Source organism: Tachypleus tridentatus, chromosome 7 (genome assembly GCF_004210375.1).
Source record: "Tachypleus tridentatus isolate NWPU-2018 chromosome 7, ASM421037v1, whole genome shotgun sequence".
Taxonomy (NCBI): domain Eukaryota; kingdom Metazoa; phylum Arthropoda; class Merostomata; order Xiphosura; family Limulidae; genus Tachypleus; species Tachypleus tridentatus.
This window is the reverse complement of record NC_134831.1, coordinates 32,337,542-32,618,000: the sequence shown is the minus strand read 5'-3', so window position 1 is coordinate 32,618,000 and position 280,459 is coordinate 32,337,542. Positions and strand designations below refer to the sequence as shown.

At 33.9% G+C, this 280,459-nt stretch overlaps 5 protein-coding genes and 1 long non-coding RNA gene across 22 annotated transcripts; 4 read left to right on the top strand and 2 right to left on the bottom strand.

Moving 5' to 3' along the window:
* Positions 1-7,134: 7,134 nt before the first annotated feature.
* Positions 7,135-37,336, bottom strand: LOC143255382 (uncharacterized). 3 transcript variants are annotated; one of them, XR_013030578.1, is made up of 7 exons: positions 36,165-37,310; positions 33,763-33,861; positions 25,911-26,057; positions 24,605-24,723; positions 19,501-19,635; positions 15,868-15,939; positions 7,135-11,368 (listed from the first exon to the last, which is right to left on the bottom strand). It is a non-coding gene; the product is annotated as an uncharacterized LOC143255382 (long non-coding RNA). The 3 variants fall into 3 exon arrangements; XR_013030579.1 differs by lacking the exon at positions 7,135-11,368 and adding an exon at positions 11,394-11,968 and having other exon boundaries at positions 36,165-37,311; XR_013030580.1 differs by lacking the exon at positions 7,135-11,368 and adding an exon at positions 16,441-17,671 and having other exon boundaries at positions 11,977-15,939; positions 36,165-37,336.
* A 26,372-nt stretch (positions 37,337-63,708) lies between these two features.
* On the top strand, positions 63,709-92,190 carry LOC143255381 (uncharacterized). Of its 4 annotated transcripts, XM_076510948.1 has the most exons (9): positions 63,710-63,941; positions 64,731-65,599; positions 65,853-68,581; positions 80,446-80,543; positions 80,911-81,187; positions 81,331-81,432; positions 85,293-85,414; positions 86,128-86,268; positions 90,372-92,190. In XM_076510948.1, exons 6-9 carry the CDS (start codon positions 81,348-81,350, stop codon positions 90,408-90,410), a joined length of 387 nt encoding a protein of 128 aa, XP_076367063.1. In that variant the 5' UTR covers positions 63,710-63,941; positions 64,731-65,599; positions 65,853-68,581; positions 80,446-80,543; positions 80,911-81,187; positions 81,331-81,347; the 3' UTR covers positions 90,411-92,190. The 4 variants fall into 4 exon arrangements, with proteins under 4 accessions (XP_076367064.1, XP_076367065.1, XP_076367063.1 ...); XM_076510947.1 differs by having other exon boundaries at positions 64,731-68,581; XM_076510949.1 differs by lacking the exon at positions 80,911-81,187 and having other exon boundaries at positions 63,709-63,941; positions 64,731-68,581.
* A 16,601-nt stretch (positions 92,191-108,791) lies between these two features.
* On the top strand, positions 108,792-128,531 carry mRpL17 (mitochondrial ribosomal protein L17). The gene is made up of 4 exons (XM_076510946.1): positions 108,792-109,155; positions 114,128-114,199; positions 123,424-123,583; positions 125,390-128,531. Exons 1-4 carry the CDS (start codon positions 108,925-108,927, stop codon positions 125,641-125,643), a joined length of 717 nt encoding a protein of 238 aa, XP_076367061.1. The 5' UTR covers positions 108,792-108,924; the 3' UTR covers positions 125,644-128,531.
* Positions 128,532-147,805: 19,274 nt separating this feature from the next.
* Positions 147,806-181,782, top strand: LOC143255377 (uncharacterized). Of its 8 annotated transcripts, none has more exons than XR_013030575.1 (5): positions 147,806-148,199; positions 152,920-152,999; positions 160,239-160,830; positions 165,303-165,413; positions 181,652-181,782. XR_013030575.1 is itself a non-coding variant. In XM_076510941.1 (5 exons), the coding sequence occupies exons 4-5, from the start codon at positions 160,395-160,397 to the stop codon at positions 161,589-161,591; spliced, it is 732 nt and encodes a 243-aa protein (XP_076367056.1). In that variant the 5' UTR covers positions 147,808-148,199; positions 149,222-149,335; positions 152,920-152,999; positions 160,239-160,394; the 3' UTR covers positions 161,592-162,430. The 8 variants fall into 8 exon arrangements, 5 of the variants coding, with proteins under 5 accessions (XP_076367056.1, XP_076367054.1, XP_076367058.1 ...); XR_013030576.1 differs by lacking the exon at positions 181,652-181,782 and adding an exon at positions 171,928-172,052; XR_013030577.1 differs by lacking the exon at positions 181,652-181,782 and adding an exon at positions 170,939-171,069.
* Positions 153,852-156,227, top strand: LOC143255379 (uncharacterized). Its single transcript, XM_076510945.1, has 2 exons — positions 153,852-155,492; positions 155,710-156,227. Exons 1-2 carry the CDS (start codon positions 155,336-155,338, stop codon positions 156,060-156,062), a joined length of 510 nt encoding a protein of 169 aa, XP_076367060.1. The 5' UTR covers positions 153,852-155,335; the 3' UTR covers positions 156,063-156,227.
* On the bottom strand, positions 179,205-257,034 carry LOC143255376 (cell adhesion molecule DSCAML1-like). 5 transcript variants are annotated; one of them, XM_076510934.1, is made up of 19 exons: positions 256,771-257,034; positions 204,314-204,403; positions 202,975-203,310; positions 194,922-195,221; positions 194,390-194,644; positions 193,986-194,267; positions 193,238-193,504; positions 190,737-191,075; positions 190,071-190,367; positions 189,390-189,575; positions 187,419-187,514; positions 187,122-187,133; positions 186,356-186,447; positions 184,831-185,014; positions 184,210-184,350; positions 183,794-183,827; positions 183,344-183,504; positions 181,613-181,810; positions 179,205-181,041 (listed from the first exon to the last, which is right to left on the bottom strand). In XM_076510934.1, exons 2-19 carry the CDS (start codon positions 204,375-204,377, stop codon positions 180,881-180,883), a joined length of 3,405 nt encoding a protein of 1,134 aa, XP_076367049.1. In that variant the 5' UTR covers positions 204,378-204,403; positions 256,771-257,034; the 3' UTR covers positions 179,205-180,880. The 5 variants fall into 5 exon arrangements, with proteins under 5 accessions (XP_076367049.1, XP_076367051.1, XP_076367053.1 ...); XM_076510936.1 differs by lacking the exon at positions 187,122-187,133; XM_076510938.1 differs by lacking the exon at positions 190,737-191,075.
* Between the last annotated feature and the right edge of the window lie 23,425 nt (positions 257,035-280,459).

The window sequence follows — 280,459 nt, the reverse complement described above, 5'->3', positions numbered from 1 at the left end:
TTATTTCACTTGCAGTGTTCAAAAATATGTTGAGACTGATACATATTCACACAAGTTTATATTTGTTTCTATTTACTGCAGAAGAGGTTTACAAATCAGTTACCTAATTATAGGCACTTCTTTACAAGTCTACAGTATTTTTAAAAGTTATGCAACCACTAGTATGTGAGCACTACACAAATTGCACACAGCAATAACATGTAGCAGTTGTTTTTAATTTATAGCATCTGAAGTACATGTACAGTTACAAGTTTCCCATCATTCTAAATATGACATTTTGTAAATAAACAATTATTTATTCCTTAATCTCAATCACCAATGTTGTATCTGTTGTTTTTATTTTTAGGGTGCATGAATTAGTTTTACTCAACTCAAAGCATATTTTTTAGATTTTTTTACTGACAAAGTTTTTCTACGTTTATTAAGCTTCTTAAATTAACAAGTGCAATGATTACTGGTCTACTTTAAACCTTTAAATGTTTATTAAATGATTATTGCAGATTTATGCTCTAACTGCAATGAATTAAAAAAAAAAGCATTTACTATTTCTGTTATCAAGCAAAAGTTATCAAGAGGTAACAAATAATACGTTATAATACGAGAAGTTAAAAATCGGAGACTAAGTTGATACTTAATGTTTTCATAAAAATATAATTCCAATAGTATACCAAAAACAACGTTTAAAACAGTGGACTGTTACAAAGTGTGGAAAACAGATCACTGACTGTGGCTATTCACCATTGCGCTTTGCTTGCTGATGTATTTTGTTATCACATTAGCAGCATCTAATTGGCCTAGTTACTATATTGTGTGTGTGTTTTTTGTTTTACAAACCTCATAATCACATATATTACATACAAAACAAGTATAACAAAATCAAATACACAGTTATATACAATTCAATGCACCTAATACTACCTGTAATTGCTCATATCAAAGGACACACAATAAAGTAACATTGTGAACAAGGATAAACAAGTTTAGTATAAAATTGAAAAAAAAATTGGCATCATTATGAATAACATACTTGGAATAATCAAAACTTGTCTTTCTCAACTCACCCTTATAAAATAACAACAGATTTAAATGGATACGTTTGGCTAAACAAATTTTCCTAACAGTCATAATACAGTATTTAGCCAACGTAATCAAAAACATACACTGCAAGCTGTCATCTTTCCTTAATCCTTTTAGGAAACCCTGTACAAGAATTTACTGTTTTTGATTCATTGGTACAGGTTTTAAGTGATAAAGAAAACAGTGTCGAAACCTAATGTCCATAATGGTTGAACCACTGGACACAGGAAATATAAATGTCTCACTGTTTCAGTTTCTTTACAACAAAGTGTAAATAAGCCAGTATCATGTTTTTGCATATGAACAAGTTTATTGTTCGTCATTGAAACATTGTGATAAAATAAATAATCCACATCAGCAAAGACAAAACCTTTAAATGGGTGATAAGTATATTTATGTATTGTTTTTCAGTTGGTATCTCTTAAAATATCTTTCCATGCAGTAATTTCTTCAGTAGAGTGAATGGAGTTCTGGTATATTAACTTAATCAGTTTTCTAACAGGAAGATCATTTATGTGGATAACATTTTCACCTTCTGAATCATACATCTCAAAAATAAATTTTGCTGTATCTGTAATTATGGGAATCTCTCTTTCAACTAAGTCTTTCCATTCTTCTGGAATAGCATCATATAACTTTTTGTAATACTGTCTGACTTGAACAGGTATCACACTTTCTGATACATCCTGACATAACTCGATAATAGTTTTCAAGGGAAGCCAACGAGGGACAAATTCGTAAGTGAAGTCCCTCAAGCGAATTAGTCCCGCACTAATAAAATTTTTATAAAAGAACGTGCTTAATCCCATAGTGATAGGAACAAAAACACTGAGAAACAGTGGTTGCCGGAGAACAATTTCTGTGTTATTTGTTAAGATTCTACAACACCTAACAAGCGTTTTACATTACTCTGATACTTCACAATAAAATGTAGGAACATTCATCATGTGTCGTGGGAGAATGTCACAATACCACACATAGTGCCTGAGATTTAAATCACCACACTTGCCAAAAGGATGAGAAAAGAGGATAAACAGAGATGTAAATGTTATAATCTGCTGATCTGAAGAACCATTTTAACCTAAAAGCTTCCTTTTTCATCTTTATGTTTCTTAAATTGAAACCACTTTTGTCTTTCAAAGATACCAAAATTTCTTAATGCACTTTATCACCATCCCATATAAACCGTAAAATATCTTGTTTAATTGTCAGATAAATCCTATTTTCTATCGGCAAGACCATCAGACAATACCAAATAGTACTGGAAGCTAACGAGTTCACAACCATAACTTTTCCTTTCAATGACAGACTCCGAGTTCTCCAAGCAAGCAATATGAGTGTTATTATCTGACAATACTTCCCAGTTCAGATCAAGCATTTCTGCCACATTTGTATGGAACTGAATACCCAAAATTTTTAAAGGGCCATTTCCAATAGTCAATTTACCCATTTTTAATTCCTGGTTATCAGGTAATGAGCCCAACCACATACATTTACTTTTTCCCAGTTTACTTTGCTACCAGATGCCCGTTCATAATTGTTACACGTTTCATGTATGGCAATAAGAGAGTCAACGTCAGACAGTTATCTGAGTATCGTCAGCATGCAAGTACACCAGTGAAGTAGAATAGATATTATTGTATTTGAGAGAAATACCTTGAATTTGTGGGTTATATACCAAAGCTTCCACACAGAGAACATACAGTAATGCAGATAAAGGGCATCCCTGTCTTATCCCTCTAGAAACAATAAATTCCTTTGTCAATATCCATTACATTTAACGAGACCAGTGATGCTGGTATAACATAATCTTATCCAACTGCAATAGTTGAGACTGAAGCCCATTCGAGAAAGAACTGCAAACATGTATGAATGGTCAACTCTAACAAATGCTTGCATTTGATCAACAGAGACTAGAATCCCACCCTCACACTCTAAATCCAAATATTCCATTACAGAACGTAACGTCAGTGGAGTGGTAATGATATCCCAACTAGGAACACAACATGTCTGACCTACAGAAACCACACTAGTAATAACACGTGACAAACGCAAGGCCAGAACACGGGATTATTTTGTACGACAGAGATAGCAAAGTTGTGGGTATCCAGTTTTGTAATCTAGTATTGTTGCCTCACTTAGGGTGCAAAATTATTAACCCTTTTCTCATAACTGGTAGTAGTTGGTTTTGCAAGTGCATCTGATTTAACAACTTAACATAATCGTCTGCAATTAGAGGAATAAAAATCTGGAAAAATTATGAGGTGAAGCCATCGAGACCGGGAGATTTACCACTCTTCATTCTTTTCAATGCATTTAACACTTCCTCCGATGAAATAGGAGATTTGCAAAGTTCTCGATAGACGGAAGACAACTTTTTAGTTAATTTGGACACGAATGTAAACCAAGTATCTGTCAATATCGCTGCATTCACAGAAGTTCCGGTAATAAGAATATACACAGTTTAAAATATCTGTTATAGTTGTACAAGGCACATTATTTTCATCATACAATTTCCGAATCTATATTTTACTCTGTCTATTATTTTCTGTAAGAAGAAAGTACCGTGTACTCCTTTCTCCCTCTTCAAACCATTTAACAAGTGCCCGTGCCCGTACTAGGACTCCTTCTATACTGGCTAGCTGTAGATCGTTTATTTGTTCTTACAAGTAATAGGCGCACTTAGGATCACGCTGAGCGTCTTTCGACAATTGTTCTCCCTACGTAATTTTGACTTCAGTCGTGCAAGCTTATATTTACAGGTAACAAGATAAATATCACTAAATAACTGATCGTACCAAGCAGTTACGTCATTTTTATAAGTTTTTCTGCGTTTACTTCTTTCAATCAGTAATTCAATATTTCTAGTATAGTTCACATTTTCTGGTAATTTATTATTAAACAACCACACACCAGAAAAACTAACTGTACATTCAACTATATTATGATCACTGGTAGGAAATGGAACTTGGCCAATTTTCGTAAAACGGGATAGGCTTTGTTGAGACACCAGTATTTTATCTGTACGAGATTGACACAAGTTACCACAGATTACTCTAGACCAAGTGAATTTCCAGTTAGTTGGAAACCTATAACGGAAAAGATAAACTATATCAAATGAATTTAAAACTTCATGTAATACCGTTCGGGATCTGTCATTAACAGGGGCGTAGATTTTTTACACACGATGGGGGGTATGGTTTTTGCAACCACTTATGTGGACTGTTCAATTTGCAAATTTGTAATATCTGATTACGTGAACATGAGAGCTATAAACATGCAGTCACAAAGTAATCTTGTTGCCATGATACTTGCATGTATACTTAGGACTACTGACTGATACTTACGAACTATCACTAAGATCGAAAAGCTTAGAAGCACGCCGATATTAGAGATGTACATTTCGGCTACTGAAAAAGCCTACATCTAGGCCTAATTATGTAATTCGATTGGTAAGAACACGAGAATCACAAGAACAAACACAATTTGTAGGCGTGTGATGCAATAAAACAATTACACAGACAAAACTGTAAGGGGGGATGATTGTATGCATCATACCCCCCACCTAAAATGAAGGGGGGTGTATCCCCCATCCGCCCAGGATCTACGCCCCTGGTCATTAATGTGATGAAATGGGTTTTTTATCTAACCTTTCGTTTAAAACACAATTGAAATCGCCCATTATAATGAAAAATCAGAAAGTACATCAAATTTTAAGTTATTGAAAAATAAACAGTGTTCTGCAGAAGAATTTGGTGCGTAAATATTAACTGTAAAATGTTTAGCACTATAAGTAAATGACAAACTTATCTTACGACCTACTCCACTAATATGATAATTAATATCTAAACCCCTGCAAATAAAAATCGCAACACCTTTTCTATGTAATTCAGTATGGTAAGTTAACATTTCCCTCCCCACTGTAACTTAACATGATCAACAAAAGCATCATACCAAATGTATGGGAAAACTAAACGATGACGAAAGTCATGATAAACAAAATGAAAAAAAAAATAATAAGATGCTGAGAAAACTTAGCAAAAGAAATGGGTATGAAATTTACAAGGATAGGCTTAATTTTAGTATTGTAATGCTAGAAGTATAAGAAATAAAATTGATAACTTCAGAGTGCTGTTAGGAACATAAGATTTTGATATAAAGGGAATAACTGAAATATGTTTAAATATAGATGATTTTGATGACAGAAATTTCTTTGAAATACAGGGTTACAGGCTATTTAATTGAAACAGAGTAACAAAAAACCAGGAGGAGTGACTATATGTAAAATATGAATTACATGAAGTTGGAGTTGAAGATATTAAAAATGATAGCCATGACATTAAATCCATTTGGGTTACTTTAAGTGGATATAAAGGTAAAATGCTTTTAGTGGGAATTTGTTACAGACCATCAGATTTTAATGATGAAATTAATAAGAAACTTTACAATGAGGACGTTGGCTGTTAATAAAAAACAAGGTCGTAATTATGGTTGATTTTTATTTCAGGCATGTAGATTGGGAAATGCTAGAGTTAAACTGTGTAAGAAAGAATACACTTTGGAAAGAACTCAAGAAGGCTTTCTTTACCATCTAGTCAAGGAACCTACTAAAAACTGCTGTTGTTGGATGTATTGTTACCCTTAAATATAGAAATGATCAAGTTGAAATTTCAGAACATCTGGGAATAAGTAATCATTGCTCTGTTAAGTGTAATGTTTAGCTACATGTGGAAATAAGAGAAAGTTTAGATAATGAAGACTATAATGTATAGTTTTAGATCTGATTTTAAAATAAATTATGGAAAACGTTTTTATCTTGTTTGAAGATCTTGTAATAATTTTTAGTTGGAGAACTTCCATTCTGACATCTTTCTTCCTACATGAGTTGAACATATACTAAATGCTGTAAAAGTTGTTTTTCAAGACATGACTATTCTCTGGAAAATACTTTTTGTTTTGTTATCAAATTTATATTTTGGTATGCTTTATTTACTTTTGTAATGAGGTATCTCAGTTTAATTATTTTCTTCTGGTAAAAGAAAGGGCAAAGCTAATTGCAAGATGAATCTATAGGGTGTTCAGAAAGTTACTGTGCAGTTTTGTAATCACATTTTATTCAGTCTATTTCAAGCCAGCAACTGATAGCGGTGTTTAGAAACAAAATAAGAAGGATCCAGGCCTGTACTGATGCCAAAAGGGGTCACTTTCAACATTGTTTATAATTGTCATTCATATTTACCTCCTGTATTCTATATTGAAACATGTCTGTCAATAAATATATAAGTGCACAGTGACTTTCCAAACAACCTGTATATTTAGTATTACATAAAACAACAAAGATTATGAAGCTCAAAGTAAAATCTAAGTTTACAGTAGTGATATCTTCAAGATTACGCTCTCCTGTTTAGCTAGTGTTTAATACTTTTTGGATGATTGTTAATTTTGTGCCAATATTTTGCTGTGATTATATCTATTAAACATTTCATTATCATAACTATGATCATACCAGTAACATGTTAGTTTCTATTGTACTTGTATTGCCCAATGAGGTAGCGTTAATTTACAGACTTAAAGTTCAAACTCTGTTGTTTAGTTCACTGCATTAGACACAGCAGAAGGCTTTGCTCTAAAACAATATATTGAGCCAATATTTTGCTGTAATTCTGTATGTATTAAACATTTTCTTAGTATTGCTGTAATCATACCACTATGATTATGCTTGTCTAAATTTCACTTATAAAGTTCAGTGAATATTTTTCCTTCCAAAAAGTAAAAGCTGTTAAAGCTTTATCATGAAAAGCTTAGTAGCAGTTAAAAAATGTGACTTAGGCTTAAAAATGAAACTCCCCCTCCTCGGAACAATAACATTTTGGTACTTTGTTTTCCACAACACAAAATTTATATATTCCACAGTATGTTCGTCCACACGTCTTAAGACTTGTTTTCATTCCTTTTTCAAAATTTATTTCGTTCTCATGGTTTCAATGATTCAAAATCACTGAAGATATTTAAATTGCCAATTACTTGCATTACTGCTTGAAAATAAAGAAAGATGTGTAATCATTATGAGTATTTGAATTCAAGTTCACCGTAATGGATCCCAAGTAACTGAATCCTTGTTAATTCTTACCTTCACTACAATAGTTCTCAACATTTCATGTTTCATCCTATTAACTGAATCCAATTTCCTAATTACCTTCACCATAATGGATCTTGATATTTAATGTTTCATATTTAGGACATAACTAATTGATGTAGTGAGATCTAAAAAGTAATGGATAATCATTTTGTTAGTATTAAATAAAATCAACATCACAGTGATTCAAAACTTTACTAGCAAGTGTTTAGGTGTTACAATGTAAATAAGGCAAGGGATTCTGGTGTGTTTACTGATACGATTAAAACATAATATTGTTATTATTTGGTACAGTTTTCACAGTACATGAAAATTAGGAGACATAACTTCTATTACAATGTAGGCAAATTTATTTAGTAACAATTCTTTATTAAACTTTATATTCCATATTACTTTAGTTCATAATTCTATAAAGTCCTAATTCAAAATGCAGGGTCCTACTTTTTTAAATTTCTACTTTGCTATATTTTATATTATAATCGAACATAAAATGAAGCAACAGACAACTTCTATGAATGTCATTACGATGCAGGCTGGTTTTAAAATCATTTTAAACCATTAAACAAATTAGTGTTTTGTGCTGCTACAAGAGATAATTTTAAAAGTACTTTGTAAATGACTTCAGTATTACCAGACCAAGTATAAGTACTTAAAAATATTTTCACATGATTGTTATATTCACTTAAAAATTACTGAAGCTCTCCTCTAAGTTATCAATTCACAGATACAAGCACTACTTGATGTTACATATTTTCAACAAGATTAGTTGTTAGTTTTATCATTGTCATTAATCTTATGAAAATGCAACTGATTGTTATTGTAACCACCAGTTTCATACCAATGACAGAATAAACTAAGAATTACACTTATTAATACAAGTTTAAATAAATATTTTTCTTATAGACATGTTTCATTAAGAAGTTTTTAAGAATGAATTGCTAGCATTACTGAACACAGATGCTACTCAGCAAGATCTTAAAATGTGAACAAGAGTTGGATATGTTGAAAAGAAAAGTTTGAGGATAAATATTCTCATGAAATCAGGCTAAGTGATATTTGAAAGAAGCACAGTCATGCCACAGAGAACTTAATGACCAGTTGGAAGCATCAGTAAGGTATATTTTGATTTAACATGAGAAATAGTACCTTGTTTCTTTTTAACATCGGTGAAATTTGAATTGTTGTTTTTGCAATTTGTAAATAAATATTTTGTCTGTTTATTGAGTTTTTCACATAAATTATTTTAATTGGTATTTTTATTCATTTATTTCAATTTTTATTTTAAGGGTATTAGAACATTTAAATGAACTAATTGTATAGTTTTTTTTTTAACTATAGCACTAAGATTTAATCTTCTAGTCTGATGGTTGTTTATTGAGAAGTTTTAAGTATGTTTGTGAAAGTGAATAAGTAAACTCATGTACAATAATTTGTATTTATAAATGTTAATAACATTATTGTAATGAAGCCCCTGTTGTATTTTACAGGCAATGTCTTTATTATATAAAATGGTTACCACCTCGTGTTATAATAATGACTTAGCTGCTGAACTATAAACCATCAGAGAAACTCAACAAGAAACTGAATGTAAAAAGAAACAGTTTGAAGGTCAACTACAAGAGGTGGGAATGAAGTTAGAAGGTCTGAAAAGAAAGAAGGCTGATGCCACAGAAGTACACTAAAGTTAGGAGTTAGTAACATTTCACTACAGAAAACCCTGCTGGTATTTAGAAATATTGTTGTCACGTGGTGGGTCAAGTAAATAAATAACTTGATTAGTTTCTTATGTAGTTAATTTTTGTCTTATATGACAAAATGTTATTAATTTTTAACTATTACAGAATTTAATGTTCATTAAATAAGGAGATGGAAACTTTCTTGAAATTTCAATAAATAATATTTTACAGTTGGTTAAACACAAAACAGACATACACTGTTATTCTGTAAAAGTTAAAATGTAAGAAACTAATCAAGCAATATACAATTTTTTAACATTAATAATTTTTATAACACTCCTCTGTAGATTTACCGTGAGAAAAACTTCAAAACTGAATTAATACTTTTAATCATTTTTGGGGTAGACCTTTATCTGTAGCTTTTATATAACTGGGATATTTTATAGATTTACAAGTACTAGGAGAAACAGATGGGATCATAAGGTATGCTTTTGTCAAGGATAGGAAAGTTATAGTTATAGATGACTCTCCAGTTATAAAAAGTAGTGTGTGGGGTATATAGGAGCAACAAAAATACACTTATGCTATCCCGGAGCAGGAGGTACAGGATACAGCTAAAAGAGCCAAAGAAATAGTTAAGGATTCTAGTAGCAGCACAGTTTTGGTGCTAATGTTGAGGACAGTGATGTAAGGAAAGATTGATCTAAGGAGCTTATTGATGGGTATAATATAGGTGTTAGTTTGATTTTGTCAGGGATACTGTCAAAAATAAAGTCTGGGAATAAGATATTAAGTTAGTCACTATGGTTGAATGCTAGGCTTTGATCAGTATGTAGTATGTAGGGATAAACAAATAGGTTGGCTAGATTTGTAAAATAATTTTAATGGAAAGGTTAATGTTTCTGAAGTGTAGACTTGCATGTAAAAAAGCAGGAGCTAGCATGTTAGCAAAGGCTCTTAACTCAGCTGTAGTGGTAAATTTAAACTAGGCCTAGACAGAGGTGAGGGCTATGATATTAGTAAAACTAGAAACATAATTGATAGGAAAACGTACAACACACATAAGAAATGAATTTGTTTTAAAATATTTAACTAATTGTTGCTATTGCAATGCTAGGAATATTAGAAATAAAGCAGTTGTGGAAACTGAGGATTTTGATGTTATGGGTATCACTAAAATGTGGTTCAATATAAACAGCTTTGAATGATAAGATTTTTCCAAAATACCAAGCTACAGATTAGTTACTAGAGATAGAGTATGAAAAGCAAGGAATAGCTTTATATATAAGGATGGAATTGCATCATGTTGAGTTACTGCATATTAAAGAAAACAGTAATAAGTATGAGTTAGTTTGGGTGATTGTAAGTAGATATAGATAGAAAAGTCTTGAAATTGAGATTTGTTATGGACCACAAGATCATAATGTGGAAGTTAATCAAAAACTGTACAATGAGATCAGAATGGTAGCTGAAAAAGATGATGTTATTGCGAGAGACTTTAATTTCAAGGGTATTGATTGGAGAATTTTGAATTTGGCAATGAAGGGGATAGGTTTTTGAAAACTAATAAATAGTTTTATATACCAGCTGGTGTCAGAACCTGCAAGTGAGGATTTGTCTGTATTGTTTGTTTGTTTGTTTTTGAACTTCGCACAAAGCTACTCGAGGGCTATCTGTGCTAGCCATCCCTAATTTAGCAGTGTAAGAATAGAGGGAAGGCAGCTAGTCATCACCACCCACATCCACACCTTAGGCTACTCTTTTACCAATGAATTGTGGGATTGACTATAACATTATAATGCCACCATGGCTGAAAGGACCAAAACTGAAAAGTACTACTGAAGATCTTACAAAACAAATATATAGTAGTGTTACTTGCATCTGAACTTAAATACTGAGGTTTTGTCATTATTTCAATAATTTCTCTAGCAGCAAAGCATAAAGATTTTCTTATGATTATTTTGGTGCATTCATGAAAACATTCCAAGCTATATTAATTTCATTCTTGAAAATACAAACATAAAAAACCCTTACATTATTTACAGCTGAACAGAAAACAAGAAACAACCTTAAAAAATTACAAGTAATTACATGCAACATCTCCTTTCCATCATTAAGAAATCAAAGTAAAAAATAAACAACAAAACTAATATGCTTAGATACCACTATACACACACACACACACACGTATACACATACCACTATATATATACACACACGCACGCACTTGTATACACATACCACTATATATATACACACGCACGCACGCACGCACGCACACACACACACTTATGTACACATACCACTATAAGCCAGTAATTGATCCATATCATCTTGAATAAAACCAAAAAAGTCCATTTTACACAACCAGAAATAGGTGAATTTCACATCCCTTACTTTTCTTGTTTAAGTGACCTACCAGGTTAAAGGTCATTATGCACACAAGGTTCAACAGTGCAGCAACAAGAGCTACTGTAACCTAAAGAACAAAACATAATTTGTTAAGCCTGAAAAGAAAGAGCTACAGTAACCTGAAGAATAAAAATAGTCCATTAAATCTATACAGAAAGAGCTACTGTAACCTGAAGAATAAAAAAACATAATATCTTAAGTCTATAAAAAATCATTGCATCAAGACCTACTGTGATAAAGAATATATATATATAATAAACAAAAACTGGGAAACAAGTTTTCTTGTTATTCTCTGTTGTTCATAATTACACTAATGTTGCCTTTATCAGCTTTCAGAATTTTAATGTTTGTATCTTTCTTCAGATTATACATTCACTTTATTCCACTGTTTGAGAAGTTATGTTTCAATTTGCAATATTAGTTAAGTAATAGTCTTGTTAGACAGTTTTTAAATAAATTTAAAATAGTTTTAGGGAACTCAAAAAAAAAACACACACTTTGCTGTAGCAAACTGTAACTGGAGTCTGACAGTTAAAGTCCAAATTTCTTCACACAATTAGAGGTTGTTTGTCCTTTTACGGAGTGGTTCACTAAGTCTTTACCTAGATTTTCTAGGCAGCAAGTTGTTTTGTGGGATATGATAAAACAAAATCCATGAAACCTGCAACTGATCAAACAACTCTAAAGTTATGCTTTTTTTGTGGGATCTTAACCCATTTTATAATTACTAAAAATTGACAATTTCACAATTTTTTGTTTGTCAATTTTTGAGACCTGTATAAAAATATCTTTCTACCAGATACCATGTAAATTGGTCAAAATATGGCTGAGTAAATGATCAACAAATACCTCTAAATTATGCTTTTTTCAGATCTCTTACCTACCCCCCCCCCAAAAAAAAAAAAAAAAAAAAAAAGAGATTCAATATGGGCAAATCTAGCTATTTTTGTTTGTCATTGTATTGAGCTCATGAATATTTACATTTGTGCCAGTTGTCTTCTAAACTGCTGTAAATATAACCACACAAGAGCCCAAAATATATATTTTTGGGTTGTTTGACATCTGACCCCTTAAAAAAGCCTAAATAAACAAAATGAAAATACTGACTGGACATATTGGACCAAAGTATGACTCTACCAAGTTTCAAGATAATCTGATAAAATATGTAGATATGGCAGTTGACTGAAAAGGGTTTGGAAGAAGATGAAACAACAGAAAAACTATATCTCTCTCATGATGATGAGGAACCCACGTGAAGTAAAAATGTATGTCAAGATGGCTAGTATGGGTATTAAAACTCTTTTTGTTAACCTGAAGACCTAAGAAGGTTGAAACATTGTTCTCTAATTTATTTTAATAAAAGTTTTAATACCCATACAAGCCATCTTGAAATACAGTACACCTCTCTGTGGAGACATAATAATGAGAAATAACTGTTTCAAATGCTATATTGTAGAAAATTGGAAACTGGATTCACTGAAAATGATAAAAAAATCCTCTCAAGTTTACAAAGTGCATCTTTTAAAAACAATTTTTCTTTAAACATAGAACCAAAAATCAATGACCATGAAGTTATAAAAGTCATCTTAATTTAAGAATGCAGCCTTACTCTAAAACAGTACCACCTGTAGTACTAGGATATCTCTATTAAGCCTTTGAGTGATCTCTAATCATTTGGGGAAAAAAAACCCTTTAAAAGTAGACTCATTCTTGAAACACCACTGAAAACCTTTCTTGTAAATATATTGGACCACCAAAAGATTGATAATAAGCAAAATACATGGTTTCATGATTGTTGAGACAAAATTAATATTTGCTTACTTAATAGTATTATTTTTATTCATGTTATTGTTACACAAAACTACAGCAAAATCGACTGAGCATTTTGAACCACAACATAGACACAACAAAAGACACAAATCTTATTTAAAGAGATGTTTTATTTGAAAGAGCTGCTTTTCTACCGGAATAATTTTATACATGCCTAGTGGGGGTCGTGTCTCACTCTAAACACATATTTTCTCATTGTTGTGCATTAAAAAAGTCAACATAGCAGATAATTAAAAACTAGGTATTTAAAATCCACAAATAGGGTTCACAAAAAAATGTAAGCAAAGAAAACTGTAGATCTATTGCTGACAGCTTACTCAAGCAACAAATAACCATTTTGATTCCACCATAAAATTATTTCAAATGATATTTATTGTGTTACAGGACTCCACTGAGATTTCTGCAAGAAACTGACAGTACTTTTAAACTTATTTCCCCATCCTTAATTATGTAATGCTGTGAAATTTTCTAAGTCCTTCATTTTAGCCATCAAAAAATCCAGTGTTTTACTAGTATGTGCATTAGTTGGAAACTACAGCTTGTGCATTTTCTAGTGTTTTTATTGGAAACAGACACAACAAAATTAGGGGATTCTGATCTTGCATATTGTTATTCAAGCCACTGTAGTTCATCATTACTCAAGTTTATTTCCCTAGCAATATTTCAACAGGTGTTTGACACTGGATGATTACCATAACAGATGTCACTATTCAATATCACATTGGTAATTCTTTATTTCTACTCTTTTTTGTACTTAGCAGAAGTCACAAGTACATATTCAGTATTTATTACCACTGCATATATTACTCTTTCATATAGCTATTGCAATTTTAAATAGGTAGTGGTAGTAAATGTTATTGGTAATTGGCAATTCAGCAATGAGTGCCACTGAATAAATTATTTGTGTTGCCTTATTCTAACAAACACTTGCAGACAGCAGGCTGTTGAAGAACAAACATATTTGTTATGTAAACCTATCAAAGTAAGCATGTGACTGTGTATGTTTATGTTGCACTAACCTTTGTTGTATTATATTAAAAAAAACATTATTCCATTCTGATGAGATTCCTTTGTTGCTGTTCATCTTTTGTTACATAATAGTACAAGCTGATGGAAGCTAGTCATTAAATTTGTGACCATACAATCTTTGCCTTTACAATGGTCCTTTGAGAACAATTTTACAGTTTGTATGTTACAGGCATATACCAGTAAATATGTTTATTTTCTCTTGAACATTTGTCATTTATTTTTAATATGTGGTGGATGAGTGGAACATAAAACAGAAGCAACAGTAAACTGTTAAAAAATATGAAACATTCAACTGAATGTTCACATGCACTTGTGAAGTTTAGAATGTATTCTCTGTAAATTAGTATAAAAAAAAACAACTTAAGTAACAATATAATTAAAACTCATTCTAGACTGTCAGAAAAATAAAGAAACAACATGAATCAAAATGCAGAGACTGTATTGTCAAGCCTACAGCTAAAGACTCTAAAAAAGTAAATAAATACAGCTGGAAGTTATGTCTTATTTTTTAAGCTATAAATCCCTCTTTTAGCTCCATGTCTACAATACTTATCAATTTTAGTGGGGACTTTAGTGTATACACCTATATACTTCAAATTAATTCATTAATTAGACCAGGAAAATATGGTGCTCGGTACTCGTCTTTTCCAAAAGGAAAGACATGGTTCACTTACCTATTACAGTGTACATCACAGAAGCACTTAAAAAACACATCAGTAAAAAACTAAGTAATAAATTTTCATAACTTGTAAGAAATAAAGTTCAAACACGTGCACTTAGAAAAAGAACCAGAACTGATAAAAAAAACTGTTGTAATATTCCTTCTGAAGTTCAATTTACATTATTTTTGAAGGGGATAATAAAACCACAACTTGGGTATTGGAACATGTAACCTGGTGGTTTGTTTTTTTAAAAAAGTGATAAAATGTAATGAGCTTTAAATGATTTGCTTTGTTTTGAATTTCACACAAAGCTACACGAGGGCTATCTGCACTAGTCGTCCCTAATTTAGCAGTATAAGATTAGAGGAAAGGCAGCTAGTCGTTATCACCCATTGCAAACTCTTGGGCTACTCTTTTACAAACAAATAATGGGATTGACCGTCATATTATAATTACGAATCAAGTGCCTTAACCATCTGGCAGCCAGGCCAGGAACTTTAAATGAGAATATTTGAAACATGCATAAAAGTTGACATTTCAAACTTTCAATTTCAAACAATGTTCTATCAAGATCTTTTAAATGTTTATTATTCACATCTATTTTTTATACTCTGCTATCTTTTAAACTACATGTAATGCATTTACACTGAACTATTTTTAGAAAAGTGTTTTATCACCCTTTTAAAATTGCACCTTTGAAGACCATTTACTCAAAATAACTATTTTTCAAGAAGAATAAGACATTTTTTTTAAGTTTAATAATTTTCAATAATTTTAAGAAAGAATTCATACAAAAGATACATAGCTTGTTAATTTTGTTTGATAGAGTATACTTAGTTACAGGTTTGTTGTGAAACCAGTACCAAACACTTTTACTGTCATCATAAAACTTATAATCTGATAATCAACTACAACACTGTAAAATCATCAACAACAGATAGATCTAGACTTGTATAAAAACAAGACAAATGATGGGAACAACTGGACAAAAAGTCAGATGTTTGTCTTGATATTTATTATAAATTGATAACAGTGCTGTTCTTACCCCTGTAATAAAGTTTACTTTCCTTTTCTTTACTGTTGATAACTTAGCTAAATATTCTGGCCTTGGATGTTCCTGGTGATAGAAAAACAAACCACATTATGATCAAGAGTTCAGGTAAAACATCATATCTACGTGTTAAGAAATTTACATTTTTAAACATGTATTTTTGAGAAACTTTCTCAAAAGAATACCTTTAAGGAACATTCAAACATTATTTTTATAAGACAAAGTTTGAAAGATGTTCAAAGGGAAATACAAGAGAGTAGCTGTAAATATGATACTGGAAACAAACAAACTTAAAAGTCCTGAGCACCCAATCAAGGCAGGAAAACAAGGTCATTAACCCTTTCACATCAAGAAGGTCAAACTGCATATATCACAATGTTTTACTGAGTTAAATTCAAAATTTAATTAAACTAGTTTATTATCGATGTATACAAGTAAACTTTGCATCACAATATAATTACTGAATCAAATTTTAATAGTATTTAAGTTTTTTAGATTCTTCCTTTTTCTATAATTTACTTATCACCTCTCCAAGAATTGAATAATTTTATGTAAATTAGTTATTACTTAGGCAAGGCAAAAATTTTACAGCTTTCTATCTTATTCGTTTATGATGTCATACACTAGGAAATTAGAGTCATTTAGCATGCACACCTATCACAGCCTCTCTTTTACAAGCTACCAATAGTTCTCTCTGATGTTGTATATCCATAGACCTACCACTGTACTAGCAGGGGGTATTTAGTGTGGTAGTGCCATTAGTAAAGAACAAAAAAAAAGATGCAGATAAATAATACATTTTATGTTTTTCATGAGTATTCTTTATTTATTACTATAAAAGTAACTAAAATGAGAAAACAAGAAAGTTGTTAGGTTAGGTTAGCTAAAATAAAGAATAGTAATAATAAATATTCTTCATATTCTTTAATGTAATTCAATAGGGTAACATGAGCTGAAGGTTCACCAAGTGATTTAAAACTTGTGAGGAAGGACTGTTTGTTTTGAATTTCGCACAAAGCTACTCGAGGGCTATCTGTGCTAGCCGTCTCTAATTTAGTAGTGTAAGACTAGAGGGAGGGCAGCTAGTCATCACCACCCACCGCCAACTCTTGGGCTACTCTTTTACCAATGAATAGTGGGATTAACCATAACATAATAATGCCCCCACGGCTGAAAGGGCGAGCATGTTTGGCGTGATGGGGATGCAAACCCGCGACCCTCAGAGGAAGGATTAATAGTTACACGTGGTTCAAAAGTCAACAAAAATTATAAGATTAAGAATAAACAGATGTATACTGTCACAATATGCTGTCATTCTAGCACAATAAAAAAGTAATTTACAATTATTTCATAAATTTTATGGTGGTTATGAGGGTGTTTAAATTGGCTGATCATTTAAAGATTTACAGCTTGTAAAATAACAGATAAAATAAACTTTTTACTGACAGCAAACATCATCTGATATTTATTAAGGAGGTTTAAAAAACTACATAAGTGAAATTTGAAAATTTTCAAATGAAGCATTTTTAATCTTAACATGAAAAATCACATTGCAACATATAATTAAAATATTTTTATGATTACTGTCAAAGTTTGCCATGACACAACTAGTACCTTCAGAATCACAGTAGGTTTTGTGCCATGGTTAAAATTTCCTGTCAAATACACAAGCCCATTGTGATAAAATTAATTACTAAGGTAAAAGTACACACTACTTCTAAAGTGTCAAAACTAGTCATATCCCAGTGGTGGGTAATTTTTTCTGAATACCTTTTCCACAATTCAAGAAATATTACAGCTGAAAGTAAATAAAAACAAAGTGACAAAGTTTATCATCACTGAAGACAGAAATTACAATGGAATACAAATTACTCTTTAAACTAATATGACTTGTGATAATTAATTCAACTATTTTTGTTCACCAAAGTGTTAGTAACAACAAACTCTGTGAAGTATTTTCTTTTTTCCTTGAAAAGTCCCAAATTACAGACAAAGAAATCTCAAAGTAATAACATGCTTTTGGAATTAGTTTGAAGTGTTTGATGTGAGATTTCAGTTATAGAAGTTTGAAGTCTTGGATGTGTAGCGAATTTGATGTGTTTATGTTGGTTTGAAATTAAGGCCATTTCAAGTTTTGCAGATATACAATGTTGGACATTTTTATGTTGAAGTAACCCTTTTACTATGGGCATCCATTACTACACATCTCATGAGGATTTTCTTGGTGAGTTACTTTCCCAAAATTCAGGTCCTTTGTAAAGGTCAGTTTTATGCTACTGGATATGGTAGCATGAGCATACATGAACCTTGTCATTGTAACTTCTACACTGTTATCCAGGCACAGTTGAAAGATCAATATAATAAAAATTAATAATAAATTTGTATATATACAGGAGGTGGACAAGAAAAGTGGCCCCCTTGAAAATTTGTTATATATTTTATTAAATAACAGAAAAATGTGTAAAATGCACTTCACGAGATCTGTTCAAATATGATATCAAATAGATTAATATTTTCAAGAGAGGAGCACTTTTTTGTCCTCCCCTTGTATATAAATGTATAATGTTATCAAATTTAAGCTATTTTATACAAGTTATAGTTTGTAGTTATTCTAGAATGAAAAAAGACATTATTTATATTAATTTCCTAATTGTTTATAATGGTCAAATCTATCAGGCCCATACAGAGTTTCATTAGTAAAAATGACACACAAAACATTAAACTTTTTTCTGTACAAAAATGTTTGATAATTATCTGGAGGTTATAAAAATTGTATATGTAAAATTTGAACATTTTCTGATGCATTCAAGTATTTTTAATCTTAAAATCAAAATTACTATGCATGTTGGATAGTCAACATGCTAAAAGAAAGTAGGCACAAGAAATGCATTACTTAAAAAAGTCTTAAAACTAAATAACAAAAAATTTGATATTTTGTGTATGAAAGCTCTAACAGAGACTGTAGAAGAGAATATTATTTATATAAGTTTAACATGTAAATCTATATAATACTTATCCCAGAGTGACATAAAAACAGCAAAAAATACAGCAGCACCATTGTCGAAAAGATGTGTTATTCTGACAAAAGTGCATGTCTGTCCAAGTTGTCCATATTTACATCCTTTTATGTCACACCGAGGACATAAAATTGTGTCTCTGTAGTACTCACAAACGTCCTTATTGTAAAAAAATAATGCAGTTTTGTTTTAAGTTTATAGAATAAACACAGTACAGCTGAACATTTAAATCAATCATAATATACAACTATCAATTTCAATGATAATGCCACATAAAATAACCGATTAACTGAAATTATGTTTAAATCAATTTATCACAAAAATTATTAAAAATATTTTAAGGTACATTAATGGTTCAAAACATATCAATCAATAAAAATTAATGGTTCCAATAATTATTCTTTGCAATTATTCCAGCTACAAATGTCTTGTGTGAAAATAATTAATTAGCTAAACACTGATTAATTAGTCCAGTGATTAATCACTTACTACATTCCATCAATCACATATCTCTTAAGTAACCGATTTATCCGAGGTATAATTTAGAAAATGATCAAACATGAGTTATAAAAATAAACTGTTTGATAACTTTTTCTCCCCTTATTCATACCTGTGAGCATCACCCACCAAGGTGAAGCACCCATAGAGGAAACACAGCACTCCTACTACTGAAGCTGGGATCAGCATGCAGGTATAAAATCCCAGCCAAGCAAAGTAGAGGCCTATCTTAACTCCAAAATATTCCCTGAAAAAATTGAACGGAACAAACAATGAAGTGATTCTTATCAAACAAAATATAGTGGATACAATAACTAATGAGAAACTCCAAAAAATCCATCCATAAGAACCTTTTTTTTTTATACAGATTTGTCTCAATTTTAATCTCTGACTATTATGAGAGCAAGGTGGTTTTCATGCTAAAATTAATAAAATTTATATATCTTTAATATTACAGTTTCCAAATTTCATTTGCATAGCTTCTAGAATCTTCCAATTGAATATCAAGTTATTTTTGGTAAAATTTATATGTTATGCATTGTTTTCTCTATCCTTACACTACATGAGCTTAGGCCATTTGTTTAACCTTGTAACCACACCAAAAAAAACATGAAATAATATTTTTCCTATTTAATATCCCTGCAGATTACAATAAAAGCTTATCATTATTTATCTTGACTATCGTCAGGCTTGCATCAGTTGAATATGACAACTTCCAATATACTAAGCCTATTTAATAACCTAGGAATCACCATGTATACACTTAGTTCAAATTACAGCATACAATTATGTAATACACACGATCTTCTTACGTATATACATATATTGCAAAATAAATTAATCTATTTCTTCATTCATATTTTCTAATGTTACCTAATAAGTATTTTTTTTTTATAACAAACAAAATATGTGCATAAAAAATAACAAAAATCTGGTACTTAATTGTGAATGCTGTAATTTCTTTTGTTGTCAAAAACTTGAAGTATTGAGAGATGCTAACCCAAATTTTCCATGGGGCTGTTTTTGTTTTATTTCCCAAGTTATTTATTAATTTCAAACACACAATTCAGAGCACAAACAATAATAAACACAAAGCATACAATGTCTTATAATTATTACAATTTAACTGGTTTTCTAACCAAACATTGTGCATTAAAACAATTTCCTTAGCTGGTTAAACTAAACATAGTGATAGCAAATTTGAATCTATGTTCCGAAAAACTTAAAAGCCAGCCTGTGAACGAGATGGCTTTATACGTAACACAGAATATCAAATATTTATTTTCTAATGGTTATCAATGATGTAATAGCAAGTGTCAAAGACAGAAAGAGAGAAAGAATTATTTACATTTTTGAAAGACTATGTAAGAGAACAGAGCTTTATGGGATGGCTTGGTAACTATAACATTATGTTTTGTATTAGGAAAATCTGTAAGTCTGAAAGTTGTATTCGATCTCAGTTAATCAAATACAAGTGAAAAGACTATCTAAGTTGAGCAATTTGAAACAAACAATTGCTATCATGTGATACAGAAAAGTGAACACTAAGACGTTACAAATTAAATTTTACTTTTGAAATTCAGAAATTGAAACTATATTATATAATAGAAACATTTGATTAACTACATACTAATACTATTAGATCTACATATATTTTGGTTATTACCACATCTTTATAGAATTTTATAGCTCAATAAAAATAATACATTAGCAACATGAGAGAATTCTCTGCCTCCTATCATGACTGACTCTCCTTATATATAATTATTGTATTTGGAATGAACTCTTTCAAAACACAACCAGTATGAATAAAACTCCAACCGAGACTCTAAACATGGCATACAAATATAAGATGTTTTTTTTGGTAATTTCAATCTTTAGGTTGAACTCAAAACTTTTACCAAGTAATTTTTTATATTAAAAAAATTCTGTCCAGGTAATTACTTATTAACACTCATTTGATGTCATCAAGAGGTTGTTTTTATATATTGCCGAAAATGAAGCCCAGTTGTTCAATAACCATTTCGAGGAGCCGTCATCTGAAGAATCACATTCCCCTAATAATATGTCAAAGTAAATTATCAACATAACTATTATTTTACTGATACAGGAAGTGAAATATCTCCAAGTATAATGACAACTAATAAAATATGTTAAAGTGCACTTTACTGGAAAATAATATTAATTACAAACTACAGGAAAACCCTATCACAAAAATTATTTTTATTCTTTGCTTATTTCTTCTTGTATTGTAAAAGCTGAATTTACTAAAACATACCATTTTTCATATACTTTTTTTACAAACTGATTAGTATATCTTTTCCAACCTGTCTCCAGGTGTCACCTTTACTTTACTTAAATGTTTAAATACAGTTTTAAATGCACACATATTCAGCCATTTCTAAAGTAAAATATTCCTAACACCCTTTCACATACATTCTCACCATTGGCTACATTATACTGGAAATGAGACCTTTACACCAGAACATAGAGAAATAGACATTTCTTGACAAACCAGATGACCTTCCTGATGTTACTAAACTAACTTTATATGTATATCACTCATTTGATTACACCACCATTTCCAATTTGTAAGTGAAGAAAGGTCCACCTTTCAAAAGTGCTCAAATTATGGGGTTTTTATTCATTTCTATCAAGACATCTTGAACCTACATGTTTTTATAGCATCTTGAATGACCTGTACAGTATATTGTCCAAATACAAAAGCACACACACCTTCAATACTTATAGTGGGTTACAGTCTAAGAGCAGACTTCTTTCCAAACTGTTTATTATCAAAAGACTCTATGTATTATATCACAACACATAACGTCATATTTTTGCCTGTTACAATGCTAACTGTATAGAACTGACTTAAACATTAGGGAAAGTTGCTTACTTTCTACATAAAATACAGAGTAGACCATAGCTGAAATTATTTGAATAAACTGTGCATTGGTTTCCACTTCTGTGTGATTGTATCAGGAATAACCAGGGTTACTGGGATTTTATTCATTTCTATTAAGATTTCTTGAACTCACATGTTTTTCTAACACCATAATTATACTGTTCTCATAACATCTTTAGTTTTCCACTGATGTACTGCTATTTCTTTATACATCAGTTAATGTGTCAATATTACAACTTCCTAAGCTTTAGACAGGAGACAGTGGTTCTATATACAGGTAGTAAAACCATAAAATTAAAAGAAGAGTATGGGAAAATACTAAGTTGAAACTATGAAGAAAATAGAAAACCTAGCATTCAGAGAGGAAAAAACATGTTTGTTCATTATATTTCATATTTTTCAGTTTCTCATTTCACTGCACATTGGTAATTTCATTACTATTAGTATTAGGGTTGAAAAAATAGTAGATAAAATATAAAGTTCTGCCAGAAAAATAGCTTTGAAAAGAAGTATTTTGTTTACTTTTTAGCATGAAAACTTTCACTCAGACTGATTCATTTAAGGCTTTGGAAATTCACAGATAGATCTTTATGAGAAATATTTTAATATAAATATTGATTACTTGTGTACAATACAGTTATGGCTATTAATTTTTATATTTATGAATATTATTCAGCACAATTAATTTTAGGACTAAAACTTAATCCAGTTGAAACTTACGAGATATTATCCAGTGTTAATAAACAAAGGTAGCCAACTGATCAATCAGTACATTCTAATAATTATAGGTTCTTGCTTTCTGTGTATTAACTTATGAATATTACACACTTCTAGTCAGTTTGCTATGTAAAATTAGATTCATTAACTGTTCACATCATGTGATAAATAACAGAACTTCTAGTACACGCTAACAGTCTTATGTCAAACTACATTAAAAAATACAAGTCTCTGAATTTAAATTGTAAAGTTTAATATGACAGAAAAGTTCAGGTGGACATTCCATCTTGGGATTTTATATATACATGAGAAAATAAATCAGCAGCTGGTTAGTGCAAGGTCAAAACAAAATATAATGATGATAAGTATGAATCATTATAACCCAAAGGGTATTTTAAGACGCACATATTTAAATGTTAGCCCTAAAAATACACACTGTAACTGTTAATTAACAAATTTCTTAACAATATTTCTACTAAATATTTGAGGGCTATCTGTGCTAGATGTCCCTAATTTAGACTAGAGGGAAGGCAGCTAGTCATCACTGCCTGCCATTAACTCTTGAGCTACTCTTTTACCGATGAATAGTGGGATTGACTGTTACACTATAATGCCCCCACAGTTGAAAGGCAAGCATGTTTGGTGTGACAGGAATTTAACTCTGCAACCCTCAGACTGTGATTCAAGTGCCCTGTCCATCTGACCATGCTGGACTAAATAATTTAAGGACATATCAGTAAATCAAAAAGGTAAGCTATGCAAATTTCAGATTCTTACTTGTAATTATATTTAGCTCATGTTTCTATCTTAAGGTAAATTTTAGTAGCTTGCTGTTCCTGTTAGTAAATCCTAACTTGATATAGAAAAGTTACATCTTACAACCTTTGTTATGTTACTTTTCAAAATTTAAAAGTTAAAACTGATTGGCCAAAAAAATAAAAGTGAACTAAAAACTAAATTTATTAACATAGACTCTCCATAAAAGTGTTTAATTCATTTTTGTGTACAGCACAGTAGGCGATTGAGGCACGAACACTTTGAATCACCCACAGCAGAGGTCACAGCAAAAGAGCAAACAATTTATGAAAGCTAATTTGTACTCAAAACTGAAATTTGTATCACCACTTGTATATGATGGTACTTTGTGTAAAACTTTATTACAAGTAAACATAATGAACTACCTTTTAGAATAGTTGGAAGACTTATAGAAATTATTACAAAGTCAATTTCAAAAGTTTGCTTTGTTTGGAAACTTTTTTTATACCTTTAGCACCTCTCAGAAAAAGCTAACTACATACATTTTAATTATTATAAACTCATCACTAAATGTTATCATTTTAAAATACAAGGGAAAAACATATAAGTATGACACACAAAAGAATTTCATATTTTATAAAATTAATTGAAAAAATTTAGTTTTCTCTTCCAGATTATCTAATGACTCAGTTCATAATAAAGAAATTTATTTTCAAAAAGTATAAATTTAACTTATGAATTTTTTTCAGTAATTCTGATGCACAGTAAATTATACAGAAAGGAAATTAAATACATATTATGTTAAAATATATTACAAAATTTTTTTTTCACTTGCCAAATGCAGGAGATTCGTCTGCGTTATTACTGAATCTCTTCCGTTTCAAAATGAATTCCACAATTTGGGCACGTTGGGCTGGGTTGAAAAAATCTTCTTTCTTTGCTGGAACATGAAATCTTTAACAAGACCAGTAAAAATAACTTTTACACAAATATGAACATGCATGTACAAAATATTTTTAAAATTACAAACCTCTTTCATCTGTTAGAGCAACAAGTCACATTTACAAAGTAATTAACTATTAGAGTTCCTTAAGATGTATATCACATTAAATAATAATACAGATGTAGTGACATGACAATACTCTTTTCTTACTGGAAACCTGTACTGGGCCAGTAAAGGATGTTATGATTTATGTTATTAATCTTATTCTGATGTAACATTGCATGCACTGTTATATAGATCTTACTTGTCAATCTAAAGTGTTTAATATAGAAGCTGATGAACCATACAGGCTTAATAATAAAGACAAATCCTTTGTTAAATCTAAGATCCTTTCTAACAAACTTTACAAATAAAAAAAAGATAATTTTGATTTACTTTAATGGTTACAAGATTGGTCATACTGACAAACCTCATACAGAGTTTGGGTAGAATAATACAAAATACAGTCTAGGTTTACTGACTAAAATGTTTTAAGTTTATTTATGATGTTTAAATTTAAATTTCAGATGATTTAAGTGTTTTTAATCTACATGATAACTACTTTGCACCCACAGTAGTCAATTTTCTGATTCCACATATTCACAGACTCTTGCAGTGAAAGAGACTTCATTATAAATTATGTTTTTCTCAACAAATGATTTAATGATTATTCACAGTTGATGAAATTTTTATAAAGATACACAAAATGTTTTAGAAATTATTGTGGTGAAACTATAAAGATAAATTTAAGGTCACAAACTTGGCAGATTCAACCAAGCCCATAGTGAAAAGAAATGATGGTAATGGTTTGACTCACTATCCGTTGGTTATGGGTTCAAATCCCTGTTGTCCCCAAACATGTTCATACTTTTACCCATTGGGATGTTGTAACATTAAAATCCATTACACTCTTTGTTGATAAAAAGAGTAGTTCAAGAGTGGGTAGTAGGTGGCACTAACTAGCTGTCTTCTCTTTGGTATGCCATTGCTAAATTAGGGATGGCTAATGCAGTTAGCCCTTAAGTTGCTTTGGCCAAAATACAAAACTAACCAAACATTAAAAAATATTAAAACACTCAATGTACAGAATATCACCTGACTAAAAATCACAAAGATTTATAGCAAATAAAATCGAAAAAGCCCAAACATGTGTACTTACAAGTATTCCCTAGCTCTTCTATATTCAGTTGTAAACCGTTGCCTCTGATATTTTGGAGGCAAAGAGGTTTGAAATTGAATGACAAACACCACTTATACCTCTTTTTAATTTTTTTTCATCACCCCTTGAATACTGAAACTCTGGTACCTAAAAAAAATACAAAAATAACATTTTTAAACTGGTGTATGATTTTAGAGATACTGAACTCCTCAGAAATACATGTGAAATGTATAATAAATTTATCACAACATAATTTATAACCAGTGGAAAATCTGTTGAAAAACTAATACTATTCTTCAAAAGAGAGAGAAAGAAAGGAAGGAAAATATAATATCACAATAATTTATGTTTGAAGCAGGATATATCCAGTTTGTCATTGAGAAAATATCTCACTGTCTCTGGCTCTCTAATTAGCTAAATTTATCAATTATTTGTAAGATCATATAGGATGAATCACACTTTAATCAATTATTTGTATTCTAGACTTCCTATTGGTTATAAATTTAATAGGACTTAGCCTCAGAAAAATGTATTAGCAATTTGTAAATTTGAGCAAGTTGAAGGCAGGTGTGGCAAGAAGTTCTTGCATTTTCATTGGTTGCTCTGTAGTTCCATATGATTGAAGGATATAAGATAAAGATTTAGAAGATTGATGACATTTTACATAACATTTCATAGTTTAAGGGGAAAGTTCAAAAGAGGTAATAACTGAAGAATAAATATTCAAATTCTCACACTAGGGTAATTTAAAATTGTTTTTAAATATTTTCTTATATTATTAAGAACTAAAAAAAATTTATATATTAAAAGCTGCATTATCATCTATGGTTTGTTGTCAAGTTTGTTCGTACATCATGGTAGTTTAGTGGTTTAATTATATTTTGAATGTAACTTAATAAAACGTCATGACACGTTAGTTTAACCAGCCCATGTGCTAAGAGTTAATACATCTCAAGCTTCTTGTTTGGATTGTGAAAGGTGTCAACCAATGTACTTATAAAGTTTCATTTAGACTGTACTCTGTCCTTAAATACAAAATGATTAGTAAGTGTACTGCAAGTGATTCCAGTGCCAGCAGTAAGCCAAAAAACTGCAAGAAAAGCCTTCTCAGTAACAACAAAACTGGAAACCATCAAGAAGTTTGATGAAAGCCAGAGATTTACTAAAAACTCCAAAGCATTTAAGTTCTCACCATCAACTACAGCAACTATCAAGAAAGAGAAAATTATCCAAAATGCTGAGTCTTACACACCTGCATCTGTTAAGTTACTAAATCAGTATTGCCCGAAGATAATGGATAGCAAAGGCTGACTTGACAGATTAAAAAAAAAAAAAAGAGCATAATTTTCACAGCCTACAGGTGGTAAGTGCTGACAAGGAAGCAACATCAATGTGCCAACCAGTTTTAAAAGATATTATTGAATAAAGAGGATATATGACCCATCAAGTTTTCAACATTGAAGACATTGATCTATATTGGAAGAAGATGCCAGACAGAGCAGGTTTAAACAACAAAAACAATTTTTGAGGATTTTTTTTACAACTTTTTCTGTCCTGCAGTAGAGAGATGTTTTTCTATGGAAAATGCTTCCCATAAATCACTAGTGGTTGATGACAACTCACCAAATCACCCTAACAACCTAATTTACATATCAACAAACATTTCTGTGGAGTTTCTTCCTCCAAACACCACTTCTTTGATCCAACCTATAAATCAATACATCATAGCCTCTTTTAAAGCATATTACTTATGACAAATCTTTAGATAAATGATCAGGGGAAGTGGACAGCAACAGAAACACCTAGATCAGAGGTTTCTGGAAACCATTCAACATCAAGAACGTAAAGAGGTAACAATCTCCAACATGAATGCAGTTTGGAAAAAAACTGGCTAGAATGTGTGCACAATTTTCAACCTCTTGTTAAACAAAAATCACATCAGTTTGGATTTTAGTGGAATTGAAAAGCAGCTCATCAATGACTTACTGAAATCATACTATAAACAAATTTCCAATGAAGAACTGATAAAACACTGACCAAAATTGGCTGCTTATGAATAGAAAGACGACTAAGAACCAGAATAATAATTGTTTTTAAAACAGAAAAAGCTGTCAAATTCATTTTTACTATTTTATCAAACTGTCAAAATCCAGACCAAAATTGTGATTGAACCTTAATAATTGAACACAATGTTGAATGTGCCCTAATCTTGTATAAAGAACTTTATAGAGATAAAAAGTGAGCATGCTAGACAAACAACATTGACAACATTCTTCAATCAGTCTACACCACTGCTTCCTAGCCATGATGATGTTGACACTCCCACTAGGTCCGGCATGGCCAGGTTGTTAAGGCACTCGACTCGTAATCCGAGGGTCGCAGGTTCAAATTCCCATCATACCAAACATACTCACTATTTCAGTGGTGGGGGCATTATAATGTGACAGTCAATCCCATTATCTGTTCATAAACGAGTAGCCCAAGAGTTGGCAGTGGGTGATGATAACTAGATGCCTTTCCTCTAGTCTTACGCTACTAAACTTGGGACAGCTAGCACAGATAGCCCTCATGCAACTTTGTGCAAAATTTAAAAAAAACCAAACAAAATAAAAACATTTGATTTAGTAATAATTACACCATTTTCTTTTAATTAAAATTTAAAAAATATCATTCATAAATAATTTCAATATATTTTACAAACGACAGGAATTAATACTTAATGTTGGATCTTTCTATGACAATATTTTCCATCAAAGTTATCACAGTTTTAAAACAGACAAAGTCTTACAAGCTATGTATTTTTACTTAACATGAACCGTTCGTCCAACATGTTTCCCAACAAATACAGGAAATAGCTATAGAAATTATTTTCACAAGTTTCAGATTTATATTTCTTCCAACTTCAATATTTTACACAATAAATCTAAGTAAGAGAGGCTATAATAATCTTTGCATATTAGTTGTGTTTGTGAAAGTCATGATCAGAGTTCTAAACACTATCAAACATATCTGCCAGAATTCACTTTGGGAAAAGAAAAAAAAATCAAAGCATATTATTCTATACTAACAAATAACAGTTTGGTTAAACAACATTACAAGATTTCACAGACAGAGCTCATATGCTCACTCTAATGTTTCACAAATGATGTTTCCTCTATCACAAGGCAAACACCATATTTTCTCAACATTGTTAGAAATCCAATAATCTTTTTTGCCACCAATAACACGAGTAACAGTTTTACAAAATAATAAAACTTTTTTCAAATCTTTCACACATCATGCAACAGATTTACTGTTATGCATTTGATGCCTGCATTTCTTTCTATTTGATGCTTGTAGTGTATATTGTTGGATGTGTATTGTGCAAGTCCCAGCTGTTTTCTAACTTTGTAGAAGATTCTTGAGAGTAAGAATCAACAATATTTGTTTTACAAAAATGCTTACACATCTTTGAAAATGGTTTGACATTCAAGAATATCTCCTTAAACCATATAAATCAATGCACCAAGAGGCAGAACAATTTTTTTTATCACTACAATCAGTGTACTACAAGCCACAGAAGCTATAATTGTGATTAATGCTTATTAATCAGAAAACTATAGAATTTGATCAGGAATGTTTATAGATACTGAACATCACAACCTGTTTAACTTCAGTGAATTAAGTTATGGCATTAGTATATCTACAAGGACATTAAATATCTTTTGTGTGTATCAATCGTGTTGACAAATGACATAAATTTAATACATATCAACATTTAATTAACATTTAAATTAAAATTTCCAGCTGTTTGAAATTGCAATACATTATGTAGGTAAATAATAAATTGGAGACTGATCTGAGATAAATTATAATAGATAACAATCAACAATTTAATTTCTCTAAAATTAATTTTAAGGTGATAATGAATCACTGTTATATTGCAGCCACAATTAGCTTTACTTCTTTTTAATATCTTACTATATGATTAAAGCATGTTCTTTGCATGGTGTATTATTACAGTATTAACAGTAATTTTGTTATAGTAAATGTATTTACCATTAGTGTTACATCTTGTTCTTAGTCATAATAATAATAATGATGTTAGCTTTCCAGCTACTTCTTACAGTTTGACTTTATTCATTACTTCCTGTACTTACACATTACATCAATAAAGATATAATCAAACACACATGTGCAGCCACAGTGAAGTAATGTTCTTGTTATCAGAGTATTTTTATTTGAAACTATGTTCTGCAATAAAGAAATAGTTCTTGCATGAACTTTAGTTATTTTTCTAATTTATTGAATCTTGAATGCACAAAGTGAAGAATTGTTTTATGGATTTTTGTGGTACCAGTACTTGTTAGTTTGTTTTATAAATCTATTTTTATTAGCACTAGCTTTGTCATGACATTTTAATTATAAAAATTAATTTATATTGCTAGCTTATTATACGGAATTAAGTCTATCCTAACTCACCTAAGCTAATTATTATCATGAGGTATTACTGGAATTACAACCAAGAATATCACTAACAAACAACAATACTCAACTGACAACAACAACAACAAAAAAGAGATTACAAGCAAAAATATAAAACCGTATATTTAATTAGCAATATCTATTACTGAGTTGATTTTCATCTGTTTTATGTGGACAGCTGCCCTGTATCAGATATTCAAATTAGTTACATAATAGTCTTGACTTTGTTGTAGCCTTCTGTTAAAATATTGTATCACAACAATAGTTATTATCACACCAACTCCACATTATACTGTTGACATCCTCCTATCATCCCTTCCTTGTAAACAGTGATGATGTAACATTGAATAAGTTCCCACCAGTGGAATGTATTATGCTACGTAGCAATTAAGGATGGTACAAGGAGTGACAGTGGTCTTTAGAATAATGTTGACTCTTTTTCTCATAATCATATATACATACCATATGTTTTAGCAAGAAAAAAACATGAAGCCAAGCTTATCATTTGAATGCTTTAGTTTATTGGAAATCAGCTCCCCTAATCAGTAACCCCAGAAAAGGGCAAAGTAGAAAACTAAACTCCTTGTAGTAGGGGGCTGTAATTTATATGACTGAATTTTCCTTTATTCACCACAGTACACCTACATTTGTAAACATATTTAAAGAATATAAGTGGTATTTAGGACTAGTTGCTTCAGAATGAATGAAAGTCATTGCAGTAAAAAAAAAATGCTTAAGTGCAAATATAATGAGTTATCTCCTTTGTAATTTACTTTTCAAGTGAATGTTAAGTATCAGGTTCCACTTTGTAAAAGATGATATAAATAGGTATCTGCTATAATTTAGAGAATGAAAAAAATGAAAGTCATTATTACTAATACAGATGATTAATCACACTTTAAAAGAAAGATCTGCATGTTAATGTTCTAGTATGATGTGATAGATTTGAGTTACAGCACTGTACGTAAAATGATTAACTTTCATACATTTGGTTTATGGCAAATCTATGGTCCCTTGACAATATTAAATGTCACAAGTATTCTTACAGAACAGACTCAAGAATGTTTGTCAAAGCCCTTTATGAAGAAGAATATTGATATGAAATGTTTATCACGATAACACAGTTTAAATAATTTGACAGTGAAATACAGCTGTGAAAGGATTTACTGAATACACTCGAGAAATACATCACAGTCCTCTGTGAGGAAAGATGTTTATACAGAATATTTAGAAGAGCAAAACAATTTAAAACCATATAAGAGCCATGAAAGAATTTGCAAGAATACATTCAAAAACAGTAACAAGCTTCAAAACCACATCCCAAACAAGTACAGAGCAAACATAAAAATTTGGCTTAGGAAAATGTATCCTTCTACTCTAAAGATAATAAACAATGATATGAAGTTCATGAAAGTTTAAAAGTATTCAGCCATACCACAAAATCAATGTCTGATTACATGGAAAAGATGCAGTAATGCTGGAATTAAAGCAATTCCATTCAATAACATACCCATTATGTCCTTTAATTCAAAACCAATAATCACCATAAACTAAGTTTTTAAAAGCCAATGTCCACAGGTTCGTCTGTTATTAATAAAAGCTTTCTACTTGTCAAAAATAAATCATATACAAACAAACATAGCATAGATGCTACATTAAGAGTTTAAATCTCAAATCTATCCATATCTTAAACCATGGCTTTATATTGTTTTACATAACTTAGGTGGCAAGTAGTAGTTGATTCAGCATTATAAAAATTGTATTAAGTGTTGTAATAACAGTAAAGAAAAAACTGACAACATTTCAATTATTTGAAACACTTCTCAAATTATTAATATAATTATATTTATTTTTATATATTTTGCTTCCAAAATTTACATTAATCTCCAAAATGAAAGGAGAACAAGAAAGAACATTTTTTCTAACTTATGATTCATCAGAATTCACATATCTCAGTATTTTATGCCCTATCTGATGTGTAATATTTCAGCATTGATGTATACAAAATATCAAAGGAATACTATAATAACACGATCATTTCCAAAATAATAAAAGAATGTTATAATTATCATTTTAATCCAAACAAAAATGCACAACTTTTGCCAAACATTTTGAAAATTATTTCAAACTGTTGCTGCTATAGTTATTATACAATCAGTAGTTAAGTTTTATGGCTGACAACTGTATGCAAAAAATTGTGGAACAAATAAAACTCGTTAATATTTCATAAAAAGTAATTGATCCTGTTATGTATATGAAAAAAATTAGCAAACTATATTAGCTATGATATATCTTTTACAATTTCATAAGTTAGTACTGCTCCATTGACCTCTTCATTACACATACATTTAACATTAAGATATCTCAGGAGCAGCAAAGACTGGGAATATAACCACTATGTGGAACTTCATGAAGAAATTTTTCATGTCACATTAAACTGTAAATTTTTCTTAATTAGTTTATTATAGATTCCAAATTAAAAGTATGTAAAAACAGGATTTTAAATCCATCTTTTGTATGTAACATTTCTGTGCCAACACAAACATTTTTTCAACACAAGGATTTATCAACTAGGATGGATGTGATGATAGACAAAAAACCTATCTATATATGTAATATTTCTTTTCTACAAAATGCAACATTTAAGACATAACCGATTTCAACTCCCTTGATATGTTGCTTTAAAATTACCTCTTCACAAATGTCTATAAATGCTCAGAATGTATTTGCATTTTACTTTACTAAATCCAAAAATGAGAAAATCAAAAGCTGTTCTCTTCTTAACACCCTTAGCAGCCTTTCAGTGTAATCACAAAATCAAATTAAAGAACTACTTCCAGTGGTGGATTAACAACATGTAGTGTCACACAGCTGTTGAACATCATTTAAGAAGGAACATCATACTGTATTTTATGGTCATGCAAAGGAAACAAACTTACTTAACACATTCCACCAGACAAAAAGGGAAATCCATGAATTTACAAAGAAATAATTGTATAACAACTAAATACAGTAATAGTTTAATAACTTCAGCTCTGATTAATAATATCAGTGATGCAGTGTTTTGTTTGAAGATACTTTTTTATTCACATCATTAATATACTCAACTTATATAAATTAATTAATTTATTTAATATGTTTTAGTTCAAACTTGCATAAAGTTGAAGCAGTAAGACAATTTGAAGTAGAATATACAAAGTTGAAAAAGAATAATTACATAAATATTTGGTTATAATTAATATAGTGCAAGTTTTTAACATAATTCTAAATACTGGTAAAACTTCCATCAGATTTTCGTCAGTCTCATAATAAGCTAACATATCTTCACAAAACAATGAACAAATACTCCTTGTAAACTATATAACAAGCTGTCACTAAATCATCTTACCTCCTTTATCGGCATTTTCATCTTTATTATTTCAGCATATCGGGTTAAAACTTCCCATGGGGTATAAATTTTCACAAAGTTTACACCAACTGTGCAGTACTGAAACATAAGAAATAAGATGTGACCTTACTGAGGTTTTCTTATTATCTATTTTCAATACAAATGGTATTGTGAGTAAAAATATAAATAAATATATGATTTAAAACATATTTCACACAATTCAAAAAGTTTGAAAATTTTAAGATAATAGTCCAAAAATATGTTTTTCAGTAATATAAATAACTTTTTTTTCTTATTTTAACACTCTTACCACGAGCTCACTGAAATCGACTTGGTTTGTGGCCCCAAACTGACCTTTAGTTTTCATATTGTGACTTAATGTTTTTATGTATCTTTGAAATTTCACAAGTTTTCAGTAAACATTACCAGATTTTTGTATACAAATACCAGAAAGAAATCAAAGTATTGACTGCTCCAAGTATAAAGTGGTTCTTACATAAGATAAAAAATAATTTCCTTCATCTCAAAATTATCAAATTTCATTTGTGTAATCTCCAAAACTTCTTAATAAATATCAAAAGTTTTTCACAATAAAACTTCATATTCTATCTTCTATTTTCTCTACCCTAATTCTCTATGCATTTGTTCAGTTTGACACTCCTCATAAACACCATGATAAAAAAAAGGAAACAAATCAATATTATCATTATGTTCTTTCCATAATGACTGCAAATTCTAACAGAAAACTACGATTTTATCATAAGTAGCTTAAATATTGTAAAAATATAATTTCTACTAAAATATTTTTGTTTTATTGCTCTTTGAACTGTGTCTAACTAATAATCCCACCACAAAAGTTGAAAATCCCATGACAAAGTGTATCATATATTACATGATCAAATAATGTAACTCATGAACTGCTCACAAGCATACCTTGTGAAGCATTTGTAGTACTATTGTTATTTTTCTTTATTTTACCTAATTAAACCTTCTTTAATTTAACAAGTTTCTATGTTTTTACATTTTATTTACTTTCATTATAATGAATAAAAAATAAATGTGAAAAACAAAAAATTACAGTACTTCACTGGATCATCAATTTTTTTGTTTTCAACAAAATTTAAGCCTAGTGTTTTGTATTAGTGGTATAAACAGGCTAAAAATTTTTGATTTGTTTAATTAATGCACTTACATACACAAAATAATAAAACATGGAAAACAAACAATCTCCTACAAGTATCACAATTTCTCTGGCTTTCCAACTACGAGATAAAATTTCAGTTAAGCTCATCACAATGTTTCACACGGAAATAATAACGTTTGAACTGGAGGGAAAATAAACAATTCTCTGTAGAAAAAAACAAAGTAATATAATATATAATTTGTTAGATTAACTCTTTGACTTTTTATTGCATACAAATAAATATAGTGTATGACAACAGAAAGAACTACTGGTAATTTGTGAAAGAAAGAATGTGAGAGGCAGGTGTGGTAAGTGGATCTGATTTTCTTATTTATGGCTCTGTAAATTATTTATATTGAAGGCTTTAAAAATATGCTTTGCTTGAGCAATAACTATGTTACAACAAATAATTTCTACCACATCTACTTTTAGGAGAAGAAAATAAATAAGAGAAGAGACAAGAACTAGACAGTAAATTACACAATTTTCATATTATGGGAGTTTGAGGATTTTTTAAAAGTATTTACTTATAAAATTAAGAAATTAAAACTTATGTAATATTAATATTTTAATTATTAAACATGCTTTGATGTGAATGTTTATTCATATACAATGATATTAAAGAGATAGTTACACTTTAAATATAACTGTGAAAATGTGACATAAGCCCTATGACCTATTCTCAGGATGAGGATTAACCAATTTACCACATGCTGTATGAAATTTATTTTTAACTCATTTTGAAACAGCCTATAAAAGGTCTCAAAAGGAGACAAGTTAAGTTCACTAATCACATCATGTAATTAGCTGTCCAACCATAATTACAGTTATTAGGCATATTGCGTTTTTAATATTATGTTATTTATTCAGTTTCTCAACATTTCTTCTTGAAAAAACAACTAAGAGACCTAATAGCGAATGTAGTGTTAAAATATGATAGATCTAATACTAATATTGTAAACTGTACGATCCGACAAATGGAGATAGCTCCAAACGCTTTCTTTCTTTTAATAAAAAATATAAATAACTTGGATATTATTCAAACCTAGTATTTAATTTTCTAATATTAATGTTAAACTTGTTGTTTAAATAGTTACTAAAATGCTTTGACGATGTTAGGTATACAAAGTAAAAGAGAATACAACAAGCATTAATTTAATTCCTAGTCTTCGAAACATTAAAATTCTAAATTTTAACAAAAATTACACAAATTCAGTACCTTTTTTTCCTGATTCTTCTTAAACTGTCCATTTCGGATTTATGTGCTTTTAATTTTAAATATGAAACTGACAATTAATAGGATCGTAAAATCAACAATAAAAAAAACTCAGCAGCTTACGTGATCTTTATCACATACTTTAAGACTAAAAAATAAACGTTACTCGTAAAATTATCATAAAGTTAAATAGTTCTGTTCCATATTTCAACTAGATGAAAAACTTCGCCGAAACATAGTCTAGAATACACTTGTTAGTATCTGGCCAGTAATCCATAACAAAGTATTACGTACTATAATTCACATCTACAGAACACACACTTAATTTTTTTCAATCACATTAACTCTATACATCCCAACATCAACTTCACATGTGAACAAGAAGAAAGCAATCAAATATAATTTCTTAACCTCAAAATTACAAGAACCGATACACAATTTCAAACAGAAATCCACCGAAAAATCACCCATGCTGGACTATATATTCCTTGGAACTCAGCACATGAAACAAAACAAAAACTCAACATACTAAGAAACCAAATAAACACAGCCATAAAACTATGCTCATCAGATAAAATTAACGAAGAATTACACAAAATAAAACTATACTTCATCAACATCAATAAGTTTCCTCCACAAACCGTAGAAAATATTATACGCGCACACACCAAGACAAAAATCAAAGCCAACTGACAAAAGTAAATATATCCCACGAATTAAAAAATCACGAAACCATATACTGTTGTATACCATATATTCCCGACATCAGCAGAAAAATAACCAACATTTTGCAAAAACTAGTAACAAAATATGACATTACAGTTAATACCAAATTTATACCAAAACTAGGCACAAAACTAATGTCTATACTATGTAAAAACTACACTGACAAACGCCATACCAACATTATTTATAAAATACAATATGATAACTGCCGCGACTTCTATATTGAAGAAACAAGTAGAAAAATGGAAACCAGATTCAAAGAACACAAAAAGTCACCTTCACACATTTTCAAACACTGCAAATCAAATAAACACAACATAACCATAAAAAACACCCAAATACTAAATAAAGGAACAAATATAAACAAACGCAAAATTAAAGAAGCCCTACTTATACAACAACTCTAGCCCAAAATAAACCGATACAAAGGAACACCTTTATACCTATATTAAAAATAATGTAATAAATAATAATAATAAAATAAATAATATAAAATTATATAATCAAACATCCAAGCACGCTCTCTACATTCCGACACTCAATTACACAACCTCCTTCAAACATGTGGTCAGCTATCGGGTAGTTACCTCTTTCTTTCTTTGGGAACCTCCTCTACATAAAAATTTTCTCAATCCATACCAGCCATTTTTACCTATATAAATTTAACATCTCAGACTCAGAGCAGATGGTCTCAACTCTTTTTACTCTTACTTTATCTCTTGCAAATTTATTGTTCATGCTTTTAAAACGTTAATAGTGGCTTCTTCCCATACATTTTCAGTTTCAACTCTTCAAATTCAATTTGTAGTAAGAAAATTACGTTTTGAGAAACATTTATCATCTATGTCTGTAAAATATATACTTTCTGCATACCAACACAATCTTAAATGTAGCAATGTCCGATTGTATTCAGTAATTTGACACTTGATTCATCAACCTCTTCTTCTACCTCTATACCTTACACAGAAACATCTTCCTCTCCACTATTCATGGATGAGGCTTGGCTAACGCTTACGGATCTGTATGAGTGACAGATTCATTTTCAGTAAACTTTCTCGTGAAGAGATTATTTCGAGATTCAAAAACACGTTTCGTGAATTCAAATTTCTCAGAAAGGAGCTTTCCTGAAAATTTCAAATATGTTGATATGTGTTTTGTTTCATAGTGACGCCGAAGATTGAACTCTTTCAAAACGACAACACTTTCGGTGCATATCACACAAGTAGCTTTCTGGTTTTATGTTTCCACAAGGAAGTACTTTTCTGCCCATTCTTCATTAAAAGCACGACACTCAGAGTCTACTTTTCTTCTTTTAAAAGCAGCCATAACGATGGGTGAAAAAAAACAGGATCTGAAAATAAAAAACAGAACGCAGTGAGAAACGTATTGTACAGGTTCAAGAACGCACAAACAAAATATATTGAAACGTACGTTTGCCACGACACTTACCTAAGAACGAGTTACGAAAAGCGCATAACCCGACTAATAAGAGAAATGAGCTTGCTGAAGTGGTAACCCTCGGATGCTGAACTTACAAAACGAGTCGATAGAACGAGGGTTAAGTCTGTTCTTGTTTTCGAAATCCTAATGCTTTCATAAATTCGTGCCTCGATGTGAATAAATGGGCAGCAAGGACGAATGAAGAATTTTCCTATTGGTTAAAAATGCGCGTGACAGCCTTGATTCTTTTTATCATAACGTCTTGTGTTTTCCAGCTTAAAGCGTCCATCGGTGTGATTTATTTTGTTATGACAGTCGGACATTTTTATGCCACTTTTTATTTCCAAGAAGCTAGCTGCTGGCGGGCCGGACAAAATGACCTCGAGGGCCATATCTGGTCCGCTGGCTGTAGTTTGGTGATCCCTGATTTAAAGAAACGATCTATAATTTTGTTTTTTGAATTTCGCGCAAAGCTACATGAGGGCTATCTGCGCTAGCCGTCCCTAATTTAGCAGTTTAAGACTAGATGGAAGGAAGCTAGTCACCACCACCCATCGCCAGGTCTTGGGCTACTCTTTTTCCAACAAATAGCGGAATTGACTGTTACACTGCAACGCCTCCACGCCTGAAAGGTGTAACGGGAAGGTAATATGTATCTCAAAAAATAAATTAGCTTGATAGAAGAAAAATAAAATCGCTCTAAACGTACAGAAACAAAAAACAATTTATTTTTTTTTACGAATGCAAATTTTATCAACCGTTGCAAAAATAAAATACTTAAGCTAAAGAAAATGCCCCCCGCTAATACAGCGGTATGTCTCCGGATGTGCAACGCTAAAATCAGGGGCTCGATTCCCCTCGATGGGCTGAGAAATTGTCCTCCAGGTTGGGGGTTGTGCAGTAGGTTAACAACCTACTCACTTAAAAACCAAACCTGTTACAGAAACCGCAGCGATTGCGGCCCTATGTTCCTTGCGGAATCAAGTGGCATATGCATGTGATGTATGTATATAAAGAAAATATCAACCAAAGTGTTGCTAAATTTAAATTCGAGGGTTTACATCTTAAATATCTGATGATGTATTTGTTCGTTTTTAAAGTAAATATAAATAAACAAATAATTTTGAAATTATTCGAAATTCTATTACAGTTTTTCTACTTTGTGGCCAAAAAGTATCTTCCCTTTCCAACAGATAAACATCCATTGGCAATCTGCAGGCTAACAACGCTATAATTCGGGTTTCGATACTCATGATGTGTACAGCACAGAGTTTGTGTTTTTTTCTTATAGCAAAGCTACATCAGGCTATCTGCTGAGCCCACCGAGAGGAATCGAACCCCTGATTTTAGCGTTGTAAATCCGAAGACATACCGCTGTACTAGCGGGGGGCACAGCACAGAGAACCTATTGAGTATCTTCGTGCTTAACCAATACAAAATCTTACTGATGCCAATGAATCATTAGTATAATGCTGTTTAATTACCCTGAGCTTGTAAAATCTGTTGTTTTAAACACCGCTGTATACAATCACTCATTGTACTGTAAAAATGTTTACTCCCAAAGATTAGCTTCCCAATGGCACAGTGTTACGTCTGCGGACTTACACTGCTAGAAAAAGGGTTTCGATATCTTTTATGGGCAGAGCACAGATAACCTATTGCATAGCTTTGTGTTTAACTGCAAACAAACAAAGAAACTCAAATATTAAGCATAAGAACAAGCCAGTTCCAAATACTTTGGATGTTCGAGACGTGCTTTACTTTTGTTTTAAATGTTATTACAGACAAAGTCTACTTACTTTCCCATTCAGAAGAACCTTAATTAACATGAATCATTATTAATAAACGATTAACCCTTCATTTGTTCAATAATAAAACAAGAAAAAAATACGTGAATACAATACTAATAATCTTTGATAAGATAATCACTAATTTTCTCTTTATTTGACAAAAACATTATGTAGGAACCAGTGATACACTAAAAAGCACTAAGTAGGTGTGCAAAAACGGTTATTAGCGAAATTTTCAATAAAAAACAACAGTCTCAAATCACCCTAGATAAACAAAATTATTGTTCGCTCTTTCAACAGTTTCACAAAAGTTGTCTAAATTTAGATTCATTATTATAGCAGTTTTAATTTGTTTTAAAGGTTTGTTGGTAATTAACAATAAACCTATGCAAGGGAAATTCTGTACTGTGTCCACAAGAGATATCGAAAACCGGTTTGTAGCATTGTAAATTCACAGACACACCGTTGAGCCACTGAGAGTGTATTTAAAGAAATCGTAATTAATTCTATTTTTATTTACAATTATTTAAATTAAGTTGTCTCCACAGAATATGATTGAGACAAAATTAGATACTTATAATGAATTATTAAAATGGATTGAAATTAATTTTCTACCCGAATTTGTTTTTTCACATTTTCTTTACAATCGTATACCACTAAATTAAAAATGCTTATCATTACAAAAGTAGTTTAAGTCTTTATTATTTGACGTTAACATTTTTTATACTATGTCACCTCATAACAAGACCGTGGCATAATGGTTAGCGTGCTAAGAACGTGAATCAAGGATTTATGGTTTGCGTTTCTTTGCCACGTAAGGTGTTCAACACTGTGGTGGCGTGAGTGCTCTATAAGAGTGGTCGTCAGACCCAATATTTTTTTTACTCTTTTCATTCAATATCAGAGCTCATCAACTGACTGGAAGGTAAAACTTGTGATCAAAACAAGCTTTGTGTACAAAATCTAACGACTCGTATGAGCTGATAGTATCTAAAAACCATTTATATGCAAAAACGGCTCGTTTGGGCTGAGAAAACACTTTACATAGAAGAGCGAACAACGTTTCGAACCTGACGATGACCGAAGAAGGTCGAAACGTTGTTCGCTCTTCTATGTAAAGTGTTTTCTCAGCCCAAACGAGCCGTTTTTGCATATAAATTTCTCAACAAGTGGGTTTCTCGTCATCACTGATTATCTAAAAACCAATTTTGAAGAAGTTTTTTTACAGATGAGTGTCATGCAACTCTTGATAGACCAGATGGGTGGATCAGGGGAAGGCTGAAACGTCATCAAGGAAGAGAAGGAGGAGTGATATTTTGGGCTGGTATCATTGGTAATGAGCTTGGGGGTCCATTTAGAGTACCTGATGATGTAAAAGTGACTTCTGAAGCCTATGTTGCATTTTTTAAGGACAATTTAAAACCTTGGTATAGGACCAAGTCTATGGGATTCAAAAGAAAAGCCATTTTTTATGAGATATAATGCCCCATCTCATGCTGCTCATGGTACATTGAGTTACCTTTCAAAATTAGGCTTGAAAACTAACTAACCTATTGAATGGCCAGCTTCCTCTCTAGATTAAAACCCCATAGATAACTTGTGACATATCATGAAACTTACGATTTATGCTGGTGGAAGAAAGTTTACATCAAAGGATGATCTCTGGAATGTTGTACTATCACCTGCAAGGGGTGATGAAGCAAAAGACATTTAAAAACTGACCAACTCTGTCGATGATAGGATCATCAAAGTCGTGTCAGAAAATGGTTGTTATACCAACCAATAAATGAGGTATCCTCTTCTGATTCTTATGTATTAAGCGGTTTGTGGGTTTTCTTTGGTTAACATAGATTAATTGTATCAGTTTTATTTATTATTACCTCCAATGGCTGTTATTTTTGTGCTGTAGAGTCAGTCATTTGCCAGGAATTGCTTAATTATTTTCCACTGTATAACTAATGGCATTTTAGAAAACCTTGTTTGTTAGTAGTTTTCGATGACAATTGCACAGCTTGTGTATAACAATATGGAAGTTAATCTACATAAATTTAACCTAGATCATAAATATATTTTTCAAAATATTTGTATGAACAAACCTTGCATAATTATTTGGCACGCACTTTACTGAACTGTGTGATCCTACCTCTCCACATATCATAAAACTTCTTTTATCAGTTTAATACAAGTTATTTCGTTCGTATTTTTGAAATTCAGTGTGTAACTATTGGCGACTTGCTCGTCCTCAAAGGTTTTACCACGTGGTAACCTTCAAAATATGTACCGAAACAATGACTAATTTATCTCAACATAATTATTCAACATAATGACTCAGCAGTATATTTAAAGCTACTAAGTTGTTTCACGGATATTCTATTACACATTTTTATTTTCTCTCATGTACTGTCTGTTGCTGCCCATTTATGCAGTTCACCTCTTAACTAACACGTTACACAATTTCCCTTCTATCAGAAGCCCCCCCTCCAGTGGCACTATGGTATGTCTGTGGACTCCCATCGCTAGAAATATTTAGTGATTAACTGAAATTAACAGAAAATTATCGTACAATTACTTTACATGAAAATATTGACAACGGAAAATAATTTCCTTTTGTCTGTGATGAACCTGCATTGCAGCGCTACCTATTATTAACTCATGTCGCAATCTATTTCTTAAACACCAATACAATAAATTTCAGTTACTAGAAAATGAAGGAAAGTTAAATGAAATTATTATTAAAATGCAACTTGAAATAATTAATTTTTGAAAAGAGTTTCAAAAATAGTGCTCAAGTCTAGAGACGGTCTATGTCAAGCTACTTTAAAAAAGTTGGAACTAAATTGTACAGTATTACAAGTTCTAACGTCTTGGTGATCCTAGCCTTAACATTCTTGTTGCAACGACTGAAACAAAGTTTTTGAAGTATATTCAACTCGAATTAAAGCATGGGCTTACCGGGCTGAATTTCAGGGCTTCATACTAATTAGGGGGCCTCAAACTATGACTATAGATGTATTACATGAAGAGGTTCTGTCTCGAGGGGACCTGTGAGTGTTTTGTCTAAATGTTTCCGATTAATAAATATCTTTTGATTCAGGTGATTACGCATCCTTTCGTTTACTTGAGTTAAATGAAAAAAAAAGTCATAATGAGCTACAACCATTTGGATCGAAACTCGATTATTAGTGTTTTGAGCCCTCAAGCTTACCGTTGAGTCATCAAGCGCAAACGTTGGCTTAATTGTTGTTGCCATGAGCTGGGTACCTGGTGGTATGGATCATATGTGATTTCAACCTGCTAAAATCTTGTCAAACAGGTTTCTACACTTTTGTTTATCCTTGATTTTGTAAGTACAATTGGCTAAAGTGGCATACTTTTTATGAGTGTAGATAGATGATGCAGCACTGGTAGCGCTATATAAACGAGGTTTCAAGACAAATGTTTCATCCTTCTATTTCATATCATGTACTCACAGTAGAGGAGACGTTATTACCAGATCTTCTTTGTAGAAAAGTGACGATATAGGAGCGATTTTTGTATGTCTATCAGTTTCGTATTTTCTTTTGTTTATTTAAGTATGTCATTTATTGATTTTAAATAAATTACTCTTTTTTTTTTCAATAAGTTAACTCAGTATTTAGAAAGCAGTTCTTGGAGTTACTTATAACAAATATGCAATATTTCCAACTCTGAAATTCAAAGCACGTGAAATTTCGTTAATACGTATTTGAATATACATATCCTCAAAAATTTATATGCAAAAACGGCTCGTTTGGGCTGAGAAAACACTTTACATAGAAGAGCGAACAACGTTTCGACCTGACGATGACCGAAGAAGGTCAAGCTGGAACCATGTCAAGTGGTCAACAAACCTCAGATCAAACAACAGATATCACAACTTCAGACTTCTGGAGGCACATCGACCTGAAGTCTCAAGATATACCAGAAGAAATTAAACGAAAGGTCTCAGACGTTGATGTCAAAGAAACCAGTATCACAGTCGATGCAAGTTACTTTAATGGAATTAGTTTTTCTATATCCTCTTAGCGTGAGGTTACTAACTCATGCGGATTCACTTACAACTAAGATAATAGATATTATTATAAAACCTCTACTAAACACTTAGATAGAGCAGAATCTTAGTTTTCAGCGTATGCTGACATCTATTTTGTTATTGTATTCTCATGACACTGCTATAGGTATTAAAACGTAATTAAAATAAAGTACAGAACAACGTTTTGACCTGTTAACCAGAATAAGACTTAAGAAGGTCGAAACGTTTTTCAGTATTTTATTTTAATTAAAGTTTTAACACCCATACCAGCTATCTTGAGATACATTTTTACTCCATGTGGGTTGTTGGTAGTGATCAGTATCAAAACATAATCCTTACTTAAAATTAATTCGTTTAAAAATGGACAACAAAAGGCCTCGATATTCCTACATATTTGCTCTATTGATGACAAATTTAAGTAAAAAATGAAACTTATTTTATAATGGAGTTGTGACAGTTTATAACGTATATGAACGTTGATATTATTTGCCTATATACGTACTTAGTTTCAACTATTAGCTTTACATGCCAGGTTATCTACTGTTCAAGTAATGATGTCAGAGAAGTGACAAGATGGCTATTAATCTTTACTTGATATAGTACATTTTCTTTTGTTACACATAAGTTAACCAACTACATCATATACTTAGCTTTACACACCAGGTTATCTACTGTTCAAGTGATGATGTCAGAGTGGTGACAAGATGACTATTAATCTTTACTTGATATAGTACATTTTCTTTTGTTACACATAAGTTAACCAACTACATCATATACTTAGCTTTACATGCCAGGTTATCTACTGTTCAAGTGATGATGTCAGAGTAGTGACAAGATGACTATTAATCTTTACTTGATATAGTACATTTTCTTTTGTTACACATAAGTTAACCAACTACATCATATACTTAGCTTTACACGCCAGGTTATCTACTGTTCAAGTAATGATGTCAGAGTAGTGACAAGATGACTATTAATCTTTACTTGATATAGTACATTTTCTTTTGTTACACATAAGTTAACCAACTACATCATATACTTAGCTTTACACGCCAGGTTATCTACTGTTCAAGTAATGATGTCAGAGTAGTGACAAGATGACTATTAATCTTTACTTGATATAGTACATTTTCTTTTGCTACACATAAGTTAACCAATTGCATCATATACTTAACTGAAGTTGCGATAAGTTCCAAGTTCTTTTACATGATTTATCTCAAATTATGTTCCAAACAGATGTTCCGACACCACAACTTGTAATCATAACCAGTTTTTAACCACATTGTTATAAAAATTTAGATTTTTTGCAATTTAAGCAGTTTAGGTTAGCACCATCTTGAGTCCTGTATTCACAATGATGCCAATAGGTTTGACAACTATCAACTTACTGGCTGTAATGGTTTCTTAACAAGTATAGCTATAGGATTTTACTAACGGAAACAAGTTTTTTGGTTTTTGTGTAAAAGATTAACAAGTTGTAATCAGTCAGTGAAATTCAATTTATTTATTCAGCGAAACAGATTTATGTCCTTTAAATAAATTATTTAAACCCCACTATTACCGATATACAGAATTGTGCAAAACTGTAAGGACAAAATCAAGGATTAGGTTTTAGGTTTCTGTCAAAGAACATTGGCAGGTAAATCAAAGATGAAACACCAAAATGTTATTAATCTTCATATTTTAGTACAACAGAAACTCAGTGGAAGTGTTGAGTTCAGTAAACATAGTACAACAGAAACTCAGTGGAAGTGTTGAGTTCAGCAAACATAGTACAACAGAAACTCAGTGGAAGTGTTGAGTTCAGCAAACATAGTACAACAGAAACTCAGTGGAAGTGTTGAGTTCAGTAAACATAGTACAACAGAAACTCAGTAAAAGTTTTGAGTTCAGTAAACATAGTACAACAGAAACTCAGTAAAAGTTTTGAGTTCAGTAAACATAGTACAACAGAAACTCAGTGGAAGTGTTGAGTTCAGCAAACATAGTACAACAGAAACTCAGTGGAAGTGTTGAGTTCAGTAAACATAGTACAACAGAAACTCAGTGGAAGTGTTGAGTTCAGTAAACATAGTTTAACAGAAACTCAGTGGAAGTGTTGAGTTCAGTAAACATAGTACAACAGAAACTCAGTAAAAGTTTTGAGTTCAGTAAACATAGTACAACAGAAACTCAGTGGAAGTGTTGAGTTCAGCAAACATAGTACAACAGAAACTCAGTGGAAGTGTTGAGTTCAGCAAACATAGTACAACAGAAACTCAGTGGAAGTGTTGAGTTCAGCAAACATAGTACAACAGAAACTCAGTGGAAGTGTTGAGTTCAGCAAACATAGTACAACAGAAACTCAGTGGAAGTGTTGAGTTCAGTAAACAGCTAATATTTTGTGTCCCCCTTTTGGTTAAATAACTACAGATAGTCTTTCAACCATCATTGCAACACATCTAATAAAAGTGTCCTTTGGGAATTTACTTCAAATGTCTGTAATACTCTTCCATAAAGTTTCTTTAGAAGTATTTTTTGATATGTCAAGTTTTTGATCCATCATGTTCCAGATCTACTTAAGTTAGTTGAGATCAGGACTCTATGGGGGCCATTGTATCATTAAAATGACTCCAGCAGTTTCTTTCTTAATGTTTGAAAGAGGGTAGTTATTTTCTAGGTAGTAGAATCCTTATCCAATAATACTCAAACCACTTGATATACCATGACGGATTAGTATCTGATGGTATCTGTACTGGTTCATTATTCCATTTATTTTGCAAATATCTCCTGTTGCATTAACAGAAAAAACACCTCCATACCATTATACTGATTCCACCTATATTTCATGGTTAGTGCTATGTACTGAGGTAAGTATCTTTCACCTTTCCTCCATCGGTCGTACGACCTACATTTTGTTTTGTTTGTTTTGGAATTTCGCACAAAGCTACTCGAGGGCTATCTGTGCTAGCCATCCCTAATTTAGCAGTGTAAGACTAGAGGGAAGGCAGCTAGTCATCACCACCCACCGCCAACTCTTGGGCTACTCTTTTACCAACAAATAGTGGGATTGACCGTCACATTATAACGCCCCCACGGCTGGGAGGGCGAGCATGTTTGGCGCGACTCTGGTGCGAACCCGCGACCCTCGGATTGCGAAGTGCACGCCTTAACGCGCTAGGCCTTGCCAGGCCGCCAAATTTTGAACCAAATATTTCAAAATTGGACTTATCCACTCATAAAGCCATTTACCAATCTATTTTCTAATTTACCTGTCTCAGTCTTATGATCTAGGGTGTACTTGACAGTTCTAGGAGAACATTTCAATTCTGAAGCAATTTGCTGGAGAGTCCAATCAGCACCACGTAAAATTTTTGGACGAACTCTCTGCTCTACTGACAATTCTCTAAGCTTTTTGGGCAATGAAAATAAAACTTAATATAACGTGTTAAACACTCTCTGTATGAAGGTTTATTTGTGGAGTGTTATTAAATTGATTTCTAACATACACCGGTACCATATGTTAGTTCCTTACTAGCTTCTTTCTATATAGTTAACACACTGCATTGGGCACCATGACAGTTATTTCAGATCTTAAATTTAATCAGTATGTTCATTCAAGCAAAACCCTTATGATATGTCCTTGGTACAAGTTTACGGAAATCTAAAGAATGACAAGTATTCTCATACTGGTTCATCGGTTGTCAACAGTAAAGTATTACCATGTTGTTTTAAGTATAAAATATTTGAGTTTTCTTACGTGGTGACATGGAAGAATTAGTCCCACAAAATGGACAGAATAACAAAATATTTTCTTGTCCTAACACTTTTGTGTTTGTGTTTACTTATAGCAAAGCCACATCGGACTATCTGTTGAGTCCATAGAGGGGAATCGAACCCCTGATTTTAGCATTGTAAATCCGTAGACTTACCACTGTAACAGCGGGGGACAACACTTTTGTTCAGTACTGTAATTGTATACTTATTAGATATGATTTTGGTTTGGTTTGTTGTAAATTTCGCGCAAATCTACTCGAGGGCTATCTGCACTAGCCATCCCTAATTTAGCAGTGCAAAAATAGAGGGAAGGCAAATCTTGGGCTACTCTTTTTATCAACGAATAGTGTGATTGACCGTCACATTATAACGCTTCCACAGCTGAAATGGCAAGCATGTTTGGTGTGACGGGGATTCGAACCCGCGACCCTCAGCTTAAGAATCGAGTGTCTTACCCACCTTGTTATGGCGAGCCTGTTAGATACATATACCTTAATCAAAAATGAGTGATATTGAGAAAAAAAGAAGACATAATGCGACTATTTTCACAAATGTATATTGAATTATCTATTTGTTTCATATATAAAATATTTGACGTTTTGCGTATTTTACAAATAGAATATTTGAGTTCGCTATGTGCTTTATATATAAAACCAGTAATTTCATCCTGTTATAAAGTTCTTTATACTGAATGTTGTAATAATAATATAGATGTAGCAATATGATGTAATGTGTAGAACCTACCTGTATGTTTAGACACCTAAACAGTCTGTAATGTTAATGTTAACTTGACACTGTTTCAAATTTTTTTGTTTTGTTTGTTTTGGAATTTCGCACAAAGCTACTCAAAGGGCTATCTGAGCTAGCCGTCCCTAATTTAGTAGTGTAAGACTAGAGGGAAAGCAGCTACTTGGGCTACTCTTTTACCAACGAATAGTGGGGTTGACCGCACATTATAACGCCCCCACGGCTGAAAGGGTGAGCATGTTTGGCGCGGTAGAGATGCGAACCCGCGAACCTCAGATTACGAGTCGCACGCCTTAACATGCTTGGCCATGCCGGGCCCACTCTTTCAAAACTGACTTTTAAATGATATTTTTTATAATGGAATTGTGAGAAGGCTTAAGAACTGTTTGATAATTTTGACTGATGGTAAAGATAGTTTGTACTGTTTATTATTTTATATCATATTAAAGAACATGATTGGTAATATTGCAACTTCCTAGGTAGGAAATACAAACAGGTAGTCATTTACAAAACTGTCACAGTTTCAAACAGTTGTACATAATTTTTTTTAGACTTTCTCACGGAATCATGTTCATGTGATACTTAGCTACAGATAAGCCTTAAAATCGGGCATACAGAACTATCTAAGTGAAGAATAAATCGAACACGGATGGTAGGGCAAAGCAAGTAAACCAAAGTTTAATTTAAAACAATAAAATTGTTTATTCAACACTAACACAGTATTCTGTTACCTAGGGGCACCTGGCGTTCGACTCACGAACTACTACTGATTGTGGGTTTGAATCCCACCATCAAACATGCTCGATTTTTTAGCCGTGGAAGTGTTTTAATGTGTCGATCAATTTTACTTTTCTTGGTAATGTTAACTAAATTCTTTCCTATGCATTTATCAGAAGCTTATGTTTTTGTTTAGTATTAAGAGGTCTATTAACCCACAAGGACCCTGCTATGGGACAGTGAGGCAGGTCCATGTTGGAGAAATTAGAATTCAATGAGTAAGTGCATCATCAAATAACTGGCCTGCACTTCAGGGGGACCGATGGAGAGAGGTCCAAGCTGCAAAAGAGACAGGAGAAGACGTAGATTTATTAATACGTGTATCCTTGGAGGGCAGAAGACTCTTCACATGATGAGAGAAAGTCTTTATAAGAGAATCAGACAGATTTGTCTGCACCTCCTCTGTACCAGTAGAGTGGAGTACAGCAGCATACATCAGAGGTGGAAGAGGAAACAACAGTTTATGTGTTTCTGGATAAGAAATGTTGTTTATGGTCTTCAAAAAATACACCCCTTTTTCCTTTGCTAATTCAGGGCAAGGACGAAAACATGGAGGGTGGGAACCATTACAGTTAGAGCAATGTGGCTCCGATTGACACTCATAGCTGTTGTGGCCTTAGCCTCCAGAACGAGCACGTGTCAAAGAATTACAACAAGATTTCTTAGAATTTCTGAACTTTAGCATTGGAAACATGTGACAGATAATTTTATAGCAATTTAAACGGCAACATCAGCACATTTGTAATCCAAATTGTTCAATTTTTACAAATGGAGACAGGCCGAAACACCTTGGCTGGAGAAACAAGTGAGGATCTCCAATTCAGGAATGTTAAGTAAATTTTTCTTCATGATCACTCCTCTTGAGGAATTCAGATTAGCATGGAAGTAACCTTGAAAAGCATATTCCCAATGGACTTCGATTTCATGAGGAGTGTGCTATCTTGTGTTTAAGATATTTCAAATGAGATCTCCTCATATTGTAGCTTTTTGACAAACTCAGAAGAACTAATCAGCTCCTTTGGTTACTTCTGAATGAAAAGGGGAGCCATTTGTCCTTATGATTGATCGTTTACTCATGAATTATTAAAAACAAATGTTGAATGAAAAATGGAACCATTAATATCAAGTTTAAAGCATTCCTTAGCAAAATTCAAAGTATATATGCTAGAAAATAAGGAGAAAAAAAAACCTAAATTTTATGAACAACCACAGGGCCACAACAAAGTATAAGAGAGCCCACAGAGTAACTACAGTTCAAACCATCTGTACAAACAGGAGCAGAAAAATGCTTCAGAAAATGCTCAGCAAAGAAAGGGTGTTACTTCTAATAAAGAGTATCCACCTTCTTCAAATGGCACAAAGAAAAGTCACAGATCAGGATAGTAATTAGCCTCAGAGGGACAAGCCGACAGCACCGTCATCTAATAACAGCCACAACTGATTGTAATAGCACTGATTTTCACATTGAAAAGCATGACACTCAAGATACAGCCCTCAGTCCAAGATTCCTTTTGGCTTTGACTTTGGACCTGCGAAGCATGAGCATGGACCCACTAAACACCAATGCAATTAGAAAGAGTGGAATACCCACAAAAGATATTCCAGGCCTGTTTCAGAGTCTTTCATGTCTGCTAGCAGGCAGGAAACCACCATGGAAAACAAGTTGAGGTTCTGAGTGTATAACAAACAGCTGCTAAAATGATACAATTAGCTGTTGTCTCCACCTAATCATTAATAGCTGGAAGATTAAAAACAGCAGGACCAGTTCTGGGCCATCTTACATAGTGGCACTCAGGTTGGATGACACTGAGTCATTGATGTCAAAATGACAGGAATATTATCATTGTCCAGTGTCACTGTAAACCTTCCAAGAAAAAAAGAGAAACAGAAAAATGAAAGGGAACAGACAGATAGATCATTAGCAGTAAAAGACTGACTAGATGCATGAAAACAGATAAAAGAACCACCACTGATTAAGAGACAAGTTATGATCTAAGAGTTTATGCTAAATGGAACAACTCCTACCATCAATATTAGCACCACCCCAAAGAAGACTGTGTCAAGTCTCCCAAGACAAAAAAGAAAGGTAGCCACAGTTCTATAACAGCATCAAAGTTGACTAGTTTTAAGTTCCTCCATGATATAAGTAGAGAAAACAACCAGTGATGGTACAACACAAGAAGATATTGATAGCTACAGCCTCCAAGTGTATACTGAGTGGCACATACAAGGTGGGTTTTTTGCTCGTCAACCAGCAATGCCATCCCTCTACGAACTTATCCATCACACAACCTGTTATTTCAACACAAAGAAAACTGCCAAAAGGTGACAGTATCAGCAGGTTTTAGAAATGCTTCCTGTAAAGAAAGAGACTTAAGGTGACAGGAATCACTCAAAGCTTTAATTTCATCCAAATTAGAACAAAAACCTTGAAAGTGTCACTGTATGAAATTATCCATTTTTAATTAGATGGAGGAGTATTGGGTGAAGAACTCTTCACCCTTCTTCACTCTTCTGCTTGCAACCACATTGCTTTTTTGTAGTAGGAGGTCTCTTGACCTCCTTGTAACCTAGAGTTATTTATGCATATCTCTGTCAGTAGAAGCAGATTCAAGTGACAAAGAGTGTGAATGAATAATTGTTCTGCATCTGGTTAAGTAATGTTGTTTACAATACAAAAAATGTTGTACCTCTTTCACCTACAAAAGGCAAGAATGGAAAAGAGGGATAAAAAACACCATGATGCAGTGAGGGTCAAGTTGACAACTGTATGTATCAAGATCTTTGCAAGCACAACAGGCACACAACAAAGAATTATGACAAGATTATAACTTTGTATGTTCACACCTTTGACACTGGAAACATCTGAGAAGGTTAGGAACATATGACTATATTTTCTAGTAGTAGAAATATCCTCTCATGATAGAAGCATGATGATGTAGTGATGTAAATGTCAAAATTAGAACACTGGTCAGTTACATAATTCTGTCCTCAAAAGTGGAGATGTGTTGTAAAGCAGAAATTCCTTTGCTAGAGAAACCAGTGAGTATCTCCAACTCTAAATTTTTTTTTAATAGCTCTCTCAACAATAACCCTTCATGAAGAGTTCAAAATAGCATGGGGATAACCTCAATAGGAATTTTGACTTCACAAGGAGTTTGCTAAGGTGTGGCATAAATGTTTCAATCAAGATGTCTCCAGAATTTCTTGTCTGACTTGAGAGGGACAGCAAATCCCTCTAATCTATTCTGGGCAAAAACATGTGACATTTGCCCTAAGGATTTGACAGTATAGGAATGTAAACTTAGAAACATAGGTACAGGAATTGACTTTGATGGTGACTGTGTGCCTACAGTGAAGTTATAATTTATTAAGCTTCTGTAGTAAATAATCATTTTCTTTGAAACAAACATGGATTTTTAACGCGATAAAACGGGCAATTTTTAAATACTCTATAACTTTTTATTTTCTATTTACATAGATTTTATTTTAATTTTTTTATCGATGTGAAGTTTGTGAAAATTCGGACAAGAAAACGTAAATCGAGTTCCACTCTGTCTTATTAGTGAAGAAAATCGTCCGATCATGGACATTCTTCTATTGCTGTCTTGCATCTGGCTTTCTAATTCAGTTAAACACCAGTCAAAAAATTCTTGTGGATCTAAATATGTTTCAGGAACTTACTTTTCTCAATTTTTCTATCTACTGTAGTTCTCGGAACACTCTGATTCTGATGATTTCATTTCGTGAAACAAATCCCGCAGCTCTATGAAGTAAGGTGGTCTCATTGATTTATATTTCTTAAATTTGTCGTAACGTCTACAACGTGAAGGTACCTTCTTCCTTTCAGTTAACAGAGTTTCTGATATATATGAGATAATTGGTTGATATTTATGAGTCTGTGTTGGTATAAAATATTTTGTATGTGATCCTTCAAGACTCGTCGTCATGTTTGTTATCTTATTTGAGGCATTACTATTTTGGATGTCCTTCTTATTGGTAAAAACATTGGCCTTTGTTTCTTTCTAAAAATAACAAGAATCAAGATAGGTTGATGTTAGTTATCATTATATATAAATTACCTCTTGGAAATTGATACAATGAAACTACCGATAACTGGGCTATAACAATTTAGTGGATATCAATTAAAATACGTTTTCGAACAACACTTTTATTGAAGTATCCAAATTTTGAGCAAACTAATTGACTCTATAAATTTATTTCTAATAAGTAAAAAGGGAAGGGAATGTTTATCTTATGCATATCAAAATATTTACAACTTTACTTCGGGGAAAAACTCTGTAGAAAGTATCATATTTCTCTAGTACTAAACAGAACAAAATGTGAACAATTACTAACAAGCGTTATTAGAAATTTGAGAATTTCAAAAATAATCAAACTAAAAAAGAAATTGAAATAAAAAACGTTGGTACTAACAACTATACTTTTGAGAATGATAAATTGCGTGATGTATATTTTAATTTTGTTGCTGCAATTATCGAGAATTTCACTCAACGTTGTTTTTGTTGGTTTTCTTTATCAGAAAACTGAAAACGGACTATTTGTGTCTGCTCACCAAGAGCATTAATACCAGACTATTAGAATTATAAGTATTCGGTCTTATTACTGGGCTCCACCAGTTGTCCTTAATCTATGGGTGCCTTTGTATTTAAAATTCGAATATTTTAATATTTGTTTGAAAGCAGTTTAACATCGAGATGGCGCTGCGAAATTCATCAACATCGATTTGAACTAAAGCGCAAGAAGAATTCAAACACGATAATAATGATGCTTTATAAAAAGTAAAATAAAATACATTTTTAACTCTATGTGATGCGTAAATGAGTCCAGTGTTTTTAATTAGAAAGTTTCTAGCTAGCATAAATGTAAACTTGTTAGAGAATTTCTGCTGTTTAAAATTTTGACATGACGAAAGGGGTGTTTGAACATCAGATCAGATACATCAAAGTTCTACAGTTATCCAAGCAAAGAAAATTTTGCTAATGCCGGTTTGTTAAACAGCAAAAGAAAATAAGCAAATATAAATGTCCCGGCATGGCCAGGTATTTAAGGCGCTCGGCTCGTAATCCGAAGGTCGTGGGTTCGAATCCCCGTCACACCGAACATGATCGCCCTTTCAGCCGTGGGAGCATGATAATGTGACGGTCAATCCCACTATTCGTTGGCAAAAGAATAGCTCAAGAATTGGCGGTGGGTGGTGATGACTAGCTGCCTCCTCTCTAGTCTTACACAACTAAATTAGCAATTGTAGTATGTGAAGGATGGAAATCCTCACATTATACATCATACGTATATATGTCTCTTTACTACTAAATGGAATGAGTGAGAGCCAACTTTACGAGGTAATGACTCATAAAAAGAGTCATGCAGTACAAATCTATAGAATAAACATTTATTAAAGGTTTGGAGACGGCCTGAATGGTAATCAAGAAAATATTATTATATACCAGCGCAAGTACTAGTCCCCTGGACGAAATTTACGTAAATTCATGATTAATAAAAAGTTATCTAACGACATGAAGAATTGTTTCCCTTATATGTGACCAGATCAATGAAAACCATGAGATAAAATACTGATAAAACGCCTTCCTTTCCCCGTAGCGGGCTTAGAACTATAATTTGAAACAGCTTCAATTCAAGTGGAACCGTTTTAAAATGGCCATATTAGAAGCATCTTTGATATATTTTCCCAAATGTTAATACAGTAGAAAATATGTAATTTTTACAATTTTGTTGTTCATACATTTCACTTCATACTTTGAGTACATAGATTAACAAGAATATCAGGTTATACTTTTGTTGCTAAGCGACATGGCATAAAGTTGTTGTTGTATACCTATATCAAGTTAAGATTCATCCGTAACTGTGTCAATAGCGCAATAACTGTGAAAACACGACTCATAAACAGAGTCAATAGAGTACAACAATTTCGAAAATATTTTGAGATGGCTGCAATGATAAAGAAGAAACCTGTATTATATATATATATCTACACACAACGTCTCTAGAAGTTAGTTATCAAGTATCCATTTAAACCGACTACAATTTCCTTCTAAAAATCGATACCGCACCATTAAATTGAAACGTTTCTTATAAGGTGGAAGATTAGAGTGTAAAGTTTATAGCCTTAATACGTTATATTTATAACGGTGTCTAAACTTCACGCAGAACACCAGCATAAAAATGTATAGAAAGTAAGTAAATATATGTGACTGAAGGTATATTACATTCTTGTTATGTTCGTCTATTTGTGCTCTACCCACCACGGCTATCGATAGCCGGTTTCTAGCGTTGTAAGTCCCAGACACTCGGTATGAAAGAGTGAAATATGATGACATTTCCCGTTATCACAATACTTACTTCAGGAAGATGAAAATTCTGGACTTTTTTGGCCCTCTTCTCTTTCACACTTTTACATTTTCTCTTCTCGTTTCTATTAACAGACTGATCTTCATCTTTTTGTGCTATAAGTGAATATTTAATTTTTTTTTCTGTCATCTTTATTTGCATGGCCTTCTGTGTTCACTGATTTTACTGTTTTACATCCACAACAATTGCACTTCCAAATAATGACACTACAAAAGAAAAGCGCTAATAAATAACATAGATGATTTAATTTGACTCTTATTTGTACATCAGTGTTATGTCAATTAAAAATGGAATATAAGTATAATCTAGAAATTATAATATTTAACAACGACAGCCACAGGGACGTTTTCTCCCAGTGGAACGTCAGTAAGTATATGAACATATAACACTAAAATAGGCGGGTTCAGAATAAAATGTTATAGCTTAAGAGGGATAATTTAGTAATTATTATGCTCGCTAATAAATTTCAATTTTAAGATCATATTGAAATAAACTAGAAATCATTAATTAGTTAAAGAACCCTTTTGAGTGAAAATGCCTTTTATATTTATCTCGAGTGTTTTCCAAGTACTCTAATTGTAATAGTTTAGGTTGCCCATATTTTACACGTTTCAGTTTCAAGTATTTCTACTGACACACACAGTACCTTGTTGTATTTACATATAAAAAACAGGTTGAACAATAACATACTTACAAGGAATGTTTTTCATCAGAAGAACTTGTAATATTGTAATAAGTGATCCACAATTTAAGCTTTAACTTAATCTCCACACTTAAAATACACTTTCTTGTAAACTAATGATGCTAATTTCCCCTTATATATTTCTTATTAATGCAAGCGTTTGTAACCTTTTGATTATTTATCATTCTAATTAAAAGAAAGTAACTAATATACTCTTCAAAAAAATAAACGCAAAAGACAAAATTTGAGACATATTGTTAACAAGTTTATTCCGGTTAGTTGTGTATGACATGTGTGAAACTTTGCACGTTCACTGCTGAACATCCAAAGTCTGTAAAGGCGAAGTCCATGCTCACTAGTTGACGTTTATCGTCACTCAACGTCAATAACAAGTATGTCCCCTGTGAGCATCAATAACTGCTTGGCATCTCCTGCCCATGGAAGCTATGAGATGACGAATCACATCCTGTGGAATGGCTGTCCACTCAGCCTGCAAAGCTGCTGCAAGCTGAGGTAGAATCTGCGGTTGAGGTTGTCGCCGTCGCAGACGTCGGTCCAACTCGTCCCAAAGATGTTCGATGGGGTTTAAATCTGATTATCTGGAGAGCCAGGAAAGAACGTTGATGTTGTGGTGCCTCAAGAAGACAGTGGTGAATCGGGCTGTGTGAGGCCGGGCGTTGTCATGTTGAAAAACGTTGTTGACGTTCACCATGATGGGTTGCACATGGAGCCTAATAATCTCGTCGACGGCTGCTTACGGTCTGATCGGAACTCCTACGCAGCCCTGGTATGGTTGAGGCAGTAGACGTTGCAGTGGTGGTCCTATCCCGAAGGTGACGTAACCGGATGTTGCGATCTTGTGCGGGCATGGTCACACGAGGTCTGCCAGATCGTGGACGGTCACAAGTTGATGCATGTTGTTGGTGACGATTCCATAGCCTTGTGATGGTGCTTGGGTGGACATTCACAGCTCTGGCAACATCCGATCGAGATTCGCCTGCTTCCAAGTGACCAATGGCGTTGTTGCGTTGTGGTTCAGTCAGTCTTGGCGTAACTGTATTGCGTGTCGGTGGCTTAACACTGAGCTATGGAAACCGAGAACCCGTCACTTTTATAGGGATTTTGCACATGTTGCACTTGCAGAACATGCAGATCTCTCAAACAAATTTATTGGACACGAATGTGTTTTGGCGAAAATTCCGATGTTTTCCTCCGTTTTCAAAGTGCACAACTTGTATTGTCATTTTGGGCTGACAATCAGTGCCTTAACACGTGTAACATCACATTCTCTGAGCTTGTAACGTTATTACATATATTTCTCTTTAAAATAACAAAAAATATCCCTTTTGCATTTCTTTTTCTGAAGAGTATATTTTTTTTATTTCTCAGCCCATTTAAATTCATTATTAAGTATATACACACATGGTTCAACTATTAATAACATAGAAATTATATTAAGATCTTGACAACAAAACATAAAAAAATACTCTTTTGTTCTTGCCTTTAAGAAATTAACAAAAGTGGTATTCCTACTGCAGCAGTTACCAATGGAATCGGATGTTCTAACATGGATGGTGCTGAAATGGAAAAATACAAGTTAAAAAGAAAGTTAGTTAAGTGCAATTTGTTTTTGTTATGTGATAGTATTGGAGGAGGCTACGTTTCATTTGGTATACTTACAGTGAAAATAACAAGATAACCACAGCGTTCTGAGTTACTGGAATCGAAGAAGTTCCACTCTTTATTCAAACACGTATAAGTTTAATGCACATGGATAAAACAGTACGGGTAAAGAAGTGTGAAGTATCACTTTAGATTTACTTTGTTCCTTGATAATCCAAGTAAAGATTATCATATCTTATGACAACCAAATACACTGACTGTGTTTTCATATCAAATCAGGATGATCATTTGATGCGTCACGTGTCTGACCACCATTACAGCAGATATATACATTCGTAACAAGACAAAAGGCAAAAGTAACGAGTTCTCAGACTTCCAAGGATGTATGATTGTCGACACTGACTTACTCGCAATTTGTGAACTGAATACTGTTTATATGTTTCACTATTCAAAGAGATCTGTAATCAGTGTCTAAAAGAACTACAAACGAAAGAGAATATATTGAAAAACTATCGGTAACAATTCAAAGGTAAAGTACATGGACGGACCTTTTGTTGTAAACAAATCTAAAACTCTGCTCTAGTCAACCAGTTTTTCTAAAATAGTCAAGGTTTAAATAATACAACAATACAAGGAGGAAGAAAATACTTATGGCATACAATTACAGGTCCAAAAACTTACTTCAGACAACAGAAAAGCTCAAACTGTGAACAGTGAATTAGTGGGAATGATAGTGAATCATGTTTTACCTGAGTTGCTATGAGTGGTGAAATGGTAAGAGATTTATTATTTAGAATAGAAAATAATGTCCACAATGTACTGGAATATTATAAGAGATCGGGTCTTCACACATTACTACATTTTTTACCTTCATGAATAAGGAATTGAAGAAATTTAATGGGAAGAAAGAACAACACGCGTCAACACAAACATTGTCACTGTAATATTTTTCCATCACGACATTTTGTCACCAACCTTTCCACACATATTGCCTCACGTTAAAGGTACGTTTTACGTAATCTTATATGTAGCATAACTTACTTTTCCTTGGAGAAGGAACGTATGTTTCTTCCTCCGTTCCTGGTTGACTTGGATCTAAAAAAAAAGCTTGAAATGTAAACAATGTTAACTTTGGCAATTAAAAATAAAATAATGGAAGAAGTATATAATAACTAATTTACTGCTTAGTTTGTTCAAAACAGTTTTTCCTTTTTCGATTTATTTAAAAATTAGAATTCACAAATACTGATCACACATATAAACGCTTGGAAGGAAAGCACAACTTACAACACAGGTTATTTCTCAGTATGAGTCCTTCAGGACATTGGTAGTTTTCACTAGGTTGTACGCATGCTAAAATAAAGTATAAGATGGTTCGTAGTTCAAGTATTGTTGACGTAAGAAATAATATTTTGCACTGTTTGTTTGGAATTTAGCATAAAACTACATCATGGGCTATCTATGCTCTACCCATCACGGATATCGAAACCCGGTTTCTAGCATTGGAAGCACGCAGACATTTTGCTAGTGAAATTTTTGACCTGATATGAGACTTTAGGCTCATAACAAATTATTAACTACTTTCTTCGTGAAAGCTCATAAATTGGAAATCCTGTAAGGTATAAACAAAATCTAACAAATTTAGTTGATGGCTTATCTTGCTCTTTATCTATTGTATCGTAAGTCACAGGAGGTTTCAACTCAATGTATTTTCATAATTAATGATAAATAAGGATTTACAATGTTAAAATTAAGGGTTCGATTTCCCCTCGGTAGGTTTTTTTGTTTGTTTTTTGGAATTTCGCACAAAGCTACTCGAGGGCTATCTGTGCTAGCCGTCCCTAATTTAGCAGTGTAAGACTAGAGGGAAGGCAGCTAGTCATCACCACCCACCGCCAACTCTTGGGCTACTCTTTTAGCAACGAATAGTGGGATTGACCGTCACATTATAACGCCCCCACGGCTGGGAGGGCGAGCATGTTTAGCGCGACGCGGGCCCGAACCCGCGACCCTCGGATTACGAGTCGCACGCCTTACGCGTTCGGCCATGCCAGGCTTCCTCGGTAGGTACAGTGGATATCCCTTTGTAGCTTTGCTATATGAAAAACGCAAATTTTGGTAATTAAATGCCCAGCATGGCCAGGTGTGTTAAGGTATTCGACTCGTAATCTGAGGGTCGCAGGTTCGAATCCCCATCACACCAAACATGCTCGCCCTTTCAGCCGTGGGGGTGTTATAACGTAACAGTCAATCCCACTATTCGTTGATAAAAGAGTAGCCCAAGAGTCAGCGGTAGGTGGTGATGACTAGCTGCCTTCCCTCTAGTCTTACACTGCTAAATTAGGGACGGCTAACGCAGATAGTCCTCCTGTAGTTTTGCGCAGAATTCAAAAACAAACAAACAATCAATCGTAATTTTAAAAAAATATTACATGACTGGACGGAAAATAAAGTGAAGCGTGAGAAAGAACATAAACCAAAAAAATTAAAATTATTTTCGAAATCATGTGTTTATTCTGCTTTACGGAATAGCTAGTAAACAACACGCAGTGCTGTATTTATTCTAGAAGTTTGTCTTTTTCATTAATATGTGACGTGTTTAATATTAACTTCCAACATATGAAGATGTCTACCCAGATCAGAATTAAAGATATGCTCAGTAACAGATATAGTTAATAAAATAAGCTCTTCAAACTTTTTTATTTCAAATGATAAGAATGTATTGTTTCATCGCTTGGATGTGAAAAGTGGTTAAACAATGTCTTTGAATACGAGAACTTGGCTGTGTGTTTGTAACAAAAGAAACATTTTTCTACTATAACACTGTAGCATTTTGTAATTTCAATATTTTCACAGACGATTAAAGAAATCATTCAACACTTTTGATTTTTTAAAATTATTTGTTCTATTACTTGTAAAGAAAACAACAAAACCTTTCTAATTTCTAACATAAGGTTATCTCGTTTTCTGACTTCACGGAATGTCTAATTTCATTAATTGTGTAATGCTATTGATAAAAATTTATTCATATCTATGTATGTATTTAGTTATTGGATATAATAATAATAAACCAAAAATTATTTCGTAATGATAAATTTATATCTGCAGACAAGTTTGATTTTCAACATTTTAACACCTCAGGCTTAACGCGGAAACAATGACGGTGAGCTGTATGAAGGTAGTTGGAAAGATGATTTCATGGATTTTGGAAAATTAATGTACAATCATTAAATACATATCGAACTTATAACACTTTACATAAATTGCAGTAAAAATGGATGGAATCCGATTCATAATTTAAAGTTTTTTTTAACTTCTAAACACTACCAAAATCGATTCTTATAAGCATTTACCTTCCAAGAAATGAGTGATGAAAATTGGTTTGTGTGCTTTTATCTCCCAGTTTCTTGAGTATTCAATAACGCACTTATAAACACCGGTATCAGAAAAATCAAATTTATAAATCATTAAATCACCCGTGGCTTTGTTTACCCGAATTTTATCATCATCTGTTGCTATTCCACCGTATGGGCCAAACCAATAATACTTGAAAACATCAAAGGTATAACTTTTGACCCTATAGCTGTCAGGGACACACGGAATCACTTGTGGGGCGCCAAGTATAATACTTTCAGGTTTAAGTTTTATGTGTCCAGGCATTGCGATTATTACAGCATATAATGCTATGAAAATTAATGTTTTCAAAAAGAACTTCATCATCTCTATATCTTAAAGTTTGCTTGCAGTAGTAACTGGAACGTTTTATAAAATGTCTCCTAATTTTCTGTGTTGCTAAGACACTGTTTCATTGTTAATAATTATAAATATTGTAAGCGCGTGTGTTTATAATGCTTAGAGGCAACAAAGATAAACCACAAACAATATATCATAAAAGTTACGGAGTAACGGATTAAACGCTAAAAGCTGACAAAGTACAGAAACTAAAAGGTGTAAAATTTATGATGAGGCTACAGAAACCACAATTCCATTTTTAAACAGCTTTGATTTGAAGTTAAAATATACAAATTCAAAAATGTGTGAAAAAAACTTCTAATATTTACGTTATTTTTATTACAAAATAAGATATTGTTGTTTCACAATAATACTTGCTAAATAATCACAATTATTGTGAAAATAGTTTAAACAACTCGCCTGGCAGGTAAATTACGTAACTTAAAAACAAACAAAAACAAAAATGGACTATGTGACAAATTATAGTTTGTTTCTTCTAAACAACACTTTAGGCAAAAGTCCTTCGTCTGTTACAAGTGTATCATACAAGGTTCCATATACAATAGTCATTCAGTTCAACAGCAAAACATTGGCTTGAATTATAGTGCATAAAACTACAAATTTTGGAGTTATTTTTTTCGCGTATTACAGAGTACGATTATATGGAATCTTATAGTATAGTACTACATTTATTATTTATATACTGGTACAAATATTTATGAAGGTATTCAGTTCCGCTTCTATTAAAACCAGTTGTGTGTTTGCTGATGAGTCCTAAAATTTTTAATTTGTTGTGACTAATTTAATCTCTCTTTAAGTTGTTCCTATCGTCGTTGGTTTAGCGTAAAGCTACAGAATGGGCTTTACACTCTCTGAATAGGAAATCAAAACCAAGATTTTATGGTTGTGACTTTGTCAACTTACTGTTTACCTACTTGAGGAACCTATATCAATAATGAGTTATCGAATATGTTAACTTCAAATTTACCTGACTGCATTAAACTTCCACATGGGTAAATACGTTATATAAAAACAAATTTGAATACGTAAGCCAGCTCACAACGTCTGAGAAAATTTCAATTTACTTCAGGCAACTGGAAAGAAATCCTATACCCTACGTCCCACTTCTTTATTATAGTAAAATTACAGAACATGACGTCAGAGTGACATGTTTTGATACGTTTTAATCACTTTCATTTATGATAAGTATACAGAGGTAAAAGTCATTTTACTACGCCTATGTTTATATATTATATCAAAAACTGATTTGCATTATAACGGACTGTTTCTATGTGATAACGTAGGCAGTTTTTAACTACTACACAGAGGAAGATACTGCTTGGGCAAAGGTTTAAAAACACATTAAAATTAGGTCATACAAATAATATTTTACCACTATTCGTTGGTAAAATAGTAGCCCAAGAGTTGGCGGTGGGTGGTGATGACTAGCTGCTTTCCCTCTAGTCTTACACTGCTAAATTTGGGACTGCTAGCGCAGATAACCCTCGTGTAGTTTTGCGCGAAATTCCAAACCAAACAAACAAAAACAAACAATTTATATAATTTTTAATACATCACATATATAAATACACAGAAAATATGATTAATAAAAAACAACATTAGAGGAGACGTCTATGAAGAATAACTAAAAAATGGTGTTTAAACGAAGATCTTTGTAATGTTCAGGTACAGTTTCAAACGTTCTTTCGATTACGATATGGTAAGATTGTCAGGAATATCCTGTTAATTTTTATTATTAATTTGTTCACTTCTGTAATGTCTTCCTGTTTGACGTTCACGCCATCTACTCCTAAATTTTCATCTCCTGTTTTCTTCAATCCAGGTTGTAAAGTTATGGTGTTAAGGTCTCTCATTTGAGACACGAAGATTCCTGAAACTATCAAAATGATCACGTTTTAGATCTCTTTAACTAATTTAAATCTTTCTTAAATCAATATATCTTACTTTCATTAATAATTCGACAGTTTTTTTTAAGAATAATATACAAGATACTTAGAAGCTGATTAATAGCTGTCTTTATACTTTTTACCCTGAAACAAATTCAAGTATGTATGTTGCTTTTGACATGTGACCATTTTTATCACAACTGATGTAATCAGACTTAACTATTCATTTACTATTTTGTTTTTTGTTTGCACGTTTTTTCTTCTTACTGAACTGAATCAACTTTAAATTTATAATTATAGTGCGTATAACATTTAGAGGTTTCTAAACTTTAAAATAAAAAAGTTATGATTATAATACCATCCTGGTCTTAACAGTGTATTTTTGTATTTAGGAACGTGTGTTCAAAATTATAGCCACTTGTATGTTGATTTAAAGCTTCTAAAATTGTAAAAAATGATTTTATTATACCTATTTTAATAGGTTATTTCAGCATTTCGTTCTGTTATGAATTCAAATGTATCATAATTTGGCTGTTATTAGTTACATAGATTGGATCTGTGTAAAGATTTTGAAGTATATTCATGAATCAAGTTATGTTTTCCAAACTCTTAAGGTACATGACATTTGGAATGTGTACTACACAATTTAAAACTAGGCTTTTGGATAGTGTGGCAAGTTTAAGATCAGTTTCAAATTAGTTTTGATACACGACTAAAGATACAGGTGTGTAAGAACAAATGTTAGAAATATGTTCAAGTCTGTCTTTTAGCTGAGTTTCAGGGTTAATTAAATCTAAATTGTGAAAGATTATGATTAAAATATTCATACTTAACACTTCAGATTAAGACAGTTTTTGTTTTCAAGAGCTGTAAGAAACATGTAGATGTACTGTGATCAGTTGAACCTCCAATTTTGGATGTGTTTTGAAAATCTTTTTCTCTTGTTAGGTGGAACCCCTGAGAGTACACCATAAATATTTTGAAAAGTATTTGTCTTCAACATAGATGCAACTCTGAAGAAACAATTACTTGCAAGTGCCTCAGTGTTTTAGGTTTTATGCAACCTAGTACATTATTTTGGGACCAACTATTGAGTTTATAGGAATCCATAGACCCACCATACTTCCAGTGTTTTATGGCCACTTAACACTGATGTATTTCAATAGCCTTTTACATATCCTTTGATATTTTTCTCTTCTCCTTTCTCACATTAAGTCGCATGATAGTTCTAGCTCAAAAGCTATGACATAGGACATTTCTCATATCTATGATTAAAATTTTAACTACAAAATGAAATTCAGATAAATTCTTATCTCTATCACAGTCTTCTCCTGTATGAAAGATTTGTACCTTTTACACAGGAAATGTCTGTCATACTCTGCTCTCTTGGATCTCAATTTTCTCATACTTGCCTTCTCATGAGTGATTGCCATCATTTGGTTATTGATCAATTGAGAACTACATTTATCAAATACATAAAAAACCAGTTGTCTATGTTCTAGTAAGTAGTTGTACAGAAAAAAAGTTTTGGTTGTGGGATCTAGTCAGTTGTTCAAAATGAGTGATATTGGCTAATGGCTTGAGTGGCTTTGACAGAACAAAAAGCGAGCAAGTTTTGTGACAATATTTTGTTCATCTGGATAAGTGAAATAATTGGAAATGATAATTTTGATTAGTTTCCTGATAATTGATATAACTGAAATTTCTATTAACTGAATGTTGGAATAATAAAATCAGTAATAATTGGAAATACTAATTTTAAGTTCACCTGCCAATCAGTGTAGGAGCATGAGAGAGAGATCAACAAACACAAATAGGTCAGTAACTTTGTAGTTCATCATGAGACTAGTTAAAATGTTTTTGTATAAGTGTTTATTTAAAGACTATTTTCATGTGATGTTAACTTGAATTTATTATTAATATTTCACTCTTCTATTTGCTCTACCACCATTAAGTGCTTTCATTTATAAATCTTCCAATATTGTTAGTGTAAGTTTTTCATTTTCTGTTTCCAATCATTTACACAAATACATACACAATGTTATTTCACAATTTGTATCATATTCTTAGAAAAGTGTACCAGTTCACTTCTTGAATACTGGATTATAATCTCTGTGTGGAACAGACACGGTAGTGATAGCAGAAGAGCAGACGGACTTTTCTGTGGTGTCAGCGAGTTCATTCCAGTAAATACCAACGTGGCCTGGTATCCAGAAAAAACTGGATAGAAATGGAAGATGAAGAGAAACGGGCCAGTCAGGTTTGAATATTGATGAGAACATGGTGAGAACTAACATGAAGTGATTCCAGCACCAATAGAGAGCTAAGAGAGTCGGTATAAATAGTACAATTAGTGTACAGTATAGCCTCTATGTGATACAGGGCAAGAGAAATGGTGTAGAACTCAGCAGTGAACACAGAAACTGCAGAAACCACAATCAATCCTGGCAGAGCCCACAATCATCTGATTTTGAACCATTCTTATAAATAGGAATGGAAAGATTGTTCCGAAGATGTTCAGCAAACAGAAGACAGAACTTCCAGTCAGGAGTAACTGCTTTCCTCAGATGGCTCAAAGAAAGGTCACAGGTGAGGATGGTGATAAGCCATGGTGGGACTGACTGACCAGTGGAGACAGCAATGTTTTCTAAGGACAGGCTCAATTCAGCCACCAGTGCTTGGACAGGAAGACCAAAAGGAAGCATGGCAGACCATCTATTCTGAAAAAAAAACACTGCACACCAAGGAAGAAAGACACACCCCCAGAGGGGGGATACTGTGGTGTGGATCAAAGTTTTGAAGTATAAAGTAAAGAAAGTTGAAAACAGCAGAGATGAAGAGGAGGTGTGTGAGACTCAGTGTACAAACTCTGGACTGGAGAAGTGTGGAAAATCCCCCTGCACAGCTGAAGCCACAGATGGTGAATGGGGTCCAACAATTTTAACTCTGAGGACCTGGCAGAACCTTAGACCACTTTGTAATGAATGAGGGGTAGCTCCAAAAACAAACCACCTCCAAGATCTGTGATAGCCAGCCCTTACGATGGGGAAAAAAACCAAGAAAGGTTTAACATTTTCCTTACTTGAAAATGTATTTCCAACAGATATATCTCTACACATACAATAGTTATTTCTCATGCACCCACTGTTGAGAACTTGCACACACAATCTTGAACTATGTTCCACCTAAATCACATTTTAATGTGAGCTTCACTAGAACATGAGGTAATCATCATTTAAAAATAACCACCTGCCAATAAAAGAGCAACATATAATCGATCTACAGTAGATTCCCATCAACACTTGCATTCACTATTAACTTCATTCATAGATGAGACAGGAATAATGTAAACCAATAATGTAGAGAAAAGGTTGGGAAGGTGTTCAGTGAAGTATGTATCTGAAACACATTCTCAAGCAAGGAAAATACTATCTTCTGAAATAATTTAATTAATTCTCTTCACACAGTAGCCAGAATTCTACATTCACACAGTGGAGAGGCCTATGCAAAGGAGAAAACCTAAATGAGTTCCCTTCTCCAAATGCAGTAGAAAGGAAAAGCCCACAGAACATCACACCTGTTAGTGAGGGCATACTATGATAGAAGGGCAACACTTGTGGGACAGTGCTTTCTTCTAAGGCAGGGTTTACTTTTTTTCTAGACGGAAGTACGAAAGGAGGAAAACAAAGATTAGCTAATTTTTCTCAGGGGTAGGTAGAAAATTATATGATCAACTGATCTTTTCACACAACAGATTGGATGAACATAAAATGTAGTACATATTAGCTCAATGATCAAACATACATTTTGGTATGTTTTCTACTGTGCAATTTAATCACTATACATACAGGAGACTAAGGTCCCTTCCTGATTCCAAAGGAGAACACTTTAGCCCATCCTGATGACAAAAACCAGTGGAAAATCAGTCCTATGGGTGACCTGTACTATAATAACATGGATACTTCTGCCCTACTTCCTAATGCATTGTGCTGACCACTCTGACTTTTTCTGGAGGGATTCAATAACTGCAAAGAAACTCTCCCAGTTAACCACCCTAGTAGTTATATATAATATGGGAATGGTGAAGGTCTCTTGTTCTCTTTTACACCATGGTGAGCAAAAGATGTTGAGGATAATCCATAAAAGTACCTGGACTCAGATTTAACCACTGTAACAGTCTTTTACTGGAAAAAGTACAACAGAATATCATGAAATCTATTTTATAAAGCCAGCATACATAAGCTATGAAAGTGAACAGGCACTTCCTTGGTACTAGATTTTTTCAATGTACTCCTTGGCAAGCACAGTCTAGATGAGGGATTAGCATTTTTTTACTTGAAATATCCACATGCCTCCCAGATCCACATAGCATTAGCATGCTGATTGTACTTTGCACAGTATGTGTTGACTTGTGATCTTGTAAATCAGAAACTCCTGTCACACACATTCTGCATATGGGTCTGCTTAATGTCAAAAATTGGTTAGTGGACTGAAGAAGACCAATTGAAAGGAAAAATATATGAATATTTTAAAACAAGTAGACTGTGTACTGTTTGTTTACTGTTAAAATTTATCACCAACAATTCACAGACTCCTATTGTAAAGGATTCAGCCCACACATAAAACCTCACAGTGATCTCTAAACTGAATAAGAAAAAAATCAGGTGAATGGGGCTCATACAGTAAAGAAGCTTGTGAGTCAGCAAAATATCACCACAGGAAGAGAAAACAAAATATAGAAACCCATGGAATCCAAGCAGTGAACAATGAAAGTGAGACTACCTGGTCCACATTGAAAAGTATGTATATATACAGTCATAAACTATAGCAGTTTGTAAAACAATTTTTAAAATATTTTTAGCATAATATTTTTACAATTTGAGTTATCTATAATTATATAAGATAATGTGTACACTCTTGCATAATTTAAAAGGTAATTGTTTTTAAACATTTAATTATTTTCCTACTGTAAATTGTTGTTTTGTTTTTGAATTTCGCGAAAAGCTACTCTAGGGCTACCTGCGCTAGTTGTCCCTAATTTAAGACTAGAGGGAAGGTTGCTAGTCATCACCACCCACTGCCAACTCTTGAGCTACTCTTTTACCAACGTATAGTTGGATAGACCGTCACATTATAACGCCTCCACGGCTAAAAGGTCAAGCATGTTTGGTAAAAGACTAACCTAGGGTTGGCAATAGGTAGTGTTAAGTCGTTGCTCTTCCGAGACCCTCAGATTACAAGTCACATGCCTTAACCCACCTGGCCATCCCGGGCTGCCAACTGTAAATAATATGATATGATGGTGGATTTGTTAATGTATCTTTGTATGCATTGGAGCCTTCTTAACCATAAAATATTGTTTTTACTGGAAAATACCCCTGTTTTACAGGTAAATATCAGCTATTCTCTTTGAAATTAAACATCTGTTTTCAATTTTCTAACTTTGAACTTCATACAACTTTTGAACCACTTACTTAATCAAATGAGATTCTGGTTCTTATTCCATAGTATCAACTATTATTTGTATCTTGATAATATTATTGCAAATGTTAACAACAAAGACACCATATGTAAGTGTGATTTGAATCCCATTGGAAAATAATGGTGGTGTAAAGGTTTAAAATTATTTAAGTATGATTATTTACACACATTGAAAAACCTTCAGTAGTCTAATGTATTTGACTGTGGTGAAACAAGCTAAAAGAATTAGGAATTTTTTTTTTTAGAGAAATTTATAATTTGAAAATAAGAAGGCTATTTTAACCTTGATATAAGATTTTGATGTGGGCTACCATTGCATTTAATAGCTATTAAGGCTCACTGGCATACAACAACTACAGTAGTGGTTGGAATACTATTGATGCAAGTAGTTTGTTATAACAACAGTTTTTATAATATGAAGTTTGTGAATGCTGACTTAGAAAAGGCATTCACTCCATAACAGCTGTTATACAAGTGTTCATTGTCTGTTCCCTAGTAGGAGAGAGGTAAGTGTTTGAATTTACAATGCTAAAATCAGGTCTTTGATTCCCCTTGGTGGACACAGTAGATGGTCTGATGCTGCTTTGCTGTAACAGAACAAACACATTCTGTCTAATGTGAACAGAATATTATCCACCATCCATTCACCATATTGTCTGACTGAAATTATATATGAATGAAATCATTAGATCATTAATGCATGTAATAAACCTTTGAAGCCCAAAGTACATGCAGTTTTTATATTAATTAATGCATTCAGAGGTATTTTATGTTTCTAGCTTGTTACATTACATTCTTAAAGTATATTTGCAATTTTTCTTTATTTTGTTTCACACAACTATTTAAAAGTTATTATATTTTATCAGAATATGTCACTTTTATGACTGAACCTTTTTATATTTATTATTCAGGTAAAATAATAACATTTGGTCAATCTACAATCTCTTAAAGCTGAAAAAAAATTATATCTGAGACAGCTCATATCCTTATGTTTTCATTATCAACTTTGAGGGTTATTTTTAGGAGTCACAAGACAATGGAAAAATTCCATACATATAAAAATTTAGTCATGTGTTCATGTACTATGTGGCAGTGGTAGTGGATTTATCAAGTGGAAGCTGACATTAATCTCTCCATAGAGAGCCATTGTATGGGTTTTCTCTACATAAAAACACAGCTGGCCACTGTACAATGTTTTATCTGATTAGACAGGACTTAGTGTACAAACAGTGCTGGTATGTATTTTTTTTTTTCTGGTCATAATCAGCTGTGTTTTTTGAGTAGTTGTGATACATGCTTTATTACATAGTGGGGTTTAACTACATTGCTTTAGTGATTATGTTGTGAATTTCATTTCCTGAAAAAAGGTAATTATAGCCTTTAGGTGTTGATGATCTTCCTTATCTGGTAAAACATAACAGAAGTGATCATGTTGTATATTTTGTTATTCAGTGAGGTATGAATTTAGTGCATTATGTAGTCATAGAATTTGATTTTGGACCTTTTGAGATGTAAATGCAGTGTTTTGTTATCATGAAAATTCTAGTCAAAAATAGTAATATCTAGATGTTTTCAAACATTTGTTAACTTTTCATAAGTCTATACAATCATTGTCTTCAGAAATTTTTACTCATGAAAAAATCTAAAGGAACTCAACACTAAGTTTTTATGCCCCTGTAAAAGTGTTTTATGTGCATAACATCAAGGTCATAAAAGCAAGAACTTGTTTATCCTTTTTAATACTACAAAAAAAAATGGATATAAACATTTGATAATTTTTTAGATTTTGTAATGTCATTAAAAATTTTAATTACTTTTCCATTATCTACAGTTTTTACCCTCTTGTAAATTACAAAAAAACAAAACAATGTGCTCATTACCTTTGAAGGAGTTTCAAAATGACAGGGTTTATAATTCTGTTGTTTTCTGACAATAATTATATTTGCTCAGGCTTCAAGCTAAGAAGTGATGCATTAAAGTAATTTTGATTCTCCTTTATTATGTTTATAAAGAATTCTTGATTATGAGTTTCAATAAAAATTGCTAGGTTTATCAGCAGCTTTACTTAAAACCTCTAGATACCTACCTTGTAGTTTAATATTGGAAAATGTCACTACCACAGCAACTTCTTGGATATAAAATATGGCAATTCTCAGTCAGGTCTTCAAAGAAATCTATGCAGTCTTGATGACATTCCATAAGCCCTGACATAATGTGATTGGGATTAACCTGTTACCGCTTGCTCGTAATATCAGCAGTAGGGTATCACAGAGATTTATTGTTCTTACCATACATACACAGTAAATGCCACTGAAATAATGGGCTTTATGTAATTTCAGATGACTGTACCTATTTGAGCAGCTGTTTTATACAGGGTGAAATTCTAATGTAGGGTTAAGAACGTAAAAGAACAGACCAACATTTACTATTATGGAGTATATATATAGCTGCAAATCTACAGTATGAATTAACTGAGTCTGACATATTATAAATGATCAAGTCTGATTGTAAGCACTTGCCTGTAATGGCAGATTCATTGCTTATGACTTTAACCCTCTGCCTCTAGAAATATTTCTTGAGATGTCTCTGAACCAAATAGTTTAGAAATAGTAGATATTATATTTTTACATAAAAACATTGGATGAATTTTTATTTCTTAAAAAGTTACAGAAGTTGCTGTTTAAGAGATGTTTTCTTGTAGGAAAGACAAATAGAAAGTTCACTAGCATAAGTTTCAGTATTAAATGATAAAGATAAAAAACAAACAAACATGCCAATCAGGTACATATTATAATGATGTAAGGAAAACACTAGGTAAAAAAATTAAGTAAAGAAAAAACAAAATATAGGAGTTTGAGAGTGTTTACAATAGGATAACTTATTGTTTAATTTTAAAAGTATAATAAAGAGAACAGACTAATAAATTCATTATTATACTGATAAATTGGAATAGCTGATGCAGCTCACTTACCATTTCAAACAATACAATAGTTTTCTTCCACTAGATGGTTGGTGTTTAACCTTCCAGTCCTCTTTACTTCAAGATTGATATCTGTAATGCTAAATATTTAGCTCTTCAAAGTAGTGCATCTTTCTTCTTGATCATTTAGTGAAAGTGTGAACAAAGAAAGCAGGCTCATATCAAGAATTTCAACTTACATTCTTTGTCCAGTGAATAAGGTCACCTCATTACCTTTGTTCATTAACAGCATTGGTCATCAGACATTTTCAGTCATTATCATACTTGGTCAACCAGGAATATTTTAGTTGTAACCCAGTTAACCTGGATTCTATATACAATACTAAAACATACCTAGGAGTGGAAGAGAACAGAGGATAAAACAACTAAAATAAGGCACAGTTAATAAATTTCTGGACCTCATATTGCATTCAAGACATTGTAAAAATCAAGTAAGTAAGATTGAGGCATAATTGTTAGTGTTTCTAAGGTCTTCTAGACAATATATGTGTCACAGAACATGGTGTTGCATAATATTATGCAGCGAGAATGAGGGACAGCACACAGATATACTGGATTGATAAGATGTATGGATGGGTAGGGACTTATGGGCCACCCTGTAGAGTGAGACAAATACTATCTATTTGTATTATATTTGATACCTTATGTAATGTTTTAATTGGAACTGTTTCTTTTAACCTACCATATGGTCCTTAGTTTAATTATTTTTGTATACATAAACACTGCATGCAAAATCTTCTGGTAAATGGCTATGTTAGATTGTGGTTTTCATTATACATGAGTCATGGTGCACTAATTGATAGTTCAGACATTTAACCAGTTTCATGTCAGTGGTTAACACACAAAATGTTGCTTTCCCTTGGATATTGTAAATGGAGAACTTGAATAGATTTACCTGTTTCAGCATGGGTCTGTTTGACTGCTGACATGACATCTTTGTCTTTACTCGCTTACACTTTTGATACTAATGACTTTTAATGTAGTATACATATCTTTAAAACAAATGACAGACTTTCAGTGAATGTTATAAGTGTTTCACATTAAAAAAATTATTTTTAGTGAAGTGTTTTTAATAAAGTAAAAAACAATTTTTCTGTGAATATATTGAGTACTTTTGTCACTAATTTCTGTGGAAAGTAATTTACATCTTAAGACTAAAAATAACCTTCATCTAAAAATGTCAAATTTTATTTGCTTTGTCTTATATACAATTGTTTGTTTTTAGTAAAACTTTATATTTTATATGTTGTTTTCTTTATACAATGTTGGTCAATTTGACCTACCTCCTGACCACCAAAAATTAGAAAACAAGAAAAATTGTAATAATTAAAGGAAGTTATCTACCTTCTAATATTATTATTGAATACTCATGGAAAACTTGTTTACATGTAATACTTTTGTGGTGATTGTGTATAAAGATATCTACTTTGTTAGCCCTTTGACATCCTGTTGCTTAAGGTGTGCATGTCACAATGTTTTACAAAGTTACGTTTAAAGTTTAAATCAAAGACTTTATTGTCAATATACACAGATAAATTTGGTATAAAAACATAGTTTGTGAACACAATTTTAATATTGTATTTGTTTAAAGTTCTTATTCTTAAAAATAAATAATTATAAAATCTTGAATCTTTCCTGGTATTAGAATTGTGACATTTGATCTCTAAGTTCTTCCTCTTCTCTAATTTATTGAACACCCCTCCAAGAAATAAGAAATGTCACATAGACTTCTAATTATAATATAGACCAAGTTTACTTTTATATCTCCCATTGTTATTTTCCTACAAACCACAAACTAGATAATCAGACCCACCTATCGCATTCCATCTTTCACAAATACCAATAGTTCTCTTTAATGTTTCATACAATATTATTGACACCCAATAGAAAGCTAAAGTTTTAATCTATCTAATGATGATGTTGTTTTCTTTACACGGCACTGTCTGTTTTGTCGTTTGAAATTGTAGAGTTTAGCTGAATTTCTTTAAGGATATTATTATACAGTTAGAAAGCCAGATAATTATGATAATTATAGGACTGTTTTCTGTGTGTTATTCTTCTGTGTTCTTATTTGCATTAATTGTTGTATCAATACCATTAATATGTAAAAAATATAAAGTTTTATGACAAATAAAATAAGAATGAAGAAAAGACCAAGGCATGTACTTTATTTCATGCTTTTAATGTTTTTTCTTTATTATTATAACAGTAAGTAAAATGTAAAAATAGAAACTTATGAGATAAAGTAAAGAATAAAAGAAATTCTTCTTAACAGAGTATGTTTGTGAGCAGCTCATGGATTATATAATTTGATATGTTAATGTTCATTGCATATCTGTTCAGGGATTTACAACTTGTGTGGTATAATTATTAGTTACACAACATTCAAGGTACAATAAGCAATAAAATATAAGCATCTCTGTACTGTTACAAGCTATAAGGTATTTAAAATAAACAGTTCTAGTACCTTGTTACAACTTTATATCATTCTAGAATGAAAAAGGGTAATTTATATTTATTTCGTAATTTTATATGGTGGTAACAAGGTAAGTTTAAGTTCACCAACCCAGTATATGTTATGGTAGATAAAACAAGAAAAACATTATAAAGTTTTTCTGAAAAAAAAAATGTTACATATATTTAGAAAAATTTAGTGATTATGCAAATAAAGTTTCAAAAGTTTTAGATAAAGAAAAGTATTTTTATTTTGACATGAAAATCACTTTACATTTGCACCATTCACCCACCATCTTACTCCTTATACTTATGGACAAAGTTTTAATGAAATTCCTCAACTGAAAATTTTAATTGTGTTTGTTTGCAAAATACTTGTTTACTGTATACCAAGTTTTTTGAAATCACATAAGGTACTATCATTGTTATGGTGCATATACATTCATAGTTACATGGTGGTTACAAGCTTATGTTAAATACACAAAACCAGTTATGGAAGTGTTAATTTCAGTGTCTGCTTTATAACTTCTACATCATTATTCTTCTGTAAGCCTCTAAAATATGGCAACAAACTTTGATTATAAGAGATTTTATTTTAGTATTTCTACTTCTAATAAAACAGAAAGAATACATTTTAAATTTCTGTTGTTGTGTCATGGCTTAAGGTGTATCTACCTTTGTAGTTTTAGCTGTTTTATTTATTTTTTATGAATTTCAATTGAGCTTTCTTATTTGTCACAGAATGTTTTTTATTCATATACAGCTATAATCAGAATTACCATACCTTTGTGAATATTTAAAATAAATTGATTTCACAATTAAAGGAAGAGACCCAATAAGAATCCATTGTATTTATTAATGTCCACTAGGTGGCAGCTGTCTTGTTCTAGGTAAATCTAAAAAAATTATGTCAAATACTTAGTGAGCTTCTTTTTAAGTTAAATCTGGAAAAAGATGTTGTGTACATATAATGTTCAAGAGACACACAAAAAGTGGTGACAAAAGAAAATTAAAAACTAATTCTGAGGGTGGTTTTAATGTAGTTATTTTATTCAGTAAAACTTTTAATTCACTGTTTAATAACATTTCCTCCATGCAAGAATGTGTCTCTGTATATATATGTAATCCATGATTAAACATTAAAACAAAAGTAAAACGATAAACTTTAAAACAGGAGGTCTTAATGAACTGAAAGTTTGTATTTCTATTAAATCTGAAACTGGAAGTTATTATGAACCTGTTTACATTAGGTAATCTGACTTACCCTGTTAACACATTTATAGTTTTATATTTATTTCAAGAACAGCACTGCTATTGACAGTTTCAAAAATATGTATAATTTTCCTAAATACATTTGAAGGGTGACCTTTTGAAAGTGCTCGGGTTATAGGGTTTTTATCACTTTATATAGCTTTAAGCATTTATATTACTGTTCTATATATTGATATATAGAAAATTATATATTTTATAAATTGATATATAGGAAGTTACTGTGTAGAGGAATCTGGTCAGAGGGTAAGTGTATAAAACCCAAGAGACTATGGGAGAAGTCCTACTGGTCAAGAAGCATCCAGTAAAGGAAAATCATGTGCACTTGACCAAAGGATTCCTGAAAGAGATAAAACCTCTCACACAGAGAGAGAAGAAGGTAAGGCCTTCCTGACTTCCCATTCTACTGGGGGTAGTAAAGAACTTCTCCAACTTTATGAGAAACCCAACTCAAGCAGCTTCTTGAAGGAGTTTGTTTGTTTGCCTTGAAGTTAAGCAAAAAGCTACACAGTTGTCTACCTGTACTTTGCCCACCAGTTATTAAAACCCAGTTTCTAGTGTTATAAGTCTGCAGACATACAGCTGTGGCACTGGGAGACTCTTGAAGAAATAAATGAATGTGGGTTGCTGATTTGGCCCAAAAAGTTAGTAGTAGCAGCCAGTTGACCATGTAATTGTGAGTCTAAAGGCTAAGTTAGTGAAAATGGCATGCAAAAGATCATACTTCTTGGCAAAATATGAACTGAGCTGAAGAAAGACCAAATGGCAGTGCTCAGAACTGTAAGACAGTACTATTGTGGATGAACCAAAGAAAAGGATGTCACAATGGGGCAACTGAGATGTGAAGATAGGTGGCCAACAAACTGAACTTGGTCATTCAAAGTTCTGAGGAAAAAACTCACTAAAATGAGAGGTAGAATTCCATGGTGAAGTGAGGTGTCTTCAGATAGGTATATAGTCAAAACAGATCTTTGATGAGTTTCCAATATTCCATATTTTTGGATAAAACAAATAAATGAGAGTAAAATCCCAGTTGAGTTCAACAAACTCAACAAAACAAATGGATGAGATACAATCCTGAGGAGGAAGGAAAGAGATCTGGGAAGTCATGAAGGGTAGCCAAAAAGACACATAAGTAAACATACAAAGAGAAAGTATTCAATACTAACAAGTGAACATAACATAGGAACTTTTAGTATTTACAAAGTAAATAAAAATAGTAAATCTAGAAATATACGAAATTTTGATGTAAAATATAAAACAAAAAATAAGGTGCAAAATCAATAAAGGAAAGCTGGAGATAAAAGACCCTTCAGTATGAAATATAGAAGTCCATCCAAGTAACTTTTTACTCAAAGGACATAAAATCAAATCAATTTCAAAACCATGGGAGAAAAAGGCACCCAGTTAATAATAACAGTTTTCACTTAAATCTATTCCCAAATTAGATGTGATTAGTAGTAAAAAATAATAATTGATCTTTAAATGTAAATTTAAACACAGGTAACCTAGATGGTGTTACAGGTTTATCATTATACATTTATTGTAATCACTTGTGTTTGTTATAGTACAGTGTTTTTTATGCATGTGAAATTATTCATTGTTCACTAAGATATTCTTCTTGTAGCAGTCATCAAGTCCTTTTTCACTCAACTTTTGTCAGTTATCTGTGTTGACAAATGCAGGCTAAATGAGTCCTTTAAATTGGGCTTCTATATTCAAGGATTCCAGCTCAGTCATGAATGTCTGTTCTTTTCCCATGTCTTTATTATTATTACATGCAATTTTCAGCTGTACTACACTGGTCTCATGTGACTGTTTAAGAGCTTGTCAGTCATCAAAAACACTTTGAAGTAGAGTTAAAACAGTACTTGAACACTGATTTTATGAGCTTCTATTGTTCTTTTGTGGTGATTGCCATTAAAAATCTGAGTCACTGTCACACTACTTATAATTTTGTCACCCTGGCATTTTAATCAGACCTTGATATTAACACTTTTCTCTGTCTTTCTTATATGTTTTATAGGGGCTTTTTACAAGGATTACTTGACATGTATTCTCAAGACGGCTGGTATGGGTATTGAAACTTTAATTAAAATAAAGTACAGAACAATGTTTTGACCTTCTCGGGCTATTTTCAGGTTAACAAAGAGAGTTTACAACTACACTAGAAACATTATTCTGTACTTTATTTTAACAAAAGTGTTAATACCTAATAGCGGTTATAGACAAGCTGTCTTGAGAATACATTTTTACTTCAAGTGGGTTTCTCATCATCATGAATTACTTGATATGACCCTTAGATTATCTGTAATAAGAAAGCCTAACATTACTTGATTACTGAATCAATTCTTAAATAATTTAACAACAAATACTACATTCTGTAAGAATCATTTTACTATAGACAAAACTTTTATTGACATGGAAATAATGCTAGCAGCAAATCTTGTCAATAAAACCATAGTGTTCTCAGGGATGCATTAAACAGATGTCATATTTGACATGTCTAGTTAGTAAAGCTTAACAAATCAGTATTTCATTGTGTGTGTGACATGTTCTTATCCATAAAATGTGGTGACATATATGTCAATGTTAATTGTTATTTCTCATTTCCATGCAAATGGTCTGAATAAGCTGCAAATGGTATCAACTTTGAATTTCAAAATGGATGCCCTGAACATTAATAGAAAATCTGGCAGTAATTATATTGTGAATCAGTGTGCCATTTGGATAATTTTTAGATATTGTTGCCAATAATCTAGCCAGAAAAATATCAAACCTAGAATTTGCCACATCAGCAAGAAATTATAAAATTTTGTTTGATATAAAAATGAGTTGTTTTCTAGTTAATGTTGGATTGCAATTTTTCAAAATTTACAGTAAAGTCGTTATGGATGTAATCAGTTTGGTTCTGAATGTGGATTAGGTTGTAGTGAACATTTATTCTGTGATAAGTATTAGATAATGATCAGCTAAAATGTATTCAGTTTTATTCTCAGATTAATTTTCTCATAATTTTATAAAAGTTTCTTAGATAATACAGTCTTGTTTACAGAACTTGTAGACAACTTGAGCTCCTTTGTTTTCTGTTTTCAACCCTTATTTGCTTAACTTTGTTCTGCTGGCTTTTATTACAGAACTGGAATCATTCTTTCAGGAATGTTATTTTCCTTTGATTAATACAGTTTTTTTCAAAATGTAAAGCTGGTTCAGACACACAAATAATTATTTCATAATGTTGAGAAAATCAGAAACTGTAATCATGGACATACTAAATTAAATATTTCAAACCAGTTTTTGAAGTTAAAGTTAACAATAACCATTTCTTTGTTTAGAATTAAGCACAAAGCTACACATTGGGCTATTTTTGTTCTGTCCACCATGGGTATCAAAACTCAGTTTTTAGCAGTGTGAGTTTACAGACGTAATGCAGTGCTACTGGGGTGCATTAGCAATAGTAAATTGTATCTGAGTTTGAATACACACACTTTAGGTTCTCAAGATAATAAAATTATTGCAATCCACATTTACAATGCCTGCATATAGAGTAACTTATCAACTATAGCCCTAACTGCTGGTTCAAACAAAGATATTGCCATTTCTTCTGGGCAGCCTGTGTTTTTTGCCAAGCCACCTGTGACAGGACAAGACTGTAATGTTTGGTCTGTGAACATATTGTGCATCAACAGTATAACAATAGATAAACCACATCCAGCATTTCTCCTGATGTTAAAAATGGTTCTTATAATATAAACACCAAACCAAGCTATTATTTCCACCTGAAAAGATAATTACATGAATTTTGAAAACAAAACACTCGTCTCAACTCGAGGCTTTCTTATGTAAATAAGCTTGTTTCAAAATGCATTTGAAAATGAAAAATAATTACCATAGTTTGGTGACAATTGGAAAAGCATATGCTCTGAATAAAAGGAAGGATATTCTGTTATCAGATTACACACACAGAAGCTGATCTACAAATACATAGTTATATACAATATTTTATTGTTCACCCACAATATTAGTTTATAATAAGGTTAACAGAATGTTTGGAAGCAACTGGTGCATTATAATAGTTACAAAAAATAGCAGTATTATTTTCAAACTTTTTCAGTTTAATTTATATAACTTTGGTGCACTTTGCATGTGGTCCAATATGTTAATTCACTAAGATTGTGTATATTAGTTCATTAATTTGACTTTACTACTACATTCCATTTACACATATACATGTAATTAAGTTACAAAATGCATCACAATACAAATAAATGAATTAGTGGGGAATCTCACTTATTTTATACTATATTATTATCGAACATTGAACAGATAGCCCATTCTATGTCTTTGTGCTGAAAGAAACATTTATTATATATGTAAAAAGTAACTTAAAGTATGGTTATACCATTACCATGATTACATACATGATCTAAAACTGTCTGTAAGAAGAATAATAAGCTGTGGAAATTAAAATTGTAACAGATAGAAGATATGGAAGCTTAAATGTGACTAGAGAGTTGTATGATGGAATGGACTCATACAGTGTACCAGTTCCACCTGAGGATATTGCTGGATATTCAGTAAGGCTCATCATTATTTGTCTTATAAACCTCAATGTGTACTTTTATAAAATGCTGTATTAACACATTAGTTAAGTTGATGCATTTCTTTTAAGCTCAGTATGCAATTTGATAAGACTCAAATTCAGCTTTTCTTTCTTTACTTTATAGTGAAAGCTTTTCACGATGTTGATATAAAACTTGTGTTTGCACAGCTAGTTTTTACTTTTTTGTATACTCATGAAAAATTAATATAAAAGTATCTCAGCTTATCATATGTTTAATGTTAGTGTTTTTTTATTTATATACATTATTTTATTCACTTCATAAAAATGTTTCTTTTGATTACGTAGAAATTTAGAAAATATATCATATTCTTGTATTACAGTTACATCTATTGATATTTGCATGATGCGTCAGTATTAGAAAAGGTGACGTGGATAGCCTTTGAAGTAGTGCAGGGGAACTGAATCATGTTATCGTAATGTACTATTTTCTTTCGAATTATCTTACAACGGAAACTATCCCTCTGGTTCTTGTTCTTAGAAATTTGTCGACAAAGTGATAGAGCTCTAATTATTTGGCAAAGCATGTTAGTTAAATTAATTTGACTCGTGTATTAACACACAGTTCAGACTATTACTGTCATTTTCTAGTTTTGATCTGTGAGTATTATCACTTGTTTTACTTATTTATTTATTTTTTTTAAGTATGAGGATACAAAATAGAGCTTGACACGTGTCAAGAGCGTATTTAATACATTATATCTATTTACTTTAATAACGAGTTATTACAATCTGCTTTGCAGTATAGACATTCCTACTGATGGCAAGATGTCGCCGTCGTCAGTGGGTGATTTCAAAATATATCCGTATAATATCATACCTCCGGTTCCAAGTACACGGGAGAGGTAAGTTTTAGCTACTCTAACTATAGATAGAATAATTATACTAATAGAACATTTTACACTCAACAGTACAAGTAAGTTTTAATTATTGTAGTTTAAGACAGGGTATTCAAAGAGAATGCTTTACTTTCACTTATTGAAGCAAAACAATGTTTATAAAGTATTGTTGAAAAAACAACGGAGCTTAATAATATATGTTTCTGATTTGTAGGAGTAGGGGGAGAAGAAATAGTTTATGAAGAACTAAATATTTATATCTCGGATTACTACCACTTTTTATAACTTTCAGTCCTAGTGGAACCCAAATAATATAACATATCAAGTAACTTCATGCTCTTATTATTTCAACCCTCGTTGTTTAGAAATAACCAAAAACTGACTAAAACAGCTCATTGAAAAAGTAAAATTCACAGGGAATCCAGCAGTATTAGTGAGGTTAACTTAAATATTGGTGGTGTTTTTTCACATTTTTTGTATGATTCGTTTTTTGTTATTAGGGGCCCTATAATCAATAATGTTGTGAACCCGCAAAGGCATAAACAGTTTCGGAAATATTTTAAAAATCAAACCCAAGGAGATATGGCCATATTGATAATTTTAGGGTTAGAGCTGTAATAACGTAAGCATTAAGTAGAAGTAACAAATTGCTTCATCTAGAAGATTTTAGTTCTTTTTCTTTTAAAAGCAGTTTCTAGTGACCAAATGGCTTTCTTTATTTAAAACAAATTAATTTACAGTAGATTATTGCGAACTTCTACTAAAGTAATTGATTTGGATATTTTGGTTATTTTACTTTACACACCAATTATGTTATAATATCATCATTCACCGCTAATAAAACATTAATTTGACACAAGCTTATTCAGTTATGATTAAACTACAAAATATTTTAATTTATTATTATTATAAAGAGCAAAAGAAGCAAAAAATCCGATCCATTAGATTACTATACTAAAGAGGAACTCCGCCTCTGATATGTGACAGAATTTAATTATATAATAACAATAATAAAACGAGATAATAAACACGGGAGTATTTACTGTCGTATTATATGAGTAACACTATACATCAGTGGTTCCCAACCAGGAGTGCGAGATAGTGTTCCAGGGGGTGCAAGATAACATTTTTTTTTTAGGCCATGTAGGGTTTAAGCAACTTTTAGATTGTTGTAGTATTTTTTCTTTTCCAAATGTTTTGTTTTTGTATATCATTAAAAACTAATTATAAAAATTTGTTTTGGCCACCTTCACCTTTATTCTTAAATAAATAATTATTGTGAGGGGTGCGAGAACATATTAAAAATTTTTAGGGGTGCGGGGCATAAAAAAGGTTAGGAACCACTGCTATACATGTTACGTTGCGCTGTGGTTCATAACCAACAAACATTTATAGCTTATCATCCCTTCCTCCTCGTAACAAAAGCAATGTGCAAATGAAAATTGAGACGCACCTAAATTTAATTAAATACCGAGCAAATAATCATTTATTTATACCCCCCCTCACACACACATCATTACGGACTGGGCACAGAAACATGTTTTTGTGTTATACACTAAAAACGCACATACACGCAAACACAAACTACATATTTCTATACTGCAACAAGTAAAATAAAATATAGCGGCCTGTCTTGTTCCTAAAACTATAGAGACACTTTCTTGTTTTTACTTCAACCTCACACACTCGGCCATGTATCTTAGGAACTGTTTTAGTAAAGTAACGGGCTTCTTGAGGAACAAGGTCAAAGGTAAAGTCAATCGAAACCTGCGGAAAACGGAATTCTACGAGTTATCAATAAAAGGCTCAATCAAACAAGTAAACGAAAACAGTGGATATGGCTGCAATTACTGACTTTCTTAAGTTGAATAAAGAAATGGATTAGCGTAAAATCTGTTAAAAGGCAAGTAAAGCAACAAATAACTAACGCGAGGAGCCCTAATGATTTTATATATTTATATATACGTGTATTGTTTATATATTGAGCTTGTTTGTTCTTAAGCACAAAGCTATCTGCGTTGCGTCAACTACGGGTATCTAAACCCGGTTTCTAACGTTATAAGTTTTCAGACTTATCACTGATCCGCTGGAGGGAGCTATGTATTTAGAGTGAAAACTGATTAAAACTTAAGTCCACTGTTATTTACTACTACTTTTCCGAGGTTTTATCATGTGTATGTCAAAAGGTAGTTCCCCTTTACATGTGAGTGATGTTAGAAGCAATATTGAAAAGAAGTACCAAAACAATTTAAAAGTAATATTCTTTTTGAAAATTTCCGAGTAATTCATAACATAAATAAAGTTTGTTTTGGGTTAAAGAACACTATTGTAGTTCGTAATTTCGGTAGGCTGTGATGTTCTTAAACCTACTAAGATAGGTGAGTACAGATTCATAACTAAATGATTTGGGTCTTTATTTTAACAAAGCTATTGTATAGAGTGATTGAGTTGTTATGGGTATGTTTTTTTAACAACGTAAGGAGATTTACGTGACATGACTAAAACATCTTGTATATTTGCACAAGGAATCACTGGAATGTTCGTATTGATTTGTGGAAACCTTACTAAACTTGTGGTACATGCAAATTAGGCATATATGTAATCCCAGGATGGAATAGGTAACTATCATTTTGGTGCTATCAGTGAAGTGGATAAGGTGACATTACGTTTGAAACGGTGGATAGTTTGAGTGTGTCTGTCAACATTACTGCAATATTGACGCAGCCTTCTAGGAATACCGCTGCAAGAACAACTTGAGATCTCGGTCATACATAGTTATATATATATATATAAACATATATAATTTGTTAAATTTTGTGTAACGTTACACAGGGTTAATTTAACAGTGAAAGATTGGAAGGAAGGCAGACAGTCAACCTCACATACTGTCAACTATTAGGCTATTCTTTACCAACGAAATGTACGACAAACTCCACTGCTGAAATGGCGAGCAAGTTCGGTGACGGGATTCGAATCGCAAGTCGAGCGCCTTAACCACCATGCAAACAGATTAGAAAGCTCTCTTCCATTAATTTTGCCCACCACTCTTCTCTGAACCTCAGCCCTAATTACTGTTTGTGGGTCATGTTATAAATGCGGGTTTATTGGTATAACCAACAGTAATCCCAACTTAAAGAATTTCAACAGAGATTCAGGCGATTCCTGGACAGGTGTTGTATGCTGCAGTATTCAAAACTGTTATCAGGATGGATACAGTAATTAAAAATGATGTCAGTAACTTTGAAATGTTACTATACTAACGCTTCCTAGTGATATTCCTAAACAAACAATTAAATACATTAGTTGAGTCTTTATAGGCTTTTTTTTTTTTTTTTGAATTAAGCACAAAGCTACACAATGGGCTATCTGTGCTCTGCCCACCACGGGTATCGAAACTCGGATTCTAGCTGTGTAAGTTTGAAGACGTGCCACTATTGGGGGTGTCTTTTTCTATTTAAGAATATTCGGAAATGCTAATTAATACTTTTTATTCATAGTGCGTTATTTAACATTATGAATACGGGGACGTGTGCACGTCACACCTTTTACATTGTAACACTCAACTGTGATATTAATGTATGTCAAAAAATGCAGCCTAATCCCCCCCCCCCGATATAGGGATTTCTTTTCACCACTGGAAGAAGAACAAATTGAAACATAAATGAGGAGAAACCGCTTCTTAAGAGCTATTTCTTTAAACTTCGTGAGAAACATGGTAGTACCACATTCACGTGTTTGTAAGGTTTTTAGTCTCGGTAAAATTTAATTTATCCTACTTACGATATTTATTTAAATTATGAAAATTAATATATAATAAATTTCATCGATACCTTCTTTAATTTAAGCTTTAATCCTATCGATTCCAGGACCTCCATCCAGGGGTCATTTCTACTTTTGCCAAATATTGGTGAATTTCATCCTTGTCCCTATGTCGACCTCAGGCAGGAAAAGGATATCACTCAATGATGTTAAAGAAGATATTTTAGAGGTAAAAATTATGTATTTCATTACATTACAAATAAAATGTTCTTCAACTTAATTTCAAATTATTCCTCTGCTATTTAATACATTTTAAAGAAGTTAACTTGCTTCAAACGAAACAGGAAGAAAACTGAAAACGTTTGTACCTAAACTTGAAATTCAAAGAAGTTAGATAATTGTACATCCTGTGTGGGCTAATCAGCTACATAATCGGAAAGAAACGCTCAACGTCTCGTCGTATGATATTATTTATCCAACACGAAGTGACGATATACACAGTTGGAAGATACTGTTTTTGAGCAAAGCTGCGCTATCGGCTATCTACATTTACTCCCTACTCCAAATGGCTCAGTGGTAATTCTGAGGGCTTGTAACGATAAAATTCGGGTTTCGATACCCGCGGTGATTAGAGCACATATTAAGCATTGTATAGCTTTGGGCTTGACACCAAAACACATTTTTGTAGGCTTGCTTCTGTGGATTTAAGAATATCCTGATTAGAAACCGTGTTACTATGGAAAACTCGGTACGAAATAAGGGTTTACATTCCGTGTTTATATAATATGTGAAATTTCTTCAAAATAAGATTATGTTGTAAAAGCTCAGATAATGTAGCATGTTTCATGACAGGAACAATAATCATATTTGTTTTTAGTCGTCATTATTTAAAATAAAAAACAATAACTAACGTTTAGTAAAATAACTTTTTCATTTTTATAGAATGCAGCACAAAAATTCAAGACAGAGAAAAAATTTGCCCCTGAAGTTGTAAGCTTGTTTCTGAAAGGTGTGACTGAAAAAGGCTTGGCTGAAGAAATTGCGCGGGAGTCTTTGAACGAGGAAACAAACAAGAATGTTTTTGTAAGTATAACTTTAGATGGTTAAGTTTTCAGTGATCCTTCAGGTTATGTTGTATTGCTTAACACCATAGTTACAGTATATTTGTTAGTGAGCGACTTACTAACGTTCGATTTTTATTTTCAATACCAAAAGTAAGTAGGAACTATGACAGAATTATACACGAATTTTTCTCTGAATTAAAATACTTTTATTAGCGAGGTGTAAAAGTATTTTAATGTGGATAAAAGTCCGTGTATAATTCTACATATTAATTTGCTAACGTTATGAGTCTTAAACAGCAAGTGGCCACTGTTACAAGACATTTTATAATGTTAGAATACAAGGAATACAATCGATTTGTTTTATGGAGAGAATGCTATTAAAGCAAGATAATACCAGCCAAGATAAAGGAAATAGTAGGTAAAAATATGATTTACATTTGGGAACCTTGTGAAATACTGATTTGTGCTTGACTTTTCAAGTTATCCTAGAAAGATCGGGAATCAACTGCGATTCATTTTTCTAACTAACCCCGTAATAAATTGGTATTAATCGAGGAGAAGATTGGTTTAATGTGCCTTTGAAATATGCAAATTTTATGGTTGAAGAAAGTATTTTAAATAGCTAAATTTTAACTGGCAATTTGATATAGTTTTTTCCAGTACATCGAATGTTTTAGGACAATATATCTTGAATACCATTATGGTGAAAGATAATAAATAACAAAAATCACTTTTACCTCAAAGTAATGAGCTAATTGGACTTTGTTTGTAGCCCATGCCTGTTCCTCCAAATTATGCCCTCTGTGCTATGTCCTCTTTGCCAGTTTTTGTTTGGTTCTTTAGTCCGCTGAAGATTATGAACGCTTTTACAGTTCGTAAAGTCAGTTATTTGTGAGGACCAAAACCTTATGATAATCGAGTACATTTCATTAGTAATTTACAAAGCAGATATTTCTATGATTTTTAATATTTAATTATAAGTAAACTTTTAAAGCTCCGTAAGCCTGAATATCGCTTTTAGCGTACTTGCTATCATATATAATGCGTATTTTAATAGTTTTAAAATTACTTAGTAGTAATATTTGTCTTTTGACAAAAATTAAAAATTTTGGTTGTCCATGAGAAAGACTGTTTTCACATAAATTCTACAGTGAATGAATCAGAAAACAATGAATAACTTATCGCCATGGCTAACTCCGGAACACCCTACTAGTATCATAGCTAAGTCAAATACACAATTAATAGGTTACCAGCTTAACTTAATCCACAATACGATAAAAAGTTTATAATCTTAACTAAGTCCAACTCATGCATCAAATAACGTACTACGTTAACCAAATCCAGAATACCCTCATAAACAATTTATTATGATTCCTTGCTCCTCCTCAGTGGTTCTCAAACTGTGAGGCGCGCACTCTTTGGGGAGGGGATATTACCGTATTCTTTGGATAATGACGTGAGAAGTTTCATAAAACGTTTTGTTTTATTTAAAGTTAAGTACATACTTTAAAAGTGGATTAGAAATATTTTTCACATTTTGTAATAATTGTCACTATTTTAGTGATAATGTTATATTATTCATAAATAAGGACTGCTCTATAAAACAAATTATCTTTTTCAATAAATATGAAACTATATAAACAAATTAAACTCTCGATCACGAAAAATATCTTGTGGAGAACTTAGAGGGCGTTAGCTACTCAAGGTTATCCTATGTTCAAGTAACTATTAGGTTCTCCAGAAATAAATGTCGTTTTGTAACTACGAAGTTTGGAAAAGTATAAACCAGTGTTGTAAAACGGGCTTTAAACAAAATAAGCGCCATTTTCTTCAACACACTTTTGCCAACGTGTAACGATACTGTTTATGCCCCTACTGTAGAAATCAGAGTTTCTTTGGTCAATGAGTTCCCTGAAAGCTACTTCTGCAGCTGCCTGGTTTTGAAAGCGTTTATTGTTCAAAAAGTTCTTAAAGTGCTTTAAAAATGAAAATTTGTAGAGGAAAGGTGTGGGGAATAAGGTAGATGAGGCAGAACCTCAATTTCCAATTCGTTTAACCTTTGAAGCGTCATCCTTGACAGGTCTTATAACGTCGATTTTGTTGATCTTCAGTCAGCTCATACGGAACCCACTTATTCAACTTTTTCGTCTTTCCAGTTGCACTCAGGTGGTTGGTAATGCTTGGTGTGCTTGTGCCTACCTTTTCTGCAAGCTCACGTACTGTTGTGCGAGGGTCTGTCTCAACTGGTTCCCTTAATGTGTTTCTTCTAAGGATGGCTTCCTTCCACAACCTTCGTGGTCTTCAAGACTTTCATCTCCATGCCAAAACCTTTGGAACCAACGCTGAACTGTATGTTCAGTAACAGATCCATGGCTGAATGCCTGGTTGATGTTCCGTGTGGTTTCGGCATCTTTTTGTCCAAGTTTGAAGTTGTAGAGGAAAATCGGACGAAAGTCCGTCTTGTCCATTCTGCCTTGGGGTTGCGAAACTTACCCTGAGTACAGTTGAAACAGCAGACAATTAATATGCCTTGTAAACGGCAAACGTTGGATTAAGTCAACCAACGACAAGTTACTCAATATTCAGTTTCTAAATGTCATCGTTACAATTCTGACATTTTTTTTCTGGACAACCAACGTTGTCTTTAGCATATTTACCTGAAGAAGACAGTGTAGTCTCCAATCAATAAAACTTGTGTTTAAATAGTTGTTTATCTACTTACAACTTGCGTATTTAGGTATATTCTTAGCATACCGAAGCGGAAAGACTAGCTTCAGGTAGCTGAGCTTATCTCATCTGACACCGTTTGTACTTGAACATATTTTCCAGACAGAGGGAGGAGAATTGGGGTTTAAGAACCATTAAAGTAATTTTTTTTTAGTTGCACTTGTACCCCTTTTTTTTTTTTTTCTGTGAATATCCACGATTTCCTAATAGGGTATTAGTTCATTACGAATTTCCTAATAGGGTATTAGTTCATTACGAATTTCCTAATAGGGTATTAGTTCATTACAGATTTCCTAATAGGGTATTAGTTCATTACAGATTTCCTAATAGGGTATTAGTTTATTACAGATTCCTTTAACAAAAATCTTAATGCTTATGTTTTCTAAGTTTCCTCACTATGACTGTCAGATAATATTTACTATCACATTAGAGAGAGTTGCTGCATTGTTGCACCTTTTCACTATTCATCCACAGTTGTAAATTTCATAGCATTTACCCATGTTAATAAACGGAAATACCATGTTTCATTCTTCTATTACGTAAAATTGAGTGTTACATGATGTGATAGGAGCCATTGTATTGTAATCAATATTAATTGTACCAATAACTTTCTCCTGATACTCGGAACTGATGAATAAAGGAATTTTAATTTCAGTAGATTAGATTCGCAAGCTACAGAACAAACTGACTTTTTGATTGGCTGGGATATGATATAGACGATTTTTCCATGCTTTTCTTACGTCACTTAAAGTTATTAGTGTTATTTAGTGAGGTTATTATCATAATGTTTCATGTTTTATTCTAGAGAGGTTAATGTATTGATATTTTGTATATTTTCTCACTAATAAATAACATATCGTTTCCCTTGCCTTCACAGTAAGGATTTAGAGATAAGTATTTATGATAAGTTATAAAATTAGTTGTAAAAACAGTTTTTTATAAAGTAACATGGAAATGTTAAACGACCCTCTGGAATATAATCATTTTATTAAATAACACACAACGTTATTATGAGTACAGTGAGTTATAAAAAATGTAAATATGGCACTATAATGCACTAATGATGAAAATGTAACATCAAAATATGCAGTCAACGTTTTGGAGTCCAGAGATTGGCCGTAATTGAAGATGTTTTTGTGTGCCCGTTCTAATGTTTAGAGGTATTTATAGGTTTAACTTAAAAATTCCCAAAATCAATACTTTATAAAATTTTCAGTTACGTTTTCTTATCTCTGGATTATTTTCTTTAGTGTGTATACACCTTTATAATTGTTAAACAGGAGTTTCATTTTAACAAACACGAATTTTGTTTTAACGGTAGAAGTAATTAATGGTTTCGTGTGAATAACTACTATGTTTTAAGTTGAAATTCATGTTTGTGTGTATTTTTTTCAGTCCAATGTTAAGACCAAACCATTGATAACATGTAAGTAAGCTGTGGAGATACAGTCTACAGAGAATAGTCATCTAGCCTTATTTTTCAAACAACGTTGTTTTTATTCCGATGTAAACATCAAACTGAATTTCCAAACAGATGTTTGAAAACTAGTGAGTCAGTGTGTGCGCTGTTGGAACTGTAGGACATTAACACATATCGATGTTACTTAAAACTCATAAGGTGTGTATAAATATTACTTTGGTAATAAACAAAACATCATAAACGTACAATTCTGTTTAGTGTAACAAGATTTCCAGAATTAATTCCCGGAGTTAACATTAGGTTCTAGAGGTATGTCCTTAGAACAGACGTATGTACTTTTTCACAGTAAAAGATATTTTGCCAATTACGTGTTCTAACGTTTTTGCACTGCTACTAATTGTATATCAACGTACTTCCTAGCTAAATACATTGGTTCATTCACTATTTCAGTCAACAACTACAACCGTTGTATCATATACTAAATACCTTTCCCATCATCATACGACCGTTATTGTTATATTACATAAATATATCATTATACAACCATTACTGTTGTATAGCATACTAAATACCTTTTCTATGAACGGTTTTTAGTCAACGATTGTTTGTTTGTGCTGTTGTTTAGGTTAAATAGTTATGTAGTCTCTTTTAGAAATTTTCTGAAATATATGTCTTGCTTAGACGTTGAGAAAGCCTCATATACGCGTCTTCAGATAAAACGAGTTTATTTCTCAATATTTCGGTTATGTAATTTTTATCAAGGAGTTATAAGTACAGTGTGTGTAAGAAACATTTCAAAACATCTTTTGAACGTTGGTTAAATTTGAGAGAAAACATCAATTCTGAGACTCATACTCGCTGTTTTTTTTCTTTTTTTAATTATTATTAAAATTTAGAACTTTCAGGATAAATGCATTGTCTTTCATACGAATAATTTGTCTCACAATGATGCGTTTGACTAATTTTGGTTGTAATTGAAACCATTTTTTTAAATATGTCCTTTAGTTATTTTGACTTTGATTTGGGCTAATGAATGCTGTCAATTCTTTGATCTCGAAATAAAAGAGCACTAGTTATCCCTTGTATGATTCTTATGGAGTGGACTTTGAAATTCAAGTATATGTAATTGTACTTGCCGTATTTGAAAAATGATGTTTTGAATATTTATTTTGTAATTTTGGATGGTACACAGAATATTACCTTAATGTACGTACTAGGCAATACAGAGGTAAAATTAAAGACGTAAAGCTAAAATAAAAGCATCTATTTTACATCTTGCATAGTTCTACTGACAGGATATTGACCTCAACTGGATTCACTAGTATGGCAAAAAAACTTGAAAGGTATTCACTGACATTCAGATGGAAATAGAAAACAAATCACTAGATGGAGAATCATTAAGACAGTGTTCAACCAAAGGGTATTTGGTTGCCTCGGTTAATAAACCTTATCAGACCTGCTGCGGAGCAGTTAGCTTCCACATAAATGGTTAGAACCTGTTGGCACAACCTTTAAGATTGTTGTGTAGCACTTAACTGAAAAAAACTACAATTGCCACATCATCCTTACAACCTTACATTGGCCCAAATAAATGGATGACTTCTTTGTTCAGTGATCACAAAGAACCGAGAATATAAAAGCTTTTAAAATGCATCTACATTCCAGGTGACACATGAATCCAGTTTACAGTTTTGCTTGAAAAGAATTTCAGATGTTTTTTTAGATGTTCTTATCGGAATTTTGTTTTTATTTATGGCCCAAGTAATATTATTCTTAATTTCTCACTAACATTGTAATCAATTTCAGATTATTTTGAAAAAATAATAAACTAAGTTGAAACATACTTAGATTGTGCAGTTTAATATAGAATTAATATTTCATTTGTTTATCTAATTGAGTGTCAAGCATGTGATAAGCAGTAGGGCTATTCCCAATACAAAAATACACAAGCATACAAATAAGAAATCAGGAAATAAATTATTACGCTACTGAGTAACTGTTAACATATCAAGTGAATGTTAATGGGATGTGCCTAATGAAACATATCTGTATCGGAGAAGAAATACTGACTTTAATTCTGACCTGCATTACAGAAGAAATACAGACTATAACTCTGACCTGTATTGGAGAAGTAATGACTTTAATTCTGACCTGTATATCAGATATTACTTGAAAAACCCAAGTTATTTGAGAATATTTCAATCTGTTGATGAAAAATACTCCATCACAATAACATAAAATCTGGGTATACTAAGCTAACACTTGTTATGCTAACTATCCCATTTACGTTTTAGCTTGATCCAACGGAAATGTTACTGCGCAACTCTTACAAAACTCAGGAAAAATTCCTACAACATTGCCATAAGTATTGCATTTCTCCCATTTCCAGAAACTACAATTCTTGCTGAATGTGTCAATTTACACAAGCATAGATGAAAATAACAATTAAACTTCATAACTATCCAGTTATTAGATTCTCATTGACTGATTTATTTCCTGTTGAATGACAACCATAGTGACACAGAGGTATTTCTGCAGACTTACGATATTAGAAACTTGGTTTCGATACTCATGTTGGGCATGACGCAAACAGCCCGTTGTGTAGCTTTGTGTTTAACTTTAAACAAACACTTATGAATGACTAACATACAAATAATCGTAAATAAATAGTTAATGCATGTGAGGCTGCAACATCTACACATCATTACATATACATACAAAGATTACCTCAGGCTTGTGCTTCGTTACCATTTCAAGTTACAAAGGCTATTTTCTTAAATTAAATGACTGTAATTAAAGTTTAGTAGAATGTGTCTTCTCTGAGTGACTAAACCTCTCGACTCTCACTTCCTGTTTCAGGGAAAAAGTCACTCTCGTCCAGAAATCAAAGTAGAATCTTTTACTGACAGTTTTTTTCTTTTGAACAACTACAACTGGAGGTAATTATGCTGAGTGTTACTGCACTTCAGTATCCAGTTTATCTCAGCATTGGTTATGTCCGTAGTGTTTCAAGGTATATCAACAAAGAAAGGACTCATTTTTGTGTCCATTGAAAGATCAGTGAGTATTTTGATACAGTTGGTAATTAAATTCAAAGTGTTCATAGTTAGAACTTATTCAGTTAGTATAAAGATGAATTCAGATGTAGGGTATTTACTGTCTTGTTTAGAAAGTGATTCATGATTACAATAATTAATAAGTATAGACTATTATATACAATAATAAAAATATCTTAAAACGTATTGTTTAAAAGAGTTGGTGTATCTGTTAAAAGTCATTCTTGTAAGCAGGAAGGGGGAGAATGAGATGTCTTTATGAATAACAAAAAATAATAATTAATAGCATTGGAAACATTTTATTTTAAATGATGTCTGGAGTAGAAGAAACTTCCTCAGGAACATTGAAACTTCGAAAATTAGAATTAAATAAAGATATAGCTGTAATACTATACAACAAAACCAACGATATCCAAAAGTAACTGACTTCAAATACTGTTCTTATGTCGTTGAAACGTAGTTGAAGTATTGTGGTCAGATATGAAGGTTTTATGTTGTGATATATTTTCTATTTTCAAGTCTGTGCAATTTTTGCAAATTTCTTGCTTAAGGAAGTTACGTTAATGTCGTTTTACCTTCTATTGTTCCTTGTCGTTCGACTGACATCACACCTTTTGGTCATGGAAGGCACGGTTAAGATGCTTTACATTGTACAAGAAGGTCAAAAGTCAGTGTCCTCCAATAGCAGGTTAGGTAATATCTAGAAGCTGCAGCCTCCTCCCCCATGCTAAATATTGGTTAGATATGGAGTTTTCCATTAAGTAAGAAATATCAGGTTTAATTATTCCTGAATCTAAACTGCTCAATAAATTAAAGGAACAAGTACGTTTTCATATATAATTTATCTCAGTGTTCCAAATGGGATAATATTTTTATTTTTTTAGGTAATTTACCTCATTTCAGTTCCATCTGTATCCATTTTTTAATGTGTGATGAACGATAAAACATGGAGAAATAAAATTTTTAAAAATGACCAATATCATCAAAACTGATATCCCATATGAAACAATACTTTAAACAGTTTGCATGCGTTTATTCAAGAAATGTTTGAAACATTCAATATCTAGTGTGACTTTCAAAGGCTCTGACACACTCCTGACACCGATTTGGCACACTTCAGTCTATCGATGTTATCTTGGAGTATGGCAGCCTACTCGTCTACCAGGGCTTGTCGGAGTTCCTGTACATACTGAGGAAGGTGCTGGTGTTCACTAACACACCTCGACAACATATTCCAACAATGTTCAATCGGATTTAAATCTGGAGATCTGAAGGCCACTAAAAAGTCTATTCCTTCCTCGTCAAGTAAGTCCATACATAGTCTGGCGACGTGGGCTTGCGCGTTAAACCTGCATGAGAATTAACCGATCACCGACAGCACTGGCAGAAGGCCTTACAATGGGTTACAGAATTTCGTCTCTATATCGTCGTGCGTTCAGAGCACCCTGTCGAGTATGAGTACGTCTGTGCGGCCACCCAGACCATTACAAAACCTCCTCCATAAGCGTCGACTTGCACAATGTTACAGGCGGAAAATCGCTCTCCTCGGCGTCTGCACACTCTCGCCCGTACACAATCACGAAACACAGTGAACCTGCTCTCGTCTATTTACAGCACGGTGGTTCATTGACGAAGTTCCCAATTCAGGTGCTGACGAGCAAACTCCAACCTGGCTGCACGGTTTCGCACTGTCAGAATAACGCCTCTTGCAGGCCGTGTGGCCATAAGGCGTCCTTCGTGCAGACGATTGCAAACTATTTGGGTCGAGACACAGATTCCAGTGGAATGCTGAAGGTCATTTCGCAGCGACCGAGCCGTAGCTAATCTGTCCCGCAGAGCGTTAGTCTCGATGTAGCGGTCGTCTCTGGCTGTTGTGCAGCGATGACGGCCTTGACCTGGTCTCCTGCCGTAAGAGTTCGTCTCCTGATAGCGTCGACAAAGTCGAATGATGATGCTTGGTGACACATCGACGCGCTGTGCTACCCTCCTTTGGGTTTGGCCATCCTCCAGCATCTGGACCGTCCTGGCCACCTCGTTCACTGTTTGGCGCCTGACTGCTTAGGTACACAATGACAAAACGAGCTGCAAAAAATTCCATGTTGGTGTTTGTTTCGAGAATTAATGAGGAATGCATAGTTTCACGTAATAGCCTTATATAGGATACCTTGAGTTGTATTCTTCTTGAGTGAGGTGAGTTTCGTTTGAGTTGCTTCAAACTTCACTCGCAAGCTTAAAAAATACACTTGTAGACGAACGAATATGCTTTTCTTACATAAATTTAGTTATGACAAAAATATACTGAAATATGTACGTGTTCCTTTAATTTTTTGACAGTATATTTTTATACGGAAACATGCACAGGATTTGAATTCAGTTGGTTGATGGGTAGATATTTTGAGAAAAGAAAGCAAATTGACCAAATTATGGATCTTGTGAAAAGTGACTGACCAACTTCTAGAAAATAAGTAGATATACCTCGTCTTTGGTTCACGTAAGGATTAATTTCAGTTTGTTTCACATCGTATCTAGTCTGTTTATTTCTTGCCCTTCAGTGGCAGAGCGGCATGTCTGCGGACTCGCACTGCTAGAAATAGGGTTCCGACACCCGTGGTGGGCAGATCACAGATAGTCCATTGTGTAGCTTTGCGCTTAATTTCAAAACAAACTATGTATTTACTTCTTTGCCAAAGCTCGGGTTTGGTTAAACAGAGCCTTGCTGTGTAACTTACTTGCCGAACCTCCCGTTGAAAAGCAAACCGATCAAATAAATGTTCTTTAAAAAAACTTATTTTTATCTGAAAATACCACAATAATTCAACTTGGTACTGCAAACTGTAAACTTTTTTATATTAGGGTATAAGTTTTAAAATGTATGGGAATACAAGTTATAACAACTGAAGACGAAAACTGCGACATATTAAACAAAGTTTTCTTCGCCTCCAATTTTGCTATTTAAAATCCGTAGTGGAATAATTAAGAGGAGTCTAGAAACTCTGTAATCTAGTTATTTTTATCACTATTATTACAAACATTTTAAGCATATAAACAAGATTTATTTTAAGATGGCCTCATGAATTGCTCTGATTGGCCGTACTCTCTGCTGTGAACTACTCATCAGCACAGCTTGAGTCAAGAAACTAAGGCAATACAGTTAGGTCTCTTATAACGGTGATGTCTGTATGATATTTTGAAGTTTTGAGTCGCACGTCACTGATTTTCTTTTCAATTTTACCTTTGGTGAAAAAGACACGAGTAACATATATAATCCTGAAGTAGTTGGTTCGCTGTACAATAACTAATAATGAATCATGTAGTTGACATTAACATTACTCACATACTTAAATACCTTAGGTCATGGTATGGTTAAAAACAAAAAGGACTGAAAACCTATAAATAATGATTTAAGATACTTGTTTGCAGTAATATAAAATAACATCATTTTACACATCTCTGATTTTGAAACCGAAACAGACAAATTAACAATAATTTTGAGAAAACAAAGTAGTGTATGTGATTTTATGCTATTGGTTGACAATGTAATCTCCGTGTTTGTATCGATGGTTTCAGAAGAAAAAGAATGTTTATCTGGGAATTTCAGATCTTTATGAATGCAAATCCTGTACCACAGATATTGATAAAAAATATAGAACAGAGTTGTCAGAGAATAAAATATTATTCTGTTATCTTTCTGTTGTACTTATTATACTTGGCTATTCCCTTGACTCGTATGTCGCTTATTTCGGTTGGTGAATAAGAAGAGTGGTTCACTGACAGCCAGCTATTTCGACCTTAAACATCTTTCTTTTTCTTCGCGACTGTTAAATAAATCACGCTACTAGCCACCTGGTAACAAAGTGTTCACGTGGAAGAATAAAGTATCATTAATTAGATAAAATAAAATTTAGGGTTTAAAACAAACAGACTTCATGTAACCGTTGGGGGCCACAAAAAAGTGAAGATTAAAATCGTCCCACAGTTGTTTCACACAAGATGGACATCACATTTAAGAACACAAATAACGATTACATCAAAGAGTTTGCACGTTATTCCAAGAAATATTATGATACAAAGTCAGTGCGATGGATGGTGCTGCATATCATCTACGAGCTTAGAAATGTCTGGCTTGATGTTTGATGTTGAAAGACGCAAGACTCCTTCCAGATGATCATCAGTCAGCTGATTGCGGGTGTTGTTTTTGTTCAGTTTCATATGCGAGAAAGCCTGTTCGCAGCAGTACGTGCTGCCAAACATGCTAGTGTGGACAAGTGCGTTCTCTTTCAGATTAGCAAATGTATCAGGCAACGTTTTGTAGAAGTCAAGCAAACTGTTTTCTCTGTAAATAACACGCACTTCATCAGATGCCTGGAGATCAGCAAGTTCAAGCTGATATTCTTCTGACAAGTCATCCACTGACACACTGAACGGATCAGCAAAAAGTTTCATCAACAATCTACATTGGTCAAAATCATGAAACCGTGAGTTGAAAGATTTAATCAAGGTATCTAGCTTCCCAACATAAACTTGTGTGTCAATATCCTGATTTTTCTGTAGCTGTGACTGAAAAGTGGGAAAGTGCACGAAATTGCCTGATTCTGCTTGCTGCCGGAACAACTGCAACCTTGTCCTGAAAGCTGGCAGACCAGCTGATTTTTGTCTTGCAACTTCAAATTCAAGTCATTCAAGTGTTGTGTCATGTCGACCAGAAAGGTCAAATCAACTTGCCATGCTGGATCAGCCATGGAAATCACTTCTGTGTCTTTGTTCTTGCTTCTGAGGAATTCTATCACCTCATCAATCAACTCCAAGAATCTTCTGAGCATCTTCCCTTGACTTCACAGTGATACACAAGGTCACCATAGTCTGAATAAATTTCTTCAAGAAGACTTCGAAACTGACGGTGATTGAGCCCTCGTGATTTGATGAAATTAATGGTTTTCGTCACTAATACCATCAGTGCCTAAAAACCAAGTTCTTCACTGCACAGGTTCTCTTGGTGAATAATACAGTGCAACTTCATCAACTGTCTGTTCTGCTTTCCTCGAAGCTTCATCAACAGTACTACCAGCCCGTTACTTTCTCTGATCATGGCTGGTGCTCCATCAGTTGTCACACTTCTCAGTTTCGTGAAATCCAATGAAACACTACTACACAGTCTTATTGTCTCCTCGAATAGAGCAGATCCAGCTGTCTGACTTTTCATTGAACCAATGCCGATTAGTTCCTCTGTGATATAAAACGATGACGTCACACCACGAACAAAAACTTGTAGCTGTGCTGTTGAACTGATGTCAGTCGACTCGTCTGCTGCCAAAGAAGTAGAGAAAGTTAGCTGTTTTATTTGTAAGCTGCCTTATCACGTCTGCTGAGAGGTGTGAAATTCTTCGTTGAACTGTCATACGATTCAAAACCACCGTCTGTAGCTTGCGAACTGCTTCTGGACAACTTTTCTGATGCAGTAATCATACATTGCTTGACAAAGTCACCATAAGTGAACGGTCGGCCAGATTTCGCTATCATCAATGAAATATCATAACTGACCTCACATGCTGCACCTAAATCTGCTTTCTACTTTGATAAAACGTTCTGCTTGTGATTCAGCGACCGCCGCAGAGATTCAATTCGAGCTGTTCGTTCATCACCGACAACGTTGTGGAAATCTTTATGCTTCGACTCATAATTACGCTTTATATTGGAATCCTTCGCCATTGCTACTGTCGAATGACACAGCAGACAAATCGCGTTCTTCTGTTGTTGAACAAAACTGTATTGCGCAGTACAATCATTATGAAATTGCTGGTTTTCATCATCAACTTTTCTTTTACGGTTAGCTACCATTTTTGTCACGAAATAATATCAAAATAGGGCTCGTAAGTAAATCTCGAAGAACAATTGGAACGCGTGAGATTTCGTAATTACGGAAATATTACGTCATTGCGCCAATGATTAAATGCCTATGCATTAAGGAGATTTGCTTATTAAATTTTTTTGTTGCTCGACACAAATATGGAACCATCCAGTATCTAATCTAATGCATAATCTTCTATAGCGTTTAATCTTCGCGCAAGCGCGAACTCTCTGTGTTTGACTTTCCCGTTGGACATCACGGGCCACTCGGCGAGTCGTCGCGGGCCGAACTATGTGCACCACTGGTTTAGACAGTGGTATAGTGTATTGAAAGACGAGAGAAAAAACAACTGAAAAGTAATATCATTCTGTTGCGGGACGTACAGAAGAAGAGAGAAAAGCATATAAAGAAAACCTTACCAACATAAAGACTAAAGAAGGAGAGATGGAAGGCTTCTTGAAGCAGACGACTTGTCGGCTACAGAAGAAAAGCGAGAAAAAGTAAGTCTCGTGTAGGTGGTATAATTTAAATGAGAGTTTACAATTGTAAACCTTAATGCAGCTTGCTAAAGAAGACCTAACATTAAAGACTACCCCAGTTAAAGATACCACTAGTAAAGTCAGGGAAAAGAAAAAAATGTATAATAAGTAAAGAAAATGTTAATTTAACTGCTGTCGACAGTGAAGCTGAGGCTACACCAATCGACAATGCTATAGAAAGTGAAAACCTAACGATTAGTAGCATAAATAATCACAAACCCACCCTGGATATTGAAACAAACATACACTCAGAACGTGAGGAAGCTAGTTCTGACGACGACGGATTCACACTCGTGAAGACTAGAAGTCAGTAAAACAAGCACTAAAAAACGCAAATGCAAATACAGAAACACATTCAGAAAGTGAAACTAAATTACCAAAATACGCCATTATTATACAAGGTATTCCAGGAATTTACAACGAGCTTCAACTAGCAAGGGAAATATACAGGTGTAAACCTGAGACAAATATAACTAACATTAAGCGTCTGGCCCGCAACGGGGTTATAGTTCAAGGACAGGAACCCGCTGACACAAATAGATTGTTAAAATAATGACCTTTAGACGCTTTCAGGTCATATTACTATACACTTGCCTGGAGCAAGGTCAACACCCAGATCTTTCGTAATCCGGGGTTTCACCACTCTATCGACAAAGAAGACATTAAAGAAGCACTAACAGAACAAAACATAAAATACATTTCAGTTGAACGCATAGCTTCAAACATAACAAAAATAACCAACAAACTTAATTAAAGCAGTTACAGACAACACTTAGAACATAATACAACTAATAAACAATGATATCACAATGTGGCATCAAAGATACACTGTAGAACAAGCTAAAACACCGTCAGTGGTAGTAACACAGTACTACCAATGCCAAAAGTTTGGACATGTAGCAGCAGCATGTCGAGCAACTACGCGTTGTGTAGGATGTGGAGATAATCACCACATATTGCAATGCACTAAACAAAACCCCAAGCCTAAATGCTATAACTGTGGGGAAGAACACACGGCAAACTATAAAGGATGCCAGAAATACAAATCTATTAAGACACATTTATACAAACTTAAAAATCCAAATACGCACAAGGCACAGACACAAATAATCCAAGAACAATCAAAATCAACTTCCACTCAGAAAACACGACCTGCTCCACAAACACACGAGTAAACTCATACGCTGCAATAGCAAGAAAAAACATCACACAGTCAGGAAAAACCACCAACAATTAGTGAAGATTTACCTAAAACAACTGAAGTCACACACAAAACCACACCTATGGATATTGAAAATACATTGACCAATGCCATTACTTCCACTTTCTCTGAAATAATGGCCGAATACATAAACCCAAATAAAGAAAACAGTTTAATATCATTAAAATAATTATGAAAAACATCCAAAAATACCTACCACAAATATTAACATATATCATGAACTCTGTCAACCATGAATAAATTCACAGTACTACACATCAATATGCAGGGTGCTACTGCTTCCAAGAAACATGAGATTGAAGATATAACCAACTCCATAAAACCAGATGTCTTTGTATTTAGTGAAACTGCCCTCTATAACTACCACAGATTTAAAATAAAAGGATACTCAATCATCAGACAAGATAGGATGGATAAGAGAGATCCAAACAGAGGAATATTATTACTGTATAAAACTGAACTTATAGTTCAGGAACTAAGAATACCTTCCTTCAATGAATCAGTGGTAATAAAGGTAAAAACTCAAAATAATACTGAAGTAACAGTGGCGGACATTTATTGCTCGCCTAGCAAAGTATTAGATGCTAATATATTACATTCCATATATAACCACAATCTCAATATAGTAATTATAGGAGATTTAAATAGTAAAATATCACATTCAACTGTAGATGTATAAACCCAAATGGTAAAATATTTTATAAATTTCTAGCTGAAACTAATATGATCTTGTTAAATGAGGCAACATCGACACATATCTCGTACGCACATGGCACCAGTGGAATACTGGACTTTTGCCTGTGTTCGTATAATATGAGTCGTAAATTCGTAAACTTCTCTGTTGGTCACGATATAGATAGTGACCACCTTCAAGTCTGGTGTATCTTCAATCTCACCCCTCATTGAAACAAAATTAAAGTAAAAGATAAACTAAATTATGAAAAAAGCTAATTGACTACAATTTCAATTAATTATAGACCAAATTTTACCAATGGAAGTACTAAACTTCACCTCGGACGCATCAGATATAGATGCGTATAGTCATATAATCTCTAAGTGCCTAAAACATGCAGCCAACAGCTCAATACCGAAACAAAAACAGTTCACAACAACACACTCATGGCAACCACATCAAGAAATAATACACCTAATAAAAGAAACAAGAAAACTACGCAGACAGTATATATAAAATTGAGACCCAACACTAAAAACACAAATAAACACTATAAAAATTAAATAAGACATCTAATCCGACAACAAAAACGAGATAGCTGGGAAACCTTTTGTTCAGAACTAAATCACAAAACAGATCTTAAACAATTCTGGACACACTTAAAAAGATATACGAATACAGGAACAACAAACAAAGAGTAACATGGCAAAATAACTTACACTAACATAGGAAAAGCGGAGATATTTAAAGACCACCTACAAAACACACCATGAACCAGACATGAACAGATACTTTTACAATAAAGTCAATAACTTCATTAAACATAACAAACCATATACATGCCAAAATTCCCAGTAAACACGTTAATAAAACCAGAGAAAACAATAGACTGGAGCACTCATCAACTAATAAAAGATATAACAGTAACGGAAGTACTAACAGCTATCAAAAATACAAAAACAAAGCTCCTGGAGAAGATGGTATACAAGCTGTCCTCCTAAAACACAGCACTCGAATATTATATGAGCACCTAACAGCTTTATTTAACCTATAGTTATCAGCTGGACACATTCCTGTTTCTTGGAAGTAAGCAGTAATATTAATGTTCCAGAAAGAAGGAAAGTCAGCAAATAAACCAAACAATTACCACCCAATTAGCCTAACCAGTTGTATCGGCAAAATTTTAGAAAGAATAATTAGTAATCGTCTATCTATATACTTAGAAGTAAATTCAAAGTTTTCCGAAATTCAAAACGGATTTAGAAAATACAGACAAACTACAGACCACCTAATTAGACAAACAGAATCAATTACAGACAGCTTCAATAAAAATGAATGCACTGTAGTTTGCTTTCTCGACGTTGAGAAAGCATTTGACACAGTGTGGCATAATGGATTACGTCATCGGTTAAAGGTTTTACCCCAGGGAATTATTCGCTGGCTGTCCAACTTCCTGGAAAACAGAACGTGCAAGGTAGATGTGAATGGGACCCACTCAGGGTCCTTTTCACCCGAGGCAGGAGTCCCGCATGGATGAGTAGTTAGCGCAACATTATTTATCATGTATGTGAGTAATATGCCACTGTCGGACCTAAATTTAGGTTTAGCATCACAATTTGCTGACGATATAGCAGTCTGGAAAAGTGTCCCCACTCCTTCAATAGCAGAAACAGACCTTCAACCAGTTCTTAATAATTTAGAAAAATGGTGCAAGAAATATAGAATAAAAATCAATATTCCGAAAACTCAAGTAGTATTATTCAGCAGATTAAATAAACCGAAAAAAGATACACCAAAGTTATATATGAACATATCACTTTTACAGACTGCTACCTCAGCTAAATTTTTAGGATTAACTTATGATACTAAATTAACGTGGATACAGCACACAAACAATATCCTGATTAGAATCTGGAAAATAGCAAATTATTCAAGAAGTCTTTCAGGTAAAAATCAAGGTACATCACCTGATAATATAATAAAAATCTACAAAATATACATTAGACCTATAATAGAATACACATCTCCTGCCTGGATAAACATAACACAGAAACTACAAAGAATACAAAATTCAGTTTTAACTTCAGTCTATAAAGTACCACGTAGCACTTCATCCACATTCATGCACAAGTATGCAAACATAGAAACAATATCTGTAAGACTTGCATAATGCACTAAACTATTTTAATCAGAATTGGCTTAAAAATAATTTAATGTGTGATCTCGACAGATACTACGTACATGATGAACATTGTCCTGAGTCCCTCTCTCCTATAAATATATATTTAAGAAACATAAATCAAGCTGGTCACCATGCACTAAACACTTAAAACTAGTTTTATTTATTTATTTCTTTTTCTTTGTTTTATTTTTCTTTTCTTTTTGGTTTTATTTATTTATTATTATTATTCTTATATTTTTCCGATAAATATATATGGAAAAAGGAAATATATGTATACACGAATAAAAGTGAAAAAAAAAGAATAAAAGGAAGAAGAATAAAAAAAAGGACAAATCAAGACAACACATGGACATTGCCCTGAAAAGGGCCGGAGTACAGTGGGATACTCTGGCCCAAAAGCATTACAACAACGACAAATTCTTAATAGTAGCCGACATAAAAGCTAGGGATGGAGGAAGAGGGCTTGTGCACTTGACCCTCCTGGGTATTGAAAAATTAAACATACCCAAATACCCCCAAAGAAGAAGAAGACATGGTTAATGTTAGCTATTTGTGTTAAATATAATGTGAAGGGAATATTAAAAGGACAGGGTCTCAAGCATTGTAGGACAAGACGTTTTATTTTGTGTGTATGAGTTAGGAGAAACTATTGTAAGTAAGGGTTGCCTTTGGTTTACATGAGGAAGGAAGCCATAAGAAACACACGTATCCTACTTTATACCTATTCAACCGGTCTTATAAGAACTTTAAAATTGTAATAAACTAAACACAAATTCTTCCCTGTTAACACTTAATAACATATGATTATAGGTTTTGGACATACCTATAAATACATGTTTCATTCATTTTAAAACTGAACTCCCCTTTTATTCATTCGGTAATAACTCGAAGCAAGTACGATATGAAATCACATGCGTATTTGAGGACACCTTCGTATGACTAAGACAAAAGGGCACTTTGGGTCATAAGAGAAGGAAGACAGGGGCTCGATTCCCATCGAGTATCATCCTCACCCCTTTGTGGGTTACTGCTGTTTAGAGATTCACTAAAGGTTTATTTGTTTTGTTTAGTAACGGTCTTAAACAATTAACGTAAATACAACTTTTATGTTGTAGAGGAGGAAGTTGGTTCTCACGATAAAAGCTCGTAATTTATAAAATATACCTCTTGCGTGCATGAATTAGAGATTTCCAAAATATAGTTATCATCTGTTAAACGTACGTTGAAATTAGAGTTAAAGTATAAACAAATAATTGTTGTTCTGCGTGAACATTTCAGGGGTTGTTAATAAAGGTGCTTCATGATATGCCATTTGTTTTACGTTGAATGTTCACACTTCGAATAGTTTGAGATGAAAAACAAAATAACGGCATGCAAAAACAAAAGAACAACAATTCGTAAAAAGGCACGTATATATGTTAACAAAAACAAACTCTTCCTGTATTGGTGTTAAATGTAAAGTGCATTTTTAAATGATTCATATATTAAAATAATTCTTTTACTGCTAAAGGAATTGGACTGCATTTGTAAGTGTAAATCACTTGTTTCAGAACACTGCCTTTAGAGGGATGAACTAATTAGTAATTTTAAAATCTTTGACTATCAAAATAATATCATTTATAACGTACCCTACTGGTATAGCGATAAGTCTACAGATTTACACACCTAAAATCATGAGTTCGATTCCCCTTGGTGGACTCCGCAGAAATGTGGCTTTGTTATAAGAAAACATGCATACAGATACATCATTTATAACTTAAATTTCTATTTATCTTCAAAATTTTTGTCTACCATTTGTCGTTCTTTAAAACTTGTATTTACGTCAAAGAAATAAAATTCAACTCGTAGATTTAAATGGATTTTTTGAACAGAGAAAAAAGTTAAAAAATAAAATGTTTCTTTCACCAAGTTCGATAACAAAACGTCATTTTTGCTTGATATAGCTGTTATTCTAAATTTCATAGTTAATCCAATTTATTTTAAAAGATGGATTAGTTTGCCCCAGGTATGGCATGATGGTTAGGGCGATCGACGTGCGTGTCACGGGTTTCATCAAGTCGTCTAACACATTTTCCATTTTAGCCGTGAGGACGTTCTAACGCCAAAGTAATCCCCTGTTTTTTCTTTAGTAAAGAACAGTCCAAGCGGCGGTTGCGAGTAATGCTAACTAGCTGTCTTCTCTTTATCTCTGCTGAATTAGGGACGGCTGACTCAGATAACTTTGTAATAGGTTTGCGTGAAATTCAACAAACAAACAAGCTAGTATACCCACACATATATATCAGTTACAATGTAACTCTATAAACGGAGATATACTATATACATTCCAAAGAAGCCCGACATGGCCAGGTGGGTTAAGGCGTTCGAATCGTACTCTGAGGGTCGCGGGTTCGACTCCCTGTCGCACCAAACATGCCTGCCCTTTCAATCGTGGGGGCGTTATAATGTTACGGTAAATCCAACTATTCGTTTGTAAAAGAGTAGCCCAAGAGTTGGCGGTGGGTGGTGATGACTAGCTGCCTTCCTTCTAGTCTTACACTGCTAAATTAGGGACGGCTAGCGCAGATAGCCCTTGTGTAGCTTTGCGCGAAATTAAAAAAACAAACAAACTGTTCACTTGAAACTGCTATGCAGTTCATAAAAAAGGGTAAGAAATGTTAACTAGCAAATTAAAGATAACGTTTTCAGGGACAAGTTGATTGTGGAAGCTTTTTATATTTGTTTGTTAATCAGTCTTCAGACAGGTAATTATTTACGGACTATTAATGAAAGTTATTAGTTACGATGCTAATTAGTATGTAAGGAACACAATTTAATGCTCACAGATTAAATAACAGATAGGAAACTTGTTTTAAATAAAACAAACAAAACACGGAGCTCTGATTACAGAATTTTTATATTTTCTAAAATGTTTAAAGCAATAACATCAAATCTGAACAAGTTTCTGTATTGTTGTTTTTAACTGGATGGCGCCGAGTGTGACTTAAAGGTTAAAATTCCCGGTGTGTGCGAGTCGAAGATTTACGATTCACATCCTTTACTGCAAATAAGCGCTCCTCAATTAGGAGTCATACTTTTACTTTAATAATGGCAATGAAGTCGTACTATTTGTTTAGACAAATGTCAGCGTTCGTGTTCGCTCGGCATAGGCAGGTGGTTAGGGCGCTCGATTAGTAATTTGAAGATCGCGGGTTCGAATCCATGTCACATCAAGTATGCTTGCTCTTTTAGCCATAGGGTCGTTATAATGTGATGATCAATCTCACTATTTATTGTTAAAAGAGTAGCCCAAGAGTTGGCAGTGGGTGGTGATGACTAGCTGCCTTTCTTCTAGTTTTACCTTGCTAAATTCTCATGTAGCTTTGCGCGAAATTCAGAAAAAACAAACAAACCTTCTTGTTTAGTAAGTAACTTTCGTGCAGCTTTAGGTGAAAATTCTGAAACATGTTTGTTTTTGGACGTTGATTTCCCAAATAATGCAATGTGACTTATAAAGTTTCAGATTGTCTAAGTTTTTACGTATAGAGACCAGTATGAACAATAACAAGAAGTCTGTTTAAAAATGCTCGCTCTTTCAGCCGTGGGAGCGATATAATGTGACGGCCAATCCCACTATTAGTTGGTAAAAGAGTTGCTCAGGAATTGGCAGTGATGACTAGCTGCCTTCCCTCTAGTCTTATACTGCTAAATTAGGGACAGCTAGCGCAGATAGATCTCGTGTAGCTTTGCGCGAAATTAAAAAACAAACAAACAAAAAACAAGTGTTGAACGGAATTATGTTTGGTATGATTATTTTCCACTATTTTTATACAACTTATGTAAAAGAGTAATTTTTTTATGGGTAAAAACTTGTTTGAAACATCAAACCATATAGTGCTTCATTTTATACCTTTTGTAACTTGTCCCAGATAATTCGAATGCTCTACATGTTTTAAACACATTTGCTGGAATTTATTCGCATGTTATCATGTATGACAATCAGTGCTAAACAGATGGCACAAAAATAATGTTTGTGATAGTCTCTTTCGGATTGTTTCTGAATTATTTGTCACAAACACTGAAAAAGTATTCGTCTTCTTTGTTGTAGTTTTATCGAAATATTATTTGTGATGTACAAATTCAGAAATGTACCTTATTTATCAAGTATATATTTTGTGTAAAAGTATAGTAACAAATTGTGAAAAAAACAACAAATTTGCTTTATTAATATGTAAGTAAAGGGTATCTAAAAGCGAAATAAATATCTGACTTTTTGAACTTATTTCAACAAAAATATTAGGGTTAAACGAAAACATCTTATAAAAATAAGACAAATTACAACTAAATAAAAATTTCACAAATTCTTGTATAATAATGAGAAATTATTATTGCCAAGGGTCAATGAATAAAAAATAAATGCATGAATAGCGATTTTGGATTTCTCATCAATACAGAAAAGAAAATGATAATGCGATGTTCAACGTTTTAATTCCTTCCATATTATCCATAAAAAAAAGAAGTTGCAAGTTTATTATTACAAAATATAATTTGATAGTGACTAGAAAGACCAAACAATCAATCCTTCTTCTTGAAAGGAAACAGAGGAAATTTTATGTCTGCAGATTTATAACTCTAAAAATTGGGTTAGTAGTGAGCAGAACAAAAATAACCCCTTTGTGCTTAATTTTAAACAAACAAACAGTTAATGCCTAAATTTAATTATAGGATTATAAATACGTAGTTTTATTTGGTATAATACTGTTGAACAAAAGTTTTCAGAAAAATTAAGAAAGATTGTTTGTTTTTTCGTATAGCAAAGCCACAAAGGGCTATCTGCTCAGCCCACCGAGAGGAATCGAACCCCTGATTTTAGCGTTGTAAACCCGGAGACATACCGCTGTACTAGCAGGGGGTAATTAAGAAAGATATCATATACATAGATAACTTCCAGAAACAAATTGGTAATGAATCAGAAATTTGAAGATGACCCCTTATTACTTTTGCAAGATTGTTTAGATGGCTCTGTTTTAAAATGGCTGGGAAAAATGTGGGGGATTATTTTGTTTTAGAAGCACTAAGAACTACTAAATTGATTCCAAAAATCAAGTACCGGTTGAAATATAGACCAAGAAATATGGGAAATCCAGAAGGTCCGTACGGACGGATAAAACAACTGAGAGCGACAGTTACAGCTTTGTTAAAACACGAACGGATTGAGCTGAATTACCAGAGGGCTGACGAAGCTAGAGGCTATGCAGAAAGGGTGAGTTAAAACTATATTTGCCATTTGTATTGTAGTAATAAAACTACAGACTTTAACAAATCAACAACATATCGACCTTATTTTTAGATTTCCTATTCTATCTGAATCAATACTTCCAAGTTCAACTGTTTATTCTGTAGTTCGACCAATTTTAAAATTAGTTTTTAATTTTTTTAGCCAATTCAGGTGAAACTGAGTTAAATTTTGAATTATCAAATAGTATACTTTATAACCGGAGATCTGGTCAGTATGTTGTCCAGTGAGTCATGATATTAAATTAATTAATGACACCGGATATAATTTGAAATGCAAAATAAATTTTATTTTAACATTAAATACAAACATTGTGTATGTATCAGAATGGCTGGTATGGGTACCAACACATTTTTTAGTAAGGAGATCGTTTTAGGTCATCTTCAGGTTAACTAGGAAGGTCGAAACGTTGTTTTTTCCCTATTAGTAATAGTGTCAATACCCATACCAGCCACTCTGAAATACAGTTTCATTTCCAGTGGGTTTCTTGTCATCAAGAAATGTATGTTCTTTAAACTGGACTGTCATTTTACTGGGTTCTCTCAGTTGCTTTTCCTTTTTCCATCTGTTTAAATTCAAAACTATGTATTTTACAAGGAACAATGCTTGTTGATGTGATTCAACTTATGGGTATTTCTGTATGTATTTGGGATGTTGAGGTACTCCAGAATGATTTATATCACTTGGTTAGTTGGACAAACACATGAAAAATTATCTTTAATTATGGTAAATGCTCTGTTGCTAGTAGAACAATAGGGTACATTTACAGAAATATTTATTACAAGTCAAAAATGATAATTATCTATCTTGAGAGGAGAGCTAGGATTATTATAGGGTTGCTTTATAGAGATAATTAAGATCCTTTTATTTTCTCTCATTGAGGATTATAAGATTATCCAGGGAATTGTTAGGGTAAAGCCCTGTGTGTGCTGTCTTTTGAAAACAATGGTGTAAGAGGATACAAGTTGAAGATTTGGAAAAGACTCCAGTTACAGTATTTGATTTTTCTACCAATGTGATTAGCAACCTATACTGACGCTAAGTGTTAAAAGGTGAAGCAATGATATTGTTAAAAATAAAGGTCTTTAGTTGTAATGTTAAATTACAGCCTAAATTAACCTAAATTTCATTAATTGGAAGTTTTCTAGAAAATGCTCATTCTTTCATGGTTGTATTGCCTAACATGATCAAAATATACATAGTTTTATGGTATTCACTACAGAGTTATTGCAGACATGATCATGAAGATAAAGGCTTTGCCTGATTGATCATGGGTTTAAAAATAAAAAAGTGGAGAAATATGAATCTGTTTGTTGGGTGACCTTCAGCTTTTAAACATATTATTACTCAAACATTATTTGTGTTAAATATGACTATATGAATAATCCAGTAATTATATGTATAGTTATTCTGAAAAACTAGCAGAGTTTATTATTAATAGTAGAATTGGGATAGGACTCTTGAAGGGTGATAAAGGAAGGCTTATATTTGATGATTATGAAATGGATAGGTTATTAAATTCTGCTTTTTCTTCATTAATTCTGAGCTGATTTAAAAAAAAAATGATTGGAAAGTTTAAAGAAAGATAAGTCGTCTGGACCAGATAATATTTTCTCAAGGGTTTTGAAGGAGGTTAAGGATTGATTATGTGAGCCATTTAATATTATTTTTGTCAGTCCTTGAATAGTGGCCAAGTACCAGAGAATTGGAAGCAAGTTAATACTATTACCAATTTCAAGGGACTTCATAAAAATTGTCCCAATAATTATAGACCCATTAGTTTTGCATCAGCTGTTGGAAAAGTTTTGGAAAGTCTGATAAAAGATGCTTTGCAAAGTCATTTAACAATAGTAAACATAGTTTTAATAAGGGAAAAATTTTATTTGAAAAATCTTGACATTCTCTGAAAACATTATTGCTTATGCAGAACTGGGTAAGTGCCTAGACTTGGTGAGTTTGGACTTGTATAATGCATATGAAAGGGTGCCATATAAAAGACTTGTAAAAAATTATAGGTGTGGGAGTTAACAAATCAAATAGAAGATATACCAAATGGAAGAAAGCAGAAGGTTGTTACAAATAGAGTTCAGTCAAACTGGATTAATGTTACTGGTGGGGTACTTTGGGGCTGACTCTTAGGACCTCTGCGCTTTTATATTTACAGGAATGATATAGATGAAGGAAAGGTAAGCAAATTACTTAAATTTGCTGATGATATCAAGGTATTGGTTGTTACTGGCTGTGAGGAGGATGCTGCTGATTTACAAAAGGATTTACATCATTTATTGAGTTGGACAAGTAAATGGCAGATGGGTTTTAATTGTCATAAATGTAAGATAATGCATGTCGGTTATCATAATTTGAATTGTGAAATATGGATAGAAATAGCCTTGACTATGTCATGAAAGAAAGGGATTTTGGTGTAATGGCTGACCAGTGTTTTAATCCATCCAAGCAATGTACTGTTGCTAGTGGTAGGGCAAATAGGATATTAGGTTGTACCTACAGAAATATTAAATACAAGTCTAAAGAGGTTAATAATTTCATTGCACAGGTCACTGCTTATGGCACATTTGGAATATTATGTTCAGTCTTGGGCTTCTTACCTTTGGAAGGATATTGAAATGTTGGAAAAGGGTTGAGAGAAGGGTTACTCGTATGGTGCCTGGGATGGAGCGATTGTCATATGCAGAGAGGCTTAAATCTCTCAAATTATTTTCTCTGCAAAATAAAGAAGAGATTAGATGATCTGATTGAAATGTTTAAGATTGTAAATGGAATTGGTAGTGTTTGATGCCTCATGCTTTTGCATACTTAACAGTGAGAATGGGAGGACTAGGGGACACAAATATAACTTTTGGCAGTGAGAGTCAACTTTAGCTAAGATGGTCTTATGTTTCTAACAGGATGGTTGACCTTTGGATTGGGATGCCTTCTGATGTTGTTGAGGCAGCAAATTTAAATTAGTTTAAGAAAAATCTTTATAAGAATATAAATGATAATGGTCAACTTTAACATACTGGCTCCCAAGCCTATTTTGCCGATACTTTCCAGGGTCCTACTAGTCATTTCACAGTTATTTTTTTAGGAAAAGTGTATATTTCGTCATTGTGTCCAGCCAATAAGTGGCCCTTTAAAAAGAAAATAGAGCACAACCCACTGGTGTGTTGTGTGGGACTTACTGGGAGACTGTCATGACCCACTGGTGGGTCATGTGGGAGCCAAAGTGTTAAGGTATTTTCAGATTTATTTATTTAATAGGTTTAGTTTAGAGGATGAAACACTCTAAATGGCCCAATGGGTCCCTTTTTGTTCCAAAGCATTATTACATTATAAAGTGTTTGACCTTGCAGGCAAACTCCAAGAATAAAAATCTATTTCTCATTCATGAAGTTACAAGAAAGTAATATTGTGTTCTTGAGATGGCTAGTATGAGTATTAAAAATTTAATTAAAATGAAGTATAGAACAACATTTTGACCTTAGGTCATTTTCAGATTAACACAGATTAACTGTACATGCTTATGCAATCCTAATGAAACTAAGAAACTTGAACCAAAAAATTGTCAATAGAAGAAATGACATTTCTTTTGTGCAACCTCTTTGCTAACCTGAAGATGACCTAAAAAAGTTGAAACATTGTTCTGTATTTTAATTAAAGTTTTAACACTCATACCAGCTGTTTTGAGAATACATTTTTACTTCAAGTGATTTATAAGTAGCTGAATCATTTTATTTATATTGGATGACATGACCAATACAATATGACAAGAACGGTGGCTAATTTTCCCCCAGGTGAAAATAACACTTCTTTTCTACCTCATTATTCTCTTTTTTTATTAAAAGTTTGATCCTGAAGCTTATAACCTCATTTAGAAGATTCAACATTTGTTGTGATCATTTCCCCAAGCTTTCTTCTTATAATGAATAAAAGCCTATCATTTGTTTTTATGTTATGCTTGGCCCTTTTGTCCTATCTTTTATAAAGTCAATATTAGTTCATCATTTTTTTCGTTTTTTGTATTTAATCTATAAGAACGCAGTTTGATATAGTTATATATAAATCCTCCCTACATGACTTTAAATATTAAAATTTAATGTTACACTAAATGTCAATGCATACTTTACCTTAATATCAGCAATGTATTTGCTGTAATTTTTTTTTTTTTTTTTGAATGTTGGTGTACAGGTTTTTGTAATCATAACATCATGGTCATATCAGGATAGGCATTAATGTAGTGTACCTATGAGTCTAGGACTTATACGATTAACACATTTTTCCACTGTCATGTTCTGTATAACCTATTTGCAGAACTTTGTCTTTAGTTAACTCCTGACACTGTGTGTCAGTTAACACCAAATTTATTAAATGTCACAATTTATAATATTTGTGAGTTCTCATTATTTACAAACCAATTCCTGTTATTTTAAATAAAATACAGAAAATTACTTAGTCTAGAAGTCAGTTTGTACCATTGAAAAGTATGTTTGTTTTTTTAATACATATATGCTACTATATTTAATGAAAGTGTTGATAATGAGAAACAAGTTAGTATTATTTTTAAAGTACGTTTTTGTCTCATGGAATTGTTGATTTAGCATTTAATATTTTATTCATAATAGGTTAGAAATTTTAAAATTGTGTCATTATCTGATTGATTTTTATTCTGTATTTTGACATAATATTGGAGCAAACAACAATAAGCTGAGAAGGGTGTGTGAAGCTTGTTTTTCTAAAGTAATTAAAATAAAAAGTGTTTGAAAAATCTGCTTGAATTCAACTTTTATTGAAAGTTAAGTATTAAAAGTACTGGAGAGATTATAATATTAGTGTATAGTGCAGCTTACTTTTGTCCTTGAATAAGCTGGTGATAGTGCTCAGAATTCCAGGTAGTGCAGTGAGTATCTGTTTTTATGTTATTTTTTTTTCATTTATTTAGTTGATTATGGAGGCACTGACAAATGGAGATCGGCATCAGCCTACGATGGAATTGGCAGATTTTTGGTTGGAGGTAACTTTCTTTAAACAAATAAATTTATCTTGGGAGAGTTTTTAAAAGCTTCACTGTGTACAATATTAAAATCTCCATTGGTTTGTGTTTACCACTCTATGAGTGTCGTATAATGAGTAAACTTGACATGAAAAGTAAGAAATACATTATCTTCTATGTGACATGAAATTTTATTTAAAATAAGTTATATTTATGAACATATGAAATAATTAAAAATGTTCATGTATCTCCCACATCAGAATATTAGATGGGAGTTGTTCATTATGGGAAAAATAATATACAGGTTTATATTTGTGTGTGTGTATTTTGTTATTTCATGGTTTATACCAGTGATTCCCAAACTGTGCACTGCAGCACCCCAGGGACACTGTGCGAACTACTAGCTTGAGGTAGTTCATGGTTTTAACATTAGATTGCACTACATTTCTTTTGATGATGTTCTTGAATGTTTGAGATATGTTTTTGTTCACTTGTACTTTTGACTATGCCAGTAACTTTTTGAACTTTCTTGTTTTTTAGATTTTGTATATAACACATGATCAACTCTCTGGGTCCATCAGTAATCGAAATAACTGAAGGGTGTTGTGATCAAGTATCTGTGAGGTCTAGCAAAGTTCAATGAATTATTTTGTTGATTTTTAGTCCTTGTGCATAAAAATGGAAGTGTTTTTGAATATTAATAAGAAGTGTGGGAGTGAAGAAAAAAGGATGGCAAACCACAGACCAGTGGTGAAGTTGTGAAGAAATGGAAATATGACGATTGTTATCTAGATTTTGGTTCTACTTTCATGGATGTCAATCTTGAAGAATGTCTGCAGTGTGTATAATGTCTAAAAGTTTTGGCTCAAGAGTGCATACTTTAAAGAAAACTAAAATGCCACTTATAGACCAATCTTCCTAACATGTCTAATAAACCCTGAAATTATTTTACCAAGAAGTTAAAATAATTGAAAGAACAAAAAGGTACATTTTTGAAACAAGCATCAATACCAAGCAATGCTTTGCTAGGTGGCATATAGAATTGCAAAATGTAAATAGCCTCCCAACATTGCAGAAGAACTGATTTTACCAGCTGAAGTTGATATGGTGAACATTATGGTTGGTGAATCTGTGGAAAGACTGCTTTCAAAAGTGCCTTTATCCAACAATACTATCAGTTGTAGAATCCAACACATTGCCAAAACCTCAATGATCACCTAATTGACAAAATGAAAGGGAAAGAATTTGGGTTACAGCTAGATGAGGCGACGGATAGTAACAAGGATGTTCTTTTGATTTGCTACACACGGTTTATGGATGGTGACAAAAGTGTGGAAGACCTTCTCTTTTACAAAAGTGTCACTGCAGGTACAAAAGCTCAAGACTTGTTTGAGATCCTTGATACTTTTATGTGTGAAAACAATTTAAACAAGATTAAACGAGTTAGTGTCTGTGCTGATGGTGATTACTCTATGTCTGGCTGTTATGGAGGATTGCAGGCACTCGTGAAGCAAAGCTTTTGATGCACTGTGGACCCATTGCATAATCCACAGGGAAGCACCTTGTGTCAAAGCACCCGAGTCCTCCACTGAACTTAGTCCTGGAAAGTGTGTTGAAAATGGTGAACTTTATAAAAGCTTGGCCACAGAAGGTGAGGTTTTCTAAAAAAAAATTATGAGGATATGGGATCTGTAGCTTGTGATGGCTCTCCCTTGGGAATGTACTGTCCTGTGTGTTCGAATTACAACAGGAACTCAACTGTTGTCTCAAAGAACAAGAACATGAATGTGCTAAAAACCTTTTGAATACTGATTTTTTTGTCAAAATTAGCATAACGTGCGATCTCTTTGAAAAACTGAATTTCTCTCTGCAGCAAAGCAACTTGCAGAGAAGGTTTCAGCTTTCAGAAACAAGTTACTACTGTGAAGAAGAAAAGAAGAGGCAAAGACTTTCCCCTTGTTGCCATACCCAATGAAGTTGATTTGACCCACGAACTAAAATCCTTTTGAGGACCATCTAACACAGCTTAGTGACTGGTTTGAAAATTACTTTCAAAAAGATATGGTGAAGTTTGTATGGATCCAAGACCCATTCAAGACTAAAGGCCTATCTGCATTTACTTCTGCAGATGAAAAAAATCTAATTGAGCTGTCTTGTGACAAAACTGAAGACAAAATATGGCAGCATGGAACTAATTGAATTTTGGATATCAGTAAAAGATGAATATCTGCTGCTAAGTCCTAAAGCTCAGCAAATCCTAATTCCATTTGTAATGTCCCCTCGGTGTGGATTCCTATATGTGGTGAGGGGCCTCCCAGGGAAGGTTTTGTTCTTTCAGTTTACCTCCTCTGGGATCTGCGTGGCAACCCATGAAGGGGAGGAGAGGATCCTGGTGGTTGAGGGGTCCAACCCTAACACACCACTTTGGCCTTGAATTCCTGTAGACAAGCGGCCTTTGGGTGGCCCCCCTTGGGCCAATCAGCTGGTCACTTGGGCTAGAGTCAACCAAGTACCAGTGTTGGAAATTCTCAATGGGTGTTGTGGACATTGTGTCTGATGCTGGTGTTTGAGTATAATGCTCACGAAACCCTGGCGTTGCTGCAGTGTCCTTGCATGACATTGTAGTGCGTCTACTCGTAGGGCTCCATGGTGGGTGGGGTCAGTGGGTACCGAAATTTTCCTTTTTTCCTATGGATCCTCCAACAAAAAAATAAAATAAAATAGTGAAAAAACAGTCAATAGGTAAACGACCATGTCTTGAAGACTCTGATCAGCAATCTTCAACATCTGTACCCCCAGTTGTACCTCATTTTCTCATCCTACATTCTCTTTCAGAGAAACCTTTAGGGCAAATGTCCCCCTTTTTTATTTAGAGGGGACTAGAGGGACTTGCTGGCTCTCCAAAATCAGTAAAGTAGCTTTGATCTGGAGACATATTGGTTGAAACATCCACATCCCAACACAGTGAACTCCTCTTGAATTCAAAGGCAATTGGAGATGTACCTATTGAGGTTACCCCTCATGCTACCTTGAATTCATCATGAGGAGTTATTGTTGAGAGGGATTTGAAGAACATCCCCGAGTCAGAGATTCTTGCTGGTCTTTACACTCAAGGAGTTTCTGCAGTGAGGCGCATCTCCACTCGCAAAGATGGTGTTACACTGTCGACTAATATCCTTGTTTTGACATTTACATCCCCACGTGCACCTGCCACCATCAAGGCAGTTTATCTAATTTGCAGGGTATAGCCGTACATTCCAAATCCTCTTCGATGTTTCCAATGTCAGAGGTTTGGCAACTCAAAGACTTCATGTCGTTGTTCCCTGACATGTGCTCGTTGTGGTGGCAAGGACCATGATGCCTATGAGTGTCACACGGACCCACAGTGTGTCAACTGCAATGGTTCCCACCCTTTCTACTTTTGTTCTTGTCCAAAATGGTTGGAGGAAAAAGAGGTGCAGCGTTTGAAAACGACTCATAACATTAGTTATCCTGAGGCTCGGAAATTGCTGCCCACCACTCCATCTCGGACATATGCTACTGCACTTTGTTCCACAACTACAGTGGGAGTGCAGACAGATCTCTCTGTGCCTCCAAGAGAATCGTTTTCAAAACAAATAAAAAGCCTTTTGACCTCCATGGTTAAAAAGGCTGATGAATCGACTTCTACACCCATCTCTGTTCCTCCCATACATTCCAACAAATCTCAAGATCCGCATCCTTCGGTTTCAAATACAGGCATTTTTTGTGATACATCTTTTTCTCCCACCCCACGATGCAAAACAACCATTCGTTCGCGTCCTTAGTCACTGGAATCCCCTTCCAACAACAAAGACCTGCCCAATCGACCCAGGGCAGGTTCCATGGAGGTTGATAGACCTCCTCCGAATAAGGACAGTAAGGAAAAAAGACGTGGTCGTAAACAGAAGGGTTCTCCAGCCACTTTGCCTACCCATCATTAAAAATGGCCACCTTGATACAATCGAACTGTTGAGGTTTACATTCTAATCTGGATGATATCAAAACAATGATTGCTTCCTACCATCCTGTATGTCTTTCCTTACAAGAAACATTTCTAAAACCTGCTGATACAGTTACCATTCGGCAGTTTTCTCTGTACAGAAATGACAGGCTGTGTGATGGACAAGTCTATGGAGGGGTGGCACTATTGGTTGATTAGCATGTGCCCACCCTGTCTTTGTCACTCAACACATCCTTGGAGGCTGTAGCCATCCATGTTTCCTTGGGTCATACCATCACTGTTTGTTCACTCTACCTGTCCCCTGGAGAGACATATGATCAATCAGACCTTGATGCTCTCATTGAACAATTGCCGTCTCAATTTCTAATCCTGGGGGACTTTAATGGACATCATCCCCTCTGGGGAAGTGCTGTTATTGATAGGAGGGAGCGTATGCTCTCTGATCTTTCTCTTTTCAATACTGGTTCTTCCACTTATTTTCACGCATCTAGTCAGTCCTTTACTGCTATTGATCTCTTGGTTTGCTCCACTTCATTATTTTCCCATTTTTCACGGAGGGTTGACAATAATCCACTAGACAGTGGTCATTTTCCTATACTTTTGAGAGAGACTGGCCGTGGTCAATGCCACCCTACCCGCGTGCCCCGGTGGAAGCTAGATCAGGCAGACTGGTCCACTTTCACTGCTCTCGCAGAACTTGATCCTGCCATCGTGAATCAGCCATCAATAGATGACTGTGTGGCAGCGGTAACTTACTGTATTATACAAGCAGCTGCTCAGTGTATTCCTAATACCTCGACACGTTTTCCATGATATCCTCGTCCGTGGTAGAATCCTGCTTGCCACTTGGCACGGAAGGCTCAAAAATGGGCCTGGGATACTTTCAGTAGATATCCCACGCTTTTGAACCGCATCACTTTCCAACGGGCCCGTGCATATGCTAGGTGGGTAAGACGTCAAAGCCAGAAGGAATCTTGGATTAAGTTCACAACTAGCATATCTTCTACCACCAGTTCCAAGGTCAGATGGGACAGGATTCGAAAGGTCAGTGGGCACTACAATTCTGTTCCCCTCTCCATCTTACTCTCTGATGGCCAAGAGGTAGTTGATGTTCAGAGAATCGCTGATACTCTAGGTGAAAGCTTTTGTTGGGTATCTAACTCTTTTGCTTGTTCCTCCACCTTCCTAGCCATCAAGACTCGGGCAGAGCATTCACCTCTTTCCTTTTGAACTGACTGTCTCTTTAACTATAATTGTCCCTTTACACTGGTGGAACTGAAAATGGCCCTTCATCGGTCTGGCAGTACATCTGTTGGACCTGATGATGTACACTATGACATGCTGTGCTATCTCTCTCCTACTTCTCTTGATATTCTTCTAATTGTTTTTAACCGTATCTGGCAGGAGAATGTTTTTCCTGATGCCTGGCATTACCTTTCTCTAAACCTGGGAAAGATTCCTTCAAACTACTGTCCAATTGCATTGATGAGCTGTCTCTGTAAGACCTTAGAGAGGATGGTTAATGCTCATCTTGTTTCGTTCCTCGAATCAAACAACCTCCTCTCGCCGTCCCAGTGTGGGTGCTGACGACAGCATTCCACCAAGGACCACCTAATTTGACTTGAAACATCAATCAGAGAAGCCTTTCTCAAATGCCAACATCTTGTTTCAATATTCTTTGACATTGAAAAGGCTTATGACACAACATGGAGGTATGGCATTTTGTGAGACCTCCATATATATATGGGTTGTGTGGCCATTTACCCATGTTTATTAAAAATTTTTTGATGGACAGGAGATTCCAAGTTTGTGTGGGTTCAACACTTTTCCGTTCTTTTGTACAGGAACTTGGGGTCCCTCAGGGCTGTGTTTTGAGTGTCACACATTTCAGTATAAAGATAAATGCCATCACAGAACAACTCCCTCTCAGTGTTGCATACGGGCTCTATGTCGACAACTTTCATGTCTTGTGTAGGTCGACGAACATGAGATATATTGAGCGGCAACTACAAACAGTCCTCAATCGTGTACTGAAGTGGACTTCGGTGAAGTTTTGCTGCCAGTGGTCCCTGAGACCAAGCTCTTGGGGCTTATCTTTGACCGTAAGCTGACCTTTATACCACACTTAAAGCAGCTACGGGTCAAATGCACAAGATCACTGAACATCATCCGTGTCCTCTCCTCTACCAGTTGGGAAGCAGATCAGTGTTCTATGTTAAAGATATATCGTGCTCTTATTCGTTCTAAACTCGACTATGGATCAATGGTCTATGGCTCTGCCAGACCCTCAGCCTTAAAGATGTTGGACACCATTCATCATCAAGGACTTCGACTCTGCACTGGGGCTTTCTGCACCTCCCCAGTTCAGAGCTTACATGTGGAATCTCACGAACCTTCTCTGCATTTTTGCCGTTTGCAACTGTCTTTACTGTATTCTTCGAAACTTCGCTTCTTACCAAAGCATCCCACTTGGGGATGTGTTTTCCTTCCTCAGTAGGCCTTGCTTCTTGAAAACAGACAATCTGCCATTGCTCCTTTTGGCCTTTGAGTCAAGGTGCAATTGGATGAATTGGGTCTGTCCTTGGATAACATTGCAGAATCCACTGGTCAGCCCATCCCACCATAGCTTATTACAGCCCCCAAATGTGACCTTTCTTTAAGTCATCTGGAAAAGGCAAATACTCCCAATTGAAAGTACCGTCTTTTATTTACTGAACATCTTTCGAACAATCATTTCATTCCAATTTATACGGATGGTTTTAAATCAGGTAATTCTGTGGGCTCTGCCATGGTTTGTTGCAGTTCGATGGTTGTGCACAGAATCCCCTCTACAGCTTCTGTGTTCACTGCTGAACTGTACACCATATCTCTTGCCCTTGATCATGTTGAAGCTGAGGAGTACTCCAACTGCACTATTTATACTGACTCACGTTGTCTCACATCCTGTTGTCGCTGATATTCAGAACCGACTGGCCCATTTCTCATTAACATCTACTTCTCTCCAGTTTTTCTGGATACCAGGCCATGTTGGTCTTTGAGGGAATGCGCTTGCAGACACAGCAGCTAAATCTGTATGCTCTGGCACTATCACCGCTGTGCCTATTTCTCCATACATGGACTACGGTCCTGTATTCAAGGCTTGGCTCCATGTCAGCTGGCAGTCCACTTGGAATGAGCAACGTGACAACAAGCTTTTTCAAATAAAACCCTATATTGGGCTTTGGCCGTCTAGCTTCCGTAAGGTTCGGAAGGAGGAAGTTGTTCTAACTAGACTACGCATTGGTCACAATTTTTTAACTCATTGTTTTCTTTTATCTGGAACTGATGCACCTGTGTGTAGTTTGTGTAACACTCAAATCACTGTAAGCCACATGTTACTTTCTTTCCATCGTTACGACTCTCAACGACGGCACTATTTTAAACATGTTCTGTCTCAGGGTTTGTCTGTAACATTGGACAGTGTTATTGGTGATGGTGACACTGTCCCCCTTGATAAAGTTTTTAGTTTTTTAATGGCCATTAATCTTTTTAACCTCATTTATGTGTTGGATATTTATTCATTACACCTTTTTAATTGTGGTTCTCTTATCAGAGTCTCAATCTCTCTAGTTCAATTTGACATTGGAAAATGGCCAGAACATTAAATAACTCGACACCAGGACTGGAAAGTTCAACTTAGGTGACTAACGCTGCTGTTTGAACTATCCGTTTGAACTACCTGCTAGTCATCCTGACAATTTTGCTGCATGTCTTTTAACATATTATTACTTTACCTTTTGGTACTGGCCATAATGACGCATAACCTGGAACCAGGACTGGAAAGGCCAACTTCAGGTGACTGACGGTGGTTCTTGTACTTACCTGTTCGTCTTCCTGGCGGGTTATGATCATTACCATTTTGTTAGAGAAAGTCCTTTACAACTTCTCTTTCTCTGCTTTCTCTCTTAACATTGTTGACTAGGTGTCAACATTGGTTTTATGCTTTTTCTGTTTTTCAGTGCTGTTTTGTTTTACCTTCATTTCCTTTTATGTATTTTACTACATTTAATTTATTTTTACCTTTTTACTGGATGTTTGGCTCAGATAGCCTGGCTGCTTTGTGCCATAAAACACTAAATCAATCAATCAACCATTTGTGATGTCATTATCTCTGTGAGGCTGGGTTTTTGGCAGTTGCTGTGATAAAAAAAGCAAGTAATGCACAAAAATCAGTGTGAAACAGGAAACGAGGGGGACAATGTCCAATCTGAGAAGCTGTGCAGTGCCCAACAGGTGTACACATCCCTTTAGTAATTGTGGTCATTTAAAAATGAAATAAAAATATTGTTTTTACTTTCAATTTATGCATATTATTCTTTCAAACTGCTACTAAGTTGTTAGAACGTAAATATTTATTAAGTATTAAGTTGTTTTGACCTAAGTACTTAATAAATGGAACTGTTAGGTGGTTCATTTTGCCTAGGGGTGCTATGAAAAAATTGCCGAGACACTAAGGGGGCCGTGAACCGAGGAAGTTTGGGATACACTGGGTTATATGATTGATTTTTCCTTATTTTTGTTTGGGATTTGAGAAAAAAATTAGGTTACTTTTGATCTAAAGTTTGGTCACTAATGTTACATGTGTTAAGTCAATTATTAGCTAATCGATGTATTGGTCTTTGAAGGTACTAGTAGAAGGAAGATTAACATCATAAGGTGGATGAAGTTTATGGTAAAATGTATGTTAGTTAAGTTTGAAGATGATAAAATGATTTAAGAAGGACAGTAATTTTGAACTTAATATTAAAAAAAGCTTCTTTGAAGCACATTTGTGTGTTAGTTTTTTTTTTAAGATATTTGATCTGTATAATAATATTTATAATTTTAGGTTTGTAATTATGAGTATTTGTATTTAATTTTGAGAGAACAGCAGCTCCTTTGAAATACATTTGTGAGTTACTTTATTTTGGAGAGATTAAAACTTAATTTTAGGCTAGATGATTATGACTACTATAAATACTGGATGTTCATTATTTGCATGAATTATATTTACACTGTGTAGGTTTCCTCTATTGAAATCACTAGTGAGGTAAAAAAATAAAATGGGTATATACATACAAATATAAAGGTGTATTTTTCTGTGACGTTTATTTTAAAGTACAGCAAAGATTGGCTGTTGTTGCTTTGAATAAATTAAGTTTATTTGGATCAACTTATTAACTGCAGATTCTTTTTGATACATTTGTTGAGATGTTATTTTATTACTAGTGTGACCTTCTTGTAGGAGAAGCAGCTGATCCATAAATTGTTCAAGGTTTTGGTGCCACGCTATCAAAACAGTTGTGAAAGTTTTACTGCCTTGCACATGCTTCCAATGGGTGTCTCCGCTACATTGTCGGAAAAGAACACACATGTTTATCCTCAAGCTTTGCTGGAATTGAAAGGTAAGCCAAAGAGTGTATGTATGCTAATTTTAGGTTTAATCCATATGTCAATGTATTTTACTTTTTCTTTCAAATAGTGTTAATTTAATTAAAATATGATGTTTTCTGAATTGTTCACTGACATTCCTTTTTATTTCATACATTTTGCAGTTTGATAAATCATGAATGATTTTCATGATTTTCAGGTTTTCTAAAATATCTTAATTCAAATGTATGTCTAAATGTAAATGCATTATGCAAACTGCTTATTGGCTTATGGAAGGAATTGCCACAAGTACTGTAGTGATGGTCCACACTTTACACAGTTTTGAATTGGGAATTAAGAATTTCATGAAAGATAAAGTGCAGGTTTAAGTTTTTACTTTTCTCAAGAGTTGGTTTGTGTGGACAGCTGTGAAGGATGATATGTTCACTTTTGTTTTTTTAATTCCACACAAAGCTACACGAGGGCTATCTGCACCACTCTTATTCATGTGTTTTGTTATGAAAGCTTCTGCATGATAACGTTCTTTGTGTAGGATTCCTGAAACTGTTTATGATGGACTTAACAAATGTGCAATTTTGAGTATTGTACTTGAATGTTTTTCACAAATAAAGTTTTAAAGTATATGTTTACAAGTGCTTCCTGTCAAAAAAGCAACAATCCAAGAAATATATCCTGGACATAGATATCAGTTTAAAAAAATACACCATAGTTCTATTGACTTTGGTGCTTAAAAGTTTTGTTTTCTTACCCCATTTATTTGTCAGTCTGGTAGAATGTCAAGTGCAGAAAGTAAACTTAAATCAAGATGTCTGGTTTATTTTTTGTTGGATATAAACGACCATTTTGTGTAAGAGGTATTATTTAGTTAATTGTGATATAATATTTACTGATTATATAATTTTTGTAACAAGAGTATTAAAAGTTGATTATTTTTAAAGTGTTGTTACAACAAATTTAATCATTTGTTAGAGACGTAAGTTGTGTGTGTAGTTCAGTTGTTGAAAATTGATGCTACATTACTTGAATCTTCTGTATTTTGCTTGTTACCTTAAGTGATTATTGTTACATCATAGTGTCTTGTAGCTTGTAGAAACTTCTAGACCTCAATTGGACAATGCATGTTGGCAACCAAGCAAGTGCAAATTAAGTTGGTAAATGTTATGAAGACAATGTAAAGTTAGACTGTTCAATTGTTAATTTAGCTGTAATGGGCAATGTTTAAAGTGAGTTTCACAATTTAAAAGAAATTATGAGAATAATTTTTCATCACGAAGGGTGTTCTAAAATAGTTAAATCCATATGCGTGGAGTTTGATGAAAAAGAGACAATCATTTGATGTTCTGGGTATAACTGTGGTAATCTGCAGGGTAATGTAAGTGAATCTATAATGTATTTTATAGTAAGAAACAGAGTAGAGAAAGATAATTCCTCTTGTCTGGTGGATTTTGAAGTAACTGAACCAGTCTGTGTGAACTTTGGCAAGAAAGTATAATTATTCAGAATTTTAGATAAAACTGTGATATTCCATAGTGTAAAGAATTTTTGTAAATACATTTTACTTGTTTTGAATATATTATTTTAAATCAAATAGATTATGTGCTGTACATTTATTGCCAACATGTCACAGATACTTAAGTAAAAGAATTCCAGCCTATTAAGTGAAAACATCATGTTTAGGTTTTGTTTTGAAGAAAGTTGAATTTATGATAAATAAAGTTTTTATATCAGTAGATATCATGCATAATTAAGAAGAAATTATTATTTTTCTGGATGTTTGTAGTTTGTAATTTTTCTTTTTTGTCTGTTTTGGTTTAAAACAGGAAATCCATTTCCCTCAGTTCCCACAAAGAAAGAAATTAATAAAAATAGCTTAACTAATATTCTTGTTGAGGAAGCAATGAAAGAAATCAGATATGCTAAAGTAGAAAAACAGGAGGGCCAGCCAACACCTGAAGAATCATTTCACCAAACAGTTTCATCCATAATCCAACAGGAAAAGAAAAGTCCTGGCAATCTAGATAATGGAACTTCACATGCTTCTTTTTCCAAGCAGAATGTAGACTCTAATTTCTAAAATAATGAGAAATCTAACATTATATCACAGCTGGAACAGTTGTCTTTAGAATCTAAAGTAGACAGTAAAAATGTAGGAACAGATAATGTATAAAATGATTAATAAGTTTGGTTTCTTCTTCATTCATATTGTACAAGTAGTATGTGTATGAAAAATGTATTTTAAAACTTTACAATGAAAGTAAAGTTTCTGGTTGTAGGAAACAACTGTGATTATGTTTTATTTTTAAATAGTTATGGTAATTTTAATTTTTACTCTTATTTTTCAAAGTTACAATATTTCAAAAACTAGTATATTGAATACTTGTTTTATAAGCACAGAAAGTATACTACCCCTCATAAAAATAATTTACATAATATAGTGGTGTGCTTCTACCAAAACGTGTGTATTGTATTAGAAAATTTCTGAAAATTCAAAAGTGCAAATTAACCATAGTAACTTTATGGCTAGACAAGAATATCACAGCCCTTTCTGTGGAAGGATATAAATATAACAAAAAGACATTTTGGAGAATGGAGCTTTTAGTTTTCTTAGTAAAAAGTTGACTTCTGTGCATTTTGTTTGCTTAAATGTGACCTTGAAAGTTGAGATCCATGTAGTTTATTGCATTCAAAATCATTTAACCTATCAAAAGTAAAGATGACCTTTTATGTACATATTGAACAAAATTTACATCCATAAGTTTTATTCATCAGAGCTAAGATTGAGAGAAAAACACTATTAGGTCTTAGTGTTTTAATGAAAGTATCCTCCAAGCTTAGGTTTAATTTTGTGTTAAGTGTTTGAATTATTTCAATCAGTCTTTCTTGCCTAAAACAACAGTATCTACTATAAAGTGATAGCTAATATAAAGTTGGGTAAATCAAAAGAGTGAAGTTTTATAGAAAGTTTAATTTAATGGTTGGGAGGAGAGGAAAATCAACATTAAACATTTTTCAGTAAATTGTTTTAAAATTGTTTAATGTTTCTGGTTTACATCAGAGAAAATGAATGTCTTAAAAACTACTGTTATTTTTCATAAAGTAAAACATCAAAGGTTTAAGCTTTGAATTCCATTTGCTAAATGATTAAATATGCTTAATTATTTAAATTACATACTGATAATTAGTGTAAATAATGAGTATATAAAATCATCAGTATCGGAGAAAATGGTATTTTTGTGGTAAAAAAGAACTAAGAACAGTGTTTTATATAGATTGTTAAATTATTTGGTAGAGGATCATTATTAACAAATGAGTGAAGAAATGGACACTGTGCCATAACATGATGCTCTATAATTTTAAAATTTCAGAATCTGGAGGTGCTTATTATCTTGCAGATAAAACATGATAATTTACAAAACCAAAAATTGTAGTTTGTGGAGAGTGATGGGATGAAGATGCATTTATGTAACATATTTTTGTACAAAAGTAAACTTCAGGCTAATTCTTTGACAAATGTTGGGTATTGATACTCCCACTCTTAAATAACCTTAATCTTAAATATTCTTAAATTGGAACAAAATTTGTGAAAGCAGTTAATCTATTTGATGGAAGAAGTTTCCTTTTTTTTATCATACAAAATTTGCCCAAAGTGAACCTTTTTGATAGTACAAGTTCAAAAATGCCTCGCTAGTAATTGCTAGTGGATTAATTCTTAAGCGTAGTTATCTTGTAGTTTAAACAGTCAAGTTTAGTTCCTGTTCACAGGAGATGCAAAAATTGATATTACAAAATAACAACTGACACCCAAGGTTGTTGTAATTAAATTTTATCTGTATTGAGTAATTTCTATGAAGTTTGGTTGGCTGTTCAACATATAGTCATGAATTCCTTGTAAAATGGATATTAAAAGGCTGTAAAATGCCTTATTCCTTTTGTATAAGTTACTATGAGTCAGGATTCTCTTTATTGAAAATGTCATTTGGAATAATTGTTGACATTTGTAGTTGTTTATGGCATACCTTGTCTGAATTGGAAGTGTGGTATAATATAACTCTTTCTGGTCATGTATTGCACAGCAGGATTTGAAATGTCTCTGCTTCACTCGAGTAGCCTGTTAAAGTTTCAACAAGATATCACATTTGTATGGCAAATGAACTAAATAACCGAGTACTTACAGTGCTTGAGTTGCTCATTGGAGTATTTATTTCACTATACTGTCCATGTTCAACTTAACTCTCTTCACAGAATTTCTTTAATGGGTATCGGTGAACTTGGATATAATACCCAAAAGCTTAACCCTTGTTATACATTACTGGATAATGGTACTATTTAACTCACTTGTTGATTGCAGAAAGGGTACATTTATAAATGGTAATTTGTTCTCCAAAATGAAGTTTTAGTATTTAATGATGGTTTAGATTCCAAGTCTGTATAATATGAATTTTAAATTTTTTCAATCTTGATAGTATTGATACCCCAAAAATGAGTTTATTTTTATATGAGATAAGAACAATTATCGGAAATAGTTTCCAGTGTTAAGCTGTAAAATCAATGCTAAGTAGTGATTGTGCCATAAGAAACGAGACAGTTTATTTGGTAGAAATGTCACAAACATAGAGTAAAATTAATGTCAAAATTGCAATTTGAAAAATGTAATATTGAAGGTAGGTTAGAACCTCTTTTTTTCAGAAGTAAGTCGAAAATTTAAACTTAATAATTCAGTAGAAAGTAGTATTTATTCTTGGAACAAGAAATGATTCATTTATCGAAGAAGAACAATTTGTTTGTTTTTTGCTTTAGTGCTATCTTTTACTCCGACTTTTGGTTTTAAACACCCATAGATTTATCAGACTTCCCCCTCCTTCCCAATAATCATTTACCTTACTAGGTAACATCGATTTTCTTCATCAAATGATGGCGGCTGTTGTAAACATGAAATGCTTTATAAAGTGAATCACAAACGTATCTCTTTCTATTTTTTATGCTACGTAATTGATAAAAACCTTCAACTTAATCTCACAAAACGGAAAAATAAAAAACAACCTTACAAAAAGAGACATTAATTCCATTAAAAACCTAAAACAAGACAAAAACATTAACATTCTAAAAGCAGATAAAGGAAACACTATAGTCATAATGAATACATCCGAAAAATGAAAAACATTCTATCAGGCATAAACAAATTTAAACCAATACACACAAATCCAACAAAGACACGAAACGCAACTAAACAAAATACTGCTAAAAATGAAAAAAGGCAACACAATTTCAAAAATACTTTATTCCTACCTGCACAAGGCCGACTCGCACACACCACAAATATACGGCATCCCCAAACCTCATAAACCAGATTGTCCACTACGACCAATAATGTCCACATATGAATCGTTTAATTACAATCTTGGTAAACATAGCATGGGCATTCTCTAAATATGTAACATCAGTCAGCTCATTCATCAAAGACTCATTTAACTTCAAATCTAACTTAATCATGAAGCCTTAATTGCCAGTTTCGATGTTATATCCCTCTTTACGGAAGTTCCAACCACTGAAACCTGCAAGATAGCCTTAGAACTCGACATCCGAGACCCTAACCGATCAATAGACATTCCCAGCAACCCTCATAGAATTCACCAAGATGAAGACAAACTTCATGTTCAACAACCACAACTATATACAAACAAATGGCCTAAGCATGGGCAACCCAGTATCACCACTTCTAGCCAATATTTCTATGACACAAGTTGAAACACAGCATTACATCAACCACTATACTGGTACAGATATGTAGATGACACGATTGCGGGATTCACATCCACAGAACACACACTTAATTTATTCAATCACATTAACGCTATACATCCCAACATTAACTTCACATTTAAACAGGAAGAAAGCAATCAAATATCATTTCTTAACCTCAAAATTACAAGAACCGATACACAATTTAAAACAGAAACCCACCTAAAAATAACCCATACTGGATTATACATTCCTTGGGACGCAGCACATGAAACAAAACAAAAACTCAACATACTAAGAAACCAAATAAACACAGCCATAAAACTATGCTCACCAGATAAAATTAACGAAGAATTAGACAAAATAAAACTATACTTCATCAACATCAATAAGTTTCTTCCACAAACCGTAGAAAATATTATACGCGCACACACCAAGACAAAAATCAAAGCCAACTGACAAAAGTAAATATATCCCACGAATTAAAAAATCACGAAACCATATACTGTTGTATACCATATATTCCCGACATAAGCAGAAAAATAACCAGTAACAAAATATGACATTCCAGTTAATACCAAATTTATTCAAAAACCAGGCACAAAACTGAGGTTTATACTGTGTAAAAATTATACTGACAAACACCACGCCAACATTATTTATAAAATACAATGTGATAACTGCCACGACTTCTATATTGGAGAAACAAGTAGAAAAATGGAAACCAGATGCAAAGAACATAAAAAGTCACCTTCACACGTTTTCGAACACTGCAAATCAAATAAACACAACATAATCATAGTAAACACCCAAATACTAAATAAAGAAACAAACATAAACGCAAAATTAAAGAAGCCTTACTTATACAACAACTCAAGCCCAAAATAAACCAATGCAAAGGAACACTTTTATACCTATATCAATAAATATATCCAACATTTAAGCACGCCCTCTACATCCTTACATTCAATTACACAACAGCTTTCAAATATGTGGTCAACTACCAGTCAGTAACCCTTTCTTTCTTTGTGAACCTGACGATGATCGAAGAAGGTCGAAACGTTGTTCGCTCCTCTACATAGTGCTTTCTCTGTTCATTCTATCCGTTTTTAAATATATATTAACTTGCTTATATACATATAGGAATTTCTGATGTTTAAATAAAGTTTGAATAATTGACCTTACAAATTAATTCCTCATTTATCCATGTGAACAAGAATTTGCTCTAAATCCGTACGTACAAAATACAAATTAAAAAGTATTCCAACTATGACAGAATAACGTTTCTCAGTAAATTTGTACCTTTTCAACAGTTAAAACAATAAATTTTCCATAAGTTAAGTATTAAATTTTATCTTGCATCTTTGAAGGTTGTATTTTGATTGAGAAAAATAGTTGTACTCATTGATATCTACTGCGCATGCTCTCAGTAAGTGTCCATCGTAATTCCAAAAACAAGAACAGGATGCTATTTTTGATTCAGAACTACCTATACATAAATGGCCAGTAATTTTAAATCGATAGAATTGAGAAAAGGCAGCTTGCCACAGTCTCTCTCATAATGCACCTACGGCCTAAAGAATGGTACGTGTTTCCATGGAAAGCAAATGCGATTTATGGCTACTCATATTTATAGAACATATGATAAAATAATTACATCAAATTATATTGTTTTCTATAAAAACTCCTAACTAAGAAAGCTACACACTTCAATCATCGACATAATTTTAAATCAACTTTTGTGTTTTTTTTTTAGTTTGAATTAAAAATAAATATCGCAATTTACGTTATTGTACAAAGAAGCCACATGATACGTTTAAATGGGCATTAGAAGAGGATTTTGAATTTTTTTATTCGTGTTTTATCTAAATTATTTAGAACGAAGAAAGTTTTACAGAATAAATATCACTTAGCTGGAATACTGTATTAATAAAGTACAAAGTTACAAAAACTCTACTTTTTTATAATTATTTCTTCCATAATTTTCCAAACTAAGTTTACCTGTTCAGTAAATCAGTTGAGAGAAAGTTTGAGGAATGTTTAGAACATTAAAAGATTTAATTTTACGTTTATTATTATTGGTCTAAAATATTGTGTGGATGTTTAGAGTTCATAAAATACACAGTTTAGTTATTGTTGATGTTTACGTTTTCTTTGGTAAATGGTTAGGAAAAATAAAAAAGACAGTAATGCTTTACGGATAATGTTGATAAAATTATTCACTGAAATGAAAGGTGGTGTTCTTAGAAATTATATTTCGTTTACTCATAATTATTTACCAATTGTTTATGCTATACGTGTGGTACTTAAAGTTTCAAATGTGTATATATACACTGCTGGCCAAAATCTTAAGGCCAATGAACATAAAGAAAAAATATGCAATTTGCGTTGTTCAACTCAACCACTTATTTGAGTAGAGCTTCGAAAGATGACTGTCTGTCTGTTTTGGAATTTCGCACAAAGCTACTCGAGAGCTATCTGTGCTAACCGTCCCTAATTTAGCAGTGTAAGACTAGAGGGAAGGCAGCTAGTCATCACCATCCACCGCCAACTCTTGGGCTACTCTTTTACCAACGAATAGTGGGATTGACCGTTACATTATACACCCCCACGGCTGGGAGGGCGCGAACCCACGACCCTCGGATTACGAGTCGCACGCCTTATGCGCTTGGCCATGCCAGGCCACTCGAAAGATGAGAATAAGGGAAAATAAAAGTAAAAACCTTTTAGCATTTATAGAGTTTAGAGAGTAAATAGTGAAATTTTGGTGGAAAGATACACATTTTGGAAATCGTAGATGAAGGGACAACAAATTTTTGCAAAATTTTAGTAAAAAATCAACGGTTATAAATTTGATTGTTATGGTGAAAAAATTATTATTTTTTAAACATGGAGAAAATGATTTTTAATTACAATATTAATAGAGAAATATCGGAGCGTATATGTTATAGGAAAATCAAAGTTAAGCCCATATTTTATTTACAAACTACATAATGTCGGTTTAAAATCTAAAAACATACTTACCTTAACCCAGGTGGAAAGAAATCAAAATGTATATTTGATAATAAGTCTTTATGGCCTCTTACATGTAATAATTTTTACACTTTGTTTTAAAGAATCTACTTTTCTCTGGAATATCTTGAGAGAGAAAAGAAAATTGAAATAAGCCTAAATTTTGACAACATGTTATGGAAGAAATAATGAAAATTCTCATGATAGAATAAGAATGAAAGAGTAAATCAAGATTGTCTTTCTATTAAAGTATAAAGAAACACTAATTGTTTTTCAAAACTTAAATTCTTGATAGATTCCGTGAAGATATGAATTTTTGAAAGATGTTAAAATTAGTAGAGAAATAACGAACTATGTTTATTTCGTAGGAAAATTAAAGGTTGAGAGTAAATTTTATTTTCGAAATACATGTTTTTTGAGAAGCTAGAAAAGTTTATTCTAACTCAGAGTGAAAACGATCGAATAGCGTTGTGCATTTGAGAAGAAATCTTCCTGGCCTTTCAGATGTAATGATTTTAATACAGTTTATTTCAAAGGCTCTTTCTTTCATCGGATGTCTTGATGAACAAAGACATTTTGATGAAAGTATAATCATTTTGTATAGCGTAGATTACTGGCATCTTTCTGGTGAAATTTGAAGAAAACTAATTTTTGCAAATTTTTGTTAAAAAATAGAAGTGGTTTCTAATCGCAGTATTAATAGAGAATTATCGGAAGGCATTTATTTCTGAAGAAAAGTCACCATTGAGGCTATTTACATATTTACGAAATACGTAATGTTGCTTTAAATTTGAAAAAAAAGAACTCACTCTTACCCAGATTAAAATCAGTCAAAACGTGTAGTTTTTGTTTGATAAATAATTTTTATAAATTTATTTTAAATATTTTCTTTTCTTTACAATATTTTGAGAAACAAAGGAAAATCGAAGTCATCCCCAGTTTTTATAACATAGTCTGGAATAAATAATTGGAATTTTGGATGAAAGAATAACCATTTTAGAAAGTTTAGATCATGGGTGTCTTTCTGTTGAAATATGAAAGAAATCTATTGTCATTTCCAAAGCTAAAAAAAGAACTCTCTCTAAGTGAGTGTATAATCAATACACAAAGTATAGTGTGTTTAAAATGAATATTTGAGAGGCATTGCTGGAGATTTTGAATGTCTCAGATAATTGTATGTAATAAGGAGAAGTTTGATTTAATGATACATTGATAGGCACAGAAGTACAAAATATGATGATTGTATAACGACGATGACTGAAGAGGAGAAACATGTTGAGAAAATTTCCGCTGTTTGTTTACACTGTAACGAGTCAACGCTATCAAGGCCAGTAAAAAAGTTACGAAAGCTATAGACGCTGCATTAATGAAGCGGAACTAGGAGGAATCTCTGACAGCTTGAAGACACCACTGTATGGGCTAAAGCTGCGGATGATCGATAATTATCGAGCTTAAATCTCCCTAAAAAGGAAGCCAGTCGGGATTTTGATAAACTATCGATAACAAGAATGTGGGTATAAATACAAGGAAGAGGCTGACGATTCACCGTCTCTATTTGTGACCAATGGATAAGTATATTTGTTTTTGTTGTTAGCTGTTGCACACGACATAACAGAACTGACCAATTAAGTATCGGAACTACCTACGGGTGGTTGTGCATACTATTTAACAGATCGTGAGGATACAAGGAAAAACCAAATAAAACCTCAAGTAACAGCCAAAAAGTGAGCTCTCTCTTGCAGAAAATATTAATATCAGAGAAATATCTGATATTTTTGTAGGAAAACTCAATATTGAGGTTATATTTTATTTACAAACTACGTAATGTTGCTTCAAAAACAAAAACAAAAGAACTTACTCTAACCCAGAGTAAAAACAATAAAAAAGCTTAGTGTATTTGAAAAGAAGACTTCATGGCCTGTTAGATGTTGTGATTTTTATACAGTTTATTTTAAAGGATCTACTTTCTTTATAACATATTGAAACACATGGGAAAATCGTGGTTAGTCTGAATTTTGATAAGACATTACAGAATAAATTATGAGAATTGAGTGAAAATATAACCATTTTGAAATTCGTAGATCAAGGGCGTGTTTGTGTTGAAATATGAAGAAAAATTAATTTTGGGCAGCTTAGGTGAAAATACGATTTTTTTAAACATGGGAAAAAGTGGTTTTTAATGGTAATATTAATTGAGAAATATGGGATAGTGATTATTTCATAGAAAAATTCAAGATTGATACTATGTTTTATTTACGAAATTCATAATGTCGCTTCAAAATCTCAAAAAACTCACTTTAACCCAGAGTAAAAAAAATAAAAAAGTGTACTGTATTTGAAAAGAAGTGTTCATGGCCTCTTAGATGTAATATTTTTTATACAATTTATATTAAAGGATTTACCTTTCTTGACAATATCTTGAGAAACGAAGAAAACTCGAAATAAGCCCAAATAAGATTATTTGACAAAAATCACTAATTGTTTTCAGCAATGTTATAATGTCACAATTTGTAATATTCGTAGGAAACACTGAATATCCAGTATTTTTCTCTTATTCCTAGTGGCTAGCGATATACGGAATATTAAGTCACAGGAGCTAATTAATAAGTGCAAGGGGTTGATGAAAGCATTAAAAGATAAAGGTCATAAATTAATTTTGTTAGGGATACTGCCAAGAATTAATTGTGGAAATCAAATTTTGAGTACGTCATTAATACTAAATGCTCGGCTGGAATTAATATGTAAGGATAAGCAGATTAGCTGGTTGGAGTTCTGGAATCAATTCAGTGAGAGAAGGGAACGTTTTGAAATGGATAGTTTACATTTAAGTAGGAAAGGGTCTGGTATGTTTGCAGGTGCTACTAACTCATCTGTAAGAGAAGTTTCAAACTAGGTGGCCTGGCATGGCCTAGCGCGTTAAGGCGTTCGTTTCGTAATCTGAGGGTCGCGGGTTCGCGCCCGAATCGCGCCAAACATGCTCGCCCTCCCAGCCGTGGGGGCGTTATAATGTGACGGTCAATCCCACTTTTCGTTGGTAAAAGAGTAGCCCAAGAGTTGGCGGTGGGTGGTGATGACTAGCTGCCTTCCCTCTAGTCTTACACTGCTAAATTAGGGACGGCTAGCACAGATAGCCCTCGAGTAGCTTTGTGCAAAATTCCAAAACAAACAAACAAACAAAATCAAACTAGGTGAGAGCAAAGTCAAACTAAATGAAAAAAATTGAGATGTAGTACAAAGTTCAGCATATGAAATTAGTATAAAATTAATTACAACAATAGGATAATTGTTACTATCATAATTCTAGAAGCATAAGAAATAAAATAGTTTACAGGTAGAAATAGGAGGTTTTGGTATAATGGGAATAACTGAAATATGGTTAAATGTATATTATTTTGACGACAGAAATTTCTTTGAAATAAATGGTTATAGGTTATGTAATAGGGATAGAGTATTAAATAAAGACGGAAGAGTGGTTTTATATGTACAGTGTGAGTTACACCCTATTGAATAATAACAAGGAGATAGAATCATTTGGGTTTCTGTTGGTGTATACTAAGGGGAAAAATCTCTTAGTAGGAATTTGTTCAAGACCACGAGATGAAACTGATGAAGTTAGTGAGACACTTCACTGTGAGATTATGAGTGATTTTAATTTTGGATGTATTGATTTGGAAGTGCTAGAGTTAAACTATGAGGGAAAATCCTTCTGAAAACTGGCAAATATAAATTTCTTCACCAGTTGGTTAAGGAACCGACTATAAATAATGTTATTTTAAATTTATTGTTAACTTCTAATACAAAAATGGTTAAGAGGGTGGAAATTGGGGAACACCTATATACAAGTGATCATTGATGAATTAGTTTTGATATTTTACTATGTATGGAAATGAGGAATAATATTAGGTTGAGGAATAATTCGTGAGCGTTTTTAAATAATTTCATTCAAGCATTACATACAAGACTATACAATACTTCAATGCATGAACACATTACACCCAAAACATTTATTATGATACTTTATTTCATGTAATACCTAGGTATATAGTATGCATTGTTTTAAACGAAATTGCAAGAAATTAAATGCGAAAAGCAGATGGTGTCGAAAATGCTCGATTTTGTCCACTTGACATTCCATTTAATGAGCTGAAAATGAAAGCAAAAATTAAAGACATATGAAAATCAAACACACCATCTATTAGAGCAAAAATTATCTACCAAATGACATGAAATATTTTGCGAAAGCGTTTCATTTATGAATATATTTTGTTAACTTGAAAAAACGCTCACGAATTATTCCTCAACCCAATAATATGTTAATTCCAAATTTCAAAAGCAATTTTTGAAGAGATGCAACAAAAATTATCTACTGTGAATGGAGTAACTGAGTTATTTAGAGACACTGAGCAAATGTAGAAAATTTTCAAAGAAGAAAAAATTTAATACTCAAAACAAATTATTATTTGCAGAAAGAAAAGGGTAGCTGCAAGTAAAATAACCAGGCGAGCTCACAAATGGTATAAGAGATAAAATTAAAGAAAAGCATCACAAATTTAAGAAATTTAAATCGATCCTTATTATGGAAGATTATATAAGTTCAAGAAACTGGTCAAACAGAAAAATAGGACATTCAAGAGGATGTATGAAAAAACTATCTGGAAACATAAAAAGTAAAAGTAAGGATTATTTAAAGTACATTAGGGAATAGGGATAACAAGAGAAGGCTTGAGTCTGATTACGAAATGGCTATGTTTTTAAATTCTGCTTCATCAGCTTTTACTAGTGAAGACTTATGCAATATTCCTCATCTTGATAGATGAAAATTAAGTCGAGCAAGACAACTGCATAAATATAGAGTTTATTAAAATAAAATTGGGAAGTTTAAAAAATGATAAGGCTCCTTGGCCAGATAAAATTTCGCTGAGGGTTCTAAAGGAGGCTGTTTTTTGTAAGATCTTGAACAGTGAACAAGTACAAACAGATTGGACATGAACTAATGTCACTGCTATCTTCAAGGGAGATAATTTTCCCAGTAATTATAGGCTTATTAATCTTAAATCAGTTGTGGGAGAAGTTTTGGAAAGTGATAAAAGACATTTTGCAAAGTCATTTAACAAAGTTTAGAATTTTACAGGATAGTCAACATGGTTCAACTAAGGGAAAATATTGTCTTTCAAAAAAAAATTTTGACATGCTTTAAAAATGTTATTGCATAGTAGATGAGGATAAGGGTGTAGATTTGGTATATCTGGATTTTCAGAAAACATTTGACAAAGTGTCATTTAAAAGGCTCGTAAAACATTCTGTCTAAAGGTGTGTGGAATAACTTAGTAAATTCGATAGAAAAGTTGCTGGATGGAAGAAAGCAAAGGATTGTTGTAAATGGAGTTCAAACTGTATTAATGTCACAAAGGAGATACCTCAGGGGTAAGTCTTAGGACCCTATCTTCTTGTTATTTGCATCAATAATATAGATGATGGAATAGTCAGTAAGTTAATTACATTTGATGATAATAGCAATGAAGGGGATGTAGCCGATTTACAAAATGATTTAGATTATTTAGCGAGTTAGACAAATAAATGGCTGATAGGTTTTAATTATAATAAATGCAAGATAATGAATGTGGACTCTAATAATTTGAATTATAAGCGTAACAGTGCCATTAAAGAAAAGATCTTAGTATAATGGTTGATCAGTCTCTTAAGCCATCCAAGCAGTGTGCTGTTGCTAGTGGTAGGACAAATAGGATTTTAGGCTGTATCTACAGAAATATTGAATACAAAACTAAAGAGGTTATAATTTAATTTTACATGCCATTGATTATAGCTACATTTGGAATATTGTGTTCAGACTTGGGCTTCTTACCTGAGGAAAAACATTGAATCGTTGGAAAGAGTTCCGAGGGGGGTTATTAAAATGATACATAGGATGGAGGGATTGTCATGTGAGGAGATATTAAGATCCTTAAAATTGTTTTCTTTTGAAAAAAGAAAAGTTAGGGGGATATCATTGAAGTGTTTAAGATTGTAAAATGAGTTGATAATATTGATCCATCACCGTTTTCATACTTTACTGTGAGAATTATACCAGGTAATCCCTTAAGTAATGTCCGATTTTAGGTCCAGAAAAAGAGAAAGGATTTCAAATGCTTTTAATGTTATTTAATCAATAATTTATGTTCCATTATTATTAATTACTTTCTGTCAATGATTCACAAGCTTTTGAATGCCACTTCTATAACAGTTATTGGGGTTTGGAGGAAAAGAATGTAAAGAGGGTAGTTTTGACAACTTCATATGTCCCAAGCTATTTTTCATCAAGATAGTTCTGCGAGCTTCGGAATATTTGACAATCAGATGGGACAAGGTCTGGAGAATAAGGAGGATGTGGAAGTTTCTCCTAGTCTAGCTCCTCAATCTTTGCAGATGTGATCCTTGTTGTATGGGGCCGTGCATTATCCAAGTGTAATACAGCACCTTTACGATTGATCAAAGCAGGCCTCTTTTCTTTTAGTGAAAAATTCAAACGCTCTAGCTTTTGACAATAGAAGTCTGATGTAATCGTTACATTGAGTGGAAGCAACTTCAAGTGGATCATACCAACAATTTCCCACCAAACGGTTAACAAGACTTTCCTACGGTGGAGGTCCATTTTGGGCTGTGCTTTAACCAGTTTATCTCCATCGAGCCATTGTCTGCCGCCCTTAACATTTTTATAAAATATCTATTTTTCATCTCCAGTCATGTTAGTCCAAAAAAGGTGGGTTAAGTTTACGAGAGTGCAGAGAAGTGCAAATGTCCACTCTTGCTCTAAGGTTGGCTTCTGCCAACTCATGGGGGACCCATTTTCCAAGTTTGATAGCTTTACAAACTGTTACAGATAACGGTGAATGGTTGAATGGGTTGAATTAAGCTTTTGTGCTAGTTCTTCAACTGTTACAGCACAATCGTCATCAAATGCAACCTGTAGCAAATCATCATTAAACTCAACAGGACGACCTGAACGTGGCGCATCACTTTAGCTGTAGTCACCTGATTTGAACTTCTGAAACCACCTTCGACATTTTCTTTCATTGAGATACACCGCATCATAAACACCTTGAATGTTTCGTTTAGTTTCTGCTGCACTATTGCTTTTTTTAAACGCATAAAGTATTATATTCCCAATGTGCTCATGAGACACATCTATCTTCGTGTAGAATAATTTGGTTAATGATCTGAAAAAGTGGAGTTGGATTAGTTTCTTTTATTTGTCTGAACATTTTTATATACATCCTACTACATATTTTAGTCATTAAAGCCTTCTACAAAGACAGAAATGATGATGTATTAAATTTTCGGACATTACTTATGGGATGACCTAATAGAACTAGGGGACACGAATATAAATTTAGGCAAGGCAGAAACTGTCCTTAGCCGAGACCATTTTATTTTCCATGTCTATGGAAGGGGTTGCCTTCGGATATCTTGGAGGCAGTACATATGAGTGAGTTTGAAAGAAAGTTTAATAAGATGTATAACTAATAAGGACTGGCTCTACTTTTTTATCTTTTAATGGTTTTAATTTGGCTTAAAAGATGGGGCTGCCTAGATGAATCAAAAGGACCTTTGTTGTCACGAAACATTGTTTTTTTTATGTAACCTGAAATCTTAACTTACAAAACAAATAATCAAATATTTACTCTTTTACAAAATTAAGTAATGTAACTTTGCTGAAGTAAAAATATAAATTGGAATCACCAGAAGTTTAGTAGTAGAAAACTGGTTTCAAGAAGTTTTACAATCGAATAGGGATTTGTTTGTTTTTGAATTTAGCGCAAAGCTACTTAAGGGCTATCTGCGCTAACCGTCCCTAATTTAGCAGTGTAAGACTAGAGGGAAGGCAGCTAGTCATCACCACCCACCGCCAACTCTTGGGCTACTCTTTTTAACAAAGAATAGTGGGATTGACCGTAACATTATAACACCCCCACGGCTGTAAGGGGGAGCATGTTTGGTGCGACAGGGATTCGAACCCGCGACCCTCAGATTACGAGTCGAACTTTTAACCCACCTGGCCATGCAGCGAGGGGAAAAGGAAAGAACTACAAAACACTAAAGATTGGATAGTGAGTTTAAAATAAAATCGTCAGATGCGTAATTAAAAACGATTAATGAAAAAGCCACTTCGGAAGTTAAACTATTTACGTTACAATTAGGGAGCACACTAAAAAAAAACTTCAAGTATTTAGACACAAGAGCTCTTCCAAAAAAGAAACAATAGTGCAGTAGAATTGAATATGAATCATATGCGTAACAAGAATGTGTGACATTCTTACTGGAGGATTTTCGCATGATAATTCGTATGAGACTTGTTGCAATGAATAATTTCCTACGGAACGGAAGCCTGACATGTCCAGGTGTTTAAGGCACTCGACACATAATCCGAGGGTTGCGAGTTCGAAAATCCCATCGCACCAAACATGCTCACCCTTTCAGCGAAGGGGACGTTATAATGTGACGGTCATTCTCACTCTTCGTTGGTAAAAGAGTAGCTCAAGGGTTGGCGGTAGGTGGTGATGACTAGCTGTCTTTCCTCTAGTCTTAAACTGTTGAAATAGGGACGGCTGGCGTAGATAGCCCTCGTGCATTTTTGCGTGAAATACAAAACAAACCAATGGAACGGTGGTATGCGTAATAACGTTCTTGCATATAGAGAACAGCATCGAAGGAAACTAGTCCATGTGAAAGGAATTAATGTAGCGTATGGAATTAGCTCATCGCAATTAATTAAATATGTATACATTTGCAATTAAGTCACTATGCTAATCAAATAAAAGTGGTACTTTTCGGTTTGGGCTATTAATATGTTTACAACTCTGGTAATTTATTTTCTTCTACAGAAGGAGAAAGTGAAATATTGACAAACTTGGAAGTATTATACAGAGAGTATCAAGACATATTCCTTCACATTTCTTTAGCAAGTATATGACAGTTACTTAGCTCTTGTTTGAAAATTCAAACTTAGTTTCCCGTTGCATAAAGGTATTTGAAAGAGAAATAAATAAATTTTGATGTAAAATTGAGACTCATAGGCGGTGTATCCCTCCCTACTCGCAATGTGGGTCGTACATCTTTAGTCACCTCCTAAACCTAGGATACATTTTATAATTCTACGTTGTAACTTGTACCCTAGCATCCCCCTTTTTTTTAAAGAACGTGCAGTGTATTTTTTAATTTCATGTTAATGTGTTTTGGTTTATGGCTTGAATATTTTATGGTTATAATATATATATATATTAAAAACTTTTAAAAAAATTTCTATTTCTTAAGTCTTATTGTTTTATACCTGTACTTATACCCTCTCAAATTATACCGAAAGCCATTTATCACAAGTGACTAGTTTGGTTATTTATTTTGTTGTTAGACGTAAAGCTACGCCATAAGCAACCCATTTGTGCTCTTCCCTGCATTTGTATAAAATTCCATTTCTAGCGACAAATTTTGACTCAATTTCTAAATATTCTAATATTTAGAACTATCAAAATAAATACTTGTATCTTGCAGAAATAAAGTTAATTCTATGTATTAAAGATTAAGCTTATTTGCTTATTTATTTTTTGCTATTGTATTTTCACGTTACACTACCTATTTTGTTCATGTAATTTCTTTTTTGAAAATCCCTATTTTATCTTTTTGTTATGCGAAATGAATATTGATTTCATTCTGACAAATATAGATTGCCTAGCTTTTAGAGGAGAGGTGAATATTCAGCTCAGTTTGGTTGGTTTCCACGTACTAAGAATTTCTTAATCAGTTGTACTTTCGAAATAGACGAGCTGTTTTATAGAAAATATATCCAATTATTCCCAAATCGAGTCCTAGAAACAGTGGAATGTCCGAGCACATGTATAGAAAAGAGTTAAGGTTCCTCTGTTTATTCAAACAGTGTTGCATAGTTTAATACTGGCAAGGTAAGCTGGATGAGTAAAGCAGGACTGAGGTTCATTTTACTTTTAGAGGTGAGTTGTTTGAGTTTTGCATTATGTAATTAGGTCTACGTAATGCATAAGCTACTTTTGACTAGTCGACGGAGCTTAAACTCAAACAAATGCAATACAGGAAGTGCCTGGTCTAATTCAATAATGTTTTGGTGTTTGGCTTCGCTTGTGAGTAAGGATTTAAAATAGTTTGCTTTAATGGATGTTCAAACACTTTTCTATCCTGTCTGTACTATAAAATTCGACTAAGCATTGATGTAAACGACAACACATTGAAGGTAGTGTTATCTCTCTCGCAAGAATATAACTTATAATTGCATATGCTCATTGCTCCTGAAGACAGACAGTCAGTGATGAAGAAAGTTGGTTATCTTCATAAAACACAACTGAAAATACTTCTATCACAGGAAGTTTATTGAAGTGGTTAATAAACTTTAAAAATCTAGAAGAGATAATAACACGTTGAATATAAATGTCGCAGGAAAATGAATTTGTGTTAAGATCATAGAATAAAAGAACCGATGTCCCAATGTAATGATTTGCCGCCGACGGGATATTCACCCTGATCCTGAACTTTGTATCGGCAAAGTTGTGCTACCTGTGGTCCATGAGACAATGTTCTTGGGATTTATCTTTGACTGTAAGCTGACCTTTATACCACACATCAAGCAGCTGCGGGTCAAATGTACAAAAGCACTGAACATCCTCCGTTTCCTCTCTTCCACCACCAGGGGAGCAGATCGATGTTTTATGCTAAAGATATATCGTGTTCCTATTCGATTAAAACTCGACTATGGATCATTGGTCTATGGCTCTGCCAGGACTTTGGCCTTAATGGTGCTGAACCCCATTCGTTATGAAGGACTTCGGCTCTGCACTGGGGCTTTCCACACTTTTCCAGTTCAGAGCTTACACATAGAGTCTCATGAACTTTCTTTGCACCTCCGCTGTTTGCATCTCTCCTTAACTATATGTTTCGAAACTTCGTTCCTTACCAAAGCATCCCACCTGGGATTGTGTTTTCCTTCCTCAGTGGTCCATACTTTTTCAGAACAGATGATCTGCCATTAATCCTTTTGACCTTCGTATCCATACACAGTTGGATGAATTTGGTCTGCTCTTGAATAACATTGCTGTATCCACTGGTCAGCCCATCCCACTGTGGCTTATTACAGTCCCCAAATGTGACCTATCTTTAAGTCATCTGAGAAAAGCAGACACTCCCGATTGGAAATACTGTCTGTTATTTGCTGAACATCTTTCAGACTATTTATACAGATGGTTCGAAATCAGGTGACAGTGTGGTCTCTGCCATTGTTTGTTGTAGCTCAGTAGTTGCACGCAGAATCCCCTCTACTGCTTCTGTGTTCACTGCTGAACTGCACGCCATTTCTCTTGCTCTGGATTATATTGAAGCTAAGCAGTACTCCAACTGCACTATTTATACTGACTCGCTTAGTTCTCTACTGACCTTGGAATCGCTTTATGTTAGTTCACACCCTGATGTCGCCAATATTCAAAACCGACTGGCCCAGTTATCTTTAATAGTTTTTTGGATACCGGGCCATGTTGGTATTAGTGGGAACGAGCTCGCTGACGCTGCAGCTAAATCTATCTGCTTTGGCACTATCACTGCTCTGCCTGTTCCATACATGGTCTATGGTCCTGTATTCAAGGATCGGCTCCGTGCCAGTTGGCAGTCGACTTGGAATGAGCAACGCGAAAACAAGCTTTTCCACATAAAACCTTATATTGGACTTTGGCCATCTTGCTTCCGTAAGGATCGGAAAGAGGAAGTTGTTCTAACTAGACTAAGCATTGGTCACAGTTTGTTTACCTCATCGTTTTCTTTTACCTGCAACTGATGCACTAGTATGTAGTCTGTGTGATACTTAAGTCACAGTAAATTACATTTTACTTTCATGCCGTCATTATGACTCTCAACGACGGCGCCATTTTAAACATATTATGTCCCAAGATTTGTCCATAACGTTAGACAGTGTTATTGATGGTGACACTGTCCACCTTGGAAATGTTTTTAATTTTTTTTAAGGCCATTGTTCCTTTTAATGCCATTTAAGATTTTAATTTATACATTAGACCGTTTTTAATGTTATTCCTTTTTAGTTCGATTTGAAATTAGAAAATAGCCGTAACATCAAATAACTCAAAACCAGGACTGAAAAGACCAACTTCAAGTGACTAACACCGCTGTTTGAACTACCCGTTAGTCATCCTGGCGAGTTATTATTAAAAAAATAGCAACAAGTGTTTTAAAACTTCTATTACTTTACCTTTTGAAATTGGCCATAACATCAAATAACTCAGAACCAGGACTGGAGAGACCAACTTCAGGAGACTGACGGTGGTTTTTGTACTTACGTGTTAACCTTCCTGGCGAGTTATGATAATTTCAGTTTTGCTACAGAAAGTCCTTTACAACTTGTGTTATTGTAGTTTTTCTCTTAACGCTTTAAACTAGATATAAAAATTGGATTTAATGCTATTTATGTTTTTAATTCAAAAATTAAACTTTGTTTTGTTTTACCTTAACTTCTTATTATGAATTTTAATAATTTTACTTTTTACAGGATGTTTGGCGCAGATAGCCTAGTTCCTTTGCGCCTTAAAACGTCAACCAACCAACCAATCTGACTATTTAAAATAAGTTTTGATTTGACAAGTAAACAGTAACTTCTCACATTACTTGGAATACGCCCCAACTTTTTCCGTCACCGTTTAAAATAAGTCTTTACTCTCAACGACGGCGCCATTTTAAACATATTATGTCCCAAGGTTTGTCCATAACGTTAGACAGTGTTATTGGTGATGAAGACACTGTCCACCTTGGAAATGTTTTTAGTTTTTAATGCCATTTAAGTTTTTAATTTATACGTTAGATCTTTTTTAATGAGATTCTTTTTTAAGAATTACAGTCCATCTAGTTCGATTATGAAATTATAAATTGACTGTAAAGTCAAATAACTCGAAACCAGTACTGGAAAGACCAACTTCAGGTGACTAATGCTGCTGTTCGAACTACATGTTAATCATCCTGGCAAGTTATTACTAAAATTTTGCTACAAGTCTTTTAAAACTTTTATTACTTTACTTTGTGAAAATGACAATAACGTCAAATAACTTAGAATCAGGACTGGAAGGGCAAACTTCAGGTGACTGACGGTGGTTTTTGTACTTACCTGTTAGTCTTTCTGGCTAGTTATGATAATTACAATCATGCTACAGAAAGTCCTCTACAACTTGTATTACTGTAGTTTTTCTCTTGATGCTGTAGACTTGATGTAAACATTGGTTTTATGTTTTTTTAACTTCGTTTTATTTTACTTTAATTTCCCGCCCCCAGTGGCTCAGCGGTTTGTCAGCGGACTTACAACGCTACAAACCGGGTTTCGATAGTAGGCAGAGCACAGATAGCCCATTGTGTAGTTTTATGGCCAAGCGTGTTAAGGCGTTCGACTCGTAATCCAAGGGTCGCGAGTTCGAATCCCAGTAGCACCAAACATGCTTGCCCTTTCAGCTGTGGAGGCATTATAATGTGACTGTCAATCCCACTATTCGTTGGTAAAAGAGTAGCCCAAGAGTTGGCGGTGGGCGGTGATGACTATGTGCCTTTCTTCTAGTTTTACACTACTAAATTAGGGAGTAGCTTTGGGCGAAATTCAAAACAAACAAACAATACTTTAATTTCCTTTTATAAATTTTTAAATTTTACTTTAATTTTAACTTTTTACTGGATGTTTGACGCAGATAACCTAGCTGCTTTGTGCCATAAAACACCTGATCAACCAACCAACGAAAGCATTAGGAAATTTTGAATCTTAATCTTGAATCTTTAAATCATTTATTCAATCTCGTTTTCTTGATTTTTAATAGTTTCTAAAATGTGAATTCGGTGAATTTCGGGTTTTTGCATTGAACGTTTGGTTGATTCCTATTATTTTATTCTCTCTCTTATATATATATACATATGTATATGTAATTTCCCGCCGGTACATGGATGTTTTCGGATTTACAACGCTAAAAGCAACGGTGCGATTCCCCTCGGCGGAAACGGCAGATAGCCTGCTGTGGCTTTGCTATAAGAAAAACACACACAAATTTTTATATGATAAAGAATCATGGGCCAGGTATTATTCAACTGCTTTAACAATACAAATTACGCTTACAGCAAATACTAGGAAACCTTTATCCAAGTTAGCATTGATGCTTATCACGTTATGAAATACTTGTCTAATTCAGGGTTAAGTACTTACTCTAACGCAAATATAAAGTTGTGAATCAAAAAACGTAAACAAAAACAATATCTTTATTCTTCATATTATTCGTGGATATTTTAATACTGAATATAATATATATATTTTTTTTATGAGAAACAAGCCGAAACAATGAACATTTTATTTATAATATTTAACTTAAGAATTTTGTTGTGGCGTGAGTTACGTTCAAACTGAACTGTTTACAATAACTACTGCAGCAGTACCGATATAAGGATTATTCTACAAAATATTTTCTCAACATAGAGGAAACTAGCAGTTTGATTTACTTTTGGACTGCTAAGCTAGTATGCCAAGTTTGATATGAATCGGTCAAATCGTTTAGAAGTAAATGCATCCACAGACAGACAGAGAGAAAATTTTCCTTGTTCTATACCAGTATGGCTTAATACGTATAATCCACATGAAAAAATTGTCTGTAACCTTATTTTCATACTGAGCTCATTTTGTGTTTATAATGTAATTTCCATTCTTCATTAATTTTAGCAACTTCATTTGATGTAAAGACTTACAGGTACTTAAAATTCGATAAAAATGGCATTTTCGCATTTAAAACTTTGAATTTGTTTTTCGGTTGGAGTTCACGTATTTGCATCATAATCAACATTTTACAAAAACACGACGTAATTTTGCTATTGATTTTTACGTCTTCTAGTTAAAACAATGCTGATAAGAAAAGTGGTGTGTCACGCATACCGTCCAGATTGAAGAGAGTTGCAACGACAAGAACCAAACATGTAGCCACGCGTTCCTGATTTATGTGACCTTCAGATTATACAAAATACTCTGATGATTGGACAAAAAATGTCTGAACAGAATATTAGATGGAAAACAAATTTAAAGAGACTAGTAGAAAAATGGTAGTAACAATTCCTGTAACACACTCAGCTACAAAGAGAATTGACATTAGTGTTAATTATTAATTATGTCAAACCTCTTGCTAAACACATCGCTTTAAGGTACAAAGAAACAAAAAAGAATTAGGCTTACCAAAAGTGTGACGAGCAAAAAAAAACAGATATGAGAATACGTGATATATACATATATACACACACACAAACGTATGTGATTCTGAAGGAAATTCTTTTAAATGAAATAGCTACTTAGCATCAAATCACAAATTTCATGTCATGTCGGTTACAACCTTGCTGAGTCCAGAAATACACCTACAGTTATTTATAACCTTGAACGTTTGTCAGCAGCTTTACACATGACTGTTGTAATCGTTAAGGGTGTCGTTTCCTGTGAGTTTCGTGTTTGGCACTTACATCTTTTCTTTAGTTTTACCTCTGTTCTTTAAATCGACGTATAAGAACCTATGTTTGTGTATACGTTTAATTATGTTACTGAACTAAAGGTTCAAAGAAAACCAGCTAATGAGCCTCTTTATTTAGTGCGTCCCGAACGATTTGATGTGTAGTTGTAGAATTAATTTTTCCTCTTTTTACTAAAACCTAACACTAAGTAACTGTGGTTAAAATTACAAGGTTCTAACCGTAGTGGAACAAAAAGGTTCGTTTTTCATTGCTAGATCTTCTGAGGAACAGATGTGTATAAGCACAACCTAGTACTTTATCGATTATGCTGCGATTCACAGGAAAACAAGAGTATGTGGATACCTTATACTGTTTAAACTAATACTAATTACAAATTTACATCAGAAACAAGCCAGTAGTTAAAGTTTGAAAGAAACAAGTGTGACAATGCCCATATCTAGAACGATGTGTTACTTCTAGAAAACACGTGATGTTCCATTTTTAGATGAACCAAAGTGATAAAAAAGCATAACTCGTTAGTAGCCTAAAGTTTACTGTTGTGGAAATGTTTGAATAAAGCTAGCATCATTTAGGATTTATCAATTTCTTACTAATACTTTTCACGCATATTTTACTGTAAACTTTCACACTGAAACCAAAAAGAATGAGTAACTGGACTGAAGATACTGAAACCAACAAGAGGTGTGCGAATGCGTAACTTGCTACTGAAACACCACGGTTTATATATATATAAAAGGAAAGCAAGTTTATTTCTGTGATATCATGATAACACTGTTATAACTGGAATGAGTGTATAAAATATGAAATACTTAGTAAGCGGACATTTGTCTTGGATTTAGTAACGTTTTCAAGCCTAGAGAACCAGGAGTTTATTCACCAAAAACATGTCGTCGAATACATACTGCTCATGCGCTTCAAATCAGATTATTTTAATTCGCTAATACTGGCTTCAGGTATAGAAAACTAACACCACGTGTTGCAAAGACATTGATTATACAGTATATTTAATTCGTATTTCGAATGCGCTGATTCAGTACTTGATAAAAGTTGAAAGTGAGCTTGTCACAATGGGCTGTATACAGTCTTTCTTCCGTCTTGAGACATACCCTAGAAACGAAGGTAAGTTAGCTCACAAAATGGTAGATACAGGGGAAACAGTGGTGGGAGTTTACAAAAAAAATATAATTAAAACTTGATCACGTAATTTTTGAAGCATTAAAATAGACAATGACTATAACAATAATTAACGTTGTAAGTGTATATTCCTCATAACTGTTATATTTATGTCAATAATGTTATACTAAGTTTATTACTCAATCTATCAAATTATTAAGGGTGCGTGTTTTTTATAGTAAAGTCACATTGGGCTATCTGCTGTGTCCACCGAGGGGAATCAAATCCCTGATTTTAGCGTTCTAAATCCGAAGACTTACCGCTCTCCTAGTGGAGGACGCATTATTAAGAAAGTACTTGAGTCTCTTTAACTAAGCCTATTTTTATTATTAAGCTTATACTTTGATGTAAGAGTGTATTCCCCCTGTTTCTCTTTTAGTAAGCGTAAATATAGAAAGACTTTGATCTGAATACTCGAATGCCATCTTATAATAATTGCCTGGAATAACAGGATTACTGACTATAACATCATGCATATTGCTATTATTGTTTTCTGGAGTAATATGATTACTGAGTGGAACGTCCGTGATGAAGAGAAACCCACTTGAAACCCACCCATACCAGCCGTCTTGAGAATACATTTTGAATAGAACATCATTCACACACCAGTATTGTTGTTTGTATTATAACAGTATTCCGAGTTTAAACTTTGCGATAAGAATGTTTAATAATCAGACTTCTATCAATTTCAAGGTAAATAAAAAACAAGTACATTACGCTAATTTATTTGCGAATACTGTAAAAAAGGGTACACTCACTTTACAAGAACGCGTTAATCTGTGATGAAGACCTCTTTTAATAGTGTCAGTTAGAGCACCTGGCTTTTAATAGTGTCAGAACGTTCAGCTTTTAACAATGTCAGTTAGAACACTTGACTTTAACTTGCAAGAATAATTATTCAAAAACTAGTATAGTATAGTTTTTCCACAAGAAATCAGTGTGCATTTCCAGTTAGACCACTATATACTGGAATATAAGTTAGATTAAGTACAGTCGGTGATAACTGAGTAATTCATTTTGTTATTGTAATTTCTTGTGAAAGAAATAACAATTAGTTCAAAACACTATGTTTAACCCGCTTCTATCACAAGTCTCGCTGGTAACTCAGTGTAAGACGGAGGGGGTATATAGCGCTGAAATTCATGGAATGATTCCTGTGATATGCAGCTTTACACTTGAAAAATAAAACATATTTTCATTGGGTGTGAAATTATGTCCAAGAGTTTTCTGCTGATGGGGAGAAGGGGTGTGAAGGTGTTGTATCGTTTTTATAAATGTCGATGCTGGTTGTCATTATGGCTGAACCAACATAATTGCTTTTAGCTTTTGATAATAGCAAACAGGTTATACTTGGGAACGTTTGTTAAATATGTGACTTGTGGTTATTGTTTGGCTGAACCAATATTGTTGCTTGTGGTTATTTTTTGACTAGGCAAACACAATTACCTTTGGTGTTTGATATTAACAAACAGTTTATTCTTGGGAATACATCACTAAACTTCAACCAAAGTCTACTAAAAACGTAAGTCGTAACAGAGTTTGCTTTTGCTAACAGTAAACAGGATAGACATGGGAATATGTTACTGAACAAAGCGTGCCAAACACGTGACTTGTTACTTTTCGCTTTCTTAAAGGAGAATTTGTATGTATTTTTAATGACTAGATATTTTTTCTCTTCCAATACCATAAAGCTCATTTAAACTAATACACATTTGTAAACCATTATAATTTATTTAGTTAATGTTCGAAACTTCTGTAATTTCTACAACTGATACTTGAACTTTTTTAACTTCTTCAGTTTAGTTTTCAAGTTTTAATGACTATCAACCAAAGAAGTTTCAAAAATAGAGTACCACAGTTTTTATATCTAAATATTATTACTTTTTCTACCATATATTTACAAAATCTTCAGAATTTCCCAGTATATCTCAAAATCTCTTCCCAGAGTCAAGCGTTTGCCATGTTAATAAAAACTATTGTGAGCGCTGCTTGGTCTTGAGGTTGAGTTTTGGATTAAGGAGTTGGCCATGTTCGAATCATTGCGATATTACAAAATATTCCACGCATTTTAAGCTCTAGTGCGTCATAAGAATAACAGTCAGTCACTTAACATAGATGATGGGTGGTATAATACTGCTAATAGACTGTCGTTTTTCTGGTCAGTGGCTAAAAATAAAGGACGAAAATAGGATGATCATAATAACGTTGCCACAAATATAAATAAAACTATTATACCTTTAATACCACTCGCCTTGAACATATTTGCTTTAAGCAATAGCAATATTTATGATGATATGCTCCAAAACTGAAATTAGGCAGTGGCGTATGATGGCTTATAAAGATCCTGGGGCAAGAATATCATTTCCTCAGAAAAATAAACTTTTGTACTGTTACGTATGTAAATTAATAGGCTAGATTATTTGCTATTGTACTGTGCAACATTTAGGCGAAGTTAGGAGTATAGGGGCCTACAGTTGTTGATTCGTAGGAGGCCTTAAAGACAACCATGCTGACTCTGTCCACAGATGGGCCTTTTCCTAAACTTGTAACTCCATGTATCAACTTTCTATGTAGGTCGTTATGAATTGGGTAAGAAAAGCTCATATGTACACTACTGAGTGTACGGAAAATTATATGAACTGATTTGGAATAGAACTGGTGATTGTTGTAGACATAGAATGTAAGGGTTTGTTTGTTTGTTTGTTTGGGAATTTCGCACAAAGCTACTCGAGGGCTATCTGTGCTAGCCGTCCCTAATTTAGCAGTGTAAGACTAGAGGGAAGGCAGCTAGTCATCACCACCCACCGCCAACTCTTGGGCTACTCTTTTACCAACGAATAGTGGGATTGACCGTCACATTATACACCCCCACGGCTGGGAAGGCGAGCATGTTTAGCGCGACGCGGGCGCGAACCCGCGACCCTCGGATTACGAGTCGCACGCCTTACGCGCTAGGCCATGCCGGGCCGAATGTAAGGGAATTCATTTCTTTGAGTATTTCGAAAGTACAAAACGCGTTTGTTAACTGCGTGGCATAATGGAAAGTATGCAACACTGAGTGTAACTGTGATGTCATGTTACACATAAACAATTAAGAGGTTCTGTAAAGTTCGTGCATCAAAGCACGGTACGGTATCAGTTGGTCACCTAATGTATGGTTGACTGTCGTTGTTGCTCGAAGTCGAGGACAAATGGACACTGTGCTCATGTTTCCGTCCCTACAACATTTCTAACACCACGCGAGCAGCATATGATTGGTATAATTGACTAGGACTAGAATTCTAATGGATAGAGGGACGTACATGATGCAAATAACATGATAATAATTTCCGGATGATGAGAAACCTACTTGAAATAAAAATGTATCTCAGAACGGCTGAAGATGGTCTAGAAAGGACGAAACGTTGTTCTCTGCTTATCAATAAAAGTGTCAATACTCATACCAGCTGTTCTGAGATACATACATGATAATAATTTGTTTCATGTGAATATCATATTCACGTATCCAAAAGCTTGTTGTATCATACGAAATATAATGGTATAATAGGTTCATCAAAGACTATATTAATAATTAAATACATTTTACAGCTCCCAGTGACACAGCGGTTTCTGCGGACTTACAACTTGATACCCGGGGTGGGCTCAGCACAGAAAACTCATTTTGTTGATTTGTGCTTAATTTCAAACAAACAAACTATTTACAACTATTTCAGAATAAATTAACATGGAATATATATGTATATATCTGTGTATGTGTCAAAAATAAATTGCAGACATCACTTTGGGGTTTGAGAACTTAGGTAAACAAAGAAGTAGGAGGTAAGTAAACTGTTTTTTATCTGCCATTAAATTCGGCTATCTTGGCCATTCTGTTTAGGTTCTGGAGAAAAAACAAAACATATCGTCTACTCCAAACAACTGACAGATCTGAGAAGTTCACCAACGTCACAAGCAAAGGTATTTGTCTAAATATTTTAACACTTAATGAAAGAACTGAATAATATCTTATGTGTGAAAAACACTAACAAAACTGAAAATTTCAATCAACCTACTTTCCTCCTCTTTCTAGTATATTTTACATATTAATACAATATGTAGCATTAAGCAAAATAATTTAGTTCGTTGTGTTTAACTGTCAAAACTTTCTGTACATTGTTTTATTTGAATATACCAAATATCTGATGCCGTTACCATGTTACATTTTCCCATTTATTAGAAAAATTGGCTTCATCTTTGTAGTCGCTAAATCTGTCTAGATTTATTTTGCTCAACACTATGTACTGCACTAATCACAACAGTTTTAACAACATTATGAAAACCTTGCATGAACAAGAGTTTGATAAACCCTTTTAATTCTTATCTTGGGAAGCAAAACACATTAAAATTTGTAGTCATGTGAAGCTAAATTATAAAAACAAGAACTTCCTACGATGATTTTCTCCCTTTTGATTAAAAAAAGACGTACATTCTTTATTACCTGTCAGGTTAGTTCCTTCGATTTCTGACCAATAGAAAGACACAACGCTCTTGACGTATCACTCCGATCTGTGATGTGCTTGGTACTTATGAAAAATACATAAGAGTTACCTGTCCCTAATTTAGCAGTGATATACTATAGAAAAGGCAGTTAGTCAACTCTATATACTTCCAATTCTTGGTCTACTCTTTTACCAACGATTATAACGTTCCTACGGCTGAAAAAAGCGATTATATTCGGTGACGAAGCTTCGAACCTGCGACAAGCAGTATGTGAGCGAGCGCCTTATGTACCAGATCAAACAAAGTTTGTAGTGTAGTTGGTACCTGATACTTGGGTAAGATACATAGAATACAGAAGGGAAGGAGTTAAAGAAGTGAAAACCTTATAATCCCAGGAAACATTAGTTTTAATAATGAATGTTTCGTACAGTTACATGATATTGAAATACCATCAAATACATCACATGCGGAACCAGGGGTTGTATTTTCTCTTTCCAATGGACTAACAAAAAAGGTGCCCAAAGACCTAATAAAGAAATCGATTTTTTCTAAACATTTCATCACCTGTGGAAAGAACAATTTGCCCTTATCGAAAAATCTTGGATTCATCATTGTGTAAGACATCGCACAGTAGTTTTTTGATGTAGCACCGTTAAAAATATGAGGAATACTGTTACTGCCGTTCCAAGCTCTTGCTGTGACTGGAACTCTTCAGTTACATTATTTTCCAGTTGGAAATATAACAAGGAAATGAGAAAAATAGAATTGAACAAGAAATAGTCAAAGCTTAAACAATGAACTTATAGCAGACCAGAGAAGAATGGGTTTTTTCACCTCTTCGGAATTTGTAAATCTATTTCTAAACAAACTTTGCATAAGAATATGAAGAAACGTGTTCAAAAATATGATACAATCCAAACACTGAAACAGGTACAAAAACAGCAACATAGACAAAAGAAATGGGCTTTGAATTACTCTAAATAGTTACTACTTCATCAGGGCTGGCGCTACCTTTTTTGTAAAGACACAAAGTCTCCATACGAAGTACTTGGAATAATTGATAATGACTAATCTACGTCATTGCACAAACGAAGTTTACAAGCTAAACAAAGGCTATCTGTGGTCGATGTCTCTAATTTTCAACCAATGGGCCAGATGAAAAGCAGCTATTGAACAAAAAATACCAATAACTACTCTTGTCTTACCGAATAGTTGTATTTGACAGCCATTCTTATAACACACCTATGGGCAAAAAATGTGGAACTGAATGCAATATTTTTTACGGTGAAGGGACGTGAACTATGGACTGATAGGTCAGTTGGTCACGATTACGTAATATGAAAACGAAATAATTGTAATTATTGTGACAATAAACAAAGTTACACTTTCTATTACACGAATCCAAAAAAAGGACTTAGCGATAATAACACTATGTAACAAAATTTTTACTTTTTCTTGTTCCTGGGCAGAAATTGTTATTTTCTAATTGCTTATGCCTAAAGTAAATAGAAAAGACCTATTTTTTCTTCAAACTTTGCTATTGCAATCTGGGTAATGAACTTTTCAAATTTACTCATTTTCCAGAACATTCCAGGTTGATTCAATGCTGAGTAGCTGATACAGAATTTTCTCGAACTTACGAGAATTTTCAAGAATCTTTTAAAATTTTCTAGAACTTTGCATAGTAATATATATACAGGGGATCACCACTTCAATTTAGTTCTAGCTGCCTAAGTGAACACATAGATCTATCTCATTTTATCAGAGATGGCATCAAGAAGCTGCAAGCATTCTCCAGACGCATTCTGCTATGTATGTGGCCAATTTATCAAGATAAGAGCGAAAACGTACTCTGTGACAGCATTTGCTTAAAATGTGTGAAGACTACAAGGCATATTTCGGCATGCCTATCGGGAATCAAGACAGACCCTAGGCATTTTACCTGCGAGCACTGCAAAAAAACTCTAGAAGGTAAGACGAACAATTTTTGCTTGCTTTAATAGTAAAATGATATATTATACAAATTTCAGATAATTTAAAATTTAAATATCTTTTAATTTTTTTTAAATTTCCAATAGGATAGAAAAAATATCACATATAAAATATTTTGCAAAAGCCTCTTACACACTAGTTGTGGATGAAATAAATTTTTTCTTCATAGTAACAATTTTATTTTACTCTTTTGCAGGATGGTACAGAGGGAAAAAGAGAGTCATGAAGTTCGCTATTCCAAGAATTTGGCGTGAGCCCACTAACTACTCAAGCAGTTGCTACTTCTGCATGGTGGACCCTTCTAAACGTCGGACTGGCAAGAATGCATCTGCTATTATGAATCTGGACCTTCCATCATCCATCGCCCCTGTGTCACACTGCGCTGAGCTCCCTGTACCCACTCCGCCAGAGAGAAAGTACCCATCCTCAGAAGAGAGCAACAAATCGGAAGAGGAGGTAGATGTGAAGATCCAGATTATACTTTCAGAAGTGCAGATCAGAGATCTTGGTCTAACAAAGTCGAATGTCGATATTACATTTGGGGGCTGATACGTGAAAGTGATTTACATTACAGTCGTAAATCTCGAGAAACTACTCACTTCTAAACATTTTTGTTCATTTTTGTATAACTTAGGTATAAATACATGTAAATTTTGATTGATATGTTGTTTTATTCAGACCTTATATAAATAAAAATGTGCAAATTTGCCCGTTTGTACATGGAAAATAGGTTAATTTCTAAGTTTCATTATTTAGGTCACAAAAGTAAAGTTTGAAGGGAATAATGGCCATCTTCTGTACTTTTACAACATAAACAATTAAGAAATAACACATACTATCCGGGAACAAAAGTTGTTACATAGCATAATAATTAAAAAGTCAAATTTTACAGAAGAATGGATTGGACGTTGAAAAATGTTTGGAATAAAAACTGCGTTTTTTTAATTTTTAAGTATATTAATCATCATCTGTTAATAATTGCAATGTTTGTTGTGTAATCACAAGTAGAAAGCCATTTTTTTCTCAGGTAACTATGTATACAGATTCTATCCACATTTCTTTATCGTCAGCTATAGTGTGTTTGGTTTTATTTTATTCCGAATCACTTTCTGCAAAACATTTATTTTCTGTAACAACACTTGCATTCTTGGTGTCGTCAACATTTTATGAATCATGATTGCACCATTTTATTACCATTTCTTACGACACGTATCTATTGTACATCTTCAATTTTTTCTATCTCTACATCCACGAGTCACGATTTTACAACAGCAGTGACCACCATTACTTCACGAAACTAATAATTCGTTGGTATCACTTGGAGTCACTTCATACATCACACCAAAATTCGTAAAATATATCTTTGAAAAGACGTTAAAAATAACGAAAATTAATCAATAGATCCTAGTAGTGTTTTTTTTTAATTTACAAAACAAAACACTTTAAACACTCTAACAATACGGATGTTTTCCACTTTTGGCATAAATAATATTTTAAAGTTTTTTAGGCATCACCAAAGCGTGCTCATATTGCATTGGCCAGGCCATTTTGTATTGTTTTAATTGTTTATTTCGTTGAGCTGGCTTAATTTATTTGTTTGAAATAATGCAAAGTCCAGACCATTTAGTGAAAATCAAAGTATTTTATGTTTTCCACCACAAGTTATATAAGCTCGATGAGCATCACAACTAAAAATCACTCGCTTACTTGCTACATTTCTTCTCAAATCTACAATACAAAGTTTAAAACTGGCTAATTAACATGAGTTAGTACTCAGCAATCAGCCGACAAGAATGTTAGACTTATAACTAACTAAATAATTCACTAATTAATCAATAATATATTTTTTAATATTTATATACCATTATGATACATTTCACCCCAAATTCGAGAGGTAAAATCTAAACATTAAGAAAATTTCTAAGCATAGAATCTTCTCTTTAGGAAACGACACAAAACGTCGCCTATATCTGTGTGCATAACCTACGTAAGTCTGTAGCCAAAGAAATGTGTAATAATCTGTTAAGACATTTTTTGTATAAGAGACTAACTGAGAGATCGACAGTTCTAAACAGCAATACACTATAGTCATCGAGGCAAGTAAATTTTATGAGTAGAAGGTGAACTCTGACCGAGTACTAACTTAGATTTAACCGAATTATACTTAAAGCTCTGTCACTGCTTCTGAAAACGCCGTCACCCACGTCAGAAAATATTTCAATCCATGTGCCTATATTTTTGTATGTCCAGTAGCCTCACATCATAAACAGAAATTAGTTACTTATTACTCCTGCTTGTAATATTTATTTTTCACGTCAATATGATTTTTTTCAAAGAAAAAACTAAACAAGCCACAAAATTGAATTGAAAACAGTGGATCGTTAAAGCATTGCTCAAGTAAAGAGTTTCAAGACATTATCGAAGGCTTTCGAGAAACTTAAGTGTATTGACCACTTATAGAGGCAGAAACATTTACACTAGACTTTATAAGACTAGGATTAATGTCATTTACAACTGGTTACATCCTGTTCATATAGAACTTATGGCTAAGCACAATTAACCTATCCTACGGATAAAATTAATGTCGCTAACATATACTTATGTAGAGACAATCTGCAATACGTTTTTTGTTGTGTTGTTTGAAGTCAAACACAAACTTATACACAATAGGCTAACTGTGCTCTGCCCATCACGGATATCGAAACTCGGTTTCTAGCATTGTAAGTTCGCAGACATACCGCCGAGCCACTGGGGGAGAGAGGGCTGTAATATGTTTTAAATTAATGCCGTTTATAATCTGGTAGATCGTTTAGAACATCTAGCTATGCACAGGCAATCTATACTACTGATTGGATTAACGCCGTTTACATAGGGTGGGGTGGGAATTGCAAAGCATGGAAAGGACAAAAAAAAATAATATTCCTATTTTTAATTCATTATGAAAACGTTGTAGTTTTAATCAGTTTTGTACTGAATTTTGTTTTCAATATATTTGTTTCTTTTTTATATATATATTTTTTTATAAAACCGACCTCAGATTTAGTGTCCCAGTTACAAATCTCTTCAACAGAGACACAGCAATTCTGGCATCTGGTGTGTTGCCCACGTAATAATAATAATAATATATGTGTAGTGAATAATGACTTTTGGTGCAAGTATTGACATCATTTTGTCAATTGTGATTTTTATTTTTAAGACTTATAGTTTGTTAGGCCCCAGAGAGATGACCATCATTGTACTTTATTGTCAAAATGTAAAAATCTTAACTTTTTTGTTTTGTATATGCTTTACTGACGCAATGAAATGTTTATTTCATTTGTTTCAGTCAGTGTTATAGCTTGGAGTTTCAAACTCGATATTTTTGTTTCTGCTTGTGTTATCGTTATGGAGCGCTAATTTTTTTGTCTTTATACAATGGATGCAATTTACAATATTATTCTATAAGTATGATGGTATAAAATCAGCATTAATATTTATATTCTTTCATTGTTGATCGAACATTTAATACATTTGATATGGTCATTGATTCTGTTAATAACCCCGTCTTTGAAAGCTGGACAAATAATAGAGTAAGATTCAAATGCAAAAGTTTTTACTAATATAACGTGTTAGAACTTTTGCCTTCACTTAAAATCATTTCACATTTATATCAGCAATTAATATATAATTTTTTTCTTATTCCTACCACGAATCCCTGCTTGTAACAATGAAAAAATCTAAAAAATTCATCCACAGTCAATAGTCTCATAAAGCTTAACTAGGCAATCATTAGACTATGATCTTCAAGGAAACGGACTTATAACGTTTAAATCAGGGGTTTGATTCCTTTCGGTTGACATAGCAGATTAGAAAAACGAGATAATTCAACCATTAATTATGTTACTCAAACCTGACTTCTTGTACTAACACATAAATAATTTAATTTTTATTTTCTGTATTTTATAAAACATTTAGAACTGAAATAGGCATAATGACTTCTTGGAAGGTAATGTATTTTGAAATAAACTTATTTCATTGACTTCTATTCATTCTTAAAGCTGAACAAATTATTAATAATTAGAAGGCTGTATAGATTATGATAAGGAGAGGGAGGTAGTTATTACGCAAGGGTTTAAATTTTAACGTCTTATAAACTGGCGGTTTTAAATTAGTATAACATTTTACCTTTCCTATTTGTAATCTGTGTTGCTGAGTTTATTCGCTATTGTCTACTAACTCATTTATTATACTTATTTGGTAGTAATATTTGTTTTTAACTTACGAGTGGTTTCCTGTAAGTGAGTAAGATTATGTTAGAATTCAATAATGAAAGTGACAGCATTGTGTAACAACATGGTTGGAAGCTTAACTTACTCAAAGGCTACTTGACTACGAATGTTATTAAATTTACTGCGTTTATGTTAGAATAATTTTATACTTTAAGGATGTTTTCCTTTACGTTAAATATTTGTCACTTCTCCCGATCACACTGTTTTTTTTGTTTTTTTTTACTTAACTCAAAATACAATTACAATCAAATTGTTAAAAAGAAGTGTATTCATGATTTACGAAAAATGTTTTTGTTCACAATTCTTCATTCTGTTCGTGAAACTTTAATTTACACATTAAAAATAATTTACAATGATTGAAAATGTGAACTTGATAAAAGCATGAAAATAGTAGCTATTTTTGACGATCCAAAAAACAGTACTAGAAAAAATAGTCTCTCTGTCTATTTTGTTGCAGAATGAACATTCAACGGCTGATTTTCAAACTTCCCATAACCAGCAAAATGAAACCCAGTTTTTGTTAGAAGGAGATACTTATGTTAAAAGACGAAAAGATTCCCTAAACGCTCATAAGAACAGCTAAATTAAGAGCAAAATATTAAACCGGGAAGAAATGGCCAACTATGATAAAGGCTTAGAAATTGTCACATGTCAGTCAGAAACGTATGTCATGAGTGAAGCAAACACAGGTGATGAAGTAATGAAAGAAGAAACAAACGATACAGTTAATCGAAACGTTGCCAAAGTCCACCAGACGGCGTTAACAGATGCCAAAGACCTCCCGTCGATTGATCTAGAACTCCTTTACCAAATCCAAAAAGAACTAAAACTTATTTATACTGCTGAAGTAGCGGAGACTGTCCAGCCAATGGAAGAAAACGCATGGGAAAGTGCAGCAGACACTCTGATTCAATGTGATACAAAAGGTGTAGCTGAAGAAGAACAAATAGAAGTGGATGAAGCAAGTGTCGAAACATCAATTTCAGTGAAGAATAAAAGCGAAAAGTCACGTGTTAACGCCAATGACCCCAAAAAGCCCACATTTTCAGGTAAGTTTATAAATGTTGGCTGTTACGTCACTCGACGTTGTTTCTTTGGTATTCATGACAAAAGTGTAAAAATGCGATCGTGCTTTTATGGAAGAGATAAAGTCCTCGTAATGGGAAAAATAATTATGTAGTCAACATTCCAGCTATACTACCTTTATTGCTTCTCCAATAAAGGTCATCTGGCTAAAAGATTGGTGACATAGTTATTTTTTTTCACTTTTAACTGCAGTTTTTGAATTTGTTGGTTTTATCAGGTATTCCACTTTATAGACGCAATTATAATTGATTACACGTGTGTTTTAGGCTAAGTATGTTTTCGAAATGTACGAAATTCTTCACTTAGTCGACTAGTTTGCACCAATAGATTGTTGTTCTTATGTTTTTAAAACTTTTTTCTAACGTTTTAAATTAGATTTGTAATATTGAAAAGAGAAGTATTAATTTGTACTTTGTCTATAATTCAAGAAACTCCGAAAACCGAAGGACTGTCTAACGTCGATACACCCCTCACCTCTAAAGAAAGCACACCCGCAAAAATTCGCGGGTTTAGTACCAAAAAGCAGTACGTGATGACGAAGACTGACGATATACATTTGGTTAATTTACAGAATAACCGAAATACTGAAAATGATATGGTCTACGAGCATGCGCAAAATGCCACAGAGACAGTTGTAGACGTAGCTGGGAGGGAGACAAGAGAAGACAATCACACACATCAAGTGAATTATTTGGAACATGAAAACACTTCTGCACAAAACTGAGAATCCAGAAATGACGTTAGGAAAGGCCCAGGAAATTAAAGTTCATCAAGAAGATACAGGTTGAGAGTTTACGGGTAAAAACATAAGATCTGGTAAAACGTTTGAGCATAAGAACCAGTTGAACTTGAAAAGTGGACAAAAAGAATTTGAAAGAGTTGAAGAAGATGAGAAAGCTTTGTTTCATGGTTACAAAGATGTTCAACCTGAACATCGCTTTATTAAAAATGTTCACGGTGTTGACACCTTGAAAAGAAAAAATAAAGAAAGCACATTAATTAATGAAATCCAAAATTTAGAAGCAGCAATGTACCAATCTGATGATGAAGATAGGAGTGATAAAGTTTGTTCAAAACTAGTGCGAACAAAAGATCTTCGAATAAAAAATGATAATAAAAAAGGTCCACGTAAATTATGTATTATGCCAGAAGAGCAAAACGTCGAATGCATCGTGATGGATGGGTTATTCATAGCCGAACCAATTAGAATATTCAATTGTGTTACCCTTGAAAATGATGGTAAAAAACAACTGAGCATCTCAGCAGGCAATAATTTATTAATTAATGAAGGAAACAATAATGATCAAAATCGTTTACAAAATAATCGAGAAGAGTTACACATTCCTTGTACTTTGAACAAAAAATTTTTTAAAACATTAGTGCCAGGGATTCCGAGAAATACGTTGACCCTCAAATTACCTAACTGTTTTTGCTTCCGTTTAGGCCTGGCATGGCCAAGCGCGTAAGGCGTGCAACTTGTAATCCGAGGGTCGCGGGTTCGCGCCCGCGTCGCGCTAAACATGCTCGCCCTCCCAGCCGTGGGGGTGTATAATGTGACGGTCAATCCCCTATTCGTTGGTAAAAGAGTAGCCCAAGAGTTGGCGGTGGGTGGTGATGACTAGCTGCCTTCCCTCTAGTCTTACACTGCTAAATTAGGGACGGCTAGCACAGATAGCCCTCGAGTAGCTTTGTGCGAAATTCCCAAACAAACAAACAAATGCTTCCGTTTATTTTCACTGATATATTCAATCGTGTTAAACAACTTTATGTTTCTACTTGATGAATGGAGTCACACGTTTGTGTGTGTGTGTGTGTGTGTAAAACACACGGGAAAAAACAGTAATTAATGGAATAAACTGCAATACGTACATTATTTATGTTTTTTCGGTACATAATTACTTTATAAAAATGCAGTTAAAAAGCTGACGAGGCCCACCAATTAGAAGTTATCGGATTGAACATCAGAGTATCCTTACTCTGAAATGCGTTTTAAAAGACAACAAACAGAAGTTTTAATATGATTCTGTAACAACATTCGGAAGGTTAGATATCGTTTCGGGTGCAAGAGACATCCTGTGCTGAACCCTTTTTTCCAAGAAAGTATATGCACCATAAAGTTAACAACTTAGTGACTGACGCTACTGAACTGATTGAACTAATGAATCCATAGGATGAAATTAGAGTAAATAAAAATTTATAAGTGAAGTATTAAAAAGTTCAGTAGATATCTAAAGCATATTCGAAACAGAGTTTCGTTGTAAAACCTGCATGGACTTTGGAATATTTTTAGCGATTAAAATAACTTATTTATTTACAATATGTTTAAAATGCGATTCGTTTAGTATTGCCCACAGTGATATGTCTGTGTACTCGCACCGCTATAAACCGGGTTTAGAAACCTGTCGAGGTAAAGTATAGATATCCCATTGTATAGCTTTGTGCTTAATTTTAAAACAAATAAACAATCAGTCATTTTCTATAAAATTATAATATATATAACCAATAATGACCCGATTCAGTTGAAACCATCGAATATTTTAAAATCCAAAACATATTACTGTTCAAAAAACACAAAGGTTGTTAGTTTTTTAATTTTGCGCAAAGCTACAAGAGGGATATCTGCGCTAGCCGACCCTGATTCAGCATAGTAAGACAGTCATCATCACCCACTTCCAACTCTTAGGCTACCCTTTTATCAACGAATAGTGGGATTGACTTCACATTATAACACCCCCACGGCTACCATATTTGGTGCGACATGTTTTCGAACACGTGACCCTCAGATTGCGAGTCGAGTGTCCTAACTAACCGGAGTTAAGATAATTGCTTAAGTGATACTGAAAAACCGTATCCGTTTACTAGAGCAGTATTTGTTTGAGAACCGTTTCTATTCACTATAGTAGGGTTTGAAAACGTTTTTTTTTTTCATATGCATTCAACTTTGCCACATTTTGCTTCGGCCTTTGTGAAGAACGGCATAATTTTTAACTCATTGGCTCCCACATGATCCACCGGTGGGTCGTGAGTCTTCCAGTAAGACCCACTGGCGATTCGTGCTCTGTTTTCTTTTTAAAGGGCCACCTATTCGCTGGGACACAACAGCTACATATACACTCTTCCTAAAAAAAGTAATTGTAAAATGACTAGTGGCATCCTGCAATGTATCGACAAAATAGGCTTCGGAGCCAGCGTATTAATGCATCACCCCTGACTTTGCATCATTAATAGTGTCATATTTAGTGTATTACCTCTCCCTCATTTTGCATTACTTATAGTGTCATTTTTAATGTATCATCTCCCCTAGTTATCATCGCCAACTCTAGGACTACTTTTTGACCAACAAATAGCAGGATTAATTGTAACATTATAATGCTCACGTGGCTGAAAAGGCAAGCACGTTTAGTATGATGAGGATTCAAACCCATGACACTCAGATTAACGCAAAGGAAAAACTGGGGTTTGTATCTTCCAATAATACTTTTAGAAACAGGTAATAGGAATCACCACAATTCTTACATGCCAGTGAAACTTCTACTGGAAAAATATTTGTAGCTTATTCACAATGTCATTAGAAGTGTAGATATCTGATGCAGAATTTCAGAATGAGATTAATATCAACATATTTACAAATCATTCGATTGTTATTTTAATAATTAAAATTATTTTAGCTTCACAAAAACTATAATAGAACAAAGATAGGTTTGTAGGAATAACTTTCCTATGTGCAAGTCAAGAAAAGGTTTTTGGTGAATAACAAAGATGTCTTACTTCTACACTCAACACATTTTTGGTGCTATTACTACAAACTTTGTGACCTTTGGATTATGACTGGAAAGTGCAATGATTTTTTCATAAAAAAATTTTGGAACTTTCTCATACCCTTGAAAACAGGTTTGACGTTTACATCGATATGATGTCAAAATCAAATGAATCAAAATCAATACAAGCTCAAATATTCTTGTGGGAAACATTGAGTGAAATAATTAGACTCAACAGTTTTTTTATTGAAACACCTAATTCATGTTTGTTTATTGCTTAAGCTTAAAACTATACAATGGGTTATCTTTGCTATGTCCACTGCCAGCGTCAATACATAGACCCTATTGGTTCATCTCAGCTGTTCTATACTCTAAATTAAATTAACTTTAAAGAAAACTTAAAGCTAGCTCTTATCATTCATATATTTCTCAAGCTTTTTATGAATCTCATTTACATTTACCATTTCTACAATATCAGAAGACAATCTATTCCAAAGGTCAACCACCCTGTTAGAAAAACAAAATTGCCTTAGCTAAAGGTGACTCCCACCCTGCAAAATTTATGTGTTCTCTAGTTCTATGTTAAATATGAAAAAAGATGATACATCAACACCATCAAATCCCTTTACAATCTTAAACAATTCAATCTAATCCCTGTAACTCTTCTTTTTTTCAAGGTAAAACAATTTGAGAGATTTCAGCTTCTCGTATGACAATCCTTTCATCCCATGTACCACACTGGAAACACTTCTCTGAAACCTTGTCAATAGTTTGATGTCTTTCTTCAGGTAAGCAACCCAAAACTGAATACAATATTTTATATATGGCCTAATTAATGATGTATACATTAAAAATATAACCTCTTTAGGTTTGTATTCAATATTTCTGTAGATACCACCTAAAATCCTATTTGCCCTACCACTAGCAAAAACGTTCACTGCTTAGATGGCTTTAGCTGACCTTTTCTTGTACAGCTTTTTTCGTGTTCTAATTTCCTGTTTCACCAACATTCTCGATATTTTTCAAAGTCTTCTGTCATACATTTACATTTTTTTAAATTTACGATACTCTTCCTTAATTTTATCTCAAACTCTTTGTGAGCCAACCTGAATTTTAATTGCAGCTGCTCCTTTCTTTCTATATGGAATATGTTTACTTTGCATATTTAAAATTTTTTCCACATCTGATCAGTGTCTCCAAATAACTCTGCTGGTCAATTCACAACAGATAAGTCTCATCACATACCTTCAATTTTTTTTTTTAAGTTTGAATCCAAAATATCATTTGTTAATTCCATATGCAACAAAACATCAAACCTAATGGAGCAATCATTTTACCTAGAGGTTCACCAATTTCTAACCTCTTGATCATTTCTATATTACAAGTTATTCTCTGCTTATCAGTAAAAGTGTTGATACCCATGTCAGCAATTCTGAGATACAAACCTTTTGTACTTATTAATTAGTTCCTCTAATCTACCTTTCCCCTACATGAACCACAAAAACTACATCCTTAATGACGAGAAACCCACTTGAAATAAAAATGTATCTCAGAACGGCTGGTATTGGTATTAACTTTTTTTTATATATAAGGAGAGAACAACGTTTCGACCTTCCTAGGTCATCTTCAGATTAAGAAAGAGTTTGCAAGCAAGCGTTGCCGGACACGTCTTAGGGACAAGAGTATAAACAGGTACAGGATTGTAGAGAGCTATGCAATTCCATTATACACAAACTGAAAACACCAACAAAACAACGGAAAACAATCACCAGAGAGAAGACAACTTCGACAACAATTCCACCGAAAACCAACAATCTATCTTTCCAGATAGAACTGAAAACATCTGATCCTTTTCTCCCTTTTTACTCCACAGTTTATCCTATTCACATGCCTCGTCAAGGAATCATCTGTAACTATATCCTTCTTATCATCCACATCCTTCTCTAACCCTTTGTTCTCCTCCTTACCTCCAACAGTTCCTCGGCTGAAGAAGCCAAGGGCTAAAATTTGTTACTTAGCAGAATAGGCTATTATAACCAAATGCACTACTTCTTTTTTACTCTAATAGTGCTCTAACTTCTCAAATGTTATTGTCAGCAGTTGTATCCCTTGCAAGTAAATATTTAATTTTTTCATGAAATTCTACTGCTATTTCCCACACACTATGCTTCTCTATTTCTCCTGCTGTGAATAGGATAGCCTCCAAGTAATCGCAAAACTAAATAAAAATTGCGCAACGTCATTACTACCTTCCCTAACATTATATGCCAGTCTCTGGTTTTCAAATAAAACTTACTCATTGCACCCATTACACCTAACAAATTGTGAACCATTATATTTATTATTATCGCTTCAAAATAAATGTTTGATACCAAATATCAGTAGCCATTATTATTTTCAGTGTTCAGCCTACAGTTTAAGATCCATTATTATTACTTGATCGCAATTTTGTTTTCACACTAAAATTTACCTTCAATTATATACAATTTAAAAACAGAATTGAATTTAGTAGAATATACGTAATGTTAATAAAATATATTTAGTCTAATTTATAACCTATCTATAAATTATAAGAGTACAAGTTGAATTCAATACACCAAGAAACAATCTTAATTTTATATTGTAGTTAATAAAACAATGTATCTATCCATCCTGTTTTGCGATTTACTAATACCATTAAATTGCAATATATCTGAGCCTATGGTACCGTTACACGTATTAGGCTCTATTTTAAAGTAGTACTCGAATTTACACCACTAAACTTTTAATTACTCTATCTCAGTGGTTCTTAACCTTGTTGGAGGTACTGAACCCCGGAAGTTTCATACTTGCATTCACTGAACCCTTCGTAATTGGAAAAATAAAATATGATTTTTTCAAATTCAAAACAAGTAGATATTTTATTAGTTCACAAAATGAACCATGCATCAGTTGCACACAATATCACTGTGTTCAAAGAACAAAACCAACAAAACATGAATTTCACACAAAAACAAAAACGTAACTCAATGAATATTTACTGCAAATCAATGTCTTTTGCTGTTACCTTTTAGAGAGAAATTCAGAAATGCGTGGCTTCATCTTGGCAAGTGCCACTCTCATATCATTTTCAGAACAAAGTCTGTTCCTTTTCTTCGTTTTTATGTCAACCATCCTCCAAAAGGATTGCTCGCAAAGATACGTTGTAACAAACGGTAGGAGTATCTCAAGGGCTTTCTTAGCAATAAGAGGGTACGCTACGATTTGGTGACACCAAAACGTTGAGAGCGTTGTTGTTCTGAAAAGTTGCTGTTGAACCTGGCTCTGCTGAAGTTTAACGATTTCGTCGAGATATTCATCATTGACATCTGCTGTCGCAACACTAAACGTGAACGACTGTCTCACCCATGCTGTTTATGACTCCTGGTGGGGACGTATCCGTCGAGAGACTTTGCGAGCTCATCTAAGTGCATGGCAATTGCTTGCTTCACTTTCCCAGTTACAAAAATGTCTCCGATTTCAGACACATTTTCGATCTTACTTACACAGTCGTCCAGCAGGGGAAAGTTTGCAAAGTTGTCATTATCTGTTCGTCGTTTCCATAACGGTAGCTTTTGAAAAGCTTTCAGGTTTTCTTCCACTTCGATGAAGTTGACTCCACCGCCTGCATTTGTTGATGGAAATGATTGAGAGCATTGAAGATATCGGTCATGTACGCCAAAATAAAAATGAACTCAAATTTTTCGAAGCAATCTGCACAAATACAACAAGCTGGCTTAGATTGGAAACATCAATGGTCTCATCGAGTTGAAGGCTGAATTTTGCTGAGCTTGAAATCAGATTTGCAACTACTTGAGCCAATATGTCATCACTCATGTCATCTATTCTGCTGCTGATGGTGTCATTTGAAAGGATAACTTATTTTCAGCAGCTTTTCCCAGCATGATATTCGCCACCTTCAACGCAGCTGGTTTTACGAGTGCTTCACCAATGGTGTGTGGTTTGCCCTGCTTTACAATCAAGTACGCAACTTTGTTCGATGCTGTGAGGATTGGTTTGTCGATGGGTACAAAGCCAAAAATAGGCAAAGTAGCCTTTTCATCGAACCCGGCTCTCTTTACCTTGAATTCAGCAAGCGTTGTGTTCCCCTATTTCCCATCTCCATGCAGCTTTAGGGAGTGTTATCATAGTTTTGCTCAACTTGGCATTGCAAGTCATGCATTGTTCCGTTATACACGTGAATCCATGTTGTATGCATTCATTTGACCACTTTCTGTTTTTACTCGACATAATTAGTATGAAGGGATTGAAAGATTAGCAAATGACGCACGATTACTACATCCACAAGTCGACTGCTAAGGGCACGAAGTTCCCTGCAGCACAGATATTAAGGCCTAGTGGTATGACGTGATCAGCCACAGCCAATGATGGCCAAGTGGAGCATGACGTCACGAATCATACGAGTGGGGTGAACGGAACGGACACACACAGTATGTGTGTCTTGACCTCTGCCGAACCCCTGAGAATGACTCACTGAACCCCTGGGGTTCGATTGAACCCAGGTTAAGAACCACTGCTCTATCTAGTGCACTGAAGTGTACACGAGTTTATAACTTTCTCTTGTAACAGTTGAAAGTTCGACATAGTTTAAACATCTGCAATTGAACATTTAATACATACACTGCAGAAAGTTTAGTGCTTTAAAACACAAATACTTAAAAGTGACATCATTCGAAACGTTAATTACACTCACTAACACAAATAGGTGTAATACTGTAACATGCTGTAGATCTGGAGGCTTCTTACTTAACATTTGTGGTTCAACAATCTTGAGTACATGTAGATAATACGCATGCTACCATTTATTGGAAAATATATTAAAACTTTACCTTTAAGTAATGACTAAAGTATCTTATTAGGATAATTTCATTTTTCTCTTATGCAGAACTATTTAGGCTTGTCATTACAGTTTTCAATTTTTATTATAGGTACCGGCACTGGTATAATAAAGAAATGCTTTCATAACCTAACTCCTCTTAAGCTTTAATGCTGCCACATAAAAAAAGAAGGAATACTGGTATCTTATATCTCTAACATTTATTTAAATTCATCAAGGCAAGAAACATTACAATTTCATTAATTTTTCACTGAATACTTCTTTTGTGTCCATTTATATTTTTACTTGAATGAAGGTTCTTTAAATTTTTATTAGTTTTTATTTTTTCAAAGAACTCATTGCAACTCTAGTCAATATTAAGTTTACAATGCAACAGTCCTTTTACTGTTGATTCATTCATTAAATCTCTTTGAGGCCAAATGCTATTCATCACTGAAAATACTCTTTCAACAGGGGTAGAAGTGTCTGGTAAATAAAAAAAAAATGTACTCTATAACTTGCCTGAGATTAGGTACGGAAATACTTTGATCTTTGAAGTGGTTGAAAAGTTTTACCCATTTTTCTTCATAAGCTTTTTTTATTTATTTCGCTTTCCACTCATCACATTTTGATGACCAGAAGGATTTATCAAGAACAACTTCGAACAGATCATCAACATTGATTGCAGCATTTCTAAGCGTTTCATAAGTTTTTTCGGCAGCTGCTTCTATGTCAGGCCACACGAAAACACAGTTCTTTTTTTTATCCAAACAAAATATTCCCCACCAACAAAAGTGTTTTCCCACAGCTTAATATAAAACCGACAGCAATAATAAAAACTGATATTCCTTCCCAATCAAGCGTACCTGGCATCTTACCTCTTCCTCTAGCACAATTTTTTTTACACCAAAAGGAATTATTATTATCTCGTCTTTCTTTCAGGTTGGTTTGCAACTTAAGTTCTGCAACAAATCATTTGCAGTTGCTTTTGTTTTTCCCTTTGCTAATACCACTTTGTTGAACAAGCCTAGTTGTTCATGAACAAACCATAGATACATTTCTCCACATTTACTCTAACTACATATATATTCATCAACAATGGGCACTGTTCTTGTAAACAAAGACAGAAATCGCTATTTTCATATTGGAAAACCTTGTACTCATGTTTCTACAAACTCACAGAATTCTTTTACGTGTAACACGCATGATAAAAATTTAAAAATTTTGACCACTAAGCTTTTCACATCAATAGAAAGGGCGTCAACTACAGTTTGGAGACAATTATGTAGAATGAGCACCACAAACAACACCCACAATATTTTTGCCAAGTTCCTTCTTCAATCGACTACTTACATTGTTTTTTTCCCTTTCTCTTTACAACTCCAAAATTTGTATTGCAGTTGTCACTACAATAAGCAACAATTGTTTTTTTTTATAAATCATGTTTGTTTTTTAAAGTGGACACCAAACAATTCGTTAAAATTTCTGATGCCACTCCAGGAACAGACTGAAAGTCTAAAAGTTTTACTTTCGCTCCTTCCTCTGGCAAAAATTATCGCACCATGACAGGCACAATTTTGGCATCTTTTCGGTTTGAAGCATCTGCTGTAAGTGAAACGAATTGGACTTCTATTAAATCTCTCATCAATTTCTCAACAGCTAAACGAACAATTGCATTCAAAATAATAGCCTCATTCTTCGTTCTGACAGAACTGAACTTTGATTCAAATACCTTTGCTATCACTTTGGAAAAACAATCAGCTATTTTACAACTTATGTTATGGACAGCACTGTGATAATGCAATTTTGCTTCTTTGGCAGCTATTAACAAGTCACTCTTCAGGTACAGATTTTTGAAGAATACATCAACTCTTGAACTTTGAGTAGCTACTGAAAGACTAGCTGCACGTTTAGCACTTTTTAAATGGTGTTTTATGTCTGAGTGGCCACCATGTGAAACAGAGAACTCAGATGAACACTGCAAACATTTGACTCTGTCCTCCTTGCCACAAATTTTTTTCAAGCATGGATATTCTTTTTGCAATTCACTGTTGAAGGTGCACTTTCTTTTACCAGCTTTGGACATTATGACTATGATTAATATCTAAAATAAAAGAACGAAAATAATTCAACATGTACTGTATGACTATCATAATAAATACTGTAATAAATAAAGCAATCACAAAGTACAAACACTTGCTCAGAGAAAGCTTTGCATATGCTGCCGTTACGTGCGTACCCCCAACCGCAGCCAACTGATGGATCATTATACTTGTACAGGTATCGTATCAGCTGTCTGTGACTTTCGTCTAATGGAATACCTTTGAAAATTTGCATGTCACAGCACTATAGCTCCCTCTACCCAGCAACTAATAAAATAAAAACTTTAATATTTTTTTTGTCAACATCAAGTCAGATTTTAATATTTTCCGTTTATCTTTTTTAAGAGTTTATGCCTTTTCATCAATAACCGGGACATTCCGAGACAATTCAGTGTCAACCAGGGCAAAGTAGTAAACCGGACGGGATATCGGAACGTATGGTAAGCCTACGTTGCAGGCTATAGGATATATTATACGACAAGGACTTAAATTATTTAAAACACTGTCTCAACCATCGAATATGCTGAGGCTTGTAATATTGTAAGATTTGAGAGTTATTTAAAAAGCTTTGTAACAGGATAAATCGCTTGAAGTTCAATAACACAGAAAATTCTGTCTGTGTTTTTTTTCCCCGTTGGTAAGATGGTAACAAAACTCAAATTCCAGGATAAGTAGTTGGTTGGTTGATTTAGTGTTTTATGGCACAAAGCAGCTAGACTATCTGCGCCAAACGTTTGGTATAAATAAAGTAAATGTAGTAAAATTCATAAAAGGAAATGAAGGTACAACATTTGAAAAACATAAATAGCATAAAACCAATGTTGAAATCTAGTCTACAATGTCAAAAGAGAAACCACACAGTAAGAGAAGTTGTAAAAAGACTTCCTGTAGCATAATGGTAATTATCATAACCCGCCAGGAAGACTAACAGGAACCACCGTCAGTCACTTGAAGTTGGTCTTTCCAGTCCTGGTTCCAGGTTATGTGTCATTATGGCCAATTTTAAAAAGTAAAGAAATAAAAGTTTTAAAAGACATATAGCAAAGTTGTAATAAGAACTTGCCAAACGTCCAGTAAAAAGGTAAAAGTAAAGTAAATGAAGTAAAATTCATAGAAGGAAATGGAGGTGTAACAAAACAGCATTTAAAAAACATAAACACATAAAACCAATGTTCGCATCCAGTCTACAATGTTAAGAAAGAGAAACTACAGTAGGGGAAGTTGTAAAGGACTTTCTATAGCATAATGGTAATTATCACAACCTGCCAGGAAGACTAACAGGTAAGTACAAGAACCACCGTTAGTCACCTGAAGTTGGCCTTTCCAGACCTGGTTCCGGGTTATATGTCATTATGGCCATTTTCAAAGATTAAAATAATAAAAGTTTAAAAAAACATCCAGCAAAATTGTAATAATAACTTGCCAGGATGACTAAAGCATAGTTCAAACAGCAGCGTTAGTCACTTGAAGTTGGCCTTTCCAGTCCTGGTGTCACGGTGTTTAGTGTTACAGCCATTTTCTGCTTTTCAAGATGAACTAGAGATTGTGATTCTTAAAAGGTAACCACATTAAAAAAAAGGTTTAATGCATAAATTTAAAACACTTAAATGACAGTAAAAACTTTATCAAGGTGGACAGTGTCACCATTACCAATGACACTGTCTAATGCTATTGACAAACCTTGGGTCCGAACAGTGTTAAAATGGTGCCGTCGTTGAGACTCGTAACGAAGACAAGAAAGTAGAATGTGGCTTATAGTGATCTGAGTGTTATACAAACTACACACAGGTGTATCAGTTCCAGATAAAAGAAAACGATGAGTTAAAAAACTGTGATCAATGCATAGTCTAGTTAGAACAACTTCCTCTTTCCGATCCTTACGAAAGCAAGACGGGCAAAGTCCGATATACGGTTTTATTTGAAAAAGCTTGTTTTGGCGTTGCTCACTCCAAGTCGACTGCCAGCTGGCACGGAGCCGAGCCTTGAATACAGGACCAAAGTCTATGTATGAAATAGGCACAGTGGTGATAGTGCAGATAGATTTAGCTGCCGTGTCTGTACGCTCGTTCCTGTAAATACCAACGTGGCCTGGTATCCAGAAAAACTGGATAGAAGTACATGTTAATGAAAAATGAGCTAGTCGGTTTTGAATATCAGTGAGGACAGGGTGTGAACCAACGTGAAGCGATTCCAGGACCACAAGAAAACAAAGCAAGTCAGTATAAATAGTGCAGTTATAGTACTGCTTAGCTTCAATATAATCCAGAGCAAGAGAAATGGCGTACAGTTCAGCAGTGAACACAGAAGCTGTAGAGGAGATTCTGCACGTAACCACTGAACTGCAACAAATCATGGCAGAGTCACCTGATTTAGAACCATCCGTATAACTTGGAATGGAAAGATTGTTCAAAAGATGTTCAGTAAATAAAAGACAGTACCTACAATCTGGAGTATCTGCCTTTTTCAGATGACTGAAAGAAAAGTTACATTTGGGGATTGTAATAAGCCACGGTGGGATGGGCTGACCAATGGATTCTGCAATGTCATCCAAGGACATAACCAATTCATCCAATTGCGCCTGGACGCGAAGGCTAAAAGGAGCAATGGCAGATCGTCTGTTCTGGAAAAGTATGATCCACTGAGGAAGGAAAAGACAACCCAAGGCGGGATGCTTTGGTTTTGTTTGTTTGGGAATTTCGCACAAAGCTACTCGAGGGCTATCTGTGCTAGCCATTCCTAATTTACCAGTGTAAGACTAGAGGGAAGGCCACCCTCCGCCAACTCTTGGGCTACTCTTTTACCAACGAATAGTGGGATTGACCGTCACATTATACACCCCCACGACTGGGAGGGCGAGCATGTTTAGCGCGACCGGGCGCGAACCCGCGACCCTCGGATTACGAGTCGCACGGCTTACGCGCTAGGCCATGCCGGGCCTCGGATGCTTTGGTAAAGAACGGAGTTTCAAAGAATATAGTAAAGACAGTTGCAAACGGCGAAGGTTCATGAGTTTCTACGTATAAGCTCTGAACTGGGGAGGAGTGGAAAGCCCCAGTGCAGAGTCGAAGTCCTTGATGATGAATGGGGTCCATCATTTTTAAGGCCGAGGGTCTGGCAGAGCCATAGACTAGTGATCCATAGTTGAGTTTCGATCGAATAAGAGCACAGTATATCTTTAACATAGAACATCGATTTGCTTTCCAACTGGTGGAAGAGAGGACACGGAGGATGTTCAGTGCTCTTGTGCATTTGACCCGTAGCTGCTTTAAGTGTGGTATAAAGGTCAGCTTATGGTCAAATATAAGCCCCAAGAACTTGGTCTCAGGGACCACTGGCAGCGAAACTTCACCGATATGGAGTTCAGAATCAGGGTGGATTCTCTGTTGGCGGCAAAAGTGCATGCAAACGGTTTTAGAGAGAGAAAAAATTAAAGCCGTTCGCCGTAGTCCACGATTGAGGGCAGTTTGTAGTTGCCGCTCAATATATCTCACGTTCGACGACTGACACGAGATGTGAAAGTCATCAACACAGAGCCCATTTGCAACAGTGAGAGGGAGTTGTTCAGTGATGCCATCTATCTTTATACTGAAAAGTGTGACACTCAAAACACAGCCCTGAGGGACCCCAAGTTCCTGTACAAAAGAACGGGAAAGTGTCGAACCCACACGAACTTGGAATCTCCTGTCCATTAAAATTTTTTTAATAAACATGGGTAAATGGCCACGTAACCCATATATATGGAGGACTCGAAAATACCATACTTCCATGTCATGTCATAAGCCTTCTCAATGTCAAAGAATATTGATACAAGATGTTGTCATTTGAGAAAGGCTTCTCTGATTGACGTTTGAAGTCAAATTTGGTGGTCCATAGTGGAGTGCTGTCTTTGAAACCCACACTGGGTGAGCAAGAGATTTTTGATTCGAGGAACCAAACAACACAAGCACTGACCATCCTCTCCAAGGTCTTACAGAGACAGCTCGTCAAAGCCATTGGACGGTAGTTTGAAAGAATCTTGGGACCTTTCCTGGGCTTTCAGAAAGGTAAGATTGCCAGGCATCAGGCAAAACATTCTCCTGCCATATCCATTTAAAAACAATTAGAAAAATATCAAGAGGCAGGAGATAGATGGTGCATCATAATAGTGCACATCATTTGGTCCAACAGATGTACTGCCAGACATATGAAGGACCAGTTTCAATTCCACTAGTATGAAGGGATGATTATAGTCATAGAGACAGTCAGTTTGAAAGGAAAGAGGTGAACACTCTGCCCGAGTCTTGATGGCCAAGAAGGTAGAGGAACAAGCAGAAGTGCTAGATACCCGGGAAAAGCTTTCATCTAGAGTATCGTTGATGCTCCAAACATTAGCTACCTCATGGTCATCAAAGAGTAAGATCAAGAGGAAGCAGAATTGTTGTGCCCACTAACCTTTCCAGCCCTGTCCCATATGACCTTGGAACTGGTGGTAGAAGATATGCCAGTTGTGAACTTAATATAAGATTCCTTCTGGCTTTGACGTCTTACCCACCTAGCATGTGCTCGGGCCAGCTGGAAAGCAATGCAGTTTGAAAGTGGGGGATATCTATGGAAAGTATTCCAGGCCCGTTTTTGAGCCTTTTGTGCTATGTGGCAGGCAGGATTCCACCACGGACGAGGATATAGTGGAAAATGTGTCGAAGGAAATACATTGAGCAGGTGATTGTATAATACACAGTTACTGCTGCCACACAGTCGTCTATTGATGGCTGACAGACTATGGCAGGATCAAGTTCTGCGAGAGTAGTGAAAGTGGACCAGTTTGCCTGATCCAGCTTCCACTGGGGCACGCGGGTAGGGAGTCATCGACCATGGCCAGTCTCTCTCAAAAGTATAGGAAAATGATCACTGCTTCGTGGGTTAATGGCAACCCTGAAAAATGGAAGAATAATGAAGAGGAGCAAATTAAGAAATCAATAGCAGTAAAGGACTGACTAATGCACAGAAAGAAGTAAAAGAACCAGTACTGAAAAGAGAAAGGTTGTGATCAGAGAGCATACACTCTACAGAGCGACCCCTCCTGTCAATATTAGCATTTCCCCAGAGATGATGATGTTGATTAAAATCTCCCAGGATTAAAAAGAGAAACGGCAACTGTTCAATGAAAGCATCAAGGTCTGATTGATCATATGTCTCTCCAGGCGACAGGTAGAAAGAACAAGGAGTGATGGTATGGCCCAAGGAAACACAGATGGCTACGGCGTCCAAGGTGTGTCGAGTATCAAAGACAGGGTGTGGACATGCTGATAAACCAACAGTGCCACTGCTCCATGCAGTCGTCCATCACACAGGCTGTGATTCCTGTTTTACAAAACGCCTAAAGGTGACTATCGGCAAGTTTCAGAAATGTTTCCTGTAAGGAAAGACATGCAAGATGGTAGGAAGCAATCAGTGTTTTGATGTCATCCAGAGTCGAACGTAAACCTCGACATTTCCATTGTATCACGGTGGTCATTTTTGTTTACTTTTCGGCGATTTGGGTAGAGAATCATTCTGTTTACAATTGCGTCTCTTTTCCTTACTGTCCTTATTCGAGAGAGATCTATTGACCTCCATGGATCCTGACCTGGGTCGATTGGGCAGGTCTTTGTTGGTGGAAGGGGATTCCAGTGACTGAGGACGCGAACGAATGATTATTTTGCATCTTGGGGTGGGAGAAAAAGATGTATCTGAAGAAATGAATGCATCTGTAACCAAAGGATGTGGATCTTGGTGTTTGTTGGAATGTATGGGAGGAACAGAGATGGGTGATGGGTGCAGAAGTTGATTCATCAACTTTTTAACAATGGAAGATAAAAGGTTTTTCATTTGTTTTGAGAATGATTCTCTTGGAAGGGCAGAGAGATCTGTCTGCACTCCCACTGTAGTTGTGGAACGAAGTGCAGCAGCATATGACCGAGATGAAGTGGTGGACAGCAATTTCCGAGCCTCAGGATAAGTAATGTGATGAGTCGTTTTCAAATGCTGCACCTCTAGGGGAAATTTCCCTAGCAACGGGGGAAAGGAGTGGGGAAAATATCCCTAGCAACGGGGTGATAGAATTGTGGCTCTTTTCCTCTAACCATTTAGGGCAAGAACGAAAGTAGGAAGGGTGAGAACCATTGCAATTGACACAATGTGGGTCCATGTGACACTCATAGGCATGACATGACGTCTTTGAGTGGCCAAACCTTTGATACTGGAAACATCAGACAGGGTTTGGAATGTATGGCCACACCCAGCAATTTAGATAACTTGCCTTGATGGTGGCAGGTGCACGTGGTGATGTAAATGTCAAAACAAGGATATTAGTCGACAGTGTAACACCATCTTTGCGAGTGAAGATGCGCCTCATTGCAGAAACTCCTTGAGTGGAGAAACCAGCGAGAATCTCTGACTCGGGGATGTTCTTCAAATCCCTTTCAACAATAACTCTTCGTGATGAATTCAAAGTAGCATGAAGTGTAACCTCTATAGGTATATCCCCAATTGCCTTTGAATTCAAGAGGAGTTCACTGTGTTGGGATGTGGATGTTTCAACCAATATGTCTCCAGATCAAAGCTTCTTTACTGACTTTGGACAGCCAGCAAGTCCCTCCAGTCCCTTCTGAATAAAAAAAGGGGCATTTGCTCTAAAGGTTTCTCTGAACGAGAATGTAGGATAAGAAAATGAGGTACAACTGGTGGTACAGATGTCGAAGATTGCTGATCAGGGTCTTCAAGACGTGGTCGTTCACCTATTGACTGTTTTTTCACTATTTTATTTATATTTTTATTTGGAGGATCCACAGGAAAAAAAGAAGATTTTGATGGCCACTGATCCCACCCACCATGGAGCTCTTCGAGTGGGACGCACTACAATGTCAAGCAAGGACACTGCAATGTCAGGGTTTTGTGAGCACTATACCCAAACACCAGCATCAGATACAATGTCCACAACACACGTTGAGAACTACCAACACTGGTACTTGGTTGACCCTAGTCCAAGTGGACCAGCCGATTGACCCAAGGGGGCCACCCAAAGGCCACCCGTCTGCAGGAATTCAAGGCTAAAGTGGTGTGTTAGGTTTGGACCCCTCAACCACCAGGATCCTCTCCTCACCTTCACGGGTCGCCACGCACGGCAAATACGTGGGTAAATGTTTAGATCCCAGAGGAGGTAACGTGAAAGAACAGAACTGAGAACCTTCCCTGGGAGGTCCCCTCAGCACGTACAAGAATCCACACTGAGGGGGATAAACAGTTAATTAAATAAGAACGCTCTTCAGTTAAAAGTTCATTATATAAAAACGTTTTTTTTTCTTATAATCAACATGAAGCTTTACAAATACAGTTAAAAAAAAGCAAATTCTCTGGAAGGAAATAAATCCAACATTTATATAAAGAAATAAAAATCGGATATCATCAGATAATTTTTATAGAAAAAGAAAACTTTGACAAAAATTGGAGTTTATTTTAACACATGAAGTGTATATGATAATTTTTAAGCTTTTGTATGCTTATAATTCTAGCAACAAAAGCAATTTTCTGGCACATTATACAAAGTGAACAGTAAACAATACACACTCATTAAATGAAACTAAGACTTGTTGTTGACGCTTAGTTTGTGCTTTTATAACCTTAGTTTTATTCATGTCGTTCTATTTGTTTACTATTCCTCTTGCTGGGAATTGTAGTCATCAAGTACGTTACGGTTACAGAAACTACAATATACTTCTTTCAAAATTTTATATTAACACAAATTTGAAACGAAGTTTTACAGTTAAACATACTGAGAAAATAATAGTTACTTTTATACACAAAACTACTTTATCTTTATCTTCCGATTTATTGTTTTGATGTTATTTAAAACTAATAATTATTCACTTTAGAATGTTTATAATGCTACTTCTAGAGGTTAAAAAGAGTAAATCATGTAAAATAAGGTATTACTATATAGTTTTGGCTAAAAGTTAGGGTGACTGCCATTATTAAACTTGTGTCTTAAAGTAAACAAAATCAAGTAAAAGTTACCTAAAAAGAGACATATTTTACATATTAATGTGCATTTATATATGTAACCTCTGAAATTATCACAGAAAGTATGAATAATGTTGTACATATATGACAAAACACTAAATATTTCAATCAGTTAAATATAGTGCAACGAGGGCTTCAACAGTTTGTAAAAATTAAATGTGAAAAAGTAAAAAGAATACTTGCATGTTCTTCATACAAATATAACAAAAATTTGGTAAAAAGAAATTAGTGCACTCGTATCTTCACAAAATAAATGATAATTTTGATTTTAAATTCTCAAGTTATTTAATGAAGATGCAACACTGATATGTACTAACGTCTTCACTCAGACGGTAGCAATACTGAATGTGAAAACTAGTCATTGAAAAGTGATCCACTATTTCACACTTCACCACATACAAAATGCCCAGGAATTCTGTTCTTGTGAGTGTTTATCATTAAGAAAGTAAATGTTATACTTGCTCCTTTGGAATGTTAGTAATAGCTACTTGTGAATGATAATGAAACAAGTTTGAAAAATTCAAACTAAAATACAAATTCTTTGTTACACCTCTTTCTTTATAAATATAATAAAATTAATGTAACTTGAAGCTTTGGAAAACAGGAAAAAATCAGTACAAGACAAAACAGAATATAGTACATGTAAAACATGTCAACTAAATGTTAAAATATTTTCTCTTGTAGGATGTAAGAGGGAAACTTTGCAATAACAACCTTCATTTGTGTGACATTATTAGCAAAGAACCATCCTTTCATCAAGTGTGCTGTAAAAGAATAAAGCAATCATGCCATGTTTAGTTTAGTTCTAATAGCATTTACGTTACGTACACTTTCAATGAGAGGGAGAAAGGATATCAAAATGGTCTTCATTTAGACTGATATAGTGATACACAGATATTTTCTCAAACGTAGCACTGCTCTAAAAATATTTCATCACCTAACTTACTGATCTTTATTAAAATAAATGTTTCCATATGGTAGGTGTAGCAATGCATCTCTTTCTTCTTAAAGTTAACAAGGGAAGGGTACTCTCTCTTTCCATCACCCCACGAAGTGAGTTCAGAGTTTTATCTCACCATCTTTCTGGGAAATCAAGCAATATTTATCAACAGAATGACATAACATTCTCTAAATACAACCAATTTACAATATCATCCTACATCAGAAAATCTCCTTCATATAACATTTCATGAGTAGATTCTTTGTACACCAGAAATAAATCTTAATTTTCCTTTGGCAACCAAATGCAATGGCTTTTCTTTTACACAATAATTTCATGAACAACTCTATGCTTTCGAGAGTTAGGAGTTGAGTATGCACTCTCTAAGCTTTCATCAAAACTTAGAGAGATCTGTTGAGTTTTATCTTCATCACCAAGAGCATAAGGATCTGGGAGGCCACTTACATCATAATATGGTGAGTCTGAAAGAAAAATAATAAAAAAAATTATAATTACCTATACAAACTGTAAATTATATTAAAATTTGAGTTTACTTACTCATTATAAGTATTATTTTATAATAAGTAACAGCTTTTACAGTAAGAAAAATATTTTTTGAACAGGCACAATGTTTCAATCCTTGTGTAACATGTTATAGAAAAAAAAGCAAATGTGATTTTAGGTTGTATCTACATAAATATTGAATAAAGATGTAATAATTCATTGTATAGGTCACTGGTTAGGCCACATTTGGAGTACTGGGTCCAGCTTTGGGATCCTTACCTTAAGAAGGGCAGCAAGTTATTGAAAATTGCTCAAAGAAAGGTTACTAATATGGCACTTAAAATGGAGAGATTGTTAAATAAGGAAAGATAACGATTCTTAAGATTTTCTCCAAAATGACAAATTTATTGAGACATAATGCATTTATAATACTTTCCTTCATTACTCAATCAAGCCATTTTCAATCCTTTAAAATGGTCTTCATTTACTGTATGTTAGAAACTGTTACCAATTCTTTTATACTCTGAGCCTCTCAATTTTCATGCTTACGTGAATGCTCTCTGTTTTTCATGTTCATCACATCCTCAGACAGTGGCTGGTAGTCCTCTGCATAGTAATAGCCATTAGGTAGTCCACCATCATAGGCATGGTAAGAACTTTCAGGAGGTATTTCGCCACCATTTTTCATCCACAAATCTGAATGGCTGTCATTACCAGTTGGTTCTTGCTCTGGCATGTATACCATTCCTAAAAGTAAGATAAAAGATATAATAGCAAGTTCCAAAACATTTCAATAGTTACTCATAATGATTAGAATCTGGGTTTAATTGAAAGTTTTATAAACATGTACATTTACCATAACCAATTTTAAGGGGCGAGTCAAAACTTACTACAGAGTTGGTACACAGGAAAACATTACAAAAGCAAATGTAACCAATTTAATTATGTTTTAGAATAAAAGTTTGAAATTAAATTATAATTATGTTATAAATGAAAAAAACCTGTATGATAACTTTTGCCTCATCCTGTTTACATTTATATTACAAGAATAATTTAAACTTCATGTAAATCAATAAATGTCATGTCTAACAGTTACAAACCAGTTTATTTTGTTAAAAAATAGGTACTTTACATACTGTTTGAACCTCAGTTTAAGTAGAATTTTTATGAATGGTTAAATCTGTAAGAGCATATAACTCTGAAGCAGAGGAGACAACCAGAAACCATTGAAGATCTCATTTTGAAGTTCAGGATGAAATATTTCTAAAGTTATTGGCACAATCCTAAAAGGTACTAAATTTAGCTTTTAAAGCCTCAAACCTCCAACAGATGTTTTCTGACCATAACTTTTTTTATACATTCAAGGTAATCATTAAAATAACTTAAGCACAAAGAAATTAACAAGCAAAGCACATAGACACGACTTTGTCTGAAGAAAAAAAACATAAAATACAAGTTTCAATCTAATGCTGTTAAGAATTGCTTTAAAAAAAAAAAAATTTAGATTAACAGTTGCAAAATCATGTGTTTTCTGTTTTCAGATTCAGTTATTTCTCTGCATACTCCACTAATAACACAGTGATATGTCTACAGACTTATAATGCTAGGAGCAAAGGTTTCAATATCTGCAGTTGCTTAACTTCAAACAAATTTTCAGAATAAAATGAATAGGAGATGTAGAATAACAGAAGGCTTGCCAGAATATCAGTTACAGAGCAAAAATCTGAATTCATTGACCTATTTTCAACAAGAGCAAAAACTCTGACACAATCATTTCAAACAAGCATGAATAAAAGGTAAACAATATCTCTAAATAAAGTGCATCTTTTGAAATCTGTATACATATTTATTAAGCATATAGTCTTGTTCCAGACAGAGAAAACCTGGCATTATATACAAAGAACAAAATTTCATTATTTTCAAGAAACAGGCATTACTCATGTGACTGATAGTCACTCTCATTGCAATGTAGATATTATATCTTAGAGCATAACCTGACTTCCTGGTGCAGTATGTTTAATGTTAGAGAAATCCTTCCACAATAACTGTTACTCAATGACATAGTTTCATTAATAGCTCCTGTCACCAACATTCTGTATCAGAACTACATCCACAATATTCAGAGAAATTTGAAATTTAGAAAATTCTCACATTAAATAAGGGAATAAGGAAACACACCACATGCCTACCTACTGCATTAAAATAAAAATTATATGCTATTATGTCATGTAAATTTGGATGATAGTACTCTACAAAATTACTTATTGAAGCAAAATGTACCATTAGAATGAACAGAACCATTGACTAATCCTCCATTAAAACCTTGAAAAGAATGTCCATATACTGGAGCCTTGCTCGTATCTTCTATAGGCACTTCCACTCCTCTGTTCACAACTCGGCTGTCTGGATAGTACGGAGGTGATATTGTCTTTGGTAGAGGACTGATATAGGGAAAAAAAACCAACAAAAACCAACACGATTTGATTAAGAAAAAAACCCAAAAAAATATGTGTTTTCACCAACTAGCTGTCAAGTTCACATTTTGAGTTCAGTTTACTAAATAAAATATTATAAAATTATTCAGCTGTGAACCTCAGATTGATCACTTCATGTACTTTAGAAAAATTATGTCTTCATTAATTTTTCTATCATCTGAGAAAACTATCATGAAATAATTCTTTATACTTTAACCAAGCTGGACAAACATGCATTCACGTTTAACATACTTACCTTGTTGTTTTCATTTCATATTCTTTTTTCATAACTGTAATAAAAGTAAATAAAATAAGAAACAAACAAACACTGAGTGGAAGCACACTTACAAAGTCTGTAAATTAATGCTTTATGTATATTTAGTTTTAACAGAATACTGTACTAAATGAAACATTACAGATGTTTGGAAACTTAAAAAAAACATGCCTACCATCTTTACACTACATGATGGATAAATACCCATTGCTTAAGAACAATCTATCCTTGTCAATAAGCTTCCAACATAATATATTTATTCTAAATCAAGACCACTTATTTGGAATAATTTTTTGCTGCCAATATCAGTTCTAACAGAAACACAGCTCAATAATTATGAATATACATGGACAAAAAACTTTTCTTATAAATAAATTTTCCAAATAAAATAAACTCACATTCTTTATTTTTTCTCTTCCAACAACAACATATGACGATAATTACAAATGACAAAAAGATTGCTGCTGCTATTGTGGAAATTATAATAATTGTTGATGTGGACAGTTGAGGCTTGGCTCCTATAGCTTGGGAAACTCCACCTATGAAAGCAGCAAAGGAAATTAAATTATGATAAACTGTGTGACAAAAACAAATGTTTCTTATAAAGCATTGTAAGTTTAAATAAATAAATCTTACTTTTATTTATTTCAAATTTATTACATGCTTCATTTTAACTAATTTTTACTAGCATCAAAAGAGACTTAAGAAATGTTTTATCCAATTTTGTTTTAAGGTTTTAGTGAATTATTATTATTGAAGTTGGTGGTATAGTAAAATAGGTTTTGATATATAATGTGAAGAATATTTTCAACTGTTCAAACATTGTTCTTGAGTTATTTATTAAGAAACTTGATGCTCAGTTTTTTCTCATATTTTCACTCAGAGTGTACTTGAATATAAATTTTTACCATATGTTCTCACACAGAACGTGTTTGAATATAAAACCCATACATATTCAAAACAGGTCTTCAAACGGTTTCTTAATACATAAACTAACCAAAGAGGTCTTTAATGCTTACCAACATATGGCTCTGCCAACTTTTCATCTCCACACCATGACTCGTTGCTTTGAAGACACAATACAATTCGAACATCACTAAACTCTCCATGATTGGAATCTATATGTATTTCATTTTCTTCTTGTTCTACAGGAATAATTTTCTGCAACTGCCATTCACTTTCTCCATTTTGCTTAGCTTCCACCTGAACCAAAGGACATAGCCAAATATATACCTTCAGTACAAGGAAAGCAAGCTGAACACATTTATCACTAGTTTTTATCACTACTTAATTATTACCTTTAGAAGTGCTACACATTTTAGACTAATTTCTCCATTATTCAAAAGTTAACTTGCCCTCTATCACAGTATAGTTTCTAAGAAACAAACATAAAAACACTTGCCACTTGAAAACTGTTTGATGAAAACTGAAAAAAAAATTATGAGTTCTCTCCCAAAAAGCTATTTACTTCTTGCTATATCTAATGATGAAAAAGAATTTATTTAAACAGAAATTGCACTTTTACAAAACCATTTCTCTGCATTATACCGGAGAGATTAATGTTAAATCATTTTTAACTTTGTACACTTCTTATGCAGAAAGAATCTATATTATTTGAAAGTAACTGGTTTCTTTCAAAATTTAGAAATTCAAAAATGTAACAATAAGACATAACAAACAATGTTTTTAATATTTTGGAAAGTGACTAACCTTTGAAATTCATAAAAAAAGCCATGTTTTACAATTTTTTTTATTTTTTACTATTGTGAAGAATGCGTTAGAATGAATTCTAAAATTGAAATATACAGGTATATCATTGATATTGGAACTAAAAGATGATCTATTTCACTGACGTTTTTTATTTTCAGAGTTAACACAAAAAGAATAAACAGATTACTTGTGTTCATGATTTACCATTTTTATACTGATTAAACTTGCTAGGTATAAGCAAAAAATTTCTTGTGTAACTGATAGTGTATAAAAGAACTCTGGCTTTATTTCTAACACTTGAAAGTAATCTCTTCTTTTCTAGTGGTGCACACACACACACACACACACACACAAAAAAAACATTTTCTTATTAATAAATGGAATTGTTAAAATTCTAATGTTCAATATTTTATTATGGCCCACATTTGAAAAAAAAGAACAAACCTCATATGCACCTTACATCACAATTTACAAACTAACCATGAACTTTCACATCAATCAAAAATATAAATCTTAACCTTCTAACAAAATCTTTTCTATGATGCCTGATGGTGTCCTTTAACTTCTCTAAACAAATTTTAAACATAATAACTGTCTTGTAAAGCCTTACAAGTTATAACAAATTGTTCCAATTATCTCTAACGCCAAATACAACTTCAATAATTGCCTTATTTTCTTTACTAAGAAACAATTTCTAATGAAATGAAAATAAACTGTCATATCTTCTATGGCATGAAATATTCTGCTTAAGTTCTCCCCTTTAATCACATTATTATTTAAAATTTACATAAAAAATGAAAACAAACTTTCTTCTATCATAATGTGATGTCTCACCTTAGCAAGTAAACTGAGGCCTGTAGGATTCACTTGAAAATATACAAGATATGATTCCCTGTGATACTGAGCAACAGCTACTCGAGGCATATCTATTACACAAATAACGTTTAAGGTTAGGGTTACCAAAATAGTAAATTTAAAAGTAATCATAATAATGATATATTTTAATGTATAGCTAGGTAAAAATAAAATCAGCCATTTGTTTTTTCTTTATTCTAGAAACTGACCATCCATCTGAATGATTGTACGTTTTATTACTTTTAGTTGTTAATGTTCTGATAATACGTGAAGAAAGGCATAGCCTCAAGAGGAGAGGGAAGAGATCTAAAAGGTCCATTATTTTAACATAACACCTTGGGACAAGATGGGACATATTGGTCCATCTTGGCTGTTCCACACTCTTCTGTAAGTTTTGAATATATTTGTTTTATAAGTTTCATTTACTAGGGTACATTACTTATATTTTCTGTGTATAAAATTCACATTAAAAAACAAATAAAAAACAATCTTCCCAATAACATGTAGTGTTGACAATGCCCCCTGTGTTTGAATACTAGTCATTTTCAGTCACATATATTACAAAATAACTTAAATATTCTCTAATTAAAAATTGTACATATTATTCAGTCAATTCATCCCTTATATAATTAGTAACAAAATATTAATATCTAAATAAAAATAAACCAAACAAATTATGCTAAGCTTTGTCATGAATTATGAACTTGTAATAATAAATTAAACCAAAGAGAAATAAGTGCCTTACCTTTAAGATTCACTGTAAAAAAAACAAAAAAACAAGCATTAGGTATGACCTAAATTTAAAGTTTCTAATTGTAGTAATATTTTATTAACAACAAGATACTTTTAGTTTAAATACCATTAGTGAAAAAAGATTTTTGCCTTAAACTTAGAATTTACTATAATATTAAATTTGTAATAAGGAAATTACTGTTTTGTGATTTCTGCAAAGTTATTACACTTTTTTAGACTTATAAAAACAATTTTCTTTAACATTTATGAAACTTATTACTGGATATCCTCATTAACAGTCAAAAGTTACCTTTAGTAGAAACAACTATATCTTCAGAGTAGGAGCTATACCCACGTGGATTAACTGCTGTCACTTTAAACCTGTAGTTTGTATTTGACTGAAGTCCTAACAAAAAGATAAAAATGTAGCCATTTAATAACCATAGATTCCATCTCCCAACTTAATTTTAACTTACAATACTGCTTATTAAAAACTAGAGTAATTCATATTAGACTTAGGATCAGCCAAACATTTATTAAGATTAAAACAAACATTGTAGTTAGTGCAAATGCTTGGTCTCCATTATTAGTTTAAAGTAGGACTCTTTGTTATTGATAACTGAACAAGTTACACTTACAAAAAACCCATAAACAACTTACAGTTATTGTATCTTTCACACTAGAAGCAGATGACATGAATATTATTCATAAATGTATGAAATTTTAAAGGGGCAAATTTTCCTTCCAACACCCAACTTTTACCACCTGTTACTACTCACATATTCATCCAATCATTTCTTGAACTCGTTTAAATTTTATGTCTCCACCACCATTGAAGGCAGCTAACTCCAAAAGCCTGTTTGAAAAGTAATACTATCTAAACTGCAAATGACTCCTATGCTGCCAAAATGTGAATTTATGACACATCGTCAGTTTGTCTTCACTGCTAAACACAAAAAGTTTGATGGATCCATATTATCCAGACTTTTAATACTCTTAGTTAGACACCTCAATAAAATCTCCTCTAGCTCTTCTCTTCACAGAAAATAAATTTAGAGAATTTAATTTTATAGGACAATCCCACCATCCCAACTATCATCCTAGTGTCTTTTCTCTGAACCTTCTCCAACAATTCTTGAGGAAGGAAGACCAAAACTGTACACAGTTCTCTAAACAAGGTCTTAAAAGTAATTTATACAGTGAAACAATATCCTTCATCTTGTATTCAATGTTTCTATAGATGCTACCAAACATCTTGTTAGCTCTGTTACTAAATACAACACACTGTTTAGATAACTGTTTTTTTTTTTTTTTGTATCACAACATTAAGATCTTTTTCTTCATGTGAAATATTTGGTATTCCCATTCAACTCATAATAATTTTAACTGTGAAAACCTACATGCATCCCCTTACATTTTGGATAATTAAACATCATCTGCCATGTATTGGTCCAATGCATCAAATACAAGTCTACATCATCTTAACATCTCTAAACAAACTCTTAACAAAGTCCAACATTTTGTTATTAATATAAACCACAAACAGCAGAGCCATGAGGCACACTGCTTATGACTGTAATCCACTCAGCTCTTAACTCTATTTATTACTACTCTCTACTTCCTACTCTCCAGTCAATTTTCTATCCAATATAATAACATTTCTCCCATAGATATAATTTTTGTAACAAGTCTTTTATGAGGCAACTTATGAAATGCTTTCTGAAAATCAAAGTAAACCAAATTCACAGTATTTCCTTCATCAGCTCTTGTAGTAATATTCTCAAATAATGACAGAACACTTGTTAACCAAGACTTTCCTTTATTGAAACCATGCTGGCTCTTTGTGAATCTCCAATCATTCTCTCTAAAACCTTTTCAATTACTGTTGTAAGACTAATTGGCCTATAATTGCCAAGAGAACGTTTATTGCCTTCTTTAAATATTGGAATATCATTAGCAAACTTCTAATACTCTTCCACTACGTAATGACCTATAAAAAATGTTGGTTACCTGTTTATAAATAAAATATTTAAGTTCCTTTAAACTCTGCCATAAAGTTGTTCTTTAACCCTTCCTCTGTTGTGTGTGTGTTGCATATTAATATTCCAATATTCCAAATAAACCAGCTTATTAAACTAAATGTAGATAAAATGAGTTTAAATGTAGGAATGCAGTTTTATATGAAGTCTGGGACAACGTATGGAAGAAATACAATTTCAAATAAAATATCTGTTTGCATGTATCTTCACAGGAAAAGTAAGCCAAAGAATAGCTGGATTACCTGCAATCTGACATGGATTTTGATCACGACAGGATTCATTTTTGGAATGCCTCGTCTCAAGGTTTATATATGTAACTAGAAATTCTGTGTTTGAGAATCCTCCATTGAATCCTTCAATCCATCTTAAGGTGATTCTATCAGCGTTAATATTCGTTGCTCTAATACCAGAAGGTTTATCTGGAGCACCTGTAAAAACAGAGAAAGGAATAAAAACGAATATCAAGCTTATTAAATTATTATTCTGCTTATATCAGGAATTATGCACTTCATTGTGAGATTCTTACTATTTTATACTTGGGTCTTCTTTGGAAATTGAAAAAGAAAGGCCAATCATTGATAGCACCCTGTGCGAGATATAAATCCTGAATACCTTCCAAAAAATTATCTTTCCTTGCCTTCAAAGATGCAAAATCTGGCCCAAGTCAGTGAGAACAAATCACTTTCAATATTATTTATGTAGCTCTGGGAACATCATTACACTGTATGTGTTTTTATAATTGTTTTACAATGACTGAATGAATAATCATGTACAAACTTTCAAAATGCTTGAAGATTATAACTTTATTAGAAGAGATAAATGTAAAAAATTAAAAATGTCCACAAAAGAATTAATACCATTTTCCATTTCTAAGAACGACGTACAAATATTTTAATATTAAATGTGTACAAATATTTCCTTACTCTTTCTGACAAGTTTAATTATTGTTTTCTCATTGTCTCCAACCTGGTTCCAGGCCTGACACGTGAAGTCACCATAGTCCGAATCTTTCACATCTCGAATGGAAAGGGATCCAACATAAATATCATCACCCAGGTCTGTAACATTCGTGCCATAATTTCCGTAATTGTCTAAAATACGCCCTTTAAAAAACCATTCAAATGTGGGCTCCGGGTAGGCTTGCATTTTACATTGTAAAACGGCAGTTTCTCCCATATCAAAAGCCAAGCGATTGTAGGTGTGTCTCACAATAGGGGAATCTAAAAATATAAAAAAATAAGTTATTCTAAAGCTATGCAAAGCATACAAATGTTATTCACATACAACAACTTTACCATTTGCTAACAGTTCAAACTTTATAAGAACATTGACAAAATATTTAGCAAGCATTTGTACTTGTAACACTTTCTGAATTTCATATACACAATAATTAATTTTTGCTCAAACTATTTTGTACACAGTCATAACCTTGTGGTGGAAAACTAAATGCTAATTGAAGGAAATTTTGGGCATTCATACTTAGTACCTACAAAACGTAATCTGTAATAAAACCTAAAGAAAAAAAAGAAGAAAAAATGCCTTAAGTGTGTGTGTGTGTGTGTGTGTGTGTGTATAAAAACGTTACTTACGTTCAATTCTAAGTATCATTTCAGATTTGGCAGGTTCTCCAAATCCATTCTCAAATTTGCAAGTGTATTTCCCTTTGTCTACAAGAGAAAGGGTCTTTCGTTTTCTACCTGTTCCTTGAAATGTCAGTGTACTTTGCACCAAGTAAGCATTTTTGTCTTCCACTTGGTCAAACATTTCAACTCTAAATACTTTGGTTTCCCTTTTAATTTCTTCGCCATTGTGTAACCAGTGGACCTGGGGTTTAGGTTTTCCACGAGCTTTGCAAGCAATGCTAAAACTAGTGTCTCCTTCTTGCTTAATTACTTGTGGCATCAAGGGTATTACAATAGATGGTGGTTCTAACAAGAAAAAATGACAATATGTCAAATTCACAAAATTAAAGGTAAGGAGTAATGGTAAATGTTGCGATGCATTTAATACCTCACATTGTATTCTAGATATAAAACTTGTATATTTTAAGATTAAATATCTATTATGTACAAATTTTCTATCGAAGCATACCACAGAAGATATTAAATACGAAAACCAAAATGTTTATATAACTATATATTGCTGACACTGTATCATTTATTTTGGCCTTTGATTATCCACTCCACAATATTAACACATTACAACAACAACAAAATAGGAATTTACATAAAGTTTACCCTGTAGATAAGGATGTTTTAACTCGAATAAAGCAACGCCACTTATCTTACTACAATCAACTTCACTAAAGTAACAGCAAAATATAACAACTTGACTAGGGACTCGTATATCAATGGTATGTGATCATTGAACTTGGAAACTAAATGCAAAGATCTAAGTTTATGAAAGTGTACAAACATGTTTAAATGCAACCTTTAGAAGATATAAAAGAGCCAATAACATATTATTAAATAGTTAATAATTATAAAGTATAAGGCACTTTATAAACATACTTATCCCTTAATTTGCAATGTATATTTTCACTTTTTTTAATCTTATATTTTATTATGAGGCTTTGAATATCTGACCCATATTGAAAAAATAAAGGGTAACCTTTAATCTACAATGCGTAGACAACTGAATAGTGAATCAATTTCATATGCTAACAACCAGTTTAGTCAAACCCCCAACTTTAACATTTCTCTCTCTCTCTCGTTTTTTTCTTTTGTGTGGGGTGGTGGTAAATATATTATTTTCGGTGCTAAGTTACCAAGAGTTACTGGCAGAAATAGCTAACTACTTGGTTACATACAATATTTCAATAGTTATTAAAAGTCATGCTTAACAAAAAAATTAAATTGCAACTTAAAAATAATAAATTTGGAATGGTTTGGTAGTAGATATAAATTTGCATAAGAAATATCCACAAGAATTTAGTGGAGCAAGCTATTGAAAATTTCTTTTTAAATCACAGAACATTGTTATAATTTTTAATTTTTTTGCACATGATGGAAAAAATTATGGTTCTCGCACCTTTTTAAAATTAAGATTTTTTTAATATAATCTCTGTCACTAAATACTTTGTGATGAAATATTTTTCCTACATCCACCGAAAACTAAAAAAAAACAAAGATTGTTTTGAAACTATAGAAATCAAAGCAAATGGTTTCTCACTAAATCTTGGTAATGGTTCTGGTAACACTGGAATTTTTTTGAAAATGTCTATTCATCATTCATACACTTAACCAAACTTAACCTCTACCTACATCCTGTCACCTGCCGACACCATTTCCATGACATTTAATCCCCACATCTCTATTCTTTGTTATAATATATGATCTCTGTATTTCTTAGTACTGATCGTTCACCTAACCAATGAAAGTGGGTTTATCCAGGGCACCACTGATTCCCCACCCCCACATCTAATTATTTTGTGTTGGATTTATGGATTGCTGCTGCTACAAAGGGACATAAATCCGATGTCTGCTGTTGTCAGAAGAGAAAGTCAATTCAGAAAATCAGCTATCTAAGAAGAAACTTCAAGAAGCCAAAAAATCATGAATCCTAAATTCAAGGGACAATATCATAGCTTTAAATGGGATGAAGGAGAAAAGCAATTTTTAAGCATTTCTGGTTATCTTGAGATTTTTCTTGAAAGTCTTCAAATCAAAATTGTTTTTGCTGTTGTATTGATCATACCTGAAAAAGATAGGCCATTGATCAGACATGTTCCACCACCAATAAAATTTTTCATTGTGCTTGTAAATTGTTGTTTGCCTATCTATTATTACATTAGTATAATGCTTCATTACTCATCTTCTCTGTGTCATCTGTAAATGACTTAACATTGGTATGGAAACAGTACTTTTCTATATGATTTATAAATAATGTAATGTAAGGACAGGAACAGTTTTCTATATTCTTTGTGATTGGCATAATGTATTGGAAAAGGTATTTCTGCACAAAATGAAAACTTTGAGCAGTGTTTGTCTAAAAGAAAAATTGTGCATATTATATGTCTCCATTAGTTTTGAAACTTCTAAAAGTTGTAACATCTAGCACATCCAGTAACCTGATACCAGACCCAACTTACCATGAACTGTGAGATATACGGATCCAATGCTGCCCTGACCAAGAGGATTTTGAGGTTGGCAATAGTACTGGCCTTCGTGGCTCACGTGTACAGGCACAATGGTATAATTCATCCTTCTAGCCAAGCCTGTACTTTCTTTGCCTTCCTTCCACCAACGGTACTCAGGTAACGGCCATCCTGGAGGATGGGCTACACATGTTAAGGTAAATGAATGCCCAGCTATAGCCACAGGATTGTTGGGGATGATCTCAATATCTCCAGGCTTATCTGGGAAATAAAAGGCATATTATATTCATTATGCAACAAATTCACATGATATATGTCAAAGAAACAGTTCAGTAAAAATACCTATAGACTATAACACAATGTACAAAACTAATACATACAGTTTAGTCTGAGGAAAGGCGTACTCTTAGACTATCTGGCTAACATTTTAACCAAAAACTTGTACTTACAAACATACAGCAGTGTCACTTCTATAGATTCTGTACCAAATATTTTAACAAAACATTAATATGTACATACAGTTCAGTATGGGACAAAAGGCACTCTTATGCACTACCAAAAGAAAAGTTTAGTCAATACTTAATTAACAAAGAGAATTAGAATGGTTACTTAAATGTAAACAAACAAACAGAAAATAAAGTAACAAAGCTATGGCTGACTTTAAACATCACAAAACTAATTATTAATTAGCTCCAGAATCCTCGGTATCACGAAACGATTATAAGAATTATAGTGTTCTTACGTCGTACAATAATGGTAGTTGTTGCATTGCTTCTAAATTCCTTCCGATTTCTAGATGCTGATGCCTGTAAGGTGTTGGTAGCCTGACAAATGTATTTTCCAGACACTTCGGCAGATACTGCGACAAGGTTCAAGATATCACCACTTTTCCGAAAAAAAGGGTCGCCTTCTTTTAACCAAAACAAAGAATGGGGTGGTGGGTTGGATTTCACAATGCATTTTATTGATAAAGATTCACCCTGTGAAACCTCCTTCTGTTTTTCAACTGTGAGTTTAGGTCCATCTGAAATGTATTGAAATAAGAAAAATTACATTGTTTACTCTTCAAAAACAAATAAGGTTGGAAACTACACAGAATGATAAAATTAAAAACAAAATGATAAAAACGTTCTTCGAAGTACTTACATAAAACGGAAAGTTCCAGATTGACCTGACTTGATTTTCCAATCCCATTATCTGCGATACATGTATATATGCCACTGTCATCTGGCGTTACAGCAAGAATGGTATGGTTGTAAGAATTAGATAATAGATGGTTATTCTTTAACCAACGAACTGAACGGACAGGAGGATTAGCTACGACCGAACAAGTCAATAAAGCATCACTATTGGCTAATATATTCAATGGGTTATAAGGTCCAACTGTCACTCTTGGAGAGTCTAAGAAGTTAAAAGAGAAAGTAAAACTGAGTACTTAATTAAAAAATTACACATGAAAACGCATACAAATAATTTGTTATTTTATATAGAGCTTTGAGGCGCCACCGTCTTAAGTTTTTAACTAAAAATTGTGTAATCTAAAATATCAAATATGTATACTTGGTCTGTGTTGTTCTTTTAGATTTCAATTATTTTTAATAATTATTTCTTGGTTCCTGAAAAGTATGAAACACCAGAAAATATAATTTGATAATTTCAGGAAATTGTTTGAACTTACAATGAACCTTCAACTTCACGTTGGTTTCAATTTTTTCTTCTTCACTAATTGCCCGATTCCACACAATACATCGATACGTGGAGCCATCATCTTCCATTTTTGGTGATATTGTTAAAACACTCGAAGTAGGCTTATATCGTGATCCTCCTTCTTGCAGCTGACCTTGTAACAGGGTTTCTTCTCGATACCATCGGATAAGAGGATCAGGGCTACCCCCTTCACTGGAACATGTGAGAGTGAATGATTCACCCTCTCGCGCCGTAGGTTTAGTTGGAATAATATTAGGGGGTCCTGGGGGAACTGAAAACAAACCAATATATTCATATGTATGCACATGATTCACTTACTTTTACATATATAAATCATAATGTGACAATAACTTCCTTCAGTAGTGACTTTATGTAGTTTCTTTTCCTGACATGTATATTTCAAATTTATCAATCTAAATGCGTGAATTCACACGTGTGTACAGTGTTCAGCAAATCAAAATTGTGACGGGGTTTGATTATATTTCGTTTAGCAAACCAGTCACGTAGTTAAGTTTATTCTGAATTTCGCACAAAGCTACACGAGAGTTATCTGCGCGAGCCGTCCCTAATCTAGCAGGGTAAGACGAGAGGGAAGGCAGGTGGTCATTACCACTCACAGCCAACTCTTGGGCTACTCTTTTACCAACGAATAGTGGGAATGACGGAAACATTATAACGCCCCCACGGCTGAAAGGGAGAGCATGTTTGGTATGATGGGGATTCTAACCCGCAACCTTCGAATTACGAGTCAAGTGCCTCAACCATCTGGCCACGCCGGGCCTACGTAGTTGATGAATAATCCACTCAGTTTTGAGTTCGTGGTTTGTTGTCTTGCTTTTTTCTTCAATGACATCATTATCCTTGATCTCTCTGCCTCCGGATACTTCAGACATTTCTGCAGTCTTCATATCCGCCAAAGTGAAACATATAACCAATATTTCAAAATTTATCATATTCACGAACTCGAAAAGTAATTTATCGCAAGCGGAGTGAAGGGAAATACCAATACCTCTGAACAACCTAGCTTCGGAAAGTTTCTTTTCTTCTAAAAACTAAATCTCTATCATGAATTTTTATTTTTTTTTCAGTTCTGAAACGAAGCCATTTTAGAAACTTCAGATCAATAACTAAGAAAAAGGACATTAGTTTTTTCCGCATATAAATGTAGCTCACTACTTAATTTAGGACATAATAAAATTCAACGTAACGTTTGCAGTGGTTTAGAGTAAACTTTCTTGTTGTTGTCAAACATTTTCACTTCTCTGTGTTAATAAAGGTACCCAAAACTGTTCTTAAAATAATTTTAAGAAATTAAGATGAGAGTGTAATATATGATGGTGTTTGGTTTTTTAGCCTTAAACGACTCACGAATAAACGACTAGGTCAAAGATTCTAACTTTTTCACATAGTCTCCCTAATTTCGAGTTGTTTACTGAAAGGAAGAAAACCACTAAGTAGCACTCGCCGCCTACAGTGTTACTCTTCACGGAATTGCGGAAACGACCATTCAATTTTAGAACAAGCCAACAGCTACGCATGTGGAAAGACAGATCAGGTACTAGAACTTAATGCCTTCCAATAATCAGCTCGACTTGACAACCACTACGCGTCGCTTGGGTCATAAGAGTAGGACGTTTTGCGAAATCAAATATTTGACTCATAATGTGCAAAATACAGCAAAGTTGAAGCGTGTGGAAAGGATAAGAGGTTATAACTAACTTATGGAGCGTTAGCTATCTTTCTAAATAGTACATATATATCAGTATAAAAGAAAATCACCCATTGTATATGTGTATATACACATATTCCAAATACAGTTATAATTATGTTGTAATTTAATTCAACTTTTATACAAAAAACTAAAATGATGTATAACTTATTTTCACTATGAACTTCTCAAGAAAGGTCTTCGAAATGTCTTCAAATAATTTGTAGTGTGAAAGCGTAGTTTTATTGCTGATGAAACTAAGAAATTAATATATATATTATTCGTTAAATAAACTGTTTCTGTCCGTATGAAAAAAGTTGTTTTACCATTTACTAACAAAATTACTCACTGCGTACAATATTTACTTTGGCGGTTTTGAAATATCTGAAAAATAATTTTCGTTTCAGTGAATAAAATTCTGAAACTGTAATGTGAGAAAAAGGAGTTGAAATAACCATCTCAAAAATAAAATTGCAGAACGAGTTTCTTGTGAAAACGGTACGCTAATCATCAGCCCTTGAGTGGGGAAAAATTACGGTTGTCATATAAGGAGGAAAAATTAAATAATACACTGTTGGCCCAAATCTTAAGGTCAATGAACATAAAGAAAAAATATGCATTTTGCGTTGTTAGACTCAACCACTTATTTGAGTACAGCTTCGAAAGATGAAAATAAGAAAAAGGAAAATAAAAATAAATTTTTTAGCATTTAACAGGGAAAATGTGAACACTATGATATTAGCCTAAATACTAGCTGGTCAAAAGTTTAAGACCATATCAACAAGAAGTCCTAAACAGGGTATAAAATGCCCAACAAGAGTTCTTTGTAGTGCGTTGCACAGCCGTCATTGCGAATAACTTCAAGCATTCGCTTTGGCATGGTCGATATAAGCGTTTGCAGAAACCTAGCTGGAATGTTATTCCAAGTGGTGAAGATGGCTTCACGAAGATCATGCACTGTTTGGAACTGACGTCCGTTTCTATAGACTTCCCTTGCCATCCACCCCTAAAATTTTTAACAGGGTTCAGTTCGGGCGAACACGCTGGATGGTCCAAAAGAATCACATTATTTGCCATGAAAAAGCCCTTTGTCCTACGAGCATTGTGGATCGCAGCGTTGTCCTGCTGAAAGATCCAGTTATTTCCACATAAGCGAGGGCCTTCAGTTAATTAGAATACTCTCTCCAACATGCCAATGTAGGCAGCTACTGTTTGACGCCCCTGTATAACCTGAAGCTCCATTGTTCCAGATCATAATGGAACCTCCTCCACTGTGTCGTGTAGAAAATATCTCCCGTATGATATCCTTATCGTGCCAGTAACGTTGAAAGCCATCTGGACAATCCAGGTTTGTTTGTTTTTTCTCATCAGAGAACAAACCCTTTGTCCACGTTTCTACGTCCCATGTTTGATGCTTCTCAGCAAAGTTTAACCGAGCTGTTTCGTGGTGTGGAAGGAGGCGTGACCGTTGAAGACATTTACGGTTTTTTAAAGCCTTTCTCTCGTAGATGCTGTCTTATTGTTGTTGAGCTGCATTCTGCGTCCGTAAGGGCCTTAATCTGGTTCGACGATCGGCTGGTGTCTTGCCAGAAAACCCGTCGAATCATCCTGCTCAACGCCGGCGAAATTTTCTTGGGCCGACCATTTGAAATTCTTGTTCCGTATCCCTCAGGGTCTTTTCAGAAATTTGCAATAGCAGGTTTATTATGCCCAATCTCACCAGCGATGGCACATTGAGAGAGACCTTGCTTTTGCAGCTCGACAATTCTGCCACGTTCAAACTCTGTTAACTTTTTAGCTTTTGCCATGTTTTTACGCAATGTAGCACAGGAGATGTCAAAATGCATATTTTTTCTTTATGTTCATTGATCTTAAGATTTTGACCAGTAGCGTATATTTTGTTCAGGAATCTCTCTGAAGTGTAATAACGTAAACCTGAAAGTTTTAAAGATCGAGAAATTGAAAATTTATCACACACAGATAGACAATTCTTTTCATAGTATAGCCTACCAACTTTTTTATTCACGAATATTAAACCCTCTATGAACTTCAATGAAACAGTTTCTGTAATCATGTTTGTAAAGATTTTTGTATTACTGATACGTGATAATGGTGCATTAGCGAAACAGCTTATTTGCAAAGTAGTTTTTTCTTCTTCCAACAATGTCACAATCTAAATCCCAACAGAGGGCAATGCATACTCAGAAAAAAAACCAAAGAAATATTTTGTCCCAGTAATTACATACCATTAGTCTTACGGTCAGTTGTGAGAAACGTTTTGAAAATTCTGATATAAAAATGCTTTGCAAAGTCTTTAATTAAAAAGTTTAGAATCTCACTGGGCAATCAACATAGTTTCTTGACATTATTTGAACATCTGCTTGTTTAGATGAGACAAGAATGAAGATTTGGTGCATTTTGATTTTCAGAAAACATTTGTTTGACATCCTGCCACATACAAACAGAGTTCTTAAAGATTATTTTAAGTGTGGAGGGTAAGTTAGCAAAGTGGACAGAATAGTGGCTGAATGGAGATAAGCAGAGAGTTATATATATGTAAAACGGCTGGTTTGGGTTGAGAAAAATTTGTATGTAGAGGAGTAAACAACGTTTCGACCTTCTTCGGTCATCGTCAGGTTCACAAAAAAAGAAAGAGGTTACTGACCGATAGGTGACCACATTTTTGAAGGGGTTTGTGTAATTGAGTGTGGGAATGTAGAGGGCATACATAGACGTTTGAATATATATTTTTAATAAAGGTATAAAGGTGTTCCTTTGTATTGATTCATTTTGGGCTTGAGTTGTTGTATAAGTAAAGCTTCTTTAATTTTGCGTTTGTTTATTTAGTATTTGAGTGTTTTCTATGGTTATGTCGTGTTTATTTGATTTGCAGTGTTCGAAAACGTGTGAAGGTGACTTTATATTCTTTGAATTTGGTTTCCATTTTTCTACTTGTTTCTCCAATATAGAAGTCGTGGCAGTTATCACATTGTATTTTATAAATAATGTTGGTGTGGTGTTTGTCAGTGTAGTTTTTACATAGCATAGACCTCAGTTTTGTGCCTGGTTTTTGAATAAATTTGGTATTAACTGGAATGGCATATTTAGTTACTAGTTTTTGACAAATGTTGGTTATTTTTTTGCTGATGTCGGGAATATATGGTATGCAGCAGTATATGATTTCGTGATTTTTTAATTTGTGGGATATATTTACTTTTGTTAGTTGATTTTGCCTTTTGTTTAAGTGTGCGCGTATAATGCTTTCTACGGTTTGTGGAGGCAACTTATTGACGTTGATGAAGTATTGTTTTATTTTGTTTAATTCATCGTTAATGGTGAGCATAGTTTCATGGCTGTGTTTATTTGGTTTCTTAGTATGTTGAGTTTTTTTTGTTTCGTTTCATGTGCTGAGTTCCAAGGAATGTATAGTCCAGTGTGGGTGATTTTTAGGAAGATTTCTGTTTTAAATTGTGTATTGGTTCTTGTAATTTTGAGGTTAAGAAATGATATTTGATTACTTTCTTCCTGTTTAAATGTGAAGTTAATGTTGGAATGTATAGCGTTAATGTGATTGAATAAATTAAGTGTGTGTTCTGTAGATGTGAATCCCGCAATTGTGTCATCTACATATCTGTACCAGTATAGTGGTGGATGTAATGCTGTGTTAATTGCTTGTGTTTCAACTTGTGTCATAGAAATATTGGCTAGAAGTAGTGATACTGGGTACTGGGTTGTCTATGCTCAGGCAATTTGTTTGTATATAGTTGTGGTTGTTGAACATGAAATTTGTCTTCATCTTGGTGAATTCTATGAGGGTTGCTAACTGGTTGCTGGGAATGTCTATTGATGGGTTAGGGTCTCGGATGTCGAGTTCTAAGGCTATCTTGCAGGTTTCAGTGGTTGGAACTTCCGTAAAGAGGGATATAACATCGAAACTGGCCATTAAGGCTTCATGATTAAGTTGATTAGGTTAGGTTTGAAGTTAAATGAGTCGTTGATGAATGAGCTGACTGATGTTACATATTTAGAGAATCCCCATGCTATATGTTTACCAATATTGTAATTAAACGATTCATATATGGACATTATTGGTCGTAGTGGACAATCTGGTTTATGAGGTTTGGGATGCAGTATATTTGTGGTGAGCGTGAGTCTGCCTTGCGTAGGTAGGAATAAAGTATTTTTGACATTGTGTTGGCTTTTTTTCATTTTTAGTAGTATTTTGTTTAGTTGGGTTTCGTATATCTTTGTTGGATTTGTGTGTATTAGTTTAAATTTCCTTGTGTCTGATATAATGTTTTTAATTTTTTGGATGTATTCATTATGACTATAGCGTTTCCTTTATTTAGTTTTAGAATTGTTATGTTTTTGTCTTGTTTTAGGTTTTCAATGGAATTAAAGTCCCTTTTTGTAATATTGTTTTTTAGTTTTCTGTTTTGTGAAATTATGATGATGATTTTGTGAGAAAATTCTTTGAAAAAATCGTTTAAGGTGTTTCTGGAAAATATAAATGTTTAATATTTTCTGGGAAGTTTGGCTGTTGGATGTCAATAAAATTGTCGACGTTGTCTTCTCTCTGTTGGTTGTTTTCTTGTTTTTGTTTTCTGTGGAAAATATCACAAGGTTTCTGGCTAGGTCTTCTAAACATGTTTTGATTTCTAAGGTTGGAATGTACCTAGGTGGTATTGCGAAGTTGAGTCCTTTGTTAAGTAGATATATCTCGTCTGTGTTTAATTGTCGGTCAGATCTGTTAATTATGAGGTTAGTGAACGGTTTGTCGTGTTGTCTTTTCTGTTGTTTTTATCTTAGTTTTTCTAATTTTTAGTACTGGTAGATTTTTTCGTCCCTGTCGTTCCTAGTGTTGATTTGGTTTATGTTTCGTTGTATAAGTCCGTAAATCTCTGGTTAAATGCAGCATGCCAGTTGATGGCAAGTCATGTAGTTCTTTGTATTTCGTGTTCAACATGGCTTTAAGTAGTTTTTTTTTCTGTAAATTTTGGATGTTTCTGCATTGATTAATTTTTTTATAGTTTTTACCTTTACAAAGTTTTGGGTTAGTTGTTCCTTTCTTCATTTTTAAATGAAATATAAGTCATTTCTTCTATTGATAATTGTTTTGTTTAAGTTTCTTAGTTTCTTTACGATCGTATGAGCGTGCACTATTAATAGTAGTGTAAGGTAAACAAACGCAAAATTAAAGAAGCCTTACTTATACAACAACTCAAGCCCAAAATAAACCAACACAATAGAACACCTTTATACCTATATTAACAAATATAATCAAACATCTAAGCTCGCCCTCTACATTCCTACATTCAGTTACACAACCCCTTCAAAAATGTGGTCAGCTGTCGGTTAGTTACCTCTTTCTTTCTTTGTGAACCTGACGATGACCGAAGAAGGTCGAAACGTTGTTCACTCCTCTGTATAAACAATTTTCTCAACCCAAACCAGCCGTTTTTACACATATATTTTTCTCTACAAGTTGGTTTTCTCGTCATCACTAATTATTATTTCATCAAGCAGAGTTATTATAAATGGAGGGCAGTCAAACTTTTTGATTTACATAATTGATATTGATGTTAAAATGGACAAAAAATTAATTAAATTTGATGATAATATTACAGTCTTTGGTGTTACTATCTGGGAAGAGGATGTAGCCAATTTATAAAAGGATATTGACCATTTAGCTAGAAACGCAAATAAATTGCAGATGGGTTTTAATTATAACATATGCAAGATAATGCATCTGAGTTACTATAATTTAAATCATAATTTCTTGGGAATAACCCTAACAGTGTCATAAAAGAAAACGATCTTGGTGTAATAGTTGATCAACCATGGTAGAACGAGAGAATAAATTTTGGCAAGGTACATTTCATTTTTAACCAAGACAGTTATTTTTTAACAGGGTGGTTGACCTTTGAAACGGTTGCCTTTGGATGTTGTGGAGGGAATAAATTTAAGTGAGTTTAAGAGAAAGCTTCATGAACAACAAGGGCTGGCTTTAAGGATTTTTAAAATTTTATTTATTAATAATTTTAGTTTAGTTCAGAGGATGGACCAACAAATCCCATGTTGTCCCATAACTATTACTTATTATGCTATAGCTTTATATCTGCAGGCAATTTTATGTACCTTTCGCAAACATAGATATATTTTTAGTACACGCTGACAGTTTCTGAACACATTTACAATAAAAGCTGGATTTGCTTCTAAAATTATTTTTTAATATATATAGTGTTCTCCCGCCTTTAACCAGTATAAATAATATTGAGAAAATGCTTGTGTGGTATAATGGCTTGACACTACTTACTGAGGACCGTAACTGAGAAATCCATGTTATGAATATCGGCTCCACTACCCCCTTCCTTAAGTTTGCATTCAAACTGACCATTGTCTGCATCATACTTTGCATGCGAGATAAGAAGGTCATATCTTCCATCGTTTGGGGCGAATTCCACTTCATAATGAGGGTCTAGGGCCACTCCACTAATAGCCGCATTGTCTTTTCCATCATTGTTTGTCCGAATCCAGTAGTACAAAACATTTCCTGACGACAGTGCTGGGTTGAACCTACACTGGAGACGAGCCGTTTTGCCCTCCACAACATCTTTGTTCACCTTTGGCAACGCATGCACAGAGACTAGGACTGAAAGTATAAAGTTACATTATTCAAATTGTGCTTCTGTAGCAAAAATGTCACTATACAAAATCTAGTAAACATTTATTGTCTATGTTAAGTGGCATTTAGTTTTATAACGTTAGTTTCATTAACAGCGTTCAATAAAATGTTTACTATATATATAAAACTTTCCTAACCTGATGAAGAAATGCAAATCATATTCACAATTAGGACTAAACAAACCCCTAAGCTGGCAGAACTAATGAAATTTTATTGGAGTTACGGTCGCTAATGTTGATAATAGTGAGGATATCCAACTGATGATTCAACGAATTCTAATGAGTTTTGATAAATTTTTGTTAGGACGTTATATGAAATTAACTATATTAAATACTGGGTTATTTTCTGTTTTCAATTATATAGGAGATTGCTTTGATCAGAAATTAATAATAAATACTGATTTTAGTTGTTTTACTTGTATTAAACTGGGAATGAAAATTACTTTTCACTAGCAAATATATTAATCCTAACTGTATATTTCATTTTGACGCGAAAACTATTATTTTTTATTCAGTATTGCAATATTGTTATTTTATTAATTTTTAATACTTCTCTGTCACCAGGGCCTTGCATGTTTGATGATTTTTTGATGAGTTGTTTTTTATTTGACAATAAATATTTTACTTCTGGTATTAACCACACTATGCAGCTTAGTTACTGCTAATAACAATAACTGTTTATTTATTTTCATGCATAAAGATACAGAAAGGACTCTCTGTGCTCTGCTCGTCACGGGTATCGAAACCCAGTTTCTAGCAGTTTAAGTCCGTAGGTATACCACTGTGCTACTGGGGGCAATAACAATAAAACAATGATAATAAAGACTGAAAACATTTCACCGACTATATGATTGTCTGGAATACGCGTAACTTTATTCAATGAACAGAACAGTTTAATTCAAAAGAACACGTCTACAAGGACTGCATTAAATTATCTTGCGGCCAGAACTGCGTTAAGGAACTTTCCTAACCTGGTAAAGAAATGCAAATCAAACTATCTTGGAAAATGGTACTTGCTCCAAAAATGTTGTTCATCGTGGTTTCACTTCATATTTTAGGTCCTAGAAAACAATCGTTGGGTTTTATTTGGCTTGAATTCTACTCTTAAGCCTAAAGCCACCAATGTTGATTACTGATAGCAAAGTGAGGTGTTTTAAGTCTTTCTAGAGGTATTTTTATTTCTGAAAATAGGCACACGTGATGGTACTTTCTATGTTCAAAATATGTCAATATTTGACGGAAGTTTTTTATAATGTCCAAAATTAATCCGAAATAGTAAGTTTTAACTATGCTCCCCTGTAGATGGAAAATAAACAATAATACCCTGAGCTCTCTTAATAAAACTACCAGTATATTATTCTGCACATTTAATTTCAATCATAAACGAAACAATAAAAAAATACGAAGAAACACACACAAAATAAAACTTTCCAATTCTCTTTTAAAAAGTCTATATTTCATGTCAAGGACAAACAAATCTTTGTTTTGATAGAAACATACTAAATTAAACTTAAGCACTTCATAACAATCAACGTTTCTAAAATATAGTGTAGAAAAAACCTTCACCCTAATCCCATCAACATTACAACAGATCATTTTTATAAACCATCAGAAAGAATATAAAATTAGAATAACTGAACAGTTTAAAAAGAACACATTGCAATAAAAAGATAGTGCAACGTAACATCTAATTTTTAAAGCTGTAATATTTAATAAATACAATAATCAAGACACAAAACCTGGCAAGACATGACGGTAATTATAGACCAACTTCGATCTTAATTTAACTAGTAAGCCTAAAACAAAATATATGCTTTTTGAAAAATATTATATATCTCCTCTGTGTGTGTGTGTAATCTTGATATAACACTGATTTAACAAAGTCGTTTTTTTTAAAGCATGACGTTATCACTTCTGCTAGGTTCTACCCGAGGGATATTATTATTATTATGCCTATTTTAATACTTACTACTGGAACAGCGTTATCCGAAAGCAGTACAATGCATAAAAACAGGAAAACATAGCTATAATCAAAGCATGGCCTGTGGTGCTACTAGAACTATTGATTACCAAATGCACTAACCTCATATTACAAACAACTTTTACTCTGCTCAAAACAAGAAATCGTTAGACGATAGAATGTCAGTGTATAGTTATTTAAGTGATTCTAGTCATACTTTGTGTATGATAGACATTTACTGGACGTATACGCTGATTCAAAACATCCTTTCATGGTTTTGAATGTTCCTCAATGCGAGCCAAACAAGATTATGACTAGAAATACCGGCATTTATCAATTTTTTAAGGTTATGTTTGCCGTCGATACTTATATAATTATAACAATTATTTGTTGTGCTAGCTCGTCTGATAAACTATAAACAAGAAATGAATGAACGAGAGTTTGTTTCTATTGTAAGAGAACAAGGCAGTAGACAAGTTTAACTTTGATGGTTTTCTTCTCCCCAGGTGGCGTTCGACTTTTGTAAAGCTATAAAGTTTTACTGATGGACGGAACACTGGTCTGTCTTCTTCAAATATCTATGACTAACTTAGAAACGAATTTATATGACACGAGAACCTGAACATGTCTCTTGTCAACCAAGTACCAGTGAATTTTCAAAATTTAGCAGATGAGGGACAATAAATTAAACGTTCTTATTATGAGCTCATGAAATTACAATGAGAACTTGTGTGTGTAGCATCCATCAGTCCTATGATAGTTTGAACATTATAAACATGTAAGGGTCGCGGGATCGAATTCCCGTCACACAAGATTTGCTCGTCACTGCAGCCGTGGTACGTTATAATGTGATGTTCAATCTTACCATTTGATGATAAGTTGGCTAAGCTGCTCTCCCTCTAGTTACACTGCTAAATTAGGGACGGCTAGTGCAGATAGTCTTCGTGTAACTTTGCACGAAATTCAAAGCAAACAAACTTTTCTAGAATGCAACGCGCAGCCATTTAGCAAGTGAAAGAAAAGGGGGAAGAGGAAAAAACTTTTATCCAAATATTGAGAAACTTGTATACTAATGATGTTACATGTTTACGTGTATACTAATGATGTTACATGTTTATGGTAAGACGAAGATTAGTACCGTTTTCGTTTTCTAATGACAAGACACTAAAATTTTGTTACTTACTATGGATTCAATAACAAATACACAATCTCAAAAATACCTACTAAAGTTGATATCGTAATTATACTTTATATTGTAGTAAATGACTTCGTTTTCTTGTTACAACGTAACGATGAAAATTGGGAATTATGTCCATTGCTGTCTTTAGTAAACTGTACTTGATTTGAATTACATTAATTTTTTATTTGTAGTTTTTTGATATGATTATTTCAGTTTTGGGACCACAATGTTGCTTAGTAATAATCTGTTTACGTGAATATGAAATATATTTGCACCGTTTTAAACACTACATACAGAGATTAAAAGCTATTGAAGATTATACCAATAATATAAATTCTCCATACGATCATTTAATAGCTAAACATTAAGAACACCTTGCTCATTATAAAAAGGATCAAAACTAATAAAGCAAATAACAACAAACCTGTATCTACTCACATGATAAAAAAATTAGTTTTATAACATCACTTGAAATAAAACATCTCTTCCTGTAAATCAGCTGTTGCGTTGAAGGATTATAACCCTAACATTCGTCATTCAACGCCTGCCGTGGACACAGCAGGTGGCTAACTCATCGTGAAGCTCTGTGCTAAACAACAAACAATAAAGCATCTTCAAAACTGTGTGGTATTGGTATTAAGGCCTCTCTTCCATTTCTATAAAAGGAAGTGAAAAAAGCTAATAAGAAAATTGATGTTAAGTCTGAAATAATGGAAGAAATTAATGTCTTGTTGGTCTACAAGTCAAGATTTTAGCCTCGGGAAGTATGTTTATGACAAGACCGGTTTCTGCTCTTTGACACAACATTTGAAAATTCTATTTCTGTTTTTTTTTTTTACTTTGTTAATGACGGCAATTACCAAATAGAGAATAGCATTTCTGACAAGAGACTTGAAGCTCTCGGTGAATCAAGTAAAAGGTTGACGGACTCAGCGGTTCACCTTGAGTTCTGCTGCTGCTTGCTGGGGCGACAAAAGACCCTCACAAGAACGACTTGGGACCAGTCTACCAGTTAAAAGTATTGGTTAATCAATAAGAGAAGCTGACGTGTGACGCGCAAAGGTTTTACAAGTTCACAGCCACTGCCATGAATAGAGGCTCCAGCGGCTCAATAAAACCCTCTTTACCAACCACAAAAGAAAATGCTTATTATAAAGGAGAAACAGTCACAAACCTTTGATAAACATGATAAATAATATGGGAGGAAACACCGATTTATAAGCTTAAAGGAAAAGCTTTATTGATGATGCAACAACTACATGTTTCGACGGAACACTGGTCTGTCTTCTTCAGGTATTGCTCCCCGCTAGTACAGCGGTATGTCTCCGGATTTACAACGCTAAAATCAGGGGTTCGATTCTCCTCGGCTGAGCAGATAGCCCGATGTGGCTTTGCTATAAGAAAAACACATACACACAAACTCACTCTTCAGGTATTTATGAGTAATTTAGAAACGAATTTATAAGACACGAGAACCTGAACATGTCTCTTGTCGACCAGTATCAATGCATTTTCAAAATACAGTAGATGAGGGCATAATTAAACGTTCTTATTATGAGCTTAAGAAATTACAATGAGAACTTGTGTATGTAGCATCTATCAGTCCTACGATCGTTTGAACATAATAAACGTGAATAATTCTTTTTCATGTAAAGATTACATGCAACATACACTTATTACTTTGACCTCTAAACCTGGAGTGGGCGTGGCATAATGGTTGACAGTTGTCCACGGTTCGTGTTTATTATTCGTTACAGCTCGTTATAAAAGTGAAAATCGAAACCTATTATTCGATTAATTTTCCCAAGAATTTTCAATGGATGCTGTTGACTAACTCTCTTCTGTTTTACCAATTAATCAAATTCAGGAACAGCAAGCACATATAATCTTTGTGTAGCTTTTCATGCATACCACAAACAAACCTCTGAATGCATTTGAGAACACGTAGATTAATTGCTATCCATAGTTTAAGTCCTCAAAGGTCACCTGTTGAAAGGAGGGGAATCTTCGGATCGGATGCTCGGCAGTAAACTTGAAGGTATATTAATGATAAGATATGGGATTCAATCTATGCAGTGGTCCAGTCGCAGGTGGCCTATTGTGCAGCTTTACGCTTAAACCAGTAAAGAAATGACAGAACAACTACTTATTTCACAAACACAGAGCGAACGGCTCGCGTCTATTCTTTGATTCAACAAGATATAACACTTGCAGTTCAATCGATGCCACTATACACATAAGCTCAGTTCAGAGGCTTTAACTGAACATATTTTAGCACATCTTATATGTAAAGAATGAAAATAAGGCTCAAATGAAAAACTCAAACAAAGAAAAAATAAACTAGATTTTACACTTTATTATTAAAGAACATATCATTGATGCAAGATTAGTGTAGTCTACAGTTGATACCAGAATAAACTGACAGATCACTAATTAAAACACGATTGTTTTGTCAAAATTAATAGCCGTTTCTCAGTTTTTACGAACAAAGCTATAATTCATTCAATCCTTTTCGCTCCGAGGTTCAAGTCGCGTCACTACCCATTAACTGTTATTAAATGCAGATCTCGGGTGTTTTGTTTTTCTATCCTATAGAGAATTTTCTTAAAATAAGATTTTATTGGGTATTTTTATTTATTGTAGAGCAAAACTGCATTAGGTTATCTGCTATGCCCACTAAAAGGAATCGATCCCCAAGTTTTATCGTTAACGTTAGAAAAACAACAACAGCAACACCGAGCTTGCCGATGTCCAAAGGAGAACTAGAGTATGAAACGTTGTTTAGCAGATAAAGTCTTTCGGAATTTAATGTAAAGAATTTAAAGATACGAATATCTATCTGAATGTTGTTTTTTTATCTTTCTGCGCTACGTTGACTCGCTTCTTTAGTTATTCTCGATGCACCTAATGTTGCTGTAGAGGTGACCCTGTCCCCACCCACTGCTTGTAAATATGTCCCACCCGAAATCTCTGCTGATCACACGTGCTTCAAATTTGAGGCTTTATCATATCTTGATGGAAACCTGTTTCATGGAGGCTGAACGTTGTTGAAAACATACAAGATGTACGCTACTAAACCGAGCCTGGCATGGCCAAGCGCGTAAGGCGTGCGACTCGTAATCTAAGTGTCGCGGGTTCGCGCCCGCGTCGCGCTAAACATGCTCGCCCTCCCAGCCGTGGGGGTGTATAATGTGACGGTCAATCCCACTATTCATTGGTAAAAGAGTAGCCCAAGAGTTGGCGGTGGGTGGTGATGACTAGCTGCCTTCCCTCTAGTCTTACACTGCTAAATTAGGGACGGCTAGCACAGATAGCCCTCGAGTAGCTTTGTGCGAAATTCCAAAACAAACAAACAAACAAGCTACTAAACCACTTGTTCCTATCTACCTCGTCACCAAAGAAAAAAGCATTCAAATACGACTTTGATGCGTAAAATTACAAAGCTGTTTGATGTCACCACAGATACGTGGGTAATAAAACAAGTACTCCAAATCCATGTACGTATACGACGTCCAGTGTAGATCTTTTTAGATAATCAAAGTAATGTATAGTTATTTCACTAAAGGGCTGCCATCGTGATATTTACTGGAATACTCGTGTATGAGCTTTGATGTGTGTTTAGCTATATACCGTTTCATTTTAATGATATAAATCTAAATATACAACTTTAATCTAGAATGATTTTCATTCAAAACGCTTAGATATTCATTTATTTTAAACTACAAATTCCCAGATTCATTCTTTAACTACTCAAATAACAGTCGTGTTGCGTTGGATGAAAGTTGAAGAAAAAGGGCGTCTTTGTGGGGTATGACAGATTACATGGTGTACTACTTAAAACAGCAGAAGGTGTTTTATGGAAATACTAAATCATGTATAAGGTTGGTATCACAAACACACGTACGCATGTTGGTTTGGTTTGTTTGGAATTTTAATAAAAAGTTACATCGGGGCTATCCGCACTAGCCGTCCCTAATTTATCAATGACAGACTAGGGTGAAGGCAACTAGTCAACATCACCCGCCATCAATTCTTGGGCTAGTCTTTTACCAAAGGACAGTAGAATGATCGTAAAATGTTAACGTTCCCTCGGTTGATAGGCGAACATGTTCAGTGTGACGGCGATTCGGGCCCTCTACTCACACTCTTATTTATACCAGACATCACGGGCGCAAACTAAAAACCAAGCTTTTACCGAATAATCTCAGACCTAAGAATTGTAAGTACGGGACTTCCAGTACAGTTTCTTGGCTTTTTTTTTTCTGCTGTTCTGATGCCTTTGTATCTCAATATAATAATATTAAAACCTTTTTTTCGGCTTTATCGAATACAAGAGATTGCCTCTGATGCTTTCTGTAGGCCATAAAATGGGGGTTGCCACTAATTCAACAACTATACGTAGCGGTAGCAAATATTAATTACTACTCTTCATATTACACACATTTTTACAAAAAACGGTGCATTTTTATTTTCCTTTTGTTGTGATTTCTTATTATTCCCACTTGATGCCTATTATTAAATGTGATAATATTATCTGTTGTGAATTAGGCAACTAGGTTAAGTAAACACTGATCAAATGTGGAAAATGTATAAAGACAAATACATTCCTTATAGTAGAAGGCAGCTCACAAAAGATGAGAGAAAAAACTAAAGAAAAGTATGACAAACTTAAAATTTAAAATGACTGGTATGAAAGGAAATGTACAAGTTATAGAAGTTGAAGAAAGTTGGCTGAAAATGTAAAAATTAACAGTAAGGATGTCTTTAAATACATTAAGGGGAATAAAGGGTATAGAACTTTTGACAAATGATAAAGACTCTATCTGATGATTATTGAGATAGTTATTATACTTTTTATTTAATTTCACTAATAAAGATCTAAGGAACATTCCTCATCTTGAGCTGACACAGGGAAACAGGATCGAAGAAGATGATCACAATAATTCTGAGCTTAACAAAAAATTGGAAAATTTAAAGACCTACAAGGTTCTTAGATATAATGGGTTTTAAAGTAGGTTAAGGATTTGATGTGTGAGCAATTTGCTATTCCTATAGTTGGTAGTTGGCGAATGATACTCCTCTTTTAAAAGAGAGAGGTTTACAAAAATTGTCCCAGTAATTATAGACCTGTTAACTTTGCATCATTTGTTGGAAACGTTTTAAAAAGTGTAATAAAACACATCCTGGCTCTGGCATACTCTCACCAAAGCTAATGAAAGGGGACTGCTGGCGTTGCTTAGTGATTGTTCCTTATTTTAGCTTCGTGGTTCAAGTGACCTTAATTGGATAATACAGCTGGTGTCGGTTTCATAGCAACAATTGGTGTAAGAGAAGAACAATATAATGTTTAATTTGATCTGCACAACTGCAGATTCATGGTAAGAAAAAGAATATTGCCTGCTATATAATTGCACTTTGTAATTTTCATACCTTGCCCTAATGTTCGTCATATTGTTTCACATGATGTTAAGAACAACGTACCTTTGAAAGTACGATAGAATAGGGTATGATTTGAGAAAATTTGACAGACTGATAGATTTAATCTGAGGATATGTGATCAGTTATTAGTAAAACTCCAGTCATTATCTATTGAATGGTAATTTTGCAAAGTACTATGCACGAGACACCTTTTGTTTCTTATATTAATACACTGATAGAAAGAGAAAGCAAAATTTATGAAATTTAAATGAATAGAACTGATCACAAAATATACTCTAATCAAATGTTTTGGCTTTTCGTGGATTAAAAAAAAAGATTGAATGTTCCAGAACTTTCTTATATTTTCTATAACATTTTCGGGTTGTTACTTCATGCACCCTATCCCAAATCAAGGACCCTTTTATTATAATGTTTAACAATTTATCATGTAACAAATAATGAAATACAGTCACGTGAAAAAATTAAGACACCCTATGAAAGCCTGTGTATTTTTGTAAATTTTGGATATATAGACATTTAATCTCAATTTTAACAATACTGAGAGATTGAAGTAATATAATTAAACAACCAAAACTGAAGAAAAGACTTTTCAAGATCTTCTGTAATGTTATTCTACAAAAATGCATATTCTGAGGAAAAAGTTAGGACACCCCCACATTTATTCCCACTTACAATGGGAATAAACTCACACACAGGTGTATCACACCAAGTGAACATGATTAGAAGATCGTTACTCAGCATTTTAAATGAGGCTTGCCCTATTTAAACCTCAAATATTTAGTTTGGTGTGCTCTTGACTGTTGAAGCGAGAGTGAGCACCATGGTGAGAGCAAAAGTGCTGTCTGAGGCCTTCAAAAAGAAAATTGTAGCTGCTTATGAGTCTGGTAAGGGATTTTAAAAGATCCCAGAGGATTTTGAAATCGGCCATTCCACTGTCCGGAAAATAGTCAACAAGTGAAGGGCTTTCAAAACAACTGCCAACATGCCCTGGTCTGGTCGTCCAAGCAAGTTCACCCCGAGAGCAGACCGCAAGATGCTAAAAGAGGTCTCCAAACACCCTAACATGTCATCACGGGACCTACAGCAGGCTCTGGCTATTGTTGATGTGTAAGTGCATATCTCTACAATCAGAAAGAGACTGCACAAGTGTAACTTGCATGGGAGGTGTGCAAGGAGGAAACCTTTGCTCTCTGAGAGAAACATCAAGACCATACTGAAGTTTGCCAGAGAGAATGTAGACAAGGACAAGGACTTCTGGAATAATGTTCTTTGGACAGATGAGTCCAAATTTGAATTACTTGGATTCCAAAACAGAGGACATGTTTTGCGTAAACCAAGTACAGTATTCCAGGAAAAGAACCTCATACCAACTGTGAAACATGGAGGTGGAAGTGTCATGGTTTGGAGCTGCTTTGCTGCAGCAGGACCTGGACAGCTCACAATCATAGAATCCACCATGCATTCTACTGTGTATCAGAGGGTGCTTGAGGAACATGTGAGTCCATCTGTAAGAAAATTAAAGCTGAAGCGGAACTGGATCCTGCAACACGACAATGACCCAAAACAAACCAGTAAATACACCAAGGACTGGCTGAAAACTAAGAAATGGAGAGTCCTGGAATGGCCGAGTCAAAGCCCAGATCTTAATCCCATTGAGATGCTGTGGGGTGACTTGAAACGGGCTGTACATGCAAGAAACCCCTCAAACATCTCACAACTGAGAGAATTCTGTTTTGAGGAGTGGGCAAACATTCTTCAGACCGATGTTAGATATTGGTAGATGGCTACAAGAAGCGTCTCACTGCAGTTATTTCAGCCAAAGGGGGTAACACTAGCTATTAGGGGGTAGGGTGTCCTAACTTTTTCCTCAGTTAGAATATGCATTTTTGTAGAATTACATTTACAGAAGATCTTGAAAAGTCTTTTCTTCAGTTTTAATTGTTTAGCTATATTCCTATAATCTCTCAATATTGTTAAAATTGAGATTAAATATCTATATATCCAAAAATGTTACAAAAATACACAGGCTTTCTAAGGGTGTCCTAACTTTTTCACATGACTGTATATATTTTAATTTCTTTAACATTATTTAATTGGCGGTAATACATTTGATCACATGTATTCTACATGTACAACAAATTACATAAAATCATTCCATATGATCGAAAGAAGCAATTTTTCTTTTAATGTTTTATTTATTTTTGGTGATTATTCATAACGGACTTTTCGACAGGGAAAAACCAAATATTTCTTTAATAAATTAGGGTGGGAAAGTCAAGAAAACATCAAAGCAAGCCAGCATCTGAATTTGGATTACACGTTGATCTCAGACCCAAACTAGATAAATCAATACGGAATAATAAGACGCTCCCCAATGGGTCACGGGTAGCTTTAAATTTAATTCCCCGTGGCGAAAAGAGCACAGCTTTGCACTAAGACAACAACACAATAAAGAACACAGTGTTTACTTGCTTGTGTTAAACCCCTAAATAAACAAGCCCTAACGAAACTTATTAAACCAGGAATATAAAAAAAGAAAAATACTCGCTTCTTAGCAAAACAGTAGCTAATCTTCTGTAATATAAGTTCCATCGAAATTATTTAGCAAAACAGTAGCTAATCTTCTGTAATATAAGTTCCATCGAAATTATTTGTACTTTTTTGTACGGAAATCACACTACGCCCCGGTTTTACCTAGAGCATACACAGGAAATGATCAACTTTAATAACACTTTTAAATGAAAATAGTTTACAACAGCTGTTGTTCAAAAAAAAATATTGACGTATCGCCTTTCGCACATTTAAATCTTTAGTCTCGGCGTCAAGAATCGTGGGACGAAACTCCATGGTTGTAGACATGATTTAGCCAGTTATGGGTTACTTGTTTGGCACACTCCGTTTAATATGTACCAGATGTTCCCACGCAATCTGATTAACTAGACTATTAAGATGACGTGGCCCCGCAGCAGTCTTTGTCTGTGAGATAATTACACAACTTTCAAAACCACGGGTACATGTATGAATAACAGAAGACTACAGACGTTCCTTGCAAATATATTTGTTAGCGTAAAAATATTCGTTTTTTGTTCATCTGTAACAAGATGTAAAAAACAAAAGGCTTTGGTCGTGAACTTTCAGGAACTATAAGATCAAGCTTCACAATACTCGATAGTCAAGCTGATGTTAAGAGAAAAACTTTAATATTTGGAGTTATTACTTTATATGTTAAAACAACGCTAACTCTGGTACTTTACTAATCAAAGTTGAAGAAGTCCAAGATTGTAACTATTATAAACGTTTAAAAGTTAATATGCTAAGAAGAAAAAATTACTATCAGATAACTCACAGTACACGTAATAAAACGTTGAAGGAAATAAAAACATTGTAATAAAACTATTTGTAACTTTTAATACTCCGTTGAATAAAGCTTCACTTGGCGACATTTTTTACAGCAGATACAGCTAGAAACTACAATTCAGCTGGTTATGGCGTCAGTTTGTTGTCGCAATGCAAACAGATATGTTTTTGGTTCCTAGTGTGAAATAAGTTGGTTTTGGTTCTCAGTATGACATAATGTTGACTAGCAGGTCACTGATCCTTTTACTGTCATGAAATATTCTTAATTACTTGAAATAAACTCCAGTATGGTTAAAACAAGGATAAATTAATAGATAGTTCAGTCATTGGCTTCTGCAAAAACGCGTAACTGAAACTTACTTGTTACATTTAGAACTTATAAATGCGGGTTCTCACAAGCTCACTTTATCTTTCGACTTAATGACGAAGCGATCTTGACGTAAGTGGGTGAACATAAACCCTGAAATCTAAACTTGACAGAAGACAGACAACCTATCATTGGAGACAACAAGTGGCGAGTTTAACTCAAAACGTGGTGGCAGGAACCTTGGTGAATAATTGCTGATTGTGGTTATTAATTCATTTCGGTCAACACAGAGTGCTTTGTAAGAATGTATTAGCGTTTAAGCTAATTCACTAGAGAATAATATACCGAACACGCCTACAATTCTACAAAATAAATCTTAGTACATTAAAAATACATTACAGACAGATGTTAGATAAAGGTACACATTACAGACAGATGTTAGATAAAGATACACCGTCTCTCTACTAAACAAAAAAGCATTAAAATTCAAAATAATCTTCAAAATTTTATTGATTTATAACATTGTTGATAGAAGAGAAGTCCACAGAGGTCAACACTATACTTCACTGGTCATCAAAAGGTTACAGTCATACTGAATGAGGATTTATGCAGTTAATATTCAACTCACATCAAGCGTGATCAACCTCCTACGTTTGAAAATAGGAGGTCATTTGTAGAATAAATTTTATTTTGGTCTACTTGGAATGACCGCTAAACTTACTGAGAAATCGCGGGTTGATTGTAACTAAGTCTTGTTACTTGTGCTTTTCTATTCTAAAAAATATTAACTACAAGTCAAAACAGAATAGCTCTGAACTTGTCACGTGTTGTTGAGACTTTTCTTTGCAGACTCGAGGACAGAGCGTACAACACTGGGGAATTTTCTTTCAGATTTCTCTTCTAGTGAATACTAAAGTTTATTATGAACTGAACCATACTTCATATATCTTAACTCACTCAGTGATTGTGTAACTATGGTTACCAATGGACGGCTACCTGCTGTTACGAGTCTTCAATTTCCAATCAGGCAAGTTGTTTCCACGTCTAACGGCTGGCATCCTGGAAACTACAGTTGCTCCCAGGGGTTTATTAGGGTGAGCAACGATGCAAGACACCAAACCCTCGTTTCTTTAGCAGTTCGAAAGCTCTTTTTCTCTACTTACTGTCAACAGGTGGTGCTCAAGGTTAAGTTTACAGACGGTTTTGTGTTACGAGGTGTTTTCACCTCAACTATTTAGACTTGGATTTATTTCCAAAAGCATAGCTTTAGATGGTAACAAGTAATTACATGTTTCTTAACATGATTTCTGCCATAAATGGCCACGTTGAAGTGGATCAGAACCGTTATTGATTTCATAATACGAAGGAATGTTCGTACGACAGAATATAACATTATTCTAACTTCACAATAATGGTAAATAATTTATTTAAAAACATACTCGACGCTGTTTATTTGTTGTAGTAAAAATAGAAACAACACCCATGACAAAACAGGCTTTACAAGACCATGTAACCAGTTTCATTACTGCAAAGAACCAATATATCAAAATCTCTATAACTGGCTAATGTATGAAATTAACTGTACCTACAGACTTAAGTGTCTTTTTACAGTATAAATAAGACTAAGCTGTATGAAGCTTAACTTATTAGGCTTAACTCTTACACCAAGATTTTGTTATTATCGACCCTTTTTAATTATTAGTTTTTATATTGTCTCGTATGTTTTAATGCAATATCGTACATTTCTTTCACGTAATGTTTGTTTGTCGTTAAGCGCAAAGCTAAACATTGGGCTATCTATACTGTATCCACCATGTGTTTCGATTGGGATTTAGTTGTGTCGTTGTGGGCGAACTGGGATGGTCAAGTTCGTTTCAAACCTTGCAAAAGATTAAAACACTAGGACGCAGAATTTCGCGAATAATTCAGTGAAGGTAATTATTTCTTTACGTATCGATCTAAGTGATATAACTTACACATTTCGTATGAAAAAAAAAGTATATATATAGCTTAGAAGGGTTAAACGATTACATGGTTCTTTAATGACAGATGAAGAAAAGTGCATATTGCATTGTAAAGGGGCATTGTTCGTTATTACGCACACGTACAAGATGGTAGAAACCGTCTTGCGTTCAAAGAGTGTTGTTTACTGCACCTGGAAGACCAAGAAAACTTGGGTTTTATAAGCAGACATGTGATGTCCTAGTTCACTTGAGGATTTGATCCCCTGGATGTGTAAACATTACTGCCCACCTGTGTCTATATCAATTAGTCCTACACACAGTGTGATTATATCAAAGACTACATATAAAGTTTCTTTTAAAAATCATCGTGCTACTTTAATTATATAAAACAGAGTTAGTTATGTTCCAAAATTGTTTAGTGTGAAAAAAGCGAAAAACATGTCGCACGAGCCAGCCTTATTTAGGCTTACGGTGGGCTGTTTGACCAGTCGTCTTCGCCTACCCAGCTGCAAGTGTTAATTACTTATTTAGTTATTCAATTATTATTATAGCTCAGATTTTATCACGGTGAGTAGAAGTTTACCTTTAAAATATTTTTTTTTTTTTAAGGGAGAGTGGAAGACTAAAATCAAACGACGCAGAATCAATCCGAGTTGATGCACGTGTTTAGAAGCTATATGTGGAAGTCTGGTCTCTTAGAGCGTTTAAAACAAACCAAATTTGGTTTGGTTTTTCGCGCAAACCAACAAATAAGGCTGCCTGCGTTCGCCTAATTTAGCAGTGAAAGATCTAAATGGAAGACGTGTAGTCGTATTTACCCAATACCAACTCTTAGGATACCCTTTTACCAACGAATAACACGACTGATCATAGCATTATAGCACTCGCATGGCTTGGCGAAGGGGCTAGCATATTTAATGAGACGTGGATTCAAACCCTCGACTCTCAGATTGCGAGCCATGCGCCCTAACCTCCTGGCCATGCCATCCTAAACCACATTAGTTCAATACAGACTTCAAATATGCAGTTCAAGTGTTTCACAGCGATTTATCCAAATAAGTTCGAGATCTCGATCTCATTCACTAATTACAAATATATACAAGTTAGCGACCAAGTTACATGTTCTCACGGGCGTTTCTATAACAATCATTATAATCTACACGATTTTATATCCCTTGAATCTTGCAGATCTTTTCTTTTAAGATAATTTTCAGGTATGCAATAAATGAATAGAAATAAACCTTCAACAGCTGTATTGTCAAACGAAAGTGTCATTTCAGATTTCGATGCAATTATCATTGAAACACCAGGAAGTTCCCGGATGGTTGTTAATATGTAAACATCGGTCTATTAAGGAAGCATTTGCTCTAATGATTCCGTGTATTACTTAATTATTCAAATAATGTTAACTACACATTTAATATACATGTATTGTTTCCAAGATAAACAACATGTTATTAACCTGTTCAGTGCCGTAGACAAGATAACTCGTCCAAGCCGATCGGTAACACAGTGCCACGGACGAGTTAATTCGTTCTCAATAATACCTAACTTCAAAGCTAGATTTCAGCACCATACATGCATTTGACTTACTTGCAAATTGTTTCACTTTCGATCCAAAATGGCGTCACGAAAAAGTTACAAAATGAAGAAGCATTAGAGTTGTATTGTAGCAGCTGAAATACTTGGCAGTCAACAGGTTAAGCAAGGGAGAGGTGGCAGATTCCTCTTCTCATTTTCTACCTATAATTTGTACTTTAGATTTAGACTGCGTATTTGTTTCGGATTTCTTAAAACATTGAAATAAGAACAACGTTACGCAAAACGTTCATATTACCTAAACAAATTTCGTGATTGTATTAGACGCTAAGCATACTACAACAAAGAACATTGATATTTCGAGTGAAAATAAATTCCAGGATTCTGTATAAAAAGAATGAGCCATTTCTAAACTTACGAGTGTCCGAAACTGTTTCAAAGAAGTTATCAGCGACTTCAAGGTCCACTTGGCATATCTACACCCACACACTCATAAATTTGATATTCTCCAATTATTCACAACAGAGGAAGAAAAACGTTTCTAGTTTAAATCACCCTGGAGAGCCTCTCCTATTGCCTCCGCGAACTATATCGGGTCACCGTAAGGAAAGGAAATACTTGTTTGGGTCATCTCTCTTGTTATAATACGGCTATTCAAAACATGTAATGAGCTAACTGGAATGGTATATAAATAGATCGACCTTATGATGTAGAAAATATACAATGAATTTATTTAATATTTCTTAAATCTAGCTACCTGTATCCAAGTGTCAGATGCATATCACAGATGGTAAATAAATACAGTCGATAGTATTTTAACGATATTTGTCCAACGTCCTATAACGTTTATCACGAGTTTAAGGTGTATTTATCCAACATCTTTTAACATTAGCACTGTTTTAAGGGGCGTGTTTGTCCAGTGCTCTTTCTGGAATGAATTGCAATTTAAACTACGATGGACATGTGTTTATACAAACAGAATATGCCCAACACCGTACAGTTCCAAGTTGCCCTTTTTGCTGAACTGTACTAGAGAATGTTATTATTATATTATAATTAAAGCACGTTTCTAAAATATATCAAAACTTAAAATTAACCCATTAATTAATGTAACTAATTTAATGCATCACTCTTAGTTTTAGTGATTAGTTAAGAACAAAGATGTACAATGAGCTATCTATATTTAGTCCATCGAAGGAAATAATCCCCATATTTCTAACATATTGCCATTCTTACGTTTCTATTTACAACGATTGGAGTGTGTTGTTTCACTAGTTAGCACAGCTACCCTTTAGCCTCACTGCTGACCAATCGGGAGGGAGGAAGTATCCTTGCTGTCAGCAAGGTTAGTTCTAAATCCAAATACAGTACTAAACTAACAATACAAAATCATTCACATGACAAAAAAATATTCATTTGCTGTTGTTACATACAAGGTCTACCTGTATTGTGTCCTTTTCCCTGCTTTTAACACAAGTTCATAAACTCACCGTTGAGCTAAATGTAATGGACACAGGGAGTGTGTACATTAAATATTTTAACCAACTGAGCTTATGAAAATAGCATTACAAAAGCACACCAAAAGATCATTGTGTTTACGGGGTCTAGACCAAACTAAGAGAATAGTAATTAATACTGAAAATAAAGCTATCACAATATATTCAACTATTGTGTATCCACAGTAGCCTTTTAACACGAATGTTAATTTTTGACATATATATTATTTCCTTTTAATTCATCTCCGCGAGAAAGAAAAAGTCTTAGTTTTAACACCCATCAGTACGTATTACATACAAGTGTCATAAAGGAAGACGTACTGATAGTTCTTAAACCAAAAGTAGTATGAAAAACAAAAGGCAACTGTGCAATACCATCTTGGTTCAGTAAATACTCTCAATATGGTAAATCTATAACGCAATTAGTAAATGTCAATGGTTAACTCGGACGGGGAGTGAGAAGTCAATAACTCGAGATTCGAGACAAATTAAAATACTGTTGCTTTTGGGAGTCCTTATCACGCATACAATACCCGTTTTCTGATTATATCAGGGAAGGAAATCTGAACACATGTACCCCGGTGTCAATGAAAAGAAACAATACAAATTATCTTCCTCACGAGATTTGACAATATGGACAAAAGCATGAACCCCCTTGTGAGGAAACAGAGATAAAGACGTTCGTTAACCTTCATCATTATTCAATAGATGTAATGGCTTGAATAACAGCCGCTGGTCAAAGACTGGTCTGGTTCAGTATTCGAGGTTACTGAAGTCATTCGCAAGCGTCAATTAATTAATTGGCTTTCAGGCCCAATGAGAACCATGAAGTATTTTCAGCATCGCAGACAGAATAAATTACTAATGTTAAATTTACCCTGCGGACTAAAATTAAAGTAATTATGTAGCACAGGACAGAGGATTACGATAAATTACTCATTTCTTTCATAACACATGTAACTATTCTAAAAGAAATTATTGACCCAGCCTTTCTCATAAATAATTGTTGGCATAATTCACGTTTCTCGAAAACGTGTACCAGATTTTGAACTCGTTAATAAAATGGCGAATTTCTCATCTTACGCGAAAAAAAGGGAAAATTGATAAAGATATATGTGAAACATCTTTACACCGCCATTTCGGCTTTTCGCTTTCATCTGAATATTAATAATACCTCTTCTGAATAATCACCAGTTACTGTAAATCAAAGCTCTAAGAATTAAACAAAAAATTACATACTCTCAAGACAATTATTTTAACATGTTACATGTTAATGAATTACTGGACTAACAGACGTTTGATTCTTTCCTCTGTCCTGAATAACAAACGTGGTTAATGTCAGAACGTAAATGTACTGTTTCATTTATAACCTCTTTCCACTTTATACCATAATCCTAGAAAAGAGTCAAAAGTGGCCAGGCGTGGCTAGGTGGTTTGAGCGCTTGACTCGTAATTTGAGTCTCCCGGGTTTGAATCCCTATTACAACAATACATGCTCGCTATATTAGCCGTGGAGGTGTATAACGTATGGTCAATCCCTTTATTCCTTGGTAAAAGAGTAGACCAAGAGTTGACGGTGGGTATTAATGACTAGCTACCTTCTCCCTTGTCTGAAACTGCTAAATTAACCCTCGTGTAACTTTACACAAAATTAAAAAAACAATCTAAAAAAGTTTGTTTGGTATTTAGTTAAGCAATAAGTTGCACGTTATGTTATGCCTCCTATATAGGTGTCGAAACCCAATGTTTAGTGATACAAGTTCTGTAGAATAGAAAAACGGAAAAATCTGTTCCACTATAAATATATATATGTAATAAATAAAACACTTAACCTTAACATGAGCAACTGTTACTAACTACAACACTAATTATTTTAACACTAGTGCTCCCGACATTTTTACAGCCTTCTGTTTCCAGCTACAGTGGGGTTGACGTATCAAGAATTATTTGGGTTCAGTCATAGTCCTTAGAACTGACTTGTTGAGAGGACGTTTCAAACAAATCTAACTTGAGTGTAATGAAATACTGACCATAGGGCATGAAAAGTCTCAACACCAAAAGAAAGTGGGAGAAATCCACTATCACTATGTTATAAAGTTTTTTTTTTTTTTTGTTTTTTTTTACAAACTCATATCATGCAAGAAATAATGAAAACTGCTGGTGAAGTTTTATCATTTTTAATATCCTTGTTCAATTAAACCCAAACTCAGTCGATAAGGTTTTACTCCACTTAAGAGTGTCGTGTGGCAACAAGTCAACTAATATACATAATCGAAATTCAATTTGTGACATGTAAAACGAATGTTGCTTACACTTTAATTAAGTACAAAATACATTTTACAAGAAACGCCCTGTTCTAAACCTTACTACGTGTTATTTTCGATACCTCATTAAATAGTAAGGTTTATGATAGATTAACTAAAATATTGATGTCAAGGTCTACGCGAGTGAGATATCACACATTTAAACATTAGAGTTAGTGATAACCTGAAATATATACATATATATATATATATATAAAATAACGACATATTTGAAACTCTCGTTGGCCACTCTAGTGCACTGTTAGACAAATGCTATCAAAAGTCAATAGTCACCATCTTCACTGGGGTTCACACACCAAATAACAATTGTTTCCCGTTGACGGACGTTTAGTTGTAATCGTTTCACCAGGAGTTTCCGTTACTATAGCAACTTCACTATCAGCTGCCCAAACAAAAGACGCAAATCAATGCGAAAAATATAAACATTGAGATCCATATTCACAAAGGGAAACCGTACAACCTACGTAGTTTTTAATTCTAAATGCTATTAGCATTTTAATAATGGTTTATGCAAAAATACGGAAATTATCACATACATACAAAACAGTAGCACGTAAAACTCTCGCAGAAAACTACGTAAAAGGTCTATCTGCGAATAGTAATCCACAATTTTGAATTAGTGAATTAGAAAGAAAGTAGTTAATAAGAACAACCGTAAACTTCTGTAGTGCTCTTTTCTGACTGAATAGTAGGATTTAACCGTCAATGCTATAATGCACCAACGATCCAAAATGTGTTTTTGCTGTAACGATATATGAACCATGAACCCCAGATTCATTCCCGATCTTACATAAAATAACAGCAAAATTTTAATAAAGATACATTATAATACGATCCATCATGAGAAATAGGTTAATAAGGCAGTCTATTCAACATGATTAAAACCTTGTGTATCAAGTAATGGTTAAGTTTGTAATGTGTCACACTTGCTGTTGCTGTACTTTTCAACTACACCGTAACGAGTGCGTGTTCATAATTGATACAGTTGATATTTAGTAAAAATAACGAGTAAACAGTTTTGTATATTCTAGGGCAATAATTGAATCACAGATGTTAATCTAGTAAAACAGTTTAAGATAGCGCACTAAAACTAACAGGATTCCCAGCAGATAGTGTACGTCGCATAATGAAGTAGGTATTTATCACCTTTTGCTGGACATTGCCTAATGTTTTCGGCATTTTACTATTCACCGAAAAATTCATCGCAATAGGAAATTTGTACTCCCCTCAAATTTTTCAGAAAAATACACGGAATTCACACACACACAGGATTTGTGCTGACAAATAGAATATTGAAGGACACACCCTCCACTCTATGTTCCTGATTGCATCATGTTGCGTGTCAGGATTTTCCGAAAGCAAAGTTAAATTGTAACCAAACTACTGTAACGTATCCAGTTCTTTGAATGATTGAATACATTTTTATTGGCATAATTTTTTCATGCATAATTATGTGGGTTTCAAACGTGCCAGCTGTAAGTAGGTAGTTTTTACTTTAGATAAAAAAAACTTGTTAAAAGATACGATTTTTAACATCACTATGCTTTAAAACAGAAAACTAATTTTTATTTAGTGTTGTAAGCCTACAGATTAGCCGATGAGTCACTGGAGGGACAGTGTTAAACAGGGCTTGATGCTAATATATACATGGTTTTAAAGTTACGATTTTGGATGTTCACTATTTATTCTTTTCGGACTCTAACAATTAACAGACACCAGAGATCGAACCTCTACTTTTGGGAGGATAAAAGACAAAAGAGGGCATCTGAAACATAACAGACACTATATGCATTAAAGGTGTTTGTGTGCTTTCCTGACAGGTGTCGGCTGAACAGAGGTCATAGTAGCAGATGGTCAATGCCGGAAGAATCATTCTGACCACTTATGTCCAGTTGGCTATCGCGGCAGCTTTCTTGTAAGACGATAGGTTAGCCAGCTGTTCTAATCAATGTCAAGACGACAGATATCGTTACAACCTCGGGCTAACGAACAGTGTAATGTCTACCAGTTGTTTGTTTCAAGCGCGCGACATTGAATACTCTTGATTGACGCACGCACCATTAGTCTGGAAAGTAACGTCAAAACGCAGTTGGGGAGTTAAATTTATGATCTTTGTTCTGAAGAAATACTCCGATGTATCAGAATGGTGTGAAACTAAAGTTAACCTACCGACTGGAAGTACACCTTACCTTAAGACACCACCTTGCAGAAATTCAAATAGCGAGCACACACTTAACCACACGTTGGTTTTATTTAGTGTTTGTGTTCGGTGATATCTGAATGAACTATTTGTTTTTTTGCACTTGAGTAAAAACGAATTAAACGTAAAACGTCTTGGGTTATTTATGGATAAATTAAAATTTAATTAAAAGTAAATTACATGATGATGAATATTACAATCACAAAAGTGACAAATAACAAAATATTTAATGAATGTTTCGGTATATGCACATTCTATCTTCAATAAAGTCCTACCATAAATACTAAAATATAATTGTAGCTAATAACTTGACTGCCCAACAAACGTTTATAATAAACATTTGTAAATGCAACGCTTCTCATCTCTTTTTTTACAGCAGGCATCCCGGACATTTACTTCTAACCATTCGTAATGTTTCGAAAGGAAAACTAAGTCCCCTAAACAATTCTAAATATCCCACAAGTGTTTTCCTTGCTTATGTCAACAGAGATTAATTTTAAAAATCAATTCACTAAACTTTTACATAAGTTATAGGTACCTTCCGACTTCACTTAGTTCATAGCTCGCACACACGTGCAGTAGCTGTAAAGCTAAGTACATTCGCAAAAACTAACGCCGTGGAAACAATGATTTACTACAGAACTGGTCAGTTTATAACTTTCCCTAACCAAACTGTTTACATAACGGACCGCACTCGTTGGAACCTCTGATTAAAGTTAGTGTATTTACTAAACAAAATTTACTTAGCTCAAATGATATTTACAGCCCCCCTCTCCTTCAATTCACAACACTACCCTTAAAAATATTCATCGTATTACAAACTTGTATTAAACATTTAGGTTATGGTTTGCAATTATAGTTTAGTATAGGTCGGAAGTTTGATGCGTCACTTTTGTGATTTTCATTCTTAGATTAAATTTTCCACGACACAAATATATATTTATGATACTTTTGTGGATCACTGAATGAAATGTGATGTAATTAGTGAAGATTTGAGTAGTACGATGCCTAACGAAAATATTCTTTCTTTGTAACGAGCGAATATCACTTCAGTTAGTTAGGGACGCTGGGTTGAACATAGGTCACGTCGTTGCTAGGAGGACGCTGACTTGGCGGTGATCCTGACATGATGGATGTTTTTCTTCTGGATAAATCCTTCATTTACAACCCCGACAGCAGGAACAGAGATAGATTTAGGAAAGGGGAACAGCTAAGGAGGTCCAACACCAACTCCCCCCCCCCCTCTTTCCCATCGGAGATTGTTCAGCAGACTACACTTGACCTTGAAGTGTAGTGGCTTTTTTGCGATAGCTCGTGCGCTGCGATCTGTTTTTGTAATTAACCAAAGTATTTGTAAAAGTCGTTAATTACAACACATTAATGAATACAACCGCAAACCTCTTGTTGAAATATACACACAGAATAACGGTTTAAAAAGTCAAAATGCAGAATATTTTTTAATCAGTAGAGAATGGTGTGTGCGCGTTAATTTTTGAATGAAACACCAATGGCCATGCGAATTCCTTTACATACGACAAAAAATGACTGTTCTTAAACTAATATGAACACAGTATATTGAATATCAGCTGTAAATAATTAATATTTCATAAATAAAATCTCTCTATCTATCCATTTATTTAAGCACAAAAGTTTTTGTTCTCACTGTGGTTATCTTAGGCTGATGAATTTGGTCTTATCAAATTCAAATATTATTTTACTCACAAAACGATTTTCTTTGCTTGGCTGCACGAGTTAAATGTAAAGAACAACAAAAGGCCAAGCGTCTCTTAAGTAATACACTTATAAATATCACTACAAATCTGTGCCTATCTCAATAACCTTATAAAAATTATGCTAAATGATGTTTTGGGTCCTAAGAACGGTAACAGCATGGAAACACTAAGAGGAGAGGAGATACGGGTGGATAGAGACGGTGTCAGAAAAAATAACAATCCAAGTTGCCAATATTTTCTTTCTTTCAGTCTACCAGTTGGGCTAAACAACAAAACGTGCAGGGTGCTCGTCTCTTTATAGGAATAAAAACTGGTTGTTACGTTCTGGTGCTCTAACCTTTTATTGACACCAATTTCGGCGATTTCATTATTTTCTTGTCATAGGAGTAAACGTAAGACGTATTTTTAAGCGAACTAATATAAAACGAAGGTTACTGACACAAACCTCTAGCTCACGTGCTCATACTAGTATCAGCTAAATCAGAAACTGAGAAAAAAACTGTGAAAATGGAGCAAAAGAGAAAAGTACACGAAAGTTCCAATGCTAAACTTCCAAGTTTGATTCTCGTGGTAGACAAAGAGCAGATAACCTATTGTGCAGCTTTGCGCTAAAACATCCAAGAAAGCTCCAATGAATATCCACTGTGTCCCGAATTTATGACGTATTGTCAAGTGTCTTGTTTAACGTCGGTAAAATACATGATTCTGGTTTGTATTATTTGAAAAGTACAAGTGAAAGGCTTAAAAATTTCAAGAGGTCATGAAGTGGTTAGAACTGCTTTCAAATGTTAACTTTCCAAATATTCTAATGCTGCGTAGTTTTATCGAAAATTCGAAAATAATACACCTTTCATAATACTTCATTAGGCCTATTATCAAATACGAATTCTCACCACACAATAAAATAAGTTCAGATGGTTTATTATAATTTATAATAAGGATACACGGCTTGATAAATACGTCACAGCCTTTTCGGGAGAAGGGTGTTCCTATAGCGAGGTTTCTAAAGAATGTAAAGTAAGAAGGTACAACATTTTGAAGGGTACCCGTCAAGATTCTGAGCATCCAAAACGTAAAGGGTATAATTACAAAACCATCTGAACTAAATGGGCATTGCAATGAGACTGGGTATATTATCTGGTGAATAGAAGAATTAAAAGAAAAGTTTGTTTTTTTAAATTTAAGATTCAAATATTGAAATATATCGGTAATCTTACTCATTTACAATTCTATTAGTTCCCTAAAACAACAAAATTTTGTGGGACTTTAGCCTGCTCAAGAGACTTTTTGAACATTTAAATATTTAAGACGCATGATCAGAAATTGAATTCACCATCTTTTTCATAAGCTTTTTATAATAGAATTTGTAGGGTGGGGCAGCAATGAAGTTAGGATTAAGCACGATCAACTGTGGGGAAAAAAAGTAGCTCCAAGGGTAAAGATGGAACATCGCTCTTATAAATAATGATTGACCCTCAATATACTTAAAATAAATCATTGAGCAAGAACATATCCAAAAACAGAAATATTTTGTAGTAAAAGTCTGTAAGATCAGTAATAAAGTGTAGAGAGGGCTTAAATTCCATTAGCTGCCATTATCTCATCGGTCACACCATAAGTTTTGTAATTTAACATATAGCTTCTCGTAACAAAAAAGCCATATTACTTATGAATTTAAAAAAACATCCTCATATTCGAAATGTTTTTTGTTTTTGTTTTTAACAGAGGAGAAAACACTTCATTCATTCTAATGTGACTAGGTATAAGGAGCCAAACGAACTAGTTTAGTATACCCTTTTTCCATGGCCCTGAGGTGGTTCCTGACAGCACGCTCTTTGGATAACATGAGAGACTAATTAGTAATTTTGAGGGCTGCACTCATGCTTAGGTCGAGTGACGTTTTTTACAAGTGGTCTGTTTTTCAAAAACCCAAGAAGAGCATCAGCAGAATCTAGAAAACAGAAAAAATTATAAGCTCGAATTTTGTCTGGTTTCAGATTTTACTTTCTCAAGAAGTTTCGACTTCAGAGGACAGTGCGACAAACTAAATTTTCCACACCAAATGAACTTCTTAATGAAAGTTAAGGAGTGTATAAAAGTAATATACATATAATATCATGTCTGTTATACCAATATAGGATCTAGCGAATAATACCGAAGAAAATTTTAACAAAGATAAAACCAATTATTTCGTTACACAAATATCTCGGCACAGGCCCCTCCTGTGAAACGCTTTAACAGAGTACTTTCGGAAGATGGTCTTCGTCCTTCAGGAGAAGATAGTCTAGATGCTTTGTGCAATAAAACACCAAAACCAACAACCAACCAACCTAAAGGAGCAACCGATAAATGTGAAACACGAACTTTGTTCACAATAATACATGCCAATCATTTACTGATCGCCCCTGGAACAATTATTTGTTCCCTCTTCTTCCCTAATTTTCGGTCAAGACAACGCAAGAGACTTTCTACACATAGCTATCTCTAATTTTCAGCTGACAGACTAGAAGGTCAGCTATTCAATTGCACCTATCGCCAGCTCTTGGGCTTCATTTGTATGACCATTACCCACAACTCACAAATAGTTAACGACCCACAAACTTCGAACCCTTAGACTCGCACTCCGTAAACGTTAACTACTAGGTCACGTTTGACACCTGACGAAGGAAGGTCCTTTGTGTTACAGAATAATACACGTTTGTATCTTACATTTAAAGTTTTTCTTTCTGTTTTCTTTAAAAAACACTACACTATGCAATATGTATTTTATAATGGACGCTTTCTAATGCGAGATTTTCTCAGAGTTAACTCTTGTTTTTTACTAACCTGATACATAGTACGCTAGTTAAAACTGAAACTAACTTAACGAAATAGAATAGCCCATTGTTTCTTTGTTTTGAATTTCGTGCAAAGCTACACGACAGCTATCTGCGCTAGCCGTCCCTAATTTAGCAGCGTAAGACTAGAGGGAAGACAGGTAGTCATCACCACCCACCGTCAACTCTTGGGTTACTCTTTTACCAACGAACAGTGGGATCGACCATAACATTATAACGCCTCCACAGCTGAAAGGGCGATCATGTTTTGGTGTGACGGGGATTCGAACTCGCGACACTCAGATTACGAGTCAAGCACCATGACGGGCCGAAGGTAGCTGATGCAAAGGTTAGTTGCGATACATATTACAATATATTTACTTTTAGCAGTGAACATAACTGTCAACTGTAAACATAAACTGATGTTAGTCGATCGTTGTATTTAATAATTTTCTTCGCAAGACCAACAGATTAGTTTTATGTCACTCTCGACAAATTTCTAGAGAATGACAGATTTGTTGACGCCGATTTTAATGTTCATACGCGCAAAATGTTACGTTCACGTTTCGTGGCTACACTCTTCCGGCATCACATCACAAAGATGAATAAGAGAAAGCCTGTTTTCGTTAATCTGTATAAAATTCATTCCTAAATATTCATGACTGGATTTCATAAATAACTGTGACCTACATTTTCGCTTGGTAACGTAACAACCTACAAAGCAAAACAACTTTCCTGGAGAACACGTTTTGTACTCCCTTGTATCTTAAATATAACCTGTACGTAAAGCATATCAAGGAATTATAAAGCCATAATTAGCTTCATGTGACACGTGTTCCGAATATGATGAAATACATTGGTAAGGATTTCTCGCAAGTTTGTTTGTTTTTCTTTAACACGTGTGAAAAATATGTTGTAAACGTAGTAGTTTAGAGAAAGAAAAATATTTTTGTTACATTACTTCACAACGAAACGAGGCATTTATTTTTTTGTTATTAAACACACAGCTACACAATATATTATCTGTGCTATGCCCACTGCAAGTATCAGAACACGATTTTTAGAGTTATAAGACTTCATACTTACAGTTGAGTGACCGATAGGTGAGGTGTTTGAAAATATGAAAAAAACAACATATTACGGCTAACTAATTGACGAATTTTAGTTAGTTTGTTTGGTTTTTCAGTTAAGGTCATCTTTAATCTCAGGTCGGTGGAAATTAGTTTTCCTTTCAGGGTTTGATCATACGATCGTGAAAAAATGAGGCCCTTTTTGTTCCTTTTTGCTATATTGTTCAAAACTTTTTCCAGTTAAATTTTAAAAACCTTATGAGGAAAAGCAAAGAAAAATATGTAATAACATGAATCAATGTACATTTGCCGTGTTTACTTACAACGTATATAGATAGGGTCCCATCAAGCCAGCTGGGATACGACAGTCATTGAACTGGTTCAAGCGTTCTTTGTATCATCAATTTCCTGAACAATTGTTATGGTGTTTTCTTAGTTAAGTGATCTACAATCATTATCAAGTTGATTACGTAACTTATAAATCGTAATTATGGTTGAAGATTAATAAATGTTGTTCTGTTAATAAGTTTTAACATTCATCATTTGTTACTTTTTATTTGATTTAACTTTACTATCATTCAGAAGATGACGCAGAAAGCTAGTTTTTTTTTTCGTTAATAACAGGAGGAACAGTTGTATTCCAAATGCAGTGAATGAAGGTGTGCGTGGAAAAACTGAAAGGAACTTTCATTTGTTTTTTAATTTCGCGCAAAGCTACACGAGGGCTATCTGCGATAGTTGTCCCTAATTTATCAATGTAAAACTTAAAACTAGAGGGAAGGCAGCTAGTTATCGCCGCCAACTTTTGAGCTACTCTTTTATCAACGAATAGTGGGTTTGATCGTACATAATAATGCCCCAACGGCTGAAAGAGAGAGCACGTTTTGGTATAACAGATATTCAAACTCGTGATCCTCAGATTACGGGTCGAGCGCTCTAACCACCTGACCATGACAAAGCTCAATATAACGAACGCATAAATTTATATTTCCGAAATAAAATGTGTTCAGAAACCAATTTTTAAATTTAAACTGCCAATTAATTGTCAGGTTTATTTTTAGTGCATGTGTGTGCGAGGTTCTGCTACAATAAGATACATATAATGAATATCTTGTATGTGTAAAATTGCAACACGTTTTTTTTTTCCATCAAAGCAGTGAGAAATACACACCATAAAAAAACAATCCAAGTTACTTAACCACACATTAAATTCAGATTGTGGAACGCTTAATTACCTTTTCAGTTAATAAAGAGTACAAAAGAAGAGAGACCTTTGTTAGCGGCTCTCCAGGTGTGTCCTGTAATGAAGCTACATCTGCGTGACAACCTGCCAATACGAAGTTGTTATTACTAACCAGATTACATGTTACATTTGAACCAGAACCAGAAATGGTATCTAATAAGGCGAGATGGTAGTTCGGTTTCTTTCCTTCATAACTAACACATAATGAAAACATACAGCAGAAGAAAATCAAATTCAACGACCCTTAGAGACAGAAGATTGAATCCACCCAAACAGAGAAATAATAATAGTATCATAATTATATATAACTACATATATCGTTACGGTAACTCTTGGGGAAAGTTAGCACAAAAGTTGGGTTAGTAGATATTTCACGCCCACAGTGTGAAGGTTGGCTAAATAATGACTATAATCTTGATAATAAAAAGACAATTCTTTGTAATAGAATAATAGTTGTCAACTCAAAAAATAGCGATTCTTGTCATGTTTTTATGGTTTTGTCAGTATCTTTTCGGTAGTTATCAATGTATCTGCCGTTTAAAAATAACAATAACATAGAATATATTGAAGACCTATTTTCAACTGATTATAACTATGATAGTAATAACATACAACATACGTCCTAGATTTCCGGCAACTGCTCCCCCCCCCCCAACAAAAAGAACGAAAATGTCCTTAATTTGAAACAATTGCCTCAAAAGACCCTTAAAACTTATTTCTCATATTTATTGCTAGGTCTGCACTAAAAATACTCTAGAATTATACATTCAGACAGTTATCAATATTCTCTCAGGTTTATATTCGTCATACGACGACAACAGTGAAGTCGCTTCATCTACGACCTTTTGTAGAACTATAAAACACTAGATCAGATATAGTCAGAGAAATGCAGCTGTCGATAACGCACTAAGCTCTTACCTCACTTGGAATTATGGGTGAATTATGACTTCGATTTGAGGTACAGCTGGTACAGGATATATTTACTTAAACGTAAAATTATAGGTTTTATAATATTATTTTATAAATGACCAGATGTGACCTGTTGGTTATGTGACGGATTTACTATTATATATCAATTTTAATGTCGATGTTTAAGTTAAACTTATACTTAGAAATGCTTATAAGGTTCAACATCAGGTTTCTAGGTAATTGAGGACCTGGGAGGGTAAAATACATTCTCAGCATTTTCCTTTCTACTGAATTAGTGATTTAAGAACTGTCAAATGTCACTGATAGTACTCTTAACAAAAGACATTGATTTAACTAAGCTTTTTCAGGGCCGTGTCTTTGAAGTATTCAGTGTGATTTTAAACTATTCATTTGGTCACAAACACTTACAAACAATTCGATCCGTAGTACTTTGATTCATTTGGTTATGTAAGATCACAAACAGTTCTGAAATTAAATTAAATTACATTTGTTCGTAATAGATATTTACCAGCGCGTACTTATATGTAAGTTATTCCTTTAAATACCATTCTCTTCACGCTTACGAACTGTAGCCAACTAGACGCACCAAAAGACAGTATATATTGGGTGGCCCGTAAGTCCCCACCCATCCACATTGTGTCTAAGCAACGTTATAATACTAATGATGGGTTGAAGGCAACTGTTACCGCGGCATTTGGAACAATAACCCCTGCTATGTTGAGGAAAATGTCTCACAGATCATGGCGTCGCATAATATTATACAGCGAGAATGAGGGACAGCACACAGATATACTGGATACATAAGATGTATGGATGGGTAGGAACTTACGGGCCACCCTGTATATTATTGGTTTGCAGTAGTTGATATACTATAAACCTGGGAAGCTCTACCTGTGATTAACGCTTATTAATCGTGAATTTTAGATATTGACCAGGAACATTTATAGATTACGAACATTACAAACCCTGTAACTTCTGCGGATTCACACAGGATTAGTAATTTTACGAGAAGATTATATAACTTGACGTTAAATGAAGAACACAAAGCTAAATAGAAGACTCGATATTTGTAATAATCGTTACTGTAAATTATGTTATTGTTTGTATATTAAAATATATTTGCATTAAAAAATAAAACTGTGTATCAATCTTGTTGGCAAATATCATAAATTAGATACATAAAGACATTTATTTAACTTCGAAATTTAAATTATAATTTAACTCAGTTTCGGGTCATTAATACGAAGTTGTAATACGTAACAGTTACCATGCCTGATTGATTCTGAGAGCTCTTGGTTTTGCGTTCCATTGTTGTAAATCCACAACTCAAGCTATTGCTTAGGTTACAAGATCAACACTGAAACGAAACTTAGAAAATATACTCCGTTTTCATATAAAGATCAGAATACTGTTCATTGGTTGAAACTCTATAATTAACGTAAGAAATTTCATACTGCCTTGCTAGAAGTGGTCTGTGTTTAGTCTTAAAATAATATGTGATATACTTTAAACTGTACTGAGCATAAATTTATCACTTCTACATAACATTGTTATTGAACAACAAATCTAAAAACTCATAGTCCACATACATCAATAAACTTAAAATAGTTGTTTGTAGCTGGTTTTTTAATTTCGTGCAAAACTAACTACACGACGGCTATCTGCGTAGTCGTTCCTAATTTAGCAGTGTATGACTAGAGAGGTCATCACCACCCACCGCCAACTCTTGGGCTACTTTTTTACCAACGAATAATGGGTCTGAAAAGGCGAGCATGTTTGAAGGGGGTTCCAACCTACGACCTTCAGAATACGAGCCGAGCGCCCTAACCATCTGGCCATGCCGGGCCTGTTAGTGATCTCATTCCCCAACAAACCTAATAATTCGTGGTTTGTACACGTCCAAACGTTAATCTCCGATTCTTTTGTTTCACCTGAAGTTATTTATTCTAAACTTTAACTGAACCATCCACACATGCTTGCAAAATATGCAAGTTAATTAAGGCAACACTATATACCACCCCAAAACGTTCCCTTCTCACAAAATTTAAATTATACTTGGAAATGACCAAAATATGCTTATAATAACACCCGTAAAAAGGATATATTACAATTTGATACTCATATGAAGATTTTATAAAATACACCCACCTGACGTTCTAAAATACAAAACATTACAACTTAGATAATACCGTTTTGTAGTTATTATTTGCTTTTATTGATATTATTAATAGTTCGACTTTTGTGCAAATTAATTGAAACAAATGGTCATTTTACAATATTTTCAGCATGGCGGCCGGTGCAGGCTCGCTGGACCCGCTGATTTCCTTTAATAGTCATTTTTTTCACACAGACGGCGTCATTAGCTGTGTTTTGCAGTACGGTTGATCTATTTTTGGGATATATGATGAAATTTTAAGGAATATTATGTCATTTGAAATTGCATTAGAAGGGCAAGGAGACCATTCAAAAAACAACTTCTTACCAACTCAGTGAAAAAAAAACGGTATCAATGGGTTCTGAAATACAAGAACTGGACGCAAGAACAATGGAGGAAGGTGTTATTCAGTGATGAGACTCATTTCTTCGTACAGGGTAAAAAAAGTCTGCATGTTCGCAGATCTCCAGGTGAGAAACTTCGAGAATCTCAAATCAGTCAGTTCGTAAGACATTCCTTGAAGAAGATGTTTTGGGGCTTTTTCAGCTACTATGACGTCGGAGGCTTACATATCGTAGAACAGTGGGGCACAAAGTTCGGCCCGCGACGAGTCGCCGAGTGACCCGCGATGTCCAACGGGAAAGTCAGACAGAGAGTTCGCGCCTGCGCGAAGATTAAGCGCTATAGAAGAATATGCATTAGATACTGGATGGTGTCGAGCAATAAAGAAAAGTTAATAAACAAATCTCGTTTAATCATTGGCGCAATGACGTAATATTTCTGTAATTACAAAATCTCACGCGTTACAGTTGTTCTTCGAGATTTACTTACGAGCCCTATTTTGACATTATTTCGTAACGAAAATGGCAGCTAATCGTAAAAGAAAAGTTGACGACGAAAACCGGCAGTTTCATGATGATTGGACTGCGCAATACTGTTTTGTTCAACAACAGAAGAACGTGATTTGTCTGCTGTGTCATTCGACAGTAGCAGTGGCGAAGGATTCCAATATAAAGCGTAATTATGAGTCGAAGCATAAAGATTTCCACAACGTTGTCGGTGATGAACGAACAGCTCGAATTGAATCTCTGTGGCGGTCGCTGAATCACCAGCAGAACGTTTTCTCAAAGTAGTCAGCCGATTTAGGTGCAGCATATGAGGTCAGTTACGATATTTCTTTGATGATAGCGAAATCTGGCCGACCGTTCACTGATGGTGATTTTGCCAAGCAATGTGTGATTACTGCATCGGAAAAGTTGTGTCCGGAAGCAGTTCGCAAGCTACAGACGGTGGCTTTGAATCGTGTGACAGTTCAACAAAGAATTTCACACCTTTCAGCAGACGTGACAAGACAGCTTACAAATAAAGCAGCCAACTATGTCTACTTCTCTTTGAAAGCAGACGAGTCGACTGACATCAGTTCAACAGCACAGCTACTAGTTTTGTTTGTGGTGTGTCTTTATCGTTTGATATCACAAAGGAACTAATCGGCATGGGTTCCACGAAGAGTCAGACAACTGGGTCTGTTCTATTCGAGGAGACAGTACGACTATGTAGTAGTGTTTCATTGGATTTCACGAAACTGGTAAATGTGACAACTGATGGAGCACCAGCCATGATCAGAGAAAGTAACGGGCTGGTAGCACTGTTGATGAAGCTTCAAGGAAAGCAGAACAGACAGTTGATGAAGTTGCACTGCATTATTCACCAAGAGAACCTGTGCAGTGAAGAACTTGAGTTTTAGGCACTTATGGTATTAGTGACGAAAACCATTAATTTCATCAAATCACGAGGGCTCAATCACCGTCAGTTTCGAAGTCTTCTTGAAGAAATTGATTCAGACTATGGTGACCTTGTGTATCACTGTGAAGTACGCTAGCTGAGTCAAGGGAAGATGCTCAGAAGATTCTGAGAGTTGATTGATGAGGTGATAGAATTCCTCAGAAGCAAGAACAAAGACACAGAAGTGATTTCCATGGCTGATCCAGCATGGCAAGTTGATTTGACCTTTCTGTTCGACATGACACAACACTTGAATGACTTGAATTTGAAGTTGCAAGAAAAAATCAGCTGGTCTGTCAGCTTTCAGGACAAGGTTGCAGTTGTTCCGGCAGCAAGCAGAATCAGGCAACTTCGTGCACTTTCCCACTTTTCAGTCACAGCTACAGAAAAATCAGGACATTGACACACAAGTTTATGTTGGGAAGCTAGATACCTTGATTAAATCTTTCAACTCACGGTTTCATGATTTTGACCAATGTAGATTGTTGATGAAACTTTTTGCTGATCCGTTCAGTGTGTCAGTGGATGACTTGTCAGAAGAATATCAGCTTGAACTTGCTGATCTCCAGGCATCTGATGAAGTGCGTGTTATTTACAGAGAAAACAGTTTGCTTGACTTCTACAAAACGTTGCCTGATACATTTGCTAATCTGAAAGAGAACGCACTTGTCCACACTAGCATGTTTGGCAGCACGTACTGCTGCGAACAGGCTTTCTCGCATATGAAACTGAACAAAAACAACACCCGCAATCAGCTGACTTTCAACGTCAAACATCAAGCCGGACATTTCTAAGCTCGTAGACGACATGCAGCACTATCCATCGCACTGAATTTGTGACAGTTGACGTATCATAACATTTCTCAGAATAATGTGCAAACTCTTTGATGTAATCGTTATTTGTGTGTTCTTAAATGTGATATCCATCTTGTGTGAAACAACTGTGGGACGATTTTAATCTTCACTTTCTTTTGGCCCCCAACGGTTACGAGAAGTCTGTTTGTGGTCCCTGACTCAAAATGTTTGTGCACCACTGTCGTAGAAGGTAAGATGCGAGGACTACAGTACATTGAAGTTTTGCAGAGAAGAGTCGTTCCAGAATTGAAAAAGAGATTTCCAGATGGATCTGACACTTTTCAGCAAGATCTGGCTCCGTGCCACACATCGAAACTTGTGAAGAATTTTATGACTATAACGCGAATAAAAGTGCTGACTGGCCTGGAAACTTTCCTAACTTAAATCCTATTGAAAATCTTTGGGCGATTTGTAAATAAAGACTTCGGGGAAAAGACTGTACTACGAAAGATAAGCTAATTGAGGCCATGATTGAGGTGTGGTACCGCGATCCAAAAATTAGTAAATATTGCAGTCAACTCGTGGACTCGATGCCAAAGCGGATTAATGATCTTCTGAAAAATTAAGGCGATCATATCATGTATTAATTTGTGAGTAACTTTTGGATTCTCAGAAATAAAACGCAAAAAAATGAAAAATCGTAATTTTCCGTCTTGTTTCAATTAATTTGCACAACGGTGTAATATAAAACTTGTCAAATTTCATCATGTACTGGGTATGTCTGGCTATAAATTCAAATGCTGCAACAAGTTCTCTGTTGGTCTTCCAGAGAAGCTATAACTGCTTGTCGATCAACCAGTTGATGTCAGGACTGTCGCGGCTCGAGATAAATGAAGTAGTTTTAAATCAGTGACAGAACCCATTGATCACTGCCGTGTTAGATACAACAATACAAGTTTTTCATCGGTGATAGAACCCAGTAGATACTACTGTGTTACTAACAGCCATATAACTGTCCAAGTCGCATGGTAGCCCACGATACTTGTTATAATATCTGTTTTTACTAGCTCATTAGATACCTAATTCTTTATTATTAATGTCGTTTTACAAACATCAATACTGAAAGAGTTTGAGTGACTAAAAAAACCTATATGAAAACGTAATGCTATTACGAAAGTGAATTTGCATATTATTCTAAGATGACTTTAGGGTTAAGAAACTAAGCTCATATCCTCTCGTCTATCAGAATAAACTTAGGTACTGCTATGTCCAGGTATTTTTTAGTGTAGTGTAGCTTTGCGCGAAATTTCTGAACGAAACAATCTAATTTGGAGAAAGGAGGAGAAGGTATTCATATACGAGCATATTTCTACTTCGCACAAGTTTTATAGGTAGATTCTTTTACTATTAGTATGCACGAAGGACATCCCTGTAACACTAGCGGAGAGGGGTGGTGAGGTGTTGGAATGGGTTACTTAATAAAACTAAATACTTACTACCCAAATAAGTAAACAAGACAAAAAAAATAATCCAAAAATAATACACATCCCATTTAAAATCTCTGAGCAACCTGAAAAATATACTGAAAGGGTAAAAATGTAATTTAACTATAATTAAAATAAAAGAAAACTAAAAATTCTCGCATCCATTTTAGCTTTAACTGAAGTACGTCTTAGATGACATGGTTTTTAGGCGAATCGTACGAAATGGACAAACAGAAGCGACGACATACAAGCAAGAGAAACTGGTGTTTGTTAGAGATCTTTAAAAAAACCTGGTAATCACAACCTAGAACAGTATTTTAAGTATTATTAGATTAGCGTAACATTATGCCGGAAACCTCTCCATTCTTCACATGCATAAAGGAGCTACACCGAAACACATTACCATTATACAATTTTTTCTTTTCTATTTTCTACCTGTGCCGTATAAACAATCTTCTCGTAAAATGTTAAAGAAAAAATATATTAAATAAAACATCCAAGACGACTGCTTTACAGATGATTATAGTCACGCATGTGTATTTTTTATTTTTAGTAAAAAACAAATTACAAGTGATACAAGTATGCATTGCAAAGTACATAGGTTAGTATACGTTTTTTTTTTGTTTTTTTTAGGCCTTGCAGTTCCATAGTTAATACAAACAAAATGAACTCGTGGGTAATTTTACAATTTTACTTTGAGGAATGTCTTGTTTAGTGCAAAGCTGTACAATAGGCTAAGCTGTATCCACCACAAAGGATCATACTCTTAATTTTAGCGAAATAAGTCTTCAAGCTTCCATCGTTAATGGTAAAAAAAACAATACTTGTTAGCTGTTTTCTGTATTTGTCTACATCACTATTATACATGTGTACATGCAAGGTGTTTGGGAGAGAATCACACACTGAAGCACGAGTTAAAGATGTCTGTCTCCCTGTTAGATTGGTTCGGTGTTTTATGGCGCAAAGCAACCAGGCAATCTGCGCCCCTTCCCCATTAGAATCTAGTAGTGTAATTTTCTTTAATTACCCTGAACTGCCCATACCGATATACAGGTGTTTACAGTACTAATACTTCAGCCAAGTAAAAAGCAAATTGAAGCAGAAACGAGCCATTTCGTGTGAAACAAACTAATGGGTTTAGTCTTGGAGAGAATCCTTTCTGGTTGTCGTTGGTTCCCACAGTGTAATAACCCTAGCAGGATTCTACAGGGCTTCCTAACGTCATCTCATACACTAGTGTAATGTTACCAAACTTTCCGGGTTTCATCACGATGACTTGCGTTTTCAGTGGTCTAAGTAAGCACTGTATGCGTGATAAGCAGAGCAGTGTAAGGAACTGAACTACTGACACTGAAAATTTTATCTTATTTAGATCTATTAGAAATAAATATTTTTCACATTCACGTAGTCGGTGTGTGTGTGTGTGACAATTAACTTTTGGTCTTATCTAAATTTACTGGACAAATTTCTGGGAATTGTTTATTTGCAGTTAAACACAAAGATACAAAATGGGTTATCTCTAGTTGATCCCTCCAAGGGGGTCGAAATCTACAAGCCTTCGGGCTTACCACCGAGTCACTGAGGAAGGGGGTGGTGATTATCCAACTTTCTTGCAATATCCGCTTCGACAGAGAGCTCGACCAACACCGTGAGCTCCTCCTGATGTACGAATTATCCATAATCACTGTTCCTTCATCATAAAAGATGGTGTCAGTATAGAAAATATCTGAAATTGTGAACACAAGGTTTTTTTTTTTGTTTCACGGAACTGAAACCTTTATTTTGCTCCTAATACATTGAAGAATAGTCCATCAGGGGATTTGTATTCTTTATAAACCCTGATAAAGAGCTGTTCAATAATTCCATATTCATGGACTAAATGCCCCCTCTCCCAATACTAATCAAATGTTTTCTATTATTGAAAGTGTTTTCACAATACACAATTCACCAAAAGCATAAAACGTACATCAGCCTTTCTTTACTGATTATTAGTAACCAACAAAGAAGTTATATATACATATATATATCGAAACCACTTCTCATTTATTTCATATTACTCCAAATTGCACGATGATTACATAAATGTATGGCAACAAAATGTTATTGAAGTTTTAAAAAACAAGACTAACTGAAGACCAACATGTGTAGATATCAGATGTCCTTGTACACTATGTCATTATTAACACTATGTTGTTGTTATTAAACTTGTATATTTGGATCCTTTTTTTCCCTTTACACTTTCTTCAGATTCGATCGACAACGCCACAATAGTTGGATATCGATAATTCAACAATAACAACGTATAATTATTCTCAACCTCCCCCTCATGGTTTAGAGACAACCCCGACAAGGTAACCAAGTGGGTTGACTAGCGAGCCCTAAGGGTTGAGTAATATGCCTAATCACATCATTACTGCAATATTGCAAACCTGAAAAGTTAATCCAGCGAGTTGATTCGTGACACGCGTCTTTAAAAAATAAAAACAATGAATATTTATTCCAATACACGACTAAACCAGTCTTGCAACCTGACATGGGGCCTAAAGAATTGACCAATAGCCACAATGTCTAAAGGCATGTCTAATTACCTTATTTAAAATATTTTGCAAGCCTTTCAAAGTAACCTAGGAGGTTAACTAGCAAGATATAAAGCCTGAAAACATCCCTGTATCTTCTTCTGCAGACACTTTTCTTAGAAAAGACACATAAAAAGTTTTTCTGGAGTACATTTGTTATCAGCAAGTTTACTTGCAGGTTTTTACACTTCAGTTAATTATAGAGAAAACTCGTGTTTTCTGTTCTGGAATGTTTCAGAAAAAGAAGAAAACAGGATAATAGAACCTTTGGGAGTAAAGAATAAAAAACGATTCACTATAAGCTCTAAATATAGGCGTCAGGGTTCACGTAATAGTGTGCACTTTGTGTAGATGAGACTGAATGTTTTAGGCATAAAGACCGTGCGTGTTTCATTAAGATGTGAATTCAAGTTTGGATTTTTAACTTGAGATATTTTATTGAATAGTATTTTCACCATCAAGTGAAACTTTGAAACTCTGTATATTCAAACCCACCAGAACTTAGAATTTCTACGAATTTCCAGTTCTTTGTTGTAGAACACAAAACTCCACAATAAACCACTGTTTAATGTCATGTCTTCAGACGAACTGTGGAGCCACTTAGAGCCTAGGGTGGGTGGAGCTGGATATGTAAAAGGATTGAAGCACACATATGGGGAACCACAAGAATAACATCCGAACTGATTTGTAGAGTGGTTTTTAATTTGAATTGTACTAACTTCTCTGTAAGAAACGCGACTTTAACAGTATTGTAGCATGCGTTACGATGAAGCACGACGCCGAATTAATGTGTTCTAAAAGTGCGAATGTAGCCAATAAATGTGTTGCAGGTGTATATGTAATGATCCTTACACGTCTGCTGGTGCCAAGGTATAACTCGTATGGCGGGAAAAGTAATGTGGGTAGAATCGAGGCTTTTCATGCGCACGTGCACAAGAGATGGCAGTGAAACAAGCTCATGTGCATTAATAAATCAAGATCACAGGTAAGAAAAGTTGACGATAGAAAAAGCCAACACGTGGATGTTAATACTGTAACTTTTTTGGCAAGTGTGGGGGCACGGTCCCTTTCTGCCCTACATGTTAGGTGCTAATAACTTAATAGTTATCCCATGTTTGCCAGTATAACGTGGTATTTCAGTGTGCTCCATGACAAAGGAATAAAAACTTAGATATCTTTTCATGAATATGATAAAATAACCAGTTTGGCTATATACCACAACTATAAATAATGCAAGACATTAACTCAATGGCTCCCAACTATACATGGTTAGTTGTAGAACTAATCAAACATCAAAGACGCTCACTAGTTCACAGAAAGAAAACGTGCGTAACAGCAATCCCTAATCACTTCTAGCTGACAAACTGCTCTGAACAATGAGTCAGTTTTATACTTTGATTTTTAATAAGTGGTATTCTCAATAATTATGAACTCTTATCCTAATGAAACAGAGATTTTCAGTTTTGTCATTAAAGCTGTTTGCTTGTTCATTAAAATTTATTCGCAGAATTACACACGACTACAGATTTTTTAATTTGGAACTGATACACTAGTCAATAGCACCCACCGATATCTGGAACTACTTTTGTCTGACTAAATGGTGGGATTTGATATTTCTATCTTTAAAAAGTATTAGTTTAACACATCTTGTATCTGACAGTTACTAATCGTCCTGTCTTTACGAGAATATTCCTGAGTGTAAATAGTTCTGATCCATATAAAATTACCACATTGCACTCTGTGCCACATACACATAAAAAAAGAAAAAATAATCTTAAAGATATTATGGGGCAATACTTTCTCTGTGTGTGTCTTTCTTTTCTCGCTAAATCAGTTTTTTCCCCTTTTTACCCGATTGTTCCTCCCTCACGTAATCCTCTAACAAACGTTTTACAATAAATTGTACAATAACTTTATTAATATTTAGTACAATCGGAACATTCCTAAGTTCAAGACATGGACAAGTTAATTAATTAACCCAGCATAGTTTTTATTTATCGGGTTATACTCCTTGTAATGAAAGATATATGATCAACATTTAGACGAAACAATCTTAGCTTGTTCGGACGAAACTGACCACAAATTTATTTTACTCTTGCGCTAATTTTTAACTGTTTTTTTCGCATACATAGTGTATCAGAATTATCAAACATTACACCATTTTACAGAAAGTGCGACCCCGAGATACTTATTAGATAATTACATGACTGTAACATCTAAAACTTTTTTTCTAAATTCACTAAACAGGTGTACAATGATGTTATTGTCTTAAAATTTTTACACACATATTTTCCCAAAAACATCATAACACAATGTATAAAAGAAAGACCACAAAACGTAGTTTTGAGACAAAAATAGATAATTTCACACACACACACACAATATCAGAATAAATAGGGATGCTTATTTGTTTGACAATGTTCTTCCCTTTTCTTCGGTTTGTTTGTAGTTTTGTTTAAAAAAAACAATAAAAATATTCACTGTGGTAAATGAAATAATTTGATCCAAGTTTTTTCTTCCCGATGTGCAAAAAATCGTTACGTGACAGTTTGGTTTTTGAATTTCGCATAAAATTACTCGAGGACTTATCTGCGCTATCCATACATAATTTATCAGTTTATACCTAAAGGGAAGGCAGCTAGTTATCACCACCCACCGCCAACTCTTGGTTACTCTTTTACCAACGAATATTGGGATTGACCATCACATTATCACGACTGAAAGAGCGAGCATGTTTAGTGTGACGGGGTTTCGAACACGCGATCCTCGGATTACGAGTCGAGTGCCTTAACCACCTGGCCGCGCCGGGCCACCTTACGTGACGAAAAGATTTTTATTTTCGAAATCTAGATAGCTGAATTATGGAAAATCCGTTATTAAAATCAAAACTTTTATGAAGTTTAAAATCGCAAGCCCGTGTTATTAACACATTATAGGTTAGGTTGATGTACACTACATGTCCAAAAGTATGTGGACACCCCTTCTAAATTGTGGGTTCGTCTATTTCAGCCACACCTATTGGTAACGGGTGCATAAAATAAAGCATACAGCCATGCATTCTCCACAGACAAATATCGGCAGTAGAATGGGTCTTACTGAAGAGCTCAGTGACTTTCAACGTGGCACTGTTATTGGATGCCACCTTCCCAAGAAGTGAGTTTGTCAAATTTCTGCCCTGCTAGAGCTGCCACGGTCAATTGTAAGTGCTATTATTGTGAAGTGAAAACATCTAGGAGTAACAACGGCTCAGCCACGAAGCGGAAGGCCGCACAAGCTCACAAAACTGGACCCGCCACATGCTGTAGCGCGTAAAAATCGTCTGTCCACAGATGCAACACTTGCTACCGAGTTTCAAACTGCCTCTGGAAGCAACGTCAGCACAAGAAATGTTCGTCGGGAGCTTCATGAAATGGGTTTCCATGGCTGAACAGCCACACACAAGCCTAAGATCATCATGCGCAATGCCATGCATCGGCAGGAGTGGTGTAAAGCACCTCGCTGTTGGATTCTGGAGCAGTGGAAACGCGTTCTCAGAAGCGATGAATCACACTTCACTATCTGACAGCCTGACGGACAAATCTGGGTTTGGTTTATGCCAGGAGAACACTACCTTCATGACTGCATAGTGCCAACTGTAAAGTTTAATGGAGGAGTAATAAAGGGCTTTATTTAATTGTTTAGGCTCTTTAGTTCCAGTGAAAGGGAAATCTTAATGCTACAGCATACAATGACATTCTAGAGAATTATGTGCTTCCAAATTTGTGGCAACAGTTTGGGGAAGACCCTGTTTTGTTTCCGCATGACAATGCCCCCGTGCACAAAGCGAGATCCATAAAGACATGGTTTGCCGAGGTTGATGTGGAAGAACTTGACTGGTCTGCACAGAGCCCTGATCCCAACCCCATCGAACACCTTTGTTTTGGAATTTCGCACAAAGCTACTCGAGGGCTGTCTGTGCTAGCCGTCCCTAATTTAGCAGTGTAAGACTAGAGGGAAGGCAGCTAGTCATCACCACCCACCGCCAACTCTTGGGCTACTCTTTTACCAATGAATAGTGGGATTTACCGTCACATTATAACGCCCCCACGGCTGGGAGGGCGAGCATGTTTGGCGCTACGCGGATGCGAACCCACGACCCTCAGATTACGAGTCGCACGCCTTAACGCGCTTGGCCATGCCGGGCCTCGAACACCTTTAGGATGAATTGAAACGTCGACTACGAGCCAGGCCTTCTCGCCCAACATCAATGCCCGACCTCACTAATGAATGCTCTTGTGGCTGAATAGGAGCGAATCTTCGTAACCGTGTTTCAAAATCTAGTGGAGATCCTTCCCAAAATATGAAGGCTGTTATAGCAGCAAAGGGGGGACTAACCCCAAATTAATCCCATGGTTTTGGAATGAGATGTTCAACAAGCACATATGAGTGTGATGGTCGGCTGTCCTCATACTTTTGGCCATGTATCCGTACTCCAATAAATCTTGTTTGTCGATAGACTTGTACTGTTTGTATGTTTCGTCATTTACTGTACATAATAATTAAAAGAAGTGTATGACGGTTCTTGAGAACAATATGGAGTTAGGGAGTTGTTGGTAATGGTTCATTTTAGAGTGAAGAATACTTCCATTCTTCGACGCTAAAGTGGATATGACTTTTCAAACTAATTATGCAATTATCATGTCTGAGTGAATGAGGTTCATTATATCATACAAAACGAATCAAGATCAATTATTCACTGGAACGATGTTCTGCAGCCACATTATCTTGCTCAGTTATGGAACTCAAGAGTAGAAAATTGTCATTTCGTCTTAGAAGTCTCAAGCTAACGTCAGATTGTGGCACGTTACAATAGTAGATTTGCTGCTTTATTTAAAGCGCTGTGTGACAAATAACCGACTACAGATTATGTTTGAACGCAAGGTGACCGATTTGAGCTTTGTGTCCAGTCAGTTATTCGTCTCACCCAAATCCTAACCAAACTTGCCTCAGAACAGCTCGAAAAAACCCAACAGGCATTAGTAATGACCCTTGAAGTCGACCACAGACATTGGATATACCCTGAACCAATACCAAGTGAAACAGACCACTCGTTTTTTTAAAAAAACAATTACTACTCTTTCCAAGTATTGGTGATACAACAAAATTAAATATTTCTCGCTAGAGTTTTGCGTATTAAGAATCTGAACTGTACTAAGAACTTAAGAAAGTTGTTTATGTTTAAATTAGTTTGTTATAACCTAAAAACAAGCCGAAAAAATAGTTAAAAATAATAAACAAAAAACGCTGCACCAATTAAAATGATCCCACGGTACAAGCCATAATGTGAGATATAAAATGAACCCTAGGTTTTGGAGGTGACTGCGGAAGTTGGACCCGCATTGCGGTGGGGATACACCATCTATTAGTCTTAACCTCCATTCGCCAGTCTCACGTAAAGAAATAAAATAGAGGAATAGCAATAATAATTAAAATAAAAATAACATACAGAAATAGAAATTAGAAGAGCGAGACGTGGGTGCTCAAGCCCACAACGTCCCTCATCTATATCACTATTCAACTTTTGTTTTAATTTACTTAACTCTATCAGTATTAATTTTCTCTAAAAATATATATAGATACATTTACTGTGTGGTTAGATTCTCAAATATTTATTTGCTATGACTTAGTAGCAACTATACTAATCTCGAAGCAACAGTTTTAGTTCCTTCCAGCGTTTTAAGATTGATTTACATTAAATACTTCTACAATATTTTCAGCTGAACTAAGGAGATGCTAGAAATCTTAGTTTCTATCAGAAGAATAATTATATTCACCAAGGAAAAATGAATAAAATCGTTTTTTCAGGTTGAATTTTTGTACCGTAGAGTATATTTCTATCGTAGGCTACAACCAACACAACGATATTTGTATATTGATGAAGAATGGGATTTCAGAGGTTTAAAGCTGTTTTTGTGGGAAGGGAGAAGAGATATTGATTAGAAAGTAAATTTTATTTTAATTTTATCAGGGAAAATTAAGGTTTTGTTTTAATCTCCTTCCACCAGAAGGCTTTTCGTACAGCTAGTAATATTGTCTTTTAATTAGAAAATAAAATTACATAAAACTCAGTCAACAACTAAATTGTAGTTATATTCTCGTTTTTAGATCTGTCAAGGCAGTCCCACTCTGGGACAGCAGTAAGTTTATGGGCTTACAGTGCTAAAATTAGGAGTCTAATTACCATAATGGACAGAGACTTAATGGAAATGAGCAAAAATCAATGTGAACATAGAAAAAGTATTTATAAAAACTGTCACACATATAATAGTAGCACTATCACTATCTATCAGGTCTGGCAGGGGCAAGTGGTTAGGGCGTTCAACTTCCAATCTGAGAAAGTTCAAATCACAGTCACACCAAACATGCTCGCCCTTGCATTTGTTAGTAAAAGAGTAGTCTAAATTACGGACGGCTATCGCAGAAAGCTCTCATGTAGCTTTGCGTGAAATTCAAAAACAAACAGACAGTATATATCTTTCTGTTTGTCCGTCTATTCATCTTTCTCTCTGTCAAACTACCTTGTTCTCATGTTACAATTAGATGGTTCAAAACGTCATCCTGTGAATTATTCAAACAAAGTAATATTTATTTCATGCTCTATTATTAATTCTCCAGTTTCTGCAAACTCATTGTAATACTCTATAAATTACACAGTAGAAATAGATATAGTATTAGGAGAGCAAGATATGGATGCCCACAATGTCCCATATCTATACCACCCATCACTGCCTGCAGACAGTTGTGGGAGGGTTATTGCTCTCCAAAGTAAAGAAAAGAAAATAATTGAAAAGTATGAATAAGGAAAATAAGGTACAACCATTTGGGGGTGAGCAAGTCAAAAAATTATTTTTTGAAGTTAGCATTCCAGCTCCATTATGGTAGAAAGTCTAGTAAAAGAATTATACCAGTATGAAGAGTCCCATCCAGTCATCTAAATAAATACTATTATCCAACCATCATCAATTTACTAAGTTTACTGTGACTATCATGCTCTAAACAAGCCTTTATATGCAAAAGGTGCACATCCACACAAAATTGTGCCAAGTTGTTAAATGCCCTTATTCACAACTAAAAATAGTCATTAGAAATTTAGTAACATTTCTCTAATTTTTATTTATTTATGTTTATATAATACACTTTTATATTTGTTACAGAATAGTTTTATAAATTTTATTTAAAGTTTCTTCATTAAATCCATTAGCTATTAATTTTTGTATCAGTATTTCAACATTGCTGATAAAATGTTGCAATTTATTACAAATTTTAAAATATCTGAATAATTGCGAAGTTATAATGTTTGTAACAGAAGGGTATGATACAATACTATTAAAAGGTAAACCACTAATTAGAAGTGCAAAATATTTACATTGATACCCTTATCAATTAAAATAATTTCTAAATCACAATAACGTGCTTCTATATTAGATATCTAAGTATTTTCAATTTCTAATTCTGCTGGATAAGTAGTATTAATAATAACATTATTTATTTCAGGATTACTTATACTAATTAAATCATCCATATATCTGCAAGTTAAGGTAAAAATATCTGGATTTGTGTAGTTCTCAATAATCTATTCTCATAATAGTAGAGATTTACACTTGCTGTAACAGTTAACTCCCATTGGAACGTCTATACTTGTTTAAAAACCTGGCTATTGAAAAATATAATTATTGTAAATACAGAAATTTAATATATCTTTTATGTTTTTGGAGCTAGATTTTCTTTAATCCAGTTCTATAAAAGGATAACAGAACTGTTCTATTAATGAAATTAAAACAACGATTAAATCTTTTAATGGAATTGTAGTGTACAATGTGGTGAAATCTAATGTTTGAATATTATTTATTTGTTCACAATTTTTAGATATTTTAAAAAAGATTGAATATTTTATATTATTCAAAAATTGTGTTTTGAGTATTAACATTTACATTTTTAATTTTATTAAGTAAAATATTAAGTAATTTATTTAATAATATATCTGGTTGTTTAATAATTGTTCTATTGAATTAGAAATAAATCTAAATAAAGCATAAAGAAAGGATTTTGTTTAAAATAAAGTTTATTATAAACTTCAATGAAGTTATTAGTTACTGTATCTTTGGTTAAATAAGTTTAAATGTTTGCGTACTATTGATTTCTTTTATCATAACTAATGCATAAAACTTTTTACAAATGATATCAATATTCCAGTTAACCTTATCAGTGGAAACTATAATATTTTTCTTGCAATTCTTGAATCTTATTAACTGATAAAACGATATATCTGTATGGTACTTCTTTAATTTTATACGGAACTTTAATTTTTATTATTTTTTAAGTACATACAATTTCCATTCCAGAAACTATCTAGGTGGGTAAAATGTAATACAGCTGAGTTTTAAAATATATTCATCAGTATTCTTTTCAGTAGATTTTAGAGCGTTATTCTTATTATGTTTTTTAGCTATTCTGTATTTAGGTCTTTTATTGTGTATTTTACGTAATATTTTATCTTTCCATGTTACCAGTAACAATATGTTTATGAAAAGTATCAATAAATAAACTATTTTCACACTCACAAGGTAAGTTATTAACTTCATTTACAATTATATTAGTTAACAAAACTTTTGTAATTATACAGTGAAAACCAAAAACTTCGTATTTTTTTGTAGGTTGATGAATAATTTTAGAAAAATGCAAATCAATAAATATTTTGTCTAAATAAAATTAATTACCAAATATGAAGGTTTGATTTGCAGTTTCTCTTTTTCAAAACTTGATAAGTCATTGACTTTTAATCGATATTTTATAATACCTACAAGTATTATGCATATTCGTTTCTAAAATAAATTTTTTATTAGATTAATTAATGCTCAATTTTTGGGAAGATTAAATTGATAAATATTTTTGAAAAATAATTTACGTACACTAAAACCAGAATAAAACAAATATTATGCAAATGACTACAAATTTCTGCAAAATTAACCCATTTTTATGAAAAAGGTTATCTATAGAGGAAAAATTAGCGTTGGAGTAATCATTACTCATATTCAGAGCAGTAGAACTATTGAAATCTTGGTTTAATCCACAACGATATAATAACGTTCTTAGTTTCAAATGTAGAAGTTTCTTGAAGTTTCAGTAAATTTCTAATATAGTTATCTTAACAGAGGTACAAGGGTGAATCCTGAAATATTTTAATTCTATAGAATTCAAATTGATTTTAACTTGATATCTATGCAAATTTTTATGTATATGCAATGGGTTTGAAGTTTGACCCACATATTTCATATGAGTTGGTCTAAGCAGTATTGTGGCAACAATCGGCTAACATCAAAATGAGAAATCAGGGAGTTAGAGTGAGAACTAAACACCAGAAAAAATAAAACAAAACGGAAATTGAAAAAAATATATTCTTGGTCCAGGTTTACAAGAAGCGAACTACTGAACATGTGCCTTATAAAACTGTGTGTTTAAACCTAGATGTCGACATAGATATGCAGGCTATTGCGTAATTATGTAATTATGGGAGAGTGTATTAGCACTGTCATTGTAGAGATGGCATATATCTACCTTCCCTAAAGGTCACCGGAAGCTAGATATGAAGAGCTAGCTATCTAACGTAGTCGCTCTATCACCGGTGCATGCGTCCCTTTTCAGTTATCCAGATTGTCCCAAAGTCGAAAACCGACAAACAAAATTGAGATTTCTTATTTTCTTTATCGTCATCTTTCTTCAACAGGTCTAGACGTCTACCTAGTAGTAACACTAATTTTTATCATCATTTGATAGATCAAAACTGTCTTCAAGATCTATAACTATTTTGTTATTATTCTACGTAAGCTTTATAAAGCTTAGGAATAAAACCCACGTATGCCATTTTATAAAACAAAGAAAGCAAACAAGTATCAGGAACAAATTTATCGTTAAATAAAAATTATTTAGGTCTGACTACTGAACTTAAAAAAGACAGAGCAGGTGTGGAAGTGGACATACATCTTCATCCGGCTGATGATTATATCGCGGACTAGGCTGTCTCGACTTTACACGGGAATAAAATATCTATATTACTAGCTTCCTGATTCGCAAAACAAATAGAACCAGAACTTCCAATCGTAAAATGTTACTCTATTATAAAATAGTTATAAAAGTAGTGTTCTAAAGTTAACTAAAGGAAAGGTATAATGATGAAAACTGAGATTCTATTTAAACACTAAACTTTCTATAGCCAAAGTAGAGAAGTCAGTAATATAGAGATTTTATTATCCATGTAAAGTTGAGATAGCTTAGTGTGTTTTGTGGTCAGTTGGATCAGGTGACATGTCCACTTCCATATCTTTCCTGTTTTTATGTTCTGTAGCCAGCCCTATATAGCTTTTTTATTTAGATATTTTTTGTTTCCTAATACTTCGGTAAGTCTAAATTTAACTTCACTTTTACTAATGCAAATGGTGTGTGTGTGAGTGTGTGTCTGTGTGTAGAACACCCAAACATATGGTCTTTTTAGGACTGGTCCCAGATCTTAATAAAATATTTATTGTTCAATTATTTTAGCACAGTAGTCCTTTTATCTGTTAAAAATATTCGTTGCCAAATCGTATAGGCAATGTGTTTCTCAAAACATAACTTTGTCTTATAGTAAATACAACCCCCACATGCGATATTTTCAGATGTAATAGCGTTATAACAAATAGAATTACATGTGATACTTGTATATGCTATAATGTTGTAAGAAATACAACCACATTGCTTGTGAGTTTTCAGTATTAACAGTAATAGGTGTTTATCATTATGTTTCTTTCTGTTTAACAGCCATATGTTATGAAGTTATACGACTCACTTGCCTAAAACTAATGAATTATCCATATAGCTCTATCCCAGTGTACGTCTGTGTATGAAATACAATTACTTCCTACGAAGTCGATGATGCATATATACCTGGAGAGACAAGTGTGTTGTAGTATGTTTCTTTCCTTACTATATTAACAAGCTGATAAAGGACAAGGACAGCAAAACATGCATGAAACCACTCTAACGTTAGGTTGTATTCAAGTTTCTTTACTGGTATCATAAATTTACTAACTAGCTGAATACACGGATCGTTTATGTAAACTGTTGGATATTTGGAGACAATTTTTGTACAAAGAGGATTCGGAGGAAGCTCCGTGTTGTAATAGTTAGGCTTACACCATTTGCTCTTAAAATGATACGGTTATTACTAGTGAATGAACAGTTGTTAGTGTATAACACGTTAGTTCTACCAAACGTAAGTAAATACGCTTGTGTAGAGATGATAAACTCCAAGCATTAAGAATTGATGCATTTTACATAATGAATGAGGCAAATCAGATTTTCAGGGTTTGGGGGGGGGGAGGCTGAAAAAAAAAGTAAAACTTATTTGTGAAGACCACTCAAATTCAAGATGGCAGAAAGGTTTCGTAATACATTCAAACAGGGCAATGTCCTTAGTTGGTAAAGATCAGACAATGACCATGACAATACTCTTAAAAATTACAGAAAGTCATGTTTGCCATTGTACTTTCTAATTCCCAGTGTTATATGCCACAAACCGGAAGTGTACCAACTGTAGGATTAAGTTCTAAAGCTTTTAGATAAACACAAGCAGTGGAGGTTGGAGGTCACGAACCTGACTTAAGACCCATGTGTAACAGAAAACACCACTGAAAGCTTACTTCAGGTGTGATTTTCGAAGCCATGACACAATGAAATTGTATTGTTATTAAAATGGGAAAGGATGTTACCTGCTAGGAAAAACTGCGCACTTTTCTTATATCGAAACAATGCTTCATGTTGCTATAAAATGGAATGACAACCCAAATGTTTAAGTTTACAATGAGGTATCATTACTGTAATACGGACCTGTACCAATATTAATTGAGATTGATTTGTCATTTTGTCATACGCATCATCTGGGAAATCAGTGTTTCATAATTTTTATTTATCTAGCACAATTATACTTTAACTCTGAGTACCGATTTTATTATTTCGTTAGTTTCCAGTTGAGTTCACACATTACATCAAACTGAGTAATTTTGTTTCAACACAAGTGTAAATACTTGACCACATAAATTATGCATAATCGCATATCTACGTAAAACACAAAATAATTCCTAATACTAAACTACGTTATAGTTGTATTAAATTTGTGTATGCAACTTGTACGCTATTAAGAATCCATGGATCCACAATCACTTTGGCATATTTAGAAAAATGTATTTAAAAAGACAATGAGTTTCATCTGTAGTTCTATGGTTAAAATACTCAGAACGTAAGAAATGACAGTGACTGTATTCCCTCCTCCCCAACGGGTATAGTTGTGACTTACAGTGTTGACGAAGGGTGGGGTTTGGGTCGCGGTCTAGTCTACAATGATAACAATAAAGTCATCCAACAAAGAGTTACAGGTATAATGATTTAAGTAATCCCATGGGAGTGTTATAGAATAATCACGTCTGATGTAATGTTGAATGGCTGTTGGGAAATTGTATCCTCCAAGACCATCCCAGGTGCGATTATTCACTTAAACACCTGTTTGATAGATCGGTTGGCCAGTAGCTTGATACTCTACAGAAACCAAAGAAGCCCCCGATACGTGCAACTGCACATATGTGTAACTGCTGTAATTATATCATTGACCATTTTATGTATTCTCAAGACGGTCGGTCTGGGTATTAAAACTTTATTTTAATTAAAAGTACAAAACAACGTTTCGACCTCCAAAGTCTCGTCCCAGCAGCGGTCAGTTGCAAACTCTCTTTGAAGGTTGAAAGGTTATTCTGTACTTTAATGTCTTAATACTCATACCAGCCGTTTTTAGAATACATAAAATGAGCAATAATATAATTACAGCCGTTACTCACAAAATACATCTTTACTTCAAGTGAGTTTCTCGTTATGTATTTACGAGAAATGTATCATTTTTCTTGCTTCACATGAAACAAGGTTTAAACAGCTGCTTTAAGGTTTATCAAAACAACATGCAACACCAGAAAAGCCCTATCTACCACAAGGAAATAAAATTACTAAAAACTGTTCCCTAAGGCTGCAGCTGCGATAACAACTTCAAGCTGGAAGCATTCCAGTATGTTAATATGATACTTAAAACGTTTTCTGCAAATGCGCAGAATATTAAAATACCCTCAGATTTCAGTGATATGAATCAAACTTATTGGTGATTAGCATACCCTGGCTGTGAATCCGATGATTCATGGTTCACGTTTCCTCTTTCATAAAACCACTACCCACATTTTGTGACCCGTGTAACTGTTAACTCCCACTATTCTAACATATATAAGTGTTGGCGATGGTTATTTAATCGCATTTCCTCTAATCTGTCAGTTCAAAAGTAGAAACGGTTACGTCCCTGTGTAGGCTTGCGCGAAAATTATAAGGCAAACAATCCTTCGTATCCATGTGTAAACGTAATCTAAAGGTCATACGTAAAACGACAGATTGAACACTGAATAACTGGTTCGCTACAGATCAGCCAGCGCAAGCTGACATAATGCTAGCGGGGAATATTTTGGTTTGGGTCAGACGCTTATTTCCGCTCGTCGTTGGGATCCAACTTTAAACCTCCTGTTCAGAACTGGCTTGACTGGTTATACGTAAATAGTTCAAAGTTACTATCCGGCAATCTGAAGGCAGACATTAACACGTTTCATTGGCAATGTCCGTCTGAATACGAACATTTATAGAACGAAGCTACTTATTTTCTTACTTATAAAATTATGACGTACTAATTTGCTACAAGATCAGTTGAAAATTACTAGTAGTCAGTTACATTAGTCCCCCACCACCCATATCTCGAGTATTAGACTCAACAAGTTAGAAAATCCAAATTTCCCTCACCCCCACCCGTCAACAGCGATATACTACCTTTTTTTATACAAATTAAGCCCTGACGTTTTTCTGTGACCCAACTCTCCTTTTTTACATTTTTCGGTGCCTCCAAAAATTACGGTTTTACAATTCATATAGAAAGAAGCTTAGATTACCCAATGAACGTCATACATGTCTCGTAGATTACCCAATGAACGTCATACATGTCTCGTCCACTTCTACTGGTAATTTTGTCCCTTTTTTTCATTGTTCAAACTTTAAACACTCACTCTGAGTACGTTTATTGTTATTTTATTTCAAGAGATATCACTAGTTGCTTCAGTTACGTCCTTATGTTACACCATATAACGATGGGATGTACCAAATCGAGATTTGCGCAACTAAGTAACAGGAAATAGAAAGGATTGAACCGCGTCCATGCTATTTTCTATACTAAATTAACAAACGTTTAAACAGACACTATTATATACAACAACGAAAGATGGTTAATTGTCCAAATACTCGCAATAAAATTTGGCAGTCATTGTCAAGGTTAACAGCCTATACCATCACCTAAACTAATTAGTAATCAGTTAAAACTAGGTTTAAATACCAATAACTACGACAATGTGGTTATTTATTATATTTCTGATGAATATTCAAACAGCAAGTCATAGTTGTAAATTAGAACCACTAAGTGAAAGTGTAAAAGATATAACAAGAATATTCATCTAAAACTAAAAATGAATTAGTCAGTCAGACTCGATGCTCAATTTTTATCTGGATCCGACATTGCAAAACTGTTTTGGATTTTTTCTTTTTAAATAAATCCAAAGGCTCAGTTGAACAATGGACTGGTATTTAAAGGATGCAGTCGACTAAATTACTTTTCGCAACCCCGTTCAAAAATAATATCCTCACCAAGTAATGATTAAACTGTCACATTCCACGACTCAAAATTCCCTGACCGACGAGCAAGAAATTCCTTTAATTTTGATAAAGACATTAAACGCTAATTAGTTATCTTAAAACTAGGTATATGTCAAATTTCAAGCACCCTTTATTATATACTTCCGAACTGGTAACAACAAATTAATGAATGCATATTAATTTTGATTTTCATTTCTTAGTATATAAAGTATTTAATTAAAAACGCTTATATGTATGTGGTACGTCCATGAAATAACCAATAATGGACGATTAACTGTTCACTTACCTGTATAAAATAAAGTTGTCATCATATAGTGTCTTTGGTACGACAGCAGATTTTTCATCTTGAAATAATTACAAACTAGCAAGTCTTTTTTTTTTTTCGTTAACTACAAAAATTTCCACTTAAAACTGTTAGCACTAGTATTATAAGATTAGGTTCAACATGGTCAGACACAACCGTGTTTAGAAATATAACAACCAATGAAATATAGCATGATTTCCACACCCATACACATCTACTTTCGAAACACTACACGCTCTGGTGTTCGAAGGCACGTTACACCAGCTCTAGATGTGCGCTAACGATGAACAAAATATGTATTTATGCACTTATATAAAGTAGTTCTAAACTTCTGTGTACTTTAGTCGTTCTGAGAAAAGCTAATATTAAAACCTCTATTTAGATATACTGATAACAAGAGTCGAGTGTGTTACCACACTTTTATTTGATGATTGATACAAATTTTCCCTAGAACGAATATTACGGCTAATATAAAGATGCAGTAATACAGCACGCGCAAAATTTAAAGAGCCGCCTAGCCCTCAACATACCCAAACACCGAGAGAGAGAGAGAGAGATCTGTAAATCTTACCATTTAGACTCCTAGCATAGTTTACATTAGGCCTGTAATAGACTATGCAGCTCCTGCATGGATGAATGTAAGTGAAAAACAAATACAAATCAAACTCCAAACATTACAGAATACACTAATTACATCAACATACAGAGTGCCTAAAACCACTTCCTCAAAGTTCATGCACAAGTACTCAAATACACAAACAATACCAGATAGACTTCTACATAGTACAATAAAATATTTTGATAAAAATTGGCGAAAAAAATGAGTTGTTATGCGAACTTGACAGATATTGCATATATGATGAAGAGAGACCGAAACACCTCTCCCCGTTAAATTTGTACATCAGATCATTAAGATAAAATCGTTTAAAATAATAGTAATAATAAAATAGAACATGCCAACTACGTTCTATACTTATTAAAAAAGATATGAAAGAACAAGATAAATGGGCATTTCCCTGGAAAGGGCCAGACTAAAGTTATGATAACACTCCAGCCATTCAGTATTTACTCGAAATATATTAATCAGGCCACTCCAACCAAGTAATGGAAGGAGGAAGAGGTCTAGTGTACCTGACCCTCCTGGGTATACAAATATATATACCCAAACACCAGAGAGACAGATAGACAGACATCTGAAAACCTATCACAGTGCAAAAAAGAAGAATAAAAGCTGAAATGTTGTAATTGTGGACAAAAACACACTGCAAACTATAAAGGCTACGAAAAATATAAACAAATAAAACAAAGAATTCACGAAATAAAAAACACACCATTAAAAGATAACGAAACAACAGATAACAATATACAACAAACAAAACCAATTCTGAAATAAGACAAAGTAACATATGCACAAACACTTAAAAAGCTATCACACAAATACCAAAACTAAACACACAGCAAAACCCAACAGAAGCGATAAACAACAGCACTGAGATAAAATAGAACAATACTCATACTCCAAACCCACAAGACAACGATAACTCTACCAAAGAAATAAACACTAATAACAAAATAAACTTATTTATAAATATAATTACAAATTTCACAACAGACTTTTTAGCCGAATACACAAAACCAACACAAACAATAAATTGCTTTGACCTATTCATAAACATAGCAAAAAAACACATCATACCTTACCTCACACAATTATTAACAACACCAACGGAATACCTGCTCTCAACTGAAATTCAACATCCAAGGTGCACTAGCTTTCAAGAAACACAAGATCGAAGACGTAATTCAACAAACTAACCCAGAAATTGTAATTTTAAGTGAAACCCTATTATACAAAACCAGCAGATTTAAAATACCGTATTATATAACTATTAGAAAAGACAGATTAAATAAACAGGATAGAAACAGAGGAATGATGCTGCTATACAAAACAAATATTTCAGTTTGAGAAATACAAATCAGCAGCTATAACGAAAATATAATGACAGATATTCTATTAAGTAATCCTTCAATAGTCACAACAGCAGGAATTTATTGTTCACCCACCAAACAAATAGATTTAAACTTAATAAACAACATCTTTTCTCACAATTACAATACCATTGGAATAGGAGATATAAACAGCAAACATTAATTTTGGATGTAATTCAACAAATGCTAATGGAAGACTTCTCTTACAATTTATAGATGAACATAACATAGCCTTCTTGAATAACGATACACCTACGCATACAACGTAGGCCACTAATACTAGTGACATACTAGACGTATGCCAAAGCTCGTATAACGTTTTTTTGTTTGTTTGTTTTGGAATTTCGCACAAAGCTACTCGAGGGCTATCTGTGCTAGCCGTCCCTAATTTAGCAGTGTAAGACTAGAGGGAAGGCGGCTAGTCATCACCACCCACCGCCAACTCTTGGGCTACTCTTTTACCAACGAATAGTGGGATTGACCGTCACATTATACACCCCCACGGCTGGGAGGGCGAGCATGTTTAGCGCGACGCGGGCGCGAACCCGCGGATTACGAGTCGCACGCCTTACGCGCTCGGCCATGCCAGGCCATAACGTGAGCCAAAAGCTAATAACATTTCAAGTGGGAAAAGATGTAGACAGCGACCATTTACCTATATGGTGTATCTTCGATCTCACCCCCCCATAAAAATACCATACATTGAAAAGAAAAAATTCATTACAAAAAAGGAAATTGAAAGAATACCAAAAACAATTAAACCATCGACTGCCAAACAAAATTATAACAACAGCTAAATATAAAATAGATATTGATAACTACTGTCAAATAATCACGGAATGCCTACAAACCTCAACCAATCAAGCAATACCAAAACAACAACATAAAAACATACATAATATATGGAAACCACATAAACAACTGTTAACAATAATCAAGCACAGACGACAATTAAGAAGACAATACATGAAGACAAGAGCCAGCGAATTAAAAACACAAATAAATAAAATAAGAAACCAAATTAGAGTAGAAGTTAAATTATTAAAACAAGAAAAATGGGACGATTTCTGCACCAAACTCAATGAAAAAACAGATCCGAAACAATTTTGGACACACCTAAAAAGACTCACAAATGGAGACAACAACAAGAAAATACCCACCACTAGAACACAATAATACCACAACATATACAAATAAAGAAAAAGCCGAAATATTCAAATAACTTCCAAACGCGTTTAAAACACACAATGACCCAGACATGAACACATACTTCTATAACAAAACAAATATCTTTACAATGAATAACAGTGAACTATTCAAACCACTTTTCCCAGTAGATTTAAATAACTATCAAATCAACAACACAAATGACTACACAAACACAATTTCAGCAAAAGAACTCACAGAAGCAATAACAAACACCAAAATTAAATCACCAGAAGATGGTATACAATCCATTATTCTAAAAAAAGGCACTCCGAAATTATTTGAGCATCTCACAGCAATTTTTTAATTTATCATTAAACTCTGGTTATATCCCGGTTTCTTGGAAGCATGCAAATGTATTAATGTTCCATAAAGAGAGAAAGCCAGCCAATAACCCAAATAGCTACCGACCAATCAGTTTGACCAGCTGTGTAGGCAAAATTCTTGAGAGAATAATCAGTAAGAGACTCTCCACATTCCTGGAGACAACATCAAAATTACCAGAAGAACAAAATGGTTTCAAAAAATTCAGACAAACAACAGACCACCTAGTCAGATTAACAGAAACAATAGTTGATAGTTTTACAAAACGAGAATGCACTGTCTTTGCTTTCTCGATATTGAGAAGGCATTCGACACTGTATGGCATAACGGTCTCCTGTTCCGAATGCAAGAAATGGGACTACCGCGGGGGACTATTCTCTGGCTGTCAAACCTTCTGAAAAACAGATCATGTAGAGTCAATGTTGAAGGGACCTTCTCTGAGAGTTTCACTCCAGAAGCTAGTATCTCTCAAGGAGGGTGGTTAGCCCTATCCTATTCATCATGTACGTGAATAATATGCCTCTAAAAGATCCAAATAATGGATACTCATCACAGTTCGCAGACGATGTAGCAATCTGGAAAAGTGCACCAATACCAGCAATAGCAGCCACAAACATACAACCACAATTAAATAGAATAAGTGAATATTGCCAAAGATATAGAATCAAAATAAACACAACTAGTAGTATTCACTAAGTTAACTAAACATAAAAAAGTACAACCACAGATCTATATGAATGGAGAACTACTCCAGACTGCAACATCAGCAAAATTCTTAGGACATACATTTGACTCAAAACTTACGTGGGTAAACCACATAAATAATATTAGAACAAAATTTGGCGAAGAACAATCTATGCTAGGAGTATAACTGGCAAAAAACAGTGGAGGTACGGCAGACAACAACATAAAAATATATAAAACATACATTAGACCCGTCATTGACTATGCAGTCCTTGCATGGATATAAGTAAGCAAAAAACTACTTCAAACAAAACTACAAACAATACAAAATACGCTACTTACAACAGCTTATAAAGTACCCAGAACAACATCATCTGAATTCACGGATAAATACGCACACATGGAAACAATAGCAGACAGACTCCCACATAGCACAATAAACTATTTTGAAAAAAATTGGAGAAAAAATGAACTAGTAAGCGAACTTGACAGGTACTCTTTACATGATGAGGATAGACCTAAGGACCTTTACCCAGTGAATATATATTTTCTAAATAAATAAAAGGCCACCTATAAACTAGACTCTACATTAGTTTAGGGATTAATTACTAAACATTGAAAGGGTTTTTTATGTAAACGTTTTATAGTAAATACCTAACTAATGAAAGCGCAAATAACTTGTGGTACTATAAAGAGAAATGATTTATTTGCATCAAGTGTATGTGTAGATAGTACATGGACGTTGTCCTGAAAGTGGCCTGAGTAAGTACGGGTTACTCTGGCCCTTGTGTACTACATATAAATACATTTGACAGTTGTAAAACCAAAAATTTCAAAGAAGGAGGAAGAGGTTAACGAAATCTGACTCTCCTGGGTAGATAAACATCAATACCCAAATACTTATACAAAAGAGAGAGCGAATCTAAAAACCCAAATAAAACAACGTATATATTATATAAGAACAACAACGTCAGAACAGGAAAAACCTAATACAAGTACGAAAAAAAACAAACAGACACAACAACAAAAGTTAACAAAACAACTAAAATTACCTATGCACAAATGTTAAAAGGTAACAAATCACAAAAACAACAAGAACAGAAGAATATCACACATAAAAATAACACCTTAACACAAACACAAAAATCACAAGAAAACAACACTACACTTCCAGAAACAAACGCTAACACCTGATAAAAACAAGTCTATTGAGTAACATAATCACAGAATTTATAACAGAATACACAAAACCAAACCAAACAACCAACTGTGTTGATATGATAATTAACATTTTGAAAAAAAACACATTACACCTCATATACCACACATAATAACAACACTCACGGGTTACATGCTAACAACATAATGTTCACAGTGGTATATATCAACATTCAAGGTGCATTAGCTTCCAAGAAACACAAGATCGAAGACCTTATACAAGAAATTATCCCTCACATTATAATAGTAAGCGACACTTTAATATACAATAACAATAGATTTAAGATACCAAATTACACAACAATAAGGAAAGACAGAATAATCAAAAATGATGAAAATAGAGGCATTATGATGCTATACAAAACAGATCTATCAGTCACAGAAATCAGTTTGAGCAGTAACAACGAACATGCTACTGTGGATATTCTGCAAATAAACAAAACAAAAGTAGCAGTAGCAGGAATATACTGCTCACCACATTAGTAACTAGACATAGCATTACTCAACAACATATTTTCCCATAACCATAACTCTATAGTTATTGGAGATCTAAACAGTAAAATTTTTTAACTTTGGGTGCAAAGTTAACAATGGAAGAAGTCTCTTACAGTTTATAGATGATAACAGTATAGCCCTACTAAATGATGCCACCTCTACACACAGAACGTATGCCACTAACACCAGTGACATACTTGACTTATGTCTCAGCACATACAGTATGAGCCAAAAGCTAATAACACATCAGGTGGGAAAAGATGTTGATAGTGACCAGTTACCATTATATTGCGCCTTCGATTTCACCCCCCCATAAAAATACAACCTACAAAAAAGTTGAATTTGATTATAATAAAACAAATTGGCAAAACTATAAACAGGAATTAGACAATCAATTACCTAATAAAAGAAATAAAAAAACCATATTGAATTGGATAATTACTGTCAAACTATAACGGAGTGCCTTCAAAAGCGGCCAATAAAACGATACCAAAACAACACCATAAAACAACAAATAACATGTGGAAACCAAATACCCAAATAATTACCCTAATCAAAAAACGAAGACAATTAAGAAAACAGTTCATGGTAACAAGAGACAAAGAAACAGAAACACAAATAAACAATATAAGAAATCACATTAGAGCACAAATAAAACTATAAAAACAAGATAAATGGGATAATTTCTGCTCAAAACTAAACGATAAAACTGACTCGAGAAAATTCTGGACACACGTTAAACGACTCACCAACGACAATTCAGCTGTAAAGAAATATCCTGCACTTGAACATAATAATACAATAGCACACACAAATAAAGAAAATGCGAAGCTTTCAAAGCCCAACTACAAAATACATTTAAAACTCATTTCTATCCAGGTATGAATACATATTTCTACAACAAAATCACAAACTATAAACAAAACAGTAAAGAACAATTTGATCCAATTCTCCCAACGAGTATATCTGAGACAAACACAAGACACATCACAAACTACGAAGATACGATCCTAACGAAAGAAATATCCATACATGAACTTCTTGAAGCAATAAAAAACACACAAAAAACGAATCTCCGGGGAAAATGAGCTACAAGCCATCCTCCTAAAAAAGGGCACTCCGAAATTGTTTAACCACCAAAAAGCACTTTTCAACTTTTCTCTATTTTCAGGATACATACCAGTTTCTTGGAAGCTCATTAATATATTAATGTTTCATAAGGAAGGAAAACCAGTAAATAAATCTAATAGCTACCGACCAATCAGCCTGATCAGCTGTGTAGGCAAAATTCTCGAAAGAATAATCAGTAATAGACTCTTCACATTCTTGGAGATAACATCAAAATTACCAGAAGAACAAAACGGATTCAGGAAATTTAAACAAACAACTGACCACTTAGTCAGACTAACCGAAAAAAATAATAGATAGCTTTAATTAAAAACAATGCACTGTCGCCTGCTTTCTTGACGTTGAGAAAGAATTTGACACTGTATGGCACAATGATCTACGGTTTCGTATGAATGAAATGGGCCTACCGCGTGGAATTATTCGCTGGTTATCTAACTTTTTGGAAAATAGAAAATGTAGAGTAAATGTAGAGGGTAACTTTTCTGAGTACTTTACTCTAGAAGCTGGTGCTCCTCAAGGAGGGGTGGTTAGCCCAATACTCTTCATCTTGTATGTAAACAATATGCTATTGAAGGATCCTAATCATGGATTCTCCTCACAGTTCGATGATGATGTGGCGGTCTGGAAAAGTGCCACAACACCAACAATAGCAGCCACAAACATACAACCGCAACTAAACAGAATAAGCGAATACTGTCAAAAATACAGAATAAAATAAATACAGCAAAAACACAACTTGTCGTCTTTACAAAATTGACAAAATACAAAAAAATACAGCCTGAAATATATATGAACGGAACACTACTTCAGACTGCCACATCAGCAAAATTTCTTGGTCTAATCTTTGATTCAAAATTAACATGGATTAACCGTGTAAACGAAATTAAAAGTAAAGTCTGACGAAGATCTAACTGTACTAGGAGTCTAACTAGCAAGAATAGTAGAGCAACAATAGATAACATGCTAAAAATTGACAAAACATGCATTAGACCAGTAATCGAATATGCAGCTTCAGCATGGATAACTGTAAGTGACAAAACAACTAAAACCAAACTACAAACAATCCAAAACACACTCCTCACAACAGCATACAGAGTTCCCAGAACAACATCATCTCAATTTATACATAAATATTCAAACATACCAACCGTATGTGTGTGTTTTCTTATAGCAAAGCCACGTTGGGCTATCTGCTGAGCCCACCGAGGGGAATCGAACCCCTGATTTTAGCGTTGTAAACCTGTAGACATACCGCTGTACTAGCGGGGGGCTCCAACCGTACCAGATAGACTCCTACATAGCACAATAACGTATTTTGATAAAAATTGGATGAAAAATGAATTACTATGCGAACTAGACAGGTACCTCATACATAATGAAGATAGTCCTAAACACCTCTTCCCGATAAACATATATTTTAAACATAAAAATACATATATAAAATAACAAAATATAAATAAAAAGTAATAAAATTCGTCGGAAATATTTCTTTTATTTAAAAATAAAAAGGGTTGTTGTTTTTTGAATTAAGCACAAAGCTACACAAAGGGCTCTGCCGACCACGGGTATCGAAACTCGGTTTTTAGCGTTGTAATTCCGCAGACATACCGCTGAGCCACTGGGGGGTAATAAAAAGGGCCACCTACAAACTAGACATCTTACTGATAGGGCAAACAAATATCAATATATGTATACTAGAACATGGACATTGTCCTGAAAAAGGGTCGTAGTTATTAAGCCCACTCTGACCCAAAAAGCATTAACTAACACCAAACATTGCAGACTACATAAGTAAAGGAAGGAGGAAGAGGTCAAAGAGCACCTGACCCTACAAGGTACATATGATACCCACACCCCCAGTTTGAAGTAGAGAGACAATAACTTTTATTCTAACTCTTCAATTTGAACACAATTCCTCAAATACATTTGTCACACTTGTTTATGAAATTGTTCCCTGGTTAGAAACAGTTTCAAAGTGTTCTAATAATCGAGGACAATTACAGCAATTTTTTTCCAGTGAATCTGGAAATACTGTATAAAGAAAACTATATAATGAGTTGTGTTTTTATCGTTTACACGTGTAGAAATATAGTGCGAAGTTGTACAAGTGATACACATATATGTATACATATTACCTTCCTCTTTATCCACAGTAAACACCATAACGTATTGTTGATGGTGGATTTATTTTCGTACTTAGCAATGTTGCAAGTAGCTGGTGATGACTGTTTTGTGTAGTTGTAACTGTAGTTCAATGAATTAATTCGGCCCTTGTGATAACTGTTCACAAAACGGAAACTGACTGAAGTTATAAATGGTTGATTTCCGTTTGTGAAACGAGTACTGTGATCGATACTGAGTCTTTGAAGAAAGTATTTTTCTAAATGAAACTTTCAGACGGTAATGAAATACCTATTTGTTTACTTCAGTCTTTAGTTTTTCAGTGGTATCTAACAACGTATGAACATCTAAACAAGTGTAATTACGGCGTTGTACCGTATACATCTGTCACACCTGACCGCAGAGTCAGTTAACATACGTAGTATTACATCTAATACACGGTACTATGCAGTCGAGGAAGTGAATACCACAAAAAACTATTCGCTGCACTCGCACAGGACATCGCACCCATTATGCAGGATATGCATTTGTGTGCAGATCAGTTCAGTACTGAAATAATAATGAAAACAGAAAAAAAAGTGAATTACTCGTCACTGTACTTCTGATAAAGTCGAAGACCATTAAAGCATAAAACCCTGGAGCTTCCAGGGGTCTTGACCCCCCTCCTTCCCTTTGCGTATATTTGGGAAATACTGGCCACAACCATGTACACATTTCCAAAGTGCAGAGACAAAAAGAAAAAAGGTGAATTGATATGCCAGGTTTGCTTACACTTCATGTGTGTGGAGTGAATCTATATATTAAACTAAATTGCATTTACGTGACACTAAAAAAAAAAGAAAACAACAGACCCTTGATGGGTCAACAGTTAGCTTCCGAACTTAAAGGGCTAAAATCTGGAGCTCAATTCCCCACGGTGGGCAGAGCTCACGTAGCCCATTGTATAGCTTTACTCCAGAAGAGTGAGAATAGCGGTAAGAAACGGAAATGTTCCTTTAAATGTTCATGTTATAATAAATACATGGGAATACATCCTAAATATTTCCAAAACATCTATGAAGACAAGAGAAGGCACTTAAAAAGTGATCTGGGGGTGTTAATACAGAAATCAACAAATTATTAGTAGAAAACTTAGTAAATAATAGAAGTTATCGACCTTGTATGTATAATTGTTATTTTAATTACTTTTAGACATATGCAAACATTTCTTTCTCTGTATTTCTGAAGGTTTGAACTGTTAGCGAGGATTTAACTTGTCAGTAACCGAAATTTATAGAAAAGGTTTGTTTGTTTGTTTTGAATTTGGCGCAAAGCTACTCTCTAATTTAGCAGTGTAAGACTAGAGGGAAGGCAGCTAGTCATCACCACCAACCGCCAACTCTTGGGCTACTCTTTTACCAACGAATAGTAGGATTGACCGTAACATTATAATGCTCCCACGGCTGAAAGGGCGAGCATGTTTGGTGCTCGGGATTCACACCCGTGACCCTCGGATTACGAGTCGAACGTCTTAACACGCTTGGCCATGCCGGGCCATAGAGAAAAGGTAAGATACAGAACAAATAACGCTATAAATTTTTTTTTATTTAAAATACTATTATTATCGCAAAAAATGTCTGTGAAAATCGTAGCCTAAGTAACTTTAAACAAATTGTGCATAGTAACAACGTAAATAAACTGTGCAGTTCCTGGTAATTGTTAATGTATTTAGGTGTTAAAAGAGTTGATCGGATGTTTTTTTTATCAGAGTAATTATGTGTTAAATGGATTAGCTAGGTGTTTACTACAGAGTATTTGTGTGTGTGTGTGTGTGTGTGTTTTCTTATATCAAAGCCACATCGGGCTATCTGCTGAACCCACCGAGGGAAATCGAACCCCTGATTTTAGCGTTGTAAACCCGTAGACGTACCGTTGTACTAGCGGGGAAAGTATTTGTGTGATAAAAGTGTTGATCGGATATTTTTCGAGAGTATTTAAACGTTAAAAGGTCTAATTAACTAATTTTAAGAGTACTGAGGTGAGAAAAGAGTGTTGATTTAGTACTTTTCTTAAAGTATTAAGAAGTTAAAGGAGTTATGAAGAGATATTAATGTCTCCGTATTTAAGTGTAAAAATGATCATGATTCGATATTTTTCTAAGAATATTTAGATGGGAAAAGTGTTGTTTATATATTTCTCCCAAAATAATTAGGTGATAAAAGTGTTGGTTAGGTATTTTTAACGATCGTAAGACATGTAAAGTTAACCACATTAAAGCACTTTATTCACACGTTGTTTTGACAACCTTTATCTTTGGGTAATATCACAGATTTGTTGTTGCTGAGCAACTGTAAGCTACCCAACGACAGGCATTGTTAAATTGGACCAAATAAAAGTTTTCTAATACAATGAAACACTTGTGACATATTTTCTGTAACATGTTATCTTATTGAAATACCACATCTGATTTTAGTTCTGGTGGCTGCTGCTAGTTAGATATTCTCTACCTGTTCAATAGTTCAAAATTAAAGACGTCTGTGCCTGAAATATAAGTCCCTGGCATTCGTGAATAATAGGTTAAATATCTACTTTAAACAGCTTAATAGTCAGGTAACAGACAGTAAGTTGTTAACTTTCTATAGCCCATCTAGTGACACAGCGACGTGTCTGCTTACTTACAACGCTAGACACCGAATTTCGATACCCGTGATAGTCTGAGCATTGTGCAGCTTTGTGCTTAATTACAAATAAATAAACTAACTCTTTCTAGGTAATATGTACGACTGATTATAATTACGTTATCTACCTAATGTATGTTGTTGTTTTTTCTTTTAATTTTTCTGCTAAAGCCTAAAATAATTCAAAATAAGCTACGTAATTGATTTAATTGCCATATTTAGGAATATTATATGTATATCTAACAAAAAGAAAGATGACTACAATTACTATTAATTTCAGGGATAATGCCACCCTGTGAGGTTCAGTAATAGACTTGAAAGCTTTTAAGGCTAAAAATAGGGTTCGATACCCACGGCTGACACGACGTAGATAACCCATTGCATAACTTGTACTAAAACATCTGTTTTAGAGCATATCCAAAATAGGCTATCTGCTATGTCCATCACCAGAAATTGAGCCCCGGATCTCAGCATCCTACGTCAGTAAATTTATAAACATGAAGTTAGAAAAAACAACAGAAATAATTCAGTTTGAAGTTTCATAGTCGTAAATGTCAACAAATAAACGTAGTATGTTTTACTCACTGATTAACGAGTTTCTTCTCTCACAATAAAATGTAGTCAGTTTTATTTTAAACTCTCAAACAGTTCGATCGTTTTGAATTTTGCGCAAAGCTACACTATGGCTATATGCGCTAGCCGTCCATAATTGAGTAGTATAAGACTAGACTACCCACCATCAGCTATTGGGCTATTACTTTACCAACGAATACTGGATTGACTGTCACTTTATAATGCTTCCATGAGTGTGAAAGAGATTCGAACCAGTGACCCTCAGATTACGAGTCAAGCACCCTAATCACCTGGCCATACCATGGCCCTCTCAAACCTTTATAGAAGAAGTTATGCGAAATATTCCAGAGTTATTGTTGTCTGTCTACATTCAGAAATTTCAACAAATGTTTAAGGAGAATGAAGATCTCTTTTTCTTTATTTGTATTTTACGAATGTAATCGTTTTAACATCAGAGATCGCTTATTTGCCTAAGTAGTTTTGATGTTGCATATCACGTTTTGATACACTGGAACTGTGTGATTTTTTTTTGGAAAACTATCTTTCCACATGAGACCCAAATATTTTACTTTACAAATACAATAATATCTCATTATCCATAAAATGACTGGTGATGGAAAAAACTGGAGCTCTCAATAATAGGTTCGTTTCTTAGCTTAATTAGCTCTATGTGGGAAGCAGTTGGAATGAGAATTTGTAAAAGCTCGAAATCCATTTGAATGTAAATAGGCTAAACGGCTAACTCAAAGATTCAGGGATTCAGGAACTGACTATAAACGTTTTAACCGAATGGCTGTCACTTTTATGATGCACCTACAGTTGAAAGTTCAGAACATGTTCAAAAGTACCACGTCTCGAACCTTGAAACTTCATTAAGTTTGTTTGTTTGTTTTGGAATTTCGCACAAAGCAACTCAAGGGCTATCTGTGCTAGCCGTCCCTAATTTAGCAGTGTAAGACTAAAGGGAAGGCAGCTAGTCATCACCACCCACCGCCAACTCTTGGGCTACTCTTTTACCAACGAATAGTGGGATTGACCGTCACATATAACGCCCCCACGGCTGGGAGGGCGAGCATATTTTGGTGCGACTCCGGCGCGAACCCGCGACCCTCAGATTACGAAGCGCACGCCTTAACGCGGTAGGCCATGCCAGGCTCTAAGCTTCATTAAGAACACTGGCTATGTCACGACAAGCACTTAAGAAAAAGCCGAGTTAACAGTTGAATTATGTTTTAAAATACTGTTGCTTTACAGCTAGATCGGTGAGGTAGCTTGGGAAAAAAATAGAAAGGTAAAGGAAACAGATATTGTTTAGGCCCTGCATGGCCTGGTGGTTAGGGCACTCGACTCGCTATTTGAGGGTTGAGAGTTCGAATCCTCCTTACATCAAGCATGCTCGCCCTTCCAGCCGTAGCGGCTTTATATGTTATGTTATGGTCAATTCCACTATTCGTTGGTAAAAGAGTAGCCCAAGAGTTTGCGGTGGGTGGTGATGATTAGCTGCCTTCCTTCTAGTCTTACATTGCTATGTTAGGGACGGCTAGCGCAAATATCCCTTGCGTAACTTTACGCGAAATTCAGAAAATGAACAGGTAGATATTGCTTTTTCCTTTTCTCACAGCTGTTATTGTTTCCTAGAGCCAAAGTGAGCAGATTTTTGCAACTCGGGCGGAAAACAAAGGAAATGTCGAATAGCTAAGTATTGTTTGAACAACTTGCTTTTTTTGTTTTTGGCACGTAGATTTCAAAAAGTGAAACGTTTCGATTGGTTTACTCAATCTGGTTGTTAACCGTTATGAAGGCGATTATTTCTGCAGGATAACCGACAAAGAGTAGGTGGCAGCTGTTTTTTTTTTTTTTTAATTTGTCAGTAACGTCACGAACGTAAGCTTTTCCATGTGAATAATAAATTAGATAGAAGCTTTTACTGAAAGAACACTCTAAAGAAGCAAAGATGACATCTGTAAACAAACAATGAGAAGAAAACGCAAGCCAACGCTCTATAGACGTTCATAGGGCTTAGAGCGCAATTATGATAAAAGTCTTAATAATATACCTAATTTTAGAAGTCTAAATATCCATAGCAGCTTGTTTATTATATCTAGCCTTATACGGTACATTTCATAATACATAGCTAGCAGATTGGTCCAATTATTCCATAGAAATCTGCAACACATTTTTGAAATTCTTAAATCGTAGAATAAAGAACGCTTTTCAAAAGAAAGAAATATGAAAATGTAGCTCCAGGCCCGACTATAGTATTACCCAAATACTTCCAGTTATTTGGTGATATTAAGATATATGTGCTCTTCACTCAATATCTATCAGTACGTTACAATGTCTTCAACCTTTTTGTTTACTATTTTTAATTCAGCAAACGTATTAAATATGCTAAAGTCACGTTTCTTTCTTAATGTTTATTTTCGTGTTCTTTTTTGGTGGAATGGTTTACGTCATTCTTCATTAACTAACTTTTATATTATTTTAATTCGATAATTTCTCAGATTTTGGGGCTGGGCGTGGTATAGTGGGCAATGCACAAGGCTGCGGACCTGACAGTTCAAAGTGTACACCTATGATACGCCATCGAACAGACTTCGCACTTTTAGCCATGATGTACTAGTGAAATACCTGTCATCTCCGTTATTTGGTTAAGAAAATCCATGTATGTACTGCTCACTGGTTCTATTCCTTCTTGCCAGTTGCCCTTAACTGGTGGTAGCTAAATAAGGCCTATACTTTAGGGGTTTCTAATATGTCTCTTAAACCTATTTATTGCAATGAGGCGCCAATTCGATTAGAAGTAAGTACAGAATCAACTCATAAAACTCAACTAATTTTAAAATACCTACATTAAAGCACCCTTTCTTGTTCAGTAGATTTATGAGAAATTTTGTTTTCAGTTTTGGAGCAAGAAATGTTCATTAAAATGTTCGTAACAAAGAATAACAAATAATTTGGGTTTGATTGATATGTATATGATCAACAAATTAACTTTGCATTTGTTATTTCTATTATTTTACCAACCTAGCGTCACCACCTGGTGGCTCAGCGTTAAGTATTACAGATTAAAAACACTTAATTTGGATTTCAATACCCGGGCTGGGGAGAGTACATATCGCCCATTATACAGCTACAATAACAAAAAAGAAAAAACAAACAAACAAAAAACTAGTGCCCTCTTATGTCTTTATAGTAAATTTATTTTTTGTTATAACTAATAAGTACCTAAAACAGTAATGCAAAACCCTATTTCCTGCCTCAGTTGGTTTGCTTATCTTATGTAACTAAAATGTTTTAATACTTCAGTGTTTCCAATGAATAATCAAAAGTTAAAGTAAAGCCTTGCTTCATTTAACAATACAAACCCATGACATTACTATTTGTTGATAGACATTTAAATAATAATAAAAAACTTGTGCCTGGGATTAACAAGGTTTTCTCTGAAAGGTCAGTTCTGTTGGAAGTATAAGGGATAGAGGTTGAATACTGCTAATTCAGTGATATTGGACATAATATTCTCAAATATGAAGCTAGTCAGGAAAGGCATTGTGAACTTTTTTTTAAGCACTTTTACGTATACAAGCCAAAAGATGGAGCAAAATCTTTATAATACATTTATTAAAAATGCATGCATAGGTTTAAACACAATTTCTGTCATATGATACGGCAACGATGAATTTCACTACTTATAAGGGTTCAATCCGAGCAGTCGACAAACAACAGACAGCCCATTGTGCAGCTTTTTAGACACAGTTTTGAGTTCCCGAGACATAGGATCAAGCGACTTTTAATTGTTGGTGTTGTTTTCAAACGGTCTATTTTCAACATGTGTATTTTTGAAGAAAAAAAAGGCTATGGAAATAGATTTGAATTTCACCCAAAGCTACATCAGGGCTATCTGCGCTAGCCGTCCCTAATTTAGCAGTGTAAGACTAGAGGGAAGGCAGCTAGTCATCACCACCCACCGCCAACTCTTGGGCTACTCTTTTACCAACGAATAGTGGGATTAACACTCACTTTATAACGCCATCACGACTGATAGGGTGAGAATGTTTGATGTGACGGGGATTCGAACTCACAACCCTCGGATTACGAGCCGAGTGCCTTAACCACCTAGCCATGCCGGACATGGAAATAGAACTTCAAATATATTCCAGCTTTGATTATATTTGCGTTTTTTGTTTTACAGTTAGCGGAATTTGTAGTATAACGACAATAAGAATGTGTTTGGAAGGTGAAAAGATCATTGGAAGAGCTTTTGGGCATGTCACGTGCTGACAAGGTGGTGTTTATAAGTATGCTACAAAAATTACTCAATCTCGCTAAGATTCGTTTATTAATAATAGTACTACTTTAACTTTCACAATAAGCCAAGCACTTTACAGTGTAAAAAAAACAACACCAATTCACGTGAGAAACACTCTGTATCTTTTAGTTATCACGCAGTTCACAGTTTTGAATTGAGTCTGCAAACAAAGAGAAAATTTTTCAGAAATTTATATAAAGTATACAAAAGTAAGACATAGAGATTCGTGAAGACGGACAAATTAGTGTACAGTCGTTTATGCAGTGAAGATTTAGGTCAATTAGTTTTGAAGGTTGCTTTTGTTTTCCTGAGCTGTGTTTATAGCAGGGATGGAAGTCAAATTTCAGCGTTCTAAATCTTCAGTTTTACCACTGAGCTACCGGAGTAAGGGTTGGAGCAAGCCTCAAAGAAAGATTTGATAAGAGATTAGCAGATTGAAGTTTTATTTGGGCTGTGTTAAAATTTCTAGAACATTTTGTCGGAGTACTGGTACTTTTGGCGATGTTCCTTGGCCACGTTCTTGAGGATTTTCATTGAAAAGCAGGGAAATGAATGAGATTCGGTAAATTTTTTTGAGTAAATTCAAATAATACTGTAAAATCATTCATTCCCTACAGAATTACATTGCGTAGTTTAAGAAAAGAAACTTCTTCCGTAAATATGTAAAATAATTCAACCATGCGGGAAATTCATCTTTTGCGACAGGAAACATTCTCGCGATTCTAAGTAACTAAAATGTTAACTAAAAGCACATAACTTTTGTCTTAGTTTACCTGTACCTCCCTTTCACACCTACAACCCCTAAAACTAAGCTTTAGTGAAGCAGCACATCAGGTTATTTGGAGTGTGACAAGATGCTTGAAGCGTGATGTAAGCGAGAATACAAGACAGCATTAATTTGGACTTTCATGAATGTGAGCTATCTGATGACAGCTACACGGGAAAGTCTGGAAAAGAAATATAATTATTGGTTACAGCGATAAATACAGCTTATTAAAAGAGTCAGTTTACTATTTCGTTTACACTCATGACGTGAGTTCTACTGATACGAGTTTTTAGCGAGTAAGATTTGCTACACATACAAATTGATTCTGAGAAAGACTGTAAACGTAGTCTGCATATTGAAAAAAAAAAACTCTGAATACAAGGTTTACGTGACTAGCACTTGCCCATAATGGTGTAAAATTTGGCCTTGGTTATTAATGGTAAAACACGGAGTTGCTGTGGCAATAACCATGTTTACTTCCAAGAAGGTTGGACGTGTGATATCCATACAAAGTGAAGACTGGCTCAGAGCCCAAAATGGCAAACTTGCTTGCTGTCGAAAAGAATGCGAAAAATGTAATGAAAGACGAGAAAATCAAACTGAAACTATTTTTTCACGTCACTGTCACACATTTGTAACAAACTTAGAATTTTGCATTTAAATGTAAGATTTCATGAAACAAACATCCACACATCTGTAATAAACCTTAGATTTCACGTTTAGTATGTGATCTCATAAAACAGACGTCCACGTGTCACTTCCAAATGCATGTAATAAACATTAGATTTAACGTTCAGTACGTGATCTCATAAAACAGACGGGCATGGCCAAGTGTGTTAAGGTGTTCGATTCGTAATCCGAGGGTTGCGGATTCGAATCCCGGTCGCTCCAAATATGTTCGCCCTCCCAGCCGTGTGGACGTTATAAAGTGACAGTCAATCCCACTATTCGTTGGTAAAAGAGTAGCCCAAGAGTTGGCGGTGGGTGGTGATGACTAGCTGCCTTCCCTCTAGTCTTATACTGCTAAATTAGGGACGGCTAGCGCAGATAGCCCTCGAGGAGCTTTGCGCGAAATAAAAAAAACAATAACAAACAATAAAACAGACGTTTACAGTTTTTAAGGCTTTATAATCTGTATCAGAATTTAAAGAATTGATGAAAATATAGAGAATACAAATCAAAATTCTTCTAAAATTGAACAAATTAATTAGAAAATTTGTCTTCGATCACTTTACAACCTATCAAAACATTACATGTTATTTTGTTGATTACACACCATGAGATTTGATAATCCCTCTACCCAGTGATGAAACGGGAGCTCATATCATAAGGAGCGATACATTCGACACTTTACTGACAATAGTTTTGATTTCTGCGTCTCATTAACTGGTAAGAAATACCTCCCGAAACAGTCCATGTTGAAGTTGTCAAGGTCTTATTTCACAATGAAATATTTAATTTTACATCAAATGTGAAATGAACGGGTGTAAAACAAGTCATTGTAGTTAAGCTGAAAACATGAAAAAAATTTAAAAATATGAACTATTAATAATTCTTAATTTTCTGGTTAACTGTGGATGGTCAGCTAATTTGTCAGTCAGAAATATTATAAACGTTGATTGTAACGTTTTTATATCAATTGAGCAGCAGGTTTGTTTACATTTATCACCGATGGTTCAGTGGTAACCCTAAAAGTTAATGTTAGATCCATGTTGTGGGCTCAGGTGCAACTTCACGCTTAATAAAACGAATGTACGAATGTCTCGTAATGCATTTTTTATTATATTAGTAAGTAAAAAGTGGTAATGACACCATTATGTTATGAAACTCTTATTACATTGTAATGGAACTCTGGCTTATATGACACTAGAAGTTTTATTTTTTGATATGGAACTTCCAGCTTCACAAAAATTTTGTCCTGTGTGTAGGTAGATTTGCAATAGGGGTCACCATTTTCCCATTTCGCCTCTGTTTCCCGTCACGGAGAACTTTATCTTTCTCCATTCTCAGGGTGCAGATATGACAATATGAATACGTCACACGCGGATCTAATACACTGGCGCCGCTGAGTGGAGTTATTGTAATTAATATGTGCTATACCTTCAGTGTTGTACATCTTATTAACTGTAATGGTCAGCTGCCTATAAAAAGTAACCGCGGGTGCGAAGCGTGGATGGACATATACGTAACTAAGTTTAACATATAAAAGGCAACAAAAAACGAAATACAAGAAAAGAGAAATAAACAAACAAAAAATGTTTCATCTTGTTTGTTGTTTTTGTGTTTGTTTGTTTGTTTTCGTGGACATTATAATGGAAAATATTGTAGCAAGGTTATCTTGACGCCGAATTGTATTCGAACTGATACGCTGGACCACATTCTAAACGGTATTCCAAAATATCGTCATTCAGAATATGGTTGCTACATCACACTTTAGACTGTATAGTAAATCTATATTTGTGTTGCCATAGTTCTATAGTTCTCGCTGTTAAATGTAAAAAAATGTTGATACGTCAACATTATCAGTTCCTTTTTGGAATGTTAAACACCTCAATCAGATTTCCTCTAACTTTTTTTTTTTTTATGAGAAAAATTTTTTAACGATTTTCATCTCTCCTCATATTACAACCTCTCCATTCCAGGCACCATCGTAGTAACATTCCTCAGAACTCTTTCCAACAACTAAATGTCTTTCTTGAGGAAAGCGACATATACAATGAAATTATAAGTGCTTTAGATTTGTATTCAATATTTCTGTAGATACAACCAAATATCCGATTTGTCCTACCACTAGCAACAGCACGCTGCTTGGATGGCTGAACGACCATTACACTGTTGAGGTTATTCCCATCCAAATTATACTTGGCCCGGTATGGCTAAGCGTGTTAATGCGTGCGACTCGTAATTTGAGGGTCGCGGGTTCGCATCCCCGGCGCGTCAAACATGCTCACCCTTTCAGCCGTGGGGTCGTTATAATGTTACGATCAATCCCACTATTCGTTGGTAAAAGAGTAGCCCAAGAGTTGGCGGTGGGTGGTCATGACTAGCTGCCTTCCCTCTAATCTTACACTGCTAAATTAGGGACGGCTAGCACAGATAGCTCTCGAGTAGCTTTGTGCGAAATTCAAACAAAAAAGAAACCAAATTATACTTATAATTCATATTATAACATGTAATATCTTGTATTTACCATACTTAAAATTCATCAACCATTTGTTTTCTCAACTAACTAAATGATCTATACTAAAATCATCTTAAATTTTAACACAGGTATTTAGGTTCTAGCAGCACCTCTAAAGTTACGGAAACGGGTAGTAAATATACGCACGTTGCTCTTTTTATATATATATTTCAATATTTTGAGTCCATTTACTTTTTGTTAACGTAAATAGATCATATGTATTGTTAATTTTGTTTATTTTAGTTCAAAGCTATACACAGAGCTATCTGCAATCTGTCTACTGCGGGGAATCAAACCCTGGATTTTAGAATTGTAAGAATGTGAAATTAGTTTTGTCAAAACATAATAATAATTCCGCTCTATTTCTTACAATCGTGAAACTTATGGCTTGCTTTTTTATTTGGAAAATAAAACAAATATACCTTACTCCCACTAAAAAAAACCCACCTACAACAACAAACATACATTAGAAACAAGCAACTGAAGGTGAAGAATTACTTTCATATTTATTTAACGATTATTTTCTTCAACTGTTTTATGTTGAATTCAGGGTAAGATGGCGCAATCTTTAAAAGTACGTTTCTCTGTATACAAAACAAAGTATTCTCTCTAGGTAGCGCTGCTGCTTATTTCCTGTTAATTGTAATTGGTCTGTCCCCAGTGGCTCAATGGGCAAGTCCAAACACCTTATAACGTTAAATATGAATTTTGTCATCCACAGTGGGCAGGGCACAAGTTGCTCTTTGTGTAGGTTTTTGCTTAACAATAAAACAATTTAAGCTCGAATAGTACAACAGAAAACAGTTACTTTGTATTGTTTTAATCACTCTTCAACAAAACACGTAGTTTTAGAAGTGTAACTTTATTATTTACGATTTTAAAGAACGTCTATTTTCATCCTACTTTGTTTATTGTTGTACTTCAGTGTTGAAGCATGTCGTATTGCTTGTGTTATCGTTTATTATAATGTGTCATATTTTTGTGATGCAAATAAAACAGGACGTAAAACTTTAATTCGTGTGAATATTTCGTTTAAGAACCTAGATGTAAAATGTGTGTGAAACAACGGCTACTTAATTATCAAAACACCATTTGACGGTTTTGGATTTGTTTGGTATCCATTAAGGTTTCTTCGTTACAGCGTTCAAGAATATCACCAGTTTGAGGTTTGAATGGTGATGCCATGGTTGACTGACTAGTTGTATTGTTGAAATAAATTGGTTGGACGGTTGGTTGCATTTGTCACTTATTAAAATCAAGTTAATTAGCTGCACACTCCGTGAGAAACAACATGCAAGGGTTTTCAACGGTTCTATAAGATAATATAAACACTTGTGCTAAAAATATTTGTAACTTATTACATTTTGTGTTCGTGAAAGCAAATTTTACTTCTGGAATATTGTAAAATTCCTTTATATCCTGTTTGTTAACTGTGGTACATTGTGTATCGGATGTTTTTAGATGTATCTGCATATGTTTGTTTGGGTAAAATCATCATATTCCTTGGTAGTTTATGTTATCCATGATGTCGTACCTAACAAGCACACTTAGAGAAAATAGTGATGACGTCACTGGTTCTACAAGTTTTTAGGACTATGTACATGTATTTAGATAATGATTGTATACAGAGGACCACACCAACATTTACATTAGTTTCTTGATTTTCAAGGTATATTCCGTTTTTTTTTAACTTACGGCTTACAAATCAGTAAAGCTACGAGTTCTTCAAAATACAAAAATCTCGAATATCAATAACTATTCTAATTATTTTTCGTATTATACGTTTACCTCTGTTTATTTTACAAGATTTGTTTTCGCTTTAAAACGGAATGTGCAACGGACTACTTTCAATAGAAAAAGGTTTGGTTTGTTTTGAATTTCGCACAAAGCTACTTGAGAGCTATCTGTGCTAGCCGTCCTTAACTTAGCTAGTGTAAGATTAGAAGGAGGGCAACTAGTCATCACCACCCACCGCCAACTCTTGGACTACTCTTTTACCAATGAATTTTGGGATTAACAGGCACAATATAATGCCCCCACGGCTGAAAGGACGAGCATGTTTACTGTGATGGGGTCTCGAACCCGCATCTCTCAGATTACGAGTCGAGTGACTTAACCACCTGGCCATGCCGGGCTCACTAGAGTTTCATCGTTATTAGCTCACAGATTTATCACTGAGTCACAAGAAAACTGCCAGTAAGAACATGTAACAATAAACAAGATAAACGACGAATTCTCGGGTGACGTATTTAAACAAAATCTATATACTTAATTAACGAGGAAGGGTAGAGTATTTTGATCTTAGTTTTGCAGATTGTTTTTATTCTTCATACTTTTTTGTAGCAGTTTGTAAATTTGTTCGTATCAAGTAAAGAACTACCTACGTATCGGTATAGCACTGATTTGTAATATATATATATATATATATATGCGTGTGTGTGTTTTCTTACAACAATGCCACATCGGGCTATCTGCTGAGTCTACAGAGGGGAATCGAAACCTTGATTTTAGCGTTGCAAATCCGTAGACTTACCGCTGTACCATCGGGGGAAGATTTGTAATATACGAGTCAGTGTACTAAATAGATACCCAGCTCAGGGCTCTATTATAATTAGTATATGATGATTATAATACAATCCAGTATATGATAATTAGAATATGATGATTCGAACATAATATTGTATTTGATAATTAGAACACAATCCACTGTATTATAGTTCAATACAATCCAGTACATGATAGTTGAACAAGAACCAGTTAATGGTAACTGGAGTGTGCCTTTGTGTGTTTCTACAAAAGAAATATATGATATTTCAGATTTGCTTTTATCTCAAACAATATTCCTTACTTTAATGTAAAGTGATACAGTTTTGTCCAGAGAACTTTTTTAGGGAAGACCTAGAAAGTTTTTGTTTGAACCAGTGAGAGCTGAGCTAGCCTAGCCAGCATCAGAGATAACGTGCAAATTAAATGCAGTTGCTATTCGTTCTTTTCTTATTATTTTCTATTAATATCTTGGA

What these genes read in the sequence shown, in the direction of transcription:
- LOC143255381 (XM_076510950.1), top strand. Translation starts at nt 81,348, where the DNA reads ATGGCAAGATGTCGCCGTCGTCAGTGGGTGATTTCAAAATATATCCGT. An exon ending in GTTCCAAGTACACGGGAGAG is followed by an intron (nt 81,433 to 85,292) that starts GTAAGTTTTAGC and finishes TATCGATTCCAG; the next exon opens with GACCTCCATCCAGGGGTCAT. An exon ending in TTAAAGAAGATATTTTAGAG is followed by an intron (nt 85,415 to 86,127) that starts GTAAAAATTATG and finishes TCATTTTTATAG; the next exon opens with AATGCAGCACAAAAATTCAA.
- mRpL17 (XM_076510946.1), top strand. Translation starts at nt 108,925, where the DNA reads ATGGCTGGGAAAAATGTGGGGGATTATTTTGTTTTAGAAGCACTAAGA. An exon ending in TGGCAGATTTTTGGTTGGAG is followed by an intron (nt 114,200 to 123,423) that starts GTAACTTTCTTT and finishes ACCTTCTTGTAG; the next exon opens with GAGAAGCAGCTGATCCATAA. An exon ending in AGCTTTGCTGGAATTGAAAG is followed by an intron (nt 123,584 to 125,389) that starts GTAAGCCAAAGA and finishes GGTTTAAAACAG; the next exon opens with GAAATCCATTTCCCTCAGTT.
- LOC143255379 (XM_076510945.1), top strand. Translation starts at nt 155,336, where the DNA reads ATGTGGCCAATTTATCAAGATAAGAGCGAAAACGTACTCTGTGACAGC. An exon ending in CTGCAAAAAAACTCTAGAAG is followed by an intron (nt 155,493 to 155,709) that starts GTAAGACGAACA and finishes ACTCTTTTGCAG; the next exon opens with GATGGTACAGAGGGAAAAAG.
- LOC143255377 (XM_076510943.1), top strand. Translation starts at nt 160,395, where the DNA reads ATGGCCAACTATGATAAAGGCTTAGAAATTGTCACATGTCAGTCAGAA. An exon ending in CAAAAAGCCCACATTTTCAG is followed by an intron (nt 160,831 to 161,295) that starts GTAAGTTTATAA and finishes CTATAATTCAAG; the next exon opens with AAACTCCGAAAACCGAAGGA.
- LOC143255376 (XM_076510934.1), bottom strand. Translation starts at nt 204,377, where the DNA reads ATGAACAACATTTTTGGAGCAAGTACCATTTTCCAAGATAGTTTGATT. An exon ending in TCTGGAACTTTCCGTTTTAT is followed by an intron (nt 194,268 to 194,389) that starts GTAAGTACTTCG and finishes AATACATTTCAG; the next exon opens with ATGGACCTAAACTCACAGTT. An exon ending in CGTATATCTCACAGTTCATG is followed by an intron (nt 191,076 to 193,237) that starts GTAAGTTGGGTC and finishes TTTTCTTGTTAG; the next exon opens with AACCACCATCTATTGTAATA.